Here is a 288,358-nt window from a genome sequence, read left to right as displayed (position 1 = left end):
CTTCTTCTTTTTCCCCCTTTTCAGTCTTATTGGAAACAGTAAAAGCTTTGACCGTTTGTGTTTATGACTGTTATTTACTTCTCCAGTTACTCAAATACCATGGTGAATATTAGTTGATTGTTTGGGAATGTATTTGATATCACAGCTATCATGACACTATTATTCTTGTGGTTATATAGCTCCAACATACTGGTAAATAACTTTTCTAGTGAATCTAATAACTTTGATCTGGTAGAAAGTGCACAACTTCCCTTTAACATGTTACTTTCTTCAATGCCACTACGCCTTTAGAAAGGCTGTGAAGGCTGTTTCAGTGTAAGAAACCTTATGGGTAGACCACAACCAGTGTGAAAGTTTTGATGTTTAATCAAAGAAACCTTTGTAAAAAAAAGTAAACAGATGTGGAAAAAAAAACCCTCTCCATATTTAATACCTCATAAGCAAATACTGAACCAACAAATCTGGAACAAAGTTTAATCAGTTAAAATGTTAAACACAGAAACATTCAGATATAGCTTGTTGTTCAGAGGCATGAAATGTAAAACATTCCCTGACAGAGGGGGTTATACTGATCAGTTTTTCCAGAAAACTGATTCTATGAAGGTACATGTAAAACATCAACTGCAAAAAAATGTACTAAACTACTTTCATTACCATGTTTCATATCAGTGCAAATTCAACATTTAGGTGAATTTTAGTGCCATGAAAAAAAAAAATTCATTCCCCTTGAGGTAATACAATGTTGCAGTCAAAAATTATGCTTTGGCTATATATCAACTTTTACCTAGACTCTAACCTAGTGTATTTAGTTTTTGATTACACGCTGTAACTCCTAATAAATTAAAAGCAATAATTTACAGCTGGGTCAGAGATTTTTTAAATTTGTTGCTAATTTAAATTAATGAATTGCTCAAATCTTACAATGCTCAGATACATATGATGTAGACATTAATTAGCACCACAATTTTACTGCAGTTACAGCAAAAGACAGTGTAAGCATAGTGTTTGTTGCATCCACAAGTGGGTTTTGCAGAGGACGATTAATAGATCATCTGTAATAATGCATCTCACAAAACCAAGAACACATGTCAAGTTCACACATATGTCACTCATTGGGTTAAATGTGCATTAAAAAAAAAAAAAGACTTTAATTCAGTTTCACTTGTTTTTACTTTTTAAAGATCCTATTACATTTATTATTAAACTATTCTGGTTTTCTTTGCTTTAATACAGTGAAGATTTAATAAAGTATTCCAATTAAGAGGATTTTCTTTTGCCCACTAGAACAAAGCAAAAGGCAGTCTTTGTTTACTACTATAACCTGAATAAGAGATCTGAGCACTATAAGTTTTAAGCTAGTAAAACTGAACTTCTCTTATTCCGGATTTTTGGTATGATTTAATGTCATTAACCAACCAGAAGAAGGAATTAATACAAATTGTGCAAAACCTCAAGGGGATTCTGAAATTTTATACAGCACTGTATATGACAACATGTAACTTCATACTTCCAGCAAAGACATGCTCTCACTTGGATGCCTGGATGTACAAGTCAGGCATACTGGGTTAAAATCTGTAAGACACCACTGCTAAGACGGTAAGGTGCAATATTAAAACATAGGTGGCAAAGCACAACCTAGGCGTATAACAATTTGTTGTTCTACTAAAATGCTGATTGCCAGAAGGAAAACAGCTGTTGATAATGCATAAAGCAAAATGCCCTTGAAAGTACAGCAGTGGGCCTGAGAGTCCGATTGTCTTAGCACAGGAGAAAGGTGTGATCTGGTGTTCTGTCTGATATGCCAACTGAGCTTGAGGCTAAATTGTGCAGAAATTCACAATGTATTCTGCTTGCTCAATTTATACTTTGACAACTTTTTCTGGAGAATTTGTTGGGAGAAAGAAAAATAGTAAACTTTCTATTATGAAGAACCTTAAACGTCTACAACATGGCAAATGAAGTGAAATGAGAGAGTGCACCGACAAACGATCTTTCAAACAATTTATAAAAAAAGAAAGAAAAAAAAAGAAAAAACAAACAAACAAACAAACAAACAAACAACTTGCCTAACAATAAATGTGCCTGCCAGGGCAGAACAATGCAAAATAAAAATTTGAACTTTGCAACGTACATACTTTTTTGTAGATACAAAGCTACCGGTCTTTTTTTTTCCCCCAGACAAAAAAAAAAAAAAAAAAAAAAAAAAAAAAAGGACTATGACTCACTTGTAAATTGGCAGCAAACATTATAAAAGAACAAAAGAAAACCATAAAACACTGTATAAACGACTCAGGCCATTATGAACAAAATCTGCAAACTTATTTACATTGATCACTTAAAACAGAAACATATCGTCCATCATCGCCTGCACTATCGCACCCGTAACGGAACCAGCCACATGAAAGGAAGATTTTCTGTGCCAGCCTCTTCCAACGAAAGGTTGCAGATGGGTGGGCTCAGTGGAAACCAATTAAAAAAGCAAACACAAGGAATACCTGTACCTCCAGTGTTTCTCACACCTAGTTATTACTTGGGCAGGTCAATGAAGTATATTTGAGGACTCTTTTTAGCTATTATTGTTTTTTTCCCCACTCAAGAGATCACCAGCTTTTAATACTCAGATTACAAATTAATCGTCAACAGTCTAATTTTAAAAGCCAAGTTACAAGTAAACTAGCTAGCCACTGCCTTCTTGTATTTCCCTTCCACCTGACTTGATAGCCAAGTCTCTGTTTTAATGTCCTTTCATATCATTCAGCTGCTTGATCCTCTCAGGCTCCATCAACACTGTCTAGGTGGGGATGAGGAAAGTAGTCACTGTTGTCCAGATATCCACTGCAAGCTAGCAAGGACCAGTGGCGGTCAAAGGCTCATTTATAAGACAATGAATTCACTGGAGATGGTCTGCTATTTATTTGTCCGGAGATGCTTGGTCAGTTAAAATATTTACTGAGAAGCACATTGACAAAATGTGTGTAGCTTCTTTTGAACGCTGCCACCCGACACCCATCCCCAACACCATCACAAACAGAACCCAGATCTCTGGGAAACACTGAACAGGCCTTATTGGTCAAAGATTAAAAGCAGTGAGGGTGTGATCTGCCCCAACAGAATGACAGGAAAAAAATAAAATAAAATAAATAAAATACAGAAAAAATGGAAGTTTGTCAAAACAAAAAGCATAGTCATACTGAAATTTGGTTTAAAAAAAAAAATACAACAAAATAAAAACAATATTAAAGCAACAATTCATTTTCCAGTATTTTTTGTTTATGCTTACATGTATAGAATAACTAGAAATCAACACGGGGCTCAAGGGACTACTGGATGAGCATGAGAACAGACCCACAAAATAGAATGTCTCTGATTTATACAGGACTGATGACACCACAGGGCCTCAAATCGCCTTTGCCTCAATTTTACGCTCAGTTGTATCAGTCAGCACCTCATGAAGGACACTGGAGACAGCAGATAAGGTATGGCTATGGCTTAACTGTTTAAGAAAAAATATAAGAAAAAAAAAGATGGCTGCCTGCTACAGATCTACTTAAAATAGTCCTTGTGGGCTGAATAATAACATGGATGTCCCACCATCTCAGTTCAAATTTAACTGGATGCTATTTTGGCTGTTTAGCAAACCTTTCCCCACTGTGCCTCATTATATTTCTATTTATTCAGACACCCCACTTTCCACTTGTTAAGGTCTTTGTGTGATGTAGGTGCTTTTTCTGACGTCGTATTCAAAACATGAAGAAATTTTGAGCACTATTTAACATGTATGAAAGAGAATTCAGCAAAATTTAGCTAATTAAAAAAACAAGGCAAAGAACACGGTGCGCATTAGTTTTGGAAGATGGGACAAACACATAGGCCATTAGTGTTAAACTGTCTCAGTGACTGACCGTGTGTAACTGTTTTAATCATCACAAACAAATGTGCGCTTATATGGTTGCCGCAAGAGCATTCAAGGGTTTAAACATATATTTAACAGGTAAGGCAGGATTTCTAAGTCTTCAGTAGTTACAGTGGGGGGGCTACATTCACAAGTATTGTGCGCAGTGTCTTGCACAGCATAAAACACTTTACTTTTCAAAAGATTTAATATCATCTCTTCAATGGCATTGTATGCATTATAGTGCAGCTTTGCTTACGCGACATACAGTTGATGAATATAACATCTATCACCTGTTAAAAATGGTGATTGCGACCAATTGGATAAGACTTCCCATCGTCCAATCCTAATATGTAAAAGATATAGAAATATGGTGGCACAGAATAACTTCCTGAAAGTAAAGATATGGCCCAAGATATTCCAACCCAAGTTATGGCCATGGATCAAACTGGGGGCATCAATACCACTAGATGGACCACCATGGAAATCTGAGCAGATGAACACCTCTTCCACACTCAGGCCAAACTAGGAGTTTTGTTCCAGGTTACCCATGGAGTCCTATCAGAGTTTACTCCACACTTTTAATATTTTCTAGTCACAGAGGACTTTAACATCTTTCTCTTTGACAGTCTGCATCCTTAAAAAAAATGTCATTCCACTTTTGGTCCCATTTTCCTTTCTGTTATTCATCTTCAGCATCAAACGCCGGAGTAACGGTTTCAAGGTTTCAGATTGTTCCTTGTAGTCCAGTGTAGATGGCTGGCTTGAATGTATGATGGTGGTTTAGGCTACTCACATTCAATGATGTTCAAGGCAGGCGCAGTCATTTGTGAAATACATAGATTGGCCTCTGAAAACCTGTCAGGATGATAGATAAATAAATAAATAAAGATGAACATGGCAGCAAACTACAATGCTGGATACAATCCTGAGAATATATCTGCTTTGACAAATCATTGTGTAGTTACCTCTTACTGAACACTTGGGGGGCCCAATGTATTCAAAACTGGTGAAGCCCACTTCAGTTGTAAGATATGACGAAAACAGGTCAGGTTTGAGACGGATGCTGTGATAATTCCTGCTAATATTATCCTGTCAGGCAAGGGGAAAAAAGGGAACATTTGTTATATTTCAGCCAATCAACCAGGTTTTTTAAATGACCGATTTATATTCAGACAGTCTTCCAGCAATACAAACGTCAACCATGTCATCTCAGGTTCTTACAGTTAGCTTCTTTCTCCTCACGTAGGACTCCCAGGGCTGTGGCTCCAGGATGAAAAGGCCCCCATGACGGAGATGTCTGTAGACCCTCTTAAAGAGCCGCTTGAGGCCACTGTCCCCCCAGTTCAGGTGGACCCATTTAGTGACGCTCAAACACAGAATCACATCATATTCTGGTCGCTGTGTCAAAAGAAGATTATCGCTCTCCAGTACATAATTAGCCTAAAGGAGAGAAGAGATGAGGTGAGAAAAATAGGCCCTTCTTGTGCAATTCAATTTCATGGATCCAATACAGACTTCTTTTGAAGCTGGTCACTGCTGAGAAATTGGAAACTGATTAACCTCCCAAACTAGAATCTCAATCTCACATTTCTACCTGTTGAGTTTTGGTCAAAAATCAAAAACTGTATATAAAAGATGGAAACAGCCGTCATGACATCATTCATTTATAAAGTCCTGATCTGGGGTTTCGAACATGGCTATTTGGTCAGTGCTATCTTTGATATTTTACTTATTTATTTATTTTAGATCAGTAGCCCTGAAAAAGCAGTAGATCTGACTGAGGAAATGGGGAACAGCATTATGGGAATAGTCACTATTTTGAACACTGATAATATATATATGTATTTTCCTGTGACCCTTTGTGGGTCACAGAAAAGCCAAAATCTACAGTGTTTAGTACACTGTTAATGCCGTAAAATAAACCCACTGCCCACATTTGAGAACATTCTTTAAAAAAAAAAAAAAAAAAAAATTCTCTCAAAGATGAAGCTTAGTTTTTAATATTTAAATGTTCCGATTAGTAACTAAGAAAAATTCATCAAAATCTCAGAAGGGTACTGCCCTAAAATATATTTCCATTCATTTTACCAGTGTCTGGTATAAAGCAATGCACCTCCACTGGCAGAAAGTAGTAGTAGTGCTAATCTTCAACCAGCATTAAAAGATAAAAGTAGAAGAACACATTAATAACCTGACATCCTGATAAAACTGATAAAATCTTTTTACATTGTCAGCCACATGCACCCCACTTTGATTTTAAGTGGGCTGGACTAGTAACACTCCCTCCTACTGGTAATGTAAAGACATTTAAAATCCCAGCGATATCTTAATATAAGAAAAAGAAACACACTTTTAACAACACATCTCAGTTTTTCTACACAATAAGAAGAAACATTGCTGTAGTAAATTAAAGAAATCTGTTAGCATGAATAAATAAATGTAAAATTACAGAAAAAAAAAAAGTTCTGATAGCTCACTGCTCAGACTGTCCTGCAATTACAACACCTTTTCTGCCTTTTTTATTTTTTTTAATTGTTAATCTACAACTTCATTATTTTGGTGTGCTATCAATATCCAATTCCACTATCACAGAAGAGGCAGTTATCAATTTCCTTTGGAAACTATGTATTTTTCCCCTTTTCCATTCAACAAATACATATAAAAGGACTGCAGAGTGCAAAAGCAAGTGTGGCTTAAACACAGTTGATTTCAGACACTTTAATGGAACCTATAATATTTATTATATCACAATATTAAATTGCTCTTTGCTGTTTTTACCTATTAGTTCAAAATCACCAGTTACCTAAAACTCAGGGAGCCTATAGTTTGACTGACACACACACACACACACACACACACACACACACACACACACACACACACACACACACACACCCCAAAGTAATAATGCAGGGTTAACATATAACAAAAAATATATAAAATGGTTTTTCTTGATTTTTACTACTTTCAACACTGTAGAGACATACTGAGGTCATCAGATATATGAAGCAAAATATATGGAATTATGTAGCAAAGAAAAAAAAAAGATAAATTCCTCAAATTCCTCAAAGTAGCCTCCCTTTGCTTTGTTGACAGCACTGCAAACCCTTGGCCTTCTCTCAGTGAGCTTCATGATGTAGTCACGTGAAATGGTTTTCACTTCACAGGTGTGCCTTGTCAGGATTACTTGTGGAATTTCGTTCCTTCTTAATGGGGTTGGGACCATCATTGGGGTTGTGCACTAGCTTCATGAAGCTCATCGAGGGAATTCCAAGAGTGTGCAAAGCAGTAATCAAAGCAAAGTGTGGCTATTTTGAAGAATCTAAAACATAAAACATGTTTTGAGTTATTTCACATTATTTATTTACAACATTTACAACATCCATACGAGTTAATTTATAGTTTTGATGGCTTCAGTTAGAATCCGCAAAGTAAAGAGTCATGAAAATAAAGCAAAACCATTAAATGAGAAGGTGTGTCCAAACTTTTAACTCGTAGTGTACATTGTTTTTGTTTGGGTTTTTTTTTTTATTTTATTTCCTCCTAGTTAGTTCATTTACTCTGTTTTTTGGGAAGCATTTTACAACGCTGGTTTTGATAAGTGTTATGCAAATAAATTTTACAACCAATTACTGTATGGATTCATCATAATACCTTTTAATATTTAGCCACGGCTCAACTAATGTGACAATAATAAAATGCAAAGGTCAGTTTTTTTTTTTTAGATATAATATATATATATATAACTGTTTTATAGTGGGGAAGAAAAACAAAAATTCACAGTGAGAGGAAGTGTGTGCACAACTTGCATCAAGTTCTCTTGAGAGGCTGGTCAGTTCTCATAATGCACACACCTTTTTGTGCATTTTTACATTTTATTCAGTTACCCTAACATTACGTTATAAAGCAGGACACAGTGTCTAATTTTTTTGAATTTGCCATCTAGGCTTAAAATATGCAGCAACACAGAAATCTGAGCCATATTCCCAAAAGGGAAAAAATAAATTAAAAAAATCCTCTCTTACCTTGATGAAGGACACATTTGAAGGGAACTCCCCAGGCTGCACCGTGGATGTTTGTGTTAGCGGGGGTGCAGCAATGGGACCCCTGGAGATCCGTAGGGATACAGGAAAAGAGCAGCTCTCAGAGTGATCAGCGGGGGGTGAATCACAGTCTTCTTGCTCCATTTCCTCTGTTTTGCTGCCCTGCCTCTGGGTCTCCATCTCATCCGTGTGACACGACTCATTGTCATTTCCATCATCTGCAGGGCCACTTTCTGCTTTCACTGGTTTCCCATTTTCGTCCCTGCTCTCAACTTCGTTGTGCTCTTTTTCTGTGCCTGTGTGACTCGCGTTTCCATTTGTCTCCTCCTGTTTACTAGTCTTTTTGCCCTGCATTGCTCGCCTGGCCTCTTGGGTCTGCAGCTCAGACAGATAATGTCTTATGTTTTTACGAGCTGCATGTATCAGACCACTGTCAATGTCAAGGCCCAATATGCGGGCGGGTCTTAGCATTTTGGCGATATAGAGCGTTACATGGCCTGAGTTGCACCCCAAATCCAGTACTTCTTTACCTCTAAACCACTCGGGACGAAGCAAACGTAAACGAGGGTCTTCACTGCAGCCCGGGTTGCGGTATCCATAATACTTGTTGTAATTCCCATACTGGAACTTCTTCTGCTGTTCCTTTGTATGAGAGTGGGGCTGCTGGTGCTGGCGTATTCCAGGGCCTATTTTGGAACCAGATTTTGGTGTGTGAAAGGAATTTCTTGCTCCCCCTGCACCAAAATGCCTGTCTCCAGGTCCCGACTTGCCAATCGGAGTAGAATGGGTGACAGGGGGCTCCATTTTGCCCGAGTTGCGCCTTCGCTTGCGTCTACTTGTGTGCTGGTATGGTGCCCCTGAAGTGGAATCCTCCATGGATGCAGGTGGCATTTCCTCCTTGCAGCTTGCTGAGCTGCAATCTGTGTGCTCGTGGGACTCTGCCATGACACTAGAAACACTACCGGATTCGTTGTTGGATTCTAGTGCAGAACATGAGGCTAAGGTACCTTGAAGAGGTACAGAAGGACCTGTTTTAACTTCACTTTTTCCTGATTCTGAGAGGTTCATTTGTGTGGCTGAAATCCCAATACCGCCACCACTCCCACCTCCACCACCTCCTCCTCCCCCATGGTGCCTGTTGCGGTGTCTCTTCCTTCCTCCACTCTTGAAGGGAGAAGCCAAAAAGCTGCTGTCAGCTATCCCACTGTTCAGGTTCAGTGGATCTGTGATGTCCCTGGGGATGAGTATCTCCACAGGGTCTCGACTTTTTGCTGGCAGCGGAGAGGATTTGGGAGTCTCTGCATTCAGCGCCTTGTTGACCTCCTCATCCAGCAGGCTGTTGAGATTCAGTGGGTCAAAAATGTTCCCACCCAAGAGGAAGTTGGTGGGCAGGACAGAATCGCTCTCAGAGTTGGCCCTTCGTCTCCGTTTGCCAGATGAAGGATGCTTGAAACTAGAATTTGCAGTGTAGCGCCGCTTTGTTAGCTTCGTTTGTTGTTGCTGCTGCTGTTGTTGTTGTTGTTGTTGTTTGGAATGATGAAAGCTATTTCTGCGATTGATGCTATTCTCGTTCCCTCTGGCTCTCTGTCCAGCATTGTCTGCGAGGGTGAGCGCATCAGTTGTGCTGGTGTGTTTTGGCGAGGCAGCAGTGCCCAGAAGAGGGCAAGCAGCTGCAAAGTCAGGGGTAGCTGCAGTTCCCCCCATCATCACAGACACACCACCGTAACCTCCAGGACAATCCGTGAGCTGCAGAGATGACGTCGAGCTAGGCTGTGGACTGCCCATTTTTGCAGTATCTTCATCAACAGACATCTCTTTTGATTTTCAGAGCTGATGAAGACATAGAAAGTTTTTTGTTGTTGTTGTTGTTTTGTTTTGTGGGGGGGGGGGGGGGGGGGTAATTTTCTGAACCTGAGAAACAAAAGAGACAGAGAAGTTACAGGAAGGAAAACTCATGTCATAAACTTAACATTCTTTTAGATATGGTGAACAGAATTGCTTTAAACATGATGCCTCCTTATTGTTGTCATTACACACACACACACCTGTTAAGTAAAGTAACATAAGTTGGCTAATATTACAACAAAAATATGCTCAAGCCATCCTGGGATGTCCAGGCACTTGCACATCCAAGGGCCCCTGTATCTGTATTTATACCTATGTGGTGGGAGTTAAAAAAATAACCCTTTACATTCCACTGTGATTTCCTAATAACGATACACAAAATTCATCTTTTTAGATACAGAGAATCTCTTGGCTCACACCCTTATCACATCTGTAATGTGGTATCTGAAGCGTGTCTACACAGGGGTTGCTGACCTGAAAAGTTTAGGAGTCCCCGTCTAGCACTGTTACCCAGTTAGCAAGCTAGCTCTTAGCTTCTCTATCGCGGGCCAAGAAGATTGAAACGTCGAGTAAACGTTACGGTCTACTCCGGCCAGAAAGCGCTACCAGACAAGCACCAAAGTACCCACCTCGATATGCTGCTCCCCGAACCCCACTAAAATCGTGAGTCACACTCACGAAAGTGATACCATTTAACAGATGGCCACGCGTAGTCAACAGGGTAGCAACCACCATCAAAATATAACAGTCTCACCTCGCAGCTCGCGACTCTCCCCGCCTCCGGCCGGACTGTCACTACCCCGCACTCTCTCCGCTTGAGCTAACGTTAGCGCAGCTAGCACAAGTGTCCCTACAGCGACACAACAGTGCTAAGCTACGCAAACAAGCGAGCAGGCACGGCACGGGTATCCTGCACTAGCCTGTAGGCAGCAAAGGCTCCGGTGGCCACGAAACTGTCTCATCGACTTCTTCAGTCAACTCCTAGTGGGCCAGTGTGAGGCAGGTTGGTGAATAAATTATTCCATTCGCTGACAGAGGCGGCATGGCGGCGCATCCGGGCTCCGAGCTGTAGCCCAAGATGACTGGGGCGGAGATCTCTGACTGGTGGCTGCGAGGCGGTGAGGAGAACTCCCCTCTACGATATTATAATGAGCCTCCTACTGCAGGTAACATCAGAGATGATGATAGTTTTGTTATTGATTGATTAGCAGCTTAAATTTAATTCATTTATTAGACAATATATAAAAGGGAACAACTTAACAAAACAGGAGGGCTGAGGGACACTCAAAAGTGAACATAGAGCTTTCCCGCCTTGGTTTACTACCCTGACTATCAATTCAGCTAGTTGAGATTAGTTTCTTTGTTGCTACTCGATTATTCGACTAATTTGTATAGTCCTAAAGTCAGACTTTAATGCATACACCCTTACAGCCCTAGTAGACTAATATTAAAGTAGGCCTTAATGGTAGCCTGAGTACTGCATAGCCTGCACATTAGGGTTTTATAAAGTTTTGTAAAGCAGCAACCTCACAGTTTCCTTTTGTATGTCCTTTCCTAACTGATGTGCTCAATGCACTTTTGCAAATGCACGTTTCTGATTATGCATGTCAGGGGTATCACACATGAGGACTGTGGGCCAGAATCAGTCGGCAAAAGCAGCCCACTGGATGGAAAATGTGAAGGAGGACATAAACTATTTATATTTAACTGAATTTTAACAACTTCTACAGCGTCTCCTTCCCACATGGCCATTTATGCTACAACAAAGTAAACAATACACAAACAATTAAAAAAAATAAGGTTCCAGTTTTTCGCTATCTACTGTAGAAATGTATGATTTTTTTTTATAGTGGGTTAATAGTATAAATAAAAGGCATCCAAAACATTGACAAAAATGTTTTTGTTTCAACATTTTAGTTTGTGCAATTTTTCTCTCATTTTACGCACTTATTTCTTACAATTTAAGCCTTAATCAGAAAAACTGCAATGTATTGTTGAAACTGCCCTTTTTTCCCCTAGTATTAAAATATTTCAAACATTAAGTATGTAGTGGAACTTTTTATACAGTGACAGAAAGGGGAGTTTCACTGGTTCAGCTCATTTAAGATCAAAGTGTGCTCTACTTAGCACCAATATTCACTAATATTCAAGAAGCAGTAGCCAAACAATCCCTGTAGTTATAATCCCTAAACATCACACGCACACATTTGTACCCTTTTTAGTACAGAGTAGCCTATGTAACATGAAGGTATATAGTGTGATGAGAGCTCACACTATATATGCAGGCATAATCACACCCATTGTAGGTACATGCATACCTTCATAGGGTGTGAACTTATTTTTGCTTTTACGGTAGTTTTGAAACTGGATGTCTCTGTCCCACTACAGCCTTTGCTTAACTGTCTGCATGATGTTAAAGACTGGTTAACACAGAAATTTCTCACACTAAATGAAAATACGACTGAAGTTATGGTATTTGGAACTCATGCCCCTTTGAACAAGTTAACTGACACCCTCGGTCCTCTTGCTTCTCATCTTTCTCACACTGTAAGGAATCTCGGAGTGTTTTTAGATAGCTCTTTTAAATTAGAGAAGCAAGTGTCCACAGTTGTGAAAACAAGTTTTTATCAGTTATGTGAAATTGCCAAAGCTAAGCTTTATCTTCCTCCAAGAGACCTAGAAACACTTATTCATGCCTTCATCACCTCTAGACTGGACTACTGCAATTCTCTCTATTTGGGTCTTCAACACTCATCTCTCCATCGCTTGCAGTTCGTCCAAAATGCTGCTGTGAGTCTTTTAACAGGTTTTAGAATGTATGAACACATCACTCCAGTTTTCGCAAATTTACAAGTATCGTATTGATTCTAAGATTCGTTTACTTTTAAAGTTTTAAATAATATGGCGCCTAGTTATTTAAACAAACCCCTCAACATGTATGACCCCAAAAGAGTGCTGAGATCATCTAACTAGATGCTTTTAGCACAACCGAGGTCTAGATTGAAGCATAGAGGAGATCGGGCCTTCGCAGTAGCAGCACCCAGACTCTGGATTAATCTGCCAGAGGATATTCGTACTTCAGAGTCTGTTCAGTCTTTTAAATCGCATCTTAAAACTTTTTTACTTTGGCTTTTAATTCGAGTTCAGTTTGAGTACCATCAGGCCTGTTTTATGTTTTTAATGTTAATTTGTTGTCTTCTCATTTATCTGTATTTGATCCAAATTTATCTATATTTGTTTCCCTATTGCTTTCTCTTGTTCTTAACTGATTGTGAAGGACTTGGGTTAACTCTTTTGAATTTTGGTACTATAGCTTTGATTCTAACTTCAAAGTTAATTTAAGTGACACACTTTACAAGAAAGCCCTGTAAAGTGTGTCATAATTGCTATCTTGACCAGTGTTTAGAGCAGGGTTTTCAAACTCATTTTACATGTGAGGTCAAATATAGCGCATGTCAGTAAAAAGGCCCTTTCTGTCAGTGGAAATAAGTTTAGATGCACATTTCATTCCTGCCATATTTCAGTATATGAAAAAATGAAGTGCAATTTCAACAGCACATCTCAGTTGTATTGCATGGTAGAGAAATGCCACTCTATTTAATTAAAGAAATTTGTCAACATGAACCTTTGGGGCTTAAATTGTAAAACATAAATGTGTAAAATTACAGAAAAAGTTCTGGCAGCTCATTGTCCAGACTTTTAATGGAGAAAGTTTTTTTTTAACCCACAAATAATAAAAAAAACAGACATTTCTATTGTGCGTTATCCATCCATTTTTTTCCACTTATCCGGGGCCAGGTCGCGAGGGCAGCAGCCCAAGCAGAGAAGGCCAGACCTCCCTCTCCCCAGCCACCTCCTCCAGCTTATCCGGGGAAACGCCAAGGCGTTCCCAGGCCAGCCGAGAGATATAATCTCTCCAGCGTGTCCTGGGTCTGCCCCGGGGCCTCCTCCTGGTGGGACATGCCCATAAAACCTCGCCCAGAAGGCGCCTAGGGGGCATCCTTGTCAGATGCCCGAACCACCATAACTGGCTCCTTTTGATGTGGAGGAGCAGCGGCTCTACTCTGAGCCCCTCCCAAATGGCCGGACCTCTAACCCGATCTCTAAGGGAGAGGCCAGCCACCCTTCGGAGAAAACCCATTTCTGCCACTTGTATTCACGTTCTTTTGGTCACTACCCACAGCTCGTGACCATAGGTGAGGGTAGGGGCGTAGATCGACCGGTAAATTGAGAGCTTCGCTTTTACACTCAGCTTCACCACAACAGACCGGTACAGCGTCCGCATCACTGCAGCCGCTGCACCAATCCGTCTGTCGATTGTGCGTTGTGTGGAGAGGAAAAAAAGAAACAAGCTTTTTTTTGTCATTTAATAATCTATTATCTTGATGTACTAAAGACTCAGGGGGAGGACATTAATCAGTCAGACAAGCTTTACATTTTTTGAAAGGAGACTTAAAAGTCCACAATGTATGCTCTTCTTCACATTTTTCAAAGATTTCTGATTCTGGGCCTTTTGTTCAACACCCCTGGTCTACACTGAGCCTTTTATAAACCTCTGCATCAGCTACAAATTGTGTGCAGTGTACAGGCAGCTTCTTTTCACTTCCATCACCTTTGAATTATAATTATCAAAATTTCAAGACACGGAAAACTTGATGTTTGGTGGTGACAAGGAAACATTTACTGAAAATGATAGATTTTCAGTAAATGTAAGCTTTGTCTGTCATTGAAACAGAAACATTAGAACTTAAACTTTAAATATAAATAATAATAATAATAATAATGGATTGGATTTATATAGCGCTTTTCTAGGCACCCAAAGTGCTTTACAATTCCACTATTCATTCACTCTCACATTCACACACTGGTGGAGGCAGCTACAGTTGTAGCCACAGCTGCCCTGGGGCAGACTGACAGAAGCAAGGCTGCCATATCACGCCATCGGCCCCTCTGGCATAAAAAATAAGTGTGAACTGAACTAAACCTCATTGTGTTATGGCCGCTCAGACTGTCCTGTTAGTATAAATTAAAATATGAAGTTTATACTAACTCATAGAAAACGTCAGTGTACTTTGATGTTGTATGGATGGATCAAGTAAAAGGTATGAAAATACAATTAAAAGTTCAAAAAGCACTCCTTCACTTTTTATAAACTGAGTGGGCTGGATTGGAGTCTCCTTTGTTATCATTTTTAAGCAGGGGCAAGAGGTACTGGAATTTCCTGTATCTTGTTTTTAAAACCTTTTGGAAGATAACCTACTCTCTTAAAATAACAGTTAATGGTCCAACCCTAAAGTGAATCTCTCGACATGGCATGCTTTATATCCTGTATTTTTTTTTTAGCTAGTTTTTTTTTCTATGATACAAATTAACTGTAAAGTAAGCTATGGTAAAATGAAGCCAAGACAAGTTGTAAAACATGTTTAATTTGACCTGGCCTGCTCAGTAAACTCCTTTTCCTTCCCCCGGCGATAAAGACTGATATATCATATTAATACCAATATTATTGTGCTTATTAATGTGCAATATATATTTGTGTAAGCTCATTATTTAGTGCAGTTTATTTACAAAATTAGTTATAAAGTTTCTCTAGGTGCAAAAATAGAACCCACCCAGTCCATCTTCATAATTTCTTTTAACAGCATATACTTCTGTCTCCTTGGCAGCTTGTTTCTGCCACTGAAAAAAAAAGTATTTAATGACAGCAAATTCCACGTTCTATTCCTTATTTTCTATATTTCCCAAGATGTTTCAGTTAGTATGTTGAAATTTTGAGATAATAAATTTTACTTATAGATTGCAGTTTATTTGTTTTATTTTTGTTTTTATTTTTTTCAGAGGTGGAAACCAGGATCCATAGTCTCCCAATCTTTTGTATTTTGTACCTTAGAATAAAAGATAAAGAGATGCTGTGCTGAGGGTGGTGCTATAGCATTTGGGATTTACTGAAGATGCTGTCCTCTAATTATCCAGAAGGGGGAGACAAAACATGATTTTGATACTATGCTGAGAGTACACCATGGACTGCAGATATTCACCTTGGTAGGATTTCTTTTATATAAGTGTTAAGTCTAATTGTTGAATGTTGCCATTGTGTTTCTTAAATTTGTACAGTCTTAGTTCAAGCAGTAGGATCAAAGCCATTCCTTTGATCCTGACCACCTCTCCAACCACTCTGTGCTGGGGGAGGTTTTATTGTAGATACATCCTATCTGAAAGATCTGTTTCTTTTGATGTAAACTTCCTGGGTTTACGACCCTTTGGTCAGCAGGAGGTCTGACACACACACGCGCACACACACACACACACACACACACACACACACACACACACACACACTCTTACAGAAGTTCACACATATACATAAAATGCTTTGTCTTAGAACCAAGGGGGCGTGGCTTTGTTCTGACGTGTTTTGTGTGAACTGTCTCTCAATAAAAGGTAGCAGGAGGAGGTCAGATCTGGGGGTCATTTTCGTGGTGGACACAGACGAGGCCTCCCTTGCGCAAATAATCGATCGATCGACTGTCTTGTTTTTTTCATGATGAATAAATCTCTAGAATTAGCGGGGCTTGTGGAAACACAGACCCAACATAAGTTCTTCTTCTGGCTTAACATGTTGCAGTTACTGTTGTTGCTCTGCAGAAACATTGAATCCTAAATGTTACCTTTTAGCTTTTAGCAGATAAAGGAAGGCATTGCTTTTGAGAAGGTAGTTTTGTAGTCATGAGAAATTCTCAGATTGCGGTTGGTATGACTAATGAGTCTAAACAACAGAACGGCCTCATTCCAGCCACAGAGAGGCTCCGACACTGCTGCTGTGGCAACTTTAGTCTTCAGGTAAACGATGCCTCTAGTGAAATGTTGGAAGACGCTATTATCGCTCAAAAAAAAATCTGTAAAAGTTTGAATTTGTGAGATACATTATATTAAAACATTTTATTGACATTTAAACTTAGAATCGCAATATATTTGAAAATAATTGTGTTTTGATTATCTCACTGAAAATGTACAGTAATCTTTTTAATATCACAAATCTCTTTATTTAGGTGTTCTGGGAGGCTAATATAATAATAAACTAGAATGCTTCAATATAGTTAAGAAAACTTTTTTTGATTTAAGCCGCACTAAATAGAAACAGGAGCCTAACGCTTGATGTTCTTTCCCTTAGAGTTGACAGTATCCTCTTATAATTGGGTTCCAAAGCAGTGCCTTAGAGTCTGCTGGGTAAATGAGTCACCCCCAGCCTCTAATCTTTATAGAAGTGGAAAACAGAAGAGAGGGTACCTGTTCCCCCGCCTCTGTCTTTCTCTTTTCTCATGCTAATGAGGGTGCGGTCCTCAATCCCGGGCACCATCTGTCCTTCCTCAGGGTCTGGGCCCCAGCACTCCAGACGTGTCCAATTGTTAGTGTGTGTCCAAGCAGAAAGTGGTGACTACACATGGTTCTTGTGGCCCAATAGGCTGTACATCAAGAGCACGAGCCTTGATGCTTTGTGTTCAGGAACATCCACTGTTTGCTCTGCGTGTTCAGATTTTGTGTGTGATGTCATTGTAAGTAACCGTTGACCAAGGGATCACTGACAGGTCAGCATGCTATTGTAAGTGTCGCTGTCATAAGATATATTGGAGGTATTATGACTCATGTCTTGACTTAGCTAACAACTATAAATTTGATGCACAATTCATTCAATGTTGGCAGAGTGATGAGCACAGTTTTAATGATTCAAATTGAAATACGATTTTAGTTTTTGCTACATTTAAATTGTGCATTGCCAAAAAAAAAAAAAAGTATAGGACCGCATGAACAATAAATAAAAACAAGGTACAGTATTGTGCCAAAGTACTGAGCCATCTCTCTATATTTTGCAAGGAAAATGCAGAACACATGCAAACATGCATGGAGATACAGCATATAAGGCAAAAACAGAGTTTGCACTATTCTAACAAGCTTTACAGTAAATGTTTGTTATGAAAGTCTTTATTTGTAACTCTCTTAGGCAAGCTTTCTTGTAATTTCTTTAACCATGTATGCTTTTTATTGCATTGGCAGTGTGTTTGGAATGAATGTCATGCTGAAAATGAAGCTATTGGCAATCAAGTTGCACACCATGCCCATATACTGCAAGTTATTATCTAATAGCTCTTTGGTAGTTGTCTTGTTGGTGCAAAATGCTATTTTATGCCTGTCAAACTGCTCAACCTTTGACATTGTTCATTCAGTGTGTATTATTTGTCTTTGCAACAGGCTGCTGGTAACAAAGTACCTAAAGATGCCATTTAAAATTAGTTCTTTGCTACATTGCGTTGATTTAGGTGCATTTTTGGGTGTTTGTAAAGAAAGGTCAGGTAAGTGTGAACGGCTTCAATATTGTTTTACCTGTCCAAAGAAAAACTACTGAAAGCTTAGCTAAAAATATAAAGAATGAGGAATTGCTCAAGATTTTTGCACATAGCAGAATAATGACACAGAAAATGTATTTTCTTTCAAGTCGCTGTCCACCAAAATAGGATAACATATTCTGCAGTATATTCTTCATGCATTCAACCAAAGGAGGTGGATGCTGTGACCTCCTTGAGCTAATTAGTAAAGCTTTGGTGACATGCATCATCCCCACTGAGCTTAGATGAAATTGGGTGTCTGAGATGTGACAGATGGATGAATGAACTCAAGGACCAAACTGCCCTTTCTTAAGTCCATTATTGTAGTGGGAATAATAGAGTGACATATCAAAATGTCATTTGAAATTTCAGGAATAATAACCGGACATGATAACCTTTTGATTTAAATAAAACTAATTATTTTCTAGAGTCTAAAAGATTAAAGGATGGGTAAGTTGCAAAATATTCAAAAGTCAAATTAGGTAAATATTTTCAAAATTTTCTCCCTAAAACAGCACACTGTTGAACTTTAAAGTTAAAAGAAAAGTCTTTTGGGGGGCCTTCACATTCTCACGCAAGGAAAATTTGGAGGAACATGCCCTTTCGTCATAAATTCAGTAAAAAAAAAATTCTCATCTTGTCTTTCTATTAAGTATTATGCAGCTATAATGAGGTGTGCACAGTAACCCATCTAAGAATCCTCGTGAACTGACAAGCTAGCTTACCAGTAAACTGACACTACACTGACAAGCAGATTATGACTTTCCATTGGGCATGCCCTCCTCATTTTCAAAGCTACATGCTGCTGGCTGCATTGAGATTAGTTATTGAACTGTCCAAGCAAAGGGAAACAAGGCCGCTTCAGAGCGACTGCACACAATAAGCCAGCTGTCAGTGGGAGGGGCTTTTTTTCAGACCAGTGTTGTCATGGATAGTACTTTTGTGCTGCGTTGCCCTTTGAGAGTTGATAGGTGCGCGTATGCAAAGCTGCTATGCACTGATTAATATTGACAGAAGGCTTGATCGAGGACAGGCAAGTGGGCAGAGTTCAAGCGTGCAGCGGGGTTTATGCAACACAGAAATGTCAGTAAAGGTGACGTGAAATATGGACACCCTGTTTGCACACTCGTAGTTTGTGAATAACCATGAGGGGAGACAGCCTGCAGAGTGTGTATTTGTCCAAGAAAGTCTGATGCATATGGATAGGGAGGACTAGATCAGCCAGATCGCCCCAAAACAAGACAAGAGGACACAGTATGATCTGATAGACTGTGGTTACAGTGGCATTACAGCTGCCACGAAAAAATAGCTTGTTTCTAGACACACACGCGCATGCACACACACACTAACTGACTCCCAGAGGTCTTTCATTTGCCTCCTCACACCTGTTTTAAATTCAAAGGTGTGTCCCTGAGCCTCGTCTTGGCAGCATCAGAGCTGATGTCCTTGGTCAGTGTTTTGTTTGAGTGTGATTTCACAATGCTACACCGAATGATAAACCTGCACCTCTATGCTGCAATAACAGTGAAATAATGTACAAGAGTGGTTTAGTGTTATGATTTTTAAACCGTCGTTTACAGCCTTCCTTTGTTATAATTGGGTTACAAAGGGATCCAAACAGTGCAAGACTAATATGCATTTTCATAAGGTAATCTTGTGGCCTTTAGGCAGAATTTCTTTTTTCATTGTGTTTAAAAATGTGATGTAACACCATGCCATTTTAAATGAATTACACTGATGACTTATTATATCAGAATTTTAGTCATTTAAAAGTGTTTTGCTAAGCCCAAGCTTGTTACATACCACTGTAATACTGAACAGTCTGCAGCCTTGTTTTAAAGACTGAGACCCCAAATCCCCCCACACCTACCCACTCCACCAAAAGACCAGATTTCCCACACTGCATCTATCAGAGGCTGTAGTACCCTGAATGGTAAAAGTTAATGTGTTTAACAGCAGAATGAGACTGTGCTGAGTGCATACTATTTAACACTAACATCTATTTATTACCTTTTTTTTTTTATCAGAACAAATGTATCAAATTGATTTTATAGCTGTTACATTACATTAAACACATCATAAGTGTTACTCTTCTCAGAGTAGCGCACACTACTCTACACAAAATATCAGAAAGACCAGCCTCCATTCACACCAGCGCCACACCACCCACATGGATAACAGTGTGGCACAGCCTACCATCCATGATCCAAAACACAGAGTAGCAGAATATATTCTCCCTTTCAGCCTTCGCATCATCTTTGAATAGACCAGTTGGGGGAGAAAAACGTAATAGAGTCTGCATTTAAAATCATTGCAAAACAGCTATGTTAAGTGCACAACATTAAACCGTGCTGTAATCTGTAATTACTGTGCTCTGCTCTCTGTGCTTACATTACAGTTCAGCATTTTTCACTCTGAAAAATGAGCAGGCTTAATGAGCGCCTGTCGTAACCTATCAATAGGTTAGTCATAATCAGCAGGATAGAGGCCCACTGACCTCAATTATGTTCCTTTGGGGGGATAATCTCAGCTGCGCCAGCATACACAGAAACTTATTCTGATTGTGGTTGTTGCACAGATGAGTGTCTTATACATGACACAGTGCACAGTGGAGGGTTTAGACGAGGTAATTTGATATGTTAAAATTTAGTGAATGAAAACAACAAAAGACAAGCATGCTAAGAAAGTATGCGTTCCTAAACTACATGAACCTAATCAGCATTAACAATTATTTTAGCATTGTGTAGTTGCTAAAATAATTTATTGATGCCCATACAAGAAATCAAAGTTGTCTTTGGGGGTTTTACATTCTTTACATACACCTCTGCTATATATATATATATATATATATATATATATATATATATATATATATATATATATTTCCTGTGAGGCTTAAAAGTCTCTCTGAAGATTCCCTTTACCTCTTCTCCCAAGGCGCAGTGAGCGCTACCATAATGTGATAATCTAAACCATAATTTGATATGTTTTATACACTAGTGATTTACCACTGCTGTGATTATTTGATTCCAAACCAAAGAACCCATCATCTCAAATGTCTTCCTTCCATTTTGCCTAGTGAAAGGCTTCATTCTTCTTGGACTGATGAAGAAGAATCCTCAGGAAATGCTGTACACAAGCCGTGATGACATTTCACATTTATATTGCAGACAGTTATGCTTGCAAAATGTGTGATGTTTTTGTTGATCACTGGCTTTACAGAGTTGGTTACCAGAGCGGTTCACCCTGAGATCAAAAAGGTGGAACAGGATTGGAAAGCTTCTTTGCATTTCCTTTTCCTCAGAAGGCAAAAACCTTTAAAGAATAAATAATAAATCCACATCTTACAATTCTTTATAGCAGTATGTGTAAGATACTGGAAAAACTAGTTCACTCCTTTAATGTTACTTGCCTATGTGGTGTTAAATATATACAGTATCCTGCTGATAAGACACGTCATCAAACAAAACTGCATCGCGACAAGTATGGCTTAGAAGATGAATCTACATTTTCCTTGAAATGAGTCACATGTCATGAAAACAAGTATATTCTAGGTTTGTTAATAATGTTCCGCAGTAATCGAGATCCCACCATGAATTCAATTCAGTCTACTTCAGTTTTATTTATGTAGTGCCAAATTACAACAGCGCTCGCCTCAAGGTGCTTTATATGGTAAGGTAGAGACACTGCAATAATAGAGAGAGAACCCCACCAATTAAATCATCCAATGAGAGCAAGCACTTGGCAACAAGGGGAAGGAAAAACTCCCTTTTAAGTGGGAGAAACCTCCAGCAGAACCAGGCTCAGGCAGGGGCAGCCATCTGCTGTGACTGGTTAGAGATGATGGGAGGAAAGGACCTTACGCCATAACCTTCCACACCAATAAGAAGCATTATGGGCTGTGTGGACCCCGACACATAGTTATATTTCTCAGGAGATGCATGTCAGATTACATGGGTGGTTACGTCATAGGGTAAAGAAGGCTTTCCAGTTACACTGTAAGTTAATACGTAGATTTCCTGCTGAAGCAAAAATTGCACATTGAGCCCTTTACATATTCACATACAAGGTATTTGGAAAACATAACTTTTTCTATGCATTTTTGTCCAGAAATAAACAATTTTGTTGACTGAAAATCAAGCTTTTGAAAGATTTTTCCAGGTTGATGATTTCCATCTCCATTTCATTGATTACATGTGGATGATAATAATAAATATAACTTAAAGGTGCACACTTTTGATGTTTTTATGTCTTTTTTGATGTCAGATTGTGTATGCTATTGTTCATAAGCTTCTGATTGGCCAATATTCTCTACAGTATCGACACCTGTTGCTGTAGCTCTTGTTTTGCATTTCCCGAGGTTTGAGATCTTTTCCAAAATGAAAGATATTTGTGTACTTGAGGAAGGAGACTTATGCTGGAAAGCTGCATCTATAAAACATTTAGGTGCAGTGCATAAGCTCATATATCTGTGAGTCAGATATCAGACTAATAAAATACTCAAATTTTAGTCTGCAATAGTGTATGGAAACCAGTGTGATAGCACAGCTGTCAGTTAAGGCTGCTACACTCCTAGCTATGAGAATTAACATAATCCATATGCAGAAGTTATTAAGAACAAACACAGTACAGTTGTTATGAAGGGGAAGGCAATGTACCAGTTTGTTATAAAAAATTATTATTATTATTTTTAAATCTTGTGTTTACCTGGGTATTTTAACAGGTCTATTCATGTAGTGTTTAACTCTAGTTCTTGGCACTTCTACAATGGCTTCATTTTGCCAGTTTGGAAGTTGGTTTAAAGGAAAAATATTTTAACATGTGAGGAAAAATGGAGGAAAAAGAGCACTGAAGTGAAATAAGCTGGCAATATGCTTTAAATTACCACTTTGTGGCTCTGTTTTTGTCAGAACCTACTTTATTAATATACTGTAGTAGGGCTGCACAATTAATCGTTAGAAAATCGCGATCTCGATTCATACTTATGTGCGATCTCATTTCCAAATGACAACGATTTTAAAAAAAAAAGACGACGATTGTACCGCATTTTGATCCGGGACTTAATCTGCATGAAAACAAGCGCTCACTCCTCCTGCTCAACAAATGACAAGGGCGGAGCCTTATACCACGTGATACAGAAGCTGTGCCGTATTTAATGCTTAAATGTTTGATATTACAAAGATAATCTGGGTAAATATAAAATGCAATATTCTAATTAAGCTCATCTTGTAACCGGAAGGTTGCCGGTTCGATCCCCAGCTCTGTCTGTCTTGGTCGTTGTGTCCTTGGGCAAGACACTTCACCCTACCGCCTACTGGTGTTGGCCAGAGGGGCCGATGGCGCGATATGGCAGCCTCGTTTCTGTCAGTCTGTCCCAGGGAAGCTGTGGCTACAGCTGTAGCTTGCCTCCACCAGTGTATGAAGTGAGAGTGAATGAATAGTGGTATTGTAAAGCGCTTTGGGTGCCTTGAAAAGCGCTATATAAAATCCAATCCATTATTATTATTATTATTATTATTATTATTATTATTATTATTATTATTATTATTAAGGCAAACCCTGATGGCCAGACATTCTTCTTGAAAATGTTTTTGCAGAGAGCAGAATTCAGGTCTCCATCAGTTAGGGCAAGTTTTCCAGGTCCAGCCCCAGACCATTACACTACCACCACCATGTTTGACTGTTAGGATCTTTTTATCTTTTTTATGAAATGCTGTGTTAGTTTTATGCCAGATGTAATGAGACCTAAACATTTCAGAAAAGTTCAGAATATTTTCACAAAGTCTTGGGAATCATCACAATATTTTTAATAATAATAATAATGGATTGGATTTATATAGCGCTTTTCAAGGCACCCAAAGCGCTTTACAATGCCACTATTCATTCACTCTCACATTCACACACTGGTGGAGGCAAGCTACGGTTGTAGCCACAGCTGCCCTGGGGCAGACTGACAGAAGCGAGGCTGCCATATCGCGCCATTGGCCCCTCTGGCCAACACCAGTAGGCGGTAGGGTAAAGTGTCTTGCCCAAGGACACAACGACCAGGACAGAGAGCCCGGGGATCGAACCGGCGACCTTCCGGTTACAGATACGCTTCCCAACCCCCTGAGCCACGGTCGCCCCGCAAATGTGACACGAGGCTTTTTGAGATGAGGTTTTTTTTCTTCTTGAATCTCTCTGATGGGTGCCATTTTTGCCCAGTCTCTTTGTTGTTGGTGTTGAATCATGAACTCTGACAAATGAAGCTTGTAGTTCTTCAGAAGTTGCTCTGGGTTCTCATGTGGGGATGGATCATCTCAGGTGTTCTCCCGACCGAAGTTTGGTCTGTTTTTAGCATCTTTTTACTGCCATTTGTGTCTGCCACTCAGGGACTCTCACATTAACTTTTATTGGGGGGGGGAGTTGGCGTTCATCGAAACTAGCGAGCTAACTTCGTTAAACTTCATAAATCCTGTTTTTAATGGATGCCTGGATGCTAAACTTAATTGTTACACCTGGTAGAGCAGCCACACTGATCATTTTATTAGAGATGAAAGAATGTAACTCTCAACGATGCTGCAGTGGTTGTTTCACTTTGTGAACTGAAGAGGAGTTTGGACCCGGAAATGGCTAATGGCGTCAGGCTAAAGAGGGTGATGGCTCTCACAGTGGTGGAGCCTTTGAATTGGCTTTGTAACCCCTTCCAGACTGATAGATATCAATGACTGTGTTTCTTATCTGTTCTTGAGTTATCTGTTATTGAGTCTACTTCTTTGTCAGACAGGTTCCATTTAAGTAAGTTATTGATTAGACTCTGTCTTGCAGTAATCAAGATACCGAAACTGAACTCCGCTTTCCAAAAAGTGTGGTTAGTCGGTTATCTTTGAGTAAGTCAGGAAGGGGGCAAATAGTTTTTCACTGCACTGTATATGTTTTAGACAAGATTCTATGTAGATATATGTAGAAACTCATCTTTCTCTGTCTACAACACTAGTAAATTTCAGACAGGGCTTATTACAAAATGTCACCACAGAGATGCGCTCTGCGTCCAAGGATATTTATAGGATTCTTTATATAAACCTGATCACTGACAGGAGCCTATGGATACTAGTAAATCATGCTCCTCTGAGATTCAGCTGCGACTTGTCCTGTCGGCTCCTGATCTGAGCTTTTACTGCCAAGCATTAGGAAATGATTTGCCTTGTGTATTGCTGAGCTAAGTTTAAGTAAACAGGAGCACATATTTAGAAAAGTATTGCGTGATTCACTGCAGCAGTGAGAATGGAAAATATATTAGTAATGGCAACACACAAATACAGCACAATTCTTGATGGAAGCAGAAAAGCTTAATGTGTGTAAATCCAAAAAATGTTCTTATTACCATTTGTTGTGCTGATCCTAATTAAAACATGTCATGCATGTGTAACAGGTATTGCAATTAAACAACATGAGATATGCATTAAATTATTGTCTCAACGACTTTGGACCAGTATCAGAAAGTTCTAGGTAAGACTATGGAGCCTTGAAAGGATCAGCAGAGAAGGAACCACACAATGATAGAATAGATGTGATTTGAGTAGAAACTGTATTGAAAGTTGTAAAGTTTACAAACCCTGCCTGTCTAAAGCCGGCTTCCTACAGTGCACAAACGCACATTAAAGGGCCCAAAAATAAAATCAAAACAACATCCTCTTTAAGGAAATTCTCCAAAGAGTTTCAATTAAAGAGCTTCCGCTCCCGTTGCTCAGTCCACTTCTCTTTAGAAAGAGAAATTAGAGTTCCTTGTGTGTGTGTGTGTGTGTGTTTCTGTCCATTGGTTCTAACACTACCCGGGTAGATTTTTAAAGTGTTAGTCTTATCTGTATCAAGGAAGGTAGTAATAGTCCTGAGGTTCGCTGAAGATGGATCCCACGGCTGGCCACACCGCACTCGGGTCCGTCGACAGTCACTCTCTTGGGATTGGCTCGCCACTGAACCCTGTGGGTTCAGATCTCAAATGATCCAGTCCTGGTCAAAAACCAATCGGAGCTCGTGGTGAGATAGCTCGTCCAGCTGACGCAGCTTCCCACGGCCGTATTTCACAGATCTCAGATCCAGGATCTTTCAGCTAATTTGGCGGTTGCCTCGTGAGTAGCGGTTGCCTCGTGAGTAATGGCTTCCACAACAGGAAATGTTGACTAACAGAAAGTCATCTCAAGGCATGCTCGCCTCATAGCGGCGGGGAGGGAAAATTACACCTCCAACCTTATGCAGCAGCACAACCCACAAATCTGATGTGGGTTACACTCTCCCCTCCTGAACTCTTGCACGTCCCTGTGCATGACAAGGTTCACACAAATGTTTCTTGGGGGGAAAGGCAAGGGAAGAAGCAGGTGCTTCACCTTCATTTACCATGTCATTCCACACATCGGTCAACCCTTGGAAGAAAGACTTCACCACGGTGACAATTGGTTTCCCCAATTCAGTGTAGTCGAGCCTCATTGGTGGTTGACGATCCCGCTCAGACCTCCTGACATGGATATCAGCGTTAGCTCGTTCCTCTACTTCACCACTCTCCTCTTGTCCTTCAGTTCCAGGATCATTCATCACATCCTCCAACCTGTCCGGGAGGACTGGGATCTCTTTAGGTTGGTCCTCACTCAAATCCTTGACCTCGTTAAACAACTCATCTTCTCCTGAACTGCTATCCAGCAGCATCCTTTGTCCCTCAGATTCAGTGGATGCACTATCATCCATCTTTGCTTCTCCCACAGATTCATGGAGTTCAGGTGCTGGTACGTCCGCAGCAGGAGGTGAGGTCTGACCATCATCTGGAGTCTGCTCATCGCCACATTGATCTGTTTCATGGTAAATTGATGTGGCATCAGGCATAACATTGGCACCTTCCGGAACCTCCGTTGACTCAGCGGAGATTGATGTCAGGTTACTCTTGGCGTGACTGGAACCTAGGTCTCTTGGGGCATTTTGCCTTGCAGCACCCCCAGTCGTCTCAGAGACTGGCTGTGTTTCGAACCAGGCAATGGGAACATTGTCCTCCTCGTCTGAAGACTGGTCAAGCTCCGTTGTCCTGTTGGGAGTATTCTGACGTGTCCTAGGCTTTCTAGCTCGTTTGGGCTGAGCACGCTCCTCCGTTGGTGCGGCAAGAAATCCGCATGGGAGTAAGAGGTCACGATGCAGCGTGCGCTTGGGACCCTCGCCGTTCTCTGGTCTAACTGTATAGACTGGGAGGTCTCCAGCTTTCTTTACTACCACATGGACTGTGGACTCCCACTTATCAGCGAGCTTGTGCTTTCCTCGGATACGCACGTTTCTGACGAGTACTCTGTCGCCAACGCCTAAAGCAGAAGGACTCACTCGCTTATCAAACCGAATCTTATTCCTCTCAGCTACCTTGGCAGCAGTTCTTGTGGCAACTTTGTAGCTCTGCTCAAGGCGAGATTTAAGGTCTTGTACGTATTGGGAATGTGACTTGTGTCGCTGTTCTTTCACTGGTAACCCAAATGCGAGGTCGACAGGCAACCTTGGCTGGCGTCCAAACATTAGTTCATATGGTGTGAACCCAGTCACCTCACTTCTGGTACAGTTGTACGCGTGGACCAACGGCTTTACAAAGTCCTTCCAGTGAGATTTTTCTTGACTTCCCAGAGTGCCAAGCATGTCTAATAGAGTGCGGTTGAAGCGTTCCACTGGGTTGCCCCTCGGGTGGTATGGTGTTGTTCGCGTTTTGCGGATGCCCGCAATCTGACAGAGTTCCTTGATCAACCGCGACTCAAAATCAGGACCTTGGTCACTGTGCAGCTTCTCTGGGAATCCATAATGGATGATGAAATTGTCCCACAACCACTTTGCAACTGTTCGAGCCTTTTGATTTTGTGTCGGTCCAGCTACAGCATACTTGGTGAAGTGATCAGTGATCACGAGGATGTCCTTTGTGTTGCTTCTGTCTGGTTCAACAGACAAAAAGTCCATACATACTAATTCGAGTGGTCGTGTCGTTGTTATATTCACCAGAGGTGCAGCTCTCTCGGGTAGAGCTTTCCTGCACACACACCTGGTACACGTCCTTATTTTCTTCTCAATGTCCAAAGCCATTCTTGGCCAGTAGAATCTAGCTCTGACTAGATCCACTGTGCGTTCCTTTCCCGTGTGACCCATGTCGTCGTGCAGACTGGTCAATACCACGTCCCGAAGTTCCTCAGGCAAGACTAACTGATGTTGGGGGTGTCCCTCTTCTAGGCGTGTTCTATAGAGGATGCCATTTCGGAGCTCAAACTTGTTCAATTCTCTCAACAAGAGAGGCAGATCTGGAAGCTCGGTTCTTAGACTAGATGGTGGTTTCACTCCGTGCTCAATCTGGGAAATGACATGCTTAATGCACTGATCAGCTCGTTGCTTGTCTCTGAGGTCCTCTTCTGAAAGGTTTGGGATGATGGGTAGTCCTCCAAGCCCATCCTCATGACCAAAACTGTCAGGCACCGCATCTGCAGAAATGGCCAGGCTTTCAACCAGGGAGATACTACCATCGCAGTCCATTGCATTGTCGGTGCAATAGATAAGTTGTCTCTCACAAATGGCTTGAACGACCTCTGGATTAACCATTTCAATGTCTCCTGGGTCAGATAGGTGATGTTGAGTGAAACGACGTATCCTGTCCCACTCTTTCTGAGATGGTAGGTCATCACGCAGATTGCCGTGAGGGCGTCTCGACAATGCGTCAGCATCTCCATTTTGTTTCCCAGGGCGGTACTGGAGCTTAAAAGAGAAGGTGGAGAGTGCAGCCAGCCACCTATAGCTGGTTGCATCGAGCTTGGCAGAAGTAAGTATATAAGTGAGAGGATTGCTGTCAGTGACCACCGTAAACTGATTGCCATACAGATAGTCACTGAACTTCTCTGTCACAGACCACTTTAATGCCAGGAACTCAAGCTTGTGAGCCGGGTAGCGGGATTCACTACGTGATAACCCTCTGCTAGCGTAGGCAACAACACGCAGCTGTCCCTCCTGCTCCTGATACAAGGCCGCTCCGAGGCCGGTGGAGCTTGCATCCGTGTGTAGGATGTAGGGCAACGTGGGATCTGCAAAGGCTAGAACTGGGGATGTTGTCAGTTTGTCTATAATCATTTCAAAGGCCTGCTGGCAAGCGGGTGTCCAACGGTCCAGAAATGGTTCTTTTGGGTGGTAGTACTGCCCACTCTTGTCTTTTGACTTGGGATGCTTCTGAACAGGTGGGTACCCCGATGTCAGGTCATTCAGAGGCTTTACTATGCTTGAATAGCCTTTGATGAACTTCCTATAGTACCCGCAGAATCCCAAGAAGGCTCTCAGCTCTTTTAGGCGGTGAGGAACTGGCCAGGTCCTTAATGCTGCTATCTTCTCTGGGTCTGTTTCCACTCCCCGCTCCGACACCACATGTCCCAGATAACGAACCGAAGACTGGAAGAACTTGCATTTTTCTGGAGACAGCTTCAGCCCGTACTCCTTCAACCGGTTGAGAACCTTGATGAGTCTCGCTTCGTGTTCTTCTAAAGTCTTTGAAAAGACTATCAGGTCATCCAGAAAAACTACAACCTCCTTCAGGTTCATGTCGCCCATGCACTTTTCCATCAGCCTCTGGAAGGTACTTGGGGCGTTCGTCACTCCTTGAGGCATGCGATTAAACTCCCAAAAACCAAGCGGGCAGACAAAGGCAGTCTTGGGCTTATCAGCTTCATCAACCTCAATCTGGTAATAACCAGACTTGAGGTCGAGAACACTGAACCACCTGGAACCAGAGAGTGCTGTGAAAGTGTTGTCCATCCTTGGGAGTGCGTACGCATCCTTCACTGTCTGCAGGTTCAACTTCCTGTAATCAATACAGAGGCGAACTTGACCATTTTTCTTCCTGACCACAACAATGGGAGATGAAAATGGAGACTCGCTCTCACGAATCACTCCAGCATCAAGAAGTTCTTGAAGATGTTTTCTGACGGCTTCCAAATCGTTTGGGTGGATTGGCCGGGCCCTGTGCTTGAATGGTGTTTGGTCAGACAGCTTGATGTGATGCTTTACTTTATCTGTCCTCCCAAAGTCAATATCATTCATGGCAAAGACTTCAGGCATGCCATTTAGCTTTTCCACAATTCTGTCTCTCCACTCTGGAGAAATGTGAGATTCCCCAAAGTCAAAGACCAGCTTAGGTTGATCAGGGGACTTGGATCCAGGTAGCTTGGTTGGCTCCTGACCCTCCGTCGCACTCTGTTTGTGCGGTAGAATAGCCTGGATTGCATTGAGCTCAGCAATCACGCTCTTGGCCGGAATAGTGATGTCGTGCTCAGACGCATTAGAAATCACAACTGGTAGCCTGCATGGGGATCTGGTCGGTATGTTAAGGAGGCAGGTCTTTACTAGAAGTCCTCCAGGCAGAGATGATGTAGGGTACTCCACAATGGCACACTTCTCCGATTGGAGTCCCTTGACTGCTACAGTTCCCTCTAAAACAACAGTTTCTCCAGCCGGAACAACCTTCTTGTCTTTCCCATGCATCCTCACCACTCCAATGTTACTGTCATGACATTGTTCATGTCGCAGTTGTAATACTTTCAGCACAGTCTTGTAGCCATCTGCTGAAGTGTGGTGGATCACTGGACCTTTCTCTTTGTGCATGTTATATGCCACATCAAGGGTGTTAGTACCAATCAGTACATGAAAGCCAGATGTTCTACTGTCTGGGACCACTAAGGCCAAGGTTGGGACATCACACTCCTTCCCCAGGAATTGTTCTGGGAAGGTGATGGTGATTTTAATGTAGCCCAAATAAGGCACGGGTAACCCACTGGCACCTTCAACTTCCAATAGATCATACAGTGGCTCTATCTGTGTTTTGAACAGATGTTGATCAAAGAAGGACTTGGTAACCGTAGTCACTTGTGAACCTGTGTCCATCAGACAGTTAAACTGTTTATCTTGGATCATCACTTGGCATGTACTCTTTGTACCTATCAGTTTTGGGGAAACCTTCGAAAGGTGTTTCCTGACATTACACTGGTTCAAAGCAGCACTTAATTTAGGTGTAGCGTCTTTATTAACAGGGCGCTGGTGAGTTGCTACAGCCTCAGTTTGCCCTACAACTGAGGCTACATCTAAAAATTTTCATTGGGAGTTAGATGGTCGGTTGCATCCCAAAGACGCTGCTTTTCTTTTAGCTGACTTCTTTTTTCATCAACGAGAGTGGGGTTTGGTTCGTTAGTGCAAGTTGAGGAAATGTGGCCATCCTGACCACACTTGAAACAATACCAGGCTTTTGGCCTTGCATTCTGTTTTGGGTTGGAGGGCTTCCAGCTTGGTGCTCTAGGGTTAAGTTTAGGTGGTAGTGGTTGGCTGGATGTGTGCTCAGCGCTCCCCTTGGGTTTCGAGGTCTTTTGGGGTTTCTTTGACATCAATGCGGTAAGCTGGCTCTGAAGAGATGCGACCTGCTGTTTGAGTTCCGCCAACGTGTTGGACTCGGGTGGGATCACTACTTGCTGGCTGCAGGCACATGTGCTTTGCGAGCTAGTAATGGCCCGCTGTCGATTTGAGCCGAGGTGCTTCTTCATGCGTGTGACTTTGGCTGCATGTCTATCCTCTTCAGTACGGATCTGTAACAGGAGCTCTGCAAACGCTGGAGGGTGACTTTTCTTTTCTTCTAGGTTGAGGTCAGAGAGCAAGATGTTGTCCCAACAACCGCGGCAGAATTGTTTGAGAATATATTTGTCTGCTTCTTCAGCAGCAATTCCTCCCCTCTTAACAGCAAGGTTTAGAACAGCCTGGAGGCGGCAGAGGTAAGACGAAGCCTTTTCACCAGGATCCTGAAGAGTGTTCATAAACTGGGCGAAAAGTTCTTCGCCATCTTCAACAGTTCCAAAGGCTGCATCCAGCAGTTGAAGGTAAGTTTCAGGGGTAGCTTCAGGACTTAGCCTTTTAACAATATCTGCTGCAGGGGAGAGCAAGCTTTCAACCATTTTCCGAGACTTCTGAAGATTGGACAGAGTGGGATCTTTCCTGAGAAGCTCAGCATGTGATCGCCATGTGTCGTAGTCGGTCTCATTACTGGGTCTTGGGGTTTTTCCTGAAAATGGGTGAAGCTTGATGGGAAAATGTGGATATGTGTTACAGTCACTTTTCCTTACAATGTGTTCAACGATGACCTTTTGAACTTCAGGTGGATGGAGGTCACTCTCCCTGATGGGTAGATTTTGCCTCAGGATGGTGGGTGGCTTTGGTTTGGGGCAATCTTGACCGGAATCTGTTAAGGAGGGACTTCTGAACATCCGGTGCTCTGAGGTTTCAACTGTTTCAAGAGATGTGTCGAACGGTTTGGCTACAGATGCCTCATCAATGCTGTCAGTTCCAATTGCCTCACTGATCTCTGACATCATGTCTCTCAGCACTTCTTCGTAGTCTTTCCCACTTAATTTTGCCAATTTCTTTATCTCATTGAGGTAGGTTTTGGTAACATTGCAGCCAACCTTCGTAGTGTAAATGCTAGCCAAAGCTTGAACGAGATACCTGACACTTGGGTTCTCTTTGAGTTCATGTGTGTAAGGCAAAAGAGAAGATAAGGCTTCAATGGCGGCACCATCTTGATATTCAATAATCAGGTTTTTATAAAACTCTGATTCAGCATCAGTTACTGAAACAAGCCTAAAAGAACCAAATTTCTTCAGAAAGTCTATAATCTCCTCATCTTCTGGCGATTCAAGCAACCCACTTACAATCACTGCATTAGGGACTTTGATACCTGAGTTAGCTATGAACTCCATCTTTGGCAATGACAAACAACTTTTAAACAACTTTTTTTTCATACAATTCCCCAAACTTGAGATATGTTTCACTGCTGACACTTAACTAGGCTCCTGGCTGGCTCGCCACTTTTGTAACAGGTATTGCAATTAAACAACATGAGATATGCATTAAATTATTGTCTCAACGACTTTGGACCAGTATCAGAAAGTTCTAGGTAAGACTATGGAGCCTTGAAAGGATCAGCAGAGAAGGAACCACACAATGATAGAATAGATGTGATTTGAGTAGAAACTGTATTGAAAGTTGTAAAGTTTACAAACCCTGCCTGTCTAAAGCCGGCTTCCTACAGTGCACAAACGCACATTAAAGGGCCCAAAAATAAAATCAAAACAACATCCTCTTTAAGGAAATTCTCCAAAGAGTTTCAATTAAAGAGCTTCCGCTCCCGTTGCTCAGTCCACTTCTCTTTAGAAAGAGAAATTAGAGTTCCTTGTGTGTGTGTGTGTGTGTGTGTTTCTGTCCATTGGTTCTAACACTACCCGGGTAGATTTTTAAAGTGTTAGTCTTATCTGTATCAAGGAAGGTAGTAATAGTCCTGAGGTTCGCTGAAGATGGATCCCACGGCTGGCCACACCGCACTCGGGTCCGTCGACAGTCACTCTCTTGGGATTGGCTCGCCACTGAACCCTGTGGGTTCAGATCTCAAATGATCCAGTCCTGGTCAAAAACCAATCGGAGCTCGTGGTGAGATAGCTCGTCCAGCTGACGCAGCTTCCCACGGCCGTATTTCACAGATCTCAGATCCAGGATCTTTCAGCTAATTTGGCGGTTGCCTCGTGAGTAGCGGTTGCCTCGTGAGTAATGGCTTCCACAACAGGAAATGTTGACTAACAGAAAGTCATCTCAAGGCATACTCGCCTCCTAGCGGCGGGGAGGGAAAATTACACCTCCAACCTTATGCAGCAGCACAACCCACAAATCTGATGTGGGTTACACATGCTTATCCATTGGGATTTATAATGGGGTAGCAGGTATGAGTACAGAATTTCTAAAGGGCATGTGGCTGTGAAAGAAGCACACCGGCTTTAGTAGGAGGTCTGTGCCCTTTCTAATCATTGTTGCCATCCCGGTTTGGGTTTTGTTTTGTTTGATTGTTTATTTTTTCAGGAGACAAAGGGCCTTCTTTTCTCATGGGCCACATAAAGCACATTAATCCAGGTGAAAAGTATAATCCTTTATTCATTTTACCTGGTAATTTAACTCAAAACAAAAAGAGAAGGAGTAAAACATAATTTGTTCATTTGGATATTAGCATAAGCACACATTTCTTAATTAGGTGGAAGGTCAAGAAGCTGGGCAGGGCCTCGCGAGTGTCGGAAACTTGCAGTGCTTTGTAACTGTGGAGCCTGGTCGATTTCATAAACACAGTTGGTCAAAAGTCCCAGGAAAAAAATGGGACATCTGAGACAATGAATTGATCATTCCTGGTTCCTGCTGTGGCCTGATGGTGGCTCAGTAATAAACACTGCTACCTCACAAAAAATGAGCTCAAGTCCAGAGCTTGCATCCATTTGTGTTTATGTGGGTTTCAGTTAAATTGGTGACATTGAAGTGGCCAAAAGTATTTTGTCTGTCAACATGTTGGCAATGGCAGATTTGCTGTGGCTTTGGTGCTGACTATTCACAAATACACTCACATGTACAGAAAAATGGATATTTAATGTGGATACTGCTGTCGCAAAGTCATTGGGTAATTGAAAAGATGTTATGAAATTAAGATACTAATACCAAATAGATTGAGAATCAGTATTATCCTCAAACACATTTTTTTCCTTTGGTGAAAAGGCTTTGTCATTTTACTTATGCTGTCAGATTTATTGTCATTTTAACACTTTTCTATAAGTGTGCCTATCTGCCTTTTAGTGTATAGTTATCCTTTGTTTCCTTAAGAGCAAAGATTATTTTCAGCTTTAACACTTTCCCCCATATAGACAGCGTTTTACAGCCCTCAGTGTCACCTTAATGACAAGTTTTGTCATTTATATCAATGAAGAAGTGGTTAAAACAGGCTGCAGGGTTTTATAAGCGTTTCCCTAGTAAGTCGATCCCCCTGACTAATTTCCGATGCAACCCAGGTTGTTTTGTTGTGGGAGCAGGGCCGAAACCACTCAGTTAAGAAACAGGAGTCGCCTGTCAAGTTCAAATGTTCTTGTGGCTAAGCTAAATTAGCATTTTTCCTTCTTTTCTATATTGGCAGGGTTTAATGAGTTCATCCTAAACACTTGCCTGCAATAGATAAAAGGTATACTGTCAGAAAATAAATGTGCACTAGATCATTCCTGAATGTAAAATCCTCAAGATTTAAGAGCCTGAGGATTATTACCAAACACTAACACCTAATATTATTCTAAAAAAAATCTAATTATTAAATAAATAATTCAAAGCTGTTTTTTTTTTAGTTTTCTTTGAAAATATATTTGCTGTTCATTTAAAAAAAAAAAATCTTAAAAGCTACCTTCAAATGTGAATGAAAGCACTGCAAGGGGGCATTATCTTCCTGCAGTTCTCCATTTGAGTGAACAGACCGTCACCGAACAGCCATATTACTCTCTGACAAGGAATCGACATTACAGGGGTTGTCAGGACAACCAGCCATGATTCACAGAGCCACAGATAGGCCTCCACCTTGAGCTAAAAGCACTAGCCATGAGACTGAGCAGATGCTGTGCCAGTCAGCCAATCACAGGTGAGATAGAGGAAAAGGATGACATCATAGGCAAATTAGGGCAACTGCAGCGACAGTTTTGGTTGTCGTGTTCGCCTGCTTTTGAACTCAGAGACTCCGGTTTCACTACCTGCAAGTGTTTGGTGGATTTATCTCAAATTTCAAGGTGTAGGGGAACAAACAAACTAAATGAATGTTGGTAAATATTAATATAAAAAAAACAAACACTGTTATGTTAATTTGTCATTAAAACACGTTCTCAGTTACATTAAAATAGATATGATAAGAGCACTAACCACAAAAGCAACTTTATATATAAACATTGATACAGAAAATTAAATGTTATTTTGTTTTTGTTTTTTTTTTAAAAAAACATGGGGAACATGCAAAGTAGGTAGTTTATCCTTGCATAGCAACAGCAACTAATTTGTTAAATAAGCAAGACAAAGAAAACCCATTAGGCTGAAAGTAGCAGTAGTTGTAGTATATAATAATCAATCCATCTATCTTCTTCCGCTTTGTCCGAGGCTGGGTCGCGGGGGCATCAGCCCAAGCAGAGAAGGCCAGACCTCCCTCTCCCCAGCCACCTCCTCCAGCTTATCCGGGGGAACACCAAGGCGTTCCCAGGCCAGCCGAGAGATATAATCTCTCCAGCGTGTCCTGGGTCTGCCCCTGGGGCCTCCTTCCAGTGGGACGTGCCCGGAACACCTCACCCAGGAGGCGCCCAGGAGGCATCCTTGTCAAATGCCCGAACCACCTCAGCTGGCTCCTTTCGATGTGGAGGAGCAGTGGCTCTACTCTGAGCCCCTCACAGATGGCTGAACTTCTCACCCTAGCTCTAAGGGAGAGGCCAGCCACCCTTCGGAGGAAGCTCATTTCCGCCACTTGTATCCGTTCTTTTGGTCACTACCCACAGCTCGTGGCCATAGGTGAGGGTAGGGACGTAGATCGACCGGTAAATTGAGAGCTCTATTATAATAATAATAATAATAATAATGATAATAAAAATGTTTGGATGCATTTGTTTTCTTTTTACAATTAACTGTAAAGTCTCTACTTTTCTTGCAAATTAATTCTCTCTGACTTTGATGCTATTCTAGCAGAAATGTTTGAGAGGCTTTGCCAGTTCTGATTGTTTATATGAACTCACCTGTGTTAAGCTGTTCTGTTCTTATTAAATCTGATGTTTTTTGAAGTTACAGCGGCATGTACTCACAGCTCAGGTTAGCATCGTGTTTAGTGTCTTCCGTGTTTGCAACAGAAACAGTCTTGAGCTTAATGTGCAGCATAATGCCATCCGCCCATCATACTCCCTCTGCAGCTTTGAGCTGTTAACCAGAAAACCAACTGTGTCTGCCTGTTGTCTTTCCCCTCCCCTGGACCAGCTGCCTGCATTAATATTCAACCCCTCAGCCAATCAGCAAACCAGGGTGGATGACATCATGGGCTAGGGAACAGTGAGCAGCCAGTGAAGCATCCAGCCTGCCGAACAAGCTTGCTTTTAGGGTCAGGAACTGGTCTGACAAGAGAATGGCAATCCTGCCTTTAAACTGTCATTAGGACTGTACGGTCAGCGATGAATCTACCACTACTCCGGGCCCAAAGGCGTAACCTGAGCAAGAGAATGTGAAGACATATTTCAGGTAATTCCCTCTCTGTGTGTGCAATAAGGGATGTGGAAGGGGGAGGCAGAGGAAGGAGGAGAGGAGGAGGGGGCTGTGTATGTAGGGGTGCTTTGTAGCCTTTTTTTCTTCCTCCACTCTGCATTCTGCCCTGCTAAGGAGGCAGCTGTTTCATCAGCAGTCTCTCAGTGAGGGCGAGATGGAAATGGATGCCTGCATCAGATGGCACGGGCATGTTTTATATCATTATATACCATCCTGTGCATCACATTGTTTCTGTGTACACTCCCTTTTGCCTCACAAATAGCATCTTTATTGAAGGAGGGGTGCAAAAATCAATGGTGGCATTTGTACAGGCCTTGTGTGTGTGTGTGTGTGTGTGTGTGTGTGTGTGTGTGTGTGTGTGTGTGTGTGTGTCAGTCCTGGAGAAATGCAGCAGCTGCAGCGGCAACACTGAAACAAAAAAGAAGCAACGCTATTTTGGGTCTGTAAACCCGCGGCTTGTGGATGGATGTGAGCTGTATATGCTTCGGAGGGTACGTGGGTGTGTGTGTGTGTGTGGGGTGGGGGGGGATGGATGGTTAATATGCTGATGGATGCTCTTTTGTTATCTCTGCACCGCCTCACGTATGGCCTCTCTAGAGTGGGCTTCAAGAAGAAATGAGTTGTATTTCCATTTGTGCCTTTCAGTGATCTCTCACCCACACAGCGGTGAAGTGCCTCCGCTTCCTCGCTTTAACATGGATGTGTGTAGCAGCTTCATGGCGGCTGTGGTGACAGGGAGATATACAACATCTGGTCACCTGACTTCACTGGGGATCGGAGTGGGGGTGGGGGCCGGTGCTGTGAAAGCTGAGCTATTCTACCTCAGATTCTTCTACAGCTCTCGGTGGTGGAGGATGATGGAAGAATTGGCCACAGTACAAAGCTGAATGTGTGCCTCTCCATCACCTGCTCCGATTTTAATTTTGCCGTCCCGGCCAACGTAGAGGAAGGACAGATTCCTCTCCCAGGAAGCACAGTCATCCCTTGAGAAGCAGGGCCTGATGGGAGACCTGTTGTCTGGCTTTAGTGTGAAAGAGGAAGATGTTAGGGAGTCATATCAGTGATTTAGGGAGGGTGAGATGATTATAAAGTGGATTGGGGGAGGGGTTACTGAAGCTGTTGCTCGCTATGAACATTGGCCTTTTACATTGAGATCGATGTCTTGCATGCCCTTTCACACTAATCCTCCTGTCCACACTTCAAGCAAATATGACTGCATTTCAAGCAGTTAAACTACATCTTTTACTACATTTTTGCATTAAAATATTTAAGGTGTCTACTATATAAACTCCTCAACACCAAGGCAGAACCATTGGCTTTTTTCCCCCCATCACAATTTATCTAATATACGCCCAGAACTCTCTGGTTGGTCTATTAAATATTTTTTCTTCCCAGTGTAGCACATCACCCAGCTCCAAGCTTTCCAGAAAAACGGCCGGATACAGAGTGGTAATCCAATGCAGCGTCACAATCAGAAGGCGGCGAGACAATCAGGTTTTGCTATACCATCAGAGTAGAAGTGTTTAATATTTATGCATCCCTCTGTCGAACTGATCTGCGAAGCTGTCGCTGGAAAATTCGTCTCCACTGATCTCTTGGCTGTGCTTCACACCAGTCTTAGATGCTCTGCTTCACATGCCACATTGCATTATATATTCATCGCACCGTTATCGACACAGGTCTATTACACGCAAATGGGCAATTAATAGCTCTCCATTTTGTATCTGTGCGTGTAGCTGTTTACCATCAACAGAGCGCGTTCTTACCTGTATGAGCTTTTTTCTGTGAGTTGGTTACGCACCTCTTATATAAAATAGATATCTCCACTCAAAGTGTTATACTCTTGAATTTTCTGACGAGTGCAAAGTATGCTCAGTTTAACTGAAAATCTAAGTGAAATTATAGACTCGGGCATATGTTTGTTATGTAAACATGCACTCTGCTGGCAAAATGGAAGCATATTGTGGCTTGACTTTAATGCAAATGATTTCCCCACTTGTGACCAACTGACCACTGTGTAACTTTAGTACTTTTCTTTTACTTGTGATGTTCATTGATTCATCTGCCCAGGCCCGAGTAGCCAAAATAATGCAGTGTTTTTATTTAATGTGATCTTATCAATAACACAATAGGAGCAGCACTTCATTAGTGTACTGAAATGATCCTTTATTTAAAAAAAACATAACTATGGCAGCCAGTTTGTTTCCATGTGTATTATGTGCTCTTCTGGGTTTCCCCATGTTTTCCATTGCTCAGTGTAACCCAACACACTCGGCTTCTCTTACCTCACCTCAGCTAACAAAAGCAGTAGACACAGAACCTCATCTTGGCCTGTAGCCTGCTAACTGGCCTGCCTGAAATATGATAGCAGGACACACACACACACACACACACATACAACTAAGCCTCCATCTGTTGAGGGCTTAGTCTGAATGAGTTATTCTGCTATTGTTAAGTGAAGTTATCGTTTGGGACTCATGCTGAAAGTGTACTGGCCCTGTGTGTGTATACATGCGTGTGTGTGCTTAAGGGTATAGATGTTGAGAGTGGAGCACTGGTCTTATGGTAGGTGTGTCAGAGCTACAGTCTGTGTTGTGGATTAGCATGTTGGATTGCAAGCCATCTGGCCATTTTGTCTCCGAAAGGGGAGGGGAGTAAGCAGGAGAGATGGATGGAGAGAGACAGAGGAAACACTCACACACTGACACATTGACACAGCTCCCTGTGTAATCTCCCTACTTGATGTCTGTTGCTACTTAGAATAAGCTTGCTTGTATATTTGTCTATCTGTTTATGTGTTGTTTGTCTGGCTGCGTTCATTAAAAAAAAAGATATTGCCTGCAGTTTATAATGTTTCAAATACACACCGCAAATGTAGCCTCATGATAGATATTTCAGATGTATTTAAGTTCTAATGCCTTAACAGTAAGATGGATATTCCAGATGGATGCCGGCTGTGGAGAATATAGGGATCAAATTTTGCAGGGGGAGTGAGAGGGTTGGGGGTGGGTTAACAGATTAAAAAGTTTCTCTTTGTCATGGGTTTGCAGAGAGTTGGAGAAGTGAGTGAGCTTGAATAAGTCTGAAGATGAACAGATAGAAAAATATTAAAGGCCATCAAGTAGGAATAGTTTCCAGAGAACGAAAGGACTCTAGATGATCTGCAGATACTGTGACCACAAGGTGACTGTTTAATCTCCTCTTTTATAAGATGTAACTCCCTGATCGTTTGAAATTCACTTTTCAGACCTTTTCTTATTATTATTCTGGTTGTATGTGCTTTGCTTCTTAATGAGAGAACTTCACAGTTGCTCCATCTTTCATGATTGTATATCAAAGATTCTTAGTGTGTTTGGAAAACATCTGGAGAGCCAAAGAAAATTCAGGGCAGAGTTTTAATGGAAAAAGTTTTGCTTTTGTCCATATGATCTTAGCTTTGTGTCTTCAGGTAGAGGAGACCTTGGAGCAGTGTTGACGCACTGCTTTGCCTCCAGATGAACTACTAGTGCTTCAGTTTGTGGTCTCAGTTGCATCGAAGTAGAGTGAGCGTGTCTCAGCTGATTCTCTTGTTGACACAAATATTAGTCCCATGCTAGTGTTTGCCTATGCAAAACCACAATGTAGCTCTGTGCACTTAGCAGGGGAAAGGTTATTAAAGTAGAGCACAGTCGGCTGTAGTGAGAGAACAGTAAGGCTATGCGATGAACAAACAGAACACACCACAAAGCTTTTTAACGCTTCGCACAGTTTCAGGGGAAACTATTTAGTGACCTTGAATACTTTGCTGGAATAAAAAAAAAAAAAAGAAAGCACTTGGGGAGACTGTTTCCACTCTTTCCTTCAGTCATTACAATTGGTACATCTTAGCCCTTTCAGTGGTACTCGGAGCAGGTGCACCAGCTGGCTTAGGAGGGAAATCATGCCCCTTTCTGCCTCCAGATGGCCCTCGGAAAAGCTCATCCATCCCACAATAGTGGATAAAACCCTGTGGTACCTTTTTTTTAAAACCTGACAATAATAAAACATGTGATGCTCACCTGTACTTAGACATGCTATGGGTTGTATAGAAAGTCAGGTCAGCAGTCTTTGAAGAAAGAAATGAAAGTATAGTTTGATTCTAAACTGAGACAAATTACCTGTTAGTCATGAGACTTTTTACCTGTAATAAGCCTGTAAAATGAAAAACTAGGTGTGTGAATGCTGCCTCTTGTTATTCTTTTTGGAATTCATGTTGAGGTTATAATTTACATTTAAAGATTCATGAATCTTTATTAATAGTGTTTTTATTTCATATAAATAAAACAGTGGATTACAACCATCTGCTCTGTTCAAGGATTTGAGGGTTTCCTACCTCAACCTCATACCAATTTGTAAAATGTTTTAGACATCTTGAGTATTTTGCAGTTTATACATTTAAGAACATAACAAATCAAGATTTTTGTTTAAATCTGTCGTATTGCTTTTACAGTAAAACATTTTCTCAGGTTGATCTGATATACTTCTATTAAGGATGAACATATTATACTGGGCATTTGAAGGTTTTCTTTTACTTTTATGGAAATCATCATCTTGGTTTTCTGAGAGCAGATGTAACCATAATTAGAAAAGGGGATGGAGTGCTAAGTTAGCAGCTAACCTTTACATGCTTGGTTAAATAACTGCATCTATAACCTTGACTGGACCTCACAGTAAGCCATAATATTTGTTTAATAATCATGTTTAAAATGCTGGATTAACAGATCCAGTTCACTGACTCAAATTAGTGGAGGTAAGACAGGTGCCCACATCAGTGTCCCCATTCAACCAATGTAGCCAAGCCCCAAATTTAAATCTTAACCTTCTGTCTGTTTTATTGTTGTTGGATTTTTTTGTATCAGGCCATTCCCGTAGTTTTGTCATTTTTAACAAAAGAAAGTATTAGGATTTGTTATTGAATTGCAGTGGGCTTCAAGTGGTTGCTGGATATACTGCACTTTTAGCACATGCTTAATCTTTCAGCCCTGGAGTGTACTACTAAGTGTGAAGTAATCACTCAGTTGAAGATCAAAAGACCTGGACTGGAACCTCTCAAAAGAGATGCTCTCCGCCCTTGTCCCATTCAACTCTGGAAAAATTTGTTCATGGAGAGAACATGATCTCACCTGGATGCCATCCAATTGCCAGCTGTACTGGGCAAGTTTGAGCTAAATGGTTCCTGTAGCCAGGTGAACTTTCTATTCTCGTACTACTAGCAGAATTGAGCTGAGGTTTTACTAGTAATTTTTCTCTAGCAGATTTATAAATTAGTCCGGAACACAGTTCTTCTATCAATATTCCTTCTTACTCCCACTGTAGATACATCAGACCAATAAGCAGAAGCATTTGAGTTTGATTTTTCTGTCAGTGTAAAGAAACTGATCCAAAGTTAACCGATGGATTTGGAGCAAACATTAAAAACAGTTGCCTATTGAAGCAGGATTTGCTTGCTTCGATGTAACCTCATGGTTAATTAATAATGATAAAGGTCTTAAATGTCGATTTTCAGTCATCAGAAACTCGTCTATTGCTAAGCTAAGTCTATTCTCTAAGTGAGGCTCATGCATCAAAGAAAAGCAGACTCTGACCACAACACAATTTTACCTGGAGGTGGGCTGTCAGGATGGGCTAAGAGAGGCTTTTTTGAATATGAGGAATGAGGAAGCTCATCCTGTTAGGGAAAGTATTGATCAGTTTGCTCTGTTATGTCATAAATGCCCATAAATAAACTACTAGTCATAGAAATGTGCTTTGAATACAGTTAGAATTTTCTGTCAGGAAGGAATTATCACATGTTAACAATGCTGCTTAGCTCATTTATACTGCTGGCAGTTCAGATCTGATAGAAATTTACCACCTGACAGGATAAACTGCTTCAATTAAAAAGTACTTCTGTTCCAGCTCATACAGAGAGAGCCACTCAAACTGTCATAACACACAGGGAACGGTAATTTTGTCAGCTCTGGCTGTTCACTAGTACTCGTAACTATAGTTTATTCAATTATTTTAGAAAGTGTCTTCTAACCTAATATTTTTTGCAATATTTACACAAAAATCTACAGCCAATGAGAAAAGCAGCACTGCAGGTTTAAGACATGACATGGTGTGTGTGTGTGTGTGTGTGTGTGTGTGTGTGTGTGTGTGTGTGTGTGTGTGTGTGTGTGTGTGTGTGTGTGTGTGTGTGTGTGTGTGTGTGTGCATACACACACTTGAGGGAACAGCACTCGAGCAGGTTCGCCAGAACTAAATATTAAATGACAGAGTGAGCTCTCAAGCCTCCCCAGCAGGGGAATTTGGGAAAGGATGGTGCTCAGTAAAATGAGAGTCATGCTGGAGTGTAGACTGTGGGGGTAAAATGAGCCTGCAGTTTCTGCTTTGTTTTAAATATGAGGATCGGTGTACCCAAATCTGTCAGGAGAGTGTTGTTTAATTGAAAGTAAGTGAACCAAAGGGATAATATTTGGTAATACCACTGAATGCTTTGAATGCGAGGGAATAAATTGGCTACTGAAGAGAAAATAAGGCAGGTTATATCATCGTGCCTTTGCAATCTAATCAGTGTTGTGCTAATTGGAATGGGACAAGATCAATGTAAAACTTAACAGCCAAGCAAAAGGGTTCATTGCAGTAATCTAATTTAGCAGCATAGGTGAGAATATTGTGCAATATTTCTTCAGTGTACAAATATAAGCACCTCAAAACTGAGTGATTTTATCTTCTTAGTTTTTATCTAAATGGTTTAGCTACTGGAACGCTTAATTTATTCTTGTCATTTGCAAAAAGTCAGATATGTATGATACGCATACTGTCCAATTTACATTAATTTAATTAATAGTGATTTAATTTACACTGATTAGATACAGTTTCAGTTCAAAGTTGGGAATCCTTTGGAAATTTTTACATTTCTGCCTAAATGTGACACAAACCGTGAACATAACTTTCATATATCGGAAAAGTAGCAAAACAACCCAACTAAACTGTGGTGGGGCGTGGTCTGCGGTGCCGTGCAGGGAGGGCTCATGCACCTGCGCGGCATCCCCAATTACGCCCACTGACCTACATAATTGTGTTGTTGTGTGTTAGTTTTTTGTGGTGTGATTTGCAGCTGACAGCCGAGAGCTGCAGCTAGAATAAATAGAATGGCTCTAACACCGAATCTGTGGTCCTGCCGTGTCTCAGTCACGCCACATAAACAAATGAAATGCGAGTAGAAACAAAGCAAGTAAACGTCAACTGTTGACCGTTAGTTTGATGGTAAAAGTAGAATCAGGTGTTAGGGTGCTGCCTGTTTTTAAATTAAAACAAACATGTATCTAAGTCTGATCTTCAAAACAATCAAAGGAATAAATCATGGCATCAACAAGTGAGATTTATTGATTTTCATCAGTCTGAACAGGGTTACTTAATAAAACAAGACCAGTCACATTTCGTGTGACCTTGACATTGATCAGATTTTCACCAAAATTAATCAGCTCAAGCTGTTATTAATATCTGCCGTCACACAAAATTTGAACTTGATATCTTGAAAACTGTGGATGCTAAACTGCTAACAAACAGACAGAGAGACAAACATATTGCATGCTCCCTCCCTTCGGGGAGAGAAAAAACATTTGGAGCAAGGTTATTATAGTTAACTGAAAGCTAAAACTTGATGTGAAAAAAACATTTGAACTCACTAAAATAAAAATTAAAACTGCTTTCAAACTCAAGACCACTGTTACCCTCCACAGGAGTGGTTTAATTTAAGGAACCGTGGGTAATCTTTAAGCAACTAAAAGCCTCTCTCAAGTTAGCTAATGGTCATATTTGAGTCCACTATGATGAGAAGACTGGATTAAATGGTATATCTGACAGGGTTGCAAGGAGAAAACCCAGAACTTCACTAAAGGAACAGTGGTTTTCATCTTCTGTCTGTTAAAGATCACATGAGAAAGCCAGAAACATATTGGAAAGCCTTTGTCGACAGATGGGAACGAAAGGAAAACGTTGCATTTCCTGCAAAAGAACCTCAACCTTGGTGGTGTTAGTGACATGGGTTGGGTCTGATTTTACTGCATCTGGGTCAACGTGGTTTGGATTGTTCCTAAAGAGGAATACGTGAAATTCTTGTTCTTCTACCAATAGATATATTGTGAGAGGAACCTGAAGGGAAGAGTTCATGTCAGGAAAACCCCAAACATCCCAAATTTGAATGCGCCCGAGCATTAGAACAGGATACAGTTCCTGGAAGCCAAAGTGCAAGGCTGCATTTAGTTTAACTGCACAATAGGACATACAGTACTCGACATACTAAAGAGCTATTCTTTTTCTGTACATACATATGTATATAAGTAGCATTTCCCACAATTGATAAATGACCGGGTGTAATATTTTCATTTAATTTGTTTAATATTTATAATTTCTTTCCTATACATGTGGTTTTGTAGACTATGATCGGATGAAACAAGATCATACTCTGGCTCGTGTCTAATAATAGGTCAGTGATCAGAGATATTTCCAAACTGTGCTGTGCATTTTAAAAAAAGAAGAAGAAGGGAACAGAGAGCTCTATTACAAACACTGGATTGAAGTAAAACACCACGTTCTGTCTTAGAAAAGCTACTTGGATAGAAAAATATACTGTATGTGCATCAGCTGTGTTTCAGACCTCAGATCTCTGTGTTAATGGACATTTGAAGTGCTATTTCAAAGTGTATTTGAAAGCTGTTTCATTCATTTACTTTTTCCTTTGATATTGTGTAATCATGCTCTAGTTGGCATATTATGAGCGGGTATAAGCCTTTTTACTCACACGATTAAAAGATGTTCATAGCTTTCCCCCAAGGCGCGTGTATCCCCTAAAAATAGATGTTTTTTTTGTTTGTTCCAGTGAAACATGTGATTCTTTTTACCCTGGAAAAATAAACAAATGAAAGAAGTCTCACTCTTTGTGCAGGGAGGCATACTTTTGAATATGTTGTAAACCTGTCATCAGGCTCTTGATCAGGTATGGTTATTATATTATGGAACTTATATTAACTGTATTGGCATGACTATTAGAAGTGTGACAACATCTTTCTACATACAGCCAAACTTCCCCCACTGAAACATGAAACGAGGAATAAATTTGCACACCTCTGTCTCACCTGCCACCTGTTACAATAAAAGTGTGTGAGGCAGCTGTGACTTGTCCCTTTCATGAACCAGACGTTGGAGCTGTATGCAAAGCAGAGTTACAGAGTGTTGCAGTAGAAGCTTTAAACCAAAGAAGTGAAGCTTCATTTGACAAAAGTTGAAATGTCAGAATTTCTTTTGTGACTCGGGAATCAAGTCGCTGTCATGAGTTTTAGATGTGCTTTTGATGCTTTTACTTTTTCTTTTAAATGTTGAACAGTATTACATTAAATTGTAAAATTCACTTTACTAATGCAGAACAATAGAAAGTAAGAGCTGTAGTTTGAACATTTGCGAGCTTTAGAGGTGCTTGTGTGCGCATTTTGTTACTTTTAAGAGAGTGCACCCACTATCAATTCCAAGGTTTTATATATCACACATCATATATCCATTTTAATACAACCATGTCATTCTAAATTCAGTAAAAAGCCAAAATGCTGAAACGGTGTGTGCAAAAAATCAATAAATGGAACAAAAAAGAATATTTACCTTTACTGTTTCAGATGTCACCACTTATATTCTCTGTTTGATTTCACCAAACATGATACTGTGCTATATCCAAACATCTCGTGCCAGCTCTCAAGCACGGTGGTGAAGCAGTGATGATTTGAGCTTGTTTTGTAGCCACACGGTACCTTGGATGATCTGATATCCTCGTGTTGGTGTTGTTCCCAGACCATCATGAAAATGTTGTTCCAGGTTCAACATTGCAAGTGACCAATCACATTTTTGTGACGTTATTCTTTTGCGCGCCAAGCCATTCATGCATTTATGAAATTCCAATGTTGCAAGGACAATATCAATTCTGCTTACTGTTTATTAAAGGGTTACGGTTAGGGTCAGGGTCCGTTGATCGGCGGACAGAGGCGGTTTCACGCAGCTTTATTACAGTTTTTTGTTTTACGCCGGTTTTTCCCGAAGTCGCAAAAGTATGACGTCACAACATTCTGATTGGTCACTTGCAATGTTGATCCTGGAACAACATTTAGTATGATGATCTGGGAACAACACCAACACGAGGATATCAGATCAACCCGGTACCTTGCAGTCACTGAGTCCATGAACACTTTTTACCAAAGTATTCTAGAGCCTTACAGCTAAAACTTAGCTCGAGTTGAGTCATAACATAGGCCAGTGATCCCTCAAACACTAGCAACTGTACAAAATGATGGCTGAAAAGGAAAAGAATCAAAGTGGACCGGTCAAAATCTAAACCTCAACCTGATTGAAATGCTCCCTTAATAGAGCTATGTATAAGCACGTGCCTGTAAACCTTAATGAACAAAATTCCCTTTTTTTCAAAGACTGGTTCTGCAAGCAAGCTTTAGAAGAGTGTGCTTACACACATCATTTCAAGTTGCGTTTACCTTATTTTAAGACCTGGTTAGGATGGGATCATTTGTTAGGTCCTGATATGTAAAACCTTTGAACTGACAGATGCCGTACTGTGTTTTTACCATGACTGTAGCTGTGTGCCTTTGCTTCCTGTGCTTATGTTGAGATAAACAATCTGCTGACTGCATTATCACATGTCCCTGTTCAGACATAGGAGTGGCACCAAGCTTCTCATCTGTCTGCAACAAACTGTCAGAAAGTGTTAATGTGGATGACAATCCAAGAACTGCCAAAAATAGGTTTTTAACTGTCAGTGTCAGTGCCTGAAGAAATAAGGATTTTCTGACTTACCTATTTACTGAAATATTGTACACCAAGTTTCAAAGCATAGTCACAGCCTTGTATTGATAAATGAAAACAGCCATTAATTTAGTTTGACCACGAGTCCTCTTTAACAGACATGAATGTCAGACATCGCTTCCCCTGCCCCCCAGTTGAAATGCAAGGGGATGACATATGGAAGCGGGCTACATGACTGCGGGTTTTCTTCTGATCTTGAGGGTCCAGCCACGGGGGAGACGGGCATTTGTGTAGTTACATGTTGACAGCTGTTATTGTGTGACACTGTGTGCGTCTGTAAAGTGAAATTTATCTGACCCTGTGTTTATAAAATGCAGAGTAAAAGTTCTGTACAGATGGAGCAAATAACAATGATGATGTGCAGCTTCGAAGTATCCCTCCTTCCTCCTTATCTTTTGACCGTCCTCAAGCTGTCTATCCCATCCCAAGTAATCAGCATCCTTCATAGAAGGACAGCCGAAGCCAAGTCAACCAGAGAGCGTGTCCTAATCAGGGGCATGGAGAGCTGAGCTTATGGAGCCCTCCCCCCACTGTGGGGCCATTACTGGGCTGCCATGGGCTCAAGATTAGAGCCTCTTCCTGTGGTTAGCCATTCAAATTCAGCATTAATGTTTGAAAGAGCAAGGAAAATGCCTACTCTTCATGGATATATCAATATTTTATAGAAGAGAAATGTGAAAACATCTCCAGTAATGTCTGTGCGGGTTTAGTGTTTTATCTTATTTCTTTTTAGGAGGCTTGCACATTTGTATATCGCTGTCAAAATGTCACATTTTTCTAAAGCAAGTCAAAAAGGATGACGCTGGGGGTGTAACTTCTGTCAAATTAACATGTCATGGATCATTGTTACAGCTGCACTTCTCCTCTTCTGCATTTTGACTCAATTAAAAGTGAAACGATGGAAATCTGTCTTACAATCCTTTTTCCCCGTTGCTGGTGTAGTTCAACCTCGTACCAGTAAATTCAGTATCGGTAAAAGTCATTTGTACACTTGATGTATAAGAGACTGGGCTGTGTGTGTTTCAGAAATAGTAGCTGCTTGTTTCAGGGACAGTGTACTTACTGACTGCTTGCCTGCCTGTCAGTCTGCACAGTAAATAGGTCAGTGTTTTATGTGAGCGAAGAATCGGTAATGTCTGGGCCTTCATGAATCTGCCATCTTTAGCCGTTCAGCAGAACTGCCGGCAGGAAGGTGATAAGCTAAACAGCCATACAGCATTAGAGACCACATTTAGATTTGTAATATCTAACTGTGATGCTGCTGCTGCTGTTTTTGTTTGTTGTGCTCACTCACGACTGCCTGTCATTAAAATAAACAGAAGCATCCCGAAGAGGGTTTTGGGGATTTTTTTTTTTTAGCCATCATTCAGCCACGTTGCTTTCTGAGGACAGTTCTTTCCTAACGTTATCATATTTATGAGCACTTCAATGTTTTTATATAAGTGGTGTGTGCTCTCGAGGAGGACACGAGTATTGATGAAGCAAAGGAGCCCTTTCAGACAGGTACTCGTTTCTAATAATCTGACAATATGTCAGCTTCACGTGTGACCGTGCACCTCTGAAAATTTGCCACAGTAAACCCACTTTTACTTTTGTGACATCACTCTGCCCAAACTGCTCGCAGAAGTTCCTTTAAATTGGTTTATTATTGTGTGCTGGAAAAAGTCTGAACAGATTCATCAGCTGTTCCGTAAATTGTCATCATCAGAGTGCAGACGACCCCGCTCATGTGCGTTTTAGTCGTCAGAGACACACCGACCTCTCCAAAGCCACCTAACTCCATCCATATATGTTGCTTTCTCCCACTCGCTCTAAAGCTTCACATCTATTACAGTGACATATTTTTTTTAACTAAACCTTTACATTACAGCAGGTATGTGACGGGTCAGGCTAATGAGACATAAGTAGTGACTGCAATCTGAAATTGGACAAAACATTAAAAGGAATAAGTCAGTGTATTGCTTCCAGCTGTTTCTATAAATATGCATTCCTGTGACTGTGTGTCATCCATGCTGATGATCAAAGTAACTATTAAAATAGTTTCACCAACACTTTTTTATATCACTGATGGGGACTGTGTAGGGTGTACCCAGCCTCTCGCCCTCTGACAGCTGGGATAGGCTCCATCCGCAGCCTGCCACTGTGAATTGCATAAGCGGATGGATGAGTTGTTGGGTAGAAGTCCATGTAACTGTATGTATTGTGAGCCCAATGCATCACGCATGCGTCATGGCTCCTTACTCCTCTGTTTAATAACAGAATGGCTATTAGAAGCCAACAGTTTTACAAATCCATGTCTGAAAAGGGGGAACAACTAACCCGACTAAACCTCAAGAACTCATTAGTTTTATGTTTGAAAAGTTCAAACTCTCCTGTCGTTGTTTGATGTTGTAACCACCGATTCTTCCCTCCATGTTTTCAGACCAGATATTGACTCGACAGATTAGAGCCCCATCGCTGTTGGCAGGTCTCGCTTGTTTAATGCGCACGTTACTGAATCCACTTCTGTGCGTGACAGTAAAAGCAGTGTGACTTCTATCGAAGCAAAACTGATAGCAAAAAAAAAATGATGTTAACGGATTAACAGAGGCTTTAGTCGCAGCTGTGTGAGTCTTAACAGGACAGGGATGTTTGTGTTTTTGCAATGATCCATAGACAAGGTAGACAGACAGCTTGGATGCCACTTTGTGACACTAAATCACTTATAGTGCTGCACTTTTTCACCGATTATAAAAAATTATACCCCGTGAACTCTCTTAATAGGATAGATGACAGACAGTCAGCCGGTCTGGTTATGGATCATTTAGAAACGATCAGTAACTGTGATTGAGAAGCAAAGAAAAGGATATGAGGAGGAAAAAAATCAAAAGCTTAAATAAAAGTTTAGATGTCAAGTTCAACAGTATTTCCACACTCGCTGTAAGCCTGGTGCCACAGTATTAAGCCATAAAGCTTAATAATCCCTGCGATCCTTCAGCTAAATTTGGCTGATTGTGTCAGATTGCATACAAAGGTTACCAAACCTTGTCTTCCTTATTGCCTGGACAGCCGTGCTGTATACACGCCCTGTTTCTTTAATGTGTCCACATTGTGAATTTCCTCTGTAAATAGCAGAGTTTTGTTGGGTTTTGTTGTCAGTGACACGCCCAAACTCCAACCTAAGCAAACCTGTTTTTTGTTGTCGTCTGGAGTCTCGCATGGAAAGCGCCAGCATAGTGCTCCCCCACCAGCAATATATCTCATAAGATCTTTGAAATGCGGTATTAAAATAATAGCAACGACATAGTGGCGTTTTAAAATCATAGTATGTCTCTGGAGCTGACTGGTTATTCAAAAATAGTCGGTGCCTTCTAGCTAAGCCAGATCAAAATCTAATTTCAGTTAACCGTGCTGTCAGGAGTGAGTCACTTTTTTTTTTTTTTTTTTTAACAGATCATTCTTGGGAAAGGGTGATTTAAAGGTTTCTCAGGGATTCAACTGATGTAACCTCTGTTAAAGGAAGATGCTGCAATATTATTTTTATCCCTATCTTCCAGTGGTGGAACGCTTCTTGTTTTCAGTTCTTGTTCATGTTCATGTTTTACATTTCAACTCTACATTCATCTACAGCGAGCTGGGCTGCTATTGAATGCCAGCAGTGTGCATGGGCTGATATTCGCCAAATAATTTCCGGCAGTCGTTGTTGAATAGTTAATCTAATTGAAAAGATCGCAGTGCGAGCTATCACGTCACTAGCAGAGGAGAATACCAAATGCTGTCTAATTAATTAGACATAAAGATTATGTTGGCAGCTTTTATCTCAGATCCATGTTTGATCTCCAAGCTTTTATTTAATGTAATATAAACTTTCACATATTTTGTAGTTTGTTTCTTACGAGTCATAAACTCAATTCCTTACACATTAAAGCATATTGGTAATGTTATGCAACGGAAGAACATGTTTAATGTTTAAATGGAATAATGAAATCTGTTTACTGAATCCGTTGGATGTTTACATTCAATCAGCAGTTAACAGGGAAACAGTTAATGATGATGTTGTTTTTGTGGGGTTTTTTGTTCTTAATCTGACATGTTTCTGAGGTAGTTACTGCACAGTTAAATAAACAAACAATGAGCATGTTTTGAGAAGCCTTGATTTGTGGTTCTGGTGTCCTGCCCAAACAGGTTTATGATGAAATGACACATTACTGACAAATCCCTTTCACAACAAGACAAGAATTTGAGGCAGCAGATGGAGATAGCCAGAGGTATTGTGTAATAACGCTGGTAACTGTCAAAATCTGATGAAACGGTGGCTTCTTATCATGTCGCATCGTTCCACTAATCAAGTTCTTTTATTCCAAACCAGTTCTTTTGGGACGTTAGGGAAGAGTGCAGCGTGATCTATCAAACTGTGCCTAGTGGAGGAGGAGATGGTTAAGTACAATTGTAAAGGCCGCCACGAAGGCACGTGTGTGATTCGTCAAAGGCAAGGCTCGCTGTGTAAAAGCTTGAGAGCGTGTCTTTGTTCGCTTATGTAGGTCTCAAGCAAGGGGGCGGCCCACATGGATGGCCCGCTTTCTGGGATGCCTGTGCTGCACATCACATGATGGGCTTGGCCTCAGGGTGCGGCACTCAAGGAGTCTAAGATGTGTAGATGCAATGGGTAGATGGAAGATTAGAGCATGAGTGATGGAAATATTTACTCTTGCCAGATTCTCTGAGAATCAGTTCTTGGTTGTTGAGTCAACCTTTAAATCTAAATTAGATTTAAATCTGCCGTGCAAAATATCAGCCGTGTCCACATAGGAAGAATTAAGTGTACTAGTACTGTTACTTATATTTAACCAGGAAGTACTCCTGAAATCAAATCTCTTTTACAAGGGAGAAAATCAGAAACATAATCAGAATCCTTAAGGAAATTATATGGTTACAGTTGCTCCAAGACAATAAGGACAGTAACAGACTGAACTAAATGAAATAATACAATAGATTACAAAGCTACAAAATATAAGAAATAGCTGTAATATATAGAAATAGAACTTTTAAATATCAAGAAACATTGTGACTCCTTAAACCCTCAAGAAATTAATCAATTAGTTTTAATAATTATTACCTTATCCATCACTTGAAGGGCTGATGGTTTGGTCCCGCAATCGCTCCACATACCGAAGTTTTGCTTACCAAGACACTGAAACTCCTGATGGCTGTTGGACTTCTTGCATGGCAGCTTAGCTGTTACTATAACACTATAGCACTGTAAAGTGCTTTAAGTACCACTGAGGTAGAAAAATGTAAGTGCACACCATTTGCATGAACATATTAATATAAAATACCACTGTGGATTGTTTTTTTACTGTGGCTTTTCTACTGTAAAACTGCCCCTTAAACTCCATGGCTTGCTCCTGACCTTAATAAAGATCAATCAGGCATAGCTTCTTCATGAAGTCATGCGCAGCCACAATCCTGGCAGATCAGCTGATCTCACTGCCAGTCCATATTAGATGGGGTGTGAGCCGATGGCCTACACGACCTACAATTTTAGCCTGTCCACGGGTGCTGTGCATCAGCAAACCGCTTTGCAACCCACCAGCTCCTTCTTTTCATGTTGTATCTGACTTACTCATTGTCATTACTCATTGGTGTTACTGATACCTGCTCCCTTTTACACAGCAGGTCTTGGTGAACCAGAACACCTAATATGTACTACAAATGGAAATAATGCTTTTGTGTATAAAAAATGGTATTCCTCAGTTTAGCAAACTTAACATTGTTGTGTATTATGCATAGGGCTAAGTGCAAGTGAAATTCAAAGCTAAGATCAGTGCAGAGGGTTTTTGTAGCTTTCATCACCTGCTGCTGTTTGAGTTCTTACTGATCTATACATAGACTTTTTCACACTGAGCTCCTACACCTCTCTCCTTCTCTCTTTCCCAGGGCATTGTGAGTGCTACTAAAGATGTCTGATAGTGTTGATATTGAAGAGAAACCACCAGCCCCCCCCTTGAGAATGAACAGTAGTTCCCGAGACTCTTCATCAGTGAATCACGCATCCAAACCGCTTCCAATGGCTCCTGAAGAGAAAAACAAGAAGGTCCGCCTGCGTTCCATCTTCCCCGGGGGAGACAAGAGTGAGTATCCTTCTCAACATGTCGCCTTCAGGCTCAGCAGCACATTGGATCACATGGTTTACTTGTTTCCTGTGTGTAAAGAAAAAAAATAGATGTCATAAATGAGCTTGTAAGCAGATTTTTGTCAATTTCCTTTAGCAAACAAGAAGAAAGAGAAGGAACGTCCTGAGATATCCCTACCCTCAGACTTCGAACACACCATTCATGTTGGCTTTGATGCTGTAACAGGAGAATTCACAGTGAGTATCGCTTTCACCCGATGATCAGGCATATAAATGAGGACAGATGTGCTTCTAAAATTCACCTCTCATTTGAAAGCAAACTTACAGGCACACATTTCAAAATTCACATTTCCCTAAATTGATAGAGTCAGCTAGTAATTAAATTTCCTCCACATAGGTTTGGTAATACAAGTGACCCGAATGACAATCACTCGAACCTATCAAGTGAAACCTGCACTTGATTCCTTCAGTGTTTCCTGGTAAATTACATTTTAGGTCCAGGTAATGCCAAAGACAATAGACTGTCTTTGGCATTACCTAGTTTGTGATTCAGTAGAGCAGTTCCAGCACAGATTTTTAAATGCAAAGGTAATTATTCTAATTATTTAAAGCTTTACAGATGTATGAATACAATTTACTACTCTGTGGTGAATTTTGAACAGTAAAAACTACAGTCTTGGGTAAAACTAAGTTCACCACATTATTCAATAACTCGGGGAACCACCTGTAATAGCAATAATGTGAAGTAATTGTATGTCTCTCACATCATTGTGGGGGAATTTTGGCCCACTCTCCTTTATGTTCCTTCATTTTACTGAAGTTTGCGAGCATTTAATTAAACGCAGCTCTATTAAGGTTCTGCAAAAGCATTTTATTCAGGTTGAAGTCTAGACTTTGACTTGGCCACTGCGACACCTTTTTTATTTTTTTATTTTTCAGCCATTCTCTTGTAGATTCATTGCTGTGCTTGGGATCATTGTCCTGTGCCATGACCCAGTTTCTGTCAGACAGCCTCACATTTGACTCTAGAATATTTTTTGCTATACCAGAGAAGTTTTTAGTCGAATTAATGACTACAAAACAAGCCCCAAATGTGGTGCTGTGCATTATGGCCAGGCATCTCCACGTTGGTTTCCCTTGTCCAAAGGACATTGTTCCCAAAGTCTTGTACTTTGTAAACCTAAACTATCCCGCCGTGTTCTTATTAAAGAGAAAAGGATTTCTCCTGGCAACCTTTCCAAACAAGCCATACTTGTTCAGTCTTTTTCTGATTGTACTGTCATAAACTTTAACATTTAACATGCTGAGGCCTGTAGAGTCTAAGATCTAGCTCTTAATTTTTTGTATGGTCTGACCTTGGGATGAATTTGCCAAATTGTGGGGCTGTGTTAACACACATTTGAATGCTCCAGACCAGCAAACTGCTAAAACTTGTGTTTTTTTATAGATGTGCTCACACTGGCTGATAACCAGCTCATCAAGTGCACTTTATTAGCAGCACCTGGCTGCATAACAGTTCTTTTGGAAGCAGTAAGGGTGTACTTATTTTTTCACAGGACCATGCGGACTCCTGTGTGTACAACAGTTGTTTTTATTGCACTCTTTGCATTTGGTTAGCATCCTTGGTGAGATTCTCGTTAATGGGAAAAGTATTAAAAAGATGCAGTAAACGATAAAAACAACATATTAACATATTCGTACACCCACTCACTCATAATAACAGAGATACATATATTGAACCTAGACTAGTTTGACAGTGCTGGGAATAAACTACTAATGCAAAGTCTAGTCTAGTCTGTCCTATACTAAAAAATAATTGTAGGAAGTTTGCGTCTTATCATCACAACCCTATAAAAACGTCCTTACACTAAGGATTACATATTCGGGACTATTTGACTACCAAATGTGCAGCACAGGACCAGTAACAAATAGTTCCTTGTTCATTTAAAAGCTATGTGCCTGTGACACACAGAGCTCTTTTAAGAGTTTTGAAGCAGCCACTTTTACTTGTTTCAGGGTTTTCAGGGAGAATAAAGTACATCGCTCTCGATTTTTCCCTTGATCTCCCTCCAAGTATGATTTCTTTTTTTTAACCTCCATTGCCAGCCTTTTTTCCTCCAGCAGCTGATTTGCTTTTAATAGTAAAAATGTGCATGAGTTTACAAAGCTGGCATGAAAGAAAGCCATTGTTGACGGATATTCACTTCCCATTAAAGATAAAAAAGAATTGTCTCAAAAGATTATTTTATGCTCCGAGTAAAGAAAGCAATAATGCTTTTATACTAACCAATTAAATACAAGGATAAAGCTAGCGGCTTTCTTTTAAAATTCATTTCTTATAAAAAGCTAATCAATTTTTGTTGTTGACTGGCAATATAAAGAATATTTATTTACATGGAATATTAAGGATCTTTTTATTTAATCGATGTTTCAAATTGTTGATCACTGAGCTTTAGTGATCAAATATACCATGACGTTAAAAAATGTGAGAAAAGCCTACATAAACATTTTGTGTTTCTCTCAGACACAGATTGATCCTTTTGTCTCGAGATGCTTTAACCTGTGGCCTCTGTCTCTTTGTAAAGGGCATCCCAGAGCAGTGGGCACGGCTCTTACAGACCTCGAACATCACCAAGCTGGAGCAGAAGAAGAACCCGCAGGCCGTGTTGGACGTCTTGAAGTTTTATGACTCCAAAGAGACCGTCAACAACCAGAAGTACATGAGCTTCACTTCAGGAGGTAATCTCACCTAAATACTCATGGAAAATGTCAGTTAGCAATATAAAAGGCTAAAAGATCTGCATCTAATACAAAAGATTTTCAGTATGTTGTTTTAAAAAAAATGTCTTCTTTTCATTTCAGACAAGTCAGCACATGGGTACATAGCAGCAAACACTCTGGTGAGTTCTTGTAAACCTTCTTTGGTCACTGTTTGTGGTTTTCTATGACTAAATAATTTATTTAGAAATCATAATCTAACAGAGTTTATGCCAGTTGCTCTCTTCATATCCCTGGACTTATTACGATGGTATATCAAATCTCTGACCCATAGCCAGAGCCACGATCTCTGCAACATTTTATTGCTTTCAAAAATGTCTGATTAATGGATGCAGGCAAATAAATTCTTATAACTTATCGAACAGTGTAATCATTTAACAGGTAAGTTGCAATATTAGGTGGTTTATTTCTTTGTCCTGATGCTCAGAGTATTAATGTGCCTCTCCACCTACACCCCAGTAAATCTTCATCACTTCACCCTCGCTGTCTCTTTCTGGGATTTTCTAGAATAGACCGTGTTACTTTAAGGCACGTTCTCTTCACACAGCCTTCTCGCTCTAATGGACAGAGTGTGCGTGTTCCCCTCTGGAGGCTTACTGCCATCACTATGTGGCATAATTCCCTGATTTTTGCATACATGACAAACACTCTTGCAGCTCCCGCATAGAAACGATGGCTGCTGCGAGAGCCACCACTGAGCTTTGTTTATTTTTCCAATCGACTTAACCAGATTTTGAAATAGAGGGAGCTTCAACTGCATCTAGAAGGACTCCCGCTGTGCTGACCTCATTCCTGACTTTGACCAGAGTAATCTATGCTTTCTGCACGCTGGGTGAAGAAGTGGAATCTGAGTCTGTTTAGTAGGATTTGCTGCCCCGGGCAAACTACGCTGGGATCTCTTCATGCAAAGCTATTGCTTGATACAGCTGTATGCCTGTGAAGGGCAAATGGGTGTGGCAGTCCATCTAAAAGATTGTGTGAGTGAGCACAGTAAGGCTATTCTAAAGCATCTCAATCTTGGACCGTCACAGTGCTCAACAGCATGCAGAGGTGACTCAGCTATCGGTCATAGTGCCAATTTTAAGTCTTAAGGAAACAGAATTACAGGAACGTTGCCAAAAACTCCTCTATTGAAGAAAGTCCTCATCAGCTACAGTACCTCATATTATTTCAACATCACTTTATGCAGAAAAATATGTGAAAACTAATGTTTTGTTTGCTGTAAGCAGCTCTGTCTACAGCCAGAAGCGACCATGTTTAAATGGGTGCACTGCACAGATACAGATGCCTCTAATTACTGTGAAGTAATCTCTAATAAAATGACTAACTGCACATTGCTACAACAGCCTTTGTCTCCATCTAACTGTCAGTCAAAGCAGCTGCACTCCTAACTTTGGGCGTAAACAAAAATCCAGCTTCTTTTTTTGTACCAGGTTGTAAACATAATTATTTCTGCTGTAATGTTGAGCATTACACCACATTTTAATGTGGAAGTGTCAAGTGGTGATTAGAGAAACTGCAGCTTTTGCTATGTTGGTTTCATATTTTAGCACGTAGAGGTTGCTACCCATAATAATAATAATAATAATAATAAAAGAAAAGAAAAACCCTATTCAATGTCTATATCTAAGATTTTCATTTGAGCTCTTTGAACTTCAGTTTGAGCCCGCGGTGTCTGCCTGACCTTGACTTTCGCTCAGCATACATATATAGCTGCATATTTTGGCAGTACAGACATCGTGCTGCATCCAAATCCAAGATTTGGTCAGGCAGAAATTCACGAGGAATTTAAAGTGCCAAACGTTATCCCCAGAGTCCTCCTTTATGAGACATTAGATACACCCCAGAGATTATTTTGGCAGCAATGATTACTTTGTGCTTTTTTTTAATTGTTAATAGAAATTACATTAGTGAAATGAAACAGTCAAAATAATTTGACACATTCTCAGGAGACATTGCCTGTCCTCAGTTTTCTTGGCTCTTAATTGTTGCTTTAAGTGATTCATGTTTGGGTTTTCCTTCTTTATTGGAGCTTTTTAGGAATCTCTCCCAGTTAGCCAACCGTTGAGTCATATGGTATAAGGCCACTTCACCTTAGCTTCCTTTTATTACGAGTTTGTCAACAAATACCTGTCGCTAAACCGCTGTTCGTGTTACTACATTCATAACAGGAGCGTGGGTTATATCTCACATTGCACTGGCTGTTTTCATCACTTGTGTATTGATGTTGTTACTGTAACGTCTGATACTTTGAAATCCAGCATGGTTGGTGCATGGGTCTTTTTTTTTTTTTTTTTATAAATGAGAAGAATAATATTTCATGCAGTTTGGTTGTGCTCACACAAAACGTGCATTCTGTGGATGGTTAATTGAGAGAAGAGTTTCCCAGAGGCTTTGATTTTTATCAGCAGCGAGTAGTGATTATGCTCGAGTATCTACAACAGTTACAAACTCCATCGACATTCCTGGCTGCCAGCTAGTGCAACATGACTGCGAAAAGTACTAGTCGTTTACTTAAACACAGTACTCTCGGGTTTCAAAGTAAATATAGTGGAAAGACATATTTTTGACACATCACTCTGCCTTGTGTGTGTGCGTGTGCTTGACTAGACTGGGTGTCATTCAGCTGCGATCTCATTTTAGTTGAAAAGGTTGGTTCATCACAGAATCAGACATTAGGCGCATACATGCATCTGCTCAGGATAATGTTATTGTCAGTACTGTAGTGTCCAAATATGATGGTTATATAACATAAAAAATAATAATAAAAAGACAAAGATTGTTCAGGACTTCAGTGCCATGGACAGGTCTCAGGTGACGTAGTATATCTCTATCATGTCCTTTCCTCTTGCTGGCTGTGGGATATAATGCACGGACATGACGTCCACCTCTGCCCCCTCCACCCTCTCCTAAAGTTCACATAGTCTTACACATGTGTGGGTTTGTTTTGAGTAAATCCTCCCATTTTCAACCTTCACATTCAGAACCGGCTGCTGTCATCTGGGCCTCCTGTCAGCCTTAGAACCTGCAGCGCATTATTTGACAAGGTAACTCCTCCATATTACTATCCACATGACTTATCTCTGCATTGGCCTTGAAGCTAAATTCAACTATTTGACCTCCTACTATTGACTATGCCATCTGGCTAATGCAAAATGCACACAATATTTCATTATGAAAGCATCATCACTCTCTGCACTGAGATTTCACGGGGGATTGATTGGATCTTTTTGTTTTTGATGTTCCAGATATATTTGTCATCTACCACAAAGAGCATCTGTTAATTCTTTTTTGACTGGATCGTGTAGCAGAGCAGTGGCGCATGCCACAGAGGGTTGTGATGACTGTCAAACTGCATGTATGAGCTCATACTCCTGAAAATTTAATCCAGTAATTTGCCTGTAACTTCATCACCATTGTAGACATTACCGCATGGCTCCCTTGCTGGCTAACTGCTTACAATTAGACAGACAGCCTTTCCTGTACTGCAGTCTTGGCCCAGCCCACTTTGGAGCAGGTCAGAGGCCCAGTATGTCTGAACGAAGGACTGAGACTTTTCCCTCAGCCAGACCCTTTCCCTTTAATCACTAGAACTAAGCTGCACTGCTTCATTTATGCATGACAAGACTTGAAATAGATGAAGTGTTTCCATTCCATAAGAGGAAGATGATCCAAGGCAAGTAGAGTTTTGGATTAGAGGGGGAAAAGGCTGAGCATTAGACATAATAAATATGTCTGGGGCTTATTAATCACACTTGTTAAAAGGTAACTCCCACATCAACGGTATGTCTGCAGCTCACCACCATGCTGCACACTGCTGCAGTATGCTATCTCTTACAGTCAAATATTTAACAGTTTGTTACTTAAAAAATTCATTCTCATGGCACACCTTACCAGTCCCCACAACTCCAAATGCTTCTGATAAACTGCACTGGATGCCACCTCACTCTTCTCTCTTTAGCTCACACCTGACTTATTCTTTCCTTTGCTATTAACTTTTTTTTTTTCTGACAATTAATCCTGATTTGTTTTTGCTGCTTTCATGTGAGTGACACTGAAAATTGTTTTGGCTTCATGCTAATCGCAAGCTAACTTAAAATCAGTTTTGAATGCTATCTTTATTAGTCTCGGCGTACTTTTGGCCTTTAGTAATCTGATTATGTATGTATGTTGCACAGAATCATTTTGAACCTGAACTGGCCAAGAATCAGATCCTGCACTTTGGCTGGTTTGGGGTCTACAGACTGTTCACAAATAGCAGTAACAAAGAAAAACTGTAAAAGGAAAAAACAATGGATACGTTTAAGAATCTGCACTTTTCTTTTCATTCTCTTACTTTCATTCACTGGCACATACATCTACATACATCCACACTGACTTCTAACTCTACCCTCCAGGGTGCCAAAACATCAACAACAGAACCCCCGATTGCTCCGCCTGTGTCAGAGGAGGAGGATGAGGAGGAAGAGGAGGAGGAAGAAGAAGAAGACGAAGAGGACGACGACGATGAACTGCCCCCAGTCATTGCCCCTCGACCGGAACACACCAAATCTGTTAGTTGGCATCGTGCGCTTTGCAGAATTGTTGCGCTGTGATACCTCTGCAACTCCTTTGATATCTTGCCTCTCTTGCAGATCTATACGCGCTCCGTCATGGATCCACCAAAGCCTCCCACCCCCGTGAAAGAGGTGCTGACTCCACCGGAGTCACAGGTCCAGCCGGAGAACACGCCCAACACAATGTATCGCCATACCGACCGGCAGAAGAAAAAGTCCAAAATGACGGACGAGGAGATTCTGGAGAGACTCAGTATGTACAGTTACAGCTCCATGTTCTTACGCTCTGCCCTCTCCACACTTCTGTGGATAAATTTAGGAAAGACAGCCTCATCTATTTGCCCAAAATCAGTCGCATTCAATGTCATTGTCAAGCACAAAAATATAAAATATAAACTCCTTTGAGGTTAAAATCTGTATATTCATTATAACAACTCTGAGGATGTGACCATTTGTGTTCGGCACTAGCTAATGCTCTGATGTGTATCTGTGTCGATTTGTGTCAGTGTGTGTGGCCTGAGCTGTGCGCTGTACTGATTTAAAAAGAGAGGCTGAATGTTTGGTTTCCAGTAGCTGTTTTCCATATATTACATCTAGTACACAACCTCTATATTTGGTAGAATAATTCAAAAGAACATGGAATAGTGGATTTCTCCCATCTCTGCAATGCAACTTTAGCTGAAATACCCAGAAAGCTCTGTGTATTAGATGTGAGTGTACATAAGCTCTCTGTGCAGGGTCTGCCTGAAATGAAAGGCCATAAAAACATTTCCTTTTTTTCTTTTTTGTGTGCCTGTGTGTGTTTGGATGAAGCGTCTCCTGACAGCGTGCACTGACACACACAGTACAGGACAATCATTATATATCTGCTTTCTCTCTGTCTCAGGGAGTATTGTGAGTGTGGGGGATCCCAAAAAGAAGTACACACGCTTCGAGAAAATAGGACAAGGGTAAGTCTTTCCATGATCATCAACCAGCCGTCACAGTTACTGAAATAGAGCAATTTCAGGAACAGCCAGCCTCTGCAGGAGATGGGGAGCTGTAGTGACCACTTCAGGGGGGCAGAGGCAGAGGGGAACTTGGCTGAATTACTGGAAGAAAAATAAGTAGAGAGGAAATGAAAACTCTATCCCGAAAAGGCCAAGAGCCAGATTAGCTCTGCCATTTTGTGTCTCTCCCTTTATCTCTCCTTGTCTTTTGTTCTTTTTAACACTGTGGCTTTCTGTCACTCTCCCTGTACATATGCACAGATAAAAGTGGTGTTGCTGTTATCGGCTCTGACGCGCTCACCTTTTCCATATTGGATCAGGAAGCTTTTATTTAAACAGTAGATGATTGTATATTTATTCTTTGTCAGGCTGACTTAAAATGTGCCTCATTATTCAGAGTTGTACAGGTGTAGCTGACAGCAAGAGACAGAGGGGGAAAAACAAAGCCTCAATTCACAGTGGAGGTTTTTTCTTGTATTACAAGTTATGCTTCCTAATAAGGACAGATTGGCTGCATACCATTCCTTTGAGCAGCTATTGGAAGCAAGTGTGTGTGCTTGTCATTGCTAAGGTTTAAATTAGGAAATCTAGCTCATTAAGAAGAAGAAAAAAAAACATCTCTGGCATGAAGTGTGGACTTTTCCCCCTCTATGTTAATTCACAATTTCATAACATCATTAGAATACAACTTAATTTGAGACTTCTCTCCATATCAAAAGAAAAGGAAAAGGGAAATTTGGTCATATTAACACACTACAGTTAGCATCTGCTCATGCAACAGTGCAAAGGTCCAGGAGATAGTGACTCTGAACATGAGATCAGTCTGATGTAATGCAAGTAAAACCTGATTTATATAAGTCTGCCCTCGGGGCTTCTTTGTCACACCTCATATTTTAATCCTGAAGGTCTCTGAATAATGTAAAAAGTCACCACTATTTGCAGTGCTGGTGTAATTTTGATCTTGTGTTTTGCAGAGCGTCCGGGACTGTGTACACTGCCATCGATATAGCAACCGGCCAAGAGGTATAACAGACTGTAAACTGCTCAAAAAATGTAAAGGAACTCTTTATAATCAGAGTACAGCATCAACCCCCAAAACAGGAATCGTTTTACAGGTGGAGGCCACTGACATTTTTCCCTCCTCGTCTTTTCTAACGTTTTTTTTCCCACTAGTGTTGCATTTAGAATGAAGTGATACCTGAACCCTTCATAGGTTGCACGGGTAATCCCCCAGGATGACACATCAGTATGTGCTATTAACAGTCTTAAGAGCATGGAGGAGATTCCTGGACATAGGCAGTTCCAGGATGTAGGCGAGCTGGACAGGGCCGTAGATAGTCCCAAACCTAACAGCTGGACCGGTATCTGCTCCTTTGAGCAAGGAGGAACAGGATGAGCACTGCCAGATCTACAAAATGACCTCCAAAAGGATGCTAGCGTGAATGTCTCTGACCAAAACAATCAGAAACAGACTATATTGTCAGACCCTATGCTGGTGCAGTGGGTCCTGGTTGCCTCCTGGTGCACGACAAAACCCAGCAAGAGTATGCAGGCAATACCTAGATGAATGATCCCACGTTTGCCTGACCTAAATCCAATTGAACACCTCTGGGATGTTATGTTTCAGCCCATTCAATGCTGCCAGGTTGTACCTCAGACTCAGTGATGCCTTGGTCCAGATCTGGGAGATCTCCCGGGACACCTTCGTCTCATTAGGAGTATGCCCCAGTGTTGTCAGGCATGCATACATGCACGTGGGGGGCACACAAACTGTTGAGTAGCATTTTGAGTTTCTGCAGTGACAGTTCAGCAGAATAGATTAGCCTGCCGCATCAGTGTTTCACTTTGATTTTCAGGATCTTTGATTTCAGCCGTCTTTAAGTTGATAATTTCCATTTCCGTCAAACGATGCGGCATCCTTATCCAGCAAGACGTTTTGTTTTTGAAATGTTCCTTTCATTTTTTGAGGAGTTTATTTAACAACATTAACATTCTGTATATTGTTTCTTTTTCCTTAGCGAGCCATCGGGGAACTTATTGTACACCCAGTATATCTTGTCTGTTTTCTCAGGTGGCCATTAAGCAGATGAACTTGCAGCAGCAGCCCAAGAAAGAGTTGATCATCAATGAGATCTTGGTGATGAGGGAAAACAAAAACTCCAACATAGTGAACTACCTTGACAGGTTTGATTTCACCTGTAGAGTCACAGAAATAAGTAGAAAGATTTATGCTTCTGTGTTAAATCTACACCGTAGGTGTAATGAGTTAATTATGGTAATTAATTATAGTTGTTAATTTCTTCATTGGACACAGTTAAAGCTTGATGAGCTGAAGAGTCGTAGTGGAGATTTTTTCTTCTTATTCCAGCCTCACGTTCTATGCAGTCACCTGCTTACTACATATATGTTGCTAGTTCCAATAACCAAACATTACACTACAATTTAATATGGATTTACTGTTATTACTTAAGTTTGCAAGTAAACTTACCCAGTGTATAAATATAACTTTGCCAGTAGCAGCTGATCTGTGATCAGAACAAAGTTGATGCAGTTGACTGTAGAGTGATTTTGGCCTAGTGTGTATTATAGTTACCTTAATGACATTGAAAAATCCTCTCAGCCTTCTTTTCTTCCTCATCTCCTCCTCTTTCTTGCTGTTCTTCTTCTAATGGTGGTCTCATTTCATCTTAAGACATTACTGACACCTAGTGTTGTAAAACCGTATAAGCATTCAGCAAGGGCACTCAGCTCATGCAGCTTTCGAGCATCTGTTCCACTCGGCTCCTTTTTTCTTTTGCTTTATGTCCCTTTGTCCACAGCTAGCGGTAACGTGCTTTAGCTCTTGCTTCTTGTCGTAGACTGCTCTGTCATCTCATTTTCTGGGCAAGGCTTGAGACTCGATTTGCCAAAGAAATATTAAATATGTGTTTCTCACTTTCTCTTTTATTAGTTACCTGGTAGGAGATGAGCTTTGGGTGGTGATGGAGTATTTGGCTGGAGGCTCGCTGACAGATGTAGTGACTGAGACCTGCATGGACGAAGGCCAGATTGCAGCAGTCTGCAGAGAGGTAAGAAGCCAAGTTTAGATCAGCAGTACTGCCAGATGACCCTAATATTAAGGTGGACTCATGTAGACAAGTTTACGCATTTTACCCAGCCTAGAGAAAAGGACCGTCTACGTCTAAATTTTTCCTGAACACGGACTTTCTTTCGTAGGTGAAGTTAGTAATGGGTTTTTTTTTTCTCTTCAGTGTCTGCAAGCTTTGGACTTTCTACACTCCAATCAAGTTATCCATAGAGATATAAAAAGTGACAACATCCTCTTAGGGATGGATGGATCCGTGAAGCTGAGTAAGCATTTATTCATTTTATTCAATAAACTTTGGCTTTGGTGAGGAGTATGATCAGGTTTAGAGACACTGTGTTGTGTTAAATGAAAGACTGCTGGGATCAAATAAAAAGAATAGAAATGCACGACTCAATGTTAAAACACCCTTGCGTCTCTCTGTCTCCCTCTCTCTCACTTCCTGCAGCCGACTTCGGCTTCTGCGCTCAGATCACTCCCGAGCAAAACAAGCGCAGCACGATGGTGGGAACGCCCTACTGGATGGCACCAGAGGTGGTGACTCGGAAAGCGTACGGCCCGAAAGTGGACATCTGGTCTCTGGGAATCATGGCGATAGAGATGGTGGAGGGAGAACCACCTTATCTGAATGAGAATCCACTCAGGGTAAGAGACAAAGCACAGCCACAACACGGAGGCTCAGTAGCCGTCTATGGTTCTTACAGTTTACGTGGAGATAAAATATTCGTATGTCTTTTTTCTGCGGTCCTTGCATGTTTGACTGCGATCATCTTTCCAGGCGCTCTACCTGATCGCAACCAACGGGACTCCAGAGCTGCAGAATCCAGAGAGACTATCATCTGTGTTCAGAGACTTCCTCAACCGCTGTCTGGAGATGGATGTGGACCGCAGAGGTTCTGCCAAGGAGTTGCTCCAGGTAAAAACAGAGACTTGAGAAATAAACAGTATGTAGACACGCTACCATCTGCTGCACTTTGACGAATATATCCAACTATGTGAGTGATGTGGTGTAAACGAGCCATAATTCTTACTACTGCACAAAACCAAATTGAGCTCAAAGTGTTGCATTTTGGCGTTCATCATCTTGTTCTTTTAACAAAATTATCTTTTTGGATAGGCAGGTCATGTACTAGGTTATCAACTTTTGTTAGTTACCCTGGAAACTGGATAATGATTCTTGGATAATGATAATAATAATTTCTCTCACCCCAACCGGTCGCAGCATATGGCTGCCCCTCCCTGAGCCTGGTTCTGCCGGAGGTTTCTTCCTGTTAAAAGGGAGTTTTTCCTTCCCACTGTCGCCGAAGTGCTTGCTCATAGGGGGTCATATGATTGTTGGGTTTTTTTCCTCTGAATGTATTATTGCAGGGTCTACCTTACAATATAAAGTGCCTTGAGGCAACTGTTGTTGTAATTTGGCGCTATATAAACAAAACTGAATTGAATAGAATAATATGATTCTAAGCGTACTATATTAAATCTACTCTTATGCTTGTTTTAATAATCATAACTGTATTTTTATGATATTGCAACACTCTTTGGATTCATAGGTACATTTTAAAAAATGATTTTTTGCATTTTCAGCATTCTTTCCTCAAGTTGGCGAAGCCTCTATCCAGCCTGACGCCCCTGATTGTAGCTGCAAAGGAAGCCATAAAGAACAGCAGTCGCTAAGGATGTGCTCTCTGTCCGCACCCGAGGCTGGAGCCCCGCCTGCGATGAGTGCTTTCATCACATCCAGGGGCTTGGGTGTATGGGTGTATGGGGGGCGGGTGACGTGACAGTGACAGCACAAGGAGGGGTTTGTGTGACTTACAGTGACAGCACAAGGACAAAAGACCCCCAGGCCTCAAATGTAGGATGGACATCTGGCCTTGCAGCGTCTCGGCCCATGCTGCTGAAAAGACCTTGTCTCCCCGTTTACTCCTCCAGCACTCTGTACATGTAGAGCAGTCTATCACAAGTGTGTGTGAGTGTGTGGGTGTGTTGGCCTGCGTGCGCGTATACAAACTGTGCACATTTCTTTGTGTCGTACGTCCTGTTTGGGAGGCGGTTGCTTCCCAAACCGAAAAAAAAAAACCATGAGAAAATTGAAAAGAAAGCGTGCTCATTTTCAAGAAGAGGCTCCAAGAGCGACGAGGAGAGACAAAAAAACTAAACTTGAAGAGCCTGAATTTCCTTCCCTGGCAAGCTTTAGGCTTGATTATCCCTCCTCCAGTCCTTCCCTTCATGGTGCACCATCGGGCCACACCTGCACCTGCAGGGACTGGCTGATGTGAGAGCGTGATTCTGGACCCAGCCTTTGCCTGCATGACTACGGCTCTGTGGAAAAAACATAGCTACTCCTCTGCAGACTGTCACATCTCAAGGTGGAATATTTTTGCATTTTCTGTGTGTCTGTGTGTGTGTTTGTAAATGCGTGTAGTAGGGGTGCCACTACAGGGGAAAAAGTCAGGAATAATTTCACATGACCTATGCCAGCTTTAAACACCCTTTATTAATCCATTTCATATCGGTGAAGAGTTGGAGTTGGCGACGGTTGCCTGAAGTTTTGGCTGTTTCCTGTTGCAGACACACATGATCACTGATGCCAGAGCCAGAGCTGTGTGCTTGAGATGTTTATATTATGGAGATCTGTCATTTACTCATCCTAGAAGATGGTCATCTACAGTAAGTTGGAGGTCCAGCACCACACTCAATCACACCCAAGGATGCCCCAAGAATCACAGTGTCCTTAGTCAAAATACACCCAACAAACAAATGCTGTGAACAAAAAATATCTTTATCCAATTGAAACTGACAAACACGACATAAAGGGAAAGTACTTCAAATGCATGTGTTGTGTCCAATGAGCCACTGACCACCAGCTGCCCCTCCTTCCTTCCCTCCTTCCTTCCGTCCTTCCTTCTTCCTTTTTGTACTTATGATGCTGCTCATTCATTCTTTTTTCCCCCCTTATTTAATTGGATGTTATGCAAATTCTTTCCGTGATATTTACATTTTATCACCTTGTGGGTGTGCGTCAGATCAAAAAGAGGGGGATGTTATCAAGGGAGTGAAGCAGGAAGCAGGGAGTGCCATTTTACGATTGTACCTTGCCCTATAGCGCTGAAAACCCTAGCCGAGGTTCACATTGACCGCCATCATTCCTTCCATACTGGGTTTGCTTAAACTCACTCCTCTGTACAGAAGTTTAGATTTTGTGTCTGTATTTGCTGCCTTCATTGGACATTTCCCATGTAGCATCTCCCCCCCCCCCCGTGTGTGTGTGCGTGCGTGAGTGTGTGTGTGTTAGGGGGCTACCTCAATCTGCACTAGAAGATGCCTCACTCGTGTTGTCCACCTTGACTTTGAGGTGCAGGGTAGCTGCTTAGTCATATTGTACCTCCACTGTCCAGCGCAGAAGATGGAGTGACGTGAGACAGGAGGAAGCAACAGAATCCATGCATGTAAAACAAACTATACACTGTATGTCATCTTCAGATAGGTTAAGATTGTTAGGATATGTATGTATGTATGTAAATACGACGGGAACCCCCACTTTTTTTTCATAACTATGTAACTTAAAACGACAATATTCAGGTTGCTCTGTGGTATGTATCAATAATTGTTTTGCACCCTGGAAATAGAAGAGAAAAAAAGAGAGAAAAGCAAACACACAAACGCCGTCTCTGCACTCCTGGATCCACCTCTCCTGTTTGGGCTTTATAGGACACTCCTTCATCCGGACAGAGAGCCGATGAATGCAGCACTCTGTGTGCGGGCCCACACAGTCTGTCCTGAATACCACTGCTGAGTGTTTGTGCGTGTGCGTGTGTGTGCGTGTGTGAGTGCGCGTGGTAGGTGTGGGTGGCCTGTTAGGAAGCTTCGCCAGCCCTGGGACATCTGGCCTCTGCCCCATGTACAGGTCTGAACTATGAGCACAAAGGTGAATTTCGGGATGAGAGACACCGCCGACGTGCCCCCTTTTCTGTGGTTGCTCCTGTACATTCCTATCTTCTGAATGTGTAAACCTGTACACGTGGTGTGAAAATTCCTCTATTAATGTCTATCAAGAGAATGGAACAAAGACAAAAAATGTTACTTTTTAAATTATTATCTTTATTATTATTATGATTATTATTACTACTACTCTTATTATTGTCTAGCTTTGTAAAACTGCTGATCCATCTGGCATACCTCAGCAGGCCTTCCCCCATCTTTGGAAAAGGACAAATGAGTGAAGGGGAAATGAGGTTTTGGATAAACTATTTTTAATTGTGGTTGAAGCAATAGACTTTTTGAACTTTGAATTGTGCATGGCTGTGTCTTGAGTGTCCAAAAAACAAAAAAAAAAAACTGAAGGAAAAAAAACAACAAAATATTGCAGTTTGGGAACTGGACTGAAATAAAAAGAGGAAGAAAACCAGAGTCGTAGCAGTGTTTGGTCTTAGGATTTCTTTTAATTTTTGTTCCATTGAGGATTTTCTTAGTACTCATGAGAACGAACCATGATTGTAAACTGCTGGAGGAAAGAAACGGAAGAGGAATGCATACGTGTAACACCAGGTGTAGCATGTAACACGTTACTCTGCAAAAAGGCGACTGTACAGGCCGCGATCTTGGTAACTGTGAGGCCTGAAGGACAAATACTGCCATGTTTCTCACAGTGTCGTATCAGAATAATCGGGGTTACAAACACATCAAAATAAAAACTTTATATATAAATTATAAAAGCATGAATTAAAAAAAAAAGATCAAAAGTAACGAAAAGGGAGAGATTTTCAGTTTGTCCCATAATTCCCTGCTCACATAAATTCACCTTCATACAAATGCATCCCGCTGCTGGTTTTGATGCTTGTCAAATAAGTCAAAGCTGAGAAAGGATTCAGCCCTCTCTCCGGTCATATGGCAGTCAGCTGAACCGAGGTGACGATCCTTAGGCCGATGGTGCCGGGCATCTGCCGTCCTTGATCTGTGAGCTGAAGCCTCTGAGGTTCGGTGGGGTCGTTCACTGACCCGGACAACACGACTTGGCCCATAAATTCATCCTTCACTGCGTTGCTGTTCCACACCTGAGGAGAAACAGTCAGTTTGAAATATATATTTATCTCCACACTCTAAAATGTAATGGCAAAACAAATGTTTTCACTCATTAAACAGATTAGGAATTTAAGATTTGCACACGCAGGATGAGACTTGGTCCAATATGCAAATTAGGCTAGTGGTGTAAAAAAAATGTATTGTTGTTGTTTTGGCTTTTATGAGCAGAGACGGCACTTAGTTTACATTTGATGCAGAATTGTGTGTAAGACTTCAGGTAAATTGAAAGTTTATTCACTGTTAAAAGCTGGGAAATTTGTTTTCTTATGCTCTTGAAACCTTTTACAAACTCTTTAATGAAAACTTTACAGTCTTTGAGATTAAAATAACGCTGATCTCTGAAAAGCACACATGTCTGAGAGACATAGTTTCAACCGGACAGAGGTAAGAAATCCCTTTGCTCCACCAGTCACTGAGAATAATTCCATTAAGCAGGACTAATGAGATAGACTGCATATTACCTGCACAGTTATGGGCTTGCTCAGCTTTTTCCTGTAGAAAACACCGCTAGTTGCAAACTCTGGGTTTAAGGTGTCCTTGTGGATGGTGGATTTGACTGACTTGCCCTCACATGATATGATCACGTAGGGGTCTGCACCTGCGTGAAAGAGAACCAGATTTGGTGGATTAAAGACTCATCACGCTGAACAGAAGTGTTATAGCAGGAAGTTTAACTTGTGGAAAGTCTTCTAACCTCCTGTGCGGTCCTGATTCTGCAGCCCCTCAGCTGAATGTACATAGACATGAGTCACAGCTTGTGGGTAACCAATGATTGAACTCCAGCATTTTACCTGAGGCTTGTCCACTGTCAGCTCCCTGTGAGAGTAGAGAAGAGTTAAGAGTTGGCAATGTAGCCTTGTTCTTACTAGAGGCAAACTGAAAGAGTGGAACAGTAACATTACACCTATGATTCATAGACAAGGCTGAGTGGATGACCTGTATTATTAATGAGTGACTATGAGTTGCTGTGCCAAAAAGAAACAAAACAAAATCTGGCAAAATAAAATATTTGGCCAAGAAAAGCAATAGAAGTTACTGTAAATCACATTTAAATGGTCCCTATTTCCCAAAACACTAATTTGAATGTTTTCTTGGACTAAAAACGTACAAACAGCTGCCATGTGAGTCACTTTCCCAGATAAGTGCGTTATTTTTGGAGTTATTGATATTACATTTTTGTCTGACAAACTCAGCTACACACTGTTGTTGGCTTGACCTCACATCTACGGCACTGTCCTACCTGCAGCCGGACTCCACATCAGTGAAAACCCGGAGCATGAAATCGCCCAGCGTAAAAGGCTGGAAGGTGGTGGGGAAGATGACATATCGGCCCTGAGTCAGACTGATCCTCATGAACACTGTCCGAGCATTGATGTAGGTTGACGTATTTACACACTTTTGGGTCAGGATGTCATGTAAACGGTACTTCCTGTTCAGCTCCACCTAGAAAAGAATTTGATATTTTGTGAGCATAATTTACCAAAATCCTGTGCAACACAGTTTGGAGCTACTTCAATAAATTTCAAAGGAAATGCGATTACAAGTGACACATGAAAATATCACCTAAGAAGCATATAGTACGCTCAAAATGAATGCAGCTTGACATACAGGGTGAGCTTGACTGCAAGCTTAGCTTGCAAAAACAATTGATCAAAATAATACGACGTAGCAAAAATATACAAGATTACATAAATTACGTCTACTATACAAACAAATCTGGGTAGCAGAATTTCATTTTTCCCTGTTTAATTTATAGCCATCTTACTTAAAGGTGACTTGAACTCTAATGAACTGCACTTTTTACTGCATGAAGGAGCAAAACCTTCCGCTCCACCGCAGTCAGCTGCATCAGTATAGCAGCAATCCGAAAAAGTACCTGGGCAGAAAAATGACTTTTAAACTGCATTTTGCTAATTTTGTACTTAATTAAACTACATTTGAATTCGTGCCAGAGTCAACGAATACATGTTCTTCTTGTTCATCATAAACTTTAATTGATGCCTTTAAACGGCGTAGTAAAGAGAAGTGGAAAAGAGTTTTCTGCCTCCTGGTGGCACAAAATAGAAACAATAATTGAATTTTAACACGCGCATTACTGTGTTGACTGATCGTCTTATTTCTTCTTGTTTTTGAAAAAAAAAAAATACAGTGGCATTAAATGTGATTTTTTTTTCACCACAAACACAGCAGACAGGAATCTAATCGTAACATCTGTGGTTTAGAGGAAGTGCCCGATAAAGGAAGAGGACACATTACTTGTATGATAAACATACATGAGAAAGGTTAAATAAAGATTTAACATTTCACTTCCACAGTGGGCCACGCGCACACGACTGTTTCTGTTCTCTTTCTTTTTTTTTAATTAAAAGCTTTTTATGGTGCTGATATTCATTCCTGTCCAGAGTTTTGGCAGCACTTCTATCAGCGTGATAATAGTGCACAGTGTGTGTCTGAACTTTGCCATGTCTCTGTCAACTAAAGTCTCATTACAGGAAATGGGCCGTCAGTTTTGTCACACTGGGTTTCATGGTCTCATTTAAAGGTGACAATCTAATCGCAACATGCAGGACAACATCAAGTTTTAAACCCGTTTCTGAAACACACCCCAGGTTGTAGTGATCGGCACTTATTGTATCTTGTGTCTGTTTCAGAACTCAGTGTATCCATGTATTTCATACTTTTCAGCTTTTTTTTGGCCTGGTTATGATTTAGCAGACATAACACGTGAGTCCTAAATAATCCCTGCACACTGCTGCACAAGAACACAGGCATCCGAGCCGTCTGAAATCATCACAAAGATTTGAGTTTGGTGTTCGGTTCCACGCTGCTTTTCAGCCTGAAGCAATCACAGAAAGTATGTGGTACCTTTTTGTGTTTAATCATTTATGGTTCAGGCTGCTGAAATGGTCTGTTTTGGTTCTGATAAAACACTCAAGGGGTGTAAGTTGTTGGAAAAAACAAACTTATCACTGTTTGGTCATTAAATGAGAAGAGAAAGTCAATTCAAGCCAGATTTTTTTGACCAAAGTGATGCAGGATGGGGTGAAAAGGCTTTGCTTTTGACCAAAATAAACTGAACTTTGATTAATGTTTTCATTCCAGACAAGAATAATGAGCCGTTCACTAAATGTGGGCCTGCACCGTATTATTATCCCTCATTTCTAGTCCTGCATATTGAGACAATTTGACACATTTTCTTTAGACTTTAAACATTTACAATAGCTGTGAAGCTGTGAAGAAAGTCCCCTCAAACTCAGCACACACAGCAGACATTATTCTGACAAATGAGTATGACATGTTTGGCTATATTTTAAGCATTTCACATCTCCCACAAACACAGTCTTTCCCACATATGGAAGGGTTACATGACACTGTGATACCTTAAAGATGCCAAAGCCAATGGTAAGGTTTTCTCCGTGACCTTGAGGTCTGTGGATTTTCATGTCTCTCTGTTGCAACGAGATGAGGACCTCATCAGTCTCCTTTGTCACATCAAATAAATACTGCAAAAGAAGTTGAAATGGAGTCATCACAGATGTGTACACATACATGAACAGAGGCGATGTAAGGAGAGAGGTCATCCAGAGCCTGCTGTACCTGTGGGTTCTGCAGGAATGTCCGTTTGTGGTTAGCACAGCCCCCACAGCGGTTTAGAAGTGGGTCAGCATTTTTGGACCAGCTGCCAAAGTGCACGTACTCATTCCAAGTCTTATGGACGCTAATCAATGAAGTATTTATGACACGGCACACGTCTGCATCAGTGAAGAACTTGCACCAGTCTGTAAATGACATCCTGAAGATTTGAACAGAATCTATTATTAAAATCTGGAAAAGTGGGATAAACTGTCCTGAAATAGTGCTGTGATTGAGGAAATTCATCACTTACCAGAACTCTCCATCATCTTCCACTGTGATGCCAAGCTTATGCCTCTCTGTGTCACCAACCTTTGCCCATTCCTCAGAACTGGCAAACAAGAATAAAGCAAGGAAGAATGTTTAATGCGCTTACAAACAGCGCACAGATCAAAAGACATTTTTTCATTTTTGGACAATTGCCTGTCTGAGCCAGTAGCAAAAGTTTCCACAGAGACTTTGTAACACTGAAAAAATAAAAATACCTGAAACTCCTTTTATAGATCTCTGTAAAAGTCTGTAAATAGTTCAATCTAAAATGCTGTAACATCCCCGAGTATTAGCCAACAACTTGCCCTAACATTAAATTACATTACAAATTTAATTTACAGACAGATGGAGGTTTTGCCATGAAGAAGTCATTATTTGGCATTATTAGGCTCAGTCATTGTAATTCATTATTATCAGGCTCTCCCAAAAACTCCCTAAAAATGCTTTAGTTGATCCAAAATGCTGCAGTGAGAGTACTGACACAGACTAGAAATAGAGAGTGTATTTGTCCCACATTGGCTTCTCTTCACTGGTTCTCTGTTAAATAAAGAATCAATTAATTCAATTAATTCAATTAATTAATCTTCTCCTGTTATACAAGGCTTGAATAATTATTCTCCATCTTATCCTAAAGACCTTGCATTAGTGTATACCCCATTAGAGCACTTTGCTTTCAGACTGGGGGCTTACTTGGGGTCTCTCAGGTATTTAAAAGTAAAATGGGAGGAGGAGCCTTCACGCCACTGTGGAACCAGCTCCCAGTTTGGACTCAAGAGACAGACACCCTCTCTACTTTTAAGATTAGTATTGAAACTTTCCTTTTTGATAAAGAATTGTTAGATTATTCTGTTATTATATGTTACCTTATATATGTAATCAAAGTAGTTGAATTAGAATACTGCTGTAGATCACATTATACCCTTTAATATAGAGTGTGTGAGCTGTATGTAGTTTAGTTCTCGTTATACTTTTGAGTTAACAGAACATATTCACATATTAGTTCATTAGATAAATGTGCATCACTCTGTATCCTTGATCTGCTGGGAATGTGTTACACTGTTTTCTTGACATGCTTAATTGTTGAATCATGAAGAGAAGGTTGTAAGCAGGTTGTCCCAAAGCAGGTTGTGAGCATTGATACATCGAGTATTGTCCCTCCTTCAGCCCAAAGATTCAAAGAATTGGGAGATTTCAACAGAATATAGATAAGGCTGGGTCTGACTGTTAGGGTCTTTATGGCTTCTTCATCTTCTGATGTAAAGTGCCTTGAGGCATCTGTTGTGATTTGCTACATAAATAAAATCAAATGTGATTGAACTATTTGAACCAACGAACCACGGCTCTGTTTTCCATATGAATCCAAAAAACACAAAAACAAGTTTGTAAGGCAGACAGCGTTCCATTTAAAAAGGCTTTTTTTGGCACAGTGTCTGCTGAAATCAGAACACATAGCAAAGACAAAATTAACTATAACAAGCTTCCTGCTCACCTGTCACTCCAGGCTCCTTTCCATTCAATCTTACCCCAGGGGTTTCTCATACGGATCAGAGGAATGGTTTCATTCTTGAAGTAGGCCAGCAGCCCATGACCCAAACGAACCCTCTTCACTGCAGTTACTGAGTACGCATGGCCTTTCACGAGCCCGTTTATCATCTTGAGCTCAATTTCATGAGGCTGTGCCTGTAATATTTTGCAAACAATTACTATCGGCATGTTTAAAGTGCTTAAAACACAAAGACGTGTATATTCAGAAACAGCACAGACCCTGATGGAGCAGCTTATGATTCCTCCTCGGTCGTACACCTTCAGCAGGTCATCAAAAAGCTTGTCTTGTTTTCCTTGGTCCTTATAAAATTGCCCTTCTTCTAGGCTGATGGCTTCAGATACAGCTCCACTGAAATCCACCACAGCATCACCAGTGTTTCCGCCCTCAAGGGACTGATAGCAGCCAGAGAGCCTGGGCACAGATGGTGTAAGAAATGCAGAAGTTTAGTTCAAAGCATTATAAATGCAGACGGGACCTAAAACTAAACCAAGTAAGAGTCTCCCCCCCAATCAGGCTATTTAAAGTATACTGACTTTGCATAGGCCTTTTCCAGCAGAGCACTCCAGAATTCGTTGGGGTCTTTCGAGTGGCAGTAGATGAGTTCTTCATTGATCGTAGGGAGTCGGTCATCGACCACCACGTCGATCCACTCACCAAAGATCCAGAACTGAAAGTGGAAGATTCCTGCGTAGTTCTCAGGGTGTTTGTCATCCCACTCCTGCTCCTTCCAGTCAGGAATCACCTGATTTGGCATGCGACATCACCCAAAATGAAATGTGCCCACAACAGATAGATTTGAACAAAATCACCAAAACATAAACATACTATAGTTTAGTATACACTATAACGAGTTCAACAAAACCCTTTAAATTACATCTTTGCTCATAAAGCGCTGAGTGCACGCAGAATTCAGACAAAAGATCTGCAGTTCTACACAGTATAGTGGAAGCATGCCTATTTAGTTCACATTATCTCATGACCAATAAATGCAGGTGTTGTAGTGTTTTATGTGTGTTATAAAATCAAACGTTTGCAGTGGATGGAACATACATAACGCTGTAATAAAGAATTGGCCATTAAGTTCTCTAGTTGTACCAACCCCAGGGATTTGAGAACATATAATGTGGAGTGGGTAAGACAAAATAAGTGACATAGAATGCATAGCTGATGTATCCTCACACTTTCAGTTTTTCTTCCTCTGCTCATTTCTTGCAACTAAAATGTGGAAAAAAGGTGAAAGATTTCTACAAAGGACTAAAACTTTTTGGTTGACATTTATTCTCCATCGCTAAGCCGCTCCAGTTCCTCTTCAGGTTTCCCTCTTTTCCCTCTTCTTCTTTGATTTGTATTTTATTTAAGAAAAAAAGATAAACCCAATACAGTCAAGTTTCACAGACAATTTTCTAAATAGCTGAATTTTGTATCTCTCAGGTTTCATAGTCCCTTTGCCCTTAGTTATTAGCAAAGTTACAGTACAATATAATATGTTTGTCTGCCAGATATATTGAATATATCCATGGGAGAACTTCCTTCCTGAAACGAATACCCTGCTGCTATAGTTACAGTATTTAAGTTTTATTAATGTACAGTTATCAACTTTAACGCACCAACTCCTCGACACCCACATTAAGAATAAAGCAACAAAGTTAACACACCTTCTGCCAGAGCTTTGGCTTCAAGGCCAGACAAGAGCAGGCTGCAACAAACCAGCAGTTTCCCACAACTCCCTGGTTCAAATCATGGGAGCTGATGCCCTCAACAAACAGATGAGGTTTTTTACTTATCTCCTACAACAGAGAAAATAACATGACAGACTGTTAAGACTTTAACAGTATTGAAAAAAAGTATAATTATAGGTTTAGTTTTTTCCTTTTCTTACATGCTGTCTTAAAAACAAACATGTGGCTTGATGGATATTAGCCTTGGCCACTTACCGCAGGTCGTTTCCACTTTACCCTACCAGGAGGTGGTTTGTTATAATAGAGTGAAGCGTTGGTGGCTGGAAACTCTGGATCCTCAAACAGCGTCTTGTTCCTGATGCAGTCATTCTTCAGGTCAGCGTAGTGCTGTTTTTTGTACGGCTTCACCGAGGAGACCATCGTGCTGAAGCCTCACAGCTGCAGATCGATGAGAGACACCAGACATTTTCAGACTATGTAAAGGAGGAGGTCCCAAAGCTGATCGCTATTGGGCAAATCCAGCTGAAACTGTTCTCGTAAATCTCAGCGTTGTTTCATTGCCAGATCATAGCAGACTGACCTTTGACCCAAAGTCCCTTGAGACAGTCTAGGTTTACTGATGAGCATACGATGTTTACATAGCAATATGCAACTTTCTTATTAACTATATTCTAAAACAGGAAATGAAAACTTTACAGTTAGAACACAGGTTAAAAAAATGAAACATTTGATGTAAAGGGATTTTTAATCATCTGACGAGCTGCAGTTTTCTGATTGAATCAAGTGTTTTACACTGATTTAGATCCATCAATAGTGTTTGAAATCTTAAGAGAAAGTAAATAAAAATACATCACATATCATTCAAAGATCAACAGCAGTGACAATATTTGTGGCCAAAAGACTTTATGTAAACTGGCACGTATTGTGAGAATAATATTAATTATATTAAGGCTACATTTTACTTTGTGACAGAGGGAGTGATCATCATCACAGCTGTTTTCTCCAGGGAATGACTCTTGAACTCTTCGTCCCACTCATGTCAACTTCTGAGTGCTGTGTTTAGTCAGCATGAGCCAAAATAATTAGTTTTGATAAAGCTTGATATTTCATTTTTGCCAAGAATAACACACCACAGTGTACCAAATATCCTTTACTGGAAGCAACAAGCATTGAATTAAGAAACACTTTGTAACTGTTTCTTTATAAAATCAAACAAGTTAAAAAAAAACAGGGCAGGACAGGACAGGAAAAATGATTTAGAGTGTGCACAGATCTAGCAGACAGACAGAAAGAATCGAGCTAACTCCAAAACGTAAAGAATGAGAATTTTCAGATTTTTCTATAAAGTTCAAAATCATTACAGATAACTCATTGAAGACAAGAAAACATATCTGCACTATACCTCTCAGACGGCAGGTGTGCACCTATAACTTCCTGGTCAACAACAAGGAAGTTTCCAGGTGTTGTACTTGCCTGTGTCTGAGAGCCACACCCCGGTTGTTATTGTTCTTACTGCACTGGATCTTATCGCCTTGGCATTTTACTGTTTGACCCGAATACTTTGTGATGTCATGACTCCCAGATTTCTGAAATGGATGAATAAATCATTCTGTGTCTGTGGGTAAGGGAGTACACAGAGTTGTTGGTGAGTTTGTGCTTGTGTGACTGTTATCGGTTTGAGAGTTCTTGGCTAAAGCGCTCAGACAGGCTATTTTTGGTTGGTTATTCCATTTACTCTTTTTTTTAAAAGGAATATAAGTGTTTACGTGATGAAAACATTTGTTTCTCAACAGCACTTTGCAAGATTATGTCTCATACTGTCCTTTTAATCTGTATAATAAGTGAATGGCAGTTGACATTCCCCCCATATTCGGTATATCTGCCGGCACGTGACAGTGTTGTTAGAGATACAGTTCAGTGTTTTAGTTTCATACCACAAAACCCCCCCAAAAACTAAAGCATTTTATAGTCTGAGTTTATGCTGATTTGTGCCTGGGTAAATGTAATTATTATATTGTTATAAAAATTACTTTTAAATGGTATCAGTGTGTTACACAGTAAAAATGGCTGCTGGCCAAAACAAAGATAAATCTGAGCCATTCAGTAAAAAAAAAACAAAAAAAACAAAACAAAAAAAAAACCCAGATGCAGTAAATCCCATGAATCCACAGTAAACCACATATACTTGTTGAATGTTAAAACTGAAAGCACTTAAGTGCTTAAAATCTTAAGAGCAACACTCACCTGTCGTCTTGTCCTTGCAGTGATGGGCTCAAACACATCCAATCGTCCCGTGGGGGCTCCTGTGAGAGCTGTTTAAAGATCAGTCCCAAACTCGACACTGCAGGTTGTCCGGTCCTTTCATAAAGTGTGCAATCTGGTTTATCTTTTTTTCAGAACTAGATGCCGTTTCTTGAGTTTTAACTTGTAGCACCGAGCGCTTCCGTAAAGAGTAACACATAACGCAGTGCCTGAGAACTGGTCTGACGAGCACCTCTGCAGCAGGAGGTGTTAGGCTGACATGGTGATTGGAAGGTGGGAGGGACGGTGGGAGACTGAAACTGAATACTTTCGGTACTACCACCCAGCCCCACTAAGGTGCAGCAAGTATGAACCTGCCCTGTTTTTTCCTTAAACATTAAAACTTAGATTTAACAAACATCCAAACACTGTGTCTCCGTGATGTAGTGTTGCATATCTCTGCTAAGAAACAAAAAAAACAACAACTTGCATTATTGTTCTTTAACTTTTACCATGTCTAATTGAATAAACATAACTAATAAGCCATATGTTATCCTTGCACTTTAAGTGAACTGTGGTAATAGGACAAACTGGCAGGCACTGAGTGTTCTGGGCTTAAAAAGCACAAGAAACACTTTGACTTCCCCTGACTGAGAAAAATCTTGAGTGGCTAAATCCAGGCTCGAAACTGAGGAAAAACTGAGCCAACATTAATAAGGTAAATCCACGAAGGAGTAAAGGAGACAGGCCAAAAAAGAAACTGAACAGATTTTCAAAATAACAATAAATCATCTGGATTAGCTGTGATATGAGAAAATACCAAATATGAGTTTCTGATGTGATAGATAACGAGAATGAGTGTATCAGTGAGCAGGGTGATATCTAGACACACACCATATGACATGAGATTGTTTGAAAAGAAGGAAACACTTCCTGTGGTAGAAACGGGGGGCCAGATCGACGCTGTCATAACTTAAATAGTGAAGATTTTAATGAGCGCCGTCTCATGGTTTCTTCAGTAAATGAGTCACGAGGTCAGCGCTGTCAAAGCCCTCTTCCTCGTGGGAATGTATAACCGTCAGATATAAACATTTGTTTGCCACAGAAAACACGCATGCGAGGGTGGAGTAATCACAGAAGTGTAGTTACATATCACCACTTAAAGGAGAGATTTAAATTGATCTGTTTTATCTACATCATATTTACATTGTGTCATAAAATTGGAAAAATAAAGCCAGTGAGAAATAATCCTTTCTGGAACGTTTTCACAGGTTCTGTGAAAACTTAAGTACACCCGATGACTCAGCAGCTTGTAGAACCACCTCAAGCAGGGATGGATGTGGAGCTTTACTAAATGACGTGTCCTTTGTGGTGTCACAGAGGATGATGTTATGCCAATTACAAACTAAGATGGACAAACCGTCACACCCTCTCCGTGACGTGCTGGACGGTCACAGGAGCACATTCTGCAAACGACTCATTCTATTGCAATGCACTACAGAAGCTTACAGGAAATCATTCCTACCTGTTATACAGCTCCCCCTCTAAGGTAGCTGCACTGTTTTTGCTTTCAGTATCTTGTATATATTGAAAGAGAAAATATATGGATATTGTGTGTTGTTCAACTTTGGAGCATTTATTTAGACACTTCCCCCCCCCCATCTTATATTTTAATTAAGTCTGTGTAACAAAGGGAATGATGGAAGGGATTAGTGATGTATTATTTTCTGTATGACTATCAGTCTCTAACGTCACTGTGAAGGAATTCTGGCTCTTCACAACATTGCAGGACATCACTCTTAAGGTTCTGCTGCAGCATCTCAGTCTGCTGTGGCCTCAACTCTTTTCTGGGCTTCTTTTCTTTCTTTTTTTTTTTTAAGCCATTCTGTTGTAGATTTGATCACTTCAAAATATCAACAAACAAAACCGGGGCTCCATACATACTTTGGTCTATAGTCACAGTCCTCTCAGGATGACTCTGACCTGCTGAAACGATCTCAAAACCGTAATAAAAGTACAAACGTGGCGCAAAGGTTTTTTTGAATTTTTGCCGAGTGCAATCATGTTCTCTTGAGAATGGCTCTTTTTACTTTAAACTTTACATTTACAAGCCTATTGCTGTGGCTCCAGAAGATATTTCAGTGTTTTACAGCTTCCAGTAATGTAATATTGTGAAGTCTGAAGAGTATCACAGCTGCTTAAACTATAAGAGCAGATTTTTGTGTCTTTACAAAAGCACTCACCATCAGCCCCACCCCCACAGTACATGCCATAAATAGTCATCCTTTTCGCAAACCAGGCACATATCTACATTTGAATTTCTTTACTAAGGAAGCTGCTTACAATAGAGGATTTCTTGTTTAGTCTGATCTGAACAATGAACAACCCCGATGGATCTTGTGACATTACGCAGTTTCACTTCTTTGGCAAGTTTTAGAGTCATTACACAAAAATCTTTTCTGCGGGTTTTACATTTTTAACATTCTTTTTAAGGAAAAAAAAGAACCTGTCAAACATTTACAGTCGTTTTAAAAGGTGAGATAGTGTAAATGATACGTTTCTGTTGATCTTCCTCCTCGTTCTGAAACATGCCCATTTAAAAGTCAGAGTGGAATTCAAATGTTTATTTTTGTGGGGTGCCTCTTGAATGAACCTTTAACTTCATTAGAGCAAACAACAGTCAGCAGATGGCAGGAGATTCATATGGCAACAAACGACAGCCAGCATCTCAGCAGGTTTTGTTAAAAATCTGTGTTTGTAGTGCCATTCTTGAGTCTTACAGAAGAGAGCGCCACTGTAGAGTCTTTGATGCTGGGAGGCGGCCACGTTCTCCAGCACAGCACAAAAAAAATTCTGTAGTCATGATCCAGACAGAAGCTGGTGTAATGGCTTTACATTAAAAACCTTTAATATTTAATATAGTTTTATAGTGTGGATTAAAAATTAAATGCACTTATGTGACTAAGCAATTATTGTACAGCACTATCATTAAATTCCATAGTTTAGATAGGCGTAAGGGTGAGTGGGTGTTGTTGCAAGTATAATGAATGCACAAACGGCGCTTGATGACAGTGACAATTATGGGGATATGTTTGTACCAACTGTGAAAATCTGAAGCAGTCACTTTTGCATAAATCCAGACTGTTTATTTATGGCCAGTATTTCAGAGTTATTAAAACCTGACATGCACTCCCTGGCCCATTTTCTTAGGCACATCTGTTCAATTGCTCCTTAAAGAAAATGTTGAATCAGCCAATCACATAGCAGTTCCTCAGAGCACACAGTCAAGATAACCTCCTGAAGTTCACACCAAGCATCAGAATTAAGGAAAAAAGGGTCATTTAAGTGACTTTGAAGGTGGCTCAGTTGTTGATACCAGACAGGCTGTTCTGAGCATTTCGGAAACTGATCTACTGGGATTATCCTTCATAACCGTCTCTACGGTTTACAGATAATAATCATAAAACAAAAATATCCAGTGAGCAGCAGTTCTCTAGGCGACAATACCTCGTTGATGCCAGAAACCAGACTGCTTTGAGCTGACTGGAAGGTAAAAATAACTCTGGTAACTACTGGTTCCAACCAGGATGTATTCAGAAGAGCGTCTCTGAACACACCAAAAGCATCAGATGGTCTACAGCAGCAAAAGACCACACGGGCAACACTCTTAAGAACTGAAACTACAACAAAATTTGCACAGGCTCACCAAAACTGGACAACAGACTGGAAAATGTTGCCTGGTCTAATGAGTCTTTGCACTTGGATGGTGGGATCAGAATTTGGCATAAGCATAAAAACGTAGCCTTGTGTCAATGGTTCAAGCTTGTAGCATCAGTGTGGAGGATATTTTCTTGACGAACTCTTAAGTATTGTTTAATTGCCACAATCTACCCAAGTACTGTTGCTAACCATGTTCATCCCTTTATGATCACAGTTTGCCCATTTTCTGATGGTTGCTTTCCACAGGATAACACGCCAAACCTTTGAGATGTGGAAGAACGGGAGATGCACATCATAGGCATGAAGCTGCAAATCTGCAGCAATTGTCAATATGGAACAAAATCTGATGACCAACTTGTTGGATCGGTACCATGGAGAACAAAGGGCAGCTCTGAAGGCAAAAGGAGCATTGAAGCCAGCGCTAGGAAGGTGTAACTAATGAAGTGGCCGGTTCTTTCTCCACAAATATTTGACTCTGTCCAGCTCACGAATTCTGAAAAATCTTGATGACTACAACACATATACTAACTTGCCAGCCTGACACTACTGGCAGCTGATCAGCTGTTTGATATATTAGGGCACAGCTGACAATGAGAAAGGCATTTCTTGTTCCCATGGTGATGAAAATGCTTATGGAGAGGGATCCACAATGAGAACAATTACTATTTTTACATTAGTCCTTTATTTTTATGTCTCCCAGCACACACACACACACTCCACTTTTCATATTTCCTATTAGTTTTCTGCTGTTACAGTAATAAAAAGAAACTCAACAACCAGAAAGGTGAAATACAATCGTTTTTAATTGCAAAAAGGATACCGGTTAATACATTGAATGAAGCACTGAAACAAGCCACTGTGACATTGCAAAATACCACTAAAAAGGACATTGTAAAATTTCAGAGAAACAAAATAAAGTCATTCATTCGATCAGAAAGGCATACATATGAAAGAGCGAACAGGAGGGGAGCATATTTACACCACGACCGAGAGTCCTGTGTCTCTACAAAACAAAGTGTGTTTGGAGGCCTCCTCATTTAAGACGTTTAAAAATGTTTTTACAAATGGCCGTTAACAAAGTACAAGCCTGTTATGTCCCAGTTTAACTTTCTATCAAAAGATGTTAATTTTAAAAAGAAAAAAAGAAGAAAGAAAAGACGGGGGGGGAAAAAAAGGCACCATCCATCTTACATGGCGGCATCTGGTTTACACAAGTCAACCAAAGTACTGTGGTAAGCGTTTTGTATGCTGTAAGTATTAAGCTGCAGAAAACTCAAGCTGACGAGAACAGTATTAGCACGTTAAGTTTTACAGAACTAAGTGTTTGAGAAGACTGACAACAAACAGGGTCTTTTGTACAAAAAAAAATTAAACACAATTGGTGAAGTGAGGTGTCCCTGCTGTTGGATTAGCTGATAATGTTACAGTAGCTGTTTTGCTGGTTTAACAGCACTCCCTGCAGGAGAAAGAGTGTAGGACACAGCACCAGATAGTGTTGCTTTAGCCCATTACAAAGCTGCTATTTAAAGCTCATCTACAGGGCAGGCACCAAATCACTCCAAAGATGTGCAACTTTGGGAGTGCCGCTTTGTCACAATAGAATAACTACACGGAAATGTCGGGGTTTTGTTCGTTTGTTGTTAAGGTTATTTAAAAAAAAAAAAAAAAAAAAAAAAAAAAAAAAAAGCCATGTACAGAAAGAAAAACCAAACTGATTTTTTTTTTTTTTTAAAACCATTCTCGATTCCAAATGCATAGATATTAATTTAAAAGAATGCTACATATGCAGCACGTCATCTGTATATTGAGAAATTGGTTGTAGTCACACCTTGTAATGCTGGCAAGTAGGCAGTAAAGTGTCTGTTGCTGTGGTGAATAAGTAGCTCCCTGCTTTGTGCTTCACCATAGTCCAATTTAGAGATTTCTCAGGCTCGATTCCCTGCAAAAATCTGAGAAAACCCCCTTTCAGTAGATTTGCTTGACATACGATGCGAGTCCAAGTGATAGAAAAAGGGAATATGGCGACAGAAATAAAAGATTGCACACAAAAGCTTGGGGGGGGGGGGGGTGTTTAGAGCTCACGTGAGCAAGGAAAACTAGGAAATAAGTCCTACACAAGTACCCTCAATATAAATTAAACTTTATAAAAATTTAAAACCCACACATCGATTTAGACAACTTATGTTTTCATCACTCCTCCCCTCTTAATTGGAGAACTATGCTGAGCCATGCAAGAAAAAGGGAGATATCCCACTACCGTTAGCGCCCTGATAAAACTAACCGCCTCAGATGAGCATGATTTAAGCATGACATATTTGGATGCTTTTCAAAGGTAACATGCATAAAACTCCAGGTGTGCTTCTTCCACAATATTTTTATTTTAAATTGCTTAAAATGAAATACTCCCACCTTTTTTTTTTTTTTTTATTTCTTTTTTATTTTATAAGTCTTGGTCAAAAAAAAAAAAAAAAAAAAAAAAAAAAAAAGAATACTTTGGCTTTGAGACCTTTATTTTTATTTATCATTTCAAACTATAAAAATGTCACCACTACTTGCTGTGAAATCACTTCTAATAAGTACACTGTAAGATGTGATAAACTGGTTTTAAAAAGGGATTCTTCAGACTGTCGATAAAAACTGTATACTGGATGTGCATTGGCTTTTTTTCTTCCTTCAGAAGGGCCTGTTGGATCTTCCTTTGGTTGTTTTTATGCACAGTTAGGTCCTTCAAAACAACATCATGTGCTGCCGCTTGTGACAATCTAAAAAACACAGGGGGGGGGGGGGGGGTGTTATGCAGCATGTAAAGCCTACTGTCTGTATAGAAGGTCAAAACAGAGGACCGGCCAACTTAAAGAGGCGTGGGATGCCTTTTCTTTACATAATCGTCCCTGCGCCTGATTGGATGAGATGAACAGCAATTAAAAAATGTGAGGTTGAGGGTTTTAGATCTTCGTTATTACATATATCAAGCCGGCAATATGAAATGTTATTAAGGAGGCGCAGTCAGGACTGCATCCCACACGTCCTCTGTCAAGGGGACTTCATTGTATTTTTTTGTCCCACTTTACTTTGACCGTACCCTGTATCATGTTAAGCGAATGCTAGACATTGTAGTGACATTACGGAAGCACAGCAATGGACATTGGGCGAGATGTTATGATGGATAGCTATACACAGTATTTACAGCAGGTTAGAAAGACTAAAACTGGCTTAACAGACTTCCTCTGACAAGAAACCTTTCACTTAGAGGGCAGAAGGACACGGAGGAACATCACAAATACGATAAGTGATACAAAAGTTTTGTCATTTCTGACCAACACCCCTAAAAATACCCATTTGCTGCTTGGAATTCTGTGACTGAAATGTTTAAAAGTTAGGGTGCGTCCTTTATCAAAAATGTATGTATTCAAAATGATTTTTTTCCCTTCAATAATGAAATCTGTATGACAGTGATCAGTGAGAACCTTTGAGAAACAGTGCCCATCCCACATAGAAAAAGCAAACCTGGAAAAAGTGAGCTGATTGTGAGAAGAAAAATGATTTCTCTGTTCTGTTTGTGCCATTCTCAAGCAGCAAATGGTGTCGTAGCCCTGTTGGCTAAGGCCTTTAAAAAAAGAGACAAAGAGTGGGTTATGCTAAACAGGTGGCACTGTGAGTGAAGGTGGAAAGCAGCAGAGGTATAAAACTTCTGTGTATCTGATCTCAAAGAAAAAAAAAATAAAACTGGAGGGGAGGGTGGCAGCAGGAGCCAGGAGTCTACATTGATTCACCAAGAGAATCATCATCATCCAGAGATAGGGGCAGGTAGAGATCCTGCGGAGATCCAGAGGAGCACAATTACTTTTGTAAACTCAAACTAAAGAGCAAAAAAATAAATAAAACACAAAAAGACAACAGGCAACAAGATGAAAGGTCAGGAGAGGAGGAGAGGTTAGGGTACCTTCTGCTTGTTGTTGAGGCCTGGACTGGTAGGGGTGGAGGTGGGGGAATGCTTGGAAATCGGGGTGGACAGCTGGCTGCTGGAGCCCGTCCCGTTGGCTGGGAGAGCCAACGCAGAAGTAAAGAGTGGGGAGGAAGACAAAGAGGGATGAGGGAGGAGGAGAGGGGAAAGAAGTAGAAGAGGTAAAAATAGAGTGGATTAGAAAGTTTGCAAGAGAAGCAAAAAGGAGAGCAAGTCCTGAACTGTGGCCTCATTTGGCCGTGATGTACAGGGACCCTGCTGGTCCAGGTTTTAGGAGGCTGACAAGTTCTGTTTGTTAGGTGACGTTTTATTCACTCGCTCTGCGTCTCCGCGACGTTGCTAGGATTCTGTGTGTGTGGAACACCGTTTATATCTAAGAGCAGTGTGATGTGATGTAGCCGTGAGTGTTAAGTGGCTTGAAAGACTTTTTGTCTATAAGAGATGAAAAGAGCTTGAGCCAGATGGCCGGTCTAAGTTTAAGCCAGCGACTGTTGGAAACACAAGGTGGATAAAGCTTCATTGTAAAGCCGCTGGCTTCGTTTAAACACTCGGGCAGATCGACAGAAACCCCACAGCCAAACAGAGAAATCACAAGTCCCATTATCCTGGGCTCTTTAAATAAAATAACTGCACTCTCTGCTCAGTCTGTGTGGGAGAGCTGCTCGTGTTTAGATGTACTGATTTTTGAGACACTCAGCTGTGAAAAGGGCCAAAGACATCAAACGAACACAGAAAGTTGCCCGCACTGCCACGGTTTGGGTCTCAGATTTCTACATCTGGAATATTTATTCGGCTTCCGCAGAAAACCCCTCGCATTGTGTGGTTGTTTTGATTGCACATTACTGCATGTCATTGTGTACTTTAACGCTGGCACAATGGCAAACGCACACTAATACAAACTGCTATTCAGTATGTCATGGTATGTGTGTTAAAAGAAGCAGAAAAAAAAAAAAAAAGCAGAGATGTTGGTGGTAGAATAAACTAATCCTCCATTTCAAATGAATTAAAAAAAAAAAAGAGTAGTACTGGGATTTCTAAATACTGTAATACCTCAATACTGCCCAAGTCTGCTGTAAAAGAGCCGTATTAGGACACGAATTCTGTAAAGTGCGAGTCTTGCTATGATCACGCCGTTTTTAAAGTGTACAGATTCCCTAGTAAATCCCTGAGACTGTTCAATTTTTCATAACATTAAAACATCCGTTTCTATTAAGGATTCAAAGCATAACTCAAAACATTACTGTTGTTGGGTGGAAACATCCGTTTTATATGGTTGTTTTAGTTTAAAGGCTTTTTCATTTGAATATATTAAGGTGTTAAGACTTGTTATGCCATAGCAAACGGCATAAACGACAATCATTCCAAAGCATAGAAAATCTAATTTCATTAAACTCATCAGTACTATTGATTAACTGACATAAATATGCACTTCCTTTCATGCCTCACGGGAATTACAAATGTGCTTAATGGGTAAATAGTTTACTGCCTCCACACGATGCTGGCCCACCACCTGCTGTGTTGGAGTCCAGACATTTACCATTGGTGATCAATAAATATCCATGACAGCCAAATGACTGAGGAAACCTGTAGAGAGCAGGAGACCTCACCTATTATGTAATGCAGCAACAGTACATGAAGAAGAAGAAAAAGAAAAAAAAGAAGGGGCAAGCACTCCATATTCCTCAAGTTGTTTTGTTTGCTCGTTTTAAATCATGCCGACGATTTTAATAAAAACTATTCAGCCGCTGAATGGTAAAGCTATGTAAACCCGATGGTACGATTTTCCTCACATGAAATATTTAAGCGTGAACCAGCTGTAGAGCCTCCATGCTCTCTCGCCTCCTGGATGTTATTATTAAATGTTAAAAAGTGCTTGATCGTCAAACAAACAGCTCAAAGCTGTTTAAATTGGCTTTGTTTACTTTTCATGTTTTATTCATGCTTTTAAAGAAACTACAGCAGAAAGATTATACTAAAGCTCAGAAGACCCACAACAAAGAAAAGCCCCCAGTTTATGCTGAGATTGAGTTTTTAACTATTTACTGCCTTTTAATCAAAATTACACAGAATAAAATTCAGGTAATATTTAAAGAAAAAAAGGTGTGATTAATGATGTCATGGCATATTTTTCCTTTCAGATTAAGTCAAAGGTCAACATCAGTTACGTGAATCTGCTACAGTATCATCTTGTAGTTTCATTCACTTAAACAGAAAAGACCCTGTTTTAAATTTTACACCAGCTTTGATTTCTAAGGTGTGGTCGGCTGCTTTTAAAAAAAGGGAAGGGCTAGAGTGTAGGTGAGATGTATCGGGCTCACTCGATTCAGCAGGAGACTTGCAGCGCTTGATTGGACCAGGACTCTTGGCTGAACCTCGCTGAGCTTTGGGTCCCTTCATCACTCTGCATTCTGTAAAGAGAGAGAAAATAAAAAGCACAAAGAAAGTAGTGAATAACATTTTTTCCCCTACCAACAGAATAATTGAGCTGCTCATACTCCCCAGTAGAAGGTTTTTCAAAATGTCTGAAATGAACCCACATGAACCCACCGTTCATGCCTCGAGTTCAACGTGTTCATTTCTGTTACGTCCTTTTTTTCCTCCAGCAGCTTTTTCCTTTGTTGCCAACCTCACATTTTAAAAATTGTGTGTAATCAATTATGATACATTTCTTCCCCCCCCCAACAACAATTTGGTGTTACAATAAACACAACATGCATGTAGGAATGTGCAGTCCATTCTGGGTCACTGTATTAATCAGGGTAGACAGACTCCAGACACTGCTACTCCTCCCGCTGCATCTTCCCCTCTGTTTGTACCGTCAGGCTCTCTTCCCTCCCTTCCTCCTCTCTTCCACTTTTGATGCTAATTATACTATCTGTCCTCCCTTCGTCTCCTGAGATCTCGCCACGTCTGTCTTGTCTCCTTCTCTCTCAACCTTCACACACCGTTGGGTACAGGCGCACATTCACGTGCTATTGTTTCCAAGGTGTGCCACCACGCATCTGACAGTACCTCAGACTAGCAGCTTGTCAAATCTTCTCAGTGGTCTCAAAGCAGAATAGAGTCTGTTAGAGTCCCTTTTGGCTTTTGTTAATGTTGCAACTGCATAAACAGACCTGCAGGTACTCATGCACTCCTTTCAGTCGGCATATTTATCATAAGGAGTGTGAAAAAATAAATAAAAATACTCGGGCGATATTAATCCATTTTGGTAGCAGTAATCATGTGATTGAATATATTTTTCCCATGTAGATCTTTCAAAGGTCATCTCCAGCCCAGAAAATGTTAAAGAAATATTTCATAGCATATTTGTCGTGTGTCTTTCTTGCCCGTACAGATTCTTAAATTTGAAAAAATGTCTGCTTGATCTCTATAATTTGTTATAGATACAGCCATCCATACCGTGATGAATCACAGAGAAGCCAGTCTCATCAACTCCACTGAAGCCAACTCAGAAATGCCTGCTTGAGCCACTCAGCCATTTTATTTAGCATTGGCCCCAAGATTATTATAGGCTGAATGAAATGATTTAGCTCGAGTTCAGTGGGGGGAGTACACAGTTAGAAAAAGAACGCAGATCATTATAAACTAACCGGCATCTCCATCCTGCCGAGAATCTTACAAGAAACGAAAAGAGACGAAGGTAACATAATGATGGTTATGAACCCTGCATCAGCACTGCGTTAACATAAAAAGGCAGACTGAATGTTTCGAGGAGAGCACATTAGGTGGAAGTAGGTTGTTAAAAATAGGGATTTCAAGTCTGCGGGGAGAAACTCAGAGGGTTGGCTTTATATTTTCTCTCCTTGACTTCTCAGCAGTATCACCACCAACAGATCAGCTGGCCTAAACCTGTCACAGGACAGATTAATGGCTCTTCTTTTTCCTGCCTTTTCCCATCCCTGCTGCCGGGTGCAGATAAGACTTCTCTCAGCCTCCTTTTTAGCCTCCCTCACACATATACAATTCCATCCACAGAGCATTGTACATGAATAAAACCTGATGAAAAGGATACATTTCTTCATCTCTGTAGACACACACACACACACACACACACACAGTACACTTTTTGGATGCTCATGTGCAGCGTTAATTCCATCTTGCACAACTTGCACAAGAACTCTAGAAATTGGTCATAAAATTGTGCAAATGAAGCCGTGCAGAGGATTCATGGACAAATATGTTAACGTCATTTGCAGTTACAGGTCATCTCTCTATACAGCTGATATTACTGCATGATAGTTCAGTCTCAATGTATTTTTTAATTTATATAGCACCAAATCATAACAGCAGTCGCTTCAAGGTGCTTTATCATGTAAACTAAATATTATAAAGTAGCCCTACAATACTAGAGGGAAAACCCCAACAATCCAATGATCCCATTTGAGCAAGCATTTGGCAACAGTGGGAAGGAAAAACTCCTTTTAACAGGAAGAAATCTCCACCAGAACCAGGCTCAGGGAGGGGCAGCCATCGGCCATGACTGGTCAGGGCTGAGGGGAGGAAGACAGGATATAAAAACACTGATCCAGCCCAAACTATAAGCCTTTATCAAAAGGAAGCCTAATCTTAAGAACAGAGAGCGTGTCTTGTCTCTTGAATCCAAAGTGGGAGCTGGTTCCACAGAAGAGGGGGCCTTAAATGGGAGGCAGAGCCTTCAGCCTTAACTTTTAAACACTAGAGAAACCACAAGTAAGCTTTCAGTCTGAGAGCAAAGTTCTCCAGTGGGATGATATGGTTCTATGAGGGCTTTAAGATAAGATGGGGGCTGATTAGCAAAGCCCTTACATGTCAGGAGCAGGATTTTAAACTTGAGTCTGGATAACTGATCACTACTGTGGCTTTTTTTTTTAAAAAAAGGGAGATCATAAACTGTTCAACCCCTCCTCCGACAAGCTGCATTACAGTGTGTGGCTACTCGCTTAAGTTGATTCCATAATGGGATGCAAAACAGACCAATTCAATCATGCTTACTAACCATTCTCATCCAAAGAGAAGTCGTCCTGTGCGTAGCGGAATTTCTCTGGTCCGCATGCAATGAAGACGTCATCATCGCCAAAGAAATCTTGGAGGCAGGTGACCTATTAAGACACAATACAGTAAATTTGAGAAACTGGAATATAAAATATAAAAGTAGAGTCTACTGGCTCTACCGTTTTACTACAAACATAAGAGGCTGTGGACTCAAATATCCCAAATTAATTCCACAATACCAAACCTGATATTGGAAAGCATGCAGGAACTATAAAATAAAGAAGGCATTAAAAACCTCACTTTGGGACCAAGTCCCAGATTCCAAGGTATAGTCAAAGTGTGCTGCTAATCCATGGGCTTTGGCTTTAATAACATTCCTCATGTGTATATGGTTAGGCCTTTGAAGAAAGCCTAGATATTTTCTACAATCTATGACAAGGACTAAGACTACCAAGATTCCAAGGCAGAAAAATAAAGCCAAAACCCTACATTGACCAGATGTCGATAGTTGTGGTTCCAAGTCATCAGGTACTATAGAAAGAGTACCCTCATGTATCTTTTATACCGTCCATGGTCGTGGCTGATTCGTGCCAGCCTGTCTAAAGAGTTTAAGTTGCTTTGATGTGGCCACAGACCAACTAATTTGTCCTGTCAGCCATCAGCCTTTTAAATAACTCAATGTGCTTTTAATGATGTTTATCTTATATCGTGCTTTGCTATATTGTTGCGCAATTACCATTGATGGTTGACCACATACAGGAGCTGTCAAGTGGGTGATACTGTCCTCTAGGAAAACACTGATTCGAACGCACAGACAATAGAAAATACTTTACTGAACACACTCAGGCACAACAGTGCTTTGAGCTAAACTAAGAGCAGCTAGCATGCTAACCTAGTTAATTAGCAATAAAGGTACAGCAGAATGAGAAAGCATGGAGGCTCAGGCATTTAGCCCCTTTCATTGCACCAATGTGTTCAACTGAATATTGATCCACTGCCCATACATAAAATATAAAGACATTCTCAATTGTACTCCTGTTCCCTCCATTTATCCTGGAGTTAATAGGAGTACATGCCATAATGGCAATCCATCCAACATATTTAAAAAAAAAAAAAAAAAAAAAAACCCACACGCAAATCTGTACCCGATTCTAGTGACAAGGAAAGTTTCAGGGACCACCAAGTCCTTCATATTTTTCTTCTCCAAGGAGCAGAAATAGCTGCACAAATCCGGCAGTTGCGGAGGTGTTTTAATCTGAATAAAAGACTGACGGATCTAGGTTAGGAGCATGTCACTAGCAAAAGTAACGTTTAAAAGGCCAACTGAAAATCAGAATCTTACTATAGAAGCTACGATTATGAGTTTGCCAAGAGGACTGCCAGCTCAAATGTCTATCACTGTATGTTAGATATGCTAAATGAAAACACACACACACACACACTCCGGTTTACGTGAATGAAATCACTAAATAAAAACTTCCGATCTTCAGGTTGTAGCAGACCTGTGTGTTTTGCTCGTCTTGTTTACATACCTTTAGATTCATGTAACAAAACATTAACACAAAAGGCACAAAAAACCCCAGACAGATGACAATGTTACACCTTTACTGTAATGTTTAAATGATTCGACTTCCTTCCCCGGGGTCTTTTCACTCTAAAGCAGCTGTTGACACAATATGGCTTACTGTATGGACAGATGTCTTTGTGCCACACCTTCTCCCCCGTTCTCCATTATACGGACTCTGTTACCAGCTCAGACACGCCTATTAAAGCCATTCAAGCTAAACACTGCTCTTCTTTCTTGTGCTGATGAGATCTGTTACAAAGCATATCAGTCAAATTTCCACTCTGCCTTTCAACACCTGTTGAAATCTCTTCCTTCTCGTTTAGAATTATAGGATCAAAGCACTACTACAAGTGAACTACAGATAACTTGCCCTTTATTTAAAGATGGAATTTGCTTTTTTTTTTTTTTTTTTATTTAAAAGCACGTCAGTTTTCACCAACGCAAGACTGTTTAGAGATCCACATGCTGAAAAACAGCCCCATGTTGGGGCCCATGCCAGGGTCAAGATGCATCATGGGTTGCCACTGTGATACACATTCAAACTATGAGCTCTGGATAATTTGGGATCTCACCACCCCAGCAGCTGCAATGTTGGTTCTCCGTCCTGCTAGACAAGCTAAAAGTGTGTGGTGGTGACTTGTTGGCGTGGCATCCAACAGCTGTACCCTCCTCTGTGCCCCACAATATTTCCCCCCCCCATCACGGGCCTTTCAGAGCCCTGCCGAGGTACAGAGATGGTGCTTCGACTCCAGGGATCAAAACCTAATTGGTTTTTCAGCTGGGGCTAATTTACAGGCTACACACTTGGGTTCTCTTTAGTGTTCGTTATCAGGAAATTGGATACATACATACTACTTTCATTAGGTTAAACTGTTGTATGGCAAGAAGGGCACCTGACAGTTAATCATAATATGGAAGCATTAGTAGGTGTTCTTTCTACCCTTAAGGCGAGTGGGTGGAGGAAAGGAGATGAAAATGGGCCGAAACAGCGTGGGTGGGTAGACGCTACTGCATGTTTTTAATAGCTTTAGGAACAGAGATGATTAAAGGGATAATGTTTTAATCCTATAGTCTGCTACTTTATTCTTTAACAGATCGCTACTTAAATTTAAGATTCTGGCTGCCTGGCACGCAAGACCACTTTAACTTCCAACAACATGTCTAATCTCTGATGGGAGAATTCAGTATGAATGCTTCAAAACAAAAGATACTGAATGGGATTAAACATTGAAATGTCTGAACAATTGTACTGCTGCAAAGAAATTTAACTCATACTGGCTTCCAAAGCTAAACTCCTCACCCGTTCTCTTATCAGAGGCTGAAAGGAAATTAGCCTTACGTTCAAGCTTCCATAGTAAAAAACACCCAAAAACCCACCAAATTTCCTATCAAGAGCTTTGGACTTTTAAATGTTTTCAAAGTCCTAAATCCACATTGTATGATTACAGTGTCAAACTCTGCCCAAACCTCCATCTTGCGTCAAAGTCAGCAAGCCTGTTGTGTATTAATAGTGACTAACACGCCATAAAATTGGCCTGATAAGTTTGTACAGTTGGCAGAAATTTGTGAGGAAAAAACAAACAAACAAAAAACTGCTCTGCATGTGATTAGATCAAATGTAAAATGTCAGAGTCCATTTAGAAACATGGCATGAATGAGGAAGGCACATGCCGGCTTGGGAGCGCTTAGGTTAGGAAGCATCCTCCCTCGATCTGAGAAGGTCAACCTCACCCATCTGGCAAAGGGGTCCGTGAGGAGGACAATGAGCCGACCTGATGCCATTTTACTTAAATGGATCAAAAGTGCTGTCATACTGCATTTATACATATTACGCTTGTACTGCACATGTCAGGGTGAGTGTACCCATCTCTGCATTTACTGGGATGATATGGGCGTATTTTTTCTGAAAAACTGGCTCTTTACAGACTCCAGGTGCCCTCCACCCTCTGTCCCACCAAGCCCATCCCTAATCTCTGCCTCACCAGCTGTCAGGTCCACATGACCCCCAGGAAAAAGGGAAGAAAAAAAAAAAAAAAACAAAACCCACCAGCAAGCATGTAGGGAACCTCCAATAACAGCGACTGAATTATTCAGAGTTTCTTTAACCCAACTTGGCAAGGGCAAACGCCCTTTAACTGGATGATGGTCTTCAGTTCCCCAATGCCAATTAAGAAGTGGGTGGAACCACGGTACTTAATTTCTGCAAAACAGAAACCTCCTGGGGTGAACAGTAGTTTTACCTCTCAGAGGTAATTTGAGAAATTTGGCTCCATATGTGCAGCACAATACGATCTCTATGAAACTATTTGGAAAAAGCACTGTAGGATAACAGTTTTAGCCATTGTCATAAAACACGACTGATATTAATAACATAGCAAAATAAGTGCTGTACTTGCACAGGATCAGAGCCACCCTTTACCACAACTGGAGGTAGTCTGTACCCTCAGCTTTCCAGCATATGGCATGCTACACATTCTTGTTTCAGGTGCAACTAAAATGCCTTTGTGCAAAGCAGCAGGGAGCATTTTCAAACAAAGCTATGCATCCTTTGTCTTCCCCCCCCCCCCCTTTTCTTTTAAGGACAGCTGGTTAATATTGACTTCAGCTCGGCCATTCAGCTGCAGTCTGAGCAGAAATGATTCACAAAGACTTGCATCCATCCATTTGTAAAAATAGTCACAATAATTCCTGTCAGTGCAAAAGTAAAGCTACTCAGTGCTGCATTCCAACAATTTCACTAACCACTACTCACCTTACGAACAGTAACGACTGAACATAAGCTTTAATGAGTCAACAGAAGGTTAAACACTGGAATAGAGTAGTGCGTAACTGATTACACACATCTGATGTGCTCTGCAAAGTATTCTCATATCAGCCTAAGGAGAGAAAAAAAAAAAAAAAAAAAAAAAAAAAGGACCTTGCTTTTTTCAGCCTATGGGTAAAAACGCCCACAGTCTCTTCACTGAGCACACAGACCTGATCAATATCAGTACCTCTGCACTGAGTGGAATATTCCTCCAAAATACACACTCTCCAGTTTATTCATTTCAGACAAGTATAAAAAAGCAGCACATCAGATTATCTTTTAGGACAGCAGCAGCTCAGGTACTGAGAATTTCAGGACAAATTTAGTAAATTGAAAAAGAAAGAAAAAAAAAAGGGGGGGTGCATTTGGACATCAGTAATTGCTTTACAGGAAACTGCTACCAGTTGCCTTTCTGACCCATCTATGACCTTCATGCACCAGCGTACTGCTTGTGCGTTATCGTAGGTGCTCTGGATGCATTTGGAGCACAGATGAGCCAGTTAGGCACAGATATCTGCACAGTCATGGGGACCAGCTGGTGCCTGATGCCGTTTTAACCCCACCCCTCTCGACCCCACGGAAGCAGGCTTTCCATTTAGCTGACTGATGTGGCCTTAACATTATTAAACAGTGCTTCCTCCTCTTCTCCCCCAGGTCATGCTCACTTGTTGATGTGGTGCTCATTGCATGAAAGTGGGGCTGTTAGAAGCTTGTACATGTATGCTTATTCCCTCTATGTCTGCTTGCAGTGCTTCATCACGAGGGACCACGCCCCTCCGTCACCCTGCCTGTCTGCTTGACTCAGTTTAGCTGCATTTGCGTGCACGCAAATGCAGTGAGCTTTTGACGGATGAGGACTAGAGGACAGGGCAGGTAAGACCCAGCGTAAAGAGCACACTCAGCGCATTACAACCATTGTCACAAACTGAATCCATCACGGTGGAGCTTATTGCCATGACAACTGCTTCTGCAGTATGGCAAAAGCAGACACTGCTAGAGCACTGATAACCAGGGAAAAGCAGGCTTTTCTTGCCCGGTAGCAGATGTATTTTAGTCGTTAAGAAGCTTTGAACCCGAGCATACATCCGTCTATTAATTCAGTGAATAATTTGTTACCATAGTTATTAACCGCTAAAGTGAACTGGAATCTTTTGTTCTCTGACAATAACAGCGCGACCTTGTGCCTGAAGCATCCATCCCCCTCCCCCTCTGATTGTTTAACAAATTCATTTTAAATGTTAAAAACAAAAACAAAAAAAAAAACATGAAATTACTGTCAATGCAAAAAGAAAAGCTGATTTTCTGCCTGTGACTGATTCGGTCATAAATGCAATGCAGCCTCAGAAAAGAGGATTTTTTAATTGAATACTTCCTCAGTCACATCTTACTTTCTCTTAATCTCAAGCAAACCTTAAAAACTAAAGATCCCAACCCGAGTCTTAATATTAAACACTCAAATCTGTTAAAGCTCTCTGCTCTGCTCCAGACTTGTGATAATGCACCAGGACAAAACGACACAGCAGCACAATGCATCATCAAGACGTTTCACAAATGATATTTGATTATGGCGTCTGTTAGACGATAACCTTTTCTTAAGTGCAATTCAAATGAGCAAGCAGTGAATCTTAAATGCAAATCAGAGCCAGTCTCCTCTGCAGACACCTCTATCAAAGAGGAAAGAATACAAAATGGCTGCCAGCAATTAGACGCTCTCCAACCTGATGTAGAAGCAGTGAGGGCAAATGAAGTAATGCACTTTTTTTTCCCCCTCCATAGACTCAGGGAATAATTAGCCCCCCCATCAGTGCAAATAAAATGATTCTAATTTGCTGTAAGAATGGTAATCCTGAAGCCACTGGCCCCACCCTTCCTGATTGGGCTGCAAGCAGCAGCATTTGAGGGAAAAATGGGAGTGATTTTGTTCACAGCACTTGCAAAGAGGGGCGAGCGGGCTGTCTGCAGAGTCCATTAAGGAAAAGAGGAACGTCAAAGCATGAAAAGCAGCCATTTTAAAAATGCCAGGAAGACAACCTGCAACGCCTTCTCAAATTTTGGGCACCAGCAGAGCTGATAAAAAAAAAACGCACATACATACACACACGCTAGAGTGTGCTCACACAAGTCACACCCAATGATGGAATGCAAGCAGGTAAAATAAACATGACATGTGGTCTTTTTTTTTTTAATATTTTCAATACTAAAGGGTTGCTTTGATAGTAAACTCTCACACCCACTACAGGATGTGGTATCTGACAGACCGGTCCACACCAGCTGGGCTCTCTTTGTGCCTGGGATGTGGTCTCCTAGCAACCAGTCCCAGCAGCTATCGCAGCGGAATGGGAAGAGGAGGATCGGCGCAGAGTCAGGGAGGGGTGGGCACTGCATCAATATTGCTTCTACCATATCACCTCCACCACAGAGCAGCTGCAATGTGCCTCTGCACACAAAGACGCCATAATAACGTGCACTGCGTTTCTCACATTTCTGTGCATTAATGTGAAACGGGGAGTCGCAGGCAGGAGCAACAGATCAGCAGACGTGAATTGTGAAAAAAAAAAAAAAGCTAGAGCTACCATGATGGCAGCACAATCAATATGCACTGATTGGAATGCCTGCAATATGATGGCTGTTGATGGTGTGACCACAATTCATTTATCATTACGCATGTGTGTGAGGGAAGAGGGAGGAGGGGAGGGATAAGGTGATTTCCATCTCCAGCAGGAGCTTCGGGAGAAAACCAGTACAAGACCCGGGGCGGCCAGACTGCACCCAAGGGACAGAGCATTAAAATCAAATAGCCTCCCATCTATCATTTCAGAACACCTCCCCTCCTCCAAGACGCATCGCTTTCCAGCATTATTAATACAAAAAGAAAAAGGCAGTTCAACATGTAAGAGATACCCCAGTCAGTAATGCATTTGTAATCAATAAGACAGGAAAAGAGGGTTTGCGCCTAAGAATAGGCAAACATTTAACCATATCAAAGAGAGGATTGAGGAACAGATGCACACACACGTTCCTCATCCCTGCATCTGCCAATTTGCAGCGCTTCACACTAGTCTGGAACTCACAGGTATACAGGAGTAACGTTATCATGAGAAAAGCAAGATCAGTTATACTATTACGGTTTAATAAAGTCAAAAAGGTCACCTCTGCAGACAAATCTGAAAGCACAATCCTCTCCATAGCCAACCTTTTTTGTAATGCCACACACACACCTTTACAGTGACATCTCTTGATATTAAGGAATTAGTTAAGTGCATCATCTCAAACCTTTCCACAGCCTTACAGCTGGGTGATGCTGTATGGTTGCGGCTGCGCTTTAAAAGTATCCCAATAAAGTGTGAGCATGAATAATATATTACCGGTATGTCCTTTTAGCTTAGCTGGTGTGTCGAGTAAACAATAGCATCCCCAGGGAACGACTTTTAGGCAATATTAAAATGTGCGTGTGGGCGTCTCATGCGGACATTTTTCTTGGTTTTAGGTAAATTCATATCGTTAAAAACGGCAGCTCGGTAAACTAGTATATATGTGAAATAGATAGACTTAAATATAATATTGGTACAGTGACCATGTCCCAGTCTAATGGATTCTCCCACAATCGGCAGCCAGTTGGGTTCAAGATCAACAAATGGCTGATAATTTTACCTGGTTTGACAAACTGAGCTAGTCATATAAAAAGACCAACATTGCAGACTTTGAGATGATAGACTAGTAATCCTGTTACTGTGCAGGTTTGTCTATACCTGCATTTTTACCCTACACATGTGCTGTAAGGGTAGAAATTTAACCAAACGGGTAAAATACAAAAATTCAGAAAATAAGGCAACCTCTTGGCCAGTAAGGATGTCAAGCATTTATCTTAAAATTAGAACAGATGAATGTCAGCACTTTCATTCTGGAATCATTCTTCCAAGCACGAGAGGATGTCTTGACTGGTTGTTCGAACAATGGTCATTCGGTGTCACAATGTTTGCCTCCGAATGGGAACAAAATGGCAACAATACAGGGCCGAGCCCTTTTTGCACACTATAGTGGGAAGACATCAGAACTCCGCAGGACTTTTAAGCTTTTCAAAGCCAGATGGGACTCAGAAATACCAGTGGCCTAAAACCAGCTGAGCAACAAAAGGTTGGCAGGCAAGACTCTAATGTCTCTGACCACAACACAGGTGACTAGGTAGCATCAGAGAAAAAAAGTCTGAAGACAAACTGCTGACAGCGAAGGTCATACAAAGGTTGTTCCCACAGACGCTTGGAGTTCTCATGGAGCGACTAAGTCATTGTTGGCTGAGGTTATGACAGAACAATAGGATTTTGTGGGCATCTTGTGTCACTTTTGAAAGTCATTGGAGTTAAAAGGAAACCACTGATGAGGCAACAAGATCGTTTTGTCTGGTTTTTTACATTTCTAAGCTAATTATTCTGCTTCCTGCTTTCTCTTGATCCCGTTCATCACTGCCTGTGTGGGGGCAGATGTATGAATGACACACTGTCGTCAATCCGACCACAAATTTTCCTATTGTGAGACTTCGTTTACATACAGTACTGTACTGCCTTTATTTCACTTATTTCTCAAACAGAGGGCTCTATCCCAAATTAAACAAATGCAGACATAGAACTCCATCCGCAGCATGGTTCATTTGAATTTTAGCAGGTTAGACATTTTCATATGCACATCACATGCTGTAAAGTCAGATTTTCAGCAGCACGTGTGAGCCAATAACTTTATATCACGGCGTAAAGTGACAATACCTGCTTGCCATCCAGAGTGTAGATCCTCTTAACCACGCCACTCTCCAGTTTAATGGCCTCCGTGATGTCAGTGAGCACCTGCTCAAAGGAGTGTGCGGTCTTCTTATTGAGCAGGAAGCGGACAGCTTTGCGTGGCTTCACGCCGCTACGCATGACCGTTACGAGCTTGGGTCGAATAAAGTCCTTGGTCTCCCTGGACTCACCGGCAGCCTTGGCAGCTAAGGACTGCATGTTCTTCTGGCTTGCTGAGGCCTTTACATTCACAGACCAGTTGGGGTTGACGTTCTTTGTGTAGTCAACTTTCTTGTAGAAGTTCTCTGATGCGCAAACATAGCTTTCCCCTGCAGAGTCAAAGAGAAATTGGGTTAGTGTGTCGTAACACGCATATTATTCAACTTTGGCACCTGAGAGTCCCGCAGCGTCTCTCTACTCAAAGATTTGAACCTTCAGGAACTTTCAAGACTAGTAGGAGGGAAGAAAAGGTTTTTAAAATGACTGAAAATCACTTTATAGACATTAGCATGGCTGCTGAGGTCTTGTTTGAAGTTCACAGACAGGCTTTGAACCACCAGGCTGCGTTGCCATGAATATTTGCAAAATTTGGATCACTGGATTGCCACAAACTTACCCCATTTTACTGAGATGGTAGCACCATTACGACAAATACCATTAGAATTAACCCCTCTCCACTCAGTATGGAAACAAACTTGTTTCATGCTTTACCACTTTGGATCAGTCCTTGCTTTGAAACCTGAGGTAATAAGATAAATGTAGACTGTTTAATAACCATGTGTCAATGATTGCTCTTCATATACCGAATGATTGCCACATTTTCCTAAAATATCTGCTGTAGTCATCATCAGTTCATAGTTTTCACTGCAAGCTAGACTTTAAAGACAAAAGGCTGCTGGGGGACAGAGGGAGGGGAAGAAAAAAAAAAATCTGGCAAAAAGGAGGCAATCCAGAAGGCAACAATTAGGCCAAATGTGGAGAAATTGCAGAAGAGACAAGAGGAACAAAATGGGATTACACTGTGCAGAGGAGATTGAACAATTAATTATATCTCACAAAAGGAAGCACAATGAAATAGCCCCGCCACCCACAGTGCTAACTCTGCACCCCTGCTCGACACACATATACACAAAGATAATACACACACACACACACTCCTATCTTTCCTAAGCAGCTCAAGCGGCAGAGATGATCACCTCATTTTAGACAAATTAAGCTGCAGTTTATCTTCCAGCTTTACCCAAAACTCACCCTGTCTACCTCATCCCTCAGCAGCCTTAAAGGAATCTCGCAAAGTCAAGTCTGTGTGCGAGTGGAGAGAAAGAGGGGAGAAGAAAGAAAGAAAAAAAAAAAAAAAAAAAAAAAAAAAAAAAAAATCTGGGATGTTTTACTTTCTAAATATTATACCTGAGAAACCCTCATTCAAAAAAAAGAAGGGGGGGGGGAGACAGGACTGGGGTTTAAGCAGCATTTAACTAATATCGTTGCTCTCACTTCATCCATCTGACTTTCCCCCTTTTCAAATTGCATTATCCCTCTGACACATCCCATGTCGCAAATTCAGCTTCAGGCTGCTGCAAATAAGCGACAATTTGACTGGAACAGCAATTTGCGACAAGCAGGTCAACACATGGATCATCCGGTTTGATGTCGAGCGAAGATTTCCTTCAGTCACCATGTTTGGCAACTTTCACTACATAAATTTTTGGAGGCAAATGAATCACTTCTTGTCCTAGTCGGTGTTCTGGTGCCAAATGGAACAAGAGCAATCACGGTGGCAGCTGCTCTTAAGGGTGTCTACACTACTCCAGCTATCAGACAGAAATGCAAGCTGAACAGCTCCCCAGATTCTTACAGTAGCTATAATAATCGTGACTGCTGAATCAGAAAAATCCAAAAATCATAAAAAGGTGTAACTTCAATTTATTTGGATTTCTTCTCACTGTTGCTATGGGTACTGTGGGAAAGGTTTAATAAATATGCATAAAGAAATGTGGCTGGTGGTTTCTTCAATGATGAGATCCTAATGATTTCAATTAACAAACTGCTCTCTCATGCTGAGTGTAAAGATCCAACTTTAAAGTACAGAAGGAAGCCCTCTGAGAGTCTAAACTCAACACTGAATCCCATTAAGATCAAGACAGAAGACCCACTTTCAGCTTTATTAGCTGCAACAGGAATTCCCCAACAGCAAGATGCTAAAATACAATTTACATTTAAGAAATGAAAGAGCATGCATGTGGATGTTTAAAACAGATTGGCTCTTTCACTGCATTTCCCCATTTGTCTCGGTTTTTTTGCCTTTGTCAAAAGAAAAAAAAATGTTTTAAACAACTTCTGTCAAACAAAACTGCCCAACTACCAAAAAAGTAGACCGATGTCAGTCAACTGCATAAACACAACTCTTTAGCCTAGAATTTAATACATCATATGGGAGATTAGAGAAGTCTAGACTGAACAGATTAGACTTGTAATCTCAAAAAACTGCAAGTTTTATGTTTCTTTCTAATACTTCTCAGCAAAGAAACTGGCGGGTATCTTGAGGGCCCACCTTTTCACAGCGGTTCTACCTTTACTAAAACCTTACAATGCACCAATATTTCATGGTGTTAAATCATACATTTGCTTGGTCCTGCTGGAACATTTTTACCTTCCTCTAGGTCATCCAAGGTTGTGATCTTGCGTGCACCATCAATAGTGAAGATGAAACGCACACCCTGTGGCAAATTGATGTGGTCGGACAGCGAGCGCGTCAAGTCGGCCAGGAGGGCATCAAAGGTGCGGAATCGGTCGTTGGCTACAGCGTACACGATGCCTTTGAAGAAGCGGTCTCCGTTGCGATAGAAGCGCACCTTTTTGGCTTTCTTCTCATTGGTGAGGGCCTGCAGAGTGCGTGTGCGGTAGAAGCTGCAATGGGCGCTGTGAGTAGGGCTGGGGAGTCCATTCATACGCCCGCCCCGCGGGGTACGAGAGGCCTTGTCTCGCTCATCAAAATGTCCAAAGTCTAGCTCCATGATGACTGAAAGTTATGGTGGTCGTGACAGATGTGTTGGGGTGGTGACCAGCTCCAGAGAGTCTAGGGAAAGAAGGAAACAAGTGCTTGTAATGTATCACCAGATACTGCAGTAGTATTAACGGTTAATGGTCGTATGTTCATGACATTTCACTCAGAGCAACATTTAATTCCATGATTGTGACTTATTCATAAATCTGCATCTAAATAAACCAAAATCCAGAGCTAGGTGAGGATTAGGCACAGGAATGAGATTAAGATGATTAGCCAATTGTATCGCTAATATTAAAACTGGAAACCAATAGTCATTGAAGTTAAATTTGTACAGTGCTGCCCTGGCACTGCCCGTTAATTGTTTGCTTCTAAGACAAGGAGTATGTGTCCACTCATGGCATCTGAGGAACTTAACACCCAGTGGATTTGCTATTTTTAATTCCCCTGATATTTATGCAGTATAAAACACGTATCCAATATAAAGTCAGTATAAAAACATGGACATGTTTTATAAGAAATTAAGAAAAGAAAAATATGCCGATCGGAATTCCACCAGGTGATAATTGTTGTTGCAAAAAGACTTGAGAAAACAGCTTTCTGACTTTACCTCCACCAACACTTTCCTATGAATTTATGGGTTAGACACTCATTTTGGGTCATACCAAATTAAAAAAAAGAAGAAAAGTCAAGTCAGTTTTTAAGAACCTTGGTCATACCATGTTTCAGACTTATGAAACCACACATTCTTCGTTAACAAGGCGGAAACAATAATGCTGAGGCTTCAAAATGGGATTTGAGAAATTAATGCATGACATCTTGGTAGTAACGTTCATGCCCCTGTATTTATCCCACTGTTAGCAGGGAGCACAGCTAACAGGCTAATGTTTGCCTCCGTTTTCTTCTCTCCTAGACTGTCCTCACATCAACTATTTCAATAAAGCTGCTCTCATTTAAATCATTTTCCTTTTTTGTAGTTAAACAACATAATGAGCATTACATCATTATGACACACGGAGCACATTAAGGCTTCATGTTAACCAGCTGTCATTTATAAGCCATTTCCAAAGCTGGCACTGTGCGCAGCTAAAACCCTGATTTAATCATGATATCTAAAAGGAAAAACAAACAATGCAAATAATTCAGAGACAGCTGCAGGTTATATTTACACAGAAAATAGTCACTCAGACACAGCAGCAACGGGACGCTTTCTCACATTCACTTAAATTAATTGCATAGCAGCCATATTGGTACTGCCTTGTTTTAGCCAAGGTATCCATGGCAACAGCCGGCACACCATTCTTCCTGAAAGAGGCGTGGCCAACCGGTGCATTTAAAGCTACACGTACTAAAACCGCTGGTCATCAATCCTGCATGTCAAACTAAAACTTTGTCACGCATGCATTAACATTTTAAAAATGATTTTTAAAATGTTAGTGCAGACTCTTTGAATTTCTACACATAAAATAGTATGACCCTAAAATACTCCAGATGCAGTGAGTGTGCAGCAGTACGTCTCACTGACTGTTACCACACTGCTTTATGTGGCATGTAGCACATGATAGCTCCCCCTCTTCTTCTGAAGTCCGCCTACAGACACCTCTGTGCAGCTGTCTCACTTGGCCAGATGAATCAGTAAGTGATGAATCAGTAAGCTAACCACTAACACAAAAGGTTTTGGAAATAATGATGATGTCAACTTGTATATTGTCCTATTAGATATCTGAGATATCAATGACATCAACGGAATCACAAGGAAATTATACGGCTCAACAACTCAAAAAAAAAAATGCTTATTCTATGGAGGTTGACTGCCCAAGGTTTTATAGCAAAAGTAGTAGTCTGCTAGTTAATCTTCCACCTGATGACCACAAATAAACTTGCCAAAGCCACAAAAACTCATTGAAGAGCATCTTCAAACTGATACTTTTTCAACAACTGACACACAGACACCCATCAAACGCCCACACCCATTCACATGAAAGGGGAAGTGCAAAGTTTAAAGCCCCGATCTATGAGCAATGTCTCCCCAATTTAAACTTTAAAGGAGAGTATTCTTTTTAAAAACATATTTGACGAGACCGAGCCGAATAGCACAAATGTGAAGTGTCACATTTCTGTCACTTCTACGGGCCCCGATATCCTCACAGGACTTGTCATTATTGACTGAAAGGTCACTGGTCTTTGAACACAACTCCACTCCGAGTGGCATTTTAACAACTCAAGATTTGACTTTGACATTTTTCAAGTCACTGAAGACAGAATTCATTTGGCATCTTCTGCCACTGAAAGTCAATCTTGCGCCGTAATATGAGGCGGAGGTCCTCCAAATCATCAGGGAGTGTTTCAGTGGATGTAGTGAGGATATGAAATTTTAGGTGTCATTGTTTTGCAAAATTCTCAAACTAAAACTAAGCTTTTCACTTCCTTCTTCACATGCGAGTCATCTGATGTACAAAAAACACGGTTCGCTGCTTTCAGTAGACCCAACATGGTTATATGAAAATGAAGAAAGAAAGAAAAAAAAAAAAAAAAGGAAGCAGCTTGGAAAACAATAAAAATTTGAGGCCCCACCTTTTAACAACAAGCTGTTGTGCTGTGATATTCATTGCAAACATATATCCAGCCTTGGTGCTAATGTTAAGAAGGCCTAAACCAATTAGTCAAAACATGCACACAAACTGGTGAATGACACAATGTCACAGCCCATAATCCTCCACTATCCTGCCTCTTTTAGTACCACATGATTACAGCACTGTATATAGTATAACCATACTGACAAACGGGGGGTGGAAGAGATCACCACCCATCCATGTGGCAGGTCGACACCCCCCTTTCCCCACCAAGCATGCTAACCTTTGGCTGATCTGCTGACTGGTGTTTTATGATAAGCACACTGACAGGGGAGGGACTTCTGTGGACTGGGTGCTCCTTAGCTGACAAAGGCCAGGTTTCAAGCCCATCTGCTGCACTAATAAGCAGAGCGAGCAGTGACCCTTCCCCAGAAAAGCAACCACTAGGACAGTCCATTGTCTCAAACGGGGTGCCTGCCTTCAGAGTGACATCACCATCGCTGCTGCTCCTGCTGCAGCCGGCTCAGTCTCCTGCTCAAGTCCAGAAAATACATCCTCCCACAGCTTTTTAGTGTTAATCTGCACGGACACGACTGTTTAAAGATCACCTCTCTTTGTGGCTGACACACTTGACGTTATCAATCAATAAATCTGGTTAAAAATATGCGCGCTTTCCCCACTTCCAAATTAAGCGCAAACCTGGACATCAGGCAGCACTGCGGTATCATTGTGTGGTGTCATTGATATATTTGTCTGGTTCTGTGTTCCTGACTGAGCCACCCACACCCACACACACTCCTGACAAACCAGCACCACATTATGACTCTCCAGTCCGCGTCAGGAAAATTGATCTGCGTGCGGTATGTCTCACACCAACACACGGAAAGGTAGGTATTAAAAAAGAGAGAATGAAAAATAAGAGCCACGAAAGGAAAAGTTTCATGACACTACTCTTTTCATTTATGATGGATGGCGTGTGGCCACATGGCAGAGACAGCAGCTTAAAATGCAAGTTCTGCTTGAAATGAAAGGGGAGGGTTGGGCGTGTGAACGCCACAATCCACCTGCTCAAGCCTAAATCTAAAAAAAAAAAAAAAAAAAAGCCTGATATAATCCCCTTCCAAAATGCAAAAAAATAAAATAATACAGTGATATTCAAAGTTGCCCCCTGAGAGTCAAAATCACTGCAATGTAATATATACTTTCTTTAAAAATCACTGAAGTCTGCTGATTATCCCACCCAGTAGCGGACTCACCTGCGTCGCTGATTGCGGAGTGTGTGGGGGAGTGGATGTGAGTGTGTGAGTCGATGCTGCAGGATAGCGGCACGCCGTCTCTCCCCTCGCCTTTGTCTGTTTCCGTCTGAGTGCCGGAGTCACTCCTTGCTTGAATCGAGCAGCCACTGGGTCCTAAAGAGCAGTGGATCCGCCCACTGAGGAAAAAAACTGTAGGTGCCAGTCAGTGTGGGCTGGGGTGGAGCTCCCATCAGGGTCACCAAAGGTAGTTCTAACGAGCAAATGAGCAAGAATTAAAGGTGGGGATTATTTACAAGTCATGGTTGAAAGATGAAAGCGGCTTTTATCATGTGATGTGTGAGGCAGATCTTTCTGTTAAGATGGGAGAAGAAAACTTATTCTTTTTTATTTAATTTTTTCCTGTAAGAATTTCAGCTATTTGTTTTATTTTGAAGATTGTGGCTTTCTGTGAGTGAACTGTGAGAGCTGAAGCTAAGGCATCACGAGTGCGTCCCTTTCAGACAAACCACAGTCTGATGCCTTTGGTCTGGTGGAGCTCTTTGTCAGGAGCAGATAAAAGCTTGACTAACTCGCAGTGATTGTATTTGGCTTTTTGTGTGTGTGTGTCTTCTCCTAAAGGAGGATTTCATTGTCGGTGAACTGTATATTAGTATCCCAGAAGTTGATTAAACATCAAGACTGCCCATGTTCAAAAGGGCGGCTTGCATTCAGCCAACTTGCTTTCTTGCAGAACATGTGCATTGTGAACATTTCCCACAGCTTCAATGGAAGGTGATTGTTTTCTGACTTGAATTCTACTTTTCAGTTGCGTGTTTGCTCTAGTGGAAACAGGAAAAATAAAATACCTGATAATGGGTACGTTGACCCTAATGGAACAAAAGTTTGACTTTGCTTATGAGGCAGTTTGTGCGATGCAATGTTACACAGAAATCATGCTGTCAAACAAAGAGGAACTCGTGCTGCAGAAAGCAGTTACTTTGCTGCTCGACAACAAAAAATAAATAAATAAATAAAAATTACTTTGAAACCGCAGCTGATCTCAGTGGGAAAAATCATGCTGCATATCTGTAGTGATGTGTACTTGTTAATGTGTTAGGAATGAAAGGATGCCACGTGGTTTGATGGAAATGAAAATTATCAACCTACAGAGAGCTGATTTTAAAGACATTGCATAGAGCAGAAGGCGACTCCATATTGCAGAAATGTCATTGCAACAACTCAAAAATGGTACTCGGGAGTTTGTACGGCCTTCCTGACATTGTCATGTACGCATGCCTGGCAACATCATGCTCCTAAGTTCACAATGGATGGTATCCTAATCGATCTCCTCGTGGATCTGGATCAGGGCATCACTGAGCTCTAAGGTGCAACCTCTTGGCAAACTAACCATAACGTCCCAGAGGTGTTCTATTGGATTTAGGTCAGGTGAGCATGGAAACCAGTCAGTGGTGTCATTTCCTTCCTCCTCTAGAAACTGTCTGGATACTCTCACCACTTGAGGCCCTGCCTTTTTATGGACCAGGAGAAACCCAGAACTGACTGCACCATTGTAAAGTCTGAAAATAGGTCCAAGAATTTCATCCTGATGTTTAATTGCAGTCAGGATGCTGATGCCTAGCCTGTAGAGTTATGTGCATCCCTCTATGGATATGCATCCCCAGACCATCATTGACCTCCACCAAACCGGTCATGCTGAATGATGTTACAGGCGACATAGCGTTCTCCACAGCTTCTCTAGACCCTTTCACGTCTGTCACATGTGCTCAGGTTCACCCTGGTATTCTATAGCGAATTCCCATCAGGCTCCAACTTGCTGGGCTGTGAGCACAGGGAACACTAGAGTCAGCCTCTCAGGCCACCCTCGTGTAGTCTGTTTCTGATTGTTTGGTCAGTACATTCACACTAGCGGCCTGCTCGAGGTCATTTTGTATATCTGGCAATGCTCATCCTGTTTCTCTTTGCACAAAGGAAGAACAGTGGGCAAAGCCACTCTGTTTCACAACGATATTAGTTGGCAAGTAAACGGTTTTAACCCTTGTGGCTATGAAAGTTGCTATGATTTTATTTTTAAATCTTTGTGCCAGTTATGTTGGTGCCGTATCAATATCACTGAAAACTCTGTTGGCCTAGTAGAGGCTTCATAGCTAACACCATAAACAGGGGAAAGGTGAGCTGCAGCGCTTTAGAGTTGTCACTTAATACTCCCAACAGGAATAAATGTAATATCGAGCCAAACTTCACATAACAAATGTGCACCATTGTTCTGAAATTTATGGACCAGAGATGACTTCTGGGGCTCAAAAGTAGGCCACAAAACAAGCGTATAGAGTTCCACGAACGGCATTTTTCCAATAATGCCTGAACAGCATTAAATTTTTAACACCTCCAGGTTCGCTAAAAATCAGTCTGAGCGCTCCTACACCATATTTTCTTCTTTATGAGCCTAAATGTCTCAAAGTTCTGTTTTTCAAATCCTGTTCTACTCATGAGTTATCAAATCTTGGGTTATATTATTCCATTTTATAGTTTAAAAGGCAACTGAGTGCATTCTTTCAATCTAACTTGCACTGGATTTTGGATGTAGATAGAAAATGAGTCATAATCAGCTTAACATACTGTAGAGTACAGTCAAATTTTGTAGATTCGGATTTCAGCCTTTTTATGTAGATTCTGACTCGATTAGACATTCATGTGCATGTTTGCATGTGGGAATTTAACTGCTCAAGGCATCAGGATGTTAATTAGGCCTGCAAATAAGGATGGCCTTTTTTATACTGTGGCAGCCATGTTCAAATTGATGCAAAAAAACACACTGTTAAGTATCCCACTGTGTTAAATGAAAAGACAAATGAATAACAGGTCTCTGTTTTTTTTAAAGAGCCAACAAAAGAAGTTGACTCTTCTCACAGCAGACTTCGGTGTCTTTGTCGTCTATTCCTCTCCCCTCAGGCAGAAAAAGCTTCACTTTAAAACTCAGCTGTTGTCACATTCTGGAGCCTCTCCTTTGCATGTCACACATAACTCTAATTCACTCTGATCACTGGCTGTGCCACACCTCCCTCAGTGAGCTCCCCAAGGGCTGTGGACCACTGCCTGCAGTCTGACAAAAGGGACAGAGGAGAAAGCGGCAGTGCAGGAGGTGGTTTATTCGGTTGTGGGCATATGGGGAGAAAGCAGATTTGGGGGTTTTGGCTCTCAGCTGGGTGCTGTGTCACACAGAGCCACATGCCAAAAGTGAACATGTACTCAGCGACTTTCCAAATCTGGTCACATAATTCCATTTTTTGGCTATTAAATCAATGTCTGTCTTTCTATCTGACTTGAATATTTTTTTTTTAAAAATGGGCCCCAAAGTTATACTATGTTGGAAAAATTCCAGTTGATTTCTTCGTTTAGAGTCTGATTCACAAGGTTGCTCCATCGTCTTAATCTTACACTTGATTCCAGTGTTGAAGCTCAATAATTCACAAGTTAAATCAGTGGGTGGGAGAAACCACTCCTGCCTTGAATTATTTTTATTTCAGTGTGTCATCTTCAGCCATCACCTCATGTGGCGTCCCTCAGGGTTCAATACCTGGGCCCATTCTGTTCTCCCTTTACTCCTAATAGGTCATATGCAACTTACTAGCTGATTGGGAAGATCGAATTGAAAATCCCATCCAGTTATTTGTTTTTTGACAATCAAATCACTTTGGTTCCCTTTTCACTGCATTGTGTTAAGTGTTTTAAGAGTTTTAAGCTGCTGTGACATGATTAAATCCAGTGTTAAGAGGAAGTGTTTCACATTGAATACATCTGACAGCTTCTCTCTTGTTGTCTGCTCATATTTTATCAGTGTTTTTCCCGGAGAGAAATGGAGATCAAAACCTCCCAACACAATAAAAAAAAAAAAGATGAAATGGCATCCATAAAAAAAGGATATATGGATGGCAACTAGAAAGTTCTGAAGGTCATTCTAGTTGGTCACCAGTGTAGTAAACAAATAACAAGGAAGAATTCAAGACTATATTTATCTCTTTACTATTTAACCACAGGTACAATTTCCGATATCTAATTTGTTTTTATACATCTACATGGTCACATTGAATTTTAGTGTGCTTATTTAGATATTTCTGGGTCAGCAAACATAGAGCAAAGCACACTGGCCAGAAGCACTCCTGTCCTTGCTGTCCTTATCACAAGGCTGAACGAGGTTGACTGCAGGATAAGCATAAGTGGTTCACAGCTGGTGTCTGGGGGAAACACGAGAGAAGGGCGGAGAAGGGCCGATGGCAAGGGTGGGGGTGTGTGGTGGTGATAGTGGGGGGGTTGCAACCATGACGACTGATGGAGGAGGAAGTAAACAGATGTCCACAAGCTGGCAGACCAGGCCCAAAGTGGTCAAGTCACTGAGAGACAGGTGGGTATCCAGAAAACACAGGGGGGCTACAGCTTGAGGGTGAATGCAGAATGCAGAACAGAAACAGTGTAGTGTCCAGGAATAAATCTGCCATCAAGCAACAACATAAACTAGACTCAGATCTTACTGTTACTGGATTTCTCTTTCATTTAGAAGAAATGCAGTATTCACTGACACCGCATGACTCCATCTGGTGTAACACACTACAGCAAAGTAATTACTGAGATGATCTCGAGTCAAAATTTTCACCCATCTGATGACAACCGATGACACTAATCAAGCAAAAACATCCTTCTTATCTTATTGATCCCATTTGTCCTCTCTCCACCTTTATTGTAGATTGATGTCTTGCAGTGATGCAACAGTGATGACAGTGCATTTCTCAGTTCAGCACATTTAACTAATCTATAACTTTCCTATTCATAAATCATTCACAGTGTTTTGCTGACTCACAGTAACAGACTTGACTATAGACTTGAAACTGGAAAGCCATCAGTTTAAATCCCCTGATAAGCTTCTAAATCTGAGTGCATAAAGTAAAGGAGACATGCTGTCGACTCCCTCAGCATTAACTGTCAACATGACCTTGAGCAAGGCACTTCAAACCCAGCTGCTCTGAAATGAACTGGATCTGACTGTGATGACAGAAAAGAAAAAGAAAAAAAAAGGAGGAAATGCAAGTTGAGGAGTTTGGGGTTCAGGGTACTTTTCAGGAAATCCTGCTGCTCTTATAGTTGTGATGGGCAGAAATCGTTAGTGTGCTGCCATGTGTCATTAGTCTTGAGATTTAACCAGGAGTGACAGTGATGAGTGAAATAGGAAAACAATCCAAAGGGGATGAATAATCCATGGGGGATTAGCCACAGGATAAACACCTGGACCTATAAATGAAGAACTTAGGCAGTTGAATGATGAATGAAAAATGCTGAAGGTAAAAAATCCCAGTCCTCATTTTGGTTGAAAGTGACAAATCTGAACAACTGTAGATTGAATTGCTACAAAAGTGTACATTCATGTTTCCAGGAGGATGAATCACTATGACACAGATGATCTCCTGACTTTTTCTATCCTTTTTTGTTTTTTAGATTTTAATTTTTAATTTATTTATTTTTTGCTTCATCTCATTTGTTGCTGCATTATTTTAATCAAACATAATGAAAATCCTCTACACAATAAAGGAATAAACTAATGACTGTATCCGAGTTAAAATCCCTGACCCGTGACGATTTAAAGGGAAGTAATTTATACACATCTGCTTCCACGGTCTGACTCCAACAGGACTCCTGATGATTTAATGGTGGTGTTACGGTAAAGAGATGAGCAGGACGCACTTCTTTAGTAATGGCAGCATCATTAAACGAGACCTCGTCAGTTACCATAGAAGCTTATTCATACCCAGCAAAACTCTGAGAGGCTTATTCTGAGTCTAATCAGCTGCAGCCAATCCACGAAGACAGTGATGAGCAATAGAGGATGACATCATGGGACAAACAGTTAAAGAAGCATTTTTTTCTAAGACTCAAAGTCACTTTTAACATTGTTATGAATATAACTTATATAGCATGCTGAATGAGACATGGGTGTTCTTTTCTCCATGCTCTGTCTGCCCCTTTTCTAATTTTCATTTTATCTAAACATTTATTTATTAGATTTGTGTATTTTTATCATGGCTGTTGAACAGCCATGTGATGTGCATCCATGTTGTGGGAGTGTATATAATATACCTAAAGGTTTAAAACGGGATTTAGACCAAACAGACATTTTTTTTTATAGGTGGGTGGCTGGGTGGACAAGTTACAATTAGGGAGAGGATCCAAAAAAGAAATGCATGACCTGGATTCCCTTTATGCTCATTTAAATCACCATGTGGGGAGTCACCATTGTGCTGTCTCAAGTAGCTTTGTCTGCTCGGCAGATTTTCTAATGAGGGGCTTTTGGAGGAGGATGACAGAGCACTCTGCCTGTTCAGTCGGGGAGGAGGGGCGTTTAAAGGAAACGAGCAACGCTCTGTCCATGGATATGCCTAATACTAGATCCCCCCTACTCAGATGCCCTGCTGGCAGCTTGGCAGTGCCATTAGGACTGAGAAGGGTGGCATTAGTCTGAAACTCTCATTATGTCAGATACACTGAAAACCTGTAATCCAGGCAACAAATGATAGGGGTAGAATTAAACCCAAATGGGCAGGAAGGCAGCAGAGGTGTAATTCAAAGTACTCCGTTTTGTTTGTACTTTACACAAGGCAACTTTAGTTAGAGAAAAAAAATCATGTACTTAAAATATTTGTACATCCATTATGTCTTTTGTACAAAATAAATAATCAGGCTTGGATGTTGAAAGTGTGTAATGCATTTCTTCAAGTGGCAAAACTGTTAAAAACCAAAAATAATGATAATAATTATCATGATAATATATATACACAAATGTAATCAGTGCTGCAAGAAAACTATTTTTCTTGCTTTTTTTTTTGCATTTTTCTTGCAATTTTTCTCATGGAGCAGGTCACATTCAAGGTGGAAAAAAGAAAGAGGAAATGGAAGTATAAGCTGCCAAAGTAGGTCAAAACAACTGGTTTAGCACTGCTGATATCATGTGAGGCAGATGTTTGACAGTTTTTTGGTCAATAATTTGCTCAACCAAAACTGTGTGAAGGTCCAACAAAATTCAATCACATCTACTCCCTTTCCTTTTATCTTTTTTTGCATTTTTTGTGGAATCAAGTAAATCGGTCACTTTAACTTGCTATCTGCACCATGTAAGGATAGTAAGCATCTCTTGTTCTTGTTCTTGTTGGTGTGACAGTGGAAGCAGTTGTTAGAATAATTGCACCCTGCTCCAGCACTGTAACAGTGGCAATATATGAAAACACTCTCACCTCCACTGTCTTACCTCCATCTTTAGACAAACTTTTGGAACTATTCAACTTATTAATTCCGAAAAACTTCCTGCAAGCACGGCCTCACCTTGGAGTTCATACCCTGCAGTTATGCAGTTCACCAGAAGATGGAAATATATCACAAGGCATATGGACTGAAGAAGAACCTCAACATGATCATGCTGCATAGAGGAGCAATCCTTTTTCTTTCAGAGAAAATAAATGCCTCAGTAAAACAATATTGCCTTAAATACATCAAACATAATATCAAAAATAAATACAGGCATTAATTTCTAAAACCAAACACACACTGATATCTTTTACTGTTTAAATGTGTACTTATTTTTTGCATTGCATTGCATTCGTTTCTTTGTTTATTTGTGAGTGTGGGAGTTTTGTTCCTCTCTAATACTGTATAGTTAAATCTCATTTTACCCTTGTCATTTAATTTAAGGATTTATTAGGTGTTTGTTTTTTTAATCTGCTGCTGTTTATGGACGATATACAACGTATGCGTTTAGACATGGATCATTGAGGGACTGTTTTACAAAAGAGGTTAAAAAAATTTCAGAGAGCTCAGCCTACACACTGAGTGTTAGAAGAGGCCAAATCAGGATTAACAAAAAAAAAAGAAGCTGACAGTCAGTTCCTCTGTTGCACTGTCACAACAATTCCCAACAAACACAGGATTTCTGTGGTCAGCCTGTGCATAAAAATCCCTCTGTTGGTCTTTCTAAAATCAACAACACAAAGTGTATGAAAGTGGTGAGAGCAGAAATAGTTTTTGCTAGAGAATGTCGCATGTGTGCCCTCTGCTGGATTATTAAAACATCACAATATTTGCTTTGGTTTATGGGCGATGCCAAAAGGGGCAGCTCGCAATGTGATCTGAGGTACTTTCCATTCACGAAAGCTAATGCAGATATACACAAACATTTATAAAATAATAAAAATAATTAAAAAAAAAACTATTTTAAATCCCAACTATTGTCTAAACTCAGGCGGAGGAAATCTCTGCATGTTTATCAGAATCTGCCCCTTTGAAGGTGTCATTGTGTTACTGTTTAGTCTGTTTAGTCACTCTATACACAAACCTACTTTATCCTACTGTGTTCACTGAGTTTAGCTGAGCTTTAATAATGTCGTTTCTTCCGCCTTGCTGTATAATATGTATAATGTGTTTTTCAGCATTTAAATCCTTCTATTGTGTACACAGAAGAAAATACTTTTTTCGACCACTGCTTTTGAGAATTTCTTTATTTTTACAAACTTGTTGGGCGCCTGACAACAAACCAATCCACAAAGATCTAAAACAAGTCTGAATACGATGACTTGCATTTCAAAATAAAAGCACAGACACTGACACTCGTGTATCTCAGGAGGAATACTATAGGATTTATGTACTGAGTTCACGAACTGACAAATAACAAATAACAGTTAAATGTGGTTTTGTCTTTGTGTGTCTGTTTATTTAGAGATTTTATTTTATTTTACTTAATTTTTTTCATAGCTAAAAAGACAAATAAATAAATGGCATTCCACTTTACACTGCAACCTTTTTTCTTTGCGATCATTTACACCAGGGATGCCAAAATTGTTTTAGATTGAGTCCATATGCAGCTAACTTTGATCTTACATGGGCCAGACCAGTAAAACTATGATAAATGTCTAAAATCACAGAAAAACATTTTGGTGATTCATTGCTCGGGCTGTTTCCATGAATTAATTCACAGAGAATATTCTTTACTATGAACTATAAAAGCAAAACAAATAGAAATTCAATTAAAAAAATGTTAGAGTAGATAGTAGAAAACAATTTTTTTCGTCATTTAATTGTTCATTACTTACTTTGTTTTTTAGTATGAATGGCAATGAGTTGGTGGAGTCTTTATTATATGTTTTTATATGTAAAACATACGAAAATTTAGTCAAAACTCCGGATGATCGGGATGGAGTCTTTTCTGGGCCGATTCTGGGCCCTTGGCCTAATGTTTGACACCCCTAATTTATACAAAGAAAGTTAACAAAGCAGTAAATGTAACCTGAAAATAATAATGTAATGTTATCACTATACCAAAAATACTGCCAATATAATATAATATAATATAATATAATATAATATAATATAATATAATATAATATAATATAATATAATATAATATAAACCCATAAAATGGATTATTTTGAAAAACTGATTCAACCGGATGTCTCCTGTTAAACTGTTCCAGCTGGACACGCGTGGAGCAGTGAGGGCTATGGTGGGAGAGGAAGCACGCAGACCTCCAGCGAGTTTAGTAACTGTGACCGACGTGCTGCCGTGTACCCTGTGAGGAGAAGATGTCCGTGAACGAGGTGTACGTGTTCCGACCCTTCAAGCTCATCGCTCTGCTGTGCGTCTTCCTGGCGCTGTGTCTGGACGTGGTGGCTCTACTCAGTCCAGCCTGGGTCACCGCGGAGCATTTCTCCCTGTCTCTGTGGGAGTCATGCTCCCAATCGGTGGCTCGGCATCCCACGGACGAGCCCCAGTGGAGCTGCTTCTCCACCCTCACATCTGGTAGGAACAGTGTGTTTTGTTTGTTTAACAGTGCGCTGTTGCTCTTGGAGCCCGAATGCTGTTTTGTTTGTTGAAGAGGTTGAAAACCCACGACCAAGTTTTTTGTTGTTTACAGCTCAGATTGATCCTATAAACACGTTTTCGATCTGAAGGGTGGTTTTAGTGATGTGGTGTTTGTAATTATGTCATAGCGCACAGGATATATCCTGTTTTGAAATAAACAAAGAGGATACTGGACTGCGCAAACAGTCTGACTACAAGCTCTGACCACCATCCCCTGGGCAGACTTTGTTTTAGTTGGCTGCTGGTCAATAGATGAGGCATTCAGACTTCTCGCGCAGCTGATAAATTTCCTCTCTACATTCCAGATCGATGACGTGGTTTCACCGTGACAGCCTCACAGTGATGCTCAGTGACAAAGCCACACCTGACCAAGCTTTAACTGTTGATTTTTGTGACAGCTGGATGAGAACTATTTAACAAAGGGCTGGTGCTCATTGTTTTCTAATGCTTTAACTCTGTGCTTAGGTAAAGTGTTTATATGCAAGAAAGCTATGCATAATCCCTCTGGAACACAAAGAGTTAACCCACCCCAGCAAGCAGAAGGCTTTTAGTGGATTTGGAGAGACACATTCAGCATCTTCCCCTTCATCAACCTCACCAAGCCAGGACCCCCTAAGTCGCCTTTTGTCAGGCAGAAAAGCCACGTCCCCCGACCCCCATCCTTTCCCCCCAGGGAAGCAAATCCGCATTAAATTTACTAGATTTGGGAACAGTTGACTTTTGTCCTGTACAGTAAGGCTATTAGCAGGAGCTTTCATCTTTATTAAACACACAGTCGCTCACTGTTACTATTGAAATAAATAAAGGAAGACTTCAAGGATAAAATTGGACCGTTCCATTTAAGTTTCCTCATTTTGTGGCTTAAATGTTTAAAATATTTAAAATTTTTAGCTGTTGATCATTTTTCACAGGACTTTGCACATGCACCCTTGGTGTGATTGACCTCTCTTTGATATTGTGGAATGTGTTGGGGTGAATAGGAGGCGGGTTTGTTGCTCTGAGTGTCTGCAGAGCTCATTAAAACAAGAGCGGATGGGTGTGTTGAGGTTAAAGGTGCAGTTCATCCAGTGGCGAAAGAGACTAATTAGGCACGTACAAAGGTTCTCACCCTTGTTCTTGAATTTCATCTACAGTGGCAGTTCCTGATAGAAAAATTCACCATAGCTTTTTACCATCATTATGACAAATAACCAGAAGCTCAGGGAGAGACACACCCAGCGAAAATTGTGCGGTGAGCTTGTTAACCAAATGCAAATTCTCTTTCCGAGCCAAGTCGTTTAAGGTAGGGCGGGAGATCAAAGAGAGGATGCGCAATCAAGGTCGAGCAGACAAAAGATTTTCTCCTGAATGTGTTGCTGGTTTCAGTCTCTGTACCAACACTTGCTTGAACAGAGTTAAGCTCCATTCAAAAAAGGCCACGTGCTGCTTTTAAAAGCCTGGTGCTGTGGAGGTCTTTCCAGGAAAGAATGTGACGCGCAGGAAGATTTTAGTTTTACTTTTCCAACAGGAGCAGTTTGTTTGGAATATGTTAAGTAAATGTGGCATTAAAAAAGCCACTGTGGCTGCAAGAATTTGGAAGAAGCTGGCATTCACAATCACAAACTCCTGTTTCATAACCCAAAGCCTCCAAGGACCAAGGAGACATATACATAATACATAACCATAGACTGTATTTGGAAAATTTTGATTACAAACTCAGTTCCAAGAAAGTTGGAACCCTGCATAAAATATAAATAAAAATGAGTGTAATGGTTTGCAGATTTCAGAAACCCATATTTGTATTTGCAGTAGACCATAATAAACATATTGAATGTTTAAACTGAGACATTTTACTATTATATGATGGATACATCAACAGCACATCTCAAGAAAGTTGGAGCACAGGCATTTTGCAGCTACTTAGGAGCAGGTCGGTAACATGACTGGGCATAAAAAGAGACCAATTGAAAACTAGAATTTCACCCATCAAAACTGGAGCTGGACGTGCCTGGAATGGAATTAACCATGCATTTCACTGACTGAGTTTGCAGACAGGTGGAGGTAACAGCATCTACCTGCCAACCTCCTGCTTTGAAGCCTTAATGCAAGTTAAACGAGCATTAAAGAAAATAAATGGCAGAATTGTCACAAAGCTGTATATTAGTTTTAAAAAACAGATGTGTTTGTGTTCTTTTTTTTACCAGATTGCAAAAAAAAAAAAAAAGTTTTATTTTTCTTGCAAAGTTTAACATTTGAACATAGGGCTGCTGATTTGTCTCCATTTGTATGCAGTTCTTGACATTTCTGCACAGGCCTGATTTTTTTTTTTAATTCCAGAGGTTGCCACATGATACTGTCTTAGGACTAAAAATGTAGTTTGTTGACATGCACAAATATGAACAGCTAGAAAAGTAGGGCAAAAATGTAGCCAACCAGCAGGACAACTAAGATTAAATAACGTGCATTAACATGAGATTCAGCCTTGGATTTTTGCATCTGTTCTCATTACAGGGACTTTGAGTCACTAATTATGTTCTTGACGGTTGCATTCCTGATGCGGGCCTGATGGCTCGCTGCGTCATTCAGTTCTCTCTGCAGGATTAGCTCTTGTTTCGTGTTTGTCAACACAGCGGTTCAATTCAGCCGTGCTCAACTGTGAATCGAGCTTTTGTTGATGAGTAGGATGCTCCTCTTTAACCTGCATGTGTCCTGTTCTTGCAGACTGGCAGATCGCCACCCTGGTGTTGCTAGGTGTCGGTGCAGCCACGACTCTGGTGGCCTTTTTGGTGGCCGTTATTTCCCTGTGCAGGGGCACGCAAAGACAACACTACCGCACTGTGGCAATATTCCTCTTCACTGCAGGTATGTCACCTTTCCCATATATTTATTTATTCATTCATTCACTTTTTATAATGTTTGGCTAATAACCCAGTGTTTCAGCAGTTTCCATATATGCCTGTGTTTGTGCTCCACTGCTCACATTAAATAGAAGCATGCAAAAGACACAGGCGAGTGAGCCTAGCAGGCTGAGCTTGTTTTCTCTGTGGTATTGCCTCTGGAGACCTGCAGGCTGATGTGCCAAGAAAAGGCAGCCACAGAATTTGCAGACTTACCAACAAAGTGAAGTCACTGAGAGGAAAAAAACAAAAAAAAGCCACCACAGACTCCTCGCCCATAACTGCCTCGTAGTTGGACTGCTGCTTCTTGCGTGCTTTGTAAGAATTGCCCTTAGGGTAAAAATAAACTGTGACACTGATGAGAATGAATATAAATTAAAAGCGTATAATTAAAACGAACGGTCAGAGCATATTGCTCCAAATGGTATACGGCACCAAAGTGACTGACTCAAAGATTGTGCTCACTTTACTTTCAAAACGGTGATGAAGCGCAAACCACTTTCTGCTACTTCACTCGTGCCAAGTTCAAGTTTTCCAGTTTGCGAAATAAAATTATATAAGGAGCAGACAGTTTTACACTGTGCCTGTAGACCAAACCTGAAGTAATAACTGTCACATTTTAAGAAATCTACAACCCCAATTCTAAAAAGCTTGGATGCTGTAAAATGTAAATGTAAATAAAAACAGAAAATTATGTTTTGCAAACAGCATAAATCTTTATTTTATTTTATTTAATAAAGGAAACGTATTTGAGAAAGTGTCCCTTTTTTTTAAAAAAAAAAAAAAAGGAAAAATTAAGTGTAATGGCGGCAATATGTCTGTAAAAAGTTGGAACAATGCTATGTTTATCGCTGCTGAGTGGAATGATGTCCCGGTCATGTCTGAAATTGGATTCTGGGAGCTTTGAGTGCCGACGGTGTCTTTCTAAATATGTACGCAGCCATACCATCAGAGATGCTTTTGGACTGATTGCTGTCAACAAGATGGACAAGATCTCTTCTCCATACAGGGAGTGCAGAATTATTAGGCAAATGAGTATTTTGTCCACATCATCCTCTCCATGCATGTTGTCTTACTCCAAGCTGTATAGGCTCGAAAGCCTACTACCAATCAAGCATATTAGGTGATGTGCATCTCTGTAATGAGAAGGGGTGTGGTCTAATGACATCAACACCCTATATCAGGTGTGCATAATTATTAGGCAACGTCGTTTCCTTTGGCAAAATGGGTCAAAAGAAGGACTTGAAAGGCTCAGAAAAGTCAAAAATAGTGAGATATCTTGCAGAGGGATGCAGCAGTCTCAAAATTGCAAAGCTTCTGAAGCGTGATCATCGAACAATCAAGCGTTTCATTCAAAATAGTCAACAGGGTCGCAAGAAGCGTGTGGAAAAACCAAGGCGCAAAATAACTGCCCATGAACTGAGAAAAGTCAAGCGTGCAGCTGCCAAGATGCCACTTGCCACCAGTTTGGCCATATTTCAGAGCTGCAACATCACTGGAGTGCCCAAAAGCACAAGGTGTGCAATATTCAGAGACATGGCCAAGGTAAGAAAGGCTGAAAGACGACCACCACTGAACAAGACACACAAGCTGAAACGTCAAGACTGGGCCAAGACATATCTCAAGACTGGTTTTTCTAAGGTTTTATGGACTGATGAAATGAGAGTGAGTCTTGATGGGCCAGATGGATGGGCCCGTGGCTGGATTGGTAAAGGGCAGAGAGCTCCAGTCCGACTCAGACGCCAGCAAGGTGGAGGTGGAGTACTGGTTTGGGCTGGTATCATCAAAGATGAGCTTGTGGGGCCTTTTCGGGTTGAGGAGTCAAGCTCAACTCCCAGTCCTACTGCCAGTTTCTGGAAGACACCTTCTTCAAGCAGTGGTACAGGAAGAAGTCTGCATCGTTCAAGAAAAACATGATTTCCATGCAGGACAATGCTCCATCACACGCGTCCAAGTACTCCACAGCGTGGCTGGCAAGAAAGGGTATAAAAGAAGAAAAACTAATGACATGGCCACCTTGTTCACCTGATCTGAACCCCATTGAGAACCTGTGGTCCATCATCAAATGTGAGATTTACAAGGAGGGAAAACAGTACACCTCTCTGAACAGTGTCTGGGAGGCTGTGGTTGCTGCTGCACGCAATGTTGATGGTGAACAGATCAAAACACTGACAGAATCCATGGATGGCAGGCTTTTGAGTGTCCTTGCAAAGAAAGGTGGCTATATTGGTCGCTGATTTGTTTTTGTTTTGTTTTTGAACGTCAGAAATGTATATTTGTGAATGTGGAGATGTTAGATTGGTTTCACTGGTAAAAATAAATAATTGAAATGGGTATATATTTGTTTTTTGTTAAGTTGCCTAATAATTATGCACAGTAATAGTCACCTGCACACACAGATATCCCCCTAAAATAGCTACAACTAAAAACAAACTAAAAACTACTTCCAAAAACATTCAGCTTTGATATTAATGAGTTTTTTGGGTTCATTGAGAACATGGTTGTTGTTCAATAATAACATTATTCCTCAAAAATACAACTTGCCTAATAATTCTGCACTCCCTGTAGTTTTCCAAAAAGAATTCCAGTTTCCGATTCGTCTGATCTCAGATCAGTTTTCCACTTTGCCTCAGTATGTTTTAGATGAGCTTAGGCCCAGAGAAGACGGCAGAGTTTCTGGATCGTGCTCACATGGCTTCTTCTTTACTTTTGTGGATAGCACGGTGAACTGTGTTAACAGACAGTGATTTCCGTGACAGAATGATTCCTGTTTTAATGCAGTGCTGCCTGTGGGCCCGACTATTACGGGCATCCAGTAATTTTTTGGAATTTGCCCTTGTGCGTGGAGATTTCCCAGATTCTTGAATCTTTTGAAATAATGTACTGTGGACATAGAGGTATTGAAACTCTTAACAGTTGTAGATTAAGGAATATTCTTCTAAATCTGTTCCATCACTTATAGATTGGTGGACCCCATCCTTTTTTCTTTTTCTTTTTTTAGTTCCACTTATTTTTCCAGGCTTTTGTTGCTCCTGTCCCAACGTTTTTGAGACTTGTTGCTACCATCAATTTTAAAATGAGTTCATTTCTTTCATGAAACAGTAAGGTATGCTGCTGTGTGGGTGTCGAATGAGCTGGTAGGTGGATTCTGTTACCAGTTTCCTCTTGTTACAGTCTGTGTGATTAGCTAACCGAGCCTGGAGCAGATTCATGTTCAGTGTAGAAACAAGACTTGTATCATCTTTCAAAGTCACACACTCTGAATGAAAGTGTTTCTTTATTTGTTAAAGTATTTCTGTTGCAAGTTTTCTGGTTTCTGTTGCAAGTACAAACAGTATGCATTGCCTTTTAAATACAGCATTAGATAACAGTGTGCTGCTGAAGGGAAACTGTAAGGGATCTTTGTCTTGCTCTGTATCTGAAACCTCACTCACAAAGGACCACTGTGGTCGACTTAATGGCTGTGGTTTTGACTGTTAGCCACTGACGGAAAAGCAGGGGAATGCTGTGTTATCCTTTCCTATGTGTAATTACTTTAAGAGCCTTGCAAGAATACGGCCGCCACACAGGCACGCAGTCCTCGACGGAGCAACAGCAGAAGGGCTGGACTGTTAAATACCCCTTGGCTTGACTGTGACTGTGAGGTATTTACTTTCTGTCCAGAAATATGACCTCAGCAGGGAACAAGCTCAGCCTGGGCTCCATCAGCAGCACCGCAGTCTCAGGCTACAGCCATTCCTCCTTCACACCCATTGCTTCTTCCCATAGGAAGGAAAGGCGGAGTCATACTTGCACAAAGACCATTCCTCAGGCGTCACCTAGCATGCGTGAAAACGAACTGGAGTCGTTTGTGAGAGAAGGCCACAGTACCCTTTTGAACACCGACGCCTGGACTTCTGCATCCTGCGCGATGCAAAGGAAAATGATTCACAGCCCTGGAAGCTGTTTCCTCGTGTGATACCTCGTGTGTCATTGAGATGAAAAGAATAAAGATGATTGTTCCACGCTTCACCAAAAAGACGAGAGAGTGTGAGAGAGAGCTGGGAGACTGGTTTTAGTTTAAAAGCCAGAATCTGCTGTTAACGTCAATCACTCTGGGGGAATTAAAGACAGGCCACTTCAAAAAGCTTCCAGCTTCCAGCGAGCAAGAAACCCACAGGGAGGGGTGTCACACAAAGATTGTTCTCTTCAAAAGCGTCTATTTATGGAGATGACAAACTAGATAGAAAACACAGAAGCCCATGAATGCTGTAACACACTTTTTTTTTTCCCCTCTCTTAAAGCGCTTTTTGATCCTCGCAAGATAAGTGAATGCTATAAAAAGCTAATTCTTGTTATGCACGGATTGAGGCTAGATATATTTTCCTTAGATTGCGCGTCAGCCAAATCCTTTAAACAAAGGACAGAATTATTAGAGTAAAACAGCTTTTCCAAACAACCTACTTTTACTGTGGATGCTTAAATCATTTTACTTTGCACATAAGAAAAAAATAATAATTTCACTTAAAATAAACGAACATTACCAAGGTCAAAATTATTAGCACTCCTGATGCTAACAGTCAGTTGTGTGTCCTTTTTGCTGGATAACAGCCTGCAGTTGTTAGCTGTAGTTTTCAGCGTGTCTCTCACGCGTCTGCTGAGCAATCCCAGTCCATTCTTCTTTGGGGAATCTCTCCTCCAGATGTGATGGTGTCCTGTCATGGACCTTGGTCTTCAGTTCACTCCACAGATTTTCAGTAGGATTCAAGTCAGGGCTTTGACTTCTGATGTTGATCTTCTGGAGGTCGTCCTTCACCAGGAGTGTGAAGTGTGTTTTGGGTCGTTGCGTTAGAAAACAAAGCGATCACCCAGAGCCCGTTTAGCTGCTGACTGCTTGAGGTTTTCTGTCCAAATCTTCACATATCCTCCTTTTTTATTCCTTCCACCTTGATGAGATTCCCAATTCCAGATGCACTGAAGCACTCTCTTAGCATAATACTTGCACCACAGAGTATGGTGTGGGTTGTACACCTCTTCCTTCCATCTCTGTGGCCAGAGAACACTAGTTTTGTCTCATCCAACTCATCTAATCTTTCTCCAGGTTGTCCTTGGCATATTTAAGTCTAGCCTGAATTTGCAAAATAGGAATTTTCTTGGTCTGCTGCCTAACAGTCTTTACTTTAAGACTACACTTCCTGATTTGGCTCAGTCATTCACATGTCTTTGCAGTTGTTCTGGGGTCTTTAGACACGTCTCTCGCTAGTTTTCTTTCCCTAGGCTGCTAGGCTTGTTTGGTACTTTGTAGCTCGCTTTGAATTTCTTGATGATGCTTCTCACTCCAGTTTTTGACACTCTGTGATAACTTTGTGTATACATCTCCTGCTTTGGGAACATCAGCAATTCTTTTTCCCAAGTCTAAATTGATTTCTTTTGTTTTTGGCATGATGCTTTCTCCACTGGCAGCTCAAACCCTTGCTGAAGTTTTTATACTGTACTGAAAGAAAACAAGCTCTGACTTTGACTCAGTAAAAAGTTATTTTTTTTCCTCAGGATGCTTTTGTGTGTGAAATAATACTGTTATAGAGTGCAGACAGAACAAATTTATGCTTTATGATAATTCCGTCCTCGTCTATAAACAGGACGAGGCTTATTGGGGAATAATCAGAATGTGTTTGCATATAATTGTTTTCATCTATGGCTCCTCAGGAGACATTCATTTATAGTTGTTCGTGCTAAATCTTAGGCAGCTCATTGTGACGAGATCACCTCACGGAACAGAAAGGCAGAGAAGAAAATCGCTTTATATAACCATTCTCTGCTTACCTATACCAGCTGCCTCCTCACTTCTTACACTTAAGCCTCTTTTCACAAGTAACTTTTTGCCTTTACAGCCATCTGTTTGCTGTCAGATTTGTGTTTCGCCTCGAGGAGGCCCTTTAATGTCACGTTTTTGACTTGAATCATGAATTTTGGGAGAACTAAATGGCTTTCACCTTCTGAAAGCACGAGCTAGTTATGTTATAAAATGATGTAGAAAACATTAAATGGATGATTAATCTGAAAGGCTTTACTTGTAGCAGTGATTATTTTAATGGTGTTGGAGTTACTGGGTTTGTTGATTAATCGCTTGGACAAAGGACAAATGGACGATTTTAAACAAACAGTGTCTCATGATTGTCTCTGGTTTCAGTGGTTCTGCAGGCCTGTGCTCTGGTTCTCTACCCGATCAAGTTCATCGATGGAACGGTCCTGCAGACTTATCACGAGTTCAACTGGGGCTATGGGCTCGGCTGGGGGGCCACCATCTTCATGCTGGGTGGAGGAATCCTCTTCTGCCTGCGGACGGACATATACGAGGATGCAATGTACTGAACTTTGTCAGCCCTCTCTGCTCTGCTGGAAATACTTAAGAGGAGAATACAGACCCTACGTGTCCATTTCCCTTGCTGTGTTATTCTCGCTGTTATTTTTAGATAGGCCAGGGCTGTAGGAGTAGACTGCCCTCCCCCCCCCTGCACCACACTGCCCCAGCCCTACCGGTATCGGGGGCGAGGTGGTAAAGCTAAAGCGCAGAGAGCTTTCTGGACACGCTCGAGCCACCGACGCTGGACGTTTCCACTGAATCTCTATTGTTAGAGAGGAAAGCAGATTCTCAGCACAGGCCTGGATGTGCAGTGAATATTTAATAGGACTGACTGATCACGTTTCCTTTTATTTTTGTAGCTTTTCATGAGGATAAAAAGCTAGTTGTCAGTTTATTTGTGGCATGATTTCCCACTTTATAGGAACAGTGAAAACCTCACTTCCTCTCGTGTGTTAGCCGAAACATATCTAGTAACTGTAAATTACTCAGCTTTGACGTATGCTATTGAGTGTTCATACTTTTGATTTTTTTTCTTTTAATGACACCAGTTTGTCTCAAATGGAAAAATGTAAATGTGTATAAAGTATTTCTACATGAAGAATTCTGAATAAATAATTGTAGTTTTGGGAGCATTTGGAGTGTAAATTGTTGCTTTCAGTATCAAAGGTGACATGCGGACACTCTCTGCTTACACGCTGACCTTTGACTCACTTTTTTTACCGCCCCTTTTTAGACTGGACAGCAGGGAGACAAAAATGCAAACCACTTTCATTATCGAGAGGACACATTCCTCAAAGGAAAACATCCCAGGCTGTTTAAAGAGGCAGCACCAGCTCAGAGTTATGATGGGTTTTTTATTTTTTTTATTTTTATGTTTTTAGTTTTTAAGTCCGTTTAGTTTCAGTTAGTTCCCAGAGCAGATTTTCTTGTTTAGTTTAGTTTTCATTGTTTCAATGTTTTGTTTTTATTAGTTTCTGTGTTTGTTTTAGTCTTTCCGGTGATTATTGAACAGAGGCGATATCTCAGAGCGAACATTCACATTTCTTCTAATATTTAGTTTCTTAATAGCCTTCTTAATGTCTTGTCTGGCAGCTTCTGCAATCAGAATCAGAATTAAGAACCGAATGCACTGCTGTGACAAACACATTTGCTTTTACAAGACGAGCTCTATAAATTCTCTATGGGCTCCTCTTGTTCATGTTTACTGTTTATTTATTCATTCTCATTATTGTTATTTTTATTATTACTCACAGTGGCTAAAATAATCATGTCAAAGCTGAAAGGCAGGAAAAACACAAAAGTCAGAAAAAAGAAACTGGGAGAATCAGGAGGAAATCTAATAAAGAAGACAGAGTACTGGATGGTCTCCTTTGTTACTTGTACTCAAAAAAATTGCTAAATTGAACTAATTTAAAAATATATAAATTTTCCATTTAATTGTATCCATTGTAAACTGTTACATGTAATGGAATCTGGTCAAATGAAATGTACTTGATTGGTAGATTAATGGAAATATACTTGGTATAAACTTAATGATTAATTATTTGAATAAATAACCCTTTTTAAAAATATATTTCAATTGCATTTTTCTCACAATTGCTGCTTTGTGGTTATATAGGGTCACAAATGGGATTTTTCTGAGTGCAAATTCAAGAAAATCAGCACATAGATTAGAGTAAAAACACTTTTTAAAGGCAGCTGACTGTCTCAGTGAACCCATGAATGCCTCATCAAGCAAGATGTCTGCAAGATCACAAAATTCTAGTTTTTATTGTAATTAGTTGAAATGTTTTTTCCACATCTAGTTTGGGTTTTTAGTTTTATTTTAACTATAATAACCTCACACCAGGTTGCATGTATGTAAAGACATTATGTGCTGGTGCAGACATGGGCAGCACGTCCTCCTGTATTTGTATTCATGACATGCATTTTCTATACATTTGCAAGAGACTTTTGCACTGCTCTGTTATTTTACTTATAATGGACAATAATAAGCTTTCAGCTGTGTTTTTGTGCTTAAAACCTTAATATTTTGATCTTTTACATTTTTAATTCGACATGTCTGACAGTGCACGAGTCATAGATGTTTATTAGTGCTAATGAAAAGCACGTTTAAGAAGTCCTGTTATTTCTCAGGGTGTTTGGGAACAGAAGGTATTGCCACACTTGGAACATCCTGCTGAAGTCTTCGTTTACCCTACAGATTACAAAATGCAACAGCTGCTAAGGACTCCGGAAAAGTTGATAAATATTTTTTCCACAGCTGCAGAAGCGTGAAAACTCCCCAGCTGTGGACAGCGTGTACACAAGAATCAACAACTCTAAAGGAGAAAGGGTTCAAATCATTGCATTGTGTGAAGCTGATATTTTGCCCCTGTAAGCTGTGACGGGTGGAAGATTTTTCCTCGTCTCATTACCTCCCAGGAATCTTTGAAATATGCTACACAGGTTAAAAGGTGAGGCGTCATGTGTCAGGCTAAAAGAGGACACGCCAAGTTTTACCAAAATATCTGTCAGGTGTGATCCAGTTTTAGTTTAATGTCCCTGATGCATGTAAAACCTTTTTTTTTTTTTTTTCTTTAGCTAAAAAGTAAATTTTAACTAAAGAAAAGTCTTTTGGCTGTAGAGCCAGCAGAGCAAAGAGACTCTTGACACTGAGCAAGTGAAATATTTACTCAGGACACTAAAAAAAAAAAAAAAATTTCTATGGTACAAGAATGTTTTTAAGCATTAATGTTAGATATGCACCCACAATATCCCAGCTGTTTCACATAATATGCACGTCTATCTCTTTGGCAGGAGGAGGTTCTGAAATGTTTGCCCACTCGTGTTAGAGGTCTCAAGTTGAAATGCCAGTAGATCTTTATGCTTTGCACTCCACCCACACAGTTGCTGTTCTCGCATAAAACGTTTCTGCAAAGTAAGTTGACATTTTCACTAAAAAAGAAACCAAAAATATCAAGAATAAGAGTAAGTGCCAGATACCAAAGTCTCCTCTATATTTGCTGCATTTTCTTGAGGATTATGTTTAACCAGCACCTCAATAGTAATCATCTTGCCCCACCTAGTGGTCATGCCGAACATGTCAGGTGCTGCAGAGTGAGGAGGGTCACATTCAGGCACATTCTGGTGTAATAGTGAGCTCCCCCCATTTTCTCTATGTGCTACAAAGCTTTTAAAAATAGCAGTAGATTTTACAGTGTTTTTCCTTTTTTTTATAAAAAAGAAAAAGAAAAAAAAGAAAAAAAAAAAGGAAAAAGTCCAATAAATGAATAAAACAAGAAATACCCACATGCAAACGTCCTTTATGAAAGCCATTGGGACATAAATCACTGTTATTTGTGTGAATTTGTTTGCATCTGCTTGACGATAATCTGGCTGCGGAGAGTAGCCTGGCCCCTCGGTGCAGTAACCAGCCAGGCCCTGCACACTTTTACCACGCAGGGACAGATTCCAGTTACTGAGCCTGGGGGACAGATGAAAAATTCACCCCTGGTACCTGTGGAAGAAATTTGTTTTACTGATACGACTGATTATGCACAGATGTTCTAAAAAGCTGAGAACATTTTAAATCCAAACCTGAAGTTGTCCAGCTTATGTGTTCCTTAACAGTGGAAGTCCTTGTGAACAAGGGTCAGCGCACTAGTAAGTCAGATAAATGGACTGGACTGTAACAGCCGGGCTATACATTACCCTCCTCCAAGTCCTCTGTTAAGACTGGCTCCACCAAAATTACACATTAACCCAAGAGCATTTCTCATCTTTCCTTGTTATCACTGCTGCCCTGCAACTTCTTTGGGTCCCATTGAACCCAGATGCAAAGGACACAGCAGGGTGTTAACGGGGAGCAAAATTCAAGCGTTTTATTGCTTGATGCAAAAGACAAATGCAAAGTCTACAAAGTAACAGCATGTGAAACATGCACAGGGTTGATTGAATAAGACGATACAGTTGGAATCAGCTGAAAACACTTAGGAACAGGTGAAAACAATCACAGCACCGTGAACAAGACAGGAAATGAAAACAAGAGCAAATGTGAAAAGCAACAAAAAAAAAAAAAAAGTAGGATCAGCAAGTAACAAAGAGAAACACCTGCTATCACATAAGAAGACACAGAAAAACACAAAAACCAACACTAAACATGATTACACAATCTGGTGCAGACAAGCCAACAGAACACCAGGACTATAGTAAATAAATAAACAGTCACTGTGGATGCGGGCAAACTTTAACAATTGCTCAAGTATCTGAAAACCATCTGTTATGTCATTTGTAGTTGTCCACACTTTCAGTGCACATGTACACAAAAATAAAGACATGTTTCATATGGACACACTTTAATATATTTTCCTCTACCGGTATTAATTCTCTCATTAAGACTGTGACTGTGTAAGAAGTCCAAACTTTACCACCAAGCTAAGTAAACAACAGAGACACAGCTATCCATGGGAAGCAGCCAGCTGCCTACCTGACCTTGTGGATGTCACTGAATGTTGGATCAAACACTGAAAGCTGCGGTCAGCCCGGAGCCAGATGGTTATTTTCCCAACAAGAAAGCAAATATCTTGCAGCTGAAGCTCTCTGTTTAATTGCGTTTCTGCTATAGACTCATTCGTTTTGGGGTTCTATAGTATACACATATAAGCTTCAAGAAAATGGTGTAATCATTTAAACAGAGCGTGTTAAGATGTTTGACATGTTTTTCAACACAACTCCAGTCTTTCTCAGGCAAATCTGCACGAGTGTATGGCAAGAAACATGCCATGCTCACGTAATCTTAACAGAGTTTAATTCAGCTATTTGTTTACAATCAGTCTATCCACGTTTCACAGGAGAGTCAGCTGAGAAACATCCAAAAAGACTTATTTTATTTATGAAATGCATATGCTACAGATTATCTGGGCAGTAGAGGGCAACAAGAGCTGATGATCCATCAGACCATAAAGCATATACAGTACTCTTGAACGCATGAGGGAGCTGGGTGAACTTCATAAGAGATTATTTCATAATGGGTTTTGGTGTTGAGCCACATGCTACAGATACAGTACAAAGACCATTTTCATGTGATAAATAACGAGGGTGACAGAGATGAATAAAGATCAAGACATTGATATATCAAATCAAACCGCTTCCCAACACCAGTTAATGAGCTGTAAGAGAAATAATAAATAAAATCACTGAGATTAGCATATGACAGATTATCAACGTGAACCACTAAAGCAAACACAAACAAATCAGACACCCATGTGGGAGCTGAGGGAGTATTACACTGACTAGCCACGCTTCCACTCTGCACTCCACATTTAGAAAAGTCAGGGAAAAAGGCTAAGAAGAGTCGAAAAGGCAGGCTGCATTTAACAATGCATTTGTTTCTTTTAAGGTCAAAAGGCACAGACTTTAATCCTTTAGCCTGTCTTTACAGGTAAAGCACAACAGGCTTATTCTCCTTTATCAGCTGAGGACTGTAAAGATCAGCAGAAAGGCAGCTTTCATGCAGGTATATGAGTTAGTTCATGTAGGGGGATTGGCAGACAAATATGTGGAACTTGCACTGGATTTATTCATACACTCCTCAACTTTTACAGTCAGGGAAAAAAATATTTGAACTGCCGCTGATTTTGTACATTTGCCCACTAACAAAGAAATGATCAGTCTATAACTTCAATGGTAGATTTATCTGAACAGCGAGAGACAGGACAAACAAAGAAATCCAGAAAAATGCATTTTTAAAAAGTTATAAATTTACATTTTCATGAAGAAAATAAGTATTTGATCCCTTTTGCAAAACGAGTTTTAGTACTTTGTGGCAAAACACACACACACTAGGATCTGGAGACTGGCTTGGCCACTCCAAGACCGTAATGTGCTTCTTCTTGAGCCAATCTTTTGGCTTAGCTGTGCGTTTTGGATCACTGTCATGCTCACGACTCATTTTCAATGCTCATCCATCCTCCTTTTGATGTGGTGCAGTTGTCCTGTCTTCTTGGCAGAAAAACACCCCCAAAGCATAATGTCTCCACCTCCATGTTGACGGTGTTCTTGGAGTCACAGGCAGCATTCCTCCTACTCCAAACACGGCAAGTTGAGTTGATGCCAAATAGCTCAATTTTGATCTTGTCTGACAACACTTTCAGCCTGTCTACCTCTGAATCATTGATATGTTCAGTGGCAAACTTCAAACGGGCCTGTACATGTGCGTTCGTGAGCAGAGTGACCTTGCAGGCACTGCAGGATTTCACGGGGTAGTGTGTTACTAACTGTTTTCTTGATGACTATGGTCCCAGCTGCCTTGAGAACATTGACAAGTTCCTCCTGAGTAGTTCTGGGCTGGTTCCTCAGCATTGTAATTATCACTGAAACACCACAAGGTGAGATCTTGCGTGGAGCTCCAGAAGGAGAGAGATTGGCAGTTATTTTATGGTTCTTTTGTGAATTATTGCACCAACTGTTGTCACTTTCTCACCCAGCTGCTTGGCAATGGTCCTGTAGCCCATTCCAGCCTCGTGTAGGTCCACAGTCTTGTCCCTGACATCCTTGGACAACTCTTTGGTCTTGACCATGGTGTAGAGCAGGGGTCCCCAACTCCAGGCCTCAAGGGCTGGTGTCCTGCAGTTTTTAGATGTGTCCTTGATCCAACACAGCTGATTCAAATGGCTAAATTACCTCCTTAACATGTCTTGCAGTTCTCCAGAGGCTTGGCAATGAACTAATCATTTGATTCAGGTGTGTGGATCCAGGGTGAGATCTAAAACCTGCAGGACACTGGCCCTCGAGGCCTGTAGTTGGGGACCCCTGGTGTAGAGTTTGGAATCTAGATGGATTTATTGCTTCTATGCACAGCTGTCTTTTATACAGGTAACAAGTTGAGAAGGCTCAATGTCAGCTCATTACCTGTATAAAGTACACCTGGGAGCCAACAATCTTGCTGATTGATAGGAGATCAAATACTTATTTTCTTACTGAAAATGCAAATTAATTCATAACTTTTAAACAATTCATTTATCTTGATTTTCTTTGTTATTGTATCTCACTGTATTAATGAGCACATGTCCCATTGAGGATGCTGTTCTCACTGATGACGTCTTTAGTGAGAAATACAAAGACATGGCACTGAAATTAGAATCTTAGTCACCAGATCAGAAATCTTATGAAGGTAATGATCCAGATATCTATAATTATTGCCATAAGAAAGGTAAGTGGGAAAAAAAAAAAATCAATTGCAAAAAGAAAAGGGAAAGATGTGCATTTTGCTAATTTGGCTGAACCAGTAGAAACATCTTAGATCAGTTTGAGTTATGCTTCATTCTCATATTTGTCATATTTGTGGTACTTGATACTGAGGAGAAAGTTCCAGCACAATTTTTACAGGATTCAGGAGCATCCCATACTTTCAAACCTGAAAGCTGTGTACAAGTCAGAGGAATGGGTCTGCAAACATGTGCCTATGCATAAAAGTTTGTGTTTTGTGGCTGGTGAGACTGGTGTATGTCCAAAAAACGTTTCCATTGTCAGTTCCAGCTGATCTGTCTGCGTCTTGGTCTGATATAGGAAGACACAGATGGCTTAGTATTGCTTGCATCTTAGGTAGGAAGTTAGACGAGGTTATTTTCTACAGAATTGCTTCTTTATTGCAGTTTTATAAAAAAAATGTCATCTGAAATCTGTGCTTCTCCTTAAAACGCAGATTTCTCTGCACACGTAAAGATTAGCCAAGTTGCCCAGATTATAACAAACCTCAATAACAATATAACTGCTACTCATATCTATCTAGTACCTCCCTCAAGCAGTTTGAACATCCAATTACTGACCGTATGAGTCCTCTTTCTCATTATAAATTGTGTTGTGCTCTTATTTGTTAACACTGATGCACCAGTCAAATAGATATCCAGCTGTGTTCTATCATTGCAACATCTGGAGTCAAGGCCATGAGCCAATTCATCTGCTCTGAGTGACCGAGACACGGTCAAAATACCAGATAAATGGAAGTCTTCTAAAAGCTCCCATGGTAGATTGCCTAAACCTTATCATGTGTGTAATTCCACGTAAGGAAACATTGGAGGAAGGTGAGAATAAACTTATAGAAATGCTAAATAAAACACTGGGGGATTTAGATGGGAAAAATGTAAACAACTTGTTCTTTTTAGACATGCAAACTCACACAAATGTGTAAGAATATGGTCTTACTTGAAGCAGGTAGCATATATGTTTAAATTAGTATTGCTGTGGGTACTTCCTCTAATTGGGCCTTCCCTTGTATTTTTAGAATTTAAACATGTGTTCACTTAGTAAAATCAGTACAGGGCATCTAAGGCAAAAAATATTAACAAAACCAGATTCTTTTCCCCTACCAAGGAAGGAAGATTGTGTTGACTAAATAGGGATGGTAAAAATTGTGGTTTTGCTCTTGGCAGGTTGCCCTTTCAAGAAGAAGAGCAGCATCTGTGTTTTTGTAACCCTGTCAAAACATATATTCTTACAGCATCATGCTGGTTAGACAGTGTAATGCAGCCCGAGAACAAAGTGGTGTGTGGGCTGCATTTTATTAGGATGGCATAGTGGTGAACATGGGCACATGGTCAGACCCCCTGAAGAGAGTGCAGGCAGCATTTGACAGATTAGCAAAGTCACATTTAGTCTGTGTAAATGTGAGTTTGCAAAAGCACCAAAAGCCTTGTCTCATTAATATAAAGGTTTAGGCAACACTGGGAATGCCTGTATTGCTGAAATGTATCACTGGTAACATTTTGGTTCTTTTTGGTAACACTTCTGCTTCTGCTGAAAGCTGATGCTGAATATATCTGGTCTCTGTTTGCTGGGAGGAATCTGACAGCATAAAAAGTCTTTTGTGCTTTGCTCCTGTGCTTGTTCCTCACCTATTTAGACCTTTTTCCATTTTCAGGTTGATGTTCAGTGCATTTATTTGGGCTTTTCAATATTTTGATATTTATTCTGGGTTATGTACTCTTGTACTGTTAACCTTTTGGCAGTCAATCCAAACTTCTTATCGCTGATTTCATATTTGTCACATACACCTTGTGCTAATGTTGTGCTTTGCTACAAATGCCTCCCCATTATATTCAGTATATTCCAACGCTCCTGTTTTTGATAAGCTCTTAGAAATGCTTACTCTGGGTCCAAGGTTGCTGTGTCAATGAGACTAGAAGGGAAGGAAATATTAGGTCTACTGTGATGCACGAAGTACCTGCTGACAATGGTTACATTTGTGAATAATAAAGGGCAAGAACTTTAACCATAAAAAGATCCAGATTAAATTCAGACTGAAAGATCAGGGGAAAGAGAGGAAATGCCTGATTCAAACTTGGCCTCTGCAGTGGACCTTTAGAATATGAGTTGCTCAACTCAGTGAGTCACACTAGTGTCCAGAAGTGATGGAAGACTATTTTGATTTGCTCATTTAGAGTGAGAAGCTAATTCCTTTCTTTTGACTGAGGATTTTTAAAGATTGGGACACTGTAAATGCGCCTGAGTCGCTCGTTTATAGTAACGTCTGTCACCTGGATCGATGGTTCATCTGAAGGCTGTCGTGGTCCCGGGTCAGCTGACCCAGTCTTGAGTTTTACGGGCTTTCCAGTTTTTTGTTTATTTAATGTGAGATATTTGGGTTGTGTAATGTCTGTATTATTTTGTGTACTCATCCATGTTCCAAATTACTTTAGAGTTTAGTTCCCCCCAGTGTTTCATCCTCTCCTGTCAAGTCTGTGTTTAGTCAGTCTTGTCTTATTTATGGTTTCCGTGTTCTGTCACCCATTGTTTTATTGTGAGAGTACTTCATCTCATTGCATTCTGTTAAGTGTTATTCCTGATTTATCCCTGTTGTGTTCCCAGCTGTATCCACTTCCCTAATTACACCTGTTCATTGCCAGGATGCTGAGTCACCTTCCCTCCGGCTCTCCCAGATCCAGTGTCTCTATCCCCAGTGTTCACAGTTTAGGTATGCTTTTTTTTTTTTTATGCATTATGTTTGTAGGGTTAACACTAACACCAACCCTAACACAGTAATGTTTACATATGATTTTATACTTAATAACATACCAATTTGTGTCAGAGACACACAGCATAACAATCCCGAGCACAGGCTGTTGGGTGGTGGAGGCCATGAGAGAGGGGCCAGGTGGCTCTCATTTGGTGGTTAAGTACTGATTGATCAATCCATTATCCAATCTTCCATGCCACATAAACACGCGCACACACAACCCACATGATCTTGGGTCATAACATAATACATGCTTACACTTCATCCCACCATCATTATTTTAATTTTTTTTATTCTGTTGTCTGAGCAAATCATCCCCAGATCACTTGCAAATGCTTCTCACCCAGTCTTCTGAAAGGTCCCACATAACAGGTTTCTTCCTTCTCACTGTCACTAAGTCCTTGCTCATAGTGAGTCATAGACTGTCGGGGATTTCTTGTATTATTGTAGGGTTTGTTTACAGTGTAAAGCGCCTTGAGGTGACTCATGTTGTGATTTACCACAATATGAATTGAACTGACACTGCCTCTCCATAAGGTTCAGTGTTCAATTCAAGATTTCGTTGATCATTTTAGGGCTATTCAAGGTCAGCTGTTTCCCTATATTAGTAAAGTACTATATCAATTCGTAATCACTACGTCTCTGAAATCATCTGCTCAGTACTTGGTGGTTGTATCTTGGTCCAGGTTAAAGAAAAAGGAGATTAAGCTTTTGAGATTCTGCCCTCCCAAGATTTTGGTTTAGTTTTGATTATGAAACACTTTCTGACTTTTGTTCTTGAAAGGGCCATATAATTATATGATGATAAAATCACATCAGCACTTTCATATTACAAAATATGAATATTACAAAAGTGGAGTTTGCTGAGGTTCACTTAACAACTACACTGCAGAAGTGGTTTATAAAACTTGCAGCAATAATTTTCAGTCATCATGATCACTATCATAATTTCTGTTAACTAAACAAAAGCTTCCAGTAGACCAGTCCCTTTCCCAGCTGGGATAGGCTCCAGGCCCTTTTTTTTGTTTGGATGGGTAAAAAAATAAAATTAAATCAGATTGGAGCACGAACAAACAGGAAAATGAAAACAAACAAAAGATCAAAACACAATGTGGGAGCTGGGGGAGTATAGGCAGTCTGAGCAGGCCGGGCGGTCCTCATGCATAAACATATGCTTTATGTATACGCACTTTATGTGCATGCACAGCTAAAACAAACAAGTTAGTTTATTTTTTTATACAGCTGTAACGAGGAGCATCTGGAAGTAAAATGTCAGAAATAAAATATTCCCCCGCCTTTATGTTTTGTGTAGGTTGCCACGTCAATGATCTTGAGGTATTTTAGTGGTTTTGCTCTATTTGGTGTCCTGCTTGACTTTAACACATCAATCAGATTCAGCTGAGTGGGAATGAAGTACCACGACCAGCCAAGTCATTCAGAACATCAGGAATGTCCTAATAGCTACAGACAGATGACAGTACTGACAAGCACAGTGAATGAGTTATGACTTGAAATTAATATTTCAAGTTAAAAAAACAATCAAATCCAAATAAATACCTTTTGCACAGAAATGATTAGAGCATTTCTAGAAATAGAGGTAAAGTTAGAAGTGTGTGGTTATTTATTTTTCTACAGTGCTTTTCCCACTGTTACATCCACACAAACCCACTCAAACCAAATCTAAAGACTCTTTGCACAGCAAGCTTGCTGGGGGAAAATGCTCTTCTGGTACAGATTTGCCTTAGTGTTTAAAACAAAAATAACAAGGTATGTGTTATATAAACCATTCCGATGATTCTTTTCCGTCAGGTCCCTCAGGAGATTTTACCCACCTTACATCCTATTGCCCAAATCCTATTTTGTTTTCCAGATACAACTGTGATGGATACATGATGAAAAAATTAAGATATTCATAATTTATATTACAAGAGTGGTATGTTGTTGACTTTGCTGAGGTTGGCTTACAGAGTACACTGCACAAGCATGTACAAAACATGCGACATTGATTATTATCATTATTTCTGTTGGATTACCACCACCACCATCTATCCCCCATGATAAGCAGTTAAAAAATGAATGAATGAATGAATGAATATCCAAGAATGCATGATGACACAGATGATGGAAAGACAAGGTTATCTGTATTTTTAGTGAATCACAGACATTTTAATAATAATAATAATGATGATAATAATAATGGATACTTTATTGATCCCCATGGGGAAATTACTTGTTTTTCTCTGCATTTGACCCATTCACTCAGTGAAGCAGTGGGCAGCCCACTAAGCAGGCGCCCGGGGAGCAGTGTGTAGGGACGGTACCTTGCTCAGGGGTACCTCAGGGTAGCCGTTAAGTGGATTCGAACCGCCGACCTTCCGATCATGGGGCGACCACTTTACCTACTGAGCTATCCCTGCCCCATTTAGGGCATTAATGTTCATACAGTATTTTATTGTTCTACCTGAATGCTTGTTTGTTCTTTGGCGTTGCTGGGAGGCCCATGATAAGTTGAATGAGGTTCAGAAAGTTAAGCTGATGTTATCAGTTTCAGCTGAAGCCTCACCCTTGTCCTGAATAACTCATAACTCGTTGGCTGCGTTACTATACTCACTCAGTATTCATTAATAAACTATGTAGCTTCTCTGCAAAACCACGTCTCACACTTATTTGCGATCTGGAGTGAACAAAGCGTTCTCCAGTGCGCCCCAGTAATCTTTGCCAATGAAAAAAAAAAATGGAGTATGTGTTTGCTTCCTACAAACTTACATTCTGTTAAAACAGAAAATCCCTTTTCTCTTTTTTTAGTTTATATTTTTTTAATGCGAAGATGTAAAGAAGAGACCTTGAACATTATTCTTTATTTTAATTAGAATTAAGCACATAATGAAATACATCAAACCCAAATAAGAGCATAAAATACATTCATTACAAGCACTATTATTCCATAAAATATGCTTTAACATATAAAAGCTGGTAAGAATAACACTCAACACCAACTTGATAGCCTAATTTTATAGTATATGTTCTATTGCTTTCTAAAACCCACCAACCCCAACAGGATCAGAAATCAAAAAGATATATGTGATCCATTAATTTAAAAATTTAAACATTCATTATTTATTTGGACTAAATGGATGGCAGCCAAAAAGCACTTTCAATGTCATAAAAATTGGATCAACTCTATGATTTAATACAATAAATGGTGTTTGGCAAGGGTTGCACAGAAATAGATGTAACATTGTTTGGCAGGTTAGTTTGGATAAAGTTCAAGCCTCCAAAAACGGGGGGGGATTAAAACTGGCAAAGACATGTGGCATTTGAAACAACTAACTGGTTCAATTTCTCCATTTAATTCATCCATAGGTGTCAGCAAAGTTCCTTGACTCCAAGTATTTAGTAATAACTTTGTTGAAATCCATTTAACATTTATGAAACACATATTTTACACTTTACACAAAAACAAAAACAGTCTTTATTGTGTGAGCTGACTGGCAAGAATTGAGGCATGAGGTAAACAACAAACAGATTTCACTAAAAACGTTATTTCTCCACAACATCAATACAAATCCATGCGAAATGAACCAGATAAGAAATCATAAGTAGTAAAAAAACATATTTAAAAAACGTAATCCCAAAGTAAGTTCTCCTCCCTTAACAAATAGGCAAGTGTCATAGCTAAAAAGTAAACAACGATAGGATACTTTCTGGTACAGTGAAGCAGTCCAGTTAACAGGCCAGTTCAAACATTTATATAGAAAGGTATACACAAAAATACAAAAAATATAGTATATTGGAATAATATGTAGTTATATGATATAATACAAACACAGACAAACCAGAGGTGGGACCAAGTCATTGTTTTGCAAGTCTCAAGTAAGTCTCAAGTCTCATCCTAGCATATTTATATGCATATTTATAATTACACGGTTCTTGGAGTGAGTGCATACACTCATGAAGTTTAGTAACTTCAGGTCACTGCAACAAGCCCAGGTACAGTTTACCGACGGATGGGTACAGGACCTTGAAATGCACCGTGTAGAACGAAAGACCATCGTACGTATCATAAGTTTACCAGTCTCACAAATCGTCGTCATAAATACACATTCCTTAACCGTTTATTAATAGGACCTTTGAGCTCAACGGTAATTAATTAGTAGTGGAAATAATTTCGCAATATTGTGTCAGGACAATTCACTATTTATGCACAATAAACAAAGGAGCATAGCGCGACAATTTCTGTTCAGCGCCAGACTTGCTTGTAACCTATATCACCAATTATGTTATGAAAATGACGTATTAACTACTAAAAAACACTGACCTTCGTGTAAATGCTTGGAGCAGACTAACCTGTGAGCTGGAGGGTTCTGGGACGTTATATTTGATCTTTGAATGGCTGCAATCCAGGCCACCCGTCGCGTCTTTGTCACTTCGGAAACATGGCTTGAACAATTTCTCTTCAACGACGTAATCCGATAACAACCGATCTCTTTACCCGTCGGCTTCCCGTGGCTCTCATGCGACCGGCTATTGCAGTTAATAATACAACGGCTTCTTGACATTTTTGTGTTTCTTTTTATCGCTGTATAACTGATTTTAATTGAAAGCCTGCGTGCGCTAGTACCGCTTGCCACGAGTTCCCAGAATCCTTTGCGGTTCTACCCGTGAATGACGTCACATTTTCAATCTCTATATAATATGCATGTTAAATTTTATATTTGGGGTAAAATATCAAGTCTTTTCAAGTAAACCGGTTCAAGTCCAAGTCAAGTCACAAGTCTTAGAACATTTTTTCAAGTCAAGTCTAAAGTCATAAAATTAATGACTCGAGTCTGACTCGAGTCCAAGTCATGTGACTCGAGTCCACACCTCTGAGACAAACTATGACCTTCAGTCTAAATGTAATATCTTCTGAAACATGTGATTACAATCTCACTGTCTGCATGCTATGCCATCTTTGAGTGCTTCATTGTGCCTTTTGAAACTACAGAACCTAAACAATGACTGAGGAGGAGTGCAACAGTAAAATATTTATATGAGGTCCTCTTTGCGTCGGAGGAAGGTACAGCTTTTCTTGCCTTTTTAGGCTTGTGTGGGACCAAGAAGGGGACGCCTGGCAAACAGGGATGTAAGCAGAGACTCCACTTTTTTCTCTTGCACTGGTTTCTTCCTGAGATCCAAAGGACAGCTTAGTGCTCTGTTTGCTTTTTATCTGCATGTTGGCACATTTTGTAATGGGTGTGAATATACTTACAGTTTGAACATTGCCCACGCACACAGAGACAGCACTAGCAGTGCAATAATGGCAACAGCGATGTAAATGTAGACAGGTATGGCATCCCATATGGCATCTGGTTCAGGTGTCACGTCTTTCTGCTCTATAATAAGCACACAAAAGTAAAATCAGGTTGGAGAACAGCTGCTCATCTTCGATGAAACACATCAACAAAACGCTATAAAGTGAGGTCAACTGAAATCTGTATAACTACGAATCAGCACAAACAAACTGTCCAATATATAAGATCTGTATTTGCACGGTTTGCAGACAGAACACGTTCTCCATGCATTGTCCAAATTTTAAATTTCTTGTTGCTTGCTGTAATGGACTGGTGGACTATGAGAGTTGGGATAGGCTTTAGCCCCACCTCCTGCCTACCCGTGACTGGATTAGCGGGAAATAAATGGACTTTTCTGTTGAAAAGCATAATTATCAGAAGTTGTTGTAGTAGTACAATGAGAGTAGTAGTAATAGCACTATACTAGAAAGTCTGATGTCTTTGTCTAAACCAACTCCAGGCCTTATTAAATGGTTAAATGATGTCCTCAACATGTCTTGCCTGGTAATGAACTCATCATTTGACTCAGGTGTGTTGACCCAGGGTGATATCTAAAACCTGCAGGACCCTCGAGGCCTGGAGTTGCCCACCCCTGGTCTAAACCAACCAACTGGATCTCAATGAAAGACTAACACGAGCACACCAATAAAAAATTTTATTCTGTGAAACTTCATAGGCCAAAAATACAATCGTATCCTGCATACTAATGCTTACAATCATAGTCTGAACAAATGTTTCTAAGTAGCAGTTGAAATGATTTAAAACAGGACAAGGGAAGGTCCGTTTTATGGCATGGTTCAGCGACTATTTACTTTATAGAGGCCACAATAAAAAGTTTGGGACACAACTGATCCTCCACATTGTACACCACCGCTCTGGCCTTAAAGTGCCTTTCAGATGTAGAAAAATGTTACATCTTACAAGATGCATTTTATTTACAACCTGTTGCTATGTTGAGATATCAATCATTACATTCACAACAGAAAGAAAAAAGAATTACACAGAAAATTAACACAACAATCTACATAAATTCTAATATTCCGTCTTTCATTGGATTAGACTGGAGATGTTCTTTTTTGTGTTTTGGATTTTGGACATTGGATTAATACTTTTGCAACATTAATTTGTCCAACATGTTATAAAATATTGTGCCGAGCCTGGATGAAAATGATCCTTCAGCTTTTCCTTCAGGGGACTTTCCAATCGTGGCAACATCGGTGGCTACAAAAAGCAAGAAAAAGAAGAAATCAGAACATTGTTATGCATATTTCGCTACATTGGTTGTATTGACATAAATTGAAGCGTACTGCATGCTTGAATGAGATAATCTTAAAACTTACTATTTCTTGGTGGCGTCAGGATCTTCCAGCTTGAAATCAACGAGACTACTATGAGGGTTTAGCAGGACTTGTTGCTAACAAAAGAAATGCTTTACAGCTTAGTTTGTAAATCCTTTACTTACAGGAAACACACTTTGAACAGATCGCTTAGGAATATGAGATGAAAAGTAACACTCAGGAATTTAAAGCCTTAATGCTGAATCGGTCAACTAATCACTTTGTGTTATCCAACATCATGTAGTAGCTGGAAAGGAGGGGCAGAGAGAGAAGGGGAAAGACACGCTGCAAAGGGCCGTGGGTCTGACCCGAACCCGGACTGGCCGCTGTCAGCCGTGTGGCATGTGGCCGACTGCTCAAAGCACCGAGCCAAACTGGCGCCTAATCTTTTGTTTTTTTAGTATAAATGTCTTTATTTTTTCCAAAACAGGCAGTTCCAAGCTTTTGGCTTTTGTTATGTTTAATGGGGGGGGGGGGTGTTATTTGCTTGTATTTGTTTTGGGGTTTTTTTTTTAGCTTTGGCTTTTTGTATTTTGATTAGTTGATTGTATTTTGATAAATATTCCTACTGCCCTAGGAAACCAAGAGTGCCACTTCCCAATATCAGTTACAAACTCATCAAAAAAAGAATGGCTTTTTTGTGTCAAAAGAAGAAATTATATGGTTTTTAAATGAAAACCTGAAAACATCCAGTACTCCAGAGAGCCAAAAAATAAGACGTTTTTGTGCGAAACATTCTTACCTGGTTGGCATACTGGATGGCTCCAGTCACTCCAGTAGCTCGTGCTCGCACAGTACTTATGCACCTTAGACCGAACCCTGAAGCAGTGGGTCTTGTTGATGTCGATGGACAAACTCAGGCTTGTCCGCCCTCCTGGCAGAGATTTTGTCTGTCAATGAAAAAGATAAAGTAAATAATTACTACAACAACAGAGTTAACAGACCCAAAAAGTACTTAAGTTTTGATGAGTTTCGTCATCTTCATTTCGGTTTTATGACAGTTTAACTCACTCACCACTTTGCTGTCTAACAGTGTTAAGCAGCTGTTTTTGATCTGGAAAACCAGATTTACACTTCTTGTAAGTACTGGGTCTTTAATGCAGAGTTCTGGGCTCATACCCAAGCTTAAGCACTGGGCATCTGACCAATTAAGGCTACACTGCTTTGTCAAGCAGACAGCTTTCAGCTGCGTCTCAAAGACTCGTAACCCTATTTTATTTTGTACTTCATGGTACACTTAAATTCCCTTTGTAACCTCATTAATCTCCACTCAGTGATGGTCATGAGGATTTGTTTTAAAATTTGAGTTTTTACTTATTTTTTTATTGTTCTATTTACTTTAAAACACATCCATCATTTTTTTCTTGACCTTTTACTGTGGGATTAAAAAAAATAATTGCATAGCAAAGCAAAACCACAGACTCTAATAGTTTCCACTTTTTAAAGGTCTATAAAATCACAAAGTCAAATTGTTAGCAGCTTTGTTATTAGCTGCCCAAAGCCACAGTGCCTGAAGTAATGTTAAGGCATTCCTTTCAATAAAAAGATATTTGATGAATGAAAAAGTTTGCATGTTTAATAAAGCGTGCACAGCTAAAACAAACAAGTTAGTTAATTTTTTTTTATACAGGTGTAAAGTGGAATGTCTGGATGTACAACAAAGGAAAAATGTCAGAAATAAAATGTTCTCCCACCTTTATGTTTTGTCTAGGTTGCTGTGTTAATACCAGTGATCTTGAGGTATTTTAGTGGTTTTGCTCTATTATTGTGTTAAAGTCAAGTGTGACACCAATTAGATTCAGGTGAGTGGGAATGAAGTACCATGACCTGTCAAGTCATTCAAAACATCAGGAATGTGCTAATAGCTACAGACAGCTGATAGCAGTGGCAAACACCATGAATGACTTATGACTTGATTCATTTTTTCAGTTAAAGAAGACTCAAATCTAAATAAATATTAATGCAATTAAGCTTTTGCACAAAAATGATTGGAGCATTTCTAGAAATAAAGACAAAGTGAGAACGTGAATTTTTAAGGTGGATTTTTTGCAGTTTGAGACATAAAGCTCTTCCCTGAATGTTTACAATCTCAAATCCTGTGTTTACTTGTTTTTATGCAATGCGTTCCCCACTTTTACATCCCCACAAACCCACTCAAACCAAATCTAAAGACTCTTTGCACAGCAAGGTGGAAGGGAAAATGCTCTTGTGATACAGATTTGCCTTAGAGTTAAAAATAATATTAATAACAAAGCACATGTTGTATAAACCATACCGATGGTTTTTTTCCATCAGGTCCTTCTTGAGTGTGTTCCACCTCATATTCTAGACAGTGGCCAGGAACCTTTCCATCTGGATGTTCCCAGTGTAGTTCAAACTTGTCAGGACCTGTTTGCAGATGCAGTTTTTTTGTGGCTGCACACTTCACTGCATAAATGCATCAAGAACACAGGAAAACAAAATCAGCAATTGTGATAGCATGCAAGGAGGTATTACAGATGTTGCGGATCTCGGTCAAAGTTGAGCAAGCGGTGAGTCAAAACTGGAGCAGGAAATGTATTTACCATGGTTCTGGATTTGCAGGGAGGCAAACGTTGGTTTTAGTGGCCCCTCAGGAGAGCTTCCATTTAAACAGAAGTTGATATCAGTGAATACAGGAAGCGGTACATCTGCAAATGTGCACCCTATCGTGACACCGCCTGATGTCTTGTACTTTGGGCATTCCTCAGCCTGTCCAAGTTCTTTGTGCCTGCAGAACAAACAGATCAGATAAGCTTCTGTATCCACATCCTGCTTTACATAATGTGACAACATCAAATCTTAATCAGCAAAAGACATGAGTAACTCAGTACTGAGGAAATCCTTCCCACTAAGAAAAGTAAAAGATGCATTTCAGCGTGAAGTGATCTTAAATGTTTCCGCTGCAGTTTCCAGATAATTGCGTGGGTATGTGCCTTAACAAGATTTATTCTCATTAAACACTATGCACATAAAAGTGTTGCCCAGTTTTCTTCCGCTCATCAGTGGAAGAAGACAACTGGATTGTTTTCTCCTTTTATTCTCCGGAGGAAATTAACTGGAGCTGTTCTTTGTTTTGTGGTGTTCTTTTATGAACGTAAGCCTCATTAACAATTAAACAGTGATGAAAACAGCACACATTATGAAAAGAAGCAGGTTTTACAATCACTTTAGTTATTACACCATTTTTTTGATGTACTGCCCTTTTTCATATCTTGTTAACTGGTGAATAGAAATCTCATCAAATATTAGAGAAAGTGGACAGATTTGTCTCAGGAAAAATTAAACAAGCTGATTATGTCATTAGCCGTTCCAAATGATAGTGGAATATTTTGTTATGGACCACAACACGAGCCAACAAAGCTCTGACATGGCAGACATACCAGAAATATAGCTTTTGCAGGGAGTTGTCTGGTATCTTTTCACTTCTTCTCCACTGGCACTCTGTGTACTCCATGTTGTGGAATACACATTTAAAATCCAGGACTTCAGTACCCAAAACACCTAAACATGAAAAAAGAAAAGAATCAAATTAGCTATGATCTTACTAATACTCCTTTTCTGTAATCACAAATCTTATAAGCCTTGGAAGGCTGACCTGTGCTGGGAGATTTCTGGATGACTTCAGTGTAGTCTGTGCTCTTGATCATAGTATCGTTGGTGCAGGTCCCACTCAGCAAGGTGTAGATTCTCACTGTAACATCTTTCATCAGGTCAAACTGAGCGGTGTAGGTCCTTTTACTTGTCCTGATGCTCTGCAAAAGCACAAATGAGTTACTACATGCCAAAGTTTCCTGATCTACTGAGTTTTTTCTTATTTCATTTAACAAAGATGTGTAGACAGTTTTCTCCCACAAAACTTTTACCGTATTACTGAGGCTTGTGTAAAACAACAACAAAAACACAACTTATGCATCAATTTTTAGTAAGTCACATTATATCTGCTGTTTCATATTTTACTTGAGCCGTTTAAAGGATATAAAAGAGCTTTGCATAGTTGTCTAGACACGTCTCATTATCAGGCACAGTTATCATAGGCGCAGATAAGCTCGTTCTTTCACTCATTGTAAGATAATGATCAGTGCGTCATACTAATTGTTACTGAGACATAACTAACAGCATTGCCTCACCCACATTAATTGGAAAAAGTATCAAGAATATGTTCTGTTTTTATCTTGTTTAGACATAGATGCTTGGGCATAAATACGTGGAAGTGCAATTAGAAAATCCCCACAAATTTGGGTTTAAAATTACAGAGACACGAATCCCATCATGATGAAGCAGCTTTAAGAGGCTGTATGTTTGTGATCTCTGCAGAGTTACAGTCCTGCTGAGGTGCTTTTATACTGTAAAGTCACTTAAGATATCATTTCAAGTAAACATTTTATTGCTTGTAATTACGGCTATTAATTGGCCCATTACCAGAGCAGGTCATGTTCTTGAGAAAATCATTCTGGGAGGAGTTCAGGCAGGTTATGCGCTTCAGTGTAAGATCTGATAAAAAGACTAAGCACTTACAGCCCAGCTCTCCCGGTAGGTGTTGTACTCCAGCTGATATCGTACTGAGCACTCTGTCACGTTAGGTAAGCTGTCTGGGGGATTCCATGTAATCTCCAGTTGTCCAAGATGCCCCGGGTCTGTTATTACAAGGTTCTTCGGAGGACTCACTGTAAAGGAAACAAATATTTGTAGAGTTTGTGTTTATGGAAAAAAAAAAAAGCTTCTTTTATATCAACAGTATCCAGTGGAATATCTCAACAAACTGCTGCCAAATGTAAAAATAAATCTCCTTCTGCATCATATTGCAGGATAGGCTCTTTCCTCAGAACTCCAGTGGCAGAGGGCCATATTTAAAAACATTTCATATTAAAGGAGAAGCTTCCGTTTGTGTCATTTCTATCAAGCAAAGTCTAAGTACATGAAAAACGTCTGGGACCAACCTGTAAGCCCATTGCAATACGTGCTCTCCTTCCAGGTTATTAAAAGCAGCATCAGTGTTGCTGTGTAAGTCAGCCTGCATTTTCTCGCCATCAGTAGTTTATCGAGTGTATATTCAAGACTAAAGAAAATAAAAATTAATTAGGATAAAAAAAAAAATACAAAAAGAATTCTGATAAGTGATCTCACTTCATAAATGATTTAATTAATTTTTTAAATGTCGTGAATAAAAGTAAAATAAACACAAATGTCCAGATTAATACTTACGTGATCGTTGGCTAAGAGCGCTGTTTTCCTGCTGCAGCAGGTTCGGGCAGAGCACAGCAGACTGGCACGGCGTGGGTGGACTGATGCATTTGTAGCCTCCCCGATTAGGAAAGTTTAAGACTACAAGTGAGGAAACAATTGAATAATAAACAGCGGCTGATTACTGTAAGTAATAATATCAAAATGAAGATTCTCTTCAGTGGAAGTGCAAAGTAAACACAGATAGGGAGGAGTCTGTAAAACGATTAGATTGAACCTGTATGTAACATTTTGATAGAGATTAAAAGGTACTCATTACGCGCGGCAGGAAGGGGGGAGAGAATAAAACCTAAGGATCCGTATGGCTTCACTTTACATGTCAAAGTTTATTTTAATTAAAGCGAATCCTTTTCCAACCTGGGCTAACAATGACTGGTCTCTGTGAGCACTTGGATGTGAGACGAGTGTGCAGGGACCGTCTACAAAGCGCAATACAGAAAAGAAAGAAAGACATAACATACATAGAGGTTTTCCCCCCCACAAAAATTACTTAACCTGATCACCTCACCAAGTTTTTGTTTTTTTGTTTTGTTTTTTTTGTACAAAATACTATTTTGTACAAGTGGTCTTATTGTGGTGATATTTAGTATTTAATGTGTTTTTTTAAATTAGTAAAATTCTAAAGTTACAAACTAAACACTAATAATAATAATAATAATACAGTGAACTTTTAATAGTATTTAATCATAAACATCTTTTGTTTTTGGACCATTGGTTTCTATTTTGTTTATTTGTTTGTTTTATTCTATATTTTCAATTTTTGGGAGGTAACAGTAGCCAAGCAAGCGTAATACTGCTGGGAAAATGGAAGGGTTTGGGGGAGGGGGGGTTGGCTCAAGAAGGGGGTGGAAGTAAAATCTATACCACTTTAAAACATGTGGCTCATGACCAGTGACAATTAAAGAAGCAGTCAAAAGTACCTGTATGGAATTTACAAGATGGCACACAGTTTGGGGTTGGGTTCTTTACGTGTGTGTGTGTGTGTGTGTGTGTGTGTGTGTGTGTGTGTGTGTGTGTGTGTGTGTGTGTGTGTGTGTGTGTGAGAGAGAGAGAGAGACAGAGATGGGGGGTTAACAGAAAATAGTATAACCAAGAAGAAATTTATAAGAAAGTCATTTGATTAATGCTCCTGTCATTGCCATTACCAAAATTCTATGTTTAGCTTAAACAACAAAATTAACATTTTGACAGTGAATGCATGGCCAGCAGTGCTTGCCAAATGGCATACATTATACATACTTATATTTATTTCCCTACATCTTAAACAGTTTTCTGTCCCACAATCTCATTCAATAAAACAACTAGATGTTACAAATCCCTGATATTGCATTGTTTCTAGTGCAGAAAGTCTTGAGGCTTGGTTACTTTGAGGAATGTCTTATTCCTGCCTATTAGACTCCATCCCCAGATTTCACTCCATGTGAGTTTTCTCTTTTCAACACACTCCCAATTCATCCGGCGACCCTGCTTGCCCAGCACGTCTGGCTGCTTCCTCCCGTCAACGCACCATTGCTCATTGTTCAGTTACAGATGCCTGTTGCCAGAGATGTGTTACTGCTCCAAGATAAAATCCTCCTCTGCCCTGTTGGACATGACCCACCACATCATGATGGAGAAGAGCAGATTCGGCCTGTAGCTGTGACTGGGATCCACTTTCTCCCTGTTGCTGGTTGGGAGCACCACCTCCCACTATGGGCTCTCAGGAGTCCACGAGTGACGTCTCCAGCCTCACTTTTGCACATTTAAACTCTTCTACCAGGCCAGGGATGGGCAATGACAGCATCCCGTCGCTGTAGAGTTTAAGGCTGTTAAGGCATTTCGAAAGTACAAGGCACTTCCTCATGTAGACCTCAGCCTCTCCAGTCAATTTGCATGATTAAGCATGATTAAGCAAGACCTCGTACATCATCGGCAGCCACAGTAGTTTGGGTAGCAACCCAAACTGCATGTTCTCTTTCACTACATCCATGAATCTTGTCTGTGATCTTCCTCTTTTCATACTGCTGTCAGATGAGCACAATGTATATACACAGATGAGTGGGAGCATTAGCAAGTAAACCACCAAATTACACTGTGACATAACAGATAAACTGGGTCTTGAAGTTACTGCGTACTGTAAAGAAACTTCTTTAATACTACAATAGTAGTGAAACACTACTATTGTGATACAGTTCCTTGTTTTTTCATGTAAATTTGTGGATTTATTCACATTGCCTTCTCTTCATTGATTTTGTTGTAGTTTTCACTTCCCTGTGCCTAGTCTGTGCTTCTGTTATGTCACCCATGTTTAGTCAGTTTTGTCTTTGTGTTTACTTTGGTCTGTCAAGTTTGTGTCTTAGTCTCCGTCTCATTGTTTTGGCTTCCTGTTTTATTTTGAGTCTCTCATCTCATGTGCATTATGTTCATTTCTGCTTCCCCTCTTGATCGTCAATTGATTTTGTTCACCTGCGCCTTGTTTTCAGCAGCTGTGTCTCGTTCCCTGATTACATCATGTGTATTTAAGCCCTCGGTTTTCCTTGTTCGTTATTATGTACTGCTTGTCTGTTAGAGTGGGCCCCTTATATGTTTCCTAGTTTCTTTCACCGACTAGACTTGCGGCCTCATGTAAATAAAGGCTTGGTTTTTGCTCATTTAAACCTGTCTGGAGTCTGCATTTTGGGTCCAAATTCTTCACAACCATGAGATCCACGCCATGCATCTGAGGCCGTACTGCATCTTTCAGAAGGGATTCAATCTCACAAGTTTTTTATTTGTATACATGAACTATTTATTTGCTGTTTATTGCAGGGAAATTGCCTTGAAGTGGAAAAATGCCTGAAGGTAAAGACTTGACAGAAGACAAGGTATTGCGTTATTTCCCAACTTGGCAAGTGTAAAGAACTGCCTAAAAGCACCTCACCCATTTTCATTTATTGGTATCTGTCATGTTAGAACATTACCACAAATTCTACTCAATTTCAAAATAATTGGCATCACTGCTTGTGGCCAACTATTTTAACACAAATCATTTGACTTGATGTCCATATGCAGGTATATGAACATCGGGTGGGGGGGGGGTGGTATTTGTTTTGTTTGTTTTATGGAGAGGGTGGTATTTTTCCCATAGGTGTGATGATAGAAACTCTAAAAGTGTCACGGTCTGGTGGAGGCAGACTGTATGGAGTGACGTAGAGGACCAAAAATGCAGACACAGAGAACGAGGAAGAAAACATGAATATTCACAAAAAGCGAGCCATTTAATATGGCTGATTTTAAAAAAAAAAAAAAAAAAAAAAAAACTAAAAGTACAAACATAAAACATAGAGGCACACAGGAAAGAACCTAAATAGAACTAAACTGGGAAAATTAACTACTGAACAAAGAACAAAACCTTGAACATGGAAAGGCCCTGGAAAGGTGGCATGGAACAACAGACGACCTGACAACGAATGAACAGAATACACACAAGGGTGATGAGGGGAAGTGGAAACACATGGGGAAACAGCTGACACTAACCTGACATAACAAGCTGACTATACTGACATAGGACATAGACCTTCAAAATAAAACAGGAAACATGAGACGCAGACATGACAACACCAACTTGACAACAAAAGACACTAGGCACGAAACACATAAAGGGAGAGGGAAACTTAAATACAGTGGTAGAAAACACAAAGGGGATCTAATAAACAAATAACCTTCGCCAACCTAATGAACTTAAACATACAATATAAACATTAAAATAAATTAAAACTCAAAACGCTGGGTCAAAAGACCCAGGCTCATGACAAAAAGGGAACATACCCTATTTAAAAACACTCATTTACCATAAATCATGATTTATATTTGAACATGTTGATCGCTTCAGAAATCCAGGACCTGAACTAAAAATGTGCAATATAGCCTATAGCTCAGACGTTAACACATCTGATAACAGAGCACTACTATTTATCCACATTTGAATCTCTTACATATCCCCAAGGATCTGGTGCCAATTTTATTTCCTTATACACGCTCTACATTAAAAGTATTATTCACAGTCATGGTGTCTTTTTCAATTTTAATGCTACCTTCTCTGGATGTCATGTCATTTTCTACCACTGAACGTCCCTTGTGCAAATGGTAAAACAAACTCTGCTAATCAACAGCAAAGTTTGTGCAATCATTTTTTTATTATCTTAGCGAATTCTCAAAAAATACTAATAGTTTCTCTTTCAAAGACATAGAAATAGTTTTGAATCACCACACCTTGTTTACTCTAACAACATTTTTCACCTACCTGAACCAAAAACAATTCAACACCGCTGCCAGGTTTTTGTCCAATGCCTGGAAGACAGTATAATCACATCAGTCCTGATTTAGCCTAGGATCCTTCAAGGGTTCTGTCCCAGCTTTCTTACCTCATAATACCCTATGCCCCAGTGTGTTTACGCTTACTTACTAGGCCAAAGGTCTTGGTCTTATCTAACGTTCTCATGCACATTCACGCTATGATGGATGCGTCAGGGGCAGCTCAGGGTTTAGTATATTGCCCAAGGATAATCTGACACATCCACCCACTGGGAGATCCATCTATCAACCTTCTGAGTGTTGGACAACCTTCAGTATGGCCCATAGGCCTTAAAGTATTGCATAATTACCAAAAGGTTGATTCTGTTCATCTGAACGTAGCATTTTCAGTGCAAGAAACATTTCGTCACTCATCCAAGTGACTTCTTCATTCTCAGCTGACTGAAGATTTCCCCTACCTTATAAAAACATTTGCACGATAACTGAAACTAGCACACTGAATGAACAATGAGCTGTGAGGTCAGTTTCTTGATAATTAATATGCAAATTGTCATGACCACTGATCAACAACCACTGATCAAGGGATTTTGATCAATGGCCATGAGTACCATTCGCAGAGAGTTGGGGAATAGCTGCAATCACAGCATTGTAAGATGGCAAAGGATGTGCCCTTAGGGCCCCTCCTAGATTCAGAGATGCTCTTTCCCTTTTCACGTAAATGGCCTCCTTGACTCCACGCTCAAAACAGCGTTCCTCCCTGTCCAGGATGTGTACATCCTCATCATTGAAAGAGTGTCCACTGGCCTGTAGGTGTAAATAGACTGCAGGAGACATGGTGTTTAGAAAAAATGCATCTCAACTGTTCCGATACTCCTGACACTAAGGGTTTTCGCTTTGGCAGCAGTTGTCCTTCTCTTCTGGATCTGCTGGAGCTTTCTTTAGGCAACTTCCCAGCTTTGACAAATGTCCAGCTGGGATAATCACATTTACTCAGGGCCTTTTTGATGCCTGCCTCCCTGGCCGCTGTGTCTGTGGGGATGGTGTTCGCTCTGTGTTGTAGCGTCCTGATGACACCCAGTTTATGCTCCAGTGGATGATAAGAGTCAAACCTGCAGGCAGATGAGACTGAAGAAATGACGAAACGTTTCACTCGCTGAAAACACAACGTCCAGATGAACAGAATCAACCTTTTGGGATTTACTTACCTGGATGATTGAGCATGCATCAAGATATTGCATAATTACATTGATGGCTGTGGAAACACTGTTTATCCTTTTCTATAGAATATTCCAAAGTTTTGTTTGTTTGTTTTTTGTTTGTTTTTAATGGGCTTATATTATATCAAAAGGTGTCAGATGTCTGATGAAGACATGTGTTGTTACCTGGCTTGTGTACATATTGTCAGAGCCTTTCTTTATCCTTTGTTGTCTAGACCCTCATTGTTGTGTGTCCCCTTCATCTATGTTTCCTTGAAGATTCCTAGTATTTGGTTTCCTTGCTCCTTCCCACCTAATCTTTGGGGGATTTTTGTATTTTCTTTTTTTTTTTTTTGAGAGAGAGAGAGTCCTACATTAAAGCTTCATTTCGAGTTTATGTTTCAGTCTCCTGAGTCCTTCATTTAGGTCTCCATCCTGTTGTGCTATTTTCAAAGTCAAAGTCAATGTAAACTTTATTGTCATCTCTGCTATATCCAGTGCAGCATACAAACAGACAAGACGACAAAGCTCTGGTTACATCAGGGCAAAAAAGCTAATAAATAGTTATAAAAAGGAGTAAAAAAAATATCCACTTAAGTCATAGAGGATCAAGAGAAGTTGCGATTAGAATTTGCAATTTACAGTTTACAGTTTGGAGTGGTTTAAAGTGACCAATGTAGCAGCTTGTAAACCTGGAGTTAAAAAAATTGTCCATAGAGCAGTATTTTGTTTATTTTTATAAAATGTTACCAGATATTATAAAGTAACCACTCAAATGAAAGTGTTAAATATATTAAAGAGTTGCATGGTTTTGCTTGTATTTGTATTTAGCTTTCGATCACCTTTTGAGTCTGGAGCTGCCATTTTTCATCATGTGCCATTGAAAGCAAAAGAAATACTGAAAGGTAGGGCAACCAAGGAAGACCACCATGGTGGATTTCTTCGGTTTCCTCAGTTTCCTCAGTCCTTGGTCTTCCATGACATTAAAATTAAAGACCTGCTCTTCAGAAACAAGATGTGTCTGTGCCAATACCTAAAATGTGAAGACTCTATGAATAGCAATATAATACCATAAGTACCCTCACAGGTTTGGCCCTCAGAAAGCTGTCAGCATACCTCCTGCCTTTATTATCCCTGTGTAACCCAGATCATTGTTTGAGTATGGGATTTCTGATTATTTGTGGTCACTGAACGCACCACTGTGCCGTGCGCATAGCCACTCTCTAGTCCAGCTACAGAGTTTTTCCTTCTGTTCGTCCGATGAGGCGCATGCTGCTCTCGTGCCCTCTACGAGCTGGAAATTCGGGTACAGTAGACATTTGAGTCGCTGTAAATAGTTTTAAAAACCTTTATATGTGAAGCTAATGATTTAATATGTTGTTAGGAAAAAGTCTTGTAGCAGTTACAAACGTGAAGCGGAGCTGAGTCCGACAGCATTCGCCATTACACGAACTCCTCTGGTGAGTTAGCGTGCAGCTCATGTTCGTATGAAATGTTTTGTGCCTTATTATACTGCAGCGAGGTATCAAATCTACCGCTGTCATGTTGTTAAGAAAGAGGCTAAATATTGTATAACGTGTGTTATTGGCTGACTGTTAGCAAGCTAGCCGTTAAGTGAGCCTAGCTAATGTCCTGAAATGGCGGCCGACACGAGGTCAGTTACAGTGTTATTATGTTATGCCTAAGAGAACAGCATTAATAAGCATTGTTAACAGCATTTATGTTCTGTTATATTTTTATTTTGACAAACCTGTATTATTATAATGGTAAGTCTGTTAAATAAGCCGTTAGTGACATGGACACTGAGTCAGTGGTACTGAGACTTATGAACATTTCAGTTAATTCTTCTGCACACTTGTGTGTAGGCTGGTTTGTTTGCCCTTTTGGTGCCCTGGATCCTACTGGATGAACTGCCTTGTGGAAGTCCTCATCTGATGACTCTGCCGAACCGTCCTGGCAAATAGATGGTCGTTGCTGCTTGCTGGATGCTATTATTGGATGCTACACCGTTCCAACAGAGCGGTAGGAACAATTCAAAGGGCCCCAACGATGCGCTTTATTTTTCCCTGAGCTCAGGTGATTTTCTTTTGGCCAAAGGACCTTAAAGGATACATATTTGTTTTTATTTATTTATTTTATTTTTCTTATGACACTGAGTGGAAAGACACTACAAAAAAAAAGGGGGTTTATTATTTAAAATTGTGTCTAATAAATGTGTTTATGTTAAGTAAGTGTGGTGTCCATTGTGTGCTGGAAGCCTTATTGTTCCTGTGGTGGAGCAGCTACTACCAATCTCCTTTACGAAACTAGCTTCTGACAGGATATAGATATTTGGGATACATTTGATTTCTTGTAACCTATTTTTAGAGAAACTGTGATTCTGGGTTAAACATCGGGGTGAAATTGATGACACCGACACCTAGTGAACTGCCCAAGGTCAACAGTCCTGATTTCCACGCATTAAAGGTTTGGCGTAAGTACAGATTGCGTTACAAGTGGCGAGCCAGCCAGGAGATTGGTGAAAAGTAGCACCTTGACTTTCCAGCTCACAACACCTACCTCTTTTCCTTGACCCTATTGTGTTGGACATGGATCTTTGCAGACGTTTTGATGTAGATGGCCAGTGCTCACTTTTTGTGACTGGCGTTGAAGGGATTTACACAGATGATGACATTGCTAGTGTTTTTTCAGTAAATGGTAAAGTTTCTCGGATAGTTCGAATTCCAGATGAATCAAACCAGCCAGAGGGTAGAGTCCTGATACAATATTTGTCCGATCAAGCCATTTCCAAGATCAACCCCCAGATCTTAGGCGACTTGCCGAGCCCCAAGGATCCTGCTATCGGTTGGTCTGTCAAAACCATTCGAGATGTTGCTCAGGAAGAGGTAGGCAAGGAGTTAGCTCGTAGATATTTAGAAGAACTGAAGGCTGTTGGAGATAGTGGTAAAGCAGGTTTCTTGAGTGTTATTCAGAGTGAGGTCAAAGAAGTTCGACATAACTCTGAGATTCCTGACACACAGCCACACACAGCTCAGGATGGTGACACATCCCTCCATGACATTGTAGCTAGTGATCATGATGAACCTAATCACTACACACAGACCCACAATGCACCTGATAGTGCTGTGGTGAACCCTGTTAATATCGACCGCAGTCTCCTTAACCCACCTCAGATTCAAAAAGTTGTCGTTGAGCACGTTATCAGAAATGACTCAACAGCCCCGTGGTCTACACAAACCAGACTGCGCACCTTTTCTGGCCGTGCTCCTAGGCCCAATGGTGAGGTAGACTATGAAACATGGCGCACACAAGTGGACCTTCTTGTCAGTGATTGCTCTCTTAGTGATGTGCAAAAGGTTAGGAAAATACTTGAAAGTTTGCTAAGTCCAGCAGCCGATGTTGTTAAGTTGCTTGGTGTGAGTTCACCACCCAGGGCTTATGTTAGGCAGCTCGATTCCGCTTTCAGTGTTGTAGAGGACGGAGAAGAGTTATTTGCAACCTTTCTCAGCTCCAACCAGAATAGCGGAGAAAAGCCCTCAGCATATTTGAACAGACTCCATAGCCTCCTTACTCGAGCTATTTCTAGAGGGGGAGTCTCTGTCGAAACTTTGAGCGAACACCTACTCAGACAGTTTATTAGAGGCTGCTGGGACCAGAGTCTCATTATAGCTCTCCAACTAGAAAACCAAAAGAACAGTCCACCAACATTCCCAGATCTACTCCTTATGTTGAGGACCGAGGAAGGTCGTAGATCTGCAAAGCTAGACAGGATGAAAAAACATCTGGGTGCTACAAAAGCAGCTGTACATGCCCACTCCATTTTTGATGTACCCTCCTATGATGATGAGCCCGTTCCAACACAGACTGCAAAGCAGAGCGAAGCATCTAAGCTTGAGAGGAGAATGGATGAGCTTTCAAAGCAGGTAGAGAAACTGAGTCAAAGGTCCAAGAATTCTCCTTTTGACAGTGAGCTTAGTGCAGCGTTAAAACAGAGGCAAGAAGAAACTGTTAAACTTGAAAGCAAAATAGATGAGTTGTCTAAACAACTCAGAGAGCTCACTCAGAACCAAAAATGTCCTAAAGAGAATAATAGTGGCAAAGACTTCCTTACGGCAAGAAATAGCAGTGCCAGGAGACCAGTTAAGGTTCCCTCTATGCCAAAAGCATGGTTCTGCTTTAGATGTGGTGAAGATAACCACATTGCCGCTCGATGCCCAAATGAACCCAACCAGGCACTAGTCCGCCAGAAGAATGCTGAGTTAAAGGAAAAGCAAGGAAGGTTCCAAGCCCAACAGGTTACTGAGCCTTTTGCTTTAAACTTGTAGCGGCTCCTGCTGTGGGACGTCCAGGAGCTGAGACCAGCATTAGTCCCGCCTCAAGTGACCAAAGAATTGATGTTCAGAGCAAAATAAAGACCCAGACAACGGTTCAAGATTTCAGTTCCCAATCCCGCTTGCCACCCGGTCTGATAGGTCCTCGTTGTTCAGCTTCTGTTTTGGTTGAGGGTGTGCAATGCAACTCTATCATGGATAGTGGTTCACAAGTCACTACAATCTCCGAATCATTTCACAAGGATAAGCTGGCACATCTCCCCATTCAGCCCATTCAAGCATTGCTTGAGATTGAGGGTGCAGGTGGACAGCACGTTCCCTACCTTGGTTATGTTGAGACCCACATCACTTTTCCTCACAACATTACAGGCAAAGAGGAAGAGTTGGTTGTTTTGGCTCTTGTTGTGCCTGAGTGCCATTTTAACAGCAGAATACCAGTTTTGATTGGTACCAATGCACTGTTAAGACTCCATGATAAGTTATCTGAACGTGACGGTCCAGATTTCCTTCACAGACTGTGTTCCAGAGATGTAGCACTGGTTCTCCAGCACTTGGCTAAACAAATGGATGATTGCCACATACACCCAGTGAGGTTGCACGGGAAAGTACCAGTCACCATCCCTGCCAACCACAAGTGCTGTTTAATGGGCGATGTTAGGCTGAGAAAGAACACTCCTAACGTAAGTTTCGTCCTTGAACCAAATGAACACGACAAGTTACCTGGTGGTTTATTTCTTGAAACTGCTTTGATAGACATCCCTTACAAAGCTAAGAGTAAGGTTCCAGTCGTCTTGCAGAACTTGAGTGGGCATAGTATTGTATTGCAACCAGGAAGTACAGTTGCCCAGGTATGTGTAGCCCAGCACATTTCACCCCTGGTGCCTGTTTCAAATGCTTCTTCTCATGACAAGTTTGATGGAGAGAAGCTTAAGTTTAATCTTGATGAGTCACCCATCTCTGAAGAATGGAAAGAGCGCATCACCACCAAGCTCAAGTCTATTTCAGAAGTGTTTGCGGTTGATGATCTGTCTTATGGTCACACCACTGTGGTAAAACACCACATTCGGCTGAACGATGACACGCCGTTTAAGGAACGGTCGAGGCCCATCCACCCAAGTGACAGAGAAGCTGTCAAGCAACACCTCAAAGAACTGCTTAATGCAGGGGTTATTAGGGAGTCAGAGAGCCCCTACGCATCTCCAATAGTAGTTGTGCGTAAAAAGGATGGTTCAATCAGGTTGTGCGTTGATTACCGCAAGTTGAACGCACGGACCATTAGGGATGCTTATGCCCTCCCAAACATTGAGGAGACCTTCACGGCCCTTAGTGGTGCCAAGTGGTTCTCGGTCATGGACCTCAAATCAGGCTATTATCAGGTTGAGATGGCCGAGGAAGATAAAGCTAAAACTGCTTTTGTCTGTCCTCTTGGGTTTTATGAGTTTAATCGCCTGCCTCAGGGCGTTACAAATGCCCCAAGTACGTTTCAACGACTGATGGAGAAGTGTGTTGGGGATTTGAACTTGAGTGAGGTACTTGTGTTTTTGGATGATCTGATTGTGTTTTCAGACACCCTGGAGGAACATGAGGTGAGACTCATGAGGGTGCTGAACCGGTTGAGGGACTTTGGGTTGAAGCTGTCCCCAGAAAAATGTCATTTCTTTAGGCCCTCGGTGAAGTACCTTGGCCATGTGGTTGATGCCCAAGGAGTTCACACAGATCCTGATAAGATCTCAGCTTTGAAAACATGGCCTCGTCCTACAAACAAGAGAGAGTTAAAATGTTTCCTAGGCTTTGCCGGTTATTACCGGAGATTCATTGATGGATACTCAAAGATCGCAAAGCCTTTAAATAGTCTCACGGCTGGTTACTACTCACCCAAAAAGAGGGGTAAAGTGTATCTTGGAGAACATTTCAAACAACCATCAAACATTAACTTACCTTTTGGAGAGGAGTGGACACCTGAATGTGAAAATGCGTTTAAGACTTTGATTGAGAGACTGACATCGGCACCTGTCCTTGCTTTTGCCAACCCACAGCTACCATATGTCCTGCACACTGATGCCAGTCGTGAAGGCTTGGGTGCAGCGCTCTACCAAGAGCAGGATGGGAAGCTGAGAGCTGTGGCTTATGCAAGCAGAGGACTTTCCAAAAGTGAGAGAAACTATCCCACTCACAAGCTTGAATTTCTAGCTTTGAAGTGGGCAGTTTGTGAGAAGTTTAACAGCTACCTTTATGGCGCTAACTTCACCATTGTGACGGATAACAATCCTCTCACGTATGTACTGACATCTGCAAAGTTAGATGCTGCTGGTCATCGCTGGTTAGCTGCGCTGTCTACTTATCAGTTCACCGTTAAGTACAGGGCCGGTCATGCCAATCGCGATGCAGATGGGCTGTCCCGACGACCACAAGCTCCTCCTTTTGAAGATGAGGATTTCATCAAAGAAAGGGAGAGAGTTGATGACATGAAAAACCGTCTTCTAGAGGTGAGCAACGAGATGAGTCACGAGGTGGTATCTGCCTTATGTCAACGCCATCTTGTGGTGTCAAAGATCGAGCACTGTTCAAATCTAGAACAACCCTTGGCTGTAGAGTCTCTTGCTGTTGATCCCTCAACAGTTGCGGATGTATTTGGAGAAGACACATTACCATCTATGACAAGCTCTGACTGGTATAAAGCTCAGAGGGATGACCCGGTTGTCTCACGTGTCATTACCTTCGTTGAAAGAGCTCAAAAGCCCAGCTTCAGAGAAACAAACCTTGAAGTTCCTGATGTTAGGCTCCTTCTCAAGGAGTGGAGAAGACTCGAAATGAGAGATGGAGTATTGTACAGGAAATGGACAAATAGAGACAACACTGTATGGCAGTTAGTCCTACCTGAACAGTTCAGAGGGAAAGCGTTGCGTGGAGTGCATGATGAAGTTGGTCATCTTGGTTTTGAACGAGCACTGCATCTTGCCCGTTCCAGATTCTATTGGCCAATGATGACAAAGTCTGTAGAAGAGAAGTGCAGACAGTGTCCACGCTGTGTCAGGAGGAAAGCAGTGCCTCAGAAGGCAGCGCCTCTTGAAAATATTATAGCAACTTACCCGCTTGAACTCGTCTGTATGGACTATTTGTCAGTTGAGCCAGACAACAGAGACACCCGGAACATATTAGTTATCACTGACCATTTTACAAAGTTTGCTGTGGCAGTGCCAACTAAAGATCAGAAGTCCAGGACCATTGCAAAAGCTCTGTGGGAGAACTTCATAGTTCATTATGGGTTTCCCAGTCGTCTACTCAGTGATCAGGGTAGAGACTTTGAATCTCACACAATCAAAGAGCTATGTGCTTTGATAGGAGCAGACAAAATCCGCACTACACCTTATCATCCTCGCGGAAACCCGGTGGAAAGGTTTAACCGGACGCTTCTTGATATGTTGGGTACGTTGGAAGAGGAAGACAAATCTCACTGGAGGGACTTTGTTAAACCCTTAGTTCATGCGTATAACTGCACGAGGAACGACACAACTGGTTTCTCTCCTTATGAACTGATGTTTGGCAGACAACCCCGACTACCCATTGATTTAGTCTTAGGTATCCAACCTGAAAATGCCAACCATAAGTCTCATTCAGAGTATGTGAACAACCTTCGTCAACGTCTGGAGGAGAGCTACACCCTAGCTGCAAAAAACTCCCAGAAGATCGGAGAAAGGAATAAAGTTAGGTTTGACAAGAGGATTAGAGTGGCCGAGCTCTGTGCAGGTGACAGGGTTTTGGTTAGGAACATGAGTATCAGAGGTAAACACAAAATCTCAGACAGGTGGGAACAGAAAGTACATGTTGTGGTTAAACGAATCAATGATGGCCCTGTCTATGTTGTGGAACCCGAGTTGGGAGACGGACCAAAACGCACCTTACACAGGGATCTCCTTCTACCGTGTGGGTTCTTACCTGTGGAAGAAATAGCAGGGAGCAGATCTCATGGGTCCTCTAAAGGGAAGAAACTGAGAAACAAAGCCGAAAGAGAAGTACAATCTTCTGATAACCCTGATGGTCAGGAAGATGAGGTATACAGTGATGAGGACGAAGTGTATCCAGCTTTTGTGGTTCCAGAAATAATAACCAGAGGTCCTTTTATCCAGACTGAAAGGCAGGTTATCACACCTCAGCTGTCCACTGGGGATGTGCATTCTAGGTTGCCCCGTGCAGAGCCACAAGACGAGTCACACGCACGAGAAACACCCAGTCATGTTTCTGAACCTGAGCCTTTGTTACACTCAGAAAGCAATGAGGTGACCACATCTCCCATTCCATCTGATGAAGGTCCAGGTTGGGTTGTTATTGACATTCCTGAACAAACAGAACCTGTTGAAATGAATCAAGAAAGCAGCGACACTGCTGAGCGGAGTTTAGAGCCAGAGACAGTAGAGTTGCGGCGTTCTGGGAGAGAGAGACGCCAACCTCGTAAACTAACTTATGATGAGTTAGGTGAGCCTTTAATTTTGGCTCTCAGTTCCTTTTTGTCAGAGTTTCGCAATTGTATTCTCTCAGAGCACTTTCCTTCACACACCTGTTAAGTCAAGTGTGCATGCAGAGACTCATGCACTTTAGAGGGGGAGAGTGTAACCCAGATCATTGTTTGAGTATGGGATTTCTGATTATTTGTGGTCACTGAACGCACCACTGTGCCGTGCGCATAGCCACTCTCTAGTCCAGCTACAGAGTTTTTCCTTCTGTTCGTCCGATGAGGCGCATGCTGCTCTCGTGCCCTCTACGAGCTGGAAATTCGGGTACAGTAGACATTTGAGTCGCTGTAAATAGTTTTAAAAACCTTTATATGTGAAGCTAATGATTTAATATGTTGTTAGGAAAAAGTCTTGTAGCAGTTACAAACGTGAAGCGGAGCTGAGTCCGACAGCATTCGCCATTACACGAACTCCTCTGGTGAGTTAGCGTGCAGCTCATGTTCGTATGAAATGTTTTGTGCCTTATTATACTGCAGCGAGGTATCAAATCTACCGCTGTCATGTTGTTAAGAAAGAGGCTAAATATTGTATAACGTGTGTTATTGGCTGACTGTTAGCAAGCTAGCCGTTAAGTGAGCCTAGCTAATGTCCTGAAATGGCGGCCGACACGAGGTCAGTTACAGTGTTATTATGTTATGCCTAAGAGAACAGCATTAATAAGCATTGTTAACAGCATTTATGTTCTGTTATATTTTTATTTTGACAAACCTGTATTATTATAATGGTAAGTCTGTTAAATAAGCCGTTAGTGACATGGACACTGAGTCAGTGGTACTGAGACTTATGAACATTTCAGTTAATTCTTCTGCACACTTGTGTGTAGGCTGGTTTGTTTGCCCTTTTGGTGCCCTGGATCCTACTGGATGAACTGCCTTGTGGAAGTCCTCATCTGATGACTCTGCCGAACCGTCCTGGCAAATAGATGGTCGTTGCTGCTTGCTGGATGCTATTATTGGATGCTACACCGTTCCAACAGAGCGGTAGGAACAATTCAAAGGGCCCCAACGATGCGCTTTATTTTTCCCTGAGCTCAGGTGATTTTCTTTTGGCCAAAGGACCTTAAAGGATACATATTTGTTTTTATTTATTTATTTTATTTTTCTTATGACACTGAGTGGAAAGACACTACAAAAAAAAAGGGGGTTTATTATTTAAAATTGTGTCTAATAAATGTGTTTATGTTAAGTAAGTGTGGTGTCCATTGTGTGCTGGAAGCCTTATTGTTCCTGTGGTGGAGCAGCTACTACCAATCTCCTTTACGAAACTAGCTTCTGACAGGATATAGATATTTGGGATACATTTGATTTCTTGTAACCTATTTTTAGAGAAACTGTGATTCTGGGTTAAACATCGGGGTGAAATTGATGACACCGACACCTAGTGAACTGCCCAAGGTCAACAGTCCTGATTTCCACGCATTAAAGGTTTGGCGTAAGTACAGATTGCGTTACACCTGCATACTTAGTGGCTTCCACAATCAGCCCATACACGTTTACATGGTACTGACAATGCCCTTTAAGAGAGGTATGACATATGTAATTCATTTAAACAAGAAATGTGCAGAAAAAACAAAGTTTGAATCATTTCTTCAGTTATTTACCAAATTGCTGTTCAAATATATATAATTCAATATTAAACTTGATATTTTATCTATTATCTCTATTTTTTGGTGAAACTTATTCAATTTTCAAACATTTTGAGGTTCTGTAGTTGAGAGAAGATTTCCTGTAACAAATGTTCAACTATAAAAGAAAATGAAACGGCCAAAGAAAAACAAAATTAAGACTCAAAAGGGACTCTATACAGTGACAGGCTTATTGTTGAATACTGGGAGCTAGCGTATCGGGAATTCCTGCCAAATTCAACCCTGTTTTCCAGGGAAAAACACATGCAGTAACACATTAGTTTCTGCATGTATGTGCCTGTGTTTCAACTGTAAAAAAAATCGTACTAAATTCTAGATAAAAGGACCTAACGTTTCTTTGCAGTACAAAGTTCAAAAGTACAAATCTATGTCCCAAAGTGTCTGTGTTTGTGTGGAATTACATTTCCACGCATTATTTCCAATAAACAGCACAGCTTCAAAACTTAAAAACATCAGGATGCTGCAGAAAAATCTTACTTAAAGCAGAATGCAGTAATTTAAACCCCTGTTACACTGCAATGTGACTGTGGGCATAAATAATATTTAAGGCCATAAAATAATTTCTGGTTTATATTATCATTTAAAGACTAGCATATTGACTCAGAAACAGTCCTGGAACACTGTAACTGCATTTGATCCTCAAACGCAAGCCACTGTCATGCAAAGAAAGAAAAGGTCTAGCAACACTGGCGCCAATGCCAGGCTTGAGTTCATTTAAGAGGGACCGAGGCAAGAAGGAAACCATTGTGTGGTTTGACAAATAAAAAAAAAGAAAAAAAAAAGTTAAAGTTAGCTTTCCAAGCTAAAGAAAAAAGATATAATGTGACATATAAATGCATGGTTTAAAAGCTTCCATAAAGGTATGCAGGCACCATTAACATGAAATAAAGTATATACACATGTTGGAATGGGTAGTGCCACACAGACAACATTGTTTTTGAGGATTCTACAGCAACAGCAGCACGACTCTATAGTGAATGAAACCGGAGTGCTACTCAGAAACACGTAGTGCATTATGCACTGGAAAAATATAACAAAGTAAACCCACAGCTGCTGAGAAGTTGATAAGAAACAAGGAAGAATGGGAAACATTTTTGCTTTCACAACTACAGCAACTGACCTAATTTTCGTAATCACTTAAAATGTTGTTAAAGAACAGCAATTTGACATAAGTGCAAGTGTGTCTCTGACCGATTCTTATACATTTCTCCCAAACCAACATCTCTCAGATTGAACACTTGATATTTTGTCTTTTTAACATTGTTAATTAAATATGAGCGCATAAATGATTTGCAACCTGTTGTATACTGCCTTCATGTTAATTTTAAGCAAAGCCCAAACTATTTTTTTAGCAATTTTTCCCATTCCTACTATGGTAGTGTCTACTGTTCCTGTTTCACTTGCAGTTAAATAACTTTTGGTTATTTCCTGTTGTACTTTGAAAATGTCATTCTACAGTCAATCCTCTGTGTATATATAGTCCTTCCCAACCCTTTGTCCATATCCTGTCATCTGTTTTCCCTTTCGTGCATAGTTTGGGGTTTTCCACCTTTTTGTTACGTAATATTGGATTTGGTTATCAGATTATTTGGTATTCCATTTAGCTTCAGTGTCTGCGTTTGGCTCCTATGTCAATTCAGTTTTATATATATATATATATATATATATATATATATATATATATATATATATATATATATATATATATATATATATATATATATATATATATATATATATATATATATACAGCCACTTGGGGGTGATGTTATGGGTACAGGACAAAGGAGAGACATATATGCTGCAACCAACAGTCAACTCAAGACGCTTTACACTGGAGATTAAAGACTTGGGAGAAATCCCAAATAATTAGTAGACACCCTTATGAACAAACAAGGATGAAAAATCCTTTTAAAAGGCATCTGGTGTGACTGATTGTGTGTGAGAGGAAAGAGAACAGAAGATGATATAAAAGATAGACTGATACAACGATAGCAGAGAGAGAGAAAACACAGGCTAAGGCAGGAAGAAGAAAATAATTTAATCACATGCTCCACTTGTAAACACGTGCAGAGTGATAAGAGCGTGTGGAGAAGAGTCACTCAGTTCATCACATCAAGTCCCACAGCAGCCAGAACTTATAGTGACACACCTGATCCAGCCCTAACAATAAGCTTTATCAAGGTTTGGTTAAATCACGTCAAAGACTTGGGCAACAAATCTGAAGAAACCGGTTCTATAATTGAAATTAATTACTTCATTCAATTAAAATCCTTCACTTCTCAGCTTTCTCCTTTATCCACTGGGGTGCCCCAGGGATCTGTCCTCGGGCCCCTTCTTTCCATCATCTACCTTCTTCCACTCGGACATATTTTTCGTAAATATAATATTCAGTTCCACTGCTACGCCGATGACACCCAGCTCTATCTCTCTACCAAACCTGACTCTACTCTTCCTCCACCCTCCCTCATCCTCTGTCTAGCTGAACTTAATTCTTGGTTCTCCTCCAACTTTCTTAAACTCAACAGCAATAAATCGGAACTTCTTCTGGTTGGCACTAAACGACTGCTATCCAGAATTAACAATTTCTCTCTCACCATCAATAACTCGCTGGTCCCTATCTCTCCCTCTGTGAAAAGCTTGGGTGTCATTCTCGATAGCACATTATCCTTTAACTCACATATCAATAATGTCACACGTGCAGCATATTTCCAACTCCGTAACATTAATCGCCTCCGCCCCTTCCTCACACCTCACGCCACTGCCATTCTCATCCATAATCTTGTTATCTCTAGAATTGACTACTGCAACTCATTATTATTTGGCCTTACACAAAAATCTATCAACAAGCTCCAACGTGTCCAGAACTCTGCTGCCCGTATTATTACTAGGACTTCTTCTACCCACCACATCTCCCCAATCCTGAAGCAACTTCACTGGCTCCCGGTCAAATTTCGCATCCATTTTAAAATAATTCTGTATACATTCAAGGCTATTCATTCTCTCTCTCCACCGTACCTCTCTGACTTATTACAGATGAAGCTCCCATCCCGCTGCCTCAGATCTTCATCTTCTCTTTCTCTCTCTGTTCCCTCTGCTCGTCTGATCACAATGGGAGGGAGGGCCTTTAGCTGCTCTGCCCCTCGACTTTGGAATTCCCTACCCCCGGACCTCAGAAATATTAGTTCATTCTCTCTTTTTAAGTCCACCCTCAAAACTCATCTGTTTAAAATTGCCTATTCTTAAATTTCTGTATGTTTTAACTTTTATCTTCTATTTTTATCATTGTGTATATTTCCAGTTTTTATCTGTTGTACAGTGTCCTTGGGTGCTTTGAAAGGCGCTATTTAAATAAAATGTATTATTATTATTATTATTATTACTGCTGATGCAATCTGGCCCAGATAACATTACTTGAGAGTGTACATGTGCTCTACTGGTGAGTGAATGAAAGGAAAGCAATGAAGACAGCACAGACTGAGCTCCAAAGAATTTCACTTTATTTTTAGATTCAGCATGTTCGCTATAAGAAAACCTTGGAATTTACACAGATGATATGTACACAGGTTTAGCTTCAGTGATTTTGTAGTCTTGCATGCGTCAGACCAGTTTTAAATACAAAAAAACCAGATTATGTACATGAATTGTGAATTCTCTCGGCAGTGTAGCATTTAGACATAACTCACTATTTCACTGTTTTCTCCTAACGAGACGACACTTGTGAGACGTTAAATCATGGCGAGCGTAACCAATTAAACCAATAACAGATACTTAGGCACGGCAATGGATTTATCACATACAAAATTACAAAATAAAAATCAGCACCACTGTCTTTTCGTGTATGCATATGAATTCTACATATTGCAAGCTGTTCAGTAAGTATGCAGCAGACTTTCCCATTATTCCAAAACATCCTGTACATTGCTGTTCTATAGAAACACATAAACCTGCCCCCAGGCCTAATAAGAAACATTAAAAAAAAAAAAAAAAAAAAAAAAAACAGCGGATGGATCAGTTGCTGAGGTAACACAATGTTCACTAATGATGAGAGACATTCATCAAGCAATAGTTACAGAAAGAGACATTTTCACACTTCCAAACAGTGCAAAAAAGATCACGTTCACCTTTGTTAACACCTGCCTCTGAACACTATTCATATATGTCAAGAGGAATCAGTCCCTACATTTATTTCGTCCAGTCCATGCTTGCCCTGAAGAAATCCCTGCTAAAGTATTGGAGATTAAATGGTAAATGGTAAATGGCCTGTATTTATATAGCGCTTTACTAGTCCCTAAGGACCCCAAAGCGCTTTACACATCCAGTCATCCACCCATTCACGCACACATTCACACACTGGTGATGGCAAGCTACATTGTAGCCACAGCCACCCTGGGGTGCACTGACAGAGGCGAGGCTGCCGGACACTGGCGCCACCGGGCCCTCTGACCACCACCAGTAGGCAACGGGTGAAGTGTCTTGCCCAAGGACACAACAACCGAGACTGTCCAAGCCGGGGCTCGAACCGGCAACCTTCCGATTACAAGGCGAACTCCCAACTCTTGAGCCACGATAAGATTAGAGTCCTTAAGGTAGGGCCAAGCTAAAGGGCTAGAGGGATCGTGCGCTTCTTTCTCTAATCTTATGTTGCAGTGTCCTCTTTGTGTTCTTTACTCCTCTAACAAAAAGATACTGAACGATAAAGTGGAAATTTCACAAGAAAACTCGTATGTTGTTAGCCCACCGAAGCCTTATCTTTGGTTGAACTTGAGAAACTGTCAGAACAAGGATTACTTCATGGGCAGTACAAACAGGGGCGCAGATTACAACACACAGATTTACTTTCGAGACTTTTAAATAAAGATTTACTAACAACCGCTACACATACAATGTCACAGAACTGAATTCAGTCAAAATGAAAATCCATACACTGGGTACAGATGGGGGGGTTTAAGCTTCCGTCAAATGTCAGAAAATATCACATCTCTTTTGCAAATACCGAGGTGTAAATATGCTTTGCAGAAACACTTCGATGACAAGATGAATGAAAATGTAATGTGCCGTGTCTTTGCAGGGGCGCGAGCAGTGCGGTGATGACATAAGTATATTGCAGAAAGAGATAACAGAGGTCAAGCTGCTGCTCTCCCTTGCTTTCTACAACAACTTACAGAAGTTACACGCATCGTTAGAGTCCAACACCAGTTCAATTCAGCCTAAATCTGTACCACTTAAAACACCACTGAGGTTTTGTGTCCAATTGGATTTATTATAATTGCAGCCCTTAGGAAATGAGACACACCTGTTAATACAATATGTGTTACTATGGATATTAGAAATAGAAAAATACACAAGGGATAAGGCCTGCCTTGTGCTAATCTTGAGGACAAAGAACTCTGAGGGTGTGTGAGTGTTTTTTTCCAACTGGATTTATATGAAAGCGGTTTTTTCCACAAGGTGTGGTGAAAATTTAATTTGCTATTACTGAATATTTTATGACTTGTAGATGCACATATATTAGCAGAGGGTATTACTTGTATCACGTGGTTTAACCTCTTCTCCCCACAGGAGAGAAAATTATCCTCTGTTTATATTCCTTCACCTGTATGAGTCACTATTATCTGAAGATCTCAGTCGAATTCCATGGAAACCACATCAGTAACCGGATAATAATGATTAAAGCCACAAAACATTGTCTATGCGGTGAGATATTCAACACACTATGTGTCCCAGTCCCAGGCAGTCTTCACGAGTGACAAAATCATGAAAATGTATTCTAGTTTGTTTACAAAATTCTATTTTTCCTTTCACTTTTCACACAAAGGACCTCAAATTTGAGAGCAACTGCATTATTTAAAACAACAGAATATGTGCAGCAATTTAAAAGACAGAGATGAGGCAACACATTCTTAGCTAAAGTTCTGCACCATTGTTAATATTTGTAACAATATCTATAGGTAAGGTAAGTTCAGGTATCAAGTTATTCTTATTGTTTAAAGATAAGAAGTTAGAAAGCTACCATCAGATATACCCAAAAAGCTCCTGTCAGGCTACCACAGTGTAATATTATTATTTTACGTATTATTTTTTCAGTTGTTACATTTGATTGTGTTTCAGAATAAAGGATTCTGCACGGCAATACATTTGGTGAATGCATACAGTAGATACTTTAAAAGAGAGCTCACTGACTGCTGCTTGCTTTGCTTGTTAACTAGAGCCCTGCAGGAAAAAGAACAACTACCACATTCCAAATGACACACCAGGAAACATCACCCAGTGACCAACAGTACAGTCATTCATAAAGACTCAAAGTTATCTGCATAAGTAAAATGTTTGACCTGAGATTCTGTGATGGTTTATGCATATTTTACACTCAAGGTCTGATAAACTGGAAGCTTAATTTTTATCTGTGTGATATCTGTTCTCTGGAACATGACGCCATAGCATCAATAGGGGGGAAAATACAGGCTATTCAGAGGAAGCAGAGGTTCTCATGAACACCATTCAAATTCAGACACTGGGGTTATTAACGTGAGGTGAAAAGCAGTAACATGGAAACCAAGAATTTGGCACACACGCTCGTATCCTGGAATCAAACCAGAAGTGCAAGTCTCTATACTTCCTTTCATGAAGTTTGACCACTGCATTTGAGCAAATTCTCCACAAGTAAGATGGCCAATCGGAGATGCAGCTCATCGGCATAGAAGCAGTTTAAGTTAACAACAACATAAATTATCCTGTACAGAGAAGTTAACCTACAAGTGAACAAATAAATAAATAAAGCTATCCCTCCTCTGAGGCACAGTAGTTCTACATGTTCTGCTCCAGTCTCAAATGTTTTTTCACATTAGTTTTTAGCCTTTGGCTCGTTAAGCTAGTAAAGCTAAGGCTCACCAAAAAAGGACAGGTTTGTGATCCGCCACATATTCACCAGACATCACTCTGCTCTAACCACCCTGTCAACTTGTTTCTGTGGTAAAAAGAGAGACCTTGTTAAAACACGAGACTGCCATAGCTGCGCTATCAAAGACTTCTCTGTCAGAAGTAATTTAACTGGTGTCATATCAGCATGCAAATTTAGAATCAATTAGCCTTCAGTGAAGTCTGTGGCTGTTGGCTGCATGAAAGCTATTGTGTGAGAATGGTGTGAACTAGGTCATCATACTTTGTTTCTAATGGCTGCGAGTGAAGAAACCCGAAGTTAGTGAAGTCAGTTACCGATCATTAACCAAGTTTTCTCTTTGTTTGTTCTGTCAGATTAGGGAACTGGGTATCCTGGCCCTATGAAGTGGTTAGGGATGTCGCGTTAGCCCATATTTAGTAGATCGTGTAGTCTTTTGCCAGTAATCTATTTAATGCAAATCCAATCATTAACCTCACTTTAGGTTTTAATTAAAACTGTGTTTTAAACACAGAGTGTATACACAGTCATTGTAAAATGACAGTACAACCCCTGTGTTGTACTAAGGTTTTGCACATTAGGACAAAATATATTAAATCTGTCCATCGCAGGTCTTAAAATGAGGTAAGCACATCTGGAGATGAACAATAACAGATAACATGATACACCATATCATTATTTATTTAACAAAAAGTAAGCCTTAATGTAGCAGAAGTAAGTCCTTGCTTATTATTCCTAAGCTCCTCTATAAAAGCAGATGCTTTGACAGTTTTCTGGTCTGGAGCACTCAGGTATGAACTGGTTCAATGCCAAGGAGACATCACCAAAGTGACAACAACTTTATGCCGCATATAAAGTTTGTTTAGAAGGCTTGCCAGAGGAAGCCCTCTGCTTTTAAAAGACCATGGCGGACAGCTTAGGTTTGCAAAGTTACATGTGTGCAACCCACAAGACTTCTTGAATGATGCCCTTTGAACAGATGAGACTAAAGTGGACCACATTTGGCAAAAAGAAAATACGATAAGATAAGATTAACTCAAATGTATCATACCTTAAACTGTTAAAAAGCACGGTGGAAGAGGAGTGATGACTTGGGCTTGTTTTGTTTGTATACCAAAGTACTCTAGAGTCAATTATGTGAGGTCACCTGTCCGACAGCTAAAGCTTGGCCAAAACCGGGTCATGCAACAGTAAGTGAATCTACAACAGAAATCCCAGACCTCAACCTGACTGAAATCCTGTGGCGTGTAAAGAAGAGTGGGCCAGAATTCCAAAGTGCCTCTGCACTCTGGCGTCCTTTTTGTTAAATAACATTGTATTATGTCATGTATTAATATGTCCTTAGGGTTATTTAACCCTGGAGAACCCATGGGGTCAAATTTGACCCCATGGGGTCCCTAGTAAACCAATGGGGTCGGATCTGACCCCATGGGTTCTCCAGGGTTAAGTTTTAGACCTGAAAAGAACTATACTTTTAAAATTACATCCTGGTATGATCCTGCTAACCATAGAAATGATAGATGATGAACTTCTTTTTAGCCATGGCTGCAAATCATGGTCTGAGAAATAAAGTTAAAAAATGTGTTTATATAAAAATAAAGAAAATTATTCTTCAGATCTCTTGATTAGTTTATGGTTTCAATTTCTGGTTTGTGTTTTGTCTGTTTTTGTCGTGTGTTTTCTCATGTGGCAGTGAACTGAACTCTCAGATCCACCATATGGAACAGATTAGTGCCAAAGTTAAAAGCTTTTAGTCATTTTCCATTTGCTGGAAAACATTAGATTAACATCTTCAGTTGCATGTGGGCAGATAGTGAGGACAGAGACACACAAATCAAAAATGTACACAGTTAAAACAAGTAAATAAATAGATAAATAATAGAATTTCCCTGAAATAAAGTGTATTAGAAACCACACTAAACAGGATGGCTTAGTGGGAAAATAAGACCATACCGTACGTGGGAAGTTTGTAAGGGCACCCTGAACCATTTTCGGATCCAGGCACCCATCAGTCAGCCGTTCACAAACAATATTCACATAGAATATAAACAATACGGCAGATCTGTGCTGCTAATTTCACATAACTGGCAAGCATTAACTGGAAACAGCTGGAAGCAAAGTATCAAAAGCTTCAGAAAAGGTAAAATCGAGAATGGCCTAGAGTTTAAAAAAAAAAAAAACGCGGTGAAAAAATGCTACAGTACAAAACAAGATATCATGCTTTTGGCAAAAGCCAAGTTCGTATTATCACAGTGGTCAAATGTCAAGTCCCCTGGTGCATGCAGATGTGATTTATGGTCGAAAGGTGTTGAAACTGCACCAGAAAAACAGGCGGAAAGTCCTCTGTCTGCATGATAATAACATTAAATTCATTCCTAGATTACACCGGCTTTCAAAAAGCACTGTCTAAATGCATTACAAAAACAAAACAATTGATGAATCAGGCTTAGCTGCTCAAAACAGGATATCATCCTTGCATGCCTGATGAAGACTGTGTAAAACCATGAAAACAAAAATCAAGAAAAAATTCACTGAGAAAATAAATTTAACAAGTAAGAAGAGCAACTCAAGTGTAAGGACCCAATAAGGTCCCTCAGTACAGGCAGCCTAGTCCTTTCCAGTGAAAGAGTGAGTTATGTGTCTGTCATTTCCTCACTTCCACTTGGTCAGTGCTGACACTCGCAGACTCAGTGACTAGAAAGAAGGACGCACAAACCTTTAATGTCTTAGATTCATCGTCGTGTGTGCCTCTTCTGCAAGTTTTAGCTCAGCACCTTAGAAAACACGCATCCAGGATGACCCCAGTAATAGGAACAGCATAAGAGTGAAAATGTGATGGAAGAGGTAAGTGGTAGCTGACATCATATGAAGAGACAGAAGCATTTAGACATCTTGTCTCCTGTTTCAGTCAGGCAAAAGTCAACTCCAAAAGACCCATGGGGCCACTGTGTCCTCGCCCCACTGGGATCTCTGGTCCCTGGTAATGAGGAAGAAGGTTTGGGCTTGGTAGAGAGGTGATCCTGCACGAGTGCAGGTCTGATGCAAAACTGAGGCTCGTGTCAAACAGTCGAGAGCTGCGTGGGCTTAGAAGTGGGGAGATCCAGCAGAGCCTGCACAGTCACACCCACTTTCACTAGGCCACGTTCTTCTAGGATGTGATGTGGCAGACACAGCTTGTCCTGAGTCAACAGAGAGATGTCTTTTTGTTAATTTTTCTCAGAGAAAAATAAAAAAGAAAGGTGGGGTTTTCAGACAGTATTTAACTGTTATAAGCTTTTCTGACAGGCAGATTTGACCAGAGACAAATAGAATATATTTGTCTTTCATTATTTATGACAGCAATTCTTCATTTGGAGAAGGATCAAGGATAAAGGCAAAAACCAGACCAGTGAGTATGCATGATATAACTTGCAGAAACTGTATGGAACTTGTGCTTCAGAGCCCAACGGTGGATATCACCATGGAAGGTAATAAATCTTCACAGAATATATTGCAAAATAAATACAGGTTAAGTGGTGTTTGAAGTGAAGCGTGTATGAAATGCCTGAATGAAAGTGTTAAATGGTTAATGTTAGTACCTGTGGGACACCCAGCTTCTTACAGGCATCCAAGAAGTTTTCCACGTTTCTCCGGCATTTGGCCATGCTAAGCTTTGGCTGGAAGCCCAAATATCAATCATTTTAGTTAATTAAACTCACAGCGGAACAAAATCCACATAGCTAAGCAGACAAAAATTTTATAACCAATAAATTCATGAGAATTTCTAACTCTTGGCATTAACAATTTTTTAAAAAAAGACTCATTTTGAAGATGGGGTGTTCTCACCACTGCAGGAGATGGTACATGGATGCTGGCAACAGACCGAGGACAGATATGATTAGCTAAATGGCAAAGGACAACTCCGTCCATTAGAGCTGCTCCAACATCATCCGGAAGCAACACCTTGAGCCTGGACTCAATGTTCTGCAAACACACACACACAAAACGCACTAAGAGTAGAAAAGGTGTTTAATTTATTAACATTGAATCAATTACTCACAGCGGGTTCTCCATCCTCTCGCTTTCATTTCATTCTGTTAGTTTTAATTACTGTATTTAGCCAAACAGCTTCTTTGGACCAAAGGTTCACGAGAGTGTAATCAGTTAATGATCTGAGGTAAGTGCCTGGGTGCGTACCACACGCAGCTTAATGAAAGTTAAGCAACTCTGAAAGATCATATTAAATCCTCCTTTTAATACTTGCTATCTACTAAGCTATATTATTTTTGCTTCCAGTACACCTGAGCATGTGCGTTCTGATAATCACTCCCTGTTAATCAGATGATCTGCAGAGTGTTATTTATGTCTTTATTAAATATCTCCCACATAACCAATTTGTTTGTTTTTGTATGAATGGGTGGGTTAGTACTGCTGCCAGAGAAGAGAGTTGGACAAAATCCAACAAATACTTCTTGGTATTCTTGGTTTATCTATTTGCTGTGAGTCAGGAGTGACAGAAGAATTAGATACTTGCCTCAGGTGGGAAATCAGAAGGAAAGTTACTGTTTATCATTGGAATATATCCAAAGCAGTTGAAGAAACTGGTAATGTTATTGAAGTCAATTGTCTACCATTGAATGTTTTTGTGCATGCTTTCGAACGTGTTTTTGATTTCCCATGAAGTTCATGAATAAGGCACTGTTCCGCTCCTGTGGTGTGATGCTTTGCTTTCTGTAACTTTTCTGAAGTCCATCTGTTTCCGTTTGACCTTTTGCTTGGACTGGAAAGCATTTCTAACCAGCGATGACAATGATTATGTTTTTAGAAATGAAAGTTCTCTTGGCTGCCCAAACAGTGAACTGCTCTGTCCACAGTCTAATTTAAGCTTTCACCCCAGCACGGACAAGCACACCCTGAAATGTCACTTCAGTCAGAGAAGAAGAAGCCACTTGTATGGGTTGAATCCAGCCGTGGAAACTGTTTCTTTCACTTATACAGGCGTCTCCATTAGGACAAATGACCACCTGGCTTAATTTTCAAATATTAGAATTTAAATACTTCCCTTATAACCAAACACGGAAGCTCATACCCAACACCAACATGTAAATCCAAGGGACATAATAAAATAAAGACAGGCTGTGTACTCTGTACTAGACTGTTAGGTAAGATCACAAACCCTTGCCAGAAAACAGGAATCTAACCGCATTACAAAGCAACTCTGGACAAGATTCAAGAACAAAACCTGAATTATTTATTGACCCATAACCTGGAGCTGATTGTCTCAGACTCCAAGACCGCCTACAAACACACGTTTCAACCACCCTGAAGGAGTAAACAGCACTTTGACAAAGACACTTCTGGTGAATCAAACACACTATTTGTTTATTGATACATTTCAGGTCAATCAGAAATTAATTAAAAGTACATTTCTGATTAGACTCTATGTGTTTATTATAATTTTCCCAGTAGTTTAGATCTATATGTGTAAATTGTGTATGAGCTCCTATCAATTAGGTGGAAGGTGTGACACTGCTCTATAAAATTATCCAAAGCTCTTCCATGTGTGGAAAAATGCCATCACTCCTGCTTAACAGACCACTGCCTGAGTTCAGAAGGCTCTCGCCTCAGATTAATCAGCCCTTCCTTACCATGGCTACATTGCTACAGCACGCAAAAACACTTCCAGTAACCTTCAGCTGTTATCAAAAAATTCCACCCACTGCAAAAATCCCAGTCAATTTTAAAATACCAACCAAGTTAGCAATTGCTGTCAGGTGGCTGTCTTCTTCTCTGCTTAATGTTCCCACTTATTCAAGTCATTTCATCTGCCTTCAATTTTTTATTCTCATCATCTGATCATTAACGAACAGATCAAATGTATCGTAGCTCGCTTCCTGAGACCACTTTGCTTCCGCAACTTTTCTTGGAAACGAGGCGAGAATCCTCTCGCTGACAACATCTTTAAAAAGAGGTTCACCTCAATGCTATGATGGCCTAACACCCAGTAGAGCCAGGCACGGGAACACTCCGAGTCTAAGGAGTGCTGTTTTTCTCAAAGTAATGTCTGTTCTTTTTCCATAACGGAAAGTGTCACCTACGCCTACTTTGTTTTCCTTTTGTTAAGGACTTTCATCTCAGTTTTGGAACACCCTTTTACTTTGTGCCCTTGTTTATTTTTTTTCTCCTTTTGTAAAGATGTTTTGGCAGGTTTGACAAAGAGTTCTTTTGTCTCGGGCAAACCTTATTTGGCAAAATGGTATGTAAGCGTCAGGTATTGTATAAAACATCTGTCAGTGTGTGATGCTATCACAAGTATGCTGTGCTGCGCTTCTTTTACCGGCCTGTATTTCTGTGACAAGTGATGACAGGTTGTTTTCTTCCCCACTGTCATCTCATCACCTCATGAACCTGGCCTGATTAAGAAAATGAAAGCATTATTTTTCTTTAGCCTCTCCTGTAGAGACTTTGCATCTCTAATGCTTTTCATTAGAATTAGACTAGCCAGTCATTTTGATGTGTTTTGCTCTCTTCTAATGTTTATTATCATGCCAACGACACTGTGCATGCTTCGCATATTTTAGGTGTGTCTGACATTCTCCAACATGCTGACTGTTGGTTACACCTCTGGTTCTGTACAGATGGTTTGCAAGCAAATACGTTACTTCACTTTAGCACCATGGGACGCAGCAGGTTGCACGGGCATGTGTGCAACTACTAAACCACAATGTTAACCTGATCATTCGCTTTCCCCTGATACTTTCTTTGTCCCTTTCTTGCAGGGCTGCTTGAAAATGGCAAAAGTAAATAGGCAAACACATGCCACAGCTTGGCATTGAATGCCTCGTTAGCTGCAAGGATTCTCTGAGCTACATGTGAGTTGTACCTCTTGGGGTTTGTGCAGAATCTCTGATCATTGCTCAGTGTGACTTTGGGACCTTGTCCCATCATGTGTTAGAATGCCCGAATACTCCAGGCGAGAAGAATGCCAAAACGTTGACTTTCATTGAGGTGCTCAAATTTGGTGATGATGAATTAATCAAGTGCATTTGGTTAGCAGAACCCAGCTGCACACCTTCTTAATTCCTGTGGGAACAGTAAGAGTGTACTTACAAAGCCAGTTCGGAAAAATTGGAGACACTGTTTAAAACGTAAATCAAAAGATAATGCAATGATTTGCAGATCTCATAAACCTGTATTTTGTTCACAATGGAAGAAAAATATCAAACATTTAAATTGAGGCCCTTTACTATTTTATGAAAGATATTTTTTATTGAAGATTTAGAGCAGGGGTCCCCAACTCCAGGCCGGTGTCCTGCAGGTTTTAGATCTCACCCTGGGTTAACACACCTGAATCACATGATTAGTTCATTACCAGGCCTCTGGAAAACTGCAAGACATGTTGAGGAGGTAATTTAGCCATTTGAATCAGCTGTGTTGGATCACGGACACATTTGAAAACTGCAGGACATCAGCCCTCAAGGCCTGGAGTTGGGGACCCCTGATTTAGAGAATCTGGAGACATTTTTTTGCGCAGACCAAAAGTCTGTACTGGATGTTGTTGATCTACATGCCCTCTGGTGGCACTCCATTTAAAACAGGCATGATTCTCTCATGGAAATCACTGAAGGGGCTCACGAATGCTTTCTAAAATTAACATCTGTGAACACAGTTTGCCATGCCACATCCACAAAAGCAGGTTAAAGCTCTATTATGCAAAGAACCGAAGCTCATTGGTTGAGGCAAAGTGGAGAAAATGTTCCGTGGTCGCACAAATCAACATTAGAAATTCTTTTCGGAAAACATGGATGCCACATTTTGTGGATGAAACAGGAGAGGGATGATGTGGGATTTTATTAGTGTTCAGTTAAGAAAACCTCCATCTCTGATGACAGCTTACACTTTTGGAAAGGCACCATCAGTGCTGAAAGATATACAGGCTTCAGAGCAACATACGCTCACTTCCAGATAACATATTTTTCTTTGTTTTTAACTTGCATATTTCAACAAGACAGTGCCAAATCACATACTGCATCTACTACAATCTGGGTGCTGAGTTGGCCTGCCTGGAGTCCAGCATTTGATGACCCAGGACTGTTGAGCAGCTTGAGTCCACTATTAGATAAGAACAGGAAAACATTCCCCTCCCAAAAGTCCTGCTGTTAAAAAAAGAAGAGCGGATGCTGCACAATGACAAACATGGCTCTGTCCCAACTTTGTTGACATGTGTTGCTCCCATTTAATTCAAAATGACCATTTTTTCTTCTTAAAATGATGTCGTGTCGCAGTTTAAACATTGTTTAACTGTCGTTTTCTGTGTTCTGTTGTGAATAAAATGTGGATTTATGAGTTTTGCAAATCACTGCATTCTGTTTTTATTTAAATTTCACACATCCTCCCAACTATGTTGGAATTAGTAGGTTGTAGGTCCAGCTAGGCATGCCCAGCCCACCCTGATTCCTAAATTATTTTTATAAGCAAAAACAAAAGTGTTTCAGCCCTCCACACCCATCCCTCCGTCGCTATAGCCCCAGCATAAATAGATGAGTCAATTTAGACTCAGCGTGTTTCTTAATTCCTTGGAAACCAAGTGAAGTCATGATGAATCTGTATTCCTAAGCAGGAAGGCTGGATAAGAAGCAATTGTCTAGCTCGAAGGCGTAAACACTGAAACAAAAGCAGGATCTATTGAGCTTTGGCCTCTGTATGACTCCATGACTCGTACAAACGCAAAGGCATAAATAAGCTGCAAGGCATCTGACCTGTCGTAACAGTCCTATCTTCTCCATTTCCTCTCTCAAGTGCTCCATCTTCCTTCTCATCGTGAAGCTCGGGTCTGTAGAGCTGATCTCCTGATGGCTTCCTCTGGTGAAGGCTAAAATTACAGATGGGGGTAACAATCCAAAGAACACACAAAGGAAATAAGAAGAACAGAAAAAAAAAGTATTTAGTACATCACAGTCGCTCAGTTCAATTTCAGGCCACCTGCTCGTTTTCAGTCTGACAATAGAAATGCAGAGTTAATGTGAAAGTCTATCAAATAATATGAGCTCTTACTGTATAAGACCAAATCCCAACAATGTCCAAGGAACCAATCTGTGCTGTGTGTTACCTGGAATTAGGTGTGGCTGTGATACAATCTAAATCTGTATTTACAGTAGGAAGCGTACAGTGTGCTTGTGCATGTCTTCCTTTATTTCAAGTTATCCCCATTCCTTTGGGTTTACGAGACACAGTCTGGCTGATTTAGTTTCATTTCCTAGTCAGTGAAGGTCTTCTTTACTTTTATCAAAGAGTCTCTGCAGGTTCTCAGTCATCAAAGATGTTGTTGTTGTAATCTAAGGAGCGTGGGAAGAAAGCAAGGCGAGAGGTGAAACGTCTTCAAGAAACTTAAAGACGTCCAGTCACTTTCTTTCCAACCTCCTTAGACTTTTATAAAAGAGCTTTTATAAAAATCGGAGCCAATTCAAAGAATATCACCGTATGCCAGGTAACATATAACAGGTAAATTTAAAAGAAAATTAAAAAACACTCCAAATAAGGCAGACAGAATTTTTTGCATTTAAATACAAAATGCAGTTTTTATATGATTTTGTAAATTAATGAAAACAAAGCTATCCAAAGCTACCTGACGCCCTTGTTAAATCATGAATTTACTGCGACTGCTCAAATTTTTTACAAAGCTAATTTCAGTGGAGGTAAACTTGGAACAGTGGTGAAGTTTGCCAGGAGTGTGCCAGCGGACCAAAATTACTCCATCGTAGACTCATCCAGGAGGTCACGAAAGACCTGAGAGTCTTTCAGAGTTCATGATCCAACAATAACAAAAAGACTGGGCAAAATTCCTCCACAGTGATGGCAAGTTCTCATAAATGTTTGATTTCAATTCTTACTGCTATGGATGGGGCAACCCTGGACAAAGAACCATGCAGACTTGGATAGCTTGTTTCCCCTTAATTAATAAAATCATCGTTTAAAACATGCATTTTGTATCAACTCAGATTATCTTTATCTACTATTAAAATGTGCTGATGTTCTAAGTGTAGCGGTCCCCAACCCCCGGGCCTGGGACCGGTACCGGTCCGTGAGTCGTTTGGTACCGTGCCGCGAGAGTTGAGGCTCAGGTGTGAAATGTGTAGTTTTCAGGGTTTTTATCGGTTTTCAGCGTTATTTTGTTATCGTTTTTATCGTTAACTCGGTTTTCCTGGGTCTTTTCACGTGTGTTATGAATAAATTTCCTTTTTTTCGGTACCGGTACTAGTTTTATTTTGTTGTATTTATCCGCGACACCTTAAAGGCCGGTCCATGAAAATATTGTCGGGCATAAACCGGTCCGTGGCGCAAAAAAGGTTGGGGACCGCTGTTCTAAAACATTTAACTGTGACAAATATGTCAAAATACTTTTTCATGATACTCTGATCGGTGTTAAAGTTTGTATTTTGTTAGTAGTTAATTTGCAAACCATATATAGGCTAAAAAAAAGTATAACACTTTATGGATTAAACTACAGAAAATGCCTGCATATTTTAAATGAAATTATTTTAAATGAAACAGCCAACATGTGACTAAAGTGCAGACTTTCAGCTTTATCAAAAATGTTACATCAACTATTTAGGAAGTAGAGATATTTGATATTATGACATATTCCAGTTTTCAGAAGCTCAAAATGGACTGGACGATAGTCTGTTCATTGCCAAAAGAGGCCTCTTCCCTCGCTATACCATGACAAATTATGTAAATAAAACAATAGAAGAGTTTTGTCTTGGGGCTACTATTGCAAAAGCACTGTCTCCTTTCATTCCCAGCCTCACAGAAGCTGTGTTAATAATCCAGCAACAAATTCTAATAATCCAGACCTGATTAAAATCAAGGCATGAATAAGACCTTCCATTTCACAGCGTGACACAGTAGGACTCAACCTGGTAATAATTAAGTGATTTAGGGAAGAGCAAACATCAAAAGTTAACACTTAGCAAATGTGGCAAGCGACCAAGAGTTTCAATTATCTTAGGTAAAAATCTCTCAGGGTCACATACGAAAAGTCGTTTTCTCCTCTTCAATTTCAGAAGAACTGTCAGCCGACCAACCTTTAACAGAGTCTAAGCAACTATGCAAGATCTGTCGCTCAGAAACATCCTGGGGCTTAAAAGAGATAAATAACGTCTTTGAACGTTGTCAAAATGTGCTAAAGACGCAGGAGGTACAGCAACAGTAAAGCCTCCAAGACAGAACCTTGTAGTACACCATAATCAAGAAAAGTCGAAGACGACCTGAAGTTAAAAGCAGCCGAAAAGAAAGGAAAAGATCAGACAGATACGAGGCAGAAACCGCCCCAAGGCAGAACCTGAGACACACACTGAGTATCTCATTCAAGTAAAATGTGACGGTCAGAGGTCAAGCAACACCAGCAAAGCATTCTGCTTCAGCACTGTGCATCAAAGCTCATTGGAGACTTTTGTCCAAAACAGTTGTGAGCAGCTTAGCCATAACCTTTAAGCCTTTTAAATTTTTTAAAGACCTTTGCACAAGGCATTAGTACAACTTGGGCTTTCATGGTCACTTCTAACGTATTCCTTCGATGCACTTTATTTTGTAAAAATTTATGCTCCTTATTTTTTATTAGAATTCCAATAACTTTCTTAATTTTACTGATCAGTGTAAACCGCTGCGATTATTTTTGCTGTGCACTGGATAATAATAAAACTTCTTCTTCAATATGAGGCCCAAAGAGACACTGATGCAACTGAAGGAGACAAACAAAAGGTCGTTCTTAAAAAGAAAGACTTGTTAAGCCAGTTGAATTAAAGATGAAAGTCTGCACTTCAATCACATCTTGATCGTGTGACTTAAAATCGCCAGTGTACAGATGCAAGATTACAAAAATTGCGAACAGATTGTGGACATGCATTACAAAATGCTCAGCTGGCACTGCAGTCTACGCAAGGCAAGGATTAGCTCTTTGAGATTTATAGTCAGAGAGAACATGCAGTCAGGAGGTTGTCACATTAATCCTTATTGAAAACTGGCAGATGTGATTTTTCCCCCGACACTGTTTGTTTTTTTTGCTTTTGTTTTTTTTCAGTAGGTTAATTCACGATTTATTATCCTCCTGTCAACGTAAAACAAGTTTTATTTGTACATCCAGGAAGATTTCATGACTGTATCCAAAAGCTGGTTATGGGGATGCAGACCAGCAGTTCTTTAGAAAACCCTCCCTAATTCTTGTGAAAGAATGATGAGACTCCACCTTAAAAAAAAGTGACTCAGTGTGAAAACAAGGCATTCTTAACATTGTCATTTCAACAAATATAGGCATCGACGATGTTTTCCGCGGTAACACATCCTTTAGACAGAGTTGCTTATTTTACCTATGATGTCTTTAGAAGGGTTTTTTTTTAGTAAGTAAACACTATTGTTTTGTTTTTTGCTCAATGAAATTGGAACATATGAGAGAGATCTTTTTTCATATCCACACAACATGTAAAATGTAACGTACTTATATCACTTCAGCAGTTTGTTTTTTATTATCTTTTCAAATCGACGGGAAGGATGGGTTCTAACCGTCTGACTGACTTTATTTTTGTTACTATTTTTATGCCCAAGAAACCCCCGAGACAATCATTCCAGTGAAAAGGAAAAGCACTGAGCCAAACGATTCAGACAGTGTCATTTAAAGAACAAGGACATATGTGTTACCTGATCTTGGCTTAAGTCCAAACACTGTCAGGGTAGTGCTGAAATCAGTGTTGCGCAAACCCTCCTGAGGATAAAACATTCACATCCAATTCAGAATGGGACGCAGCATTAACACTTACACGATCTTTTAAGATAACATTTTCATACCCACCTCAGAGTCAGCGTTGCCACTCGAGTTTTTGCGAGCACTTTGGCATTTGTACTGTCAACAAAAGAGATAATTAGATCTTTGTTTCATGCTAATTGTTCATCTCCTGTTCTATTTATGGAAGCAAACCTGGTGCTACATGTTTGTTATTCATTTATCTAAACAGTGACACGCTTATTAAAAGAGTGATCGGCACATGTTTATACATTAAGTGGCTAGTGTGCCTCTAAATCGCACAAAAATAATGGAGCGAGTATCTTGCCCGTAGATACTGTGCTATGCAGACTGAAGGCTGGAAAAGCCAGGGATCAAACCGCCAACATGGCCATTAGTAGATGACCTGCACTACTATGCCGTTATTTTTGTCCCTCTATTCTAAATGCACGCAAAAAAAAAAAAAAAAATTGCAAGTGCAAATGTTGCATTTTGGGGAGAAAATTATTTTAAGTGAAGAAAAGTTTAATTTGAGCCAACAAAATCCATTGCTGCATACAAGAAATGTATTTCAGTGTTTGCTATTATCCATATGCACACACAATAACAGCCCCTCTCGCTCAGTTGTTGGGATTTGTTCTTGCTCAGATCTCTACTCTGTCTGCTGACAGACACCTGCGGACCTGTTCTCAACATTTCTGCACCCTGTAGTGATGGGTCGTTCGCGAACGAAATGGCTCTTAGAGCCGGCTCTTTGACGTGAACGATGAGAGCCGGCTCCTTATCGCGAGCCGTGACGGCTCGTGTTTTTTTTTTTTTTTTTTCTCTCAACCTCTCTCTCACACTTTTTTCCCGCTTCACTCTGCACGCGAGCCTTGTGCTTTACGCTGGGCAGAGGGGGGAGGGGCGGTAGTTACACTCAGTAGCACAGGAACAGAGCCAGAAGGAGAGAGAGAGAAAGAGAGCCAGGGACAACAACTTCACATTAGAAAGGTATAGTAATCATCCACAACTATTTTCGGTTGCAGATGATAAAGGATTCAGAAAGTGCGGATTCATGCGGGCCCATATGACAGAGAATGTGCATGTTCTTTTTGTTTTCATATTATAATTTATATTTAATTGTGTTTTTCAGTGTTTTGTGTTGTTTTCACTTTAAATTTGTAAAAGGAAACAGCTGAAAATTTAAATAGTTAAAAGTTGAAATGTGAATAGTTGATTTTTGTATTATATGATTTATTTATTACATTTTATGTGGCGTGAATAAATAAAAGTATATTTACAGTGGTCCCTAGAGACAAAGCACATACAAACTTCAAATCACGTACGAACTCTGAAGCATGTACAAACTCCAAAACACGTACAAACTCCAAAACACGTACAAACTCCAAAACACGTAAAAACACGTACAAACTCCAAAACACGTAAAAACTCCAAAACATGTAAAAACACGTACAAACTCCGAAGCACGTAAAAACTCAGAAGCACATAAAAACTCAAAACACGTACAAAACACAACAGAAGTGCTCCAGGATGCTGGGCGCAGTGTTGAGCTTTTGTTATCTTGTGGCTACACAATCCAGCAAGTACCAACGACCGGATTTGGTGTGTGATAGTAACAGGTAGATGAACTTTTTTTTAAATTATTTGAATATATTTGAGTGCCTGTGTATAAATACACAAACAATACACACATGCTTTCAATTGTGTAATTTAAGTGATCTAGTAGCTCTGCTTTGGAAGTTCAGTTCATGCTAGAAATGTGTTTTGGAGTTTGTACGTGTTTTGTCTCTAGGGGCCACCGCATATATATTTATATATAAACATATATAAATAAAACCACTTTTTTACGTTAGTAATTCCTTTTGTGCATAATTTTATATTATTGTGAATAATAAATTAATTAAAGCAACAAAACAACCTGAAGAGCCGGTTCGGAGCCGAAAGAGCCGGCTCTTTTTAGTGAGTCGAGCCGAAAGAGCCGGATCTCTAAAAAGAGCCGGAAATCCCACCACTAGCACCCTGCGCGCTCACCTCTTTCTGTACACCCTTATAAGTGTGCCACAAAACCAACCAATCACAGACTTTGATGCAAAAATACTGATTGGGTGTTAGGGTCTCCAATCAGCTCGCTAGCTACTGCATTCCGGAAACACGGTCCAGAATGTAGCTAAACCCATTTTCGGTTACTATGTTTAATTATTTTATTTTAAAATATATTATTTTTCAAGACCATTATGGTTTTAATCTAGTTTAAACCAAACCACTCCACTGGGTTTAGCTACATTCTGGACAGTGTTTCCGGAATGCAGTAGCTAGCGAGCTATTGGTGACCAAAACAGCCATGAGAATTTTTTGCATCCAAGTCTGTGATTGGTTGGTTTTGTGGCACACTTCTAAGCAGGGGTGCACATAAGTGGTCCGCAGGTGCGCATTCGCTGTCAAAATAAAAGACACGCACCAGATAAGAAGTTGCAACGCGGATTTGCGTACATATAAAAGGCAGTGTTTTTGTCCGCTAGAGTGGGATTTTCACGGCATATTCTGCACCACATCTCTGTGCGTTCATCATTTGTTTGAAGCCAGCTCACCTCCTGCAACCACTTTTCCGAGAATACGAGCTTCTTTTGTGGTTTGGACTCCTGACATTTCTTTGGAGGTGGAGGAACACCAAAGTAATTGCTTAAAGGAGCTTGCTTCTTCGACATCTTTAAGAGTTCTAAACAAATGCCTGTCCTCCTCCAGAAAATCTTATGTACGCAAACAATGCAACTTCTTATCTGGTGCGCCTCTTTTATTTTGACAGCGAATGCGCACCTGCAGACCACCTATGTGCACCCCTGCTTATAAGGGTGTACAGAAAGAGGTGAGCGCGCAGGGTGCAGAAATGTTGAGAGCAGGTCCGCAGATGTCTGTTAGCAGACAGAGTAGAGATCTGAGCAAGAACAAATCCCAACAACTGAGCGAGAGGGGCTGTTATTGTGTGTGCATATGGATAATAGCAAACACTGAAATACATTTCTTGCAGGCAGCAATGGATTTTGTTGGCTCAAATTAAACTTTTCTTCTCTTAAAATAATTTTCACTCAAAATAGAAGCCTTTGACTTCCGTGTTCACAATCAGTGCGACTCTAATCATTCTGATAAAGTCATGCATTATTGTACATTTGGAGATGGCTATCACAGAAAATCAGATAGAGCATGCAATTCTGTCTGATAGCACAATGTATCCTGCAAGTTAGGGCTGTGCCATATGACCGATATAAGAATTCTATCGTCCGATAACGATATAAATGACAAAAATGTAACATTTTCTGTAAATTCTGTGAATCTCGGGCAGCTCGACTTGCGGGAAGTGTTTCCAACTGCGCGTCATGTAGCTGGAGTCGAGTGTTTTAACCGATGCATGAAACTATACATTTTTAGACAGCCGCCTTTTTCATTGTTTGTATTTATTACACAACGTGCTGCGGGGAAAAGCCTGTTCTAACGGTTGAGTCCAAGGTTTATTTTTTAGCACCTGGCGGCTCTTTTTAAATTCTCATCTGTAAATAATCTGCTCTTTCACGTGATTCAGTTTATTTTGAAAAGTCTCAACAGGATCTTGAGCTTTATTGTGAAAGGTTTATGTGGAACATAAACAAGCGGACACGCGATGCTGTTACCGTCGCTGTTGCTAACGACAATGCATAAAAACAAATGCTTGTCTGTCTGTAGTGTGGTTATATTAAATATAAGAGAAAGAGAGAACTTTAAGAAATTAATATAGCCACTACAGTGACCATCAAAACGATGAAAATTTTTTGCCGTAAACAGTTTATTTTGCGACACCACGAAACAAACGATAGCGTAAAAAGAAACATAGACGTTTTTAAATCGTCATCCGATATATATCGTTATATTGAACAGCCCTACTGCAAGTAGATGCAATCTAGAAAGTCCCTGGCCCATCTGCTCGCTCAGCATCTGGGAGCGACAGACATTGTTTTTTCTTTCCAGCAGTCTCCAGAAATCCAAGCCAAGATTATGTTTTGGTCTGTTGGTAGTTGTTTATGAATACGTGTGTGAATGCATGCATTTTTTGTTTTGGTCATGTAGACACTACATTTTGTTCTTCACGGGGACTGTTTATCACCTGCATTCATCCAAAGCCTAAAGAAACGTGACGGATTTTGTACAAGTGCAAGCACAGAGTACAAGCAGACTACATGCAAGAGAACTTTTGGTGGCAGAAATTTCGTCTCTTGTCTGTAAATTCTACACATCCAAATCCAGAATGTGTTTCAAAGACATTACTAAATATGCAGTGAGAATCTGGGAATTTGCACAACCTTCAGATAATCTTTTCGTAGATACTTGTTCCGCCTGCGGTCTTCATTCTGATTGAGGACAGGTGGGATCTCAGGCCACTTTGGCTCTGAATCAGACTGATCTGTCTTCAGACAGCCATCAAAGGAGCAGGAGGAAGAGGGCTGTAAACACAAGCAGTTAAAATTAATCTAAAGAAAATCTCTATAAAACTCTGCGCATCTTACAGAGAAGAATGGGAGGCACAATCAAGAAAAAAAACACAAGCCTGGAAAACCGGGCGTGAATGAAACACGGTATGTTTGCTTTAAAGAAAGTAAGTTGGTACCTGTCCACTCAGCACTGACGCTCCACTGCTTCCTTCATCTAAAGAGGCACTGATATAACAACACAATAACATCACAAGCTTTTGTTTGACATTCAAATACCATGAAGTTATGTTACATGCAACTAACAAAAGAGATTAGGGTCAACAAATATTTGGAGACAGGGAGACAAACTGTGCATGACTCACACCGCCAGTCACGTTTTGGAAAAGTTGATGCGTTCTAGAACAAATCTGGCTGCTCTGTGTTACTCACAAACAAATCTGTGTGCAAGACTCCTGTATATCTCACAGCTAAGTGTTACTGGAGAACACCACCGAGCTGCCCTGTGATTAACTTGAACAACACTTTGGAAGCTAGTAAATCACGTCTGCAGCAGTTTACTGGCCCCGGACATGTTGAGTTCAGCTTGAAAAATGTGAGAAGCAGCTGCCCATAAAGTGGCACGGTCTGACTTTGAGTACAGTTTGGGTGAAGACCCGTGAGGTGATCTTTGTGTGCAAGTTTCACTAAATCCTAAGCAACACTGTTGATTAGTGATTAGTGCTCCCCATTAGTGAGGAGTAGTGATTCTGGTGGACGCTGCCCAGACTGAGGACTCTATCGCTTAAGCTGCCAGATAAGACAAGAAGTCATAAAGATTTAAATGCAACAACACACAATTTTAAAATAAGCTAAATAATTAAAATTTTAAAAAAATCAGTAGCGCAGGAGTAAAGCAGGTAACCCTGGGAGCAATCCAAAAATGGAATAAATAATGAATTTTTAAAAATACATTAAAAAAAAAATTAAAAGTAAGGTCACAATAAGTCTTTGAATGATAATGCCAGAAAAAGGAGGTGGGTTTAGATTGAAAGATTTTAGCGCTTTCAGATTCTCTCAGGGACACCAGCAGAAAATTCCATCAGCAGTCCATAAAAGCTAAAGGTTTCCTCCCCAAATGGCAGATTGGCACACAAGGAACGAGAGGGCACACTGCTTCGCACGCTTGTAAGCATGTGAAACGTACTGGAGTGACACCATGAAGTACTTTAAAAACAAGCAGAGAGGATTTAAGAATCAACACAAACTGACAGGTGCAGGGGTGGGTATTAATGTGCTTTCTTAGCAAACGTGAGTTATTTTATCTACAAAAGTTACATCTCTCTAGTTTTCTTTGGAAGCTGAAGACGCACTAGCACAGAACTCACCTGCGAGCGGTCTGAGGTGTGAGTCTCGGTTTGCTGCCGGAGCTTCCAGAGTGACTGAGGAATCTGCAGACGGACACATACGGCAAACAGACGAACACAAGAACTGTTCAAACAGGCTGAGATTACATTGCACATGCAGTGCATGAAATATTTTTTGACCATGTCACAAAAAAACCCCAAAACCTCAGTACACTGAGTCACCAAACACTGAGTCACAGGAAGTGAGTGCAAAGAATCAAAAATAGCTGCTACTTTATTCTCGTAAGACGCCTGTATGTATGAAATTAATTTGAAAAAGCAAACTGTAAACCATGACAAAAAAAAAATCGCTCTACCTGTGTGCCCGGCCGGTCACTCTCCTCCTGTGAATTAGACTTTCGGCTCTGCAAATTAAGGACCGTCGTCTAAGAAGCCACGCAAACAAGCAGTAGGCAAGTCGGGGGAACAGGAGAAGATCAGGAAATGGCAAAAGTGGAGAAGAAAAAGTCAGGTAAAGCTGATATGGGTCTGACTTGCAAAGACAAAAGCGGTAAAGTGCAGTAGGTAGAGATGTGGCGTAAAAGATTGGGCAGGAATGCTGACGCAGTGGATTTGTTCAATGAGTAAACCAAACTGTCCAGTTCACTGGAAATGTAGACTTCGATGCCTGTCTGTTTGCTCTGTCAAACCACTTACAGGACTATTACTTAAAATTTCTATACAGCGGGGCATGTATTAGTCACGGCACATTTTTTATGACTACTTTGCAAAACGCTGGCATCAAACTGATGAAGCTTAGGCAGTAATGCTGCTTTGTTTTAAAAGTCACGCTCAACGACTTTGGAAAATTTTTAAAACAACTGTGTTTCTTTTAAAAGCTCATGATGTAAGCCTACTTTGTAACGCTTTCCTATACAGAAAATTGTTAGAAAGGAATAGATTAATGAGGACTTTAAGCGGATTTAGTAATGCTGTTGGTATTATAGGCTTGCAGGGAGAAATCGCTGTTAGGCTAACTGCAGAAAGATGTTACATGAACAACACGGATTTAAGCAGCTAAGCAAACGCTGATGTACCACACAGCTACTGTTATGTTACGAGAGTAGACGTGAGGGCCACACACCTGTTCTGCTGCTCCTGCTGCAGAAGCTGGACAGCAATCTTCCTCAGGTCAAGCACTTCCTTCAGCTCATCGTCCTCTTCCTCAGCTAGCTGCTCCTTATCAGAACTGGGAAAGGTGAGGAACAAAATTACTATCAAGTGATTAATTAGAGATATATCTAGGTGTGGGCACACATCCATTTATTATTTTCTTCATATCCAATTCAGCTTATCCCAGCTGCCACAGGGCAAAGTTTGCCCACCCCCTCCCAAGCCTGGTCATCAGTGTGTCGCAGGGCCAGCACATTTACAGACACGTGTGGAATCCCCAGTTAACCTATTATGTTTGTCTTTGGTTTCAGGCTGAGACATGCAGATGATTAAAGGGGGAAACCTGCTGGCACCACTCATCATCGAAGTCGCTGATTGATGTGAATGTCAATGCAATTTGGTAGAAAGCCATCAAACTGTGTCATCACCTAACGCGTCATTTCCAAAGAGATCTCCTTGGTAGTACATGCACAAAAAAAATAAATAATACAAAATGTCTTTTTGTGTGTGCTAAAAGCTCTGCCAAACCAAACACCAGTCTGGCCGCCACTTGCGATAAGAAACAAAGTGAAAGTTTTTTTTCTGTTCTCTCACGCCCCCTCGCTCTTTCTGCGCATGGTTTCCTCTGGTTCCTGTAAATTGCTGGAGTGGCACACCTGGTCTGTATTAACCACTCCTTGGCTCCAGTATAAATACCTAGGTCTTCCCACTCACTTCTCATTAGAGCGGGTGAGCAGTGTGGCAGTCACGCTAAGGCTAACCACTCCTGGTGTTTTCATGTCTTTTATTGGATATTTCTGATTCAGGTTTTTCTTTCAACCCGCTAGCCTTGGGGCACACTGAGCCCAACATCTTGGCTGTCCACTCTCCATATGCCTCATCTCCGGGCTTGCTTCCCGAAAACAAGTTTTGCTCTGTTGGTCTGTCTGGATCTGATTTGGGTAGCAATTAGCACAACCTGTGCCAGCTCACCTTCCAGCGAGCGGTTACGTTACCCTAAAAAGTCCAGGGGATGGTGGAAAGTAACAGCATTGCACACACAAAAAAAAACTCACCCTGACTCCTCTTTCCAGCTGTCTTTATCTTTGCTTTGGTGAGACATGTTAAGAACTTTCTCCAGTTCCTGGAACGCACACAGGGACATCACGTCACGTCACGGGACCAAGCACACAGAGATAGATATTCTCTCCCAACGTGTCTTCAAAAGATTTCCCACATTCTTCTCGGTTTTCTAGACTGATTGATGAATTCATACCTTTATACAAGACACATGACTGCTTTGCTGCCCATTGCACTCTGACAGAGCAGGATCCTCGTCCGGGTTGGGCTCTATAAAGTCATAGAGATCCTGATCTGATAGAGGGAGGAAGCATCCGCGTTCATCACATGAACTGTCACATTTTTAGGCACTTTATTCAACAACCCCGTGTCTCTGTTATTGCTTTCAAAGGGAATATGTGATACTTATTTTCGGTAACCTTTGCAAGAGTCCATTTTGGAGAGGAGTGACAGGGCGTCGGCACGGGCTGTCTCTGAAACTTGAGAGTGCAGGCTGACAGTGTCATCGTCTGAAGGCTGAAGGAGAGGAAAACAGAGGAATGGGAAGTCAAGTTTCAAATGCAATCAATTCACCTGAATTATTACTGTTGCTATTTTGGGTATTTAAATGGAAAAGGATTAAAAGGAAAAAAAAACCACACCTGCAACACGTGACTGTAGCATTTGCCAAGTCACGTTTACAGCCTTACTAAGCAACTTTAATGAGCAGATATATTATGTATATATTCAGTTCCTCCATTAATGATCTTTTGAGTTGCATTTGTAGTTCTTTGCATGTATCCAGACATCCTTCTGAAAGTATCATTGTCTCTTATACTGGTTTGGGTCTCGTCGGTTATTCTCCTGTCACAACAATGAGCTCACACAGTGTTTTGCAATGCTATAGCTTACAGGCATAAGGGAGGCTACTCAAGTTTTGGAGGGAAGTCCTTTAAATATGTTATTCAGAGCTGCACATTTCCACCTTCTACTGTCACATCAGTATTTTTCCATTTGGATTTCTGCCACCTTCACAAAGCTTCACGTGTTGCTGCTGACAACCAACCTCCCTGCACATTTGCTTTCCATTATCCAACAGTGCCCTGCAGGTCACATCTTGCCACTTGGTCTAGTCAGATATTTATGTTGTTTTACCAAGTGTGCTAACATTTACTTCTGTCTGTATTTTTTTTTTAAACAACAGCCACCTATAAAAACAGCTCATATTATATCAAGAAAATGATACGGGTTACCCTTTCATAGTTATATATCTCAATATGTGCTCTTTCTTAAGTAGTAAAATGTATTTATTTTCTCACACAAGAGAAAATAAAATTGTATTCTACTTTCTGGGGCGTGGCTCACCTAGGAGTGACAACTCCCTAATATATAAGTCTGTTTAAGCTTTCAAATCCACCCATCACTGATGAGATCTGGTTTCAGAAAAATATAGCTCAGCTCGAGGCTCCAAAACAGGAAGGCACAAGTCAGTGAGTGATGTCACATGTGTGACACTTGTTTGGACTCTCACCTCTGTTGTAGACAGCCTCTTGTCACCATTGTCACTACCAATTCCAGAGTCAGGACCGTGGTTCTTACTTGGGTAAAAATCTTCCATGCTGAAATTGTGCAAAATGACATAAATTAGACAGCATTAAATGATTAGATAGCAGAAATGCAATGCATGGTGTTTTTAACAGAATAGAAGTGATAAATAGATGCATTATGATATAATGATATACTTGATGATGGTTGCAAGTAAGTTAGTAAATCTGTCAGCACCTATCTGTTAGTGGTTGCGGTAGGCAACGCTTGCCAAGAGAGGGGAGGTCCAGGGTGTCTGGTTTCTTATCCATCCTACAAGCCTGCATGTTCAGGTACTTAAATATGTGCACTTTGCCTTTAAGACAAATCTGAAATAGATAAACACAAAATGTGTTCTTGAAGTCACTCCAACCACTACAGAGGGAACTACAAGGAAATCCACGCGGGTGGATGGGTTAGATGTACAAAAACAACCACTATTTTTTTTTGAAAAAAATCCATAAACCTCCAATTGTTCTGTACATCTGTTCCCACATATGGGCAAAAGCACCACCATAAAGCAAATCCTCATACCTGTGCCGGTGGAGACTGCATAGGGTTGTTGTCTAGGATGATGTGCTGCAGTTGCCTCAGCTTCCTGTAGGCTGGAGGAATCTCTGTGATCTTATTGCAGGAGAAGTCAAGTCGGATGAGAGGCAGGTCAGCCAACTCTGAAAATACAAATAACAAGAAACTGATGTGCACTGCTTCGACTGCACAATCATCAGAAATTTGTATGTGCTGTTAGGGTAGATCTTATAAAAATAGTTTAACAACATCATTAAAACAGAGTCAAGTTCTTGTTTTTGGGCTCTTATCTTAACCCTGAAGCAACCACAATAATTCAGCAAATAAAAAAAAGATCATATCTGGTCATATCTGTATCTATAAATATGTTAATACACATTTTTTTTCAATTGCTCTGTTTGTCATAATGTACTCTTTCCATCCATCTATGGCAGAGGTTCTAATGTTAAGCTTTTCAAAGGTACTTTAATGTAAAAAGGGGTTAACTTGACTTGTGATTAAAATGCATTTCATCCTTCAAAATTAATGGCAATATTTTGCTATGGTTCTTACTTTAAGGACATGTAGAAATATGGGTAAAAGTATCTCTAACTGCTTTTAAGGGGATTTTTTTAGTTCATTGTGTTGAACACGTGATTTTTTATACAGAATTTTATAAATATTATTAATCTGTTAGACCGGTTTATGTATATATTTTCACGGACCGGCCTTTAAGGTGTCGTGGATATATACAACAAAATAAAACCAGTACCGGTACAGATTTATTCATAACACACGGGAAAAGACCCACGGAAACCAAGTCAACAATAAAAACGATTAAAAAATAACGATAAAAAAATAATAAAAACCCTCAAAACCATAAATTTCACACCCGATCTTTAACTCTCCTGGCCTGGTACTAAAAAAGCCACGGACCAGTACCGGTCCACGGCCCAGGGGTTGGGGACCGCTGTGTTAGACAACAGCACAGACTGCATGGATTCATGTGCCACACGTAGGAATTGCTCGAGTTGGGCTTGTCAATTCAGGTATCCTTAGTTATTCAGACATATATTACTATAATTTATTAAGTTGCCTTCTGCTATGTGTGCTACTGTGCCAACAGTAACAAGACAGGCAACACAAAACATAAAAAGCACAGTTGTATCTCTTGGCTCTGAAAGTCTGGCATAGATGCCAAAATGTCTCAGTGATGCGCAATCAATGCGTCTCAAGTGAAAGAAACACACAGAGAGCTTCATGAGTGATGGATTTACCATCAGGCAGCATGTGAAGACTATTCTTCCTGATGTTGAGTTCTCTCAAGGCTTGAAGCTTTCCAACTTGAGCAGGCAGCGCCTGGATCTCGTTTGAGCTCACGTCCTGAAATCCAACCCAGCAGGGGGAGGCAAAGAGTGAGAAACGGAATTATTAGCGTTCACTCTCTCACCTCTCACACACACATACATATCGTTAGCTTCATAGCATAATTGCCTAAGTCATTTGACTAAGTCAATGACTTAGGCACTTATGCTATGAAGCTAACGATATAGAAAAATGGGAAATGGGTGCAGCAACTTACTGAGACATGCAAAGAACATAGAAATATAGCATAAAAGGCAAAGGCAGAGTTTGTACAAATCTATTGAGCTTGGAAGTCCATATTTAGTATGACCACCTTTATTCTTCACCACAGCCTGAACTCTCTTAAGGCAGCTTTTTTCTCATTTCTTTAAGCAGTCCTAAGGCATAGTTCTCCAGGCTTCTTGAAGGACAATAAAAGCTCTTCTTTAGGTTGGATCTTTTGTTCTCTTCTCTTTCATGATCATCTCGCACTGCTGCAGGTAGTCTTTCAGGCCTGTCACATTTTCTTTTGTCATCACTTTGTCCAGTTTTTAAGAACATACTGCACACCATGCTGAGATATGTCAAGTTCTTGGCTAATAGCTTATTGGGAATCACCTTGTTGGTGTAAAAATACAATTTTATGTCTATCGAACTGTGTTATCTGGCATTTTCTTATAGATTCAACTAAATGAATTGGAACAAACGGTTGTGTTTTTGTGACAGGCTGCTAGTTAAAAAGTGCCTAAAGACACAATTTAAAATTGATTCTTTGCTAAGTTTTCTGTTATGTGTAGACAGAACACTGGTGTATGTGCCTCAAGCTCTGTACTGTATACAAAGGCTGATGTATACAGGCTGCTCACCAGTTCCATTAAGTCTTTGGCCTTGCCAATCTCTTCAGGGATGGACACAAGCTTGTTGTTGCTCACAAGCAAAACCTTCAGGGGAAGGTTGAAAAGGTATTTCGGCAACACTGTCAGAAGATTTCGGCTGCAGAGAAAGACAAAACAATGACCTGCATTTAAAATAGCATACAGAAGCGTGTAACACTGAGACGATGGTGACTGGGAATTGAGTTGTAGCAAAAGAGGAAACATCTCTTTCGCATGAGCATTTTCACCCTGTAAGTAAGGTGAAAGGGGAACAGGCACTTTTTTGGCATATAACTGAATACCAACATTCACTCCTTTTGTATTCAATTAGAGTCTGAAACAATAATAAAAGTATAGTGTTAGCAATGGCTCACCTGATGTCCAGATAAGTCAGCATCTGCAGATTGATAATAGCTTCTGGGATGCACTTAATGCAGTTGTGGTAGAGGTTGAGTGACTCCAGGGGGGCAAACAGACACACTTCTGGGGGGATTTCTGTGAGACGATTCTTAGACAGATCTGCAAGGAGAAGAAACAGAATACTTGTGTGCATAAGCACACTGGTGACAAACTCATTATAACCCTTTAACATCAGTTATGTGTGCTTTTTGCACAAGAAGCTATTTCCAAAGCCTCGAAACACTGATCAATACATATCTGTGACAGAGCAGTAGGAAACGTAGCTCTTCATCGAACGTTGGTCTAATATTACACCAGAGTCTTGGGCTTTATAGGTTTGAGTGCTGCCGGCGGGGTCATACGTCAGTATTTCCAGCATCGATCTCACTGGGAGTGGCACGTTAATGGCTTTAGATTTGTATGAATGAGTGGAGAGTGTTGGAACTCATCCTACATCTGTCGTTTTTTTTTTTTTGAAAGACAAGTTAACAACAAAATAAAATAACCATAATTTTTTTTTCTGGGTTACTTTTTGAAGAGAAGAATCAGGTTTGCTGAGGCACAGAATAATTTATTTAGGATCCTTTATAGGATTTATCTCTTTTTATTAAAAGAACGGTCAAAAGTGAATGAGTTCTATGATTGCATTTAACTGAAATAAGTCTTTTTATACAAATTCAACATATTTGCAATCATTTTATGATATATAATAGAACAATACCAGAGTAAACAACCATACTATCAACTGTTAAGGCTATAATAGCATGGCAGCATATCACAATGGCTAAATTGTTTTTCACGTTTAAGAGCTTAGTTCACCTTCACTCATATTAAAACCCACGCCAACAGTTAAATGTTAAGAGTTTTGCATGCATTTCTTAGTTAAGATATCAACAAAGTTACAAGGAATTCGTCTTAGGAGTCACTATTGTCCCTTGCCAAGTTCAATGCCAACCCATCTCAATCCTGTCACGACGTGTCACCTACAGTAAAACACCCGGTGCCAACTTCAAGGTGTGGCTAGAAAGGAAAATGAGTATGAGTCACCTTCTGGTAACCACAAATGGCAATAACAACTGTTGACAGTACAGCTAATGTGACAGCTCTCCTTGTCGAGCTGTCTGTTGTGTCGCCTGATAACACTGAAGTTAGCTTCTAAATTGGCAGAAGATGAATGTTTAGCACACAGATTTGATAAGTAGGACACTTTCGTGTTTGCCAAACATATCTGTACAAACAAATGAGGTCAATTTTACCATTTTTATGTCGACCGAATCAGACGAGGCCTTTCGTTCAAGATATTTTGTGTAAACGACAAAGCGACAGCAGAAGTAGCGGTTAAACACGCTCTGTTTAACCGCTGAAGGCAGTTTGCTAAAAAAAAAAATCATAGCCATGCATTAATGAGCTACATGCATGTGCTTTTGTTCTGCAACAGGAACATGAATGTAATCTCTGCTTCCACCCCCCATTTTTATCTGCCTGCTGTAATAAAATATTTAGAATTCATCCCAACAATGTCAAATAAAGGAAGCATACAGATACAGATGCTTAAGCTCATTATGCAGATATCTGTCCTCAGCCAGCATTCAGAATTTCCACATGTATTCCAAATACTTACTTTGGAAAGTCATATTAAATAATGTTTATCCTATATACTGCTGATGGTCTTTGAGGCTCAGTCTTCAACCTATGTTGCAAGAGGAAAACAGGAAGGTTCATCCACTGAAACATGACGATTAAATTTCACTGCTACCTGCCAACAAAATGTAAATATGCCCTGTGATCAATTGAAGCATAGCTTAACTCTTTATTTTCTTTTAAAGGTCTTTAGATCGTGCCCACATTTCCGCTTAAATAATCACTGACCCCGTGCACTTTAACCAGAAACACAAGGATACTTGTAAGGTTACCTTGCACTGCACTGAATTCCCCGTCAAACACTTATTGATTCAGTGTCTATAAATTATGTGTGTACGTGTCTGCGTGTGTGCTGTTGGTATTCTACTCGTGTTTCACTAACCTAAATCTGTTAACACAGTTACATTATGAGGATGTCTGCTACAAAGTAACATAAATCACTACCTACTAAGATTAATGCCTTTTTAAAGGTTGGGGAAATAGTAGTTTAGATCAGAGGAAATTGACAGTAAGTCAAGTTAATGTCCTTTAAATTCTTTGAGAATGTGGACACATTGGCACATCACTTTTCTAAAAGCACCTTACACCGCAACCTGAGTCTTACAACTCTGTTTTTCTACTGTACACATGCTCACATACGGATAATACACCAGGGTTCGGTGTAAGGGTTCAGTATCGTGGCAAGGACATTTCAACATGAGGAGAGTAGCAGGGGGTTAGTGAACAACCCGCTCTCCCTCCTGAGCCGTGCGTGTCTGTGTCCGTGTGCGTGTGTGTGCACGCGTGAACAATCTTGTCTTGTGAATTATCTCTGGGTGACAAGATAATTAGAGTGAGGAGCTGCTGCTGCAGAGCTCCAGATAAACAGAAGGCTTTCAATTATTCTGTCCCACATAACCAAAGTGCGCTATCCTTTGCTTGGGAAAACCAAACACTGCTGCGCCTCCATCCCCTCATTATGTGAAATTACATATAGGCACCACTATTTATTAAACAACTGAGCTACAGTATAAAGGTTTTAATGAAACTAAATTCACTTACCTGCTATTAAATGTTACTGTTTAGTATGAAGGATATCGTATCTAGTATTTAAATATGGGAAGTAAGGCCTTTATTCATTCATCCCCAGTGCAATGTAACACCTTCTCTACTTTTACTGAAGGTTGTTATCAGCTATGAAAAGAAACTGACCCGAATTGTATTGAAATGGCCTGATTTACCTGCATTTTAACATTACATACTATATGTTGAACCTTTCGCCCCATTCGGTCAGATTACAAGATAGTTTGAGGAGAACAAAACCGCCTGAAGAATCAGACAAACTGAAGAATCAATAATAAACTAGATATTTGTTCCATATCCTTTATATCAGATGTCAGTGTCCTCCGTGATCTTAGTCATTATCACTACTTGTCGGACATTTGATTGCAGCAGTTATTGTCTGGAGGGATAATTCTTGTTTTTGTTGTTTGTTAATTAATACCAGGGAAAAGAGAAAGTTGCATTTATTACATACATGCCACTAATACATGAAAGCAGATTAGCTTTCTGGTGCTACTAGTCTGATTCCTAATATGGCTTCTCACAATAGCATTTAAACAAAAGTGCCACTAGTTGCAGCAAAACTAGTGACTAGTCAAACTAAAACTAGTCAGTTAAAATGACCAAACGTTCAGACAGTGGTTATAGAAAACTAAGGTCAGATAATATGGATTTAAAGCTCAAGCAGGTTTCCACAGATAGGCTCTGACTGTGTAGTTGTCTATGGGCTCTGACAGCAGTCAGTAAGCAGAAGTGAGAAGCAGACTATGACACAGTCAGCAGCACAAAGGGAAAAGAAGCCAAAGGGTTAAGGGAAGCAGAAATTACCACATGGGGAAAGACTAATGCTGAGGTCACAAGGTATGCACGCTTTCCATTAAGACTAAACTCTGCCTCTCCCTCAGGCTTGGACCTTGATGCTGTAACCCAGCTGCATATAGTCAATTCCCCCATCTCCCTCCACACCCTAATCTGGTCCCACAACTGGGTATTCTGTGTTAGTAGCTGAATCATCTGGGTGATGGGGGAGCTGGGGGGTAGGTGGAGACAGGCTTTATATGCCTGTCTATCTTTTCCCACTTTTCCCTCCTCCAACCTAGGCCACGCACCATCTGCAGCGCACAGTGGGTCTTTAATCCACCTGCTTGCAGCCTCAAGCTCCCACAGAACAAGGCCCGCCAGGCAGAGAAGCACTCCACCAAGGCTCCACGGCACCATCAATCTATTCATTTGTGTTCGTAGTGCAGATGCTGCTTGGATATGTCCTTCCATGACACAGCAAAATGAATACTAATTGCTTTCTTCTGGAGCAAACAGTGAGTCTCTGATCAGCAAGAGACTGATTTTGAAGAGAGGATAAAAATAGCTTTAAGTTGCTATTTAGAAATTCAGCTTGTTATCACTAAGTTATTTGTCTCTAAGCTGCAGGAAAATGAGCCCATCATACTCTATTTACTGTATTCTGTCAATAATGCCGCAGGATTCAGTTTAATGAAAACATGGAAGGTGCATGTCAAGGTGTCAAGGAGATGATTAATTGGGGTTAATTAATTTTCACCCTGCAGCAGATGTGCCACAGCCACTATGGCTGTCAGGATTTGGGTGTGGTCCGGTGCTGCGGGTTGGACCGTGCAGAGTGCTCTTTGTGAGATTTGGCCTTAGAGATCGGGTAGTCTCTTGATCAGCTGCGTTTGTTCAGCTACTGTGCAGGGGTTGTCCGTGAGAGCTTGTAATCACCGTCAGGCACTAACGCGGTCCAATTGATCCATGAACCGCATCCTTTGATCTCTGCCCAATCCAGATGCTTCAGGATTGGGCAGAGACATGCTTCAGCAGCACCCGGTGTTGACAGACACACAGACACATTAATATGCGAAAACATTAATATAGATATAGATGCTATAGATGTGCAGAAACGGCTTCTTTCCCTGGACCATTTGGTCTGTAAACAAACACTATCCCCCTACACCGCATCCCTGTCCACCCACCTACCAATCTGAGCCATGGTCTTAGTAACCCTCATCACTCAGGCCACTCACAAGGACTCTACTCAGACCAAGTCCTTTGCAACCTGATCTGTAATGTGTGCCTTTCCCTTGTTTTGTATATATTTCTCCTGTTTGTTAGTTATTCCTGCTGCCTTACTATTTTTATTTACAGTAAAGGGCTATTCTATTCTATGATCATAGGCTTTTCAGACGTATTTGATTTTTGTTCAAACTATTTATTATACATTTAGCGCCTAAGATATTAACCCCAACATTAATTTTTCACTGAGTCTATTACACCAGAAATTAATTGAATGAAATTAAATCACATGTCAAGCATTTGATTCATGTTCCTATTTTTAAATGAAGAAGCAGACACTCTGGTTGTGTCACACTACACAAATTTGGACACTACAAATGTCTGATTGGAAAATTCAGACATGCCACATTGTTCCTGTTAAATTCTAACACATCCTACTTTGAGACGACACTAAAATAGTCACACTCTGTTATATGACACACACATTTCTAATTTACTGTGGTTATACCTTCATTTGTTGAGCTTTTTGTCACGCACGTACGCCACGCAGATAAAGCCTAGCTGCGAACTAAAAGAAAAATTCTGTGAACATGTCCTTGGTGCCTTTTTAAAATGTGAATGTTACTTCTGTTGAACGTGTTTGTAACTCCAGTGCTTTTTAAGCTCTTGCTTCACAGAAAAGAATCAATTAGAGACCACCGTTTCATTTTCTGATCATTTTACATTCAAGTCTAAATGTTTAACAGTGGCATCATTAATATACAGGCCTGCGTCTATAACCCAGTCTAGGCGTGGGTGAGTAAAGGCCTTTATCTCTGATATTTTTCAAAGACTACCTTCAACTAAAGGAAACTAACAATTTTCTCAAAAAGGGATTTAAAGGAAAATTTTATGTTGTGTCTCATATATAAGACATAATTATGGGACGACTCTGTTGCCCGAAGCGCTTGCTGTTCTGCACAGGCTTTCAGGAGAGACAGAGGATGTTTGATTTAACAGAGCACAGAGAATGAGCAGCACTTTTAAAGCCTTTGGGGGGCGTCAGCCTGCTTGAACTTTAATGAGCTGTGGCGCTTTCAGTATTTACACTGGTTGATTATTAAGGCAGAGAATGTTTGCTTGATACTTGTGTCCTTGTGGAGGCCGTCCTTGAAGAGTTTAACTTATAAGGAATGCAGCAGCACCTTGTGAGATTTACTGTGCACACAAAGTCCCACAAAATCGAATAAAGAATGCCCAAGTTGCATTTTGGCCCCCTGTTTCAAGGACTTCCAGTATCTTAGTGGGCTTTTTGGTTTGTTCTTGGCTGTCAAATTATCTCTTTTTGTGACAAAAACTGCATTACACGCCTTTTTTCACTTACCTCTTCATTTTGGCCATTAAATATTAGATCAAACTATTAGTGGATGACGGAGTAATTAGCCAGACAGTGACGTGTTTATAGTGTGATGACAGATTAGGTGCGATCTTCAATTGTGGCACAGCCATTAAAAATGGAAGATAAAACCACACACTAAATCTAATGCATGTATTGTTGATTAAACCATAAATGAGTCATCATGGTCTCCAAGAAATCCCAATTTGAAATGTCTTTATTAGCATTTTTCCTGAGAAGTCACAGAAACAGCTGGTGTAAACTTGGCTGAATATCTGACAATAACGCACACCTGTGAAGGTACGGTGAAGGCACCTCGCGGCGGTGGGGTAATGGCAGGTAGAGGCATGCTGGGGTTATGAACCAGATAGATGCACTAACCCGCATGCACTTCTACACAAGTTCGGGGCAGCATTCTCAGCGCTTTCCCTGTGGGAAAACAACCCGACTGGAGACAAACTAGCAGCAGCACACTGCAAACGGACACCCTCGTGTGATGTCCGCTCCCTTTTTGGTTGCTGCTTAGCCGTCAGATGAATCCGTTCGCTTTCTAAGAGCAGCAACGCAATGTTATCGAAATAGCTTATCACGAGACATATCAAGAGCCACTTCTTCTTTTTTTAAACGCCTTTCAGTTTTCAGGTGTAACAAATAATGTAGCTTAACAAGCTGGGTCTTAGTTTACAGAGCTGGCACTGTTCAGTGAGGACTGAAAGCTGCAGCAAAGACTTATAAGAAAAGATGCATTAAAGTTAACTTTAAATTGCATCTGATTTTGACTGAGCCAGCAAAAGTGACACCGTTTCTATTTGCAGCAGAGATTGCAATTGATGTAAAGGGTAGCGCCGTGAGGTGTTGATCTCTCTTCGCACATCTGAAAGTGACACTTCCCTTCTGGCACACCTTTAATTTGACAGAGTGAAATGAAGGCGTGAGATACAAGCGCGAGGCGTGCAGCATTTACAGCACCTGAATTGCACTGGCACAGAAATATAAACCTTCCCACCTCTTCGAGTTATCATCGCTGTTATAATGAGCACTCCAGATAATAGAAGCTGTTTCTAAATTTAAAACGCAAATAAATAAATAAATAAAACTCTTGGCAGATGTTTTGACTGAAGTTCAATGGAGCAAAGCTGACTAGTAGAAGAGCAGATCATTACAAAGACGGCCTAACAGTCTGTAAATAGTTCACCCCAAACTTCCTGTTTTGCGGTTTGTCACGAAACATGACTGGCAATCTGTGTAAAACAAAAAGGCCCTGAGCTCCTCTGGGTTATTAATGGTGTGTATTGTTATAAGTCCTGTTTATTCTGGAGAATTAGCACATATGACTATCAAATGAGCAAATTTCCATAGATCTGGGTGGACAAGCCCACTCACAAAACGATTACTAACGACTAAGAACAGCAGAGCAGCATGTAAGAAAATAGTTGGATTATAGCTTAGTACTGGAAGACATGTCTGCTTGTTCAGCAAACCTTTCACCTCCTACCAAGCCCACAACTGATTTTCAGTGGCTGGAGCCCTGTGCATATCGTGCTTTTTGCTTTATTTTTGATTCAGTAATTAAACAAGTCACTTTCAGGTGTGCTCAAAGAAGACTGTCTAGATGTGAAGAGGTTCTGAAATCTTGGAGTAGAAAATTTTAACACCCTGGGGGTACGGGTAAGGGTAAGAGCTGCACATGATGACAGATTAACACCAGATGGTCTATGGACACATCAGAGGAGGAGACTATCATTTCTGAGATTTGGCATCTTCCACATGCTCATGTTAATGCTTGGAAATGATAAATAGCAAGCCAGTATTACCAAAATTACCAAATGTGTGCAAAAAGATGAATATATGTATGTCTACCCTAATTAAACGCACAGCCACTGAAGTCAGGCCATTCCCAATAAAACTTATGTATGTATGACCTCACACTGATAACACAGACTGCTGAAAAACGTGACACTAATACTGACCCACTAACTACGGTTAAGGGTGACCCAGAAAAAGATCGCCCAATAAAGACATGGGTTAAAACAGGAATCAGCCTACACGTGAAACCAAAAGTAAACCCGTGTCTTCCTCCTGTCTGGTACATTACAAGCTACACTATATGGGCATATACAGCCAAGCAACCAAAGGGGCGTGAGGCTGCCAGCAAGTACCCTGCATCTTTTGTCTGATTGTGCCGAATATGAAAAAAGCCGCGCGCGTGTGTGTGCCACATGTTCATCACAAATGATATTCATTGAGCAAGAATCACACTCTTCGTTGCCGCAGTCTTCATTCGTGTAGTGCTCCAGCTGCCCCGTGCCGAATCAGCTGCAGCTTGGTGTGCAAACCACTGGACAGCACCTACTTGGGTGCGCCTGCCGTCTCATTCATGTGTCTCGGGGGGCGGGGGGGGGGGGACTGAAAGCTACTGGCGTCGACCAACACAACAGCGCACTAAACTACAGATATACGAGCCCCGGTGGACAGTAATTACAAGCAGGATGTAGCAAATGTGCATTTACAGAAGTCCGCGGAGTACACGGTATACTCCTATAAATAATGTCACGTTATCATAATCCTACACGTTATTGCGCCTTTATCCACAAAATCGAGATAAAATCCATGCACAATGCGGACATGCTGCATTCATCCACGAGTACGTGTTTTCTGTTGGTTTACGTTTTGTTTCCTGTAGTCCTCACGCGTGCACACCAACCCACCTGCTTGTGTTGTATCGGTGAGATCGTAGCTCATCCCCGGGTACTCCCTCAGCTTCCTGCCGCTCAGGTTCAGTATCCCCGAGCACACGGCATCCTCCAGAGCCCGGTCCAGGCTTCGGGCCGTGTGGTGCTGCTGCTGGAACGGTGTGATGCCCGGGCTCCAGTGAGGTCCGGTGGGATAGTGATGGCTTTGTAGAGCGGTGACAGCTCCCACGCCTCCCTGACTGGACGCCATTTTTTAAAAGAAAAAGAAAAAAAGAAAAGAAAAAGAAAAAAAAGAAATTACTCTTACAATAATAACAGCGCACAGCGGCAGTTTCTCCGCCCATGCGCATACACGGTACATTCCCAGCACGGACGCTAGGGGATGGGCTTCTGAGGTATTGGTGCTGCTACTGCTACTACTGCTGCTGCTGGTGATGATGATGATGAGGGGATATGGTGGCCATTTTGGGCTTTTAACCCTTTTTTCTCTCCATCTGGTAATAAACACCTTTTAACAGGAGACCCAGAATGACACAGGGGGCACAAGCATAGCACATTAATTGGTGCACTGTAGATAGTTATTTAAAAAATGTTTAGCGTATAAAGGTTTATTATAACATTGAAATAAAACATATATAATCTAACATGTTTCTATAGTACAGCTCTCATCACATTCACTGGATATCACTAATCATTTACTGCTTTACTGCTCCTGGTTGTCTGAACAGTGAGTCAAATAATTATCCTCTTCAGTCATTGTGAAAACTTCTCCACCATCATACCCGGGTCCTAATGGGGCATTCCACTATCCCAGTAATGTCACAGAATGGTGCTAAAGTAAACTGAAGGTTATCCAAAACAACCCTCATGTGCCATCTATCTATCTATCTATCTATCTATCTATCTATCTATCTATCTATCTATCTATCTATCTATCTATCTATCTATCTATCTATCTATCTATGGCAAAATGTGTCTCACCATACGTTGTTGTTGCACTGTTTGCAGTTTGAGCATGGCACATTGTACCATACGTTTTTCTTTTAAACTTTGGATCTTGAAACTGTATATTATCAATATATTTATATATGTATTTATCATAGCAACAAGATATCATAGGTTGAATGTAGTTCTTTTAATCTGCCCTGTTCTAATGAGGCTAGTAGTCTCTCTAAAACCTAATTAGCTATTGCAGACATAATACTTTTAAAATGACCAAAACAAGCAGAAGTGGTGTTAGCTAATGACAACAGGAAAACAGAAAGATGTGTATTTTAATAAAAGTTTCCACTTTTTGTATGTTGACATGCAGCTCATGAAGGCAGCGGATTATGACCTGAAACTTTTTAATCTAAGGTAGAGATAGGAAATAGACGACAGCAGGTGTGTGTGGACATTTACTATACTGCTTCATTTTCCATTTAATATCACATAAGGTTTCAGTTAAACTGTGTATTGTGATGTTCATTAATCAAAACTATTCTCTATACATGTACCACGTGTGTAAAACTAGTGGCCTTACAGCTGCAGCCTTTTTTTCAAATACAATATTTTTGAGGTGTTTCAGTCAAGTTTTTAAAGTACTTTTGAATTTTTTTTTAATTATTATTATTTCTTCAAACCACTGGCTTTGGGGACTCTGTTATACTTGTGCTTTTAGATCTCACAGTAGCCTTTGACACATTAGATCATAACATTTAACATCATGTTGGCAGAGGTCCTGCCTTTACTGGTTCAAGTCATACCTACCTGACAGATATTTTTCTGTCTCACTTGGTAAGTTTTGTTCATCTCCCTCCCATGTGGTGTACCTCAAGGATCCATCCTTGGACCCCTTTCTTTTATTTATTTGATGTGCTCTCATTTAACAAACACAATGTCTCATTTCATTTTTATGTAGATGACTGTCAGATTCACGAACCAGTTTTTACCGACCTTGGGGTAAAAATATGCATAAATCTTAAAATTGACAAAATAAATACAGTTTTCATCTCAGGCAATTCTCTAAACTTGTGTCTTTTATCACTTTTGTGAGTTAGAGAGTTTTACACATATTTGTGACCACTCACCTTGATTACCGTAATGCACTTTTTGTTGGTATTGATCAGGCCTCATTATTGTGCCTACTAATAGTCCAAAAACCCAGCTTGTCTGCTGACAGGGACACCTAAACATGAACATATTTCCTTGGGTCTTGCCTCTTTACGTTGATTGTCTGTCCTTTTAAGAATTAATTAAAAAAATATTTAGCTGCCTAGCTCCTTCCTACCTGGCAGACCTTCAACACATATACACTCCTCAAAGTGGACAACAAGGACCAGTCACTCCTTGTCTGAAAAAACACCAGGGGGACAAGCTTTTGCTGGTGTGGCTCCCAAATTGCCACGACAGCAACGTTGCCCCTCCATATTAGGCTGGACCTAACACTTGAGTTTTAAATCACGTTTAAAAACACACACTTTCTTCAAGGCATTTTAGGAGTAGTATCAGAGTTGGCTTCTAATCAGTTTTAGTCAGTTATTTGATTAGTTTTAATTTTTTTAATGTATTTTTAATTTAAATTTATTGTACATCTTTTCTTTGTAGTTTGTAGTATGTTTTATTTATTTTTCCTTTTTGTTTAATATGTGGTTATTGTTTTTTATGGCTATCCTTTGGTAACTATGTTTTAAAGTCTATAAATAAAGTTGGATTGGACTGGATAATAATGGGTACAAATGATCATGAAAACAAGTAAGCCAAGGTCCACCAATTGCTTTGCAGCTTGATGATCGGGGCACGTTTTGAATTTATTATAATTATTTTATATACCTTAATATTTTCCATCACACGTGTCACATATAATCAGTAATTGATTCGGACTGTCTTTTGTCCACTGGTGTTCAAAAGTGCTTTAAATCAGCCTCTTGCACTTTAATAAATAAAGGGGTCTCTCTCTCTCTCTCTTTGTTTAAACCCCAAACTGACATTTATGAGATTTATGAAAACCCCACAGCCGGTGACCACCACAAACCTGGACGTGAGGAGGCAAAACTGTAGCAGCAGGTAGATGAAAGAAAGAGAAGTCTCCGTAATGAGTGGAGTATGAGCGCACAGAGATACGGACTCCTTTAATTAAGCTGCGGACCGAGCAGAGAAGAGCAGGCGTCCTCTCACAGGAGCTCCACTCGTTTCGTGCTAGCACGATGTGATAAAAAACCACTTGTCAGTCGCAAACAAATGGTGAAGCAATAGCTTAACACACGTTGTAAGTTGCGGTTATATCGGGTTGTGTGCATGCACTGTGGTTTAAACGCTGTCCTGCGCGGTCAGTCGGCGCTTTTGCGGCGTTTCAGAACAACATAAAGAGACAGTTATGTTAGCTAGCTAAGAGTGTCTGAGCTCTGTGTGAGTGTTAGCACTGAGGGAGGTGTTTGCGATTATGAAAGATGCAAATGTGTCCGAGTTACTGAATTGTTGGGGTCATAGGTTGACAGAGGAAATATAAGCTCTAGCATTATTCATGTGAAGGTTAAGGGTGGGCTAGCTCTTTATTCGTTAGCTAACATTAGCAAAGTGGAATGGTAGCCTGTGTGTTGTCCAGGCCTTTTAAACACGTTTATTTGCTCCAGATGGACCTGACCAGCTTCTCTGTTTAAGTAGTGCATGTTTATTGTTCAAAAAGCCTCTTAGTTTAATGCACTTCATCTTCTTGGCTTTAACTATCAAACTTAAGGGTTGTAAACACTCCAGTGTCCACCCCCCTGGTACCATAGGTTAGCACTGTGTGTGGTTATTGATGAGTAGCACTAGTTTTTTCTAAGCCTGTGTGTTGTTTATTTTATTTGGCGATTAATACTCTGTGTTTTTCTCCTTTAATAGTCTGTATCCAATATCTTACCAAAGAAAGGATGCCATAAGTGACACTAAATCGGTAAGATGACTCAACAGAAGACAGAGATTTCTATTGCTTTGCCCTTCAGTGCATGTCTGCTGCTGTGGGCTCTTCCTCCCACTGGATCAGGGAGCTCTCTTTAAGATTTACTGTTATTATCAAAGCATGAAAATGCTACAAGAAAGTGCTAGCTCTACAATTGCTTCTGTGCTACCAATTGAAAGGCATTTTAACATGAACTTTTCCACCCTTGTGTATTATTATGTACTGCTTGCAGCTTGAGCATGGCAGATAGAAAGGGGAAACCAGCAGCTCCACTGAAAACACTCACAAAGAAGGAACAAGAGGAGCTCAAAAAAAAGGTGCAGGGGGTTTGCGATGTAACATTTAGATACGATGGAGAGTGTTTTTTGAATGTTTGGCGGAAATAAAACCTTATTAAGATCATATGGTAATGAATTAATACAAATAGTGTTTCCTTGTATGTCTAGGAGGAAGAAAAAGCAGCAGAGGTGTTTGAAGAATTTCTGGCTTCATTTGAGACCAGCGAGAAAAGCAGAGTGAAAACTTTTGTCCGTGGAGGTATTGTGAATGCGACTAAAGGTGAGCAGCGAGGGTTTTCACAAGCATCATGATGTGATTTAGCGACATTGCAGTTATGTTCCTTTTGTTCAGCAGTGGGATGTCAGGACCAAGCCTGATTTCAAGTTGCATGTTTAAAATACTAATAATAATAATAATGAACTGAGTGCCTGACTCAGCAGTGAAATAGTTCACCATCTTCATTTTTAAGGGCCACATGTTTGTGATGGTTTAATAAAATTCAGAGACTCTGTGAACTCTGGGAGAACTGGACTATAGGATTACTTATAGTTGAACATAGTTGCTCAACGTATTGTTATATGAACAGACATCTCATTTAGTTCACTTGTGAGTGAGTTTATATGAATTGTTTTTGGAACCAGTGCCACTTTCTGTCCGAATGGTGTTCAGGGTCAAGTCATAACAATGAAAGCGTTTACATAAATAAGCCGGATCAGTATTCGAGGGTTGTCTTAATCTTTGCAGAGGAGGAAGCAGCAGAGGTCAAGAAAAGTAAGCTCTACCAACCTGCTACCAAGTTTGTCCACGTGTCCCAGCATGTCTCACCGTCAGCTGAAAGCAAAAAGTCTGTAAGTTTATTCATTTTTTTTATTTTGGATCAAATGCATAATATCTGATTAAGTATTAATGTAAAAATACGGTCCTATTAGCCTTAGCTTTCAGTGTTTGAACGTTTTTAATAACCAGCTGTTTGTTTGTTTGATAGACCTTTAAAAAAAAGGCAGAAGAGAAAAAGAAGAGTAATCTCGAACTATTCAAGGAAGAACTTAAGCTGTAAGTTGATTTTGTTTTTTAATTTATTTTTCAAAAATGTGCTAGAAATCATGTTTCTGTGAAATATGTTTATCTTCTTGGGACATGTAAATCTGTTTTCATGTGTGGGGATACAGAATACAAGAAGAGCGTGAGGAGAGACATAAAAGGAAGAAAACTGACTCCGGTGGAGGACATTATGGAGATCTGGACACGCCTTTATCAGGACGATCAAGTAAAACCCCTCCTTTGATATTACTGTTGTTGTTAGTTGAATCAATTTGGTAACCTTTAAATTGACCTAACATCAAGCCCTTTTTCACCCTACAGCGTTATATGATGACCTGACAGTGCCAACCACCACTAATCTCTACATTAACTGCATAAGTCCAAAGGTAAAGGTCCACACAGACTTGCATAGGTTCAACATATTGCTCACGTACGACCCTCGCTTTAAATTTCTACTACTTTTCAGATGAATGAAGAAATGCTCTGTAAAGAGTTTTGCAAGTATGGTCCCCTGGCCAGTGTGAAGATTATGTGGCCCCGAACAGACGAGGAGCGCTGCAGAACCTCTAACAGAGCATTCGTGGCCTTCATGACACGGAAAGATGCGGAGAGAGCCTTGGCTGCACTAGATGGTACAGGTGACTCTTAAAAATACCCCTGTTACATATCACAGCTGTTTTTCTCACAGCACAATGAAATATGGTTTGCTTTGTAGGTAAAGTGATTATGGGGTTTGAGATGAAGCTGGGATGGGGCAAACCAGCTCGCATCCCACCTCAGCCACTCTACACGCCGGTGGGAGTGAGAGTCACACCGCCGCCGCCGTCTGGCCTGCCTTTCAATGCTCAGCCCAGGGATCGCTTCCGCAATGACTTCACCAAGCCGCTGGGCATGTCTAAAAAAGAGCTTGACAAGGTAAAATCTCATCCACAAGTAATTGGTGTTAACTGCATTTGTATGGTGATGTAATGAATTAGGAATAAGAGTGTGACAATTAAAGGAAAACTGTTTCTTTAAAGACCTGCAGATTTATCAGTATTACTACTATTATTATTATTATTTTATTATTATTATTATTATTATTATTTACTTATTTATTGTGGAAAGGCCTGCTGTTGATCTAAGTTTGGAAACTATAGCTAGTGACCAAGTCAGGGTAAATGTGTGCTTTGAAAGGTTATTTGTCACAGTTATTTACTCGAATCAGCTCAGCTTGTATAGATTGTGTAGTATTTTACAATAGTTCATTGGAGTCCTACAGCTGTGTCACCCTATCTCTTTTCACTGACCGTTAATACTGTCACCGTTTTCTATGCTGTATGTATCCTGCAGTGTTTCATCTGTACAAGTGCTCACGTTTTAACGTTTTCACTATTTGGTTTGACTTCACAAACAGACTCTGTCCGAAGCCGTAGTCAAAGTGGTTATCCCAACCGAAAGGTATACACACTCTTCTTACTATGACTGCCCAGCTGTTGTAACACAAGTGTTATAAGCGAGAGGCTGTGGTGCACTGTTCTTTTATCCAGATGTGTTGTTTGTGGCAGGAAGTCTCAGGTCTTAGGGCTGTTAGAAATACACTTGGCATCCCACAGTTGTTTTACAGTTGCTGTAAGTGGGTGGATACTTTGACATCTGCAACTTGTTGGAGGTGTGATTCTGCCCGTGATGATAAAAATCTAAATTTGGTCACCTTCCCCTCTCCTTGGGAAGCAGTAAACCATTTCCAGCAGAGCTGCTGTTTTTAGAAGGCTACATGCTCAGGCGTGCTCTGACCATTTGCAGTTAGTGAAGACTGTTGTTGTGGCCAAAAAACACAGTTGCCTCATCAGTGCGCTGCACAGTTCCCCCCCCGGCCCCCCCCGCCTTCTGTAGATTGAGCGACACTGGAAGCAGTCCAGAGCTACAGAGCAACCTCGAAAGGAGTAGATGGGCCAATTTTACATTAAGCCTGGTGTTTGCTTTTTAAGGGCAGAGTTGCAGAACTTTTGGATAATTCCTCACACATGTCAAATGTCATGGCTTGAGGTTTACATGCAATTCTTGTTTCAGTTTATTAAAAATCCATCAAAACTCATCTTGTTCCCACCATGTCATTCAGTTGTCAGCTATTTTTCTGTTAAATACTTAATTGCAATTGTTGTAAATATCCGTTGGTATCTGTATTTTAAACCCTGGATTTCCCATGGGTAGGCTGAGACACTGCAGACGATACAGCTAGAAGGCATGTTGATTTTTCTCAAGTCAGATAAGATAAGATAAGATAGAACTTTATTAATCCCTCGGGTGGGTTCCTCTGGGAAATTCGACTTCCAAAAAAAGCACAGCAACGACCAAAGTTACAGTTACAGAACTGTTATATATATATATACACACACACACACACACACACACACACACACACACACACATATATATATATATATATATATATATATATATATATATATATATATATATATATATATATATATATATATATAATATATATATATATATATATATATATATAAATACAGAGACAAATATAAATAAAATATACAAAGGGGATAAATAGAATAAATAGGAATAAAAAATAAAAATACAAGTGAATTGCACATTTCAAGTATTGAGTCTATTGCACTGTTGACTATTTACAAAAAGTAAAAAGATGTCAGTAGAGTAGTACTTTTGTCATAAATCAAGCCAGCAGCTCCTTCAGGTCATAGTAGAGTAATATGTGAGTGTAACTATAGTGGCAGACATAACTGCATGAACACAGTCTACACTGATCAAGTTCAAACAGGTTTCAGGTCTGCAGCCCCAATCCAAAGTAACCACTGGATACATCTTTTTCAGACATTTTAGACAGCAAGATTTTTACAGGATGTCATAAATTTGGCAACCCTGACAACTAAAACACAGTAATAAATTACTGTTTTTTTTCTTCTCAAAGCCTTGCATGAGTCAAATATAGCAAGACCTCAGGATTCTTGCATATTTGGCATCTTGAAGCTTCATGATTAATGTTAAACTTTGGATTGGGGCTTTGCAACGTGAGCCATGAAAAGTTATTGTGATTGTGTCATTTCTTCTCCATTCTTACATTCAGTTATCGGGAAAAAAGACAGGCCCACACGTGTGGTTTTCCTATTATATTTGGGCATGCATAAGCACAGTATATCTTGATTATTTAGTCTGCCAATAATATTCATGGGCCTTTTACTGTTAGAGATGCTTGAGTGTGCATTATGAGTTTTAATCTTAAACCTGGCTCTGATGCGCCTCTCTGTCCCCACAGGAATCTGTTATTCCTTATTCACAGGATGATAGAGTTTGTGGTGCGTGAAGGTCCAGTGTTTGAAGCCATAATCATGAATAAAGAGAAAAACAACCCACATTACAGGTATGTTTGCAGCACTTGGGCCCGTGTTGGTGTTAAGTTGAGAGAAAATTGCATCGTGTTTGATTTATCTGTTATTGTCTCAGATTCCTTTTTGACAACAAAAGCCAAGATCATGTGTACTATCGCTGGAAGCTTTTCTCCATTCTTCAGGTATTCTGTTTCTGCAAAACCTTGTTTCTGAACAGTTACCGGAAGTAACGGGGTCATGTGGATTTAAATCATCTTTTCTTTTTTTTTAAAATTTGTCTGGTTTTCATCCGTACCTCAGGGAGAGTCCCCAACAGAGTGGAGGACGACAGATTTCCGCATGTTCCGCGGAGGCTCTTTGTGGAGACCACCTTCTTTAAACAGCTACTCTCAGAGAAGTGAAGAAAGGCAAGAGGAAGAAGATGATGTTTCCCATGAGGAGGAGGTGAAGAAAGGGCAACTCCGAGCCGAGTAAGTCATCTAGCGGTCACGGCGACATTTATTTACGCTTCTAACTTCAGTTAAACTGAACGAACATGACTCTTCTGTAAACATCTTTCAGGCACAGACAGAGGCTGGAGATGTTGCTTAAGGAGCTCGCTGCTGGGAGAGAAGACATTGCCAATGCCATGATGTTCTGTCTTGACCGAGCGGACGCAGCAGAGGAAGTAGTGGGACATGTCTCCGATTCCTTCTCCTCGCTCCAGACGTCCCTTCAGAAGAAGGCAGTTTGCTTCCATATATCTTTATATAAAACACGTGTTACACAGAAGCTCTGTAAAGCTACAATAACCAGGTCATATTGAACTTTTCTGTCCACTTCAATCTCACAGATCGCCAGATTGTACCTTGTGTCAGACATCTTGCACAATTCATGTGCCAAAGTAGCCGGTGCCTCGTATTACCGGAAATAGTAAGAGACTTTCCCTAAGTTTGGCCTGAGCACTCTGATCGCATTTTATTTCAGCTTTGTCTGACCATCTTAAAGTTTTCCCCTCATCTTTCCAGTTTTGAAGCAAAGCTGCCACAGATCTTTGGAGATCTTAACGCAGCGCACAAAAACATACAAGCCAGGCTGCAGGCTGAGCTGTTTAAGGTAATCATGGAATCCGCTTGCTTTTCGCACAAGGACATTTACTAAAAATAGGACAACAAAACATTTTCATGTGCATATTATCTCTTTCTCTCCACAGCAAAAGGTCATGAGTTGTTTTCGAGCTTGGGAGGACTGGGCCATTTACCCACAGCCTTATCTAATCCACCTTCAGAATATCTTTCTCGGCTTTGCCAAAGCAGGGGAGGAGCTAGCAGAGATGGCAGAGGTTAGCTGAATTACTCCCCTTATTACTGCCTGTTGGTGATGCCATTTCAACAATATAGGCTCCCCTTCTTGTTGAAAAGTAAATGAACCTCGACATAAATGCATTTCCATGTCTCTTCGTAGGAAGTATCCTGTGATATTGACGGTGCACCAATGGACAGCACACCTATAGATGGCATACCTTTGGACAGAGCTCCTGTGGATGACTTGGATGGCTGCCCTATGGGCTGGGACCCTCTGGATGGAGTCCCTGTTGATGACATAGACGGTGTTCCCTTAGGGGTCACCGCTGATGACATTGATGGGATGCCTTGTGAGTCCACAGCATATTAATAGTGTTCTTTTTTTTTTTTTTTTTAAACCAAAAAAGTCAATAATCCACCCAGCTCATACATCAAAACACTGACGTCCTGAGTAACGAGTGTGCATCTCGATCTCAGCAGGAACAGATTTGTGCTGTATTTCTCAGTCATTAAAGAGCAAAGTCACTGTTATCACGATCTAACTGGAAGCCTTTCAAGGATGACCTGTCCTCGTCCTAACCTTGTGGCTGTTTTATCTCCCCAGTGGATGAAGGCAGTGTTCCTGTCTCAAGTGTGCCTTTATCTAAGTGGGAGAAGACTACTGATACTGGGGTGTTTTCTCAAGGTAAGACTTGTCAGGATGTTACTGTATCATCAATCTGCCCAGATCATCGTGCTTATTGTTCTCTTATCTCTCATAGCAAAGACTGAATCTAAGTGGGACACTGTGGTGGAGCGAGACAGCGGCGATGAAGCAAACGTGAGGTAAGGCCCGAGTGTCTCGCCTCCTGTGTACATTTATTTAAAAAAAAGAGACTGCAGTCAAATGGATCTCATGCCTGACAACAGTGGCAACTCGCAAGAGGAAGACTCGGAGAGTGACAGCAGTGCCGATTCCTCCAGTCTATCAAACTATGACAGTGCGGTTTTTCAAAGCTCGCTCAGAAGTTTTCAGATGTCTGAGAGCAAAAGGAAAAGGCTGAGAGAGCTAGAGGCAAGTGAAAAGTTGTTCAAAAGCATCTTTGTATGAGTTAGATTTGCTGAAAACTGTGTACCTTTAGTTCTTATTTTAAAAAAAAAACAAAAAAAAACATGCCTGATGGTGAGTACCACCATCAGGCATGTTGGACAATAAGTCAGATTGTAGTTGGTAAATGTTCAGAACTGATTTGCTTTCTCACTATAACACAGGTAAAGGTTATGAAGATCCAAGATGAGCTGGAGTCTGGCAAAAGGCAGAGGAAGTCTGGAATGAGCTTACAGCAACAAGTGGAGCACTACAGAAACAAACTGCTACAAAAGGTGGGTTGATGAGCCACTTGAATTAGTATAGCTTTAAAATTACATTGCACTGTGTTTTACCTGTGGAGGAATAAAAGGTGCTCAGATTTTCTCCCCAAGAGCCCCACTTTAAGCAAAATACAAGTCACTCATGTATAATAGAAGCACATCCTCTAATAATGAACAGTGTAGTGGGGGAAAAAAAGAAACAAAATTAGTTCAAATTGGTCAGTACAGTTAAAATAATGATTTAGTGGCAGAGTTGTAAATGTTTGTCAATATTGCACCATCTACTGGTAAGGAACTGTAGCTGCAGTTTATTTTAACCTAGGTGCTGTTGGTTCTTGTTTGTGCACAATTTGCTTTGTGTGGCACGGTTCATATTCACTACTAGAAATGTTGCTCTGTTGGGTATGTTATGTGTGGAGATCTCAAGAGGGGGGGAAAAAAAACTAGCAGAATTTGCTGGACTTGTGTTCTAATGTAGCAGCTTCATTGCATTTAAATAATTCTGCATTTTATTGCTTTTGCCCATGGACCAAAAAAGATGACAAAGAGGTTTAAAAAAAAAAAAAAAATTACTTTCCTTGTTATAGAACCTGCTAGAAAGAAACTCCCATTAAACCTGACTGAGCTGATTAGGGAATTGGATAACTACAAATTAACAGGGATGTTTTTACTGTCCTGTAGGAGTTTGAAAAAGATGAAGAGAAGAATGAGAGATCAACATCAAAATCCAAGGAGAGGTCCAAGGACGACAGGAGGAGCAAAGAAAGGAGCAGAAAAAATGACGATGGGGATAGAAGACGTAGTAATGACCCTGGACACCAGGCCCGAAAATCAAGGAGCATCTCTCCTTTAAAGTAAGTCAACTGATGCTTTTGCAGTAGCATCCATCCTGAGTGTTATCTTTAAAGTCAGTATTTTATCTTCTGTTTTGTTCAGGTCTCCCAAACGGTCCAAACGTTCCCGATCACCATCTCCGGACCACAAGGCAGGCAAATCCAGGTCACGGTCACCCCGTGGCTCACACAAGAAAGCAAAGAAGAGCAAACATTGACTCAGCTCTGCAGTGCGTGCTCCTGTCCACAAAGTAACACAGTGCACTTCTGCAGCGCTCTTTCAAACAGACCAACCCGTCTGCTCTGTCATAACTAAAACACTCCATGCAAGATTCAGTACACTTTTATATGATGAAGAATGAACACTGTAATTATATTTATTTTTGTTTTAATGTTTGGTTTAAAACAAACAAGTCGCTGTAAAGTTCGGACACTAAATAAATCACCTTTGGTGATGGAAGCGTGTGTGTGTGTAAGATGATTCGTGAGAAAAAGCATCAAAATGTTAAGTTAATGACTTGTCGACAAGCACTCTTTTAGTTTGTGTGGATTTTTATTGAGGAAAGTAATAGAGCATTTGTTTACAAAAGCATTAAGTATGCAATGTTACACAGTAAATTTACACAACTGTTTTATAGAATGAAATGTGCTTTCATTGAACAAAGAAATGTATCAAAAGTACTTGACCCAATACTGGTTCTGAAACACAGATTTAAGATGCCCAGCCCCGATCATTAGTAGCCACACATCTCCTGCACTGAAATGTTTGTTATCTGCTGAAATATTTGATAAAGTGAGAGGAAAGCTTTAGAAGTGTAATTTAGAAAGCAATCTAGACTCTGTAGGCACGAATATTTTGTAAATGACATTACAGTCCAGCTTTAGACACCTTGAGACAAATGCGTCTTAACACAAGACATGAAAATCTGCCCAACATCAGGGCCTTGCTTCTCTAAATTTCTTCTGAAATGTGGTAGCCAAAGAAAGCATAAGGTGCCCCATACTGTTACAGGTAGTCTTCTAGCTATATTCAGCCCTGACCATACCGCCTGAAATGTACACGTGCGTATCTGAACATATTTAGTTTCTGTTCACGCTTGACATGTCCAGATCTTTCGTTCAGACCAAACTGTTCACAGTTGTCTGGTATCAAAGATTTAAAAACAAAAAGTGGTAAGGAACCTCACTTTGTCCATTTACAGTCTATTTATTCCACCTATTCCCTTTTATTTTAGGGTCCCTGTTTACCAAAAACCGCTACTACAGACAACTTTGTCTCAGTACCATTAGGTACTTAGTGACCTTACAAGGCTCTGAGACAAGTTGTCCTCAACCTTTAGGACTGATCACTGATAGACGGGCCTGAACCTGAAGAGCCAAGAGCCTCTAAAATGCTCAGTATTTTTTTACATTGATAAAAACCTTGATGGCTCCAGTGAAGTCAGCGGAGAGAAGAACTTCTGTGTGATCTGTCTTTAATGCTCCTGCAAAGAGAGAAAATGGCATTGCAAGTTTACGACACTGAACTGTGATGTTTTAAGAAATCTTGAGTCATATGCAAATTAAAGGGGGCATACCTGAGGGTATCGTTTCAGAGTCTGTGGAGTCCAGGCTCTTACACTCTGCTTCTGGCTTCTCTGCACCACTCTCCTGTGGGACAATAAGGCCTGGGTGGGGTGCGAAGATGGCTGACGTAACCACAGCGTTGTGTGCTGAAAGAGAAAAACTCTTTAGTGGCAGCCCCATGGCTGCTTACATTAAACGGTGTTTGCCACTTAGCATAACCACAGTTACCTTTAATCCCTTCCCAGAAGTCATTGCGGTCCCGCCGTACAGATGTGAATTTACTCAAGTCATGGTAAGTGCTCCAGATGTATATGTACTTGTCCTCTGAGCCGCTTACAATGAAGGAGTAGTCGTGACTACAGGAAAAAGGCCAAACAGGTTTACTGCAACATACTGTGTCAAAACAACAACAACAGAAAGAGCTTTTGTCCATGCTTAAGGTTAGAAACTGACAAAAAACAAACAAACTAGAAGCAATGTACACCCTTACCTGAAGCTGGCCTTAATCTGGCTGCTACTGTTGACATAACCCTTGTACTTCATTGATAGAGACAAGTCCCTCAGGTCATAAAGGCGAATGCGGGAATCATTTGATGTCACCAAAATCTATGGGCAAAGGGTACAGTTCAACATTTGGCATTTCACAAGTCTTACAGACACGACTTGTTACACTGACGACTAGGGCTGCAGCTGTCGATTATTTTAGTAATCAAGTATTCCATTGATTAGTTCAATGAACCAGCGCCTATCAGCATTCTGAAGTTTGCCCTGGACTTCGACTCAAAATTTTGTGCTGTTAAAAACAAGACTTTAATTATTAACATCTACACCATCATAATGTTAACAGCAATTCAGCAAAACCCAACAGCTCCAGGTCAGTCCCTCAAAGTTTTACTGACCAATATCTTTAAATATTAAGATAATATTTTATTTCTCTTTATATATATTTTTTTATTCTCTTTAAATCTGAAAAATTAAGCTATGAAAGCCTTGAAATAAAGATGGTCTAGTAAACCGCAGTTTACCAAGCCCTTTTGACGACCCACCGCAGACGTATTTGTAGTGATGGCCAGCTGTTACCTTATTTTCTCCAGGCAGAGGTTCAATGCCAGTGATCTTGCGTCCCACTTTGTTCCTTCCTCTGGTGGACCGCACATGAATTTGCGTGTGGTATTTCAGACGCTAAAAACAAGGTGCAAACAGAAAAATGCATTTGCTTCATATTTGAATGGATGTGTTCATGAAAAAAAGTACTATAAAGAAATAATTAAACCATGTATTGGGCTGGATGAAGCAATGTATGTGTATACCTCTGTGTCATAGAAGATACATCGACCATCATAGGTGCCAATCACTGCATATTTCCCATTTTGGCAGAAGTTGGCAGCGGTGATGAGCCGGGTTTGGCCATCCACCTCATTCCACAAAGCCACCTTCTTATCTGGAATGTTCCAGAGCCGTAGTTTTCCATCTAGAGAGCCGCTTAAAAAGTACCTGTCATCCTGGGTAAGAAGAAAAAAAAAGTACTATGAATGGAGTCTGTGAGACAAAATAATAGATGTATGATTTGCGCTGAGAGCAGTAATGCAAGGTGACTTAACGTACCCTGGGATGGAAAGCAATGGCTGTGACAAAATCAATGTGCTGAAAGCAGCAGAGACACTCTCGCCTGGATATGTGCCATAACCTGACTGTTTTATCCATGGAAGAGGAGAGCAGGAAAAAGTTCTAGACAAAAATTTTTTTGGAAAAGATGAGACAAGAGAGAAGAAAATGTGTGGGGGTAGAAAAACTTAACAGGGTGCTTTAATCACCTTTGACCAGGATAAGTCCAACAGATCAGCCGTGTGACCCTTGTACTTGCAGAAAGGGACTTGACGGAAAGGGGCATTTCTATCTTCCGTGTCTGGGTCCTCTGGAATACAACTCGCCTACAATAAAAATGTCACTTAGGTACACATCTGGAACAAAAATGGCTTAAAAATGTCTGATTTTTGTGTTAGTGTCATCACTCACCCCAGTCTCAGTGTCAGATTTAGAAGAACATAAACTTTCCTGAGAAGGAGAAGGTGACACTCGACCTGGAGAAGAAAAAACAAAGGAAGGTTTCTCTAACAAGAACTTGAACATCTTCTGGAACAGTCTTGAGTCTTAATTTCTTTATATTTGGCTAGGAAAATGTTAAATAGGTGTAACAAACTATTTACTAAAGCATGTGTAAACATACATCAGATGCAGTATATAGGGCAAAAACAGAGTTGGCAGCTTGAGAAGCTTTCTGCTCATTTCTTTAAGTAGTCTTCAGGAATGGTTCTGCAGGCCTCTTGAAGGACATTCAAAGCTGACTGATAGTGTTTCACTCCGTTCTTCTATCCAGGTATGCCTTGTTACACTGACTGCCACATGTTCAGAAATATATGTCAAAATCTGATTTTTCTGCATTCAAAATTTCTTCATTTTTGATCTCCAGTAGCACTGGCCGCATCCTCGTTGTGCAACCCCTTTCCTGATCCCTTCCATTTATGCACTGACAACTTAAACCAGAAATGCCAAATTTGGATCCATCACTCCATGAGACCTGCTGTCACTGATTTTCAGCCCAGTTTCTGTGTAACTTGGCTTACCTCAGGCTTTTCTCCCTATTCTCCTTCCTTAAGAATGGCTTCTTGAAAGCCAACCTTTCATTGAGACCATTTCTGATGAGGCTTCAGTGATCAGGTGATGGACCAGCACAAGGTCCTGCATCTTTCAGGTCCTTTGCTTGACCTTTTCCTATGTCTTACTGGGGATTTATGCTTCAGTGGGAAATCTATGCCATAGCTACATTGTAACCACAAACCCCTCTGAAAGCCTAAGGTGTAACCTGACGTGCACCTCCCTAGAAATGTAGCTACATATCAGGTAAACACAGTCTGTTTAGAGTCCCTGTATGCATTTCCAGCTACCTTTTTGCCAGGGCTTTTGAATTTATCACTGAGAGAATACCAATCACCATGTCAGTATAATAAAAAAATAATCATAGCATCAATATACAGGGAGTGCAGAATTATTAGGCAAATGAGTATTTTGTCCACATCATCCTCTTCATGCATGTTGTCTTACTCCAAGCTGTATAGGCTCGAAAGCCTACTACCAATTAAGCATATTAGGTGATGTGCATCTCTGTAATGAGAAGGGGTGTGGTCTAATGACATCAACACCCTATATCAGGTGTGCATAATTATTAGGCAACGTCCTTTCCTTTGGCAAAATGGGTCAAAAGAAGGACTTGACGGGCTCAGAAAAGTCAAAAATAGTGAGATATCTTGCAGAGGGATGCAGCAGTCTCAAAATTGCAAAGCTTCTGAAGCGTGATCATCGAACAATCAAGCGTTTCATTCAAAATAGTCAACAGGGTCGCAAGAAGCGTGTGGAAAAACCAAGGCGCAAAATAACTGCCCATGAACTGAGAAAAGTCAAGCGTGCAGCTGCCAAGATGCCACTTGCCACCAGTTTGGTCATATTTCAGAGCTGCAACATCACTGGAGTGCCCAAAAGCACAAGGTGTGCAATACTCAGAGACATGGCCAAGGTAAGAAAGGCTGAAAGACGACCACCACTGAACAAGACACACAAGCTGAAACGTCAAGACTGGGCCAAGAAATATCTCAAGACTGGTTTTTCTAAGGTTTTATGGACTGATGAAATGAGAGTGAGTCTTGATGGGCCAGATGGATGGGCCCGTGGCTGGATTGGTAAAGGGCAGAGAGCTCCAGTCCGACTCAGACGCCAGCAAGGTGGAGTACTGGTTTGGGCTGGTATCATCAAAGATGAGCTTGTGGGGCCTTTTCGGGTTGAGGATGGAGTCAAGCTCAACTCCCAGTCCTACTGCCAGTTTCTGGAAGACACCTTCTTCAAGCAGCGGTACAGGAAGAAGTCTGCATCGTTCAAGAAAAACATGATTTTCATGCAGGACAATGCTCCATCACACGCGTCCAAGTACTCCACAGCGTGGCTGGCAAGAAAGGGTATAAAAGAAGAAAAACTAATGACATGGCCACCTTGTTCACCTGATCTGAACCCCATTGAGAACCTGTGGTCTAGGGCTGCACGATTTTGCATAAAATGAGAATCACGATTTTTTTGGCTTAGAATTGAGATCACGATTCTCTCACGATTTTCTTTTCCAGTATAAATATTTATTGCACTTATTAACTGCACATCAACTTCGTTGAAACTGAACATAAAAACAATAAACAAACATAAAAACAACAATTGTCTCATGTTTTGTTGTTGCCGCAAAATGTTGTACTGCTTGAAATTCCGTCTCCACTGTTGCTCGACACTTCGTGTATAGAGCAAGTAGTGCAACAATAGAAAAATAGTTGCGGGACGGCACTGTGTAGCGTTTGTCTAGGGTGTTGATCATTTTCCTAAATCCCTCGTTTTGCACAGTGTTGATGGGAGCCATATCTTTGGTCAGGTGATAAGTAATAACCTCCGTAATTTCTTTGTGCCTGCGGGAGTTCGACGGGTATAGGGAAGCGCTGTATAAGATTCCCGTTATTGATGTTTGGGTGGTTGACCGGGACAGATTTTCTCCTGTCACTGACGTGCTCACCGTTGTTTTTTCCCCTGCTAATACCCTCACGTGGTATAAGGCTCCGCCCTTGTCATTTGTTGAGCAGGAAGAGTGAGCGCTTGTTTTCATGCAGATTACGTCCCGGATCAGATTGCGGTACAATCGTCGTCGTCTTTTTTTTTTTTTTTTTTTTTTTTTTTTTTAAATCGTTGTCATTTGGAAATGAGATCGCACATAAGTATGAATCGAGATCGCGATTTTCTAACGATTAATCGTGCAGCCCTACTGTGGTCCATCATCAAATGTGAGATTTACAAGGAGGGAAAACAGTACACCTCTCTGAACAGTGTCTGGGAGGCTGTGGTTGCTGCTGCACGCAATGTTGATGGTGAACAGATCAAAACACTGACAGAATCCATGGATGGCAGGCTTTTGAGTGTCCTTGCAAAGAAAGGTGGCTATATTGGTCGCTGATTTGTTTTTGTTTTGTTTTTGAATGTCAGAAATGTATATTTGTGAATGTGGAGATGTTATATTGGTTTCACTGGTAAAAATAAATAATTGAAATGGGTATATATTTGTTTTTTGTTAAATTGCCTAATAATTATGCACAGTAATAGTCACCTGCACACACAGATATCCCCCTAAAATAGCTAAAACTAAAAACAAACTAAAAACTACTTCCAAAAACATTCAGCTTTGATATTAATGAGTTTTTTGGGTTCATTGAGAACATGGTTGTTGTTCAATAATAAAATTATTCCTCAAAAATACAACTTGCCTAATAATTCTGCACTCCCTATAATAAACACTCACAAATGTCAGCAGATTCCTGGAGGGAGATTGCTGAAACTATCGGTTCCATACTATAAATTTAAAATCGTTTCTTTGTTATGTTGTCTGTAATAGTTCAGAGAGACTCAAGACGACTTAAAAAAAAAAAAAAAAGGCTCCTTCAAAGCAAAATGACAGGCAGCTGAATTCTTTTTCCCCCCAAATAATCAATTATCATACAAATAAAAAAGAAATCAAATATGTTGCTAATGCGCTTACCTTCAGTATTGTACTTTAATCTCATATTATTGAAGTAATCAAACGCTGTTTTCAGGACCCAAATGCGAACCACGTTATCTTGGCCCGCAGTTGCCAGCAGCCTCCCGCAGTGAGAAAACTTCATTGTCCAAACGGCCCCCTTAAAAAAAAAAAAAAAAAAAAAAAAACACAAGCAAACAAAGATCTCTTAATACAAGCATGTAGTAGCACACAGTGTGTCAGTGCATAAAATAACATGGTACAATAATCCCACCATGTGCTCTCCACTGAGGTCCTGCACAACCTTAATCTGGTCAAAGTCAAAGGGACCCTTGAAGCTATGCGCAGCCTTGAACTTGGCCTGCCTGGTGTAAGGCATACCCTCATCGTCGCTCGATGATGGATCATCCTGATCTGTATGGAAGACTGAGCGTAGGATAAACAAAAAGAAGAAGTGTATCAGGGTTATTTCACAAGCCTGTGTTGGCATTTGGGATATTCTTAAAGTCAGACCCATTATGCTCATTACCAGGTCCATATTTCTGCACTCTTGGACTCATAAGGGTTCTGTGATAATAGTCAGAGCTCTAATAGTGAACACGTACAACTGAGACAGAGTCAAAGACTATTTATTTTCTTGTGTTCAAGAAAACTGTATTTTTAATGCATTTTTTTCTTTATGGTGCTTAAAAAAAGCACACACTAAAAACGGTGTGTGCACACAACTTGTTATACCGACAACTAGGGTTGTAGTTGGACAGGACACTTTCTTGTAATGTTTAGTAAGTTATCCACAGGAACATGAATATAGGCTGTATGGTTTTTAAAAAAAAATACAACTGCCTCTGCACAACATCCTTTCACTTCCTTCTCTTTTTTTTTTTACCTTCATCACGAACACTTTTCACTTTGTTGACTGCCTTCTCTCCGTACTCCTCAGCCAGATGCTTGGCCTTCTTCACCGACTTGCCGAGGAATTTTTTAAACTGGGTCCTGGTCAGAAATACCAACAAACCATTAATATACTTTAAATTAGATGATGTTGTGAAAGAGGGAAATACACTAAGTTTCAGCAAAAGGCAACCAAAAACCACTAGTCCTTACGTTCTCTGTTTTAGTTTTCCACCGTCTGTGTCTGTCATTGGAGTCTGAGTCTTCTCATCATCATCTGACTGTGCTGCATCATTCCTGCAAAGCCAAAAATATATCAGCGTCGTCTCGAAACTTTACCAGGTTCTTGTTTTAGATGATAAAGCTTAACCATGTTTTCCATGGGAAACTTATGTGAGCAATATCAGTGCAACCCATTGTAATCAACTTATTCCCTCAACAGGGAAAACCTTTTCTGAGAATCTGATCTGAAGGTCAAGTGTTTGGCTTCACCCTAATCTTTCCCTCATTGACTTGTTTAATAAGCTGTGATTTGAACAGTTTTAAATTGAATTTGACAACAGCAACACGAGCTAACCCACGTAAATAATGTTCTGCTTACGTGATGTACTCCTTGGTCCTCCTCATAATGTGCAGAGTGAGAGGGTTGATCCCAGCAGGAAGTTTCTCCTCCGCCTGAATTAGAGGAATTTCTTCCCCAGTGTCTAAATTCTTGATCATCACACTGGCCAAGATTTCCTGTTTTAAGATGCCCACAAGCATATTTTTGTTGCAATGACGACCGGTGCCAGGAATGTGTCGATTTTAGGTTGTGGCTTGGACTCAAGCACACACAAAAACTGACTCTTACTTCATCTGTCAGTTCTCTGCCAGAATTTGACCGAGGACGTTGAGGGCCTGGGGTCTGTCCTCCGCTCTGAGATGAGGTCTGTTCATCTTCATTTTCCTAAAAATAAATAATAAAAATAACAAATAAATAAAATAGAAATTACTGCACAATATTTAAATTCCTTTTTTAGCACCAAAAAGAGGTCTGAGCCTCACTCACCTGTGCCGTCACCACCTTGTCTCCACTGGTAGCACTGGCCAGATCCAAGGAATGCTGCAGCTCTTTGGTTAGACTCCTCACAGTGCTGCCAGGAGACAGGAGGCCTGATGGCTCCAGAGAATCACTGCAGACCACACTGACAGCAGACACTGGAAAAAAATCACGCAACACAACAAAAAAAACTTTATAAGAAAAACCGTCTTCTTTTTCTGTCTGCTTTATGTTAGTGTGATTCATATGATGTGGCAGATAAGTACATAGACATACATAAAAGATAAAGACATTTTAACACTTGTTTAGTAAAAGGTAACAGTTTAAAATCCCACACTGGATTGATGCAACACATTTGACATTGAGACCCATTAAAATCACACTGTATTGCCTACCTTCCAGCCCACTTGGCCTAACACACTCCTGTGACTTCTTGGTAGGTAATTTCGGCCGAGATGGTGGCGGAGGTCTTGCAGGAGGACCCCCGCTTGGAGGGGGTGGGCGTGAGGGAGGAGGCTTCTTTGTGCTAGCTACAATGTCTGGCTCCACTGTGAACTGCTGAGGTTTTAAAGACCCAGAGGAGTCCGAGTCAGCTGGCCTGTCAGTCAAGGGAACCTGGTCTAAGATGTCAGCCGGTCTTGGCTCCTGACCACCTTCTGCAACCGCAACAGACAGGCTGGGCTGACTCTGTCCTATGGTGCTGGTGATGTCTGGAGGCTGAACATGTTCTTGTGAGCCAGCTGATGGCCCTGGGAGACCTGTGGGCTCGAGAGCAGGTATAGAGCACTCGCCGTTTGATACTATGCTATTCCGTTGTTCCTCTGGCCTCTCGACAAGCTGGGGTTCAACAGCTGGCACAGCCAGCTCCCCAGGGAGCCTGTCACCATTATTCTGCTCATTTGGCTCGGCTGCTACATCAACATGCAGCTGATCTAACAGCTGAGCCACCTCACCTACGTCTCCCTTTTGACTCTCTTCGATGATACTATCAATGATCTAAAAGAAGAGAAAACACAGTCGATTTAGCAATACAACATCTATTTTTTTACGTTATAGCTCATCTCTAAGAAAATGTGTTTCTCTTTGCACAGAACTTAAAACAAAACTCTAAACAAGGATGAGACTAGAGAAACATACCTGTAACGAATCATCTTGCTGAGTCTCAGAAGTGGCACAGCTCAAATCTTGCGCAACGTTTACTGAATTGTGCAAAAGCTGTTTCGAAAAAACAAACATATAGACCATTTACCAACATGTACTTACAATACACACACACACAGGAGAAATATCAACAGTAACATGACAGCTAAATTACAGTTATTCAGGCGTATCCACACAAATGGAAACCTAGAGATGAATTGTTTATCTATCTTATGATATTCATCAACACAGTCTTGGAGGTTATGTTATGTAATAATTCTTTGTTTACCTTTATATTAATTCCTTGTGTAACTGCCAGCTTATGATATAACAAATGGCTTTTCTAGATTGAAAGTAATGTCTACATCTTGTTACCACTCAAAATGTGTATACCGCTCTCCTATTTTGGTCCCATTTCCTGCATGGAGTGAGGTCAGGCGATTGTTGTCTTTAACGTTTGCATCACCTTGCAATAGCATATATATTATTTTTGTTTTTCCTTGCAATTATTTGTGCATTTCATTGCAGTAACTTGTTTTCTCTGACAGCCTGCTTTGCATTCCTGATGATCCATTTGAAAAGTTCGGTTGTTTGTTGGCCCAGATCAGGTCTTCAGTGACAAATGTGTCATACTACCAACATACAGTAGCATTAAACTCTTATCCTGGACAGCTATCAGCATCATCTAACATGTAACTAACATCATAACAATGTTGGTTCAGAATCAAAATTGCAAATGACACACACACACAAAACCACTGTGAATAATCAATGTTGCACCACTAAAACTTGTCACAGCCATAACTGTAAAAAACAAGTCTTGACAGCAACGATCTCTAACCCAACTCTGCAGTCATAAGTACATATACAGCTGAGGGTGTCCTGACTCTCACTGCTGTCACAACCAGCAGCAGTCTAGAATACCACATGACACCACATCATAAAACAGTAAAGCCTTTTACGATGAGTCAGATGAAATGCAAACTTTTTTTGCGAGGTCATGCAAAAAAAACAAACAACAAAAAAAAAAAACATGCAAAGTAATGCAAATTTCACTGAGAGTTAACATAAAGGTAGTTGTCAAAAAAACATTACATCGCCATGAGCTTGGAGGGGACCTTGTACAATTAGTACACAAAGGTGTTTAGGAACGGTATTGCTCATAGCCGTTTACACACGATCACCAAGGTACAGGTAAAAATCTGCACCTTTCATAGGGATAAACATGGATAAAGCAAGATTAATAAACATAACTGGAAAATGCATAGATCTCTATGTTTTTTGTTTTTTTTACTGTAGTCACCCCTTCCCAAAGGTCATTCAGAGACAGGAAAACTATAGACAAGCTACAAACTAATAGTGTTTTATGTGTGTGTCCGTGCGCATATATATATGAATTTGAAAAATCAAAAAGTCACTATTTTGTTGCCATATTACTTTGAACTATAGAGTAATCATTCCAAGAGCAACTCAGCACAACCCGTGACACCTTGTTTCAACAGTGCCTAGATTTAAATAAACATACCTGAGGTGAAGGAATGACGAACTTTGCGGGAGACCTAAGAAACACAAAACACGTGGTTTAAAACTGATATAGGCTAAACTTATAAAGCAGAGAAAAAAACCCAAATACAACACAAAAATCTAACTTTTTATAATTTTACCTGTCACCTAAGCAGTTGAGACAATGAATTAAATAACTTTTACCCCATATATAACTTTTGATCAGAAGAAATAATAGAAGCAACAGAGCACACACTTTAAACATTTACAGAGTGGTTCAGTAACCGCTTGCTTTTAAGCAGACACAAAATGCACCTTTAAAAGTTACATTACATTATTAATCTCTAATCGAGCTGTCATACAGCGGATCATACAAAAATACTGTTTTGTAAGCTACTGCTACCTTCAGTCGGGTTTTTTTTTTATTCCAACAAGCTATGTTTTGGATGAAAACTGTAAATTTGCATTGTGGTTTCAGCTTTGATAAGAAACCTGTTCCTTCAGTCCAAATCCTACTGTCATCATGTGACTTGTGAGTGTTTTGAGGGTTAGACTCTCCTGTACCTGCACTGAATAGCTGGTGAACATAAGCACTGTATGACAGCATATAATTAATATTCGGCATCTAAATACAAAACAGACTGGGTCGTATTTTGCACACGGCACATGACCTGGCTTTGAAGCAGCTTGAGTTCATGCTTTTCATGAAAGAATGGCCATTTTGCAAATCTAACGTTAGCTGTCAATACTACGCTAGCTAGATATATATGAGACAAGAAAAAAACAAGCAATTTAACACAGTTTTCAAAAGTAATATTGGCAAAACGTCTTTTCTTACACTTGTGGAGACGGAGTAAAATTGGGGTCCTCTGGAGCATCATAGAATTCCTCCGTGTCACTTGTATCTGACGCCATGCTAACGTCAATGTAGTTCGCTAGCTAGCCTAGTTTCCAGGCAGCTGTGTATAAGCCTAACCTGCCAATGACTGAAAGGTATTACATATGCGCTTGTAACGTCCTCTATGTTAACACTGATATTCCATTGCCCGAGCCCGGGAGTCGTCAAATAACAACTTTCCGGTCCAACATTACGCTGCAGCTAACAAATGTAATCCTGTCGAACGACTAAGCAGCACTTAATGCTAACTAACCCTGACCCTCTTTTAGATCTATCTTGCACAAAGCACAGTATCGACCGAAAAAAACGCCACAAGCGAGTTTTTTGTTATGCTTTTTCACAACATTACACACTTGATAAGCTGTCAAGCTAACAGAACCAGAGAACCGCGTCATAAACAAACCAGCTACACAAAAAAATACATCCTAACGAAGCAAGGGAGGGGCACAGGCGCCCTCTTGTTTCTTCTTCTTTTTTTCAATGGCGGTTGGAGAACAGCTTTTACGGCTAATACTGCCACCTTCTGGACTGGAATCTGAATGGAACAACTTGGTTGCTAAATCCTTTTTTTCAATCTTTTAACTCTCACTCATTTTACTTCACTAATATGAGTGCCGTTTTATAAAATTACTGTATACATTACAATACTCACTGAACAACCAAGAGAATAACAGCCACTGATCAGGTGGAGTAGAGTGTATTAGTTGGTCTAGCAGCAAGGTGTAGTTTTTGGTTCCTAAATAATCCACTCAGGATGATATGATCATGATTAGAGCAACAGTTTGTTTAACCCATATTTGAGAAATTATTATTATTATTAGTGTATCTGGCAGATGACTCTCTGACAGACATTTTTGAATTATAGAGGCAGGTAGCATTTGGTCTGAGAGATTTCTTATATCTGTCCTTGTGGCAGTGGAGCCGAAACAGTCTGTTGGAAAAGGTGATCCGCTGCCTGTCAGTGGTGCAGAGGGGGACAGGATTATCCATGGAGTTTAAAGTTTGCTCACTGACACCACATCTTCACCACAGTTTCAAAAGTGACCAGTTTGCTGGCATTTGCAGAGTTAGCCTTTTCAGTGATTCTGTTCATGTCACCAGCTCCCAAAGCAGACCACAGGCAAGTACACTGGGCTTGCAACGCCTAATTGACAGAAAATCTCATCATTTTGCCGTTTCTTCACAGAACACGCCACACAATCATCCACTGGTGCTCTGTACTCTTCCTGCCTATCACTAATAAATTCACTGCCACTGCAGAACTGTCAGAGTATTTCTGTAGGTCGCATGCATTGAAAGTCTGTGGAGCTTCTGTGCTGCACATCACCAAATCAGACATAGCACTGACTAATCTCTGTCAGTAACCCATGAGATGGTATACATGTTTACTGACATTTCTTATCGCTTTTCTCTCAGCAGAGAGAAGAGCTGGATCATTTTAATTTGAGAAATCAAAGGAAGTGATCCTCTGCATGCAGCCATTTTTTTTAGATGGGAGTTAGCTCTCTGCAGCATGTATAGTTGCATCATGGCAGATTTGGTTTGTATGCAAACTGCATGTGACTTTTCCACTAATGAGCAGTTTAGAGCCTTGCTGACATTTGGTTGTTTTAAGCAGACACACAGACATAATAATTATATCTTAATTATTAGTTAGAATAACATTATTATATGTAAGGTCACCAGAAAAACGGCTAAATAAATGTGACCAGGATACAGTGATGGAAATAATTATTTTGATCTTCACTTACAAAGAAATTAACAGTCTCCAAATTTGATGGCAGTTTTATTTTAACCGAGAGAGAAAGGATAGAGGGGGATTTTAATAAAGAACCCAGAAAGAAAACATTACATAAAAATTATAAGATGATTTGCATATCATTCAGTGAAGTAAGTATTTGAGCCCCAATCAAAACATGATTTAGTACTTGCTGGAGAAACCCTTGTTAGCAAGCATGGTGGTAAGAAGTTTTTTTGTAGTTGGTCACCAGGTTTGTGCACATCTGAGGAGGGATTTCGGCCCGCTCCTCTTTACAGAAACTTTTTTAGGTTTCTTGGCTGCAACTTGGAAACTCAAAGGTTCAGCTCCCTCCACCAATTTTCTATAGGACTGAGAGAGTTTGGAGAGTGGCTAAGCTACTCCATAATCTTAATGTGCTTCTTTGTTGCCTTGGTTTTGGCTACTGCCATGCTGGAAAAGTCATCCTTGACCCATCTTTAGTGTTCTGGGTGAGCAAACAAGGGTATTGTCCAAGATTTTATTGTACATGGTCCTGCTCATTGGTCCCTCAATGTGGTGAAGTCGTCCTGTACCTTTAGCAGAAAAATAACCAAAAGCATAATGTTTTCACCTCTGTGCTTGAATGTAGGAATGGTGCTCTTTTGATCATACTCAGCATTTCTCAAACAATCATTTCCCCCACTCTATACACGGTTACTGATCAGTAATTAGTGCAGGGGTATTGTTAAGTATACTAGAAAGTGTAATTAAATTGTAGTGCTTAATAAATCCATTGAAAAACTCATTTAAGTTACACGCTCATATGTTAGCCGCTCTATGCCCCGCTCATTCTTTCTCACATGCTGCGACAGGCACAGTGAATGAGGTACGGAAAAATCACCACAGACTGAAGTGTTTTCATTTGCAATCAAAGCGCTCTTTGTTCCAGATCAATGCATCAGCTGATTGATAATAAGACTACAATCTAATGGATTATTCAAGAGTATGAAAAGGTGGAGGTTGCAGAAAGGTGATTATTGGAGAATCTGAGTGCATTTTAATGAATGCATACATTATTTTTACACATTTTGTCATTGTAGACTGTAGCTGTTAACTCAAATAACCACCCATTACAACCAAGGCATGCAGAAGAGGATCTCTGAGTCACAAGACAAAGTCACAAGACTCATCAAAGACTCAAAGTTTTTTTGTACTTTAAAAAAAGTACAAAAAAACCAAACATATTTTACAGGTAGCCTGTCATTCAAAAATGCATTTATGTCTTTTAAAATGATTTACATACTGTGAACAAATGTGGCTATTGTTTGTCTATTTGGTCATTTTCATTGCAGAATTGATCCATCTTTTACTTTTTTCAATAGTAAAAACTAATTAAAAATATTTTTTATGTATTGTTGTTATATTTTATTTAATTTTATTTAACATATTTATTTGTTTTTTTCTAGTTAACTTTACATGGTGTAAAAAAAGAAATTCCTGACCTTTGGGATAAATGAGGTATGTGTTGTCTTATTTATTTGTCAGAGTCCTTTTAATTTTTGCTGTTTGAGCTGGAATGTCATTGGGCAGCAGGAACACCGATCTCTGCTGTACCTGTGAAAAAACAAATCACTTCCATATTTCAACAACATTAGCCTCTCACATTAGCTCATCTTGAAATTTCCACTTGATTTACCACAATATTCAAACTCCAAATTCAGACTTCTGCTTTTGTAAACTAAATAAATAAATAAATAACCAACCTAATTATCATACTTTATGTGCGTCCCTGTCTCACTAATTTCCAACATGTGATACTTTTCATTATGAATATAGCTCACGAATGTTTTTAAATGGAAGGCTATGGTTCACCTCACAAAGTATTATCCAGGCATTTCAGTGTCCAGGTGCTTCAAATAAAAAAAGCTGTCTTAAAACCATTATTTAGTAACGGAAGTTTTAAGCCAATGAGAGAAGATTGCCATACTCTTCCGCCAATGGAAAGTGTGGATACTCCGGCTTTCCTAGTAAGCTACAACTGCATTGGATAAAACTAGGAAGGAGGCTTCAGGGGTATAAGTGGATTTGAGGGCTTGGAAGGAAAACAAGGACGCAAGGTAACGCTATATCGTTGTGGAAGGTATGGAATATGCTTTATAAAACTTTGCAGAGTATAGTTAAACTGCCTACATTAATGAATATGTTATACGTAGTATATTAAGCTCAACACATACCGGGTTGTCAGTTAGCCATAGGCATCTGTTGGTGGTGGTAGATCAACCAACCAACCAGACCAACTAATAACTAAACCAACTAACTTATATTAGGACCACAGTCCTTTGCGCCGTCACTGGTTAAGCTAATGTCGCTATGGGAAGATTGCTTAAGAGAAACTTACGCGACAACCACAAAGTCGACTGTCGTGATTTGATGTTATTTTAAGCTAGCAAATGTTAACGATAGGGTTAGCCTAGCTAGTTAGCATTAGCCTGTTCCCACCGGAGGTGTACCGACAGTATGGAGTCAAACATGGCCAGAAAATGAGCAAAGCTCCCATTTGGTTGCCTTGTCTGTTAAGTCTGAACAGCTGTCGCAGTCCGGCTAATGGAGACAGACGTGTTTAAAGATAGGAGCCTGAAGCCTTTGCTAGGAACAAAGTCAGTTTTAGTTTCTCTCCCATACATCACGATATCAAACCTTGAGCTTTAAAAGGACTAACCTCACCTTCTCCACACGTCTCTCCGACAGCTCGGCACTTTGTGGTGACAAACGTTCGTCCCAAATTAAACCCTGTCACTAAGTTAATTCTTAAACAGAGGGAATCAAAGTTTTAGGAAAACTTCTCAAATATCAAAAACTTTTGAGCTAAGCTTTTGAAACAATCGCGATGACAGTTTGCTCATCTTTTCTTATTTTAAAGGTGATGCTGCTGTATTTTAAACGAGCACGAAGATTGTTCTCTCAAGTAACATAGACTGGAGCTATATTTAGCATTAATTAGCCTAGTTCAGTGTAAAGCAACAAGTTGTGATGTAACTGTAACATTTTAGCAGCGGATGGGGTCAAAGAAACACCCATTCACCCTTCTGTCAATCTATTTCAGCTTTCAGCTACAAAGTAACATGCATGCACACGCACTTTGTTACTACCAATTATTTAAGATGTTAATGTAAGTTTAATATCGTCTAAGGTGAAACTATATGAGGGATTTGTGTGTGTGTGGTACATCTCAGTTGAGGAGAATAAGCGTTCAGATGGTGCATTGCCATGTAACTGAATGTTTGTGTCAGCTGACATGGGGTAAAGTGGATTAAGAAAAGATCAATGCCTTGCTGGAGAAGCTTTCTTAAACTGGCTCGTTAAAGTGTGCAAACTTTAAAACATGATAACGTAAGTTCAGTTTAAAAATGCTGTTAATACTGTCAAAACTTTCCTAAAAGTGCTGAATTAAAAATCACCTAATTAAAAAAAGTATTATGGCATTTTCTGGAGTTCAGAAAATGCCATAATGTGTGTGCTTCTTGGAGAAGGGTTTTAACACAAATATTTTGCTTTTGAGGTGTGGTTTTTGGCGAGGGTATGGAGCACCCTATACACAGAGGGGAGACGATGCCCGTCGGACTGCACGATAGGTATGGTAATGCGGCCTCATCTTGCATTTTTGTTTTTATTAATATGCCTATGAATTTTATATTTTGCTCACAAAACTTACCAAAAATTAAGGAATGTTTAACATACGGTGTAAGCAATGTTTAAGATTTTCTTTTCCTTCTCTTAGAATAATATTAAATGTAACCAGCCAAAATTAGTCGTTTTTAAAAAAAGCATCTTCCAATAGAGAATTGATGGTGGGCCATTTTTAAACTGTAGGTAATGCTTGGTTTAAATTCTGGATAGGAATGGCTTCTACCTGGTGTTAATTAAGTAGTATTTATTACATGTTAAGGAATTAAAGTATTAATGCATTAGTATACATAGGCCAGGACTGAAAAATACTGCTAAAACCCCTGAGCCTCTCCAGTGACTCTAATATATTATTTTGTTCTCCAGTACTTTACCTTTTACATCTTGCCTGAGTAGCCTGTGTGTAATAGTGGCTTATTTCTCACTAAACAAGCAGTATTTTCACATACTCATAGTTATTTCATACTTTTCTATATATACTCAAATTGGATTTTAATGGTATTTATAACTGGACTTGGTAATAATTGAAAACAAGCAGTTTCTTTGTTTTGTTTTGTCTTTGTTTTTTGTTTTTGTTTTTTACCCCCATCAAGTTGAGTCAAATGACTCATCAAGCTGGTGACCTAATATGGACCAACACTGGGTATAACTGTGGTGGATGGTGCCCTCTGTTTTCGGTTCCTGGCGGGACTTAAAGTTAGAGACGGGCATAACTATTTTTAAAATCAATAGTGACACTCATGCATGCAGAGATGACAGAATTAGTCTTTTGTCCTCATTTTAGCTTCTTCCACTGTTGTTGGATTAAGACGGCACAATACCTACTGATTTGAATGGATAGGTGTTAAAGAGATTTATATAAGAAGTCGGAGCTTTTTGTAGATTTACTGTTCATCTTTTGCCTTTGTAGCTTATAACTTTCATTTTAAGCAAAAGCGATAGATGAAGAGATAAGGAAGTCAAACTGTGCACCAAAACTGTTGGTATTTGTGTTGCGGTTTCACTCTCGGTTTCATAACTGCTACAGCTCTTTGATGTGGTACTAATAGAATTAAGATGTGCACGTTTCTGTTGAGATCACTGATAGAAGACAACAATTTCATAGCAGGTATAGAAGAAGAAGGTACTTTCAGCTGGTCCCTTATTTCCCGAGGGTTCACCACACCACATGTTTGATTTGGCACACATTTTAGGCTGGATGCTCTGCCTGATCTGATTCAATTCAACTCAATTTCAGTTAAAGTCAATGAAATTTTTTTTTATATAGCGCCAAATCATAACATCAGGCGCTTTATATTGCAAGTTAAAGACCCTACAATAATACAACCTAAGTATTATTAAGGTAGTGACCACTTTTATTGAACTTGAAAATTGATCATCTTTGGTGTCTTAGCACCAGCATTTCACTATCGATAAAAGTAACTTATCCAGGCAAAATAGGGAGTAATTTTAACTTCCTGAATAATGCATGCTACAAAAACAAAGTTTAAGTGAGCCAACTGAGTCATGGTAATTTCAGTTCTATCTCTAAAAAGCTTCAGAGCTGCTTATTTTCCAGGTAACAGATGTTTGCATTTAAAGGCCTGATTAACTGGTCAACCACTTTTACCAAAAAATATTTTGATGTGTAGATAGAGAGCATCTAGTCTTTTTAATAGAGCATCTAAACCCTTTGTCTTTCCAAAACATCAATGACAATATTGATTCTCTGGAGAGGGAACATTTTCCTTTGCCTCGTTGTTTTTTATTCTAGCCTGTAGCAAACAATTTCAGATGTATTTTATTGTTCCTAAGGCCTTCGTTTAGCACTGAAGAAGCTTTGAATACTTGTTGAGATTGTGAAAGATTTGTAAGCATGCTTATATTTGATCTTTAATTGCTTTCGAGACTGTTTAACATTGGCAGGGTCGCACCTGAAAGAAAAGGGTGAAGTAGTCGTACATGCCATAAGATTGCATCTAAGCAACACAAAATTTAAATGGAACACATAATTATAGTTCTAATCAGATATGCTTTGCTTTAATAATGGGGCGGTGATGCTGATGCCTATTAATTTACACAGCAGACATTTTTCCCCAGCCTTCCTCCTTGGCTTTGGCTGCAGCCTTGGTGTTACTTTTAGCTGGAATTAGATTAATTTAATTCCTCATATTTATTTGAGGTTGTTTATTTTTTTAATCCTGCCAGTTCAGACAGCCAGTTTCTCAACCGTGACTTCTTTGATTAAAATTTAGTTAAATTTGAGTAGGTTAAACTCCCTTTGGACAGCTATGGTCTGTAAAAGGCGCTCGAGAACAGAACTGAGACTGTGTGGAGGTGGATGAGACACACCACCAAATGGATGGGCAGTTGGAGAACACAGTTGTGAGTGTAAAGTTAAGGCGGACTGCTGACTGTCTCTCCACAGCATAAGCTATCAGTAACACATTTAGAAAAGCCTGTTTAATAAATGAAAGAAGCTTAAAAACACCATGACTTCACTTCTCCTATGGTTAATTGCTTTTGGATAATAATCAAATTGTATTTAGCATAGAAACCTTGCTGTTCACAGTTCATTCATGTAAAATAAAATCTTTACACTGGTGTGGAATTATTGTATTGCTGCCATTTGACATGGACAGCTCTATTATGTGGGGGTTTGCAGTTGTTGGAGGAGAGTGATAGAATAGGACTGTGAATAATGGGTGTAGCACTGAGCCTTCAGGCTTTGACAGAAGCGGCACGATGACTGCTGCCCTTGGTTAAGACGCAAGGTCATTCTGCCAGTTACAGCGTAAGGTGTGATGATGGGGGTTGTAATACAGATGGCACCGCCAGTTGAGGAGAAGAAGAGAGGGGGAAAAGGGTCATGACCGTTATATGTATTTCAGAATGCAAGAGGAGAGAAGACTATTTAAAAATGTTATTGTTTGGCTAGTGCTGGGTTTGTATGTCATATGCAGGAATATCCACTACAGAGGGGGTGCTTGCACACACATGCAGCGTAGCTGAAATTTGACACAAGAACAGATTAAGTGGACAAATATTCATCTTTTCTGAGAGGGACAAAATCAGCCACCAGAAAGAATTTATGCTTGAACACTTCACATGAAGCCTTTCCTGTAATAGCGGGACAGTGCACTCTTGGCCACTTGAAACTGCAGCAGTCTGATGGTGAGTTGAGGTTAGACAAAAATAACACAGAGAAGAAAGATTTATTTTGAAATGCTGCTACTGTTGTATTTTTAAAGAAGTAGATATTACATACATAGATATATTACGTTTTAATATTTTTTTTTTTTGCAATGATCCAAGAAGTCTATCTGATATAACCGATTTGCAGTTTAATTAACACACAAAAACACTGTTTTGGAATTGGCCTCTGGTTGGCTCTCGGTGCTTTTCGCAGTCTCTGGCAAATAAAAAGTTAGAAGAATCACAAAATGTAATGCTAAGTGTTTTGAATTCTCCATATTCATATATGGCAAAGGTAGCATCTTAGGTGGACGTCTCACTCAGACCTCAGATACGCAGAGAGTGGTGAAGGATTTAAGACTAATTATGACTTGTGCGAGTCGAATCTGTGGAGAGCCTATTTTGTAGTCCACGCACAGGGCTGGTGACGTTGCCAAAATTTATGCTTGTGCTGTTGTGTCTCTGTTGTACTGCAGCTTTGCCTCCAAAACACTGGTTTGCAATCAAGTTTCTGTTTAAGTTGATCTAGTCCATTCAAAAAAAAAAAAAAAAAATAAGGGCAGAAACAGGAGTTGGAAGAAATAAGAAGAAAGGATTATACTGATGAGGTCAATCAGTCATGTAGTTACATTTCCAGGGGGAGACAAGGGTGTGCGGTTACCCAGTAACTATGGTGTAGATGAAAATACAGGTGTACATTTTCACTGTTAGTTTGCCACAAGCAGGGAACATAAGTGGCCAAGTAAATGTGGCTCCATGGTGGAGTGGTTTACAAATTCACCTACCAAGTAAAACATATCCAGTTAAATCCCAGGGGCAGATGTGTATCCCTTTGGGGTTGTGTCAGAAAGCTACCTGCTGTGGTGACCCTTTTGAATTAGGGAGCAGGTGAATGTAGCTGAAGTGGACAAAAATATCAGCTGAACAGCTGAGGGTGAGCAGGTGTTAAGTCATTTTATGTCTTTTTTTTCAACTTTTTAAAACTACTTTCCCCCCCAAAAAATCTTTTAGTTTGTTATTATGTGTACCATTTAAAAAAACCAAAAAAAACCCAAAAACTAAGACAGGCAATAACAGTACGATAAAAAAAAATACATGAAAAAACTTGAGGGCTGTTTTTTTTTTTTTTTTTTTTTGTCTGAACCACAGCTGTTAAATACAAAATTTTCAGATTGCTCCGGCTCCGTAGGGGATAAGCTTACGCCTGGAATAATTTCTAAAACAGTCGTATGATAATAATGGTAGAAAGATGAAACCCCATCTTGGCTCCAGATAATGATTTACATTCTGACTCCTGTTTGGTAAAATAGATTTTTGTCAGCAGACATCAAATCGTGGAGCCTTAACTGGCTAGATACTGAATAGAGAACAGGATGATGATCAAAGCTTCGTGGACCTAAGCCCCCTGCTGGTTTGATTATTTCCCATTTGCATGTTGAGCAAACGATTAATCTTCCATGTTTTGCCACAGCAGACCTCGCAAAGGGTGTCGAATGTCCATTCTTTATAATAGAAGCAAATTATTATTTATTTATATATATATATTTTTTGTAATATGTGGTAATGTAGGGCTTGTAAATGGCATGTTTATGTTGAAGTACATGTACCTGTTCAGGTTAGTTCTATTGTTTGACCACTTGTGGACATAATGTGCACATATAATGTGTGCAGCTATTTAAAATATTTGTGTGTGTTTTTCAAATAAGAGTGACTTTTGGTCAGTTTTCCTAGTTTTCACAGCCCTTGTTGTCAGGTAGATAAATAATTGATTTGAGTTGGGGAATGTTAATCAAATTAGATATGTTCATTAAATGCTTCATTAAATGAAGTGTTAACTTTCAAGGGCAGCCCTGTTGCATATGTATAACTGTGCATAGCCTTTAGATGGATCTGCCCTTTCTGACTGTGGAAGCGGGCATAGCATAAACTGTGGTTGCATTTATCAGCCAATCTGTGGCGCTAAGGATATGTCTCGCTGTGCTGTAACTACTCTGCACTGTTTCTATGACCTCCCAGCCAAGAAAGCGTAGGTAAGACAAATGACTTACCCACGCAGCACAAGAGTTCAGAACCTGCAGTATGCACAGCCATTTCAGTTCGCAGCAGAAACCAATGTGTCAAAGCCTTTTAATCATGCCCGTGTCCAAAGCACAGCCATGGCCACAGCCACAATCACAGTGACAACTCTGTCGTCCCGTGACCACAGTCTGACTCGTACAGCCTGAGCAGCAGTTTTTAGGCTCCTCTAGTTAATTGCAGAGGTAGAAAATTATGCTATAGCTAAAAAGCTGGCTGTAGTCCGTAACGTAATATTCTATAACATCAGTGTAAATCTCAGCTGTCGATGTGTTCGATCATCTGATCTATTAATCAGATGGATTGTAAAAGGTGTTGCATTGTATCTCAAAGGTATTGTGACCTAAAGCAAAGCCTACTGGGACTCCTTACAGCAAATCCTTTGCAGTTAATGACTGTCTGAAGTCTTGAGTCAGAGCATCTTACCAAATGATGTTTCTTCCTGTGGAATGCATTGCCCTGCCTTCACTGCATCTAGCACCAGTACCTGCTTGTTTGTGGGTCTTGTTTGTGCCTTCCGTTTTATTTCTTTCAGTAAGGGAAAGGTGGGCTTAGTTGGTTTGAAGTTAGATGATTGGCTTGTCCATTTAAGAGCATTCCACTCCTTTGCCTTAATAAGCTCTTGGGTTGCTTCCATGGTTTTAGGTCATTATCCAACTGCACCACCAATCGCCTTCCAATCAGTTTTGTGTGGGGGATAATTTAAGAGGAAGAGAACATCAACTTGCAGTTGACTCCAAATCCCTACATGCTTAGGTTTGGTAAAGTGGAACAGTTCAGGTAGTGTAGTTAAAATTTTGATCAATTTGCGCTCTTTCTGTACTGTTAATTTAAAAGGCAATGGGAATATGAATATAGTGGCCCATGTCCAGTACTTAGTATATAGAACTATATAGTTTAATCAGTGACATGCCCATCTCTTGAGACTGGATCCTTTGGTTGTTTTTTTGTTTGTTTGTTTTTTAATTGACTTGTATATAGGGCTGGGCCATATTATACCGTTCACGGTAATACCGGTATAATGTTAGGCAACGATAGGAAAATGAAATATCGCGATAGAATGGGAGTAAAACGCGCATGCGCAGTGCTTTTGTTTTCATACGCACATGGCCGATTGTTGAGTGAAACAGATGAACCAGAATTGGTTTGTAAAAATGGTGCAACTTCCGTGATGTGGAACTGGTTTGGTGTTTGTCCGTCAGATACACAACAAAGCACATTTTTTTTGCAGAACATGCAAGCGGCCGTTGTTATTGTCGTATTTGTCGGACTAAGATGCTCTTAAATCTGGGAGTAATCTGGGTCCTAAACTCCGTATGCTTCAGGTCAAACAACACTGCAGCATCACTTAGAGTTAAAAACTGTCTAAATTCATCTTTAATAAAACGATCAGCATTGCTGCTTTACCAGGTGTAACTATAAAGTTTAACTTCCAGGCATCCATGAAAACAAAAGTTATTACATTTAATGGAGTTAGAAGTTAGCAGGAAGCTAGCGGAAGTTAGCTCGCTAGTTTCGCTAGTTACCTAAGCATGATATTGCATGTTCTGACTGAGAGATTTCTGAAAAAAAATCAAACGTACAGCTCTGCTATCACTTCCAACATAAATGAAGACAGGAAACTAAACAGCAGTGACGTTTGTAGGGTTACTGAAGTTGGGCTAGCTGGTATATAATGATGTGCTACGTGATCGCTAGCGACACAGCTATGTTAGCATAACATAAACAGTGAAGCTGGAGGACGAACACTAACACTTTTCCACTTATAAAAGTTAACGTGAAGGTTCTTCATGGTTAGAGACAAATGCAATCGCATGGCAGGATGCTGTAAACGGACCAAACTTCAGTCAGGAGAACAACTGAGATAATCCATCCACAATACGAGGTTAGTCATTAATATACTGCAACAACATGGGAATAGAGCAGCTGCCAGAGAATTCAACATTAATGAATCAATGGTACAGAAGTGGAGGAAGCAAGAAGAATGAGTTTAATAAAGTTTGATTTATCTGACTGCTTTGTTTCGCTTAATGTGCCTTATAATCCCGTGCACCTTATGGTCCGAAAAATGCGTACTGCACACTGCAGTTTAATGTTGCAAAGCACCTCTTTTTAACTTCAGTGGATATTATACATGGTTATGCTCAGGATATGTCAGCCCATTTCTACTGGAAATGCCTTTTGGTTAAACTTTCAGCAAGGAATTTGCATTTGCACTGTTACATTTTTATAAAGCTTTAATGTACATAAAAACCAGCTTCTTGTTTAAGTGAAAATAAATGGAAGGTTGTCTTTTTGCGCTAGTAATGTTGTGGAGTTGTATTTTGTCTCGCATCAATTATATCGTCGGTTATATCGTTATCGCAAATTTTCAAATATATATCGTGATAAATATTTTTGGCCATATCGCCCTGCTCTACTTGTATATATATTTTTCTTAATCTACCATCCTTGTATTTGCACCGAAAGCCAAGAGCTGTAATCACAGCTCATCTAACAAGGTGGCACTGTTGCTTAGCTACTGGGCTATTCACTACCCTGAAAGGGTGATGAGAAGGCAGGGCTTCTTCCCCCTCCTACCACGAGACAACTGTGAATGCAGCAGGGCAAGTAGTCGTGGTGGATGCAATCTATTGGCTTCTCAGTGCTGCCGCTAAAGTCACAACCCCGACTGTAGCCCGCACTGCCTTTACCAGTGTATTTCTGTAGCTGCTGGTGCCGCTGCTGCTCTCCCTCCCCCTTAAATGGTGTGGGCAGAGTGGGATGGAAGACTGCATTGGAAACCTTTTCATGGAAATGGTCTTTGCTGTTGGTATTGCTGTAGCACCATTCTGGTGACAACAACATGCCGTTGAAATGGAAAAGCGGTTCTCCTGTCAGCTGGAAATTCCCAGTGCCAGTTCTTAAGACATCCAGGTCCTCACCCCTTTCGCCTGCTTACATGTGAGTAAGAGCTGAATAGCATTCAAGATATACAATTGCAGCAGCGCATATGGAGATGCAGTTATTTGCTTCTCAGTTTCTAATATTTTATTTTATGTTATTTTTTTTTTAAATGAGTGTGACACCGTTGTTTTTGTTGCAGCCCTAATTATGCGATTAAGCCTTGTAGTGTGTCAAGAGATTTCCCTTGTCCAAGATGAATTTTATGGTTTGCTGGGAGAGTGCCTTGCTCTCGGGCAAAAGGACTCATTTTGCTGCTTGTCTGGACACAGCATGCTCCACATCCCCGACTCTTGCCCTCTCCCTGTGGCTGTGTTTATTTGGGAACCGGGGACTCAGCAGCTTGGGAGGAGCCTGCCTTTGTCAGGATGTCTGGCGTGCCCTGGTTTAGAAGCTATTGTCATCTGCTACTGTTCAGGAAGGAGGAAGGGGGAAGGGTAGATCTGGAGTGGTTCACACAGTCCCTGCCATCATCTCTCTTTACATTTTTTTTTTCTACCTGTAAGTGTCTTGTTTGACTTTCTGAACGGTAACGGGGTTGGTTTACAGATGGTAAGAACAATTTTGGAAGTGACAGTTTTCAAGACAACCTTGGCTAACTGAAAAGCCTAAAGGGAATTTCAGAGGCTAACTGGGCTTAGAGGGATTTCTGCAAAATTGGATTCATGCAGTTCCCAGTAATCATGTATCTTTATAAGCTTAGGAGATTATTTTTGATGGTTTTACTCAAATATTTATTTTTGTATTAGTGCAGCACAGTAAGAGAAAGCCATGCTTTTACTTCTCTTATGTCAGGCTCCCCTTTAAATATCCTCAGTAGAACTGTTCATACTCAAAACACAGCTATGAACAAGCAAATGTACGAAATACATTTTTATTGTGTAGCATAAACCTAAACTGGATAGTATGTCCTGAATCCTGGAGAGGACTAAATTGTGAGATCTTGTATGTATAAAAGTTCACTAATGACACTATTGACTTGTTAATTATAGATTTAATCTAGATTTCATCAGGCTAGTTTAGGTTAAACATCCTGCCCGGCAGTCACAGTTATTGGCAATTGAGCATCTCCAGCAGAGCAGTTGGGTGTTAAAGGCCTTGTTCAAGGGCATCTCAGTGATGGTAGCAACCGAGAGGAAAAGGCGCTTCCTCATTTCCTGACAGCCTGTAGCTCAAACTACTGACCTTCTTGTTAATTTAATTTCTTTGAAATGGCGACACAGACCCCATAAAAGCAGTTGTCGTAAATTGGCTGTAAATGGTTAATTGTAAATAAGAAGTTAAAGTTAATTAAGTGGAAAAAGTTATTAACAGAGAAAAGTGAATGAGCATTTAAAAAAAAAAAAAAAAAAATTCAGTCTGTAGATATGCTGAATTTGTGCGTCACTGTTGGAAAAAGGAAAACCTGCTGTGTCAGTGCGTTAAAAGTGACTTTTCTGCATTCTGGTTGAATGCCGGTAACGCCTTTTTGCCATAGCATTAATCAAGACCTTGTCAGAGATTGTAAGCATTGAAGCTTAACTATTCACATTATTTTCAAGGCTTGACATTGTGCAAATTTGAGAGGAGGATCTTCTCACCAGCACGTCAGCATGCCGTTTGGAGGAAAAGCACATCAAGTGTACTTAAGTGGCTGCAGACATCGTTTGGGTTCTGTTCATGGGAGATAATGTGGACACGCTGACAAGTGAAGCATATTCAGGCCTTGAGAATCCACCTCATCCTGCCAAGTGTGGCCCTGCCCCACCACAACACGTCTATTTTAAAAAAGTGTAAATAGTAAGCTGTGTTTTTAGGCGCGCTGATATCGGGCCCCCAATTATAGGTTACACTATGGGCAGGGAGAAGTCACTCTTTATAGGCCCTCCCTCTGTTTGACTCCAGACACATTTCTAATTCCATCTGCTGCAAGAGTCATCTCTGTATATGTATCCCGAGCAGGGTGGATACAGGAGAGTGAGCTTTTAGAGTATACAGTGCTCATCATGTATAAAGAAACGAGATGTATTTGCACAATGTGCTCACCTCTTTTGAAACCTCCCTAATCTATATATGGACTAGTGAACTGCCTGTGGTGCAGATTTCATGCCAGAAAAGAATAGTTAAGGTTCACTGGCAGCATGGTGTGTGGACTAATCTCGAGCTCAGTGAAGAAAAAGCACTGGGTTTATCTTTCCTCCACAAAAAGTCCTTGAAATGAATGTCATCCCTCATCTTACGGTGATTCAGTAGTAAGCACTTAATATATGTGACTGCTGTCTTTTGTAATCTCCTCTCAGAGGCATCACGGTGAGCCAGCAGCCTTAACTGCACCAACACCTGTTTGATTCCTGCCAGGGACCTTTAACACGTCATTACCCTTTCTCCCTGTCCCCACATTCCCGTCACTCTTTGTCAGTATAATGCAATTAAGGGAAAATGCTGGAAAGTCTGGAAAACAAATTGCTTCTTAATATTTACCCTCAAAGAGTCTGTAAGTGATCGCTGTTGCTTTTTTCCATGACAGAAATGGACCATAAAATCCAGCACTCACAGAACGCGATGTCTGTTCATTAAAAGGTTTATTTTTATAGACAAGATGATTTTTCTATGTATATTTTTTTAAATTGTATTGCGGCTGTAGCAGTGTAAGTGGTGTGACCGCATTAGATTCCATACAGATTGAACAGCTTTACATAAAATGAAAGCCCCGAGAATCTGTTTAACAGATTTTTGCAAATCAAGATGCTTCACATGTCTCGTGTGGCTCTAAAAGCCTTCTGCTGCTGCTGAAATCCCCAGTGCCACTGCTATGAAATGAATTTTGCTGTCTCTGAGGTAAATAGCCCTTTAGTTATCACCATTTTTGTGAATTTTGTCCAACCTTGAGGGGTTTTTTTCCTGTCAGTCTTTGTTTTGTTTAGTTCTGGGGTTTTTTTAATCAAAATTTTATCTATATTCAAATATTCTGAAAATAATCACATGTTTGATTTGACAGCTGACAAACTAAATAAGAGATGTAGATTTTCATTTGCTTTGACTTTGAATTTCAGCTCCCTCTGATCGCAGGCATTTTTTATGGTTAAAAATACATAAATCAAGAGTGGCGGTATTCTCAAGAGTTTCACTGTGATTTATGTGTTAATTGGACTCAGTCAGGTCTGACTGAGTTTAACTTCTGTGACAGCAGAAAAGTTGAAAGTGCTGTTTTTAGCTAATGCTGAAAACCTCTTTAAAAGTGCAACTAAATTTGGAGATCAGTGAGAAATCATTAATATACTGGCTTGGCTCATGTTCTGTCTACCCCCTCTAAACCGTGTCTTCTGCGATAATCTTTGCAGCAGGAAATTCCCTTGCTCTTATTTTGAAAGTTTAGTCATTGCTAACCAGAGCTTTTGTATTTTTTGCCTTTTTTCCCTACCAGCAGGCTGGCAGGTCACAGTTTGGCAGTTCTTGATATCATTCAGCTGCTGCTTGAGAGTTTGTTGTCCTGCAGTTTAAACAATTTTGGTCTGCTGCTGGTGACGGCTTTTTAAAAAAAATAAAATAAAAAAAAAGTACTGCAACTTAAAGCTCGGCAAGGCTGCAGAACAGAACAAAGACTTCCTTAGCTAACTGCTGTCCAAGACATTGGCAATGGGAATCTGAACAAGACAAGAGACTCGCTCAAGAGGCGGTTAATTATTGCTCTGTTTATTTGTCACAAAGTGGGCCAAGTTATTTTTGCCGAGGAGCGCATTTAATATTTTAGAAGTTGATAATTCTTTTAAAAAAGCACTGGTGTGCCTCCCTTCATGTCAAGCAATGCTACGGCGCACTCCCAGCTTCCTGCACAAATTGAATAGCTTGCTAATAGTTTGCTTGAAAAAGCTTATAGTATTGAACCCCGTCATCACGGCATCAACATCTGCCGCTACTTTTAAACAAGGCCAGCCTTGGATCACGGCTTTGATATTCATCTGTATGCATCTACCTGCACACACAAAGAAGCTTAACGTCTGCTGTGCTGGTGGATAAATTAAGAACTTTAGAAAATTGTCTCTGAGCTTTTAATTTCCCTTCCCTTTGGAGCGGACATTAAGTTCCCGCTGACTTGTGGCCATTTTGTAGAAAAAGAAACAGCCACCCAGGGATCATTTATTTTCATTGAAAGGCCAGAGGAGAGGCACAGGCAGTCTGGCTGGCAGAGCATCAACTGAGTTCAGTCAGGTGAAACTGTCATATCTGCGCTCATCTAACACACACACACACACACACACATGCACACACGCATACATGCACACACCTACTCAAAGATAAGATGAAGTTGGGTGTACTTTCACCAAACAGTTCACCTCTAAGTAGGTATCTAATCTGGCAAGAATAAAAAAAAAAAAAAAATGCATTGCACTAACCAAATTGAACTCCCTTATTAGGTGGATAACATCAGACTCACAGTGCTACTGTCTGTCAGAACACAGTGCAGCAAGAGAGGAAAATCTTTTTATAATCCCAAAACTAAAACAGTGACTTGTAAAATGAAGAATAGTACAGTTGCCTTAAAGACTGGGGAGGACGACTAGAAAAATCAGAACAGCTGTCGAGCCCAGAGAGAACATTTGGGCAAAAAAGAAAGTGTTATTTCAGGTTTAAGGACTGGATTGGAAAGCAAATCCAGCAGAGCCAACAATAGATTCCCGAAAGAAAAATCTGATTCTTGACTCTTGTCAGAGGGTCAGTCAGAGCTACCTTACTCTTTGTCACTATATTTGCACCTTTGTTTCTTTTCTTTTTCCATAAGAGCTGCAAGTTTTCTCCATTCACTCCCAGAAAAAACTCCCTCCCAAGTACATTCTGTTCTACTTGGATAGTTTTCACATTGAAAGAATATAATTGGTTTAATGGAAGAGAGACGATACCACATTGGGACAGTCAGGGGAATTAAAAATAGAAATAAACATTGCTGACCTATACAATTGTGGCAGGATCTACAATTAATCATGCGTCCCTTTCTGGATATTGAAAGATTAAACCCCTTTGTATGCAAAGTTATGCCTCTGCTTAATTACTGCTCTACCCAGGGCAAGTTAGTGCCCCGGGTAGAGCACTGTAGTTGTTCTTTTGACTTACATACAGCAGGCCTTGCTGGGTCATGTTACCTCTAACAACGTCCTTCGGGTTGATTTAACATTTGTTACATGCTGACAGATTGTTCCACCTATGAGCAAACACCGTGGGAAGCTTTCTTGACTTAGCGATTTGCGGTGTAGGCTGAAACTTTTTTTCTTCTTTTTCTTTTTTTCCTGAAATTCAGATAAAGTTCAGTTTCAGTTGTATTCATGGAACTTTGACCTCAAAGTGCTCTTTGATTATAAGGTGTAATTGCAGGCTCATTAAAGCATATGGAGACTGATTATTAGCTGCGATTCGGGCAATTATCTGGAGATCATGGATAGTTTGTCCTAGACAGAGAGAGCCCCAACCATGCACTTAAAATATCAGCGGGCCCAAAGCTTAATATTTTCCTTTGCATTCATTAGTTTTTCTGTTTTTAATTAAAACCAACAGGTTAATTACATACTATTTTAAATCAGGCTTCCATTTGTGATTGCCAGCAATTAAAAGGATAACTGTTGACTGTGTGACCAGTGCATTGTGAATATTGATTCAGAAGGCTTCGTTTTAATTAGGGAAGTGCCAATTTTCATCTGAATCAACAGAGCAAATGCAATTTGTCTGACACATCTAGACACAGGTATCTGAAAAGAACTGAGTGATCTCTTCCTTTTCTAGGGTAACTCTTGACCAAAAAGGGGTGGAAAATTGTCTGCACAATAACTTCATTAAAATCTCTGTTTTCACTGTGAACACATTTTCTTATTGCAGTCTATCCAACAGACCCGCTGTCACACTTTGGATGCACCGAGGTCTGTTTGATGGAAAGAGATGGTATGAGAGGAGAATTTTAAAGACTGTAACACTTCCTCCTTTTCTCTTCCCCACTGTTTCTTGTTTTGCGGGTCTGTGTGTGTGTGGTGCAGGAAGCGAAACAAAAGCTGCACCTAGAGTTTTCAGATTAGTTGAAGAAGAAAGCGTGTTTTTGCTGAGGGAAACATAGAGATGCTGAGAAATGTGCAGCAGCTAAATTGAAGCACGCGTGTGTGCGGGGATTAAGACATTCATATGTCTAGGCTGATGCTGTAGGTTGGGTTGCATTTTCCCAGCTACAGGGCTTTTTTTTTTTTTTTAGCTGCGGCAGCACGGTGGCTTGGTGGTTAGCACTGTTGCCTCACACCAAGAAGGTTCTGAGTTGGAATTCAGTTGTCTGTCTCTCTGTGTTAGCCCTGCATCAGATTGCCGACCTGTCCGGAGTGTAATTCATGTCTCGCCCTAAGGTAGCTAGGATAGCCCCCCCCCCATATGACCTTGATAAGGATGAGTGGGAGAGAATGGATGGATAAAGGCCAAATCTGTTGAGTCTGTAAACTTGTGGTGTTTTCTCTTGATGATGATTGATGTGATGTAGTGTTTGATCGTTGTACTGTACTCTTTATTTTTTTTCATGAATAGGAGCTGCTCAGGACATAGCATTATTGCATTGCTATTCTCAGTGATTGAGAGTGACGCTTCACTATAGGTGTCTGTTTACTAAAGACAAATGGATTTTCCTCCTGACTCCACTCACTTAGCTTCAGAGGTGCTCACCCAGTCGTTCCTGTTTTGTTTCTCTCCGTGCACTTTGTCACCTTGTCTTGTGCCTTTCTATTTTCACAAGCGCTTTGGATTCAGCTGCTAGAGAGTGTATTGTGAGGGCACCAGCCAGACTGTAGGAGTCTTGTGATCTTTTTGTTGAGTACACACACACACACACACACACACACACACACACACACACACACACACACACACACACACACACACTCAAAGCACAGTGGATTCAGAAGGTATGTGAGCTCCTTCACTTTGACACATTTTTATCTTGTAGATTTAATCTTGAATGGATGAAATTGCAATTTTCTGCCCATCGGTCACACAAGAATACGTAAATCTGTTAAAAATGGAAAAACTGAAGTCTTTCATTTTCATAATTATTTAGGCCTTTTTAATTTGGTACTTTTGGAAGTCCCTTTGGCAGCATTTAAAGCTTTGGGCTCTTGGGTAAGTCTCTACAAGCTTTGCAAACATGAACAATTTATCCCCTTCTTCCTTATAGATCCTCTCAAGCTCTGTCAGATTGGAAGGGCAGCATCTCTCAACTGCCATCGTCAAGTCTTTCCACAGATGATGCATGAGCCGTGTTTGCCACGGATGTGTCCTTGGAGGGAAGGAGGGGGGATATCTTTTCGGTTTCTCTTTCTCTCTCGCACTTAATAGTAATTATTTTCTCTTGTCTTAAAATAAGAGAGCTTCATTGTTAATTACAACATTACAGATGGATCAAAGCCCCTCCTCGTACTTGTCAGGACATTACAAGCAGAGCTTCTTGCAATCTCATCCATAGGTGCCAGGACCAGCATTTCTGTACACTCTGGAGCAGGTTTTGTGTATCTATTTGACAGTTTTCACGCAGCTCCTTGGTCACTACACTCCTGCAGTAGGATGCAGCCACCCCAAGCTTTAGTAGCTTGTGATGGAAGACTTCAGTTTTTCCATGAAACCTGAAGCTTTTCTCTCATGTTCTTGGAGTCCTTGAAAATGCCGTTTGACAAATTCCAATTGGGCTGTCAGATGTCTTTTTTCCTCGAGTGGCTTCTGTCTAGCCACTTTACCTTAAAAGCCTGATTGATGAAGTGCCATCGGCATGGCCATCCTTCCAGCAGGTATCTCTTCAGAGGACCTATGAATCTCACTCTGACTGACCACTGAGTTAGACTGCCAACTTTATGACGAGCCGAGGTGCTCCCAAACGTCTTCAATTTCATAATTATTGAGGCTGGTGTGCTCCAAGTTTTAGAAATGGCTTTTCTAAAACTCTCTGACTGAGAGTTACTTGGACTTCATGGTGTCTTCTTTTTCACTGACAGTAAGTTTGGATTTTGAGACCTGTGTTTCAGAAGAGATGTTTGTAGTAAACTGTCACGTTTCAGTAGGTCTACATTATTTACAAATCATTACATTATCCTTTATTTCACATAGTTGTTCCAAACTATTTACAGCCACTTTAGTTTGTCAGAGGTGGACTCACACAGGCCTGGAGACTAAACACTAACCCCCAGGTAATCTCCAGGGAAAAATGTGTGTATTCCTTGACAGGTTGGTGAGTGGTTGCTGGCTGTTGCTAGGTGAAATTTTTTTGCAAAAAGGGTGCTACACTCAAAACCTCTTTGTGATTGCTTTGATCTTTTGGACAATGTTCTTGTCGTTTGTGATTTGCATAGATTGTACTATTTACTTTCTGAGTTGTAATGAAACTTGAAAATGTGTGATGCAAACCAGAAATCGAGAGTGCTCACCTTCAGGGTAAAAGTTTTTTTGATCTGTGTTGTACTTGTACAATTTCAGTACTGCTGGGTGAGTAGCTTGCAAGTGTTTGCAGAAAGGTTGTTGCCTTCCACACAAACTACATCTACATGTAACTGTGGCAACCTGCTAGCTAACAAAGCAATCACAAAGAGGTTTTTGGTGCAGTATCCTCTTTGCAACCACTTTCACGCTAACGTTTTCCTTCGACCACTCACAAACAGGTCTGAGAATGAACTTCTTTCTTCTTTCTTTTCTTTCCCTTGTACCTCTGTTTGCCAGATGATCACTGACCAGTCATCAGGTATGTGTGACTGAGACCTAAAGTAAACAGGATGCAGTTAAGTACAGTTTAAGGTGGCACAGAAAAACTTCCACTTACTTTTAAGAGGTTTCAGCTTTTACCACTGTTGTCAGTAATTAATGCATTTTAGGCGTCAGACTGACGGACTTGTTATTATTATTTACATATCGGTATCAGATATTAACGTTTTTGTATCTCTTTGTACAAGAGATAGGCTCACCCCAAAGCATGATCATTTAGATTATGATGCTGTTTTTTTTTCTCACCAATTTTATCTATGATTCTTTCTTTTTGCTTCTCCAACCTAAGAATAGAGATCTCTCCTTTTTTTTCTCTCTTCTTTTTTTGTGAGTCTGCAAAGTGTGGGCAGGTATCACAGACACATCCCAATAAATCAAGTGCCTGCGGAATCGAAAAATCCCAAGTTCAGACTTTTCAAAAGACTTTTGATCCCCTCCCTGCTAGACGATATAGATGTTTCACAACTTCAAAACTGGACCTGCACTGGTAATTCCAGTCTCCAGTGTGAAAGCAGGGAATGAGTTCAGCATTCAATAAAAAATGAAATCAGACATGAAAAGCCGTCTGTCGGAGGCAAAGACGTGAAACAGAATGCCTTTGATTATGCTTGAACGCACCAGCCTGTTTAGCTCTTTTATTTTTTCCTGTTTAGACACAATGGCTGCGCTATTTTAGTGCCCTCCACTGCCATTATGATTGGTGTCTCCGTTTTTTCTCTCCATGTCCTCATAAACACACACTCTATTCTGTGTATTAGTTATTGATGTAATCAAGTTGTGTGGCCTCCATGATTACATTTATACAGTAGGATTCAAAATAATGTCAACAGCCAAACAAATGGGGAAATAAATGCATCTGACAATAAATCTGACACGAGCACCGAGGACTGCAATGCTAACTTAGCCTTTACCCTGGTTACTTTGCACCGGGGTCCAGAAACTGACACAGGAAAGCCTTTTCTGATGGCACGCGTAGACACCAAGTTTTTTTGTTAACATTTATATATATAACATGCAATGCTGAATAAAAAGAAAAAGTGATCTGTTTTTGTTTTTATTACGTGTGAAAAGAATTTCTGGTGCATTACAAATTTAAAAGCATCTGTCTCCAGAAAATGTGATGTTGGTCCCACAAATGTCAAAGAACCTAAAACAGATGAGATTAATAAAGTTCCTATCGATGCAAGGCTAAACATGACGAGTCAGTAAAGCCATACTCATTAATCTTTTAAGACCCTTCTGCTGTCATTCCAGGAGAAAGCCAAGTTGACTTTAGCTTCCTGAACTGTCAGTGGTGTAAGGATGTGTTTAAGCTTTCCACTGACATGAAGGGACTGGATAGGCTGCCACCCTTTCCCTTATTACTTCTTTTCAACCCTTCAGCTTCCTCCTCCGGCTCGCTGAAAATTAAGGCAACATTCCTGTTCATGCAAATCTCACTGATATTAAAATGGATTGTATAGCATCACATATTTTGCACTTGTCGTTGTAGTTAGAAGTACATTTTCTAGTGGTTGAGGAAAGACCTGAACAAAGGCTTTCATCTGTACCACCATTATACAGATTCTTTAACTGAATTGTTATCAATGTGCCAATGTAGTTGCTAAGGTAACTGCATTTCAAGGTACTACCTGATAGTAATTTTAACAACTTTGTCTATGCATAAAATCTAGGATAGATCTCTTTATTGACTTTAAAAGAGGGATTTATATCATCTGTAATCTATTACTTCACACTCAGCTTGTGAAGTGGTCAGTATTATGCATGTATTAAAATGTTTTAAAGTCAAATGAAATAAAATGGTTTTCTTAGAATATATTAAGGCTTCTGATATAATACCAACTTCTAGGGAATAGGGGGGTTATTCTATACATGATCAAGTAACTTGTGATTTTGTTTAAGCGTATTTATTGGAGAAAATGTAAAAATTTTACCTTCATGCTATATTATGAATAGTATATTTTTCATTACAGGCCCTCAAAGTACACATGTTAGTTATGCCTTTCTGTGAGCTCAAATTTCAGCATTTTAAAGAACTAAGGAACATCAGTTTTGTTTCTCCATTTCATGGCTGTTAGCTACATTTGCAACCGTTTACAATATGACTAAATTATAAAATTATTTTGACACGGTATGAATCACAGCCAGAAGATAAGCAAGGCATCAAAATGCAGGTTAAAAAAAAAGAGAGAGACGGTAGATCTGCTATAATTTGTTTTGACAGCCACCTATCCCACATGGTAACATTACCCCTTGAAGTTTAGCCAAAGTGCACTTTTTAAATTTCTTTCACATCCACGACACCAATGTTTGGTTTTCTTACTCTTTATGCAAAACCTTAAACTGATGACGTTTTGTTTTTCAAGTTGATGTATCCTGTGATTTTTGTTCTTAAAGTTGGTTATATGAAAAAACTTTCTTCAGTGGCTTAAAATGTGAAAAGTTTGCCCTCAATCCTGTGTACTTCAAGATTTTCATAGCAAAGGCAAGATTTTGCACGGCTTTATGTAGTACATACAAGTTATTGTACAAAAAAATAATTAAATAAATAAAAAATCAGATGGGAGGCACTGACTTTTAATGAAATTACCCCGGCAGTATGTGTGACAGTGTATGATACTGAGTGTTTGATAAGCAGTTTTGCATTCATCCACCCTCAGTGTTCAAAGGCTGAATGTGCTTCATGACCTGCTGAGTATTAAACTGTGAAATGAGTTTAGCGTTGAACTTGTGACAGCTTTTATTGAGCATAATCTTTCATACAAACACAACGCCACAATTAATACAGTGTTATATATTGCTATGTTTTAAAAAGTTCGTATGTGATTGTGCAAATGTTATATACGCATATAATATAGAAGCTTAGTAGAATTTATTTGAATGTAATAGTACTTTTATTCAAGATCAGAGAAAAAAATCCAACATAATATACATATTATTTTTGCGTTGGTCAGTGCTGCGTGCATTAAAGCTTTGTATCTTCAGACTGCTCAGGGATGCAGCTAGAGATTCAAGACTCCGTTCTCTGGTCTGTGAGGAAGAGCAGAACTTTTATGTGGGATGCTGTAGCTGTTGTCTTCTTTGTTTCGTTCCGGCAGCCACCAACACTCCTTTGTGGTTTGGACAACCCACTCTCTCCTCGCTGCCTGTCCGACTTACCACCTGACGGGGTAAATGTACCAGTACATCGCCTGTGCTCTGTGTCAGTGTGATTGTGACTATTGTTAAAGCCATCAGTATTTCGTGGTAATGGTGTTCCTGCTAGACATGGTCCATTATCATCCTTGTAAAATGTACCTTATTACCAATTCCATTCTCTCATTGTCATCTAAAAGATGGTGCTGTATTTAATTCTTAATCATTCATATGTAACAGACCTGTAGTAATATAGCTAGATCTCATATTTCTAGTTTTCCTTACCTCCTGTGGTGGTAGAGGTCTCTGTGTTTTTGTGCTTATTTTGTCTGTTTATGTATCCTCATTGGTCCTCCTACCAGCTCCTCAGTTCAGCATGTGAAAGGAATAACAATTAGATTCACCCTGACCTTCTCTTAATGTTTATCCATCATATATCCCAAATGTCTTTGGCCTAATCGTTTGAGTCTTCACAAAAAAGTCTACACAGGAATGTTAGTTTGCTGAAGTCTTTGTGGTGTGTTAAAGTGCAAAGATGTGAAGCGAAGTGAGGTGACAGAAAAGCCTGCCTGATGAAACTTTTTGTGAGTTTGAGGTCAGCTCGGCTTATCAGAGCCTAAAGTTTCTCTGTGAAGAAAAGAGGAGAAAGTTTTCCGCCCACAACTCCTAAGCTAACTTTTTTAATTTTTTATTAGCACGAATAATGAGTCTAAAGATGAACAATAATGACTTTTAAACCAGATTAGGCAGCAAAAGCATTCAGTGACATTTTTATAGTATAGCAAGTTGAAACCCTTTTTTTTCCCACGTCCAACTGATCCAAAGTAATTGTTAATAATTCTGCATTTCCAGCCCTGTGTGCAGTTTTCCTTCACGGCAAAAAGATTCAGCATCTATAATTGTTGGTAAAGTTAATTACTGTGCAACAGTTACTATAAAAATAATTACTGAAAGATGGCTATTTACATTTCACACTAATGTACATCAAAAACATTACAATACCCAAGCAGACATTTAATTTCCATTCTGTGTTTGCAGACTAATGAATCTCTGCTCGCTTACATACTTTATTTGCTCACAGAGTAAAGCATAACAATAGCAGCAATCAGGCCAGTAATGAGCATTTTATTTTACTTAGTTAATGGTGTAGATCTTTTTTAAGTGACCATTTGATTTGTTGGGTCTTTAGTTGTGGAGTTCAGTAATTATTATGCATTTCTGAGTTTCTTTAATATGTGCAAGGTTAACGATCTAATGATTCACCATTTACTTATTCTGAAACCTAAAGGCAAAAATGCTGTATGTGTTTAAATGGCATTTTATTTCAAATGGCGAATCCTTTTTCTTTTTTTTTAATTGTAACTCAGGAGAGTGATCTTCCCTTTTTTATTATCATTTCAATCTTGATCTTTGTCAAAACCATCAAAACTACTGTCTTAATACAGTCTTTAACGTTGACAAAATGGTTTGCGGCCAGTGAAAGTAGACCAGTTCTGTCACATTGCTTGAGGTCAGTTATTCAGGTCAAATGAGCGGTATTGCAGGTGATTCGCCAGCCTGCAGCCTGTGATGTTTTTAAAAATAAAGACACTGTTTTAAAAAACAATGCATGTTGCACTTGTGGACTCATTCATGTGCAGTCCTGTGAAAAACCATGCTATATGAGTCTTTGCACAGTTCTGTAAATGCTGCATAGGGTTTGAAGTGAGACTCTGCAAGCTGATCCCTTATAGTTATGGTTCTCTCTGTTCTTGACTAATAATGGTAAGAATATAATTTTTATAGTGAAGTCCTTGCTGCAGCATCCAGTTTTTAATGCAAATCTTACCTTTGCTGAGAGGTGTGTTTTGTTTTTTTTGTTTTGTTTTTTCAATTTTGGGTTAACTATTGTGAAAAAGGAGACCTATTTGAGTTACACATCACAAGAAAATAGTCTCTAAAAAGTAAAACAACAACAACCAAACAAAAAAAACAAAAAAACAAGTAGTCCCCCCATAGGGACTGCTTAAGAGGGTAAGTAGCAACAAGATACTGTTAATCAAACGTACTCAATTAACGGATAATGAGCCTCTGTGAGTATCTGTATAATAACAGAAAATTTGGCAGTTTTCTGTACAAAAGCTCAAATCCAGCAAATTTACCCCAAAGTCAGACTTTGCGGTGCTCAGATTTTTGCAGAAACCCCAAGAGCTGCTTGTCTGACTCAATTAGTATGTTTAGTGTTAAAGTTTGTGATGTTACAGTTAGAAAAAGAATGGCAAATGGACTGGAACTAGTTTGGTTTTTCTGCTACAACTCTCATTCACCCAATCACCTATACATTGTTACAGTGCCTTTATCTATACCTAATCACTATTGTATCAATTTACACATGTACACTGTGATGAATGGATCAGGGGCAATTTGAGCTTCAATATCTTTCCCAAGGATACTTTGACATATAGACTGTAGGAGCAACTCTACTACCTAAACCACAAGCGCTCTGGAGCCCTTTGTACACGGACCATTCAGCAGAAACTGGCTTCCACATAAGAAAAATAGGAGAACACTAGTATTGTTTAAACATGCATGCATGTATAATCTGTACCAATATCAAAGCAAACTTTGATAGAAGCAGGTGTGAATAATTATTTCGGCCTTTTAGCATTCATTACATCCTTTCTGTGAATTGCATCTGTTTTCCCCTTAGCCCACCCATCCATTTTCTTCTGCTTATCCAATTCAGGGTGATGGGGGTGGTTGGAGCCTATTATAGCTGCCATATGGTGAGCAGAGAGAGCAGGGTACAGCCTGGACAGGTCACCAGGGCTAACACAGACAGCCACACACACACACCTGTGGGCAATTTAGAATCACCAGTTAACCTAACCCTACTAATTGCATGTCTGTGGACTGTGGGAGGAAGCCAGAGAGAATCCATGCAGACACGGGGAGATGATACAAATAGATGGCAGATTTAAAAACCCGAGTTCTCCCCTGTTCTTTTTCTTTCCCCCCACAAAAGAGATGTCATCAAAGTGTTTTTCTTTTTCATGACATGTTCAGTGTCCTGAAGAATTAGAATCACAGCAAAATACCTAGCTTTAACTATCTCGTTTCTTCTAATCAGATGTACCATGTTGTGCTACCAAATCTTTATGTAACAGATGAACACACCATCACACTTGATTACTCCTATAATAGACCTGCATCAAAAGCTCTAATGGATGTACAATTTACATAAGCAATGTTCTGCCTACTTATTACTGATGTACATAACGTTATATGAGATCAGTCTTAAAATAGATATGCATGTAATGCAGACGGAGGCAAGTGTTATATTCCCAACTTACTTTACCAGCTGGGACTATGTTTTCTTTATTTATGATTAAGTAAAAACCAGACATGTTAGAGATGCTGAGGAAATCTGAAGACTAGATGATTGGTTATTAGACTGAGCAGCTCACTTTTTGCTGTGATCAGAGTTGCTATACGAATATTGCTGCTAAGTAGAAAACAGACATATTTAGGAGACTCTCAATATCAAGAGCGTTCTTTAATTATTCATTGTGGGTGTGTAGTTTTCCGTATACTTAAAAAGAATAACTGTACACCCTCCTCTGTGTGTATGTTTATCTATCTGTTATTGGGACAGACATAAACTGTTTTTCAGTTTAAATGTGAAGCAATTTTAAAATATTACCTCCACCTAAATATGCCCCATTAATTTAATTTCATACATATGAAAGAAGAGCGTGACACTCAGCGGCTCACCCAGCCTTTTTATTAACATGTAAAAGCTATGTTTTATTCAGTGACGTTGAATAACAGCCCATCAAAGCACAGGGAACATTTACTCACAAATGGGAAAACCACTCCACTACCCACAAAAAATAAATAAATAAATTTTTAAAAAATCAAGCGCTCAGCCAGACAAGAACTTCAAATTACTTCCATTAGTCTCGTATATCTGACAAGCACTGCCTGCTTATGGGGTCTGTTTGAAGACGCAAATTCACTTCTATGCTGAGCCAGACATTTTTGTGGGGTGAAAAAAAAAAAAGGATTTCTAACCAGGCCAGTATTCGTCTGAAAATTAACACTGTTTGAGGCCCCAATTGCACATTAATTGCTGTTTATGTCATCTCAATATAGTGCATGGAGAATAGAAATAATATTTTAAGCCTAGTTTTCATTCTGTGTTAGAAATACAGATTTTTAATTGGCTACTGTGGACGCAGACTTGGCAAAGAAAGTTTTGTTTCTTTCCCATTAAAACAACTGCCCTTATTCAATCACATCATTGTTTTTATTGTCGGATTGTCATCATGTTCTTGCTTTTCTAGAAATGCAAGACAGGTGTTTCCGATTCTTTTGCGAACTGTTAACGCCAAAGTCAGCTGTTTTTTGTTTTGTTTTTGTGTTTGTTTTGTTTTTGGTACTTGGAGTAGAAAAGCAATCCAAATGATTTGCTTATGATATACACTATAGAGCTGTGTTGCTTGATAGCAAATGTTAGTATTGTTCTTCTTTTGATCCACAGCTCTTGTACCCAAATGAGCTTCATTCTCTAATGTCAGTTTTGTCTGAACAAAATGTACTCGTATCCCGAGAGTATCTGCCTTGGGGATCTGAGTCACACTTGCCGTCTTTCCATGTTCACCCTCTATGGAGCAGTTAGGGACTTTACACCCTATTACATCACATGTCGAGGTCGTAGTTGTATCTGAATTTTCATCCTTTTACACATTCATAGATTATAACAAAATGCTAAATTATCGTGCTCCCACGGCGCTGACTTTTTTCTCACAGACGGCTGCTGCAAGATTTCCCAGAGGACTCTTACTGTGTAGGATCCACGAAAGGATAAATGGCTCAGACATTATGCAAAACAACAACAAAAAAGCCCCAAAACTTTCATTTGCTTCAATCATCATTAGCAGTATTTTGTATCCTATCTTTTTTCCCCTCCCTAAGCTCTGAAACCTGAGAAATAATCACTGGACATGTAATATGCTTTCACCATTAGTCACATTATTTCTATTTAATGATCTTTTTCAGTGCTGCGCAGCTCATTTAAATTCATTAGAAGCTTTCTTCTTTTCATTTCCTCATTAAATTTCAAGAGATGATGCATTACATAGCTGTGATACCCATCAGCATCCAGCTTGACTCAAAAAACAGCTTAAGTGTCACTAAGTCTACATCGGGCGGTATTCTTGTTTGTTTATCACTTAGCCATTGCAGTTAGCTCATTTTTTTTTGTGCACTGCAGAAAAATCCTTCAATGTCAACTTGAAGCCAGGCGCTTCACTTTCACCTTCACACTTACTTTTTCAAATATTTTGGTGTAATAATGTGTTTTGTGACACTCCGTGGCCTCCAGAGGTTTCAGTGTTTGTAAGAAATGTGCAATACTAAAAAACCTTGCACGAAGAAAAGAAGAGGGGAGTGGAAGGAAGGTGAGCTGCTGCTGAATGTATTGGAAGACAGGATGCAGTTGTCAGTGGCAAATCCATTTGCAAACTTTATGTCCATGTGTATTTCACTGAGATGTATATTCTTGCCATTTTAACATGATGGAGGCTCTAGATTGAAGGTGCTAGAGGTTGTCCAGAATGAAATCTATTCATCATCCAGGGACAATTCAGGGAGCTTCTCTTCATAATTTAAATATTGACTGTGTACTGTGGGAAATGGTGTATGTCTCCATTTATATAGTGATATTATCCTGTCTGTGTCTTGTTCACAAGCACACACTGGTGGCAGGAATCTACCAGGCACGGTGCTTTCCTGACCACTGGGACCAATTAGGAGTTTAGCCTCTTGTCCAAGGTCACTTTGACAGGTGGACAGAAGGAGCTTGGGATTGAACCGTTATACCACATCCACCTAAGTGGAAATCTTCAGTTCTGGCAAAAGGGCTCGTATACTGTGGCTACAGCAAATATCCACATCACATTTCATGTAAATTAGGGCAGAGGTCATTTTGGCACCGTGTTGAATATTCATGCCAGATCCTGCTGATGTTAGTGCTGGTGGTGTGACACAGACATATGTGCCTATAACTTGTTCATCTATACAACTAAAGAGGATAATGAAGGCTGTGAATATGACATTGGGATTTCAAAGCTTGTTTTTTTTCCACAGAATGTTTAGTGCATATCATTGCATGTTCATTTAAGTGCTAATTAACAAAAGTTAGAACGGATGCAATGTCAGCCTTGGGTATTTCACAATGTTTTACTGATATTATGGAGAAACATTTCTTGCATATTAGTATATTCTCATGGAATTCATGAGCAGCTTTTTAAGACTCGGGAGTGGCCTAGAGCTGGAGTCTGGTTGGTTAGAGCTTCGGGAAGATCATTGTACCTCGTTCACTTCCTTTGCCACAATTTCCCTCGCTGATTCAGTCTTGCAGTTCTACAACTTTTAGGTGACAGTCTAACAATTAAGCTACCGCCGCCCAAAATGTCCTTAAGCAGTGTCACTTTGAAAATGCATCTGTCCTACTTTCCAGAAGCTAAAATTAGAGGGAAATGTGCATTTGCTACCCGTTTGAAGTTAAAAAAAGAAAAAAAAAAGAAAAACTTATTTCCTTTTTCCTATTAGATCCCTCGTGGAGGACGACGACGCTCACATGAAAGTTGCTCTGGGCTATGGTGATATGGGCATCTCTGCTCACCTTCAGGCATCAAAGACTGGAAACACTCGATTTTTCACAAGCAACACGCACAGCTCAGTGGTTCTTCAGGTGAGAGTGCAGAAACATAGAGAAAACAAAGTGTAGAGTCAAATATCACCTTCGTCTGATAATAACATTAATGTTTGGCCTTACCATTTCTTTGGCGATCTCGTGAGTAGTTTCTATAGCTCTGCTCACAGGTGTTTGCAGATTGCAGGCCAGCAAGATGTTGAATATTTGTTTTAATTGGATTTCTTTGAAGATTAAAAACTGTTAACATTGCGGTATCACACAACATAAGGGAATTGATACCATGGATTCCTGGGCACAGTTTAATATCTCGTCTCGTGTTTCAGTAATAATCCAAAACAGTTGGGATTTGGTGTCTATGTAATTTGATGTAAGGGGTAAGCGCAACCTGATTTACTGTTGATGAAAAATATAACAAAAGCTCACTCATCTTGTACATACACAACCGCGCCCCGCCCCCCCCCCCCCCCCCCCCCCCCAAAAAAAAAAAAAAAAAAGAAGTCAGGAAGCTGCATAAATGTTACAGTTGGTGGCAGCTTTGGCATGTCACCGCTGATTGGTGCAAAGTGAAGATCAGCCTAAAGTTGTGCAAGTGAGTGCTGGCATCATGCTGTTTGCTGCAACAGCAATAACTGTCCTTCGTCATCGGCTCTCACTGAAAATGAATGGCCGTTGGCTGCTTTTGCAGCTCATTAATCTTTTGCTGCCACAGCACAGTAAGGGAATGCTAATGATTTTTCTAGCCTGATGTGATCGTACACCCTGATTATAGAATCTGTTAGTCTCAATTAGGTGGTGCATTTGGAAGCATCCACCAAAAAACCCGCCCACTGATTATTGCAGGGGTTGTGAGTCGGTATGTGTTATACAGGTTTTTGTTTTTTTTTTTTGTTTAATTCAATTTCGTTTTATTAAATAGCGCCAAATCACAGTAACTGTCGCCTCAAGGCGGTTTTTGGCTTGCACATTCTTAGTGCAACCCGCCATAACCATAATCAGAAGTGGTAGTCAGCTGGTAGGTTGTGAAATCAGGCGTTGGGTGAATAAGTGCAATATCCACTTATGAATTAAAGTGTGTTCGCCCATGTTTAGTGTAGGTAGTGCCTTTTAGCTGTAACTTTGCATCAGGTTTCTATGCCAACAAGAGAAAAAAATCCCTGTAATTCTAAACATGTCACTTTGAACCAGTTGTGCGTAAGAAAGCCAAGAAAATATGAAGGCAACAATCAAGTCGGTCAGCTCCAGCTCAAGACTAGAGTGCTGTCCCGTATCATTTCAGGTCCATGAGCTCATGTCTGACAGGCCGTTGCTGACGGCATTTTGTTTTTATCCTCACTGAACCATACAAGTTCATTGTGTTGAGCCCTAAAGCAGTGACTGCTTTTTCCTTTTTTGGCAGCAGCCGTATTTGAAAGTTTTAGTATTGATGTTTTTCATCAGGCTTTGTCTAAGCCGAGATCTTCTTCTTGGGAGTAAAATCAGAGCTGTTCAGGTGCTCTAAGCTCAGGGTCAGCAACAAACCTCTCTCTCTTTCATGTTTTTTTTTTTTTTTCCTCTTTAAGGGATTTGACCAGCTGAGGATAGAGGGATTGCTCTGTGATGTCACATTGGTGGCTGGCGACTGTGATGAAGCTTTTCCTGTGCACCGTGCAATGATGGCCTCCTCCTCCGACTATTTCAAAGCCATGTTCACAGGTTGGTCTACAAGCCCTTACTCCAGCCAAACCACGATGTAGAATTTTGTGATATTTGTGACAGTGGCACAGGCATTTAAGTACTCTATATCTCTGTATTTTCCACTAAATTGCTTTCTTTTCATGAGGATTTCTGTTTCTACACAGTGGCAGTCATGTTGCTAGAATTTTGCATTGTGAATAAATTACTCAAATTGACCTTGTGCCCTCATCCCTCCAGTACTGAGCATATATTCATATTATAAAACCAGCTTGTTTGAGCCATTGTTATGCATTCATGTTCATGGTCATTTGTGCTGGCAATGAATATAAATGACCTACTTGCCTGTTTCATCTCCTTTGTGCACTGTATGCAGAGGCAGAAGAACCTTGAGCTCTTTTTAAGTACATAGAGAGTGTTTGTGTGGTATTTTCAGGAATAACAGACTGCAAAAAATTTTCTTCGTTCACTTTCGGATAACAAAGATATCTGGGCAATTAAACTGAAAGCTTTTAATCTGACGCAGGGAAAACGAGTAGCACAGATGTTGTCAGAGAACGCAACCTTACTGCACTGAATTTATCTTGTATTAACCCGTAGGTGTTTACTTTCATGACTCAAGCTTTGATGGGCAACTTGTCATCAAGTAACATTATGTTCTATATGATGAGCAGTGCACATGAATTTCTTTTTCTTTGTTTGGTCCAGATTAGCTTGCGAAATATAACGGAACAGAGGAAAGCTTTTTGTTTTGTCTTATTTTACTAATGAGTTAGCTTAGGGCTGTGCGATATGACCAAAATCTCATATCCCGATATAAGAATTCTATTGTCTGATAACGATATAAATCACAAAAATGTAACATTTTCTGTAAATTCTGTGAATCTCGGGCAGCTCGACTTGCAGAAAGTGTTTCCAGCTGCGGGTCATGTAGCTGGAGTCTATACAAACTATACATTTTTAGACATAAGTTGTAAAGGCCGCCGTTTTTTTTTTGTGAGTATTTATTACACGGTGTGCTGCGGGGGAAAACCTGTTCTAACAGTTGAGTCCAAGGTTTATTTTTTAGCACCTGGCGGCTCTTTTTTTAATTCTCATCCGTAAATAATCTGCTCTTTCACGTGATTCAGTTTATTTTGAAAAGTCTCAACAGGATCTTGAGCTTTATTGTGAAAGATTTATGTGGAACATAAACAAGCAGACACGTGAAGGTGTTACCATCGCTGTTGCTAAAATAAATGCATAAAAACAGGCGCTTGTCCATCTGTAGTGTGGTTGTGTGGTTATATAAAATATAAGAGAAAGAGAGAACTTTTAAGAAATTAATATAGCCACTACAGTGACCATCAAAACGATGAAAAAATATTGCCGTAAACAGTTTATTTTGCGACACCACGAAACAAACGATAGCGTAAAATGAAACGATAGACGTTTTTAAATCGTCATCCGATATATATCGTTATATCAAACAGCCTTAAGTTAGCTTATTAGTGAAAAGGGAATGCTCTGAGTGTAATGTTGAACAAAAGTGCTCCCTTATGCTTACTATTCTTGGTGACATAAGTCATTTGACTGTAAAAACATTGGTATTGACATTTGCATCTACGTGACGTGTGCATATATTAGCTTTTATTCTTTTGAATAAAAAAAACTATCTGAGTTGAACCATATAAAGATACTATATGTTCAGTTAGTTTCTTCTTTCCCTTACTCTCCTCTGGTGCAGGTGGAATGAAAGAACAGGATTTAATGTGTATCAAGCTGCATGGAGTAAACCGAATAGGCCTCAAGAAGATTATTGACTTTATCTACACGGCAAAGTTGTCACTCAACATGGAGAATCTGCAAGACACACTTGAGGCAGCCAGCTTCTTACAAATCCTTCCAGTGCTGGACTTTTGCAAGGTCTTTCTCATCTCTGGGGTAAGGAAATTCTCACAAAAGTTGTGTTTTTACAGCTATCCTGCAGCTTTTAAGTTAGCTTATTGTCTGAATTAACTGGATATAAAATTTGAAACTTTTTTTCATAAACATTGTGTCATTTTAAACAAATTCCATCTAATCCACAAGTACAAGCTGCAATAGTTGCACACTCTTACTATTTGCACATCCTCTACAGAGAAAATAGCAAAGTAGAGTATGACAAGAGGGCCACCTCAATGCCAACCACATATATTCAATTTGTGTAATGTACTTGGATATTTATGATTTCAAAATATTGTATCTATTAGAGCTGTTTTGTTATATTTTCTAACTTTGTAATTTAATTTAATTTAATATATTTTAGTTTAGTTACTATTCTTGGTGTCTTTGACTGTGACCACATCATTTCATCAGGGATTAAAAAAGTATCTTGATTCTGAATATTTTGGATTTGAACTGGTGGGAAAGTTGTGAGAGCATGCCTGTGAGGCAGGGTAAGAGCAAAAAACCAAAGACTTATTTTAAATGAAGAAAAAGTACGTTTGAAGAACAATTTTGTTTACGGGTTGTGCTTGTTGTACAGAGTCAAGAGAAATCAGCTTTTAATTATAATTTCAACTGTTAATATGTCTGCCTGCTTTCATTAGCTAAAGTTATCATGCAGTGACTATTAATGCTGACAGCAAAGTGTTTAAAAATGTATGTACTTGTTTTTTCTTTAATGCAGTGCAGCAATCTGTTTTTACTGATAAATTTATCAAGGTGTATTAAAGCTGGTTTTCTTGCCAACTGTCTGAAAACCCACGTTTTTTACATTTAAAGTGATATAAAATGGACAAAAGCAGCAGAGTCAGTTGACATCTGCTGTGTGTTAAATTGCTAAAGCACTGATTCTTTGTAATGAGACTTCTTTCCCTTGAGCTGAGAATTAGTCAATATCATAGCATATTCTTTCATTTATGTTTCATTCACTGGGACTTGAAACTAGCAAAAGGCCCGTAAATTCACAGAGCAAGGGACTGAGGACATTTTTCCATAGATTTCTATACAACTAAAGGAATGACCAATTGTAGGCCAAGAGTTTGTTTTACTTTCCAAGGGCTGTAAGCTACATCCATCCTTTTCTTTTCACGCTTACTTGCAGCTTTCCAAGATTTTTTACTTGTTTTTTTTTCTGTCAAGGTTTCTCTGGACAACTGTGTAGAAGTGGGACGCATTGCCAACACATACAACCTCACAGAGGTGGATAAATACGTCAACAATTTCATCCTGAAGAACTTTCCCTCATTGCTGGGCACGGGGGAGTTTGTCAAGCTACCATTTGAACGTTTGGCTTTTGTACTGTCCAGTAACAGCTTAAAACACTGCACTGAGTTGGACCTGTTCAAGGCGGCTTGCCGCTGGCTACGCTTTGAAGACAGCCGTATGGACTATGCCCCAAAGCTCATGAAGAACATCCGCTTTCCTCTCATGAACCCGCAGGATCTCATCAATCACGTGCAGACTGTGGACTTTATGCGTACGGACAACACCTGTGTCAACCTTCTCCTGGAAGCTAGCAACTACCAAATGATGCCCTACATGCAGCCAGTTATGCAGTCAGAACGGACAGCCATCCGCTCAGACAGTGCCCACCTTGTCACTCTGGGTGGTGTTCTGCGCCAGCAGCTTGTTGTGAGCAAGGAGCTGCGTCTCTTTGATGAGAGGGCTCACGAATGGAAGGCGCTGGCGCCCATGGACGCACCTCGTTACCAACACGGCATTGCGGTCATCGGCAACTTTCTCTATGTTGTGGGTGGCCAAAGCAACTACGACACCAAAGGCAAAACAGCAGTGGACACGGTGTTCCGATATGACCCTCGCTACAACAAATGGATCCAGGTGGCATGCCTTAATGAGAAACGTACCTTCTTCCACCTCAGTGCACTCAAGGGACACCTCTACGCTGTCGGTGGAAGGAATGCTGCAGGGGAGCTTGGTGAGTTTATTTCCCCCACTTGTTTGCTTTTGTTTCCTTTTAAGCAACAACAGGGGCCTTTAATTAATATTGTATGAGATTTTACACTTTTAATATGAGAGAGCAGTGTGAGAAAGAATGAGCGCTTTAATAAGGCTGCAAGCATACCGACGCCAAGTAATCAAGAGCCGTGCATACACATCATTTGCTGTTTCAACATGTCGCACACATAATGTGTGTGTAATTTAATAAAATTTAGAGGATGGGCACATTATCACAAACACCCTCCCAATCGAATGTAATCCATTACAAAAGCATTTCAGCACATGCAGAATCAATTTCAGTCATCGCAGCCTCAGAGAAGTGTCATGGTTTTTGATGAGGTGTTGTTTAGGGTGTCATAATATATCATGAATAAAATAAGTTTAGATTTTTTTCTCTCTCCGTGTAATAAATTGCAGTGCAATACAACAAAGCCACAGCCTACGCTGATGCAGTCTTAACAAAGTCACAGTGTTTCTATTTGTTCAGAGCTGTGGTAGGTACATAACATTGAACTGTAGGTGATGAGATACAGCTGAAGTTGGCACACAAACTGTGCCTGCAGGGAGGATTAAATAAAGAGGTGGATACATGTTGCCAGTGGCGTTTTCAGTGATTAAAAAGGGAAGAAAAAAAAAAAAAAGCGGGTCATATCAGATCAACTTGTATCAGTAATCTGATGCTTTTACAAGCTTTTTGGTTCACATTTCATCCCTCTGGTGGAAAGACGAAAGCCAACAGATGTATTTATACATTTATATCTAGTCTTTGTAATTTGGTTACTCAGCATCAACAACCAATCTGCAATCTCTGCACCAACTGTAGACCACAGAGAGGTGCCACCCAGTACTTAAATTCAGCTCTGTAGCTGCAGTGGACAGAGAGAGGCTACTGTGGAAGCAGTCTGGGTTATAATTAGACCAAAAAACACAGCACCAGTTCACTGTCAGTCTACACAGCTGCCTCTTCCTTCTTTACGTTTCACTGCCCTTTAACTGCATGCGGTTAGGCCTCCATGTTTTTCTGGATGTGCCCCTTTTATTATATTTGTTTGCTCTGGGTAGATCACGAGGGTGTGGTTTTTCTGTTACGTCAGAAATGCCTAGATTTTAAAAGAAAATCTTCACGACATAGAAACGAATATTTAGAATATACTTGCAGACCTGAGTGTTGCATGGATTTTAGTTTTGTGCTGCTTTTATATTTTCAAAAGGATGTAACAAAGATGCACGTACTTACTAATTCTAGTTCACCATGTTGTAAACCCTTTTATAGCTCTTGCACAATAACAGCTCAGTCTTTTAATATAAAAATAAGACTGCATCAGGCACCTATATATGCTTTAATTGAAAAAGAAGCAAAATGTACAGGTCTCGCTGTATGTCACCACAAGCTGCCAGTTTTTAAAATTATTATTCTATTTTCTATTTTCTATTTCTATTGTTGTGGTGAAGAACTTGTAGAAAGAAAAAAAATCCATGCTAATTACAAATGTGACCTTTCCAGCTTACAGAAGAAAATCATACATTGAATACATTTCAAGGTTTAAATGCAATTTATAATTTCTTTATTGAGAAGTTGCTTGTGATGAATTCCATTTTCAGCAACTTTGCAGTTTAGATACGGTCAGCACAACTATGCTATTTCCATCAAGTTGGTGTGAGAGTTTGTATACTGCTGAAGGTCACTTTGATAATAGTCGTTGAGCAAGCAGACCTAGGTATCCACTGATTTCCTTGGTGAGACTTATCCAGCTGGTCCAGAGGTGACTCACAATCCTTGTGAGGGAACATTGGATTACCAGGATTTCTAAACTTATTGATGATACATTTAAATTTGTTCTGACTCATTTATGAAGAAACACAATGTGAGTGAACTAATAACACAATGGTTTAATCATTTACAGTGCAGGCTGGAAAAGACCGGCTCCTGAGCTGAGTAACTAACAGGAGCTCCTCTATAACCCCATATACTTCAGTGGCTTATGAGTCTTGTAAAATGAGGAGGAATTTTGAAGGACTGCACTAAACAAAAATCTTTATCTATTTCTATAATGATATGATTGAACAAAACTCACAAGCTTATACTATTCAGACTATAAAAGCTGTTGTGACGCTGATTTTCTTGTGAGCTTGGGTTTATTGTTTTCTCTCATCACCGAGCGTTCTCAAAGCTTCAGGGAATGCACTGCTGCCCTGGAAATGTCTTCATTGAAATTTAGCAGTGCGACAGACTGGCGACCTGTCCAGGGTGTACCCTGCCTCTCACCCAGACAGCTGGGATAGGCTCCAGCCCTCCAGCCCCCCCCCCCCCCACCCTGAAAAAGGATAAGCAGAAGCGAATGGATGGATGGATGGAAATTTTGAATTCATTCTTCCCTACACTATTGTAAGGCACCCAGGCCTCAGGTAGCAAAGCATCCCTGAATAATGATACCACCTCCACTATGCCTTACAGCTTTGGTGTTTGTTTCAGGAATGAAAAGAGTTTAAGCAGGTTGTAGAGATTCGTTTTGCAGGTAACGTTGGGCTCATTTCCACCGTTTCTATTGGGATGTACTCTGTATTTAAGTCTGTTTGTGCTTAACTGTCTCAGTTGTAATTTTTGCAGGTAGCTGCTTCTGGAAAGTGGAGCAACAGTCCTGATTGTTCAGAATTTTTCCTCACTCATGTCTTTAGAAATACCTGTGTAGCCTTTCCCAGCTCAGTGTACTCCTGTAGCACTCTTCTGAGGTTCTGTGAAAGTTCATTGAAGCATGTTTATGGGGATTGGCTCATCTACAACCTACATTTCCAGACTCCGTAATTGGAGCACCTCACTTCAAATACTTTCTTCAGCAAGTTCAATCCAGAAATGTCGAAAACTGGATCCCAGATATAGTGAACGCAGAAATGATGAAACAGATCAGCCACTGGTGAAACCCATTTTATTTGCCAGGAAGCCTGGAGCAAGTCAACAGGGGAATTATGGGACTGTAACCCATAATAAATGGAGAAATTCTGGTAATTCTTAGTAGTTCACAAATCTTTGTCATAAATGTTAACAAGCTCTAGTGAAATGGAAACGTGTGATTCTGCATTGTTAAACTGTGGTGTTTGATGTGAAGGTAAATCATTACCCTTCTCCATCAATGCAGTGATCATACATGTTGATGGACCCTGGCTGGCTGGCTGGTTTTGGGGTTCCCAGCCAGCAATTATCAGCCTGTGAGCATCTGATATGAACCCTAAGGTCCCCTTTCTGATTTCTCTGATATTTTATAGAACCATCAGACACCTTAAGATGAAAGCTCGAACAATCTCACTATTTCCTGCACAGTCAGTGCATTCAGAGCTGGTGGGGATGTGTACTCTCTATTTAAATCCTTGTTTTAGCTCCCACGCTGAGACCCTCCAAGGCCTCATTTGCTGCTGTTTGTCCTCCTTAGTTGTGTCTTGACCTACTTTCTACTAATACAGTCTTTTTTTTCTCTTTTTTTCATCTGTTTCTTCAAGCTACTGTGGAGTGCTACAACCCAAGGACAAATGAATGGACATACGTTGCCAAAATGAATGAGCCACATTATGGCCACGCTGGGACGGTGTACGGTGGTTATATGTATATTTCAGGTAAGTGGCTCCAGGGAGTTTTGAGTTTATTATCGGCTTAAATAAATAGAGATGTAATGTTGCATGACTGGGTAAGAGTTGTTTTTTTTAATTGCATGTTTTAAAGTTACAATAGCAATAAATTTTATTCTCTGAATGTGTTATAGAACTGCAAGGTGGGGTCACAATAGTATCTCATTTTAGACAAACCGTACATAGAGTTCTGGAGTTATATGTGAGTCAGGATTTTTCTGACAGCCTGTTAATGCTAGGTATTTTTATCTTTCAAACTTCATATAAAGAAAGTGTCTTTCACACTTCCAGACTTTTGCAAATCTTTCCTCACACTTTATTCATCTATGCTGAGCATGCTTTTGGAGCCTGCGAGGGTTCAACACTTAGGGCAGATGGCGGACACTGAGAATTGGGCCTTCAGCCAGCCAGTACTTTCTCTTTAGGTGACACCTGGGCACTTGTTCACTTAATACGACGGAAAACAAATCCTGCAGTATGGAGATGAGCCCTAGTTTCTTAGTGTGACTAATCCAGAGAGGTGCTACAAAAGATGGGGAACGGTGGTGGTGGTGGAGGGGGATTGGGAAGGATGGAGCAAAGTAGAGGACTAGAGCCTGTGTAGGAGGTGTAACACAGAAGAGACTGTAATAATCCCTCCTGGCCATGGGTACTATGATCCATCTGCAACACATGAGCAAAAAAATTGTTTTATGCAAAAATATTTTAAAAAATAGATAATGGTTTTCAGCATTGTTTTTTTTTTTTTTAATATATATATATAGAAGGGGAGATAGAAGTAACAATCAGAATGGAAATGGTGTTGGTATTTTGATCCTTTAATCCTCCTGAATATGAATACATTATGAACACCAACACTTACATAGTTGCATTAAACGCATATTGTACTTACAGTGCCACCTGGGAAACTTTAGCTAATGAAAATAAAATATTGAAATGCTCTCTAGCAGCAATATACTAGCAGCAGTATTAAACCAATTTACAGTCTGAGGTGTTGACCAGCTTGCATGCAGTTTTATTAGATCCAGCAGTGTGATCACTGTGCACACAAGCCGTGAATTCAATCCACAGACCTGCAAATGTTTGCCGGTGTTAGATGGTCCTACAGAAGGCACCTCACATTCTCTATCACATTGGTTCCAGTTATCTTTCATGTTTAGCTGGAAAAAATTGCCACATTAAAAGTACATGCAGCCCCTTTGATTTGATTTTTATATCACCGAACTCTGACGTGCTGGAAAGAGGCCAAAAGCTAAGGACTACCTCCACACATGAGTACTATCAGGGTTTATATAAACAATTTTTAATTAGTTAATATTTCACATTATCAGGGAGAAGAACTGGGGCATGTTTGGGATCACACAGATCACAAGATTTGGCAGACCTAATATTAGAGTGGAGCCGAGATGAAAGCCACACATTTTACTTTTTAATATAACTAAAGTGAAATGATGAATAACAAAACGGTCACGGCCTGAGCTAATCTGCTGGTAGCCAGCTGTATGAATCGCTTCGCCCCTGGCAGTACTTTCCACTTCGTAGCGTTTATTTCCACTTTTTGATAGTCTAATGGCTTATCCTTTGTGTGTGTGTGTGTGTGTGTGTACGTTTGTGTGTTGGTCTCATGTTTCAGAGATACAATCAATCACAGTTCAGCAGTCTTGTAAATTCTGCTATTGTAACAGCTGGCTGTGCACCTGTGACAGCTGAAAATATGTGTCAGGGAAAATGAACGCTTGCGTTACACGATCAAGCTGGTCAGGCAGTTTTCTGAGTACAGCTATGGGTTATAACACAACAGCGTGTTTTCAAGTGCCTTTAATGCCCACGGCACAGGTAAACGAGCATTACCCATTAGTGCAGTTTTGTTCCGGCGAGTCCCTGCTGTAGCGTCCGCGGTCTCAGAGGTTACAGTCGCGCTGTGCAAGGTGACCCGAGCTAGAGTGCACTTCTGTGTCTAGCTGTCACAGTACATCAGGTCACATTCTCCGGCTGTGCTGCTGCGCTGTCTGAAGGTATTCTGTCAGCTGGATGAGCCTGACGAATGCACTCAGCCCACAGACCATCACGGCTCAAGTGGTGTGACAGAGTTCAGACACAAGCACTGAAAACGGCACAGAGCAACGCTGCTGCTGGTCCACATTCCTATCGAGAGATTAAGACCCTTTGGTTTTACTATTACACTTTTTCCGAGTGTTCTGATGATTTGTGTGTGATTGTTGCTTCACTGACTGGGGATTTTTGAGGTTTTCACAACTCGCTAGTTGTCTGCTAATGGTGTTTTTATGTAAAGAAAAAAATGTTGATGTAAATCTCATGGTTGAGATTTTTATTTTTATTTTTTTTCCTCCATTAAAGATGATTATATTTGATCATTTTATATTTTAAAAATCTAAAGTACTCTCCGCTTTAATTCATCTATGCTGAACATGCATTTAATGTCAGTGAGAGCTGACAGTAATCTCAAATGGATATGGTTCTGTACTGCAAACCTTCTTTCTTCAGGTTACTTTGAAAAGTGAGAAGAGGGTAAAAATTGGAGCTCAAGATTTTTCATTTTCTTTCATCATCCCTTTCTAGCCTCTTTATTTTAATGTCAGTGTCTATTTATTTTAAACCGTCTCGCAGTAAAACTGATCAATATATGGACGTGCTTCCTTCAGATCAGGATATTTTCTAGTGTAAAAATCTGCTGGGCTGAATGTGCTTTTTGATTCTTAGCTTACATGTGTGTTTATATTTAATTTCTTTGCATTAATAGTGACATTTCTGCACTAAGCTTGTACTGGCCTGCAAAGTTGTTTGGATAAATTGAAATAGTTGAAAGTGGTCATTTGAAAGATGGTTAAGAAAGATTCCTTTTCATATTTTTTCTTATTTCTGACAGTCTGCTAGGTATTTGTATGTTTGAACTCGCTACATCATTTAAAAACACTGTCTTTCACACTTACAGATTTATGCTAATCATTCCTCACACCTTTGATTCATCTGTGCTGAACATGCATTTGAAGTCTGTTTGGGCTCAGTGCAGAGAACTGACGGTGCTCACGAATATTAGGTTTCCAAATGGTGATGTCCTGTGATGGCTCCACATTGAATCATATGAAATGTTGGTCGTATTGACATAGTTGCTGCTCTCGTGATATAATGGAGGTGTTGGTTAAGACGGTTACAGCGTAGCTCCTCTGCCTTTTTTGTGTGGAGTTATGAAGTGAATTTAAAAAATAAGGGGCTTCTGCTTAAAACCTTAAGAGAAAGTGTGTTGAATTTCATTGTATGACTTAAAACCCAGAAGTGATGACCCATAATGGCTCATAACTGTCTGAAATTTCAATTTGCTGCTCACCTCAAGAGTAAATAACTGTCTATTTTATCAGGAATAGTGAATAGAGGGAACAGGGGAGCCATTTAGAGCTCATATTCCTGCAGGGACTAATAGTCAGAGTGAGATGTCATACGGCTGTAAAATGAACTTGACAGTACGACTTCAAGAGGGTGATTATGCTCAATGGAGAAACGCAAGTGACTGAAAGTATTTTGCATGACACAGAGGCCATAAATGCAAACCTCTCCATTCTTCAAGCCACTCTGAAAAGTGAGAAGAAAGTAAAAACTGGTTTCATCAAGCCTGCGCTGCCTTTTGTATGTTAATGTCAGTCTACATATATTTTAAACCACTCTGCAGTAACGCTAATCAATACATGGATACATAGATCGTTACATATGGGCTCTCTAACTCATTATGGGGTATTTTTGGAATCTGCTAAGCCCCCTCCCCACCTCCCCGTCTATTTCACATCATTTCTGTGAGTCCCACATATGTTGGCACTGATTCAACCAGGTTGCTGGTTTTACAAGGGGACTCTGCAGTTGTTTTATATCTGCATGGCTGAGCAGGGAAATGTTTTGGCGTGGTAAAACAAGGGCATATGTAGCAGACATTATGAACAATATCGCAGTCTGCCCTAAGGTGCCTATGGAAGGGCAAAAGCTCCTCGGCAAGTTTGTCAGAGCTGGGATCAATTTGGCAAAATCTTGTCTGCTCTTAGTGTCTCTCTAATGGCGCTGATTAGACAAAGATACTGGAAAACTGATCAGACATTATTGTATTAGGGAAAGGCCAAAGCTATTGAACTGAATCAAAATAGCAGCACACTCCCTTGAGAGGTATTACAAGGAGGCTATTTTGACTCCAGCACTGTTCTCTTGTCAGGGTTTTAATAGCTGATTTGCTCCGTGGACTACTTGGATAAGGAAAACGGATGGTGAGGCCATCTTTGAACCTGATCAGCTAAGGGGTTGCTCCATCAGAGATCTGAGTCATGGCAGCTGAATAGACGGCTTAGGCCTGAACAATAAACCGAGCGCACGATCACTGGGCAGCAAGAAAAGAGGGTTACTGCCTGTATTCGGCGTGCTATGCAAATCTTCACTGGATTTGCTCCTAGTCAATCTGCCTGGGGGGGAGGGGTAGGCTGGCTTCCACCCAAATGCATGCTGGGATTGTGTTCCTCTTTATTTTAAGCCTTCCCTGTAGACATGTCCTGTTTTTTTTGGTTTTTTTTGGTTGTGTTTTTTTCCCTCCTTCCCCACTTTCCCTCAGCATTGTGTGTTGCGGTGTCTACAGACTGTTTGCGTGAATGCGCGTGCATGCGTGGAAGCTTTGTAATGGTGTTCCACTTTGTACTGAGCGCTCCTCATCAGCATTATTTCATGTTGTGGAAAAGAGGCTGAAAAGCTATTGATGTCACCTCGGTTTGTGAAATCAGTGTTTAGCCTGCAAATTGGCGGGTGGGTTCGAGTGAAGGTGTGGAAAAAGGGGATCAAAGAGAAGTCAGAGGTCTTTTTTTTTTGTTTTTGTTTTTTTTTTAGTTTTTTTTTTAATGTGCGGCCTTCCAGCGTCAGAGCTGGCTGATGCTCCACATTGCCCAGATGAATAAAAAGGTTGCTGACTTGAGCGAACGAGTCATTAATCTGTCTGAGTGACAGCTTCTCCCAACTAATGAGCCTTGAGCCCTAATTTCCATGCTCTTGTTTCATTTTATATTTTTTTTCTTGCTGCAGGTGGAATCACTCACGACACTTTTCAGAAGGAGCTGATGTGCTTTGACCCGGATGCCGATAAATGGACTCAGAAAGCGCCCATGACGACAGTTCGCGGCCTCCACTGCATGTGCACGGTGGGCGACCGTCTTTACGTGATCGGAGGCAATCATTTCAGGGGCACCAGCGACTACGACGACGTCCTCAGCTGCGAATACTACTCCCCCGCCCTCGACTTGTGGACACCTATCGCCGCCATGTTGCGAGGTCAGAGCGACGTGGGCGTGGCCGTGTTTGAGAATAAGATTTACGTGGTGGGCGGCTACTCGTGGAACAATAGGTGCATGGTGGAAATAGTACAGAAGTACGACCCCGAGAAAGACGAATGGCACAAAGTTTTCGACTTGCCCGAGTCACTGGGGGGGATCCGAGCCTGCACACTCACAGTTTTCCCCCCTGATGATATGTCGGGCTCACCCTCCAGAGAGTCGCCGCTTTCAGCACCTTGATGAGCAAAGGGGGTGAGCCCTACTCCGCTCATACCCCCGTAACCCTTCCCCACCCCCCGACAGCCCCCCTCAACAAACACACCTTATAGACTTTGTTTGCACTTCCTTTATGGACAACATCTGTACTGCATCCCAAATTACCCCCCCAAGTCCACATCCCCTAAAGCTGTGCAGAACCCCGCCTCCCACATCTGCGTGATGAAACCTACATACCAACATGGTTTGGCAACCTAATTACATGTTAATTTTGCATACTTGGTATATTTTGGCAGGAAAAAAAACAACAACAACAAAAAAAACAACCTCCACTTGAAAAGTGACTTTGCAAATCAACTTTTCTACCTGATGTCCAGACTTTTCTTATGTCTCGTTTCTTTTGGTGTTCTACCTTGAGATGTTGACTACCACACTGACTCTCTCTTCTAGTCTATGCCAGGTTAGATGCAGGTGACGCCCTCCTCAGACAGCAAACGCATAGGGACCGATGAGCTTTTGAAAGACAAGTGGTTTTTAACTCAGGGGTTGGCCCAGGCCCCATCTTCGTCTCTCTTGCAGTTTCACTTCTTTCCTGCTGTTGGTATGAAACTGTTAACAAAAATGGTGTTTTCTAAATTTAATAAACATAATTTTGAAAGTAATCAAATATTGTCCTCTTCACTGGCTACAGCTTGAAGTTGCACGTATCCAGGTCGTATTTTGATGTCTGAGTGAATCTAAAATCTCTTATACAGGATTCATGATCATTAATCAGCTGAGAGAGAGTTGGCTTCCTTTGTTGCTTTGTAAACTTGTCTGTAATGAATGAGCTGTGAATGACGTGAAGGAAAAGATCAATCAGTCTGTTTGTGGGGAACGATGACTTCGCTTTTATACTGCGGAGCTGGACTGTATGCAGTAAAGGATAACCGCAGACATAGAGTGTGATTTTTCTTTTTAGAGCCACGCTGTTGAAGCACTGTCCACCCAGTGATGCAAACTACACTGCTGACAAGTGTTAACTGGAATTTGACAATTCCACCGCTGTCACCTCTTCTCCTGCCATCATGACAGACGGTAATGTCGCCCACAATCTGCCCACCTGCTCCCGGATCATTAAAGCCTTAATAGCAGCATATGGTGTCCGAGACGTCGGCTTCAAGCTGTTACTAGGAACAAAAGGTTTGTGTAATCATCAGGTGAGTTGGCTCCAGAGCTTTAAATCCTCATTATAGTCCCATTATGTCCCTTTAATGAGATGCTGCAATGGTGCTTGAGATTTGAGATTTTAATGCCTGTTTCTGTGTTTTCCAGAGCAATAATCTACTATAGGTCTGTCTTTTAATTAGATTGTTTTAACATGTTATGAATTGATATGCGTTTGTGCCTTTTTTTAATGTTTCATTTTGAGGCTCTTATGTGCTAAACGGGTCAGTCTTGTTTCATTAGCTACATTTTAGCTTGGTCATGTTTTTTTGAGGGTTATGTTAATGTCACACGTCAAAAAGCTTTTTTTTTTTTTTTTTTTTCTAAAGAGTCTTATTATGAAGTCCTTTTTAAATGTAACAGTCTGCATCATTCATCTAGTTTTAAAAATAGGCACTTTGTAATCATTTTAATGGAAAGCCACTGAATACACAGAGGAGCAAAACATGTGATGCGCACAGCTGCTAGATGAGGTTGCAGGAGTAGGACTTCAGTGCCGTTGTTGCCTGGACATTTAACTGAGAATAACCCTTACACTGGTTACCATTTACCCTGTGGATCCGCTGAATATGAGAGAAGTAATGAGAGCAAAGAGAAGAGGATGGAGTGATGCTGCAGGTAGAAAGTAGTAAGATAAGATGATAACCACTTCAGTTAGCATGCTGGGAAAAAGGGTGATTATTTAGACTGAGAGACTCTTTAAGGCTAATAACCTAATCCACCTCCTATCGTGTAAAGTTTGATTGCTAAGAAACATTTTCTGCTAATTGAATATGTCCCTGATATAACGAGTTTATGTAAGTTTGTCAGCTAAAGAATCTTTCTTTTAGTTGTTATGCTGTGGTACTTTTCTTTTTATTATGCTTGCAGTCTTAGCCAGTCGGAGCAAATAACTGAAAGTATAAAGGCAAAGAATTTTCAAGCCATGCTGATGCTGGACTTTATTATCTGTATATTCTAGCAACTGGTAATTCACTCGATGTAAATGGTAAAATAATTTCTTCTGGATCAGAATTATTATAGTTTTATTTTTTATTTCCTAATTAGTTTTGGTTTTTAATTAATTGTAGTTTCTTGAGTGGATCTTCCTATTTCAGTTTTGTTTGTATTGTTTGAAATGGTTTAGTTTTAGTTTCTAGTTTTTAAGCACGTTAGCAAGCTAATGTTAGCAAGCTAATGTTAGCAAGCTAATGTTAGCAAGCTATTTAGCTCATAATCCCTCAGGGCTCAAGAAAACCTCAAAGATTTTTATAGTATAGATGTTTAACCTTATTATGATGACCGTTTTATCCCAAAAAAATTTCTTTCACATAGCAGCTACACACTGAAAATATATTACTGCAAAAAATAAGGCACCACTTAAATTACACATAGGATCTCTATGAACAAAACATTCAAGTTGAAAATCTTTACAGCCTTTAAATTTGTGTAATTTATTGAGAACAAAATGACTTAATGGTCATAATGGAAAACCAAAATCATCAACGCTTTCATGGTTGGATTCAAAATTACACCAAAAATCAAGATCATTGATTTGTTATTGTTATTGAAATCACAGCCTGAACCAATCATAATGCCTGTATGCACTCTGACAATGTCTGGGATGAGGTTATGGATGGCATCCTGGAGGATATCCTGGACAGCTTTTTGGTGCAATTTAGCAGTGTCTCATGTATTACTACATAATGAAGTCTGGAGAACTAGACTAGCTGGTGGGCTCCAGGATCTGCCAAACATTCGCCTACCTAAAAGCAGCCAGGATAGTGTTGGCCGGTGTGTGAACCCAATTAGCCACCAATAATGTTTACATCCTGCTCTCACTGTGGAAAGACGTATGCTTCATTCTGCTATTATGACCAGGTGTAGTTTAGTGAAGGAGAAAGTAGTTCCTTCCTGAAAGTGCTCTTAGTAAGGTTTGTGTTGAAAACCAGGTCCTGATGTATTATTAGCTCTTAGAGCACAACAATGCAAGCACCATTTAGTTCCACTGTATTCAGGAGAAGGCAGGATTTTCTCCAGCCAATATCACCGCTCCATGGCCTGTGCAGTGATGCAATGAGCGATGATCCACATTAAACGTGTAATTCCTCTCGAATGGGTCGCGCTATTGTGTTTTTGCAAGCCGCAGTCAATATTGCATGATGCAGAGCTTTGTGTATTCTGAAGACTGAACATTTAGGTATTATTGGACAATGTGTCCTCGGTGCTAAACCAAAGAGAACTGGAGCAAAAAATTACAAGCGTTCACCCATCCTCCTCCTCCTCCTCCCCTCCGCTTCACTACCTGTGTTTCTCGGTGGATTTCTTCGCCACTGGAGGCATGTTCTCTTGATTCATGAAGCAGATAAAAGAAGAGCGAGTGGATTACGACCTGACTCTTGACACATGAACGCGGCACACATTTGTGGCTCCGTGTGTCTCCAGACGACGACTCCTCCTCCTCATCTCATCCCAGTTAGAAAATGACCTAGATTCTCCAGGCTGCTGGATGTGTTTACATACACTGAGCGCTGATGACATTGTCAGTCAGAAAGCATCGCTCTCAGCTGCGAGGAGTGGGGCGCTTTTTACTGTAACCAAAGCGCCTATCCACCTCCCGTCATGATGAAATAGTGTGCAGAGCCACAGATCCCTGCTGTCCTCTGACTGCATGCATGATGGTGTTAATGGCTATTGATCCTTCTGACTGGCAGACAGCCAAGATATCTGGATGTTACGCCTGCTAGATATATTTATTTTTGCAGTGAACTGCAAGCTGCCTTCTGTTATTAGACTCCACAAAGGTTTTTTCTCTCCAAAAAAAAGAGATTTACATCTCTCTTCTCTCCCTCATCATGAATATTCACAAAAGGTCAAGTCCTTGTGCTCCTCCTGAGCTCTCTATCCCCCCTGACTGTGTCCTGAATAACATGTCCCTGATTCATCTCTTGTTCCAGAGCTTGTTCCTGCCCTGGCTGTATTTTTAATATAGCAGAGATGGGAGGGGTAGGCCTAATTGGGATTTGTTTTGTTCAACATCTGGCCATGTATCAGTCCTAGATTTTGCCTCAGTTGTATCTCACATGTAAAACATTGTATGTAGGGATCTGACTTGCATCTTTAAAAAAGCACATCGTTTCTCCCTCAGTTTGATCTTCTGTCCTTCGTCTAAAGGACAGGGCATGATGTGCCTCTCTGAACCACCTCACTGCATTTGTATTTAAAAGTCATATTTCTGTGCTGACATTTGTGAAGGTGCACTAGTGCTCGGGTTTCAGACTCGTCTGTGAAGACTGAGCTGTGGGAGAACATGCAAAAAGTCGACTGGAGACTTGATTGACAGGAAGCCTCTCCGAGGTGCCTCCCTGCTTTCAATCCATGCATGCTGGGGATATGCTCCAGTGCCCCCCTGACAACGGGCAGGAGAAAGTAGAGAATATGAAACTGGGAATTTTGTAGAGAACAGTGGAGTTTGCACACTTAGAGCTTTAAAGTGTAAAATTTGGCTACAAAAAAACTAATTAACCCTCTTTGGCATTTATCACACATTTGCCTCAGGTAAACTGCTTTAAAAGTCTCTTCCCTTTGACCAGCTGAAGAGAGCGTGGATCTAGAACAGTTCAACCGCTCTGGGAAAACTACTTGACCTCGCATGGGTTAAATACAGCTCCCGGTTAGCTTCCCTACAGGTTTTCTGCACCTGAGCTCCAAATGAAGCTTTTTACAAACTCAATTAAAACAAATTACTGGTCAAACATTCAAAGCATACCCGGCAATACAAAGCAATGTATCCTGACTGTAGCCAGAAACTGCGACAAGATAAGATTATTTAGGAAAGCAAGCCTTGGAAAAAAAAATCAGCTTGACTCATTCTAGTAATTTATTTTGACATTTGTAAAACACATGCTGTGGCATTTTGAAACATAGACACGGCAGATTTGAAGCTTGTAAAATATTTGAATTCTATAATTGTCATTTATCATGTATGCATTGTCATATTGGGGACCTGCAGTTAGGGTTAGGGGTTTTTGCAACATATTTTTCATAATAAAGGTCCAATGCATGAAGATTTTTTTTTTTTTTTTTTTTTTTTTAAACAGGATGAAAGTTCACTAGTGGAGGAAGAAGCACTCAGATCTTAAGAACGCGTAAAGGGAAATGTCGAGTCAAGTCACCTTTTTATAGAGCACATTTAAAAACAAGGGTTGGACAATATGTACTTTGTTGAAGCAGTGCCTGCACAAGAATTCACAGAATAGAAAATGCAAATTTGTCTAGAGCAAAGAGGGAAATGCAAAATATAAGCCTGATGAAAAATGAGAAACACTAGCAAGTATTACAGTCAAAGTGTATTCTGTAGTAAAATGCTTCCACCAGGTGACTGGAGGTATTTGAGTAGAGACAGCTCGCTGAAATGTTCAAGAAAGCAGTTTGTGGTGCTTTGAGCTTTGTGGCGTGGGGTTTTATCCTGCTGGAAGCAGCCATCAGGAGATGGGTGGTCATAAAGGGACGGACATGGTCTGCAACACTACTCGGGTAGGCTGTGGTGCTTAAATGGTCCTCCACACTATTACACTCCCAGCAGTGTAAACTGTTGATACAAGCAGGATGCATCCATGCTTTCATGTTTTTTACACCAAATTCTGACCCTACCATGTGGCTGTAGCAGCATTCAGCAACAGCAAATCGAGGCTCATCACGGTTTTTGGACGACTCTCTGTAAACCCTGGAGATGTTTGCGTGGGAAAACTCCAGCAGAGCAGACGAGGACTTTCTGAAATACTCAGGCCTGCATGTCTGGCACCAACAATCATGCCACATTCAAAGTCACTTAAATCTCTCTTCTCCTCATTCCCATGCTCGGTTTGATCTTCAGACGTGAGTGTATACAGTTGTATGCTTTTTATCGAAGTTTGGTCCAATTAAATGGTGTTCTGTGAAAAGCACAGCAATACCTTTTGAAATGTGATGTATGTCAAAACTGTGCCCTTGTACATTACTTGACTAAATATACTTCATTTGGCAAACCGGACATGGTTATGAAGAAATGGTTATGATGAAAAGCCTGCGAGGTCACATGAAGGGTGGAGGAGCAGAGCAGGGGAGCATGTGTGACAGTGCCGATGCCAAAGTGATTGATAACCCTCCTCGCGAAGCTGAGCTCAGACTCAACCTCGTCAGCTCCTCCTGTATAATGCCAGGTTGCCATGGTTACCCTAGCTCTTCATACAAGAAAATAAGGGGAGTGGGGCGGGGATGTGTTGGGGGGGGGGGGGCATTTTCTCCTCCTCCTCCACATCTTTTGACATGCTGTGGCGGAGCTTTCCTGGGGGGTTGAGAGTGGGGAGTGCTGACCTGCCTGTCAAACACTGAATATACGAGAAAAAAATAAATAAAAAAATAAAAATGGTAGGAAAGCAGCAGTGATGGAAAGCTTCCTCTTCAAACACAAACTCTTCTCCTCGAACTCCCCCTGCGATGCACAAATGTGTCTGAGCTGATTACCACTGCAAACTCATTTTCATCCCTGTAAGAACAACTAATTTCCATTTCCAGCACATTATCACTGAGTGCATGCCAGAGGTGGCTTTAATGTCTGCAGTGCTCTTTGCAATAATGACCTCTAGTGGTTTCCAGTGAAGGCAAACGAGACTCGGGCTGAACCTGTTTGGAGAGATGTCTGGATGATGCAAAGGAAGTCCCACTCGTGCTCTTGCTCTTTGTTTTTCCATTTGCAAAAAAGGGAAATATCATCATCTATGCATTTACCCCCCCCCCCCCCCCCCCCCGTCATCATCCTGCCAGTGACATCAGGCTTACACTTGGAGACAAAAGGTAATCTTTTTATTTACAGGGTTGCAGTTGTAGCCAAGACAGACAGACACGGAAGTAAACAGGATGGGACGCCTGCAGGGGGAGATCAGTTGTTACAACCACCCACTTAGACCCGCTGATTCCTCTGATGAAGCCCCCCCCCCCATTTAAAAAGCTGCTTATACACTCGACTAAACTAAACCAGCTCATTTGGAAGAGGTTTTTGATTGACACCCTTTCATTTTCCCTTTTCATTTTCTTCATTGTACTCTCGTCAAAGTGCCTAAAAGACTAAAAGGGGAGGAGGACCAGTTCTGCATTTAAATCAAACCAGTATGTGTTCTGGCACCATTTCCAATAATGGGCACTGATGGATGTCTGACCTACTTTGAACATTTTATGCCCTGTAAAACCTGACCCCAGCGGACAGAGAAAGCAACCATTAGTGCCCCTGCTGGTGGATTACAACTACTGATATTAATAATAACATTTATACATACGTAGTGCTTTTTTTTTTCTTTTTTTTTCCCCCAGTGCCAAATGCAAATTAATTTTTCACAAATGTTAACTGCCTGGAAGTGAATGACAGTTTTGAATGGGAACCTGTATAATGTTATGGGATGAATATAGTATTACAGCTTCCAATTATTTTCATTGCAGAAAAGCCTCTTAAAGCCTCACCTACGTGCTGCAGCACAATCAGCAGAAAGATCAAATCATGAATTGATCAGTCCTTATTCTCTGTGGTGCCGTCGCAATGCGAGAAGCAGAGAAATTACTGAAAGAAGAATCTGTTTTTTGCCAAAGCAGCTGCCAAATAAAAGGTCAAATCCGACTGGCAGTTATCATGTTCGGCCCCCTTTGTCCTGTTTTCTGCTACATTACTGAAGGTTAAGCTCAACTGCAGCAGCTCCTGTATCTGTCGTTTTCACGTCGTCGGTTTATTTGACGTGATATTCACCCTGACAGTTTTTGCGCAGTGGTGCGTGTCCCGTACGGTGATGAAAACAGCTGCTTGATGGATCGGGAAACGACATAGATGAGAGTGAAACTTGAGAAAACAGCACAAGTGATTATTCAGCTTTCATTTGACCTTTAAGGATCCTTCCTCCTCTAGTTTTGCAGGTGTTGTTTTGACTTGTGTGCTCACAGTGTTTGAGTGGAGGTGACTCGACCTCGAGGAATCTGTTTTATCTCATGTTGTTTCCAATCAGCACTGGGCCTAATGCAATGCCACTTGGTAGGCATGTTTCTAATTACAGGTATGCAACTTTGAGTCTTTGCCCATTCAAGCAGACAGGCCTCTTCTTTCTGACCATTTCTAGGCGATACATTTACTTCTCCAAGCCTAACGTCGGTTAAAAGTTAAATGAATGATGGATCCATGCTTCCACGTTATTTATGACAAATTCTGACTACCATCTGAATGACGCAGAAGAAATATAGACTCATCAGAGCAGACAAGCTTTTTCCAGTCTTGATGAGCCCCTGTTTTTTACAGGCGTGTCACCTGGTGTGGTCTTCTGCTTACTGTAAACCGTATCAGCTTTAATGTTGTGTCATGTCTTCAGAGATGCTCTCCTGCATGTCTCGGTTGTAATGACTCACTGTTCCCTTCCTATCAGCTCAGAGCAGTCTGGCCATTCTTCTCTGACCTCTGGCATCGACAACATGTTTCCCCCCCAAAGAACTGCCAGTCAAGGAATGTTGTCTCTCTTTGGGATCATTCTCTGTAAACCCCAGAGATGGTTTTATGGGAAAATCCAATAGATGAGGAGTAGAAATATTCAGACCAGTCTGTTTGGCCATTACCCTCTCAGGCTCAAATTAAACTTTTTGTTGCTAATGCACAACCAAGTCCTGCAGTGGTACTTCTGAGTAAAGAAAAATCATAAAATATGTATGTGGGGTAATCAGGTTGTTAGTTTTTAACTGTTGCAAATCGGCAACGCCTGCCTTGAGAGGGTTAATCATGAGACATTCAAAGTTAAATCACCTTTCTTCCCCATTCTGAAGCTCAGTTTGAACTTCAGCAGGATGTCTTGACCATGACTTCATTCTTAAACGCATTAAGCTGCTGTCACATTTTTGTCTGATTAGATATTTGTGTTAACAAACAGTGAAGTGGCCGGTGAGTGTAAATTTTGTGTCATATCAGCACAAATCAAATGACTAAATCAAATCTGTCCCTGATGCAGAAATGGTCGTGGATACTGAATGACACTAATGGCAGTCCTGGATTACGACATTGTGTCTGCTCCACTGTGAGAAGCAACGGCTTGATTTGTGAGCTATTTCGCAACTCTGCGCTTCTAAACATTGCAATATCATTAGCAACATAACATAACATCAGACTTTTGGGTAAAATCCCAAACTTCATAAACCCCGACGTAAACGTGTTAAGCATCAGTTCACAGACCAAACAAACACTCGTTCTGTCTGCTGGTTACTAATGTGGTTACTAATGTGGTTACAGTAACAGAGGTGTCAGGTAGAGACGAAGCTTCTTGTTGACACAGTCAGTGAAGCTGATTCACTTCTTTATATCTTACCTCTTTACCAGAAAATGACTCACCGGATCACTGAATGAGATTTCTATGATTCAGCATGACTCTTCTAAAGTGAGTAGCATCTGTCAGCACATTCCAGTGCTCCTAACCTCACTCCAACATTTCCCTCCTGTTGCCAACAAAAAACAAAACAAAATACCAAGACACCATTGCATCTAAAAATTGAAGATTGAGAAGCAGCTCTGCAGCACGGAAAATGCACCTCACATCTGTTTTTCTTCCAGATAATCTTCCACTTTATTCAAGTAAAATCCAAAATCTGTTTGGAGAGGCGCTGCGTCTCCCTGGGACGTGCTGTACA

General features: G+C 40.3%; 11 protein-coding genes across 23 annotated transcripts; 5 read left to right on the top strand and 6 right to left on the bottom strand.

The window, feature by feature from the left end:
- Window positions 1-2,225: 2,225 nt before the first annotated feature.
- Window positions 2,226-10,717, bottom strand: mepcea (methylphosphate capping enzyme a). Of its 2 annotated transcripts, XM_085420426.1 has the most exons (5): window positions 10,538-10,717; window positions 7,921-9,849; window positions 5,117-5,335; window positions 4,861-4,984; window positions 2,226-4,750 (listed from the first exon to the last, which is right to left on the bottom strand). In XM_085420426.1, the coding sequence occupies exons 2-5, from the start codon at window positions 9,748-9,750 to the stop codon at window positions 4,716-4,718; spliced, it is 2,208 nt and encodes a 735-aa protein (XP_085276552.1). In that variant the 5' UTR covers window positions 9,751-9,849; window positions 10,538-10,717; the 3' UTR covers window positions 2,226-4,715. The 2 variants fall into 2 exon arrangements, with proteins under 2 accessions (XP_085276552.1, XP_085276553.1); XM_085420427.1 differs by lacking the exons at window positions 2,226-4,750; window positions 4,861-4,984; window positions 5,117-5,335 and adding an exon at window positions 5,342-7,217.
- Window positions 10,718-10,809: 92 nt separating this feature from the next.
- On the top strand, window positions 10,810-70,088 carry LOC146660520 (serine/threonine-protein kinase PAK 3). Of its 3 annotated transcripts, none has more exons than XM_085420430.1 (16): window positions 10,810-10,949; window positions 54,078-54,271; window positions 54,410-54,510; window positions 56,859-57,012; window positions 57,136-57,173; window positions 60,036-60,098; window positions 61,449-61,604; window positions 61,686-61,860; window positions 62,494-62,557; window positions 63,571-63,619; window positions 64,668-64,780; window positions 65,547-65,664; window positions 65,848-65,947; window positions 66,130-66,326; window positions 66,460-66,597; window positions 67,266-70,088. In XM_085420430.1, exons 2-16 carry the CDS (start codon window positions 54,100-54,102, stop codon window positions 67,353-67,355), a joined length of 1,728 nt encoding a protein of 575 aa, XP_085276556.1. In that variant the 5' UTR covers window positions 10,810-10,949; window positions 54,078-54,099; the 3' UTR covers window positions 67,356-70,088. The 3 variants fall into 3 exon arrangements, with proteins under 3 accessions (XP_085276556.1, XP_085276555.1, XP_085276557.1); XM_085420429.1 differs by lacking the exon at window positions 10,810-10,949 and adding an exon at window positions 37,087-37,274; XM_085420431.1 differs by lacking the exons at window positions 10,810-10,949; window positions 60,036-60,098 and adding an exon at window positions 37,088-37,274.
- LOC146660519 (calpain-5-like) lies at window positions 69,918-80,392 on the bottom strand. The gene is made up of 13 exons (XM_085420428.1): window positions 80,136-80,392; window positions 78,147-78,329; window positions 77,868-77,999; window positions 76,746-76,954; window positions 76,431-76,623; window positions 76,156-76,346; window positions 74,650-74,727; window positions 74,361-74,556; window positions 74,144-74,266; window positions 72,004-72,206; window positions 71,458-71,579; window positions 71,225-71,361; window positions 69,918-70,735 (listed from the first exon to the last, which is right to left on the bottom strand). The coding sequence occupies exons 2-13, from the start codon at window positions 78,309-78,311 to the stop codon at window positions 70,565-70,567; spliced, it is 1,920 nt and encodes a 639-aa protein (XP_085276554.1). The 5' UTR covers window positions 78,312-78,329; window positions 80,136-80,392; the 3' UTR covers window positions 69,918-70,564.
- Window positions 80,393-86,262: 5,870 nt separating this feature from the next.
- Window positions 86,263-108,921, bottom strand: LOC146660518 (neuronal migration protein doublecortin-like). The gene is made up of 7 exons (XM_085420425.1): window positions 108,766-108,921; window positions 104,583-105,008; window positions 101,921-102,261; window positions 92,795-92,897; window positions 90,135-90,224; window positions 87,796-87,893; window positions 86,263-87,668 (listed from the first exon to the last, which is right to left on the bottom strand). Exons 2-7 carry the CDS (start codon window positions 104,944-104,946, stop codon window positions 87,612-87,614), a joined length of 1,053 nt encoding a protein of 350 aa, XP_085276551.1. The 5' UTR covers window positions 104,947-105,008; window positions 108,766-108,921; the 3' UTR covers window positions 86,263-87,611.
- Window positions 108,922-118,259: 9,338 nt separating this feature from the next.
- LOC146660517 (transmembrane protein 47-like) lies at window positions 118,260-129,446 on the top strand. The gene is made up of 3 exons (XM_085420424.1): window positions 118,260-118,593; window positions 121,357-121,497; window positions 127,702-129,446. The coding sequence occupies exons 1-3, from the start codon at window positions 118,377-118,379 to the stop codon at window positions 127,881-127,883; spliced, it is 540 nt and encodes a 179-aa protein (XP_085276550.1). The 5' UTR covers window positions 118,260-118,376; the 3' UTR covers window positions 127,884-129,446.
- Window positions 129,447-141,055: 11,609 nt separating this feature from the next.
- On the bottom strand, window positions 141,056-169,094 carry il13ra2 (interleukin 13 receptor, alpha 2). 3 transcript variants are annotated; one of them, XM_085420420.1, is made up of 11 exons: window positions 168,775-169,094; window positions 149,763-149,882; window positions 149,498-149,616; window positions 149,076-149,224; window positions 148,156-148,312; window positions 147,941-148,061; window positions 147,104-147,288; window positions 146,815-146,966; window positions 145,282-145,429; window positions 143,121-143,244; window positions 141,056-143,036 (listed from the first exon to the last, which is right to left on the bottom strand). In XM_085420420.1, exons 3-11 carry the CDS (start codon window positions 149,586-149,588, stop codon window positions 142,949-142,951), a joined length of 1,215 nt encoding a protein of 404 aa, XP_085276546.1. In that variant the 5' UTR covers window positions 149,589-149,616; window positions 149,763-149,882; window positions 168,775-169,094; the 3' UTR covers window positions 141,056-142,948. The 3 variants fall into 3 exon arrangements, with proteins under 3 accessions (XP_085276546.1, XP_085276548.1, XP_085276549.1); XM_085420422.1 differs by lacking the exon at window positions 168,775-169,094 and adding an exon at window positions 154,063-154,174; XM_085420423.1 differs by lacking the exons at window positions 141,056-143,036; window positions 143,121-143,244 and adding exons at window positions 143,879-144,423; window positions 144,543-144,616.
- LOC146660516 (uncharacterized) lies at window positions 156,412-159,594 on the top strand. Its single transcript, XM_085421643.1, has 2 exons — window positions 156,412-156,729; window positions 157,135-159,594. The coding sequence occupies exon 2, from the start codon at window positions 157,858-157,860 to the stop codon at window positions 159,592-159,594; it is 1,737 nt and encodes a 578-aa protein (XP_085277769.1). The 5' UTR covers window positions 156,412-156,729; window positions 157,135-157,857.
- A 151-nt stretch (window positions 169,095-169,245) lies between the features above and the next one.
- On the bottom strand, window positions 169,246-207,243 carry lrch2 (leucine-rich repeats and calponin homology (CH) domain containing 2). Of its 3 annotated transcripts, XR_014913537.1 has the most exons (22): window positions 206,901-207,155; window positions 198,083-198,227; window positions 197,700-197,826; window positions 196,767-196,872; window positions 195,517-195,653; window positions 195,181-195,311; window positions 194,930-195,017; window positions 193,839-193,935; window positions 193,616-193,713; window positions 193,416-193,483; window positions 192,332-192,436; window positions 191,565-191,633; window positions 191,230-191,292; window positions 190,042-190,090; window positions 189,737-189,877; window positions 185,475-185,525; window positions 185,324-185,387; window positions 181,390-181,502; window positions 176,477-176,614; window positions 176,230-176,307; window positions 174,108-175,830; window positions 169,246-174,008 (listed from the first exon to the last, which is right to left on the bottom strand). XR_014913537.1 is itself a non-coding variant. In XM_085420418.1 (21 exons), the coding sequence occupies exons 1-21, from the start codon at window positions 207,133-207,135 to the stop codon at window positions 175,711-175,713; spliced, it is 2,223 nt and encodes a 740-aa protein (XP_085276544.1). In that variant the 5' UTR covers window positions 207,136-207,243; the 3' UTR covers window positions 174,040-175,710. The 3 variants fall into 3 exon arrangements, 2 of the variants coding, with proteins under 2 accessions (XP_085276544.1, XP_085276545.1); XM_085420418.1 differs by lacking the exon at window positions 169,246-174,008 and having other exon boundaries at window positions 174,040-175,830; window positions 206,901-207,243; XM_085420419.1 differs by lacking the exons at window positions 169,246-174,008; window positions 191,565-191,633 and having other exon boundaries at window positions 174,040-175,830; window positions 206,901-207,243.
- Window positions 207,244-209,834: 2,591 nt separating this feature from the next.
- Window positions 209,835-219,403, top strand: LOC146660513 (U2 snRNP-associated SURP motif-containing protein). 4 transcript variants are annotated; one of them, XM_085420416.1, is made up of 25 exons: window positions 209,835-209,930; window positions 210,747-210,798; window positions 211,037-211,121; window positions 211,251-211,362; window positions 211,828-211,931; window positions 212,069-212,136; window positions 212,253-212,350; window positions 212,446-212,510; window positions 212,591-212,756; window positions 212,840-213,039; window positions 213,521-213,564; window positions 215,405-215,509; window positions 215,593-215,659; window positions 215,778-215,947; window positions 216,039-216,201; window positions 216,310-216,389; window positions 216,485-216,572; window positions 216,670-216,798; window positions 216,921-217,110; window positions 217,365-217,445; window positions 217,522-217,585; window positions 217,670-217,814; window positions 218,012-218,122; window positions 218,792-218,964; window positions 219,047-219,403. In XM_085420416.1, exons 3-25 carry the CDS (start codon window positions 211,044-211,046, stop codon window positions 219,159-219,161), a joined length of 2,616 nt encoding a protein of 871 aa, XP_085276542.1. In that variant the 5' UTR covers window positions 209,835-209,930; window positions 210,747-210,798; window positions 211,037-211,043; the 3' UTR covers window positions 219,162-219,403. The 4 variants fall into 4 exon arrangements, with proteins under 4 accessions (XP_085276542.1, XP_085276540.1, XP_085276541.1 ...); XM_085420414.1 differs by lacking the exon at window positions 209,835-209,930 and adding an exon at window positions 209,973-210,132; XM_085420415.1 differs by lacking the exon at window positions 209,835-209,930 and adding an exon at window positions 209,974-210,107.
- A 74-nt stretch (window positions 219,404-219,477) lies between these two features.
- Window positions 219,478-232,045, bottom strand: wdr44 (WD repeat domain 44). Its single transcript, XM_085420413.1, has 20 exons — window positions 231,514-232,045; window positions 230,698-230,731; window positions 229,170-229,247; window positions 228,428-229,028; window positions 228,042-228,190; window positions 227,844-227,939; window positions 227,595-227,731; window positions 227,207-227,290; window positions 226,989-227,095; window positions 226,377-226,528; window positions 226,124-226,262; window positions 222,526-222,590; window positions 222,324-222,440; window positions 222,115-222,237; window positions 221,820-222,011; window positions 221,590-221,691; window positions 221,000-221,115; window positions 220,738-220,865; window positions 220,521-220,655; window positions 219,478-220,427 (listed from the first exon to the last, which is right to left on the bottom strand). Exons 1-20 carry the CDS (start codon window positions 231,588-231,590, stop codon window positions 220,339-220,341), a joined length of 2,721 nt encoding a protein of 906 aa, XP_085276539.1. The 5' UTR covers window positions 231,591-232,045; the 3' UTR covers window positions 219,478-220,338.
- Window positions 232,046-235,342: 3,297 nt separating this feature from the next.
- Window positions 235,343-279,155, top strand: klhl13 (kelch-like family member 13). 3 transcript variants are annotated; one of them, XM_085420411.1, is made up of 8 exons: window positions 235,343-235,433; window positions 236,853-236,925; window positions 263,642-263,783; window positions 265,307-265,439; window positions 267,145-267,341; window positions 268,524-269,319; window positions 272,835-272,948; window positions 278,025-279,155. In XM_085420411.1, exons 2-8 carry the CDS (start codon window positions 236,873-236,875, stop codon window positions 278,510-278,512), a joined length of 1,923 nt encoding a protein of 640 aa, XP_085276537.1. In that variant the 5' UTR covers window positions 235,343-235,433; window positions 236,853-236,872; the 3' UTR covers window positions 278,513-279,155. The 3 variants fall into 3 exon arrangements, with proteins under 3 accessions (XP_085276537.1, XP_085276538.1, XP_085276536.1); XM_085420412.1 differs by having other exon boundaries at window positions 235,357-235,410; XM_085420410.1 differs by lacking the exons at window positions 235,343-235,433; window positions 236,853-236,925 and adding an exon at window positions 244,854-245,170.
- Window positions 279,156-288,358: the final 9,203 nt, after the last annotated feature.

The sequence above is a fragment of the Rhamphochromis longiceps genome, linkage group LG10, assembly GCF_057381845.1.
Source record: "Rhamphochromis longiceps isolate RC_006_pf linkage group LG10, R_longiceps_female_GT1.1, whole genome shotgun sequence".
In the NCBI taxonomy this organism is placed as follows: Eukaryota; Metazoa; Chordata; class Actinopteri; order Cichliformes; family Cichlidae; genus Rhamphochromis; species Rhamphochromis longiceps.
The sequence above is the reverse complement of the archived record's forward strand: the minus strand, read 5'-3'. Positions and strand labels throughout refer to the sequence as shown.

Coding starts and splice junctions, on each gene's coding strand:
- LOC146660518 (XM_085420425.1), bottom strand. CDS start 104,946: ATGGAGCTAGACTTTGGACATTTTGATGAGCGAGACAAGGCCTCTCGT. Junction 102,262..104,582: donor CTTGGATGACCTAGAGGAAG/GTAAAAATGTTC, acceptor TTGACTCTGCAG/GGGAAAGCTATGTTTGCGCA. Junction 90,225..92,794: donor CTTCTCTTTGGATGAGAATG/GTTAGTAAGCAT, acceptor CTCTCTTTACAG/AATGCAGAGTGATGAAGGGA.
- LOC146660517 (XM_085420424.1), top strand. CDS start 118,377: ATGTCCGTGAACGAGGTGTACGTGTTCCGACCCTTCAAGCTCATCGCT. Junction 118,594..121,356: donor CTTCTCCACCCTCACATCTG/GTAGGAACAGTG, acceptor CTGTTCTTGCAG/ACTGGCAGATCGCCACCCTG. Junction 121,498..127,701: donor AATATTCCTCTTCACTGCAG/GTATGTCACCTT, acceptor CTCTGGTTTCAG/TGGTTCTGCAGGCCTGTGCT.
- LOC146660520 (XM_085420430.1), top strand. CDS start 54,100: ATGTCTGATAGTGTTGATATTGAAGAGAAACCACCAGCCCCCCCCTTG. Junction 61,605..61,685: donor GACCGGAACACACCAAATCT/GTTAGTTGGCAT, acceptor CCTCTCTTGCAG/ATCTATACGCGCTCCGTCAT. Junction 63,620..64,667: donor ATATAGCAACCGGCCAAGAG/GTATAACAGACT, acceptor CTGTTTTCTCAG/GTGGCCATTAAGCAGATGAA.
- mepcea (XM_085420426.1), bottom strand. CDS start 9,750: ATGTCTGTTGATGAAGATACTGCAAAAATGGGCAGTCCACAGCCTAGC. Junction 5,336..7,920: donor CAAATGTGTCCTTCATCAAG/GTAAGAGAGGAT, acceptor TCTCTCCTTTAG/GCTAATTATGTACTGGAGAG. Junction 4,751..4,860: donor CCCCAAGTGTTCAGTAAGAG/GTAACTACACAA, acceptor TCATCCTGACAG/GTTTTCAGAGGCCAATCTAT.
- LOC146660513 (XM_085420416.1), top strand. CDS start 211,044: ATGGCAGATAGAAAGGGGAAACCAGCAGCTCCACTGAAAACACTCACA. Junction 215,510..215,592: donor AAAAACAACCCACATTACAG/GTATGTTTGCAG, acceptor TTATTGTCTCAG/ATTCCTTTTTGACAACAAAA. Junction 218,123..218,791: donor GAAACAAACTGCTACAAAAG/GTGGGTTGATGA, acceptor ACTGTCCTGTAG/GAGTTTGAAAAAGATGAAGA.
- LOC146660516 (XM_085421643.1), top strand. CDS start 157,858: ATGGATCTTTGCAGACGTTTTGATGTAGATGGCCAGTGCTCACTTTTT.
- wdr44 (XM_085420413.1), bottom strand. CDS start 231,590: ATGGCGTCAGATACAAGTGACACGGAGGAATTCTATGATGCTCCAGAG. Junction 227,291..227,594: donor AGGACCAAGGAGTACATCAC/GTAAGCAGAACA, acceptor TTGGCTTTGCAG/GAATGATGCAGCACAGTCAG. Junction 220,866..220,999: donor CAGATTAAGGCCAGCTTCAG/GTAAGGGTGTAC, acceptor TTTTTCCTGTAG/TCACGACTACTCCTTCATTG.
- LOC146660519 (XM_085420428.1), bottom strand. CDS start 78,311: ATGGTCTCCTCGGTGAAGCCGTACAAAAAACAGCACTACGCTGACCTG. Junction 76,347..76,430: donor TCATAAGCTGCTCCATCAGG/GTCTGTGCTGTT, acceptor AAAATATTACAG/GCACAGCCTCATGAAATTGA. Junction 74,728..76,155: donor AAAGGAGCCTGGAGTGACAG/GTGAGCAGGAAG, acceptor CTTGTTTGCCAG/TTCTGAGGAATGGGCAAAGG.
- il13ra2 (XM_085420420.1), bottom strand. CDS start 149,588: ATGGCGAGAAAATGCAGGCTGACTTACACAGCAACACTGATGCTGCTT. Junction 143,245..145,281: donor CCATCCAGTATGCCAACCAG/GTAAGAATGTTT, acceptor TGCTTATTATAG/AGCAGAAAGACGTGACACCT. Junction 143,037..143,120: donor GCGTGGGCAATGTTCAAACT/GTAAGTATATTC, acceptor TTTGGATCTCAG/GAAGAAACCAGTGCAAGAGA.
- klhl13 (XM_085420410.1), top strand. CDS start 245,073: ATGCCGTTGAAATGGAAAAGCGGTTCTCCTGTCAGCTGGAAATTCCCA. Junction 267,342..268,523: donor AGGTCTTTCTCATCTCTGGG/GTAAGGAAATTC, acceptor TTTTCTGTCAAG/GTTTCTCTGGACAACTGTGT. Junction 272,949..278,024: donor TGGTTATATGTATATTTCAG/GTAAGTGGCTCC, acceptor TTCTTGCTGCAG/GTGGAATCACTCACGACACT.
- lrch2 (XM_085420418.1), bottom strand. CDS start 207,135: ATGGCGTCCAGTCAGGGAGGCGTGGGAGCTGTCACCGCTCTACAAAGC. Junction 176,615..181,389: donor AGATAGGACTGTTACGACAG/GTCAGATGCCTT, acceptor GTGTGTTTGCAG/AACATTGAGTCCAGGCTCAA. Junction 175,831..176,229: donor AGAAGCTGGGTGTCCCACAG/GTACTAACATTA, acceptor CTGTTGACTCAG/GACAAGCTGTGTCTGCCACA.